Genomic DNA, 207,472 nt, shown 5'->3' with positions numbered 1-207,472 from the left:
ACATAGCCGGCGCCTGGGTGGCTCAGTCTCTTAAACGTGCAGCTTTGGCTCAGGTCATGAAATTGGGGTTCCTGAGTTCGAGAGTCCCGTGTCAGGCTCTGTGCTGACGGCTCAGAGCCTGGAGCCTGCTTCAGATTTTGTCTCTCTCTCTCTCTCTGCCCCTCCCATGCTCATGCCCTGTCTCTCTCTGTCTCTCAATAATAAATAAACGTTAAAAAATTTTAAAAAGCTCACATAGGGGGCGCCTGGGTGGCTCAGTCGGTTGAGCGTCCGACTTCGGCTCAGGTCATGATCTTACAGTCTGAGTTCAAGCCCCGTGTCGGGCTCTGTGCTGACAGCTCAGAGCCTGGAGCTTGCTTCAGATTCTGTGTCTCCCTCTCTCTCTGCCCCTTCCCTGCTCATGCTTTGTCTCTCTCTGTCTCAAAAATAAATAAAAACTTTAAAAAAAAGCTCACATAGGAGGTTGGAATTTGAACCTAGGAATATGTGACTTCAGATTCCGTACTCTAAACCAATATACTACTTTGAGTCTGAAAGTTTGAGCTGAACCTCATGTGGGGATTAAGTGGCAGTTTCATTTTGGGTCACAAGGAAATAATCTATAAACTGTAGTAACGAATGTGAAACAAGAGAACAGCTGAGTTCAATGGATTTGAAGAAAATACCCAGAATAAATCCTATAAGGATTTAATGCTGCAGGAAGTTGTGAAATGCAAAGATGGGATGGGTTTCCTAACATTAAAGATCCAGCAACATCTCTCTTCCACTGAAAGGCTTGGCACTGCTCCCATGGCTAAGCTCTGGGCTCTTAATGTGAGTGAGAAAAGCACTACAGGGAAGGTGCAGCCTGTATATGCAGCCACCTGCCCTCTCTTCATGCTGCAAAGCTTGGATGGGGATAGAGATTATGAGTCATAGTGGCCTAGGAGGAACAATGGTGCTGTCCTCTTCCCTTGGGATTTTGGAGAAGATGGTTCCTTCCTTCATGCATTCGTTCTTAGCCAGGCGCTGTGGTAGGTGCTGGGGATAAACAGATAAAAGAGCCACAGTTCCTGCCTCTGAAGAGCTGACAGCCTACTAGGCATGGCTAAGACATATATATATATATATATATATATATATATATATATATATGGTATATATACTGGTATATATTGAGTGCTCAATATGGGGGGTCATTGTAGTGGATAATATGGACTGAATGTGCTGTAGGTCTGGAGAAGAGGGTGACCAACTCTGTCTGCCCAGAGGTGAGGAGGAAGATGGGGGGCAGGGAAGGCTTTACTCAAGAAGGTGCCTCCAAACACCAACTCTTCTTTCCCTCTTTTTTTTTTTTTTTTTTTTTTTGAGCAGTAGGCAAAAGTTTATTAGAGTATAAGATTAGAAAGGAAGAATAGTAGGAAAGTTCTCTTTACAGAGAGGGGAACATTTGAGAGGGAATGCCCCTCTTGTTTCCTGAGAAAACCCCCAAATGGTGTCTTCCATTGTCCTAGCACCCCACGGGGTCAAATTAATGAAGTTCCAATAAGGGAGCTTCCAATAAGGGAGGATCTCAATAAGGTCAGGTGGGCAACTCTCCATGATACTAGATTCTTGCTGCCTTGTCTTCTCTAGCTTCTTTATTAGATATTTTCTGGGAGAGACACCGATAGATAATGAATGAATGAACTTTTATTATGACCACCATGTGCCAGGCTCTTTTGCATGTTATCTAATTTAACCTTGCTCAATAATCCTCTGGAGAAGGCTACTTTTCTTCATATTCTATGAGTGGTGGGGGTGAAGATCAGGGACAATAAGCTAATCAAGATTGAGCAGGTGGCAGATGGAGCTGAGATTCAGTCCCCATAAGTGTAGCCCCAAGTTGATAGGTTTTCCACATCCTGCAGCTGTCTTTTTCACATGGATCCTCAACCAGGAGTTGTGGTTCAGAAAGGGACTGTGGAGATTCATTCAGGGCTTTTAGCTCCATAGATGGAAAAATGCCCTGGCATAAGGACTTTTTTTAACTCTAAATTTCAACCTTTTCTGCCACTTGGTCAGGGTTGGGGAGAGGAGAGAAGCAGAGGGTGTTTTCCGTTCCAGAGATACCCAAGTACCACATCTGTGCCAACACCTCCATTACTGGTACATAATGGGAATGCCACAAAGCGAGAGCAGTGTTCTGGTGCCTCTCTTACCAGGAATGTGGGGAACTCCCATGGGCTAGGGCTCCATGCACCGGGGGTCCTTGTAAATGGTCATTAGCATTGAGCTCTCTCTTGTTTCACCCACAGGCCAGCAACTATCAACCATGGGACAAACTGAACATCCAGGCAGGCACAGCCCCTCTACTGAGTTCAAAGCTCTTTGCAGCTCACGTTCTCCATCTTGTGGACATTTATCCCTGGCAGAGTCTCAGAAGTTGGTAACTGTGTGTTGGAGAACTACTAAGCTCATAGTCCAGGGAGGTGAGCTTCTTTTGCCCAATATGCAGGGAAGCTCAGGCAAAATGAGAAAGTCAGCAAACTACTTGTATTCTTCTTAGCCACCCCTTATGCTTTATCTCCTCTCTGTGGAGCTTAAACCCTTTTCCACATAAGAAAGAAATGATTTTTTCCATAGTCAGCAGCAGCAGGTGTGTGTGTGTGTGTGTGTGTGTGTGTGTGTGTGCACCTATGTGTGTGCACCTGTGTGTGTGCGTGGGTGTGCATGTGCATCTCTGTGTAGGAGGTATCATATTTTTGAGGATCTGTCTGCTGGAATCACACCCCACTTGGCCATGATCCTATTCTGGCAGGCCCTCTTACACAGCCTGCCACCTGCTTGCAGGGATCAGTGTATTCAGTTTCAGGTATTTTCCAGAAGAGGCAGAAGGTACTCTGGGCACAGACCTGAGCATCAAAACTTGGAAAAGAGAATTGAATCCTTCCTTCCAAGATCTGATGATGCAAGGATACTAAGCCATTTATGCATCTGTTAGCCAATTTTTTCTTTATTTTCTTTTTCTTTCTTTCTTTCTTTCTTTCTTTCTTTCTTTCTTTCTTTCTTTCTTATTTGAGAGGGAGAGGGAGAGAGAGAGAGATTCTTAAGTAGGCTCCATGCTCAGCACAGAGCTGACACAGGGCTCTATCCCACAACCCTGGGATCATGACCTTGGTCATGGATGCTCAACTGACTGAACTACCCAGGTACCCTGCCAATGTTTTCTTTAAATTGGACCTTAGGGTGCACAGAATTGGAATAATCAAAATAATTGAACTCTGACACGCTCATCACACTCATCCTTAAATGGTCCTTCCTTCCCTTCCCTCCCTCCCTCCTTCCCTTCCTTCTAATGTAATAAGAACCTAAAGCAAAAGCTAGGGCCATCACAATAACCTACATTTAACCATATTTCCACCCCTCACCCCACCCATCCCTCCTTCTGAGGTTGTGATCATCCTGATTCCTATGTCCATCACTCCTATCTTTTTATGTAGTTTTGTTGCATCTAAAAATACATTGCATTTCTAAAAATACATCTTGTATTTTAGGGTTTTTTTGACTTAAAATTATATTGCTATAATTGTTTTTGCATGTTGCTGTAGGTTGTTGTTTTGAGTGCTGTGTATGTTTGGTTGAGTAAATGGATCACAAATTTTTCATTTGTTCTCTCACTGCAGGGGGCACCTGGTTTTTATCTGCTGTGAACAGCACTGTTGTGAGCTTTCTCTTACATGTCTTTGGTGCATGCATGAATGTTTGTCTTTATTTCTCTGTCTTCAAAGCATTTATTCAAACTCCCTGCATGTGCTGTCCTGGTCTTGGTGGAGAGTGTGGCATACCTCATGTCAAACCATACTGGGGAATGGGGTGCCTGGCTGGCTCAGTCGGTAGGGCATATGAATCTTCACCTTGGGGTGGTGGGTTTGAGCCCCACATTGGGAATACAGATTACTTAAAATTATAAACTAGTTAAAACAACAAATTGGTTCTTAAAAAAAACATGTTAGGGGATAAGGCTGCAAGGCATTCTGATGGAAAGAGACGTGACATGTTGAAACAAACCAGGGATTTTGGTTCAAATCGACCTGATTTAAGGTCCACCTGGGCCACTTACCAGGTCTATGAATTGGGCAATTTCTTGACATCTTTGAGTCTCAGTGTTGTCATTTTTAAAAAAAGTTTCTTTGTTTTGAGAGAGAAAGAGTGTGCATGCACATGCATGCACAAATGAGGATGGGGCAGAGAGAGAGAGGGAGAGAGAATCTCAAGCAGGTTCCTTGCTGTCAGCATGGGGTCTGATGTGGGGCTTGATCTCATGAACTGTGAACCAAAAGCAAGAGACAGGCACACAACTGGCTGAGCCACCCAGGCGTCCCTCAGTTTTGTCATTTTTTAAAACTATTTTTTAATGTTTTTATTTATTTTTGAGAGAGAGAGAGAGACAGAGAGAGCAAATGAGGAGGGGCAGAGAGAAAGGGGGATAGAGGGTCCAAAGCGGGCTCTGTGCTGATAGCAGAGAGCCCAGTGTGGGGCCTGAACTCACAAACCACGAGATCATGACCTGAGCTGAAGTTGGACGCTTAACCGACTGAGCCACCAGGAACTCCTCAGTTTTGTCATTTTTAAAATGGGAAGGAATTATACCTCCTGACAGGGTTGTGAGGAATAAATGGGCAAAAGGATGTTTGGCATATAGTTGGTGCTCAATCCATGGGAGCTGCTATTAACCTGAGGTGTAATGTGAGCTCCTTGCACAGGCTGAGTGTCCATTCGGCAGGGATACTGTAGAGGAGACTCAAATACTAGATTCGGAGGGAAGTGGTCTAGGAATATTTCCCAATAGAGACTTCAGATGGGTTCCTTCAAAAATGGGGAGGTTGGGTGTCCTTATCAAAAATAGATTTCCCCTGACTTTCTGAATGAGAATCTCTTGGGGTGACACTTGGGAATTTGCATGACTATAATGTTCTGTGGGTGACTCTGACATGAAGACAAGTTTAGGAACTACTGGATTAGTGGCTTCTAACATCCCTTTTAACTTTTGTGCTTTGAGTAACTGTTCAGAAAGGGCTTCACTTCCCCAAGAGAGGTTAGGAGAACTGTGGAGCAGTAGGAGGATACTGAATGGAATTAAGAAGAGCATCTAGATTTCTTAGGAAAGGAGGGAAGGCATGACCCAGATGGCCACATGAGGTCACTCTAGGGAGCACCTTTTGTATAGAATACAGTGGGAATGACCCCCAGTCCCTCGGAGCTCAGCATAGTGCTCTATAAGATGAGTCCTCCTGAAACAGTGCAACATATTCCTATGTTTCTACTTAGGAAGAATGTGTACTTATATTCTTTTTCTCTAGAGCTAGACTAACTGGCTTTGACTCTTGATCCATCCCTTACTGTTGTGTGACTTTGGGCATGTCACTACAACTTCTCTGTGACTCAGTTACCCCATCTGTAAGATATGGATGATAATATATATACCACACAGGGCTGTTGTAAGGATAAAGTGGGTTAATATATAAGACTTAATAAAAAAGCTTCTGTAGTGTATTGCACTTAGAAAGTGAAAGGTTGGTGTTACTTCCATCATCATCATCATCATCATCATCATCATCATCACTATTCTGCCATACATTTCACTTATAGGATTCTATGAATCTAAAATGAATCTAAAATGCATCTAAAAATGCAACCAGTTCTGGGGTGTCGGGATGGCTCAGTCAGTTGAGTGCTGACTTTGGCTCAGGTCATGATCTCGTGGTTTGTGGGTTCAAGCCCTAGGTCAGGCTCTGTGCTGACAGCTAGGAGCCTGGAGCCTGTTTTGGCTTCTGTGTCTCCCTCTCTCTCTTTGCCCCTCCCCTGCTCATGCTCTCTCTCTCTCTCTCTTCTCTCAAAAATAAAATAAACATTAAGAAAACGTTTAAATGCAACCAGTCCTGTTTAGAAAATAATAAAAGAAGGATTGCTATTATTTTCCTTTCCCTACTATTTTGAGCAAGGAAAGATAGTATTCCTGAGTAAAATATAAATGTGAAAAGGATTGCTAGTTAATCTCCAAATATTTGTTCTTTCCTGGTTTTACAGTAATGGAAGTTTTAGCTAGGCACATGGTTAAGGAGTAAAAAAAACACAAAACATTTCCTAGCCTCCTTGCAAGTCGGTGAGGTGACATAACTAAGTCCTGGCCAAGAGGATGAGTGGAAGCCACATTTCTAACTTCTGAGTCATGCCCTTAAGAAGAAAGGAGCAAGCCCTCTCCTTCCCTTCTTCTCTTCCTTTTCCTGGGAAGTGGAGGTGGTGGAGGAAGGGGAAGCATCCACCTTAGACCTTGAGATGGAAGCCAGGTCCTGAAGATCATGGAGTCATGGGTGAGAAGGGCCCTAAGATCCATGGAGCTGCCATGTCAGTTTTGGACTGTTTACCTTTGGATATTATAAGAAAGATGAATGCACATTTCTGTCTTGTGTATGTTATTGTTACATTGGCTTTTAATACAATACCTGAATTGGTATTCTACATAATGTAGTTGTTATGTATGTAAAAAGTAAACATTCTACCAGGTGGTCAAAAGAGCAAAGGAGTAGGTAAGGAGAGGAGGAAAAATACTTATTTGAGTGATGTAAAGATAGAAATATGGGGATGAAAAAATGGGAACAGGTCTAGGGTGAGGCAAGAGAGGTGGCTAGGGACAGTCACTCTCAGGGTCATTCAAGATTTCTTAAATTTTGTGCCCTGGGTGCCTCTCTTATAGTCTTAACCATGGAAGGAAAAGAGATAGGGAATAGAGGGATCAGAACTGAGAAGAGGGATGATCGTAACATGGAAAGAGAGGAGAGAGTGGGGTGAGCTGGGTGGAGAGGAATTACAGGAGAAAGAAGGTAGAGAGGAAAGGGCAAAAGGAAGGAGTAAGGGTGCTCTTCAACTTGGTTGAAGTTGAACCAATCTTCAACTGGTTCAACATGGAAGTTTTTAATTCAGAGAGAGTATACCTTTACACTTGATATTTTAAAAGTGGGAACAGATAGAAGGTCTTATTTCATCTACCAGCTCTAAAAATTAGGGATAGACAGGGAGGAAAACACTGTTGAAAAAACTAAACAAGGAGGATGTGACAAAGGACGGGGATGTGTGACAGTCAGGTGAATGTCAGCAACCTGACACCTCACAGCCAAATTTGAAGTGAGGTTACAGGGCATTGGTTGTGGCTGAGTGAGAGGCGAACCTATTTTTATGAGATATCTGAGGAGGGAACTTAGGTCACACATTCTTCCCATTTACAGGAGGCAAATGCATGTGTCAGTGCTTTTGTGTTTTGTCCTGTCCTCTATTGCACCACAGTGTGCCAGGTGGTCAATGGCTGTAAGACACATTAAATAAGGTCAGCCTGGAAAAATCCCCAGATTCTAGCACTGCCTATGTTTGATATATATCCAGTCATCACATGACATCATTGCCTGCCTTGAAGTTTTCCTATAGCTCAAGGCATGGAGAAGGGGAGATCCAGGCTTCAGGGATGGGTCATGGGGTTAGAGGGCAGCCCACTGGATATTGCAGTTCTCTGGAATTGCTGTTTGGTCCACAGTTAATGGTTGTGCCCAAAAACATAATTTAAATAAGGCTTTGTTTCCTTCAGAGAGATGCGAGAGAGTCTTGGTAGGAATGAAGGTAGATGGTAGTAGACATAGGAGAAGAGACCATTTTTTCCTTAGGGAAAGGCCCTAAGAAAGGGGCCTTATTCTGATATCTCTTTCCACACTGAGATTCTTCCAGTAGTAAAGCTCTGTGTTTCTCTTATCACTGTGTTCTTGAGCACCTGCTGTGCTCAAGGAGCTACATGGTATGGAGTCATTTGTCTACAAGCCCTACCTGCCTCAGTAGATTGTTGACTCCTTGAGAGCAATACCCATGCTGGCTTCTTCATTGCCTCCATCAAAGCACTCAGATGTGCCTTATTTATCCTTTGGATAAATAATGATTAAATAAGATGCAATGACAAGGCACAGGCAACAAGTAATTTTGGTATGTGTTGAGAATCCATCCTGGACACAGAACTTGGTTTGGGCTGTAAAGAAGGCTTCTTGGGTATTTTTGTTTATCATGGAAGTGTTGGCTTTTGTTTTCCCTCTTATCTCCAGAGACGCTGTCAGCCTCATGAGACGAAATCATCAATCAACATTTACTCTCCAGATACCGTCCTTTGCCAGACACACAGGATGCACTTAATCAACCTCTTCATTTAGTTTATGTTTCAGGTAGAAGCAAGATGAGAAAGATTTCCCCCATCTATCAATTCCTGCTTCTACTTCTGATTTCCATTTGGAAAAACAACTCTCAACTCAAAAATAAGCATATTTAAGGATTATTTTCTTGGAATCTTGGGGATGAAAGGATATTAAGAAATTAGGTGTTCTAAGGAAAATGGTCATGATGGAGAAAAAGAGACAATTTGTATAATAGGATCTCAATTTCAGAAAAATAATATACATCTAGAATAAGTAGGGAAGTACTATTACCAGAATATTAACAGTAAGGTAATTGGATTGTGGTGATTTTTGTTTTCTGCCTTCTGGATCTTGAAAATTTTCTATAGTGAATATATGTTACATTTAAATCAGGAAACAAGACTTAAAAAAATAACTAAAGAAATTCTCTTTCTTAAGCTGGGTAGGGGGCACACAGATGTGCATTTTATTATTATTCTTTATCATTTACTTACAGGTTATACATACACTTTGTATAAAATATTTAACAGTCCAATTTTTTTCAATTGCAGAACCTTTTGTTTAAATAAAATATAATCTGGATGCTCTCTTAATTATTTTTTTTAACGTTTATTTATTTTTGAGACAGAGAGAGACAGAGCATGAACGGGGGAGGGTCACAGAGAGAGGGAGACACAGAATCTGAAAATGCTCTCTTAATTAAAGCAAGGCGTTCCCTGGAGGTTAGCCTAACATGTGATCTATCCTAGAAAATGTTCCATATGTACTAGAGAAGAATGTGTATTCTGCTGCTGTTGTATGGAATGTTCTGTATGCCAGTTAGGTCCATTTGGTTCAAGTCCAACGTTTCCTTGTTGATTTTCTGTCAGGATGATCTATCCACTGTTGGATGTGGAGTACTGAAACCCTCTCCTATTATTGCATTGTTGTCTAGTTCTCCCTTTATATCTCTTAGTATTTGCTTAATATATTTAGGTTCTCTGATGTTGGGTGCATATATATTTATGATTGTTGTATCTCCTTGATGAATGAACACTTTATCATTATAGAATGACCTTCTTTGTCTCTTATTACCATTTTTAGCATAAAGTCTTTTTTTTTTCTGATATAAGTATAGCCACCCCTGCTTTCTTTTGGTTTCCACTTGAATGGAGTATCTTTTTCCATTCCTTCATTTTTGAGCCTAGGTGTGTCCTTAAAAACTGAAGTGAATCTCTTGTAGGCAGAATTTGGTTGGGTCTTATTTTTAGCTATCCAGCCAGTCTGTGCCTTTTGATTGGAGAATTCAATCCATTTAATTTAGAATAATTATTGATATGTAAGGACTTAATAATGCCATCTTGTTTATTGCTTTGTGGCTGTTTTGTAGAATCATTGTACTCTTTTTCCTCTTTTTTGGCCTATCTTTATGAATTGGTGATTTTCCATGGTGGTATGCTCTAATTCCCTTCTATTTATATTTTGTGAACTTACCAGAGTTTTTTGTTTGTTTGTTTGTTTGGTTGGTTGGTTGGTTTTGTTGTTACCATGACACATTCATAAAGCATATTATAGATTGAAAAGTCTATTTTAAGCTGATAGCAACTTAACTTTGACTACATACAAAAGCTTTACCCTTTTACTCCCACCTTCTATGTGTTTGATGTCATCTTTGCCTGTGTTTTTGAATGTATTTGTTAACAAATTATTGTAGTTATAATTTTTAATACCTTTTCTCTTTAACATTTATACCAGAGTAGTTAGCACACCATCATTTTATAAAATTACAGTTTTTTAAATCTAACTGTATGTTTATCTTTACCAGTATGTTGTATATTTTCATATGTTTTCATGTTACTAGTGTCTTTTCATTTCAACTTGAAGAACTCCTTTCATCTTTTCTTGTAAGTCAGATATAGTGGTAATGAACTGCCTCAGCTTTTCTTTGTCTGGAAATGTCTTTGTTTCTCCCTTATTTCTGAAAGACAGCTTTGCCAGATAAAGTATTTCTTCCAACATTTTGAATATATCATTCCACTCTCTCCTGATCTGTAGAGTTTGGGCTGATAAATTTACCAATAGCTTAATGCGGGTGCCATTGTAGGTTGCAATCTTTTTTTCTCGCACTGCCTTTAGGAATTCTCTCTGTCCTTGACTTTGGACAGTTTTATTATAATGTATCTTGGGGAAGGTTATTTTGCATTGAGCTAATGATCTATTAGCTTCATAAAGTTGGGTGTCTAAGTCTCTCCTCAGGTTTGGGGAAGTTCTCAGTGATTATTTCTTTAAATAAGCTTTTGGCCTCCTTCTATCTCTTTTCTCCTTATGCAACTCCAATTATTCTGATGTTTGTACTTCTGATGAGGTCTCATAGATCATGTGGTATTTCTTTGCTCTTTTTCATTCTTATCTCTTTGCTCTTTTCTCAGATTATTTCAAAATCTCTATCTTGTACATCAGTGATTCTATCTTCTGTTTGGTCTATTCTGCTGTGATGCTCTCCTATTGCATTTAAAAATTTTATTCACTGAATTCTTCAGCTCCAGAATTTCTATTTGGCTCTTTTTTTTAAAAATGATTTCTGTCCCTTCTTTATTTTATTTTTTTTACGTTTTATTTATTTATTTTGAGAGAGAGACAGAGAGTGCACATGTGCACGCAAGCAGGGGAAGGACAGAGAGAAAGAGAGAGAGTGAATCCCAAGCAGGCTCCATGCTCAGTGCGGAGCTGATGTGAAGCTTGATCCTATGACTGTGAGATCATGGCCTGAGCCAAAATCAAGAGTTGAACCCTTAACTGACTGAACCACCCAGGCACCCCTGATTTCTATCCCCTCTTTAAATTTCTTATTTTGTCCATGTACTGTTTTCCCAATTTTGTTCAATTGTTTTTCTGTGCTTTCTTATTTGAGACCTTAAAGCAGCTATTTCAAACTCTTTATCAAGTAGATTGCAGAATTTTGTGTCTTTGAGTTTGGTTACTAAAAGATTACTGTTTTCTTTTGATGAGGTCGTGTGTCCTTTATTCTTCATGTTCCTTGGAGATTTGTGTAGCTGTTTTCTCATTTTAGTAGCAATCGCCTCTTCCAATCTTTACTAGTTGGCCTCAGCTAGGAGATATTTTCATTGGTTCTCTTATGTCTGGGACTTTCTCCAACCTTGTATGGATACGCCCACTTCCTGCTTCTTGCTCCCTTTTGTGGCAGAATTCTTAGGTTTGTATGTCTATCTTACAATGCACTGGCTGTTGGAAACCTCTCTTCTTTTCCAGAAGGTGGCGTTATAGCTCAAGTTTGTAGTTCCATTTCCCATAGGGCCAGGCCTGTTTTCTGAGTGCATTCCTTCCTGGTCTACCAGAGGCTGCTCTTGCCACCCACTTGGGAGTTTGCCCAAAGAACTGGCTGCAGGGTGGGTGGGGAGGTATAGGTTTAACACCTGGGTCTTTAGGGTTCCCACAGTCCAGGCTGGGGGGTCCTTGAGTCAGGTTTTCTCATCAGCTCATAGGGGAGTTTCCTGTTTGCAGTCAGCAAGAACCACATCCCTTTAATGCCCTTTGATATTCTTATCTGCCTCTTTCTTGGTTTCTTTCCTGGCCCCTGTCATGGAGAACATGCTTAAATAGTCTGGTTGTTGCAGGAGGGAAATGGGTTTTCCAAGCAGTGACCCACACAGCTGGAGAAGCCAGGCACTCACTCACCCCCACTCCTTTCCCCTCTGGAGAGGTCGCTGCAGGCTAGTTCAGCCCCACACTCTGCTGCCTTGGGGGAGGGGTTGTGCTGGCAAAGTTCCTCTTATCTTCTTTCATGTGTCCAAATTTGTATTTTTTTTTTTCTCCCCTGGAGTGCTGGAATCTCTCCTTGGGAAGTCTGGACTTATACAAAGGCTCTCTCATTCATGGGTATCTGCCCACTAACACCCGTCAGATGTTCCCCAAATGCAAGTGGGGAGGGTGGGGGCTAGCTCATTGGCTACTGCTGGTTCTGCAGTCCTTACCAAGGTCTGTCTGCCTACTACTCATTGCACAAATGGGCAACACTCTTCCTGGGTCTCTTGGTGTATGGTACTAGATTCCATAACTTCCACAGAGACACTATTGTTTGTGGACAGATGCCAATTTTTAGTTGTTAAAAGGGAGAGAGATAAAAAGGAGGAATGCCATATGCCACCATGATGCTCTCATTTTTTTTTAAGTTTATTTATTCATTTTTGAGAGTGGGAGAGAGCATGTACACAGGGAAGGGGCAGAGAGAGAGAGAGAGGGAGAGAGGGAATCCCAAGGAGGTTCTGCATTGTCATTGCAGAGCCTGATGCAGGGCTCAAATTCATGAACCAACCGTGAGATTATGACCTGAGCCAAAATCAAGAGTCGGATACCCAATAGACTGAGCCACCCAGGCGCCCTTCTCTGTCTAATTTCTTTTTATCACTGGATGATATTCCTTTGTATGATGCACCACAGGTTGTTTATCGATTCACTTATTGAAGGACATTTGGATTGCTTCCAATTTATGGCAATTATGAGTAAAACTGCTATAGACATTTGTGTTCAAAGTGCTCTGTTAGGGGTGCCTGGATGGCTCAGTTGGTTAAACATCCAACTTCGGCTCAGGTCATGATCTCACGGTCCGTGAGTTCGAGCCCCGCGTCGGGCTCTGTGCTGACAGCTCGGAGCCTGGAGCCTGCTTCCGATTCTGTGTCTTCCTCTCTCTCTCTCTCTGCCCCTCCCCTGCTCACCCTCTGTCTCTGTCAAAAATAAAATAAAACATCAAAATAAAAAAAAAATTAAAAAAAAAAACAAACCAAAGTGCTCTTTTAACCCTTCAAGGAGACCCTACAACTAGCACTTGTGGTTTGTGACACACTGATTTCTTCTCCATGACCACAGTGCTCTTGGTGGTTTTTCAGGCTACAAGAACAGAAAATTGCCATACTATTGTTTTTTAGCACTTGCTTGCCAAACACTTGCTTCTCAGTTTCTTCCAGAAAAAAAAAAAAGTCAGCTGAATAAAAAATGATTGGGGTTGTGAGTGGAAGCCACAATGATGAGAGATATACATGAAATAAGAGAATGTAGTCCTTTGTCTCTGCAGGGTAGGCCCAGATGGAGTCTAACATGACTGGCCTGTGTAGCGGGAAGAAGTGAGTCTTGTGGCCAGAAACATGAACCTGTTTGTGTTGTGGTCACTTTCCTTTTCTCTCTTCCCAGTGCCTGGGGCAGAAGTGTTGATGGAGAATTGAGTAAAAATGGTATCAGGGATAACAATTGAAATGACAAAGACTTTCAGGTTACTTCTGCAGCCATCTGTGCTTAGTAGAACTGATAAAATCACCTGTGTTATTCCAGAGATTGTTAATTCCAACCACCCTTGCATATAACATTTTATAAAGTTTTATTTTGAAATTTTAGATAACACAGCACTTCATAGTTTGCAAAGAACTGTCTACTCATCAACTCATTTATTTCTCATGACAACAATACATGAGAAAGCTGAGGCTCAGAGTTTATTTACCTGCCCAAGGTCATTTAGCAAGTGAATGGCAGAGCTGAGAGTAGAACACAAGGGTTTTGACTCCCAATCCAGTGCTCTTCCCAACTGCTTGAGTTCAGGGACAGTTGAGGAAAGTGGAAAGACCAGTGGATGCGAATGGGGTGGTGAGGACAGCATTAGGGGGCATGCACAGAGAAAGGTGCTCAGGTGGTGGTGGCAGGTGGTAGACAGGGATAGGCAAGAGTCTCTTGTTTTTAGTCTGAGCTTGGTGGGTTGTCTCAGTTCAGTGGATATCACCATGCTTCATGGCAGAACTTAGCTTTGATGGAAGAGAATTCGATTTTGTTTTGTTTTTCTTTCTTTCTTTTTAATAATTTTATTTCATTTTTAAAAAGATTTTATTTGTTTATTTATTTATTTAATTTTTTAAGTAGGTTTCACAACCAGCATAGAGCCCAGCGCACGGCTTGAACTCAAAACCCTGAGATCAACACCTGAGCTGAGATCTGGGCCACCCAGGCACCCCTTATCTTATTTTTTAAAGTAGGTTCCACAGCCCAGCATGGGGATTGAACTCATGACCATGAGATCAAGAGTAGCGTGCTCTACGGACTGAGACAGCCCAATGTGCCCCTCAATTTTGTTTTTTCATTTCAGCAAACATTTGCTCACCTAAGTCCTCGGTCATGTACTAGAGAAAAGGGGATAAGACTCACTGTCACAAGGAGAAGAGTTGATTAATGGCAGTGATGAGAGTATTTCACCTCATCCACAACCTCCAAGAGACTGATTTAAAAGCCAGGTTTCCAATTTATTTATTTGCGATGGGAAATATTTGTGACATGATAACTGGTGATCTTTACTTACCAAGTGGAAGGTCTGTTCAGGAGACCAAATGATCATTCTGAACATTGCTTGAAGATAGAATTAGTAACCAGGAATGGTAGTCAAAAGTCACCTGTGTCAAGCTGATTCGGTTTGCTTTTGTTTCTTTAATGGTGTGCTATGTTTGTCTCAGTAATAGGCTTGTCACTAACATGTTGTTACTCCCAACCATTTTTTTCTGGATTCGTTTATGGCTATTAGATATGATTGTCCTGTCACATCCAACCTTGTGACCTAGAGACAGTGCCTGGGGCTGACACGGATGTGGATTCTGGAATCTGGTGATCAACATTTGAATCCCAACCCCGTCACTCACTGTGACTCATGCAAACACTTAACCTGCTTCTTCTGTAACTGAGGCTGAGATTATTTCTGGAGAAATTCCCTGCGGCTCTTGGCCACAGCCACATGCCGAGATGAGATTGAAGATCACCCCAGCCTGGACTATGATGGTAACTAGTCAGAAATGCATGTTAATAGATAGACAACAGATAAAATATGGGATCTGGAATGAGGGAAAAGTCCGCAACCGTCAAGAGGAATGATCTTCAACTTCCGGGAGGAAGCTCAGAATTTTGATGTTTAGCTGAAAAAGCCACTGAATATGAGGCTGACAAATTCAAAATTCATGTAAAATAAATATTCAAGAAAGCGTGTTTGTATGAGTGAAAGGGAGGGGATGTAGGGTCACAGGAGAAGACAAAAAGCAAAGTAAAAATAAAATAAAAGCCAAAGCCAGAGCCACAAACTGATATTTGTGATTGATTTCAGTTCTATGTGCCGAGATCCAGTGCAGAAAGTAACGGGAAGTGGGGCAGTGCCATAGGGCAGAGGTAAGGACATAAAGCAGATGTGAGATAGTGTGGAAACCTCAGGACAGGCCTCCTGCAAATAAATGCTGCAAATAAATGCCCATTCCGGCTCTTGCTTCTTTATCTTTCTGATAATTATGCTCGCTTTCACTTAACTACTTCCTGGTGGCATATCAGGTGGTAACTGAACTTCACAGATCATGGTGTTGGGGCAATGAGCTGTGGGCCTCACTGCTTTGGTATAGATTTCTATGGCTGTTAGTTTTACAAAGTAGGAGTTCATAGGACAGAACTTTACAGCAGTGATATAAGACTTTATAGATGAGGACACAGAGCCTGAATTTTTTATTTTGTCATTCTAGTGGCTGTGAAGTAGCATGCCTTGTGGGGGTTTTTTTGGGGGGGACATTTAAAATTTTTATTTAACTTAATATATATTTTTTTAGTGTTTATTTATTTTTGAGAGAGACAGAGCATGAGCGGGGGAGGGGCAAAGAGAGAGGGAGACACAGAATCTGAAACAGGCTCCAGGTTCTGAGCTGTCAGCATAGAGCCTGACGTGGGGCTCAAATTCACGGACTGTGAGATCATGACCTGAGCAGAAGTCGGATGCCCAACTGACTGAGCCATCGAAGCGCCCCACTTAACTTAATATTAATATCTGATCTGCCAATACCCTATTTATGTTCCTACCTTGTCTGTGAAATAAATTCATAAAATCATTGAAGTTAGTGATAGCACTAAGTCTCTAGTAGCTGGGTGGAGAGACAGGAGGAGTGGGTCTGTACGTATGTATGACCAAATCATTTTTCTGAAGATTATAATGTTTCAAACAGAGGTAATCTCTTAAGCACCAAAGTGTCCATTTCCGTGGCATTAAGTATATTCACATTTTTGTATAGCAATCAACAACATTCCTGTTGTGGCTTTAAATCGAATTTCTCTGATGACTAATGAAGCTGCACATGCTTTGCATATGCTCATTAGCTACTCATAGATCTTCCTTGGTGAAGTGTCAGTTCCAATCTGTGGCCTATTTTAAAAAACTGAGTTGCTCACCTTTGTTATCAGTGATTTATACGAGTTCTTTATATATTCTAGATGTTCAATGTCTATAGTCCATGGCAAGACACATGTTTTGCATATATTTTCCCCCTGCCTCTTCATTTTTTAAGTGATGTCACTTAATGAACAGGAAACTTCCATTTGGATGAAATCCAATCTGTAATTTATGGGGGTGCTTTTTGTGTCCTAAGAAAGTAATTGCCTACTTCAAGGCTGCAAAGATATTCTCTTTTATGCTTTTTTCTGAAAGCCTTATGGATCTGGCTTCTATGTTTGGGTCTGTGGTCCTTTTAAAATTAATTAATGAATTCTAATTAATCATGTGTATGGAGTGAGTAGAGGTCAAGGTTCATTTTTTTCCCACGTGGATATTTACTTGTTCCAGCACTTTTTCCTTTTGCATGGAATTGCCCTGGTGTCTTGATGGAAAATCAATTGACTGGGGGCGCCTGGGTGGCTCAGTCAGTTAAGCGTCTGACTTCGGCTCAGGTCATGATCTCACGGTTCATGAGTTGGAGCCCTGTGTCGGGCTTTGTGCTGATAGCTCTGAGCCTGGAGCCTGCTTCAGATTCTGTGTCTCCCTCTCTCTCTATCCCTCCCCTGCTTGTGCTCTCTCTCTCTCTCTCTTAAAAGTAAATAAATGTTAAAAAAATTTTTTTTTAAGTAAAAAGAAAATCAATTGACCGTGTACATGTGAAGTTTGTTTTCGGAGTCTCTATACAGTTCCATGGATCTATTAGTATGACCTTGCCCAGAAATTTAGGATGACAACAGACAATTAAATCTGCAACCTCCTAACCAATATACAGAGAAAGCCCTGAGCTGCTTTCGTGGCTGCATCTCATCATTGTTTATATCCCCCAATTTCCCCGGGGCACTCCCTCTATGCCCTCTCGCTCCCCCGATATGAGCTCACTCAAAAACTACTATAGAATCTAGGAATCGAAACTGCAGGCCAGATTTAGAAGCAATTGTGCAATGTTGGGCAGTTCCTAAGTTACTGCTTGTGTGGTTCTTCATGATTTGTGGATAAGAAGCTTGTTTTTTGTCTTTCTCTTGCTGACTAGTGTGGACCGTGCATGTGAATGTAGGTGGGCATGTGCAGAAGTTCTTTGTATTTGACTGTAAGTATTTGCATGTGTTCCTTCCTCTATGGGGTTCATCAACTAAGAAACTGGGATCTGTGGGTAGAGCATGCATACGTGCCTGGAGATATCCAGAATCTTTGTGACCCTCAGTGTCCCATCCACGATGTTTCTGGGGTTTCTAAAACTGAAGCGAATGCACCGAGGCCTTGTTGACAACATCCTGAATTCAGAGCAGTTACTCAGAGAAAGGTCAGGAGGGGAACGGCTGTTCTTTTATCTTCATGGGCCTCATTTGACCAATAGAGGTTGCAAACAAACTGGCTAAAAGCATGGGGTTTGGGGACAGAGGGATGTGAGTTTGAACTTTGACTCTGCTACTTCTTGGCTTTTTCATCTTAGATAAATCACTTAATCTTGCTAAGATTCAGTTTCCTCATCTGCAAAATGGGGGATCATCATCGTTCTTTTTTCAGAGGGTAATTGTCGGTATGAAATAAGATAACAGATACAATCTTTCAATATTTATGGGTTATTATTATAGCTATTAATAAACATTTACTAAGCACGTTGATCATAAAGCACACAGATGCCTCCTATCCCTATGCCCTGTGATACACTCTAGTGATCAAAACACAAAGTTAGGGAGAAGCTGACTCAAATGCCTCCTCTTTCACTGTGGGTCACTGTGAACTTGGACATGCCATACAACTTCCCTGAGTCTCACTTTCTCTGTCAGTACAATGGGGTTACACCATCTCCCATGTAGGGCTTCTGAGAGGTGTCTCATACAGCAAACTCTGGACAAATGTTGGTTCTTTTTCCTTAGGCATCTTCCCTTCCATTTTAATATGTGTGTGTGTTGGTGTCAGAGAGTGGCATTTCTGGGCCACAGTGAGGGCTGAGAAGATATGTGAGCATTTGTTTTTCAGATGACTCCTCAGTGAAGGGCCATGGCCAGAAAGTGGCCAGAAGAGAGGATAAATGTAATGCCAGCTTCTGGCTGGGAGCCATGTGGGAAACACTGGGGCTGGGGAGCCACCTGGGATTCCTGTTCCTACCTCATTAATACCAAAGGAACTAAAGACAAAGAGAAGAGAGAGCAGGTCTCCATTACAGATGATCGCAGTCAACACACCTTCCCTATTACCATGGAGAAAATGCAGGATTGTTGGCAATGTTGACACTGGCATGCAGGTCAAGGAGTTAGCTGGCTTAGAGCATCCTACTGCAGCCTTGAGGGTGCAGGGTCACTGACCAGCTTCTGTGTCCCTGACCTGGGAGGAAGTCCTAAGTGTAAGACAAGGCTGGCTATGGGACCTAAGGAGCTGAAGCTCATGGTGAGGAGGAAGAAAATATCAGAGAAATCTCATTCTGATATTCATCTCCATTTTTCCTCTCCTACCTTGACCTTTGGCAGTAAAGATCTCCAGTGACATCCTTCTGCTAGATGTGAAGGCCATCTTTCCCATCTGTCCCATTTGATATTATTGACTGCTCCCTTTGGGAAACTTTGCCTTATCAAGTCCCCTGGGCCTCCCATTTCTCTGGACATAATTTCTTGGTTTTCTTCGTGGACTCTTCTTCCTTGGTCAACTCTTTAAATAACCAAGGTCCTCCAACATCCCTGTCTTCTTCTTGGTCTGCAACAGGATTCTCATGGACATCCTGGTGGTTCCTACACACGCTTTTCCAACCCTGGAAAATGGAAGAACATCCATTCAGTTGGTCTTACTAAGCCCCTCTGTCACACGCTCCAGTCAGTATATCTACCTACCACCTCTGTCTTGAACATCCACCAGGATATCTCCTACCACTGTTCCTGAAGCCCCTCCAACTACCCATGCCCCAGATCACACTTCTTACTTCCCTCACAGCCTCCTCCCTCTAGCTTCCTGACTCAGTTCATGGTGTCCTCAGCCCAATCTTTACCAAGGCTAGACACTCTAGATTCTTTTTTGGCTCCTTATCCTATACCTGGTCAAAAGTCTTGTCAATTAGATCTTTATTTAATAATTCAATTTTTTCTCTTTGCTAATTCTCATAGTAACTCTCATGATTGGGATTCTTATTACCAACCTCTCCTCTTTCCAGTCCACCCCACATATCTCTGCAGGAGAGGTCTCTTTCTTTTTTTTTTTTTTTTTTTAATACTTATTTATTTTTGAGATAGAGAGAGACAGAGCATGAACAGGGGAGGGCCAGAGAGAGAGGGAGACACAGAATCCGAAACAGGCTCCAGGCTCTGAGCTGTCAGCAGAGAGCCCGACGTGGGGCTCGAACTCACGGACCGTGAGATCATGACCTGAGCCGAAGTCGGATGCTTAACCGACTGAGCCACCCAGGCGCCCCAGGAGAGGTCTCTTTCTAAACCTCACTCTGGTCAATCACTCCTTTGCTCAAAAACTTACAGGGGTTACTTATCACCTTCAGGGTGCAGTTTGAGGCCTCCCAAGACCCATTTCTCTGCTAACCTCTACAGCTTTATCACTCCCCACTCCCATGACGCCTCATGCTGCAGCCACAATGGACCGACCCACCTTTTGGTTTCTTCTAAGTGGCTGCTCTGGCTCTTTTCTTCTTCTAAGACCTAGTTCAGCATCACCTCTTCTGGGAAGTCTCCCCTAACCTGTCCAGCTATGGCTGGTCATGCCCAGCTATGCCCATGTCTGAGTTTTTATCACTTTTAGCACATTGTGTTATGGCTGATTGCCTCCTGGACTCTAAGTCCTACTGGGGCTGGGGACTGCCCTTTTCATCTTTGTATCCCCCCACCCTTGGTACTGGGCCTGCCCCAGGGTAGATACTTTGTGAAAGTTGGTCGTTTGTTACTGAGTGAGGTCCACTATAAAAATAAGTACTTCTACAGGCATTTCTTTGTTACATCTTCACTACACAAATCAAAGCCCAGCCTCTTGGTAATCTGTTGACAATCAAGTGGGATATAACAACACACATTAATATTGGTCTGCTTTGACAAACTTCACTCCTTTGACCTGAAAGTGAGTTGTTCAATGAATTATGGCACCTAAAGAAAACATTCTCCAGGAAACTGAGTCTACAGGTTTCTGGAGATTAGACTATTGATAAGATTGCCTTTTTTCTTGTAATTTACTAACATATTTGTAAACTGATGGAGAACCATGTCCTGTATGACTGTGATCTCTATCAGTTAGCCATTTGTTTTCTTTCCTTTGCTTTGTCCTTGGGCAGCCAGGAGTGCTTGAGGAACATCACACATATCCCATTACCTCCCCCAACTTCATGGTATATAGCGAGCCATTCTTCACAAAGCCAGTGCAGCTGTTCCTGCCCACAGGTCCTGTCCCCATGCTTTAATAAAATCACCTTTTTGCACCAAAAGAAAGAAAGAAAGAAAGAAGAAGGAAAGAAAGAAAGAAAGAAAGAAAGAAAGAAAGAAAAAACATTCTCGACCAAATGATAAATTGAAAGGAGATCTTCATTGGGAAATTTACTGTAAATGACACAAAACCAGATTTTAGAGGGAAAACCAGCTTCAAAACAAATTTCAAGGGAAGACCAAAAGCTTAAAAGTGATGGTTTTTGAGAAGCTTCTATCTTAGAGCCTGTCTATGCTAACCAAATGATTCATGGGATTATTGGGAGGAGAAAATCATGTAACAGATGCAGAAGTGCATTGAAAAGTCAAAGGTGCCATTCTAATGGAAGTCATTACCCAAAGAGTGGCTTGTAAGCTGTTTCTTCTGGATCCTGGTATAGCCTTAGCTACTTTGTGGACTTCAATTGGCAGAGACAGAGGGTAGAAAAGTGTCTTTGAAATGGATATTTCCCTGTTGTACTTTTAACATCTTTCACACCTGGTAACCTCCTCTGTGGCCCTACATGGGCCAGTTATTAAAGTGGGTGTGGCTTAGGGACCACAGTGGATCCTGAGAAAGACAGGGAAGAACAGATGAGCCACTCCTCACCTGTCCCCTTGTTCCTGCCACAGGTCCCTGCTCATCATATTTTCCTCCCTGCTTCTGCCCCCACTGAAGGTGCCTCTAATCCTGAACCTGCTCTGTGTTGTAATCTGTGTGAAATGGCCTCAGAAAAGCACTGAGGATATGGGGAGCCTGGGTGGCTCAGTCAGTTGAGCATCCGACTCTTGATTTCAGCTCAGTTTATGATCCGGGGTCATGGGATTGAGCCCTGAGTAGGGCTCTGTGCTGAGCGTGGAGCCTGCTTAAGATTCTCTCTCTCCCTCTTCCTCTGCCTCTCCCCCACTCCCTCCTTCTCTCTCTCTCTCTTACACACACATACACACACTCTCTCTCTCTCTCTCAAAAAAAATAAATTTAAAAATAAAAAAAAATAGGCACCACGGGGAGTTGAAGCAAAGACCTCCATTTTCTGTCTACAACCGCCTCTAATGCTAGTTATTTGGAAGAGCCATATTTTTACCCTCAGCACTCAACCCTTTCTGATGGGCTCAAGAGGATATCAGAGCTGATGGCTCATTTATACCTGTGGCCCATGGTGAATCATCAAGATCAAACCAACACCAGATTGTGCTTGACTTAGTGGTGCCATGGCCACTTCCCAAATGGAGATATGGATGACTCTGGTGTAAGACTTTAAGACTCTGCTTAATGAAACCAACATGGACCCTAAACTGGAAACTTCCATTTATCTCCCCAGGGTTCAAGATCTGGGACCATTTCTTAATCCAGGAAGCTGTCTAGGGTAGCAGTCCTGCTCACCCCATCTGCCTTTACTATTGTTTATGTATTTATCCATTGGTCTTTCTTCTTTGTATCTGCCTTCACCTCTTGGGTGTTTATAAATGTTGGTAGAATAAACTCACAAGAACACTATCTTACTTCTGAGTCCCTAGAACTACCTAGTACCTGGAGCATGGCAGGTGCTGTAAGAATGAATACTTGTTCAATGACAGGATAAATGAATCATGCTGTTGCTCTTTCCTGAAGCCTGTAGATATAGGAGGGAGGTGATCAGACATCCATGATTGGCACTGAATCTCACACTTCCTATAGGAGTTGAGGATGTATATAACATGAGTACTGGTTGTGATCCACAGGATCAATCTTAACAGAAAAATTAGCTGCCATGCTTTCGCAATGAAGACTAAAGACTTTACCAAGATCTATGAAAAACACCTCTCCCCTGCCCTTTGCCAGCCTATCGGGTGATGGCAGTGAGACCCCACTTACATTTCATTCCTGGCATTAGACTCCCATGCCTATCAAAGTTTCAGCCTTTCTAGCAGTGCTCTGGGGTTGTCTCAGGGACGGTTAACACAGAATCTGGGCCTTGCTCTGCTCCTGATCACTGAAACTGCTTGAGTGAAACACTGCTGCCATGGCAGCTGGCATGTTCCTGGACACCAATATCAGTGTCTCCAGGTGAACCCAGATTTGCTGGCCCTTGGGGCCCCAGAGTAACCATGCTGTATCCTTCTTCCCATTTTTGGCTCACACTGTCTAGGCTCTGAGGCAATGATGCTTGTCTTTCCATATGTCACAGAGGACTGGTGAGGACAGCTCTAACACCTGCTGCCTATGGCCACTCTCCTCACAGGCTAGACCTAAGCTCAGGTGCAGGGAGAAGGGCTTTGAGAGACCCTTGTCTGTCGACCCCCTCCCCTGCCTCTTCTGCTCTCAGGCTTCTTTCTCCAATGTAGATGGACCCCTGGAGTCTGCCTGCTTCTTGGTTCATCAGACATGGCTGGGCACCTGTTACATTTGTGTGAAGTGGTCTGGTGACTAATGTCAGGATAACCTGTTTCCGTAGGTCAACTAGTGTCTCAAACTAATTCCATGGGCATGCTTGGGGGTCATTATACCACTTCACTTTTTTTTTGGAAGGCAATTATCAGCTGGATGCTTAGCCCTGACTCTGGTTGCCAGGTAGATGTATATTAACTCATTCACTCATCTATTCAAGCGGCACCCATTTACTGAATGCCTGTTGTGAGCCAGCCACTATACTAAATGCAGAGACTAGTAAGATAAATCACACATGGTGCCTATTCTGGAGGGGTTCTTGGTCTTATTGGAGAGGGGACATAACCTCACTCTCCAGTTTCTGGTGGAGTTCAGCTAATTGCCAGTGGGAGGTAGAAGGGCAGAAAGAAAGGTGTTTCCCTGCTGGGTTGGGAATGTCTGTGTCCTTCCGCCAAAGGCCCTCAGCCCCTGCCAAGTGCTTTTCTCCCTCAACTTTCTGGGAGGTCTCTCCAGTGGCTCTGTTGGGTTATGGTTTTTATCCCCTCTCTTCCGTCATTTGTTTGTTTATTTATTTATTAAAAAAAATTTTTTTAATGTTTATTTATTTTTGAGAGAGAGTGAGACAGAGTGTGAGCAGGGAAGGGGCAGAGAGAGAGGGAGACACAGAAGCTGAAGCAGGCTCCAGGCTCTGAGCTGTCAGCACAGAGCCCGATGTGGGGCTCGAACCCACGAACCAGGAAATCATGACCTGAGCTGAAGTCAGAGGCTTAACCAACTGAGCCACCCAGGTGCCCATCTACTCCCTCCTTTAGACTTAGGGGTGGTAAGGGCTCCCTGCTGCTGCTAGCCCTGGGTTTTATTTTCTCTAACTTTTGTTGATTTCCTTTAACTCATTCCCTACCAAATCAAATTATCTTCAATTATACCATCTTGTAGGTGTACCAGGATCCTGGCCGATGCGGATTTCTAATTCATCTTTGTATCTGTAGGGGCTGGTACCTAGCAGATGCTCATTAAATGATTGTCAAATTGATAATAATATGATGTGATAAGGGCCATGTCAGTAGTTTTTATAAGACTTGCTCTGTGAACATCCAGCTTCCAGTCCTGACTCCAGAAAAATCTGCTTGGTTAGCATATTTGAAGACACAATGATAAATTAAAAAAATGTGACTTGTCTGTTTTGGGAAGTTGTGGGAGTTTTTGTAGAAGTGGGTGCCCTGTGATGCTAATTGTTAAAAGAATCAAAACCACAGCATTTCTGTCACTATTAGCAGCTTGTCTTCCTCCAGCTTCTTCTCCTTCTGAACAATTGTATTTTCCCAAATTTTGATGTGACGGGAAAACAAACTGAAGTGTAGGGGGAAAAAAAAGAGACATAAGGAAGCAGTAAGAAAAATGAAGGCTATTTCAGTCCAGCTGCTGTAGATGCCCCCTAAATTTTGGCTGCTGAGGCAGGGAGAACAGTGAGACTCTGCAATGCTCCCGCTCACAGCTCTGCTCCTCGGTGTCCCAGGTCCCAGGTGGGATGATGGTTCCAGTATGAGGATCAGGCCTGGTGGGCGGGAGAAGGGGAGTTGGAGGGAGTGGGGACTCACTAGGGAAAGAACAATGAAATCAGAGGGATGCCCAGTATTCAGAGTCCAACTCCAGATAGTTGGTGGTCCTGCTGATGGCAATCTGGAGACCCAAGCAAAGCCACCAATCAGGCTTTGTCCTCCAGAGGGCACAGAGACAACCCAGGGTGTGTGTGAGTAGTCTTGGAGGCAAGATGGAATCTCATTCAGTAGGGTGCTCCAAACACAAAGTAGGGCTGGTGCACAGTGGAGACTTCACATGTGGCAGTTGACTGCACAAATGGATCCCAGTTGTTCTGAACATGCATAAGCCCAGAAGCAAAGGAAGGCAGTGTCTGCAGGTTAACATGAGAAGGACAGAGGCAGCCAGAGTAGATGGCAGAATGCTGGTGGCAGTGAGGACCACAGGAGCTCACCAGCAGAGCTGCCTGATGGAGTCTTTGAAGGGGGCAGGGTCCCGATGCTTCCCAACCCTGGGCTTCCAGAGAGGGGGAAAGAAAGTTCTCTGCTACAGAAAAAGTTGTGGTTATCTATTCCTATATAACAAGCAATCTTAATGCTTAATGGCTTAAATCAATAACCATTTTATTAAACCTCACAGTTTCATGGGTCAGGACTTTGGGCAGGACTTGGCTAGGTGATTCTTCTTTTGCACCTGGCATTAATGGAGGCCACTTGATGGTACTCAGCAAGTGGATGAACTGAAATGGAAGGAGCAAGATGACTTAATTCATATGTCTGTGCTTGGTGGAAGTAGCTAGAAGGTTGGTTTAAGCTGAGACTGTTGACCAGAATACCCACATTTGGTCTTTTCAGCATGGTGGTCTTGGGCAACTTGGATTTCTCTCATGGTAGATGACCTCCCTAGTGAGAGCATTCCAGGAGACCAGGTGGACACTGCAAGGATTCTTACGATTCCTCCTTGAGATTTCCAGAACATCACTTTTGCTGCAGTCTATTGGTCAATCAAACCACCTTGAATAAAGACCAGCTTCTTCCTCTTGATTTTGGTGAGAACTGCTCTCTTGTTATTCTGTGTGTGTAGTTACACCTCATGCTGTGAAGCCTCTGAAAGTGGGTGCCTTTTAGAGTCTACTAGCTTGGGGCTGAAGCCTGACTCTGACACTTTTGGACCCCATGATCCAGGGTAAAACACTTAACCTCCCATAATCTGCAGGGATGATAATCTTCCATACTCTACAGGGCTGTGGAAGAGTTATAGCAGTGTCAGAAACACAGTAAGCATTCCAAAATGTTAGCTGCTGTTGTAATAGGCATTAGTGTTCAGTAGTCAGCTAACCCACTGGAAACATTCTTGAATAAATAGCTTTGCCCTTTGGGGGGAAAAATTCTTTTTTATTAAGTTTATTTATTTTGAGGGAGAGAGAAAGCATGAGCAGGGGAGGGGCAGAGAGAGATGGAGACAGAGAGAATCCCAAGATGCACTGATAGTGCAGAGCCTGATGCAGGGCTTGATCTCATGACCATGAGATCACAACCTGAGCCAAATTAGATGCTTAACCCATTGAGCCACCCAGAGACCCCTGGGGAAAAAGAATTCCTAATCTCTTGGAGGTACTCTCCATTTTCTCACCTGTAAAGTGGGTGCCCCAGGGTGCAAACATTCAATGCTGGTAAGTGTCCAGGGCCCTGGGGCTGGCCTTGCTCATGCCCAGTGGTTGAGGGGAAGGCAGAAGTGACAGAGGGCTTTTGCCTTCATGTGGTTGTGGAGCCTCTGGAGGAAGTACTGCATCCTGATTCCAGCAAGGGAGAGAGGGTTCTGACTTCCCCCCTTTTTCTTTCTTTCTTTCTTTCTTTCTTTCTTTCTTTCTTTCTTTCTTTTTTTTTTAATTATTTTTTTCTGGTGCAGAGATACATGAAACTCAAGTACAACTCCCACCCATGATGAGGTCCAGTTTTGACTTCGGTCTTGTGCTACAGGGCTTCTCTCTTATTGAGTTGTGGAGAAAGGCATATCCGAGAGAGCAGGCAAGAACTTCCCACGCCCAAGGTGTAACCCAGCCAACATGAGTCGCTCCGTGGGGAGTCAGAAGCTGCACCAGGTTGAGTTGTTGCCCAAAGAAAATGTTTATTTGCAGCAAATAAGGAGATCACTGCGAATAAGAGAGGGTGAATAGGTTCCTTATGTTCAGGGTTAGGATTACTAGATAGGAAAGACTTGTCATCTAGTAGAGAGCATGCACCTTAAGGAAACACGCCTTTACATACGTATATTTATGTAAATGAGGCTGAGGTTCCTCCCTGGGTGGAGATTTTAGTATTATAATGAGATAAAGGTAATGGGAGGTCATTCAGGAGGTCACTCTGAGCACGGTCCATCATGAGTGGGGGGGTGGTATTAGCTCAAAAGGTCTGGGTGTTCTGGGCCTGTGGGAGGCAGGTCTTGTGAGGGCAGTCATTGTCGCCATCACCTGAGGGGTGGTTTTGGGTTTCCTTTGCCTGAGTTAAGAGGAAAGCCAGAAAGAAGAGCTTAAGGAAAAAGATAAGACAAAGGTTAGTGAGTACAAGCAGGTGGGAAGTAAAGGTCAGGTCTTGGGGTCTAGCTGGTGACAAAGGGTCTCCAAGGCTGGCTCCTTCTCCCTTGAGAAGACTTGTGTTTCTCTTACCGGAAACAGGTGACCTCGGCCTTCCCTGCTTGTGAGCAGTGGCTACATTTCGAGTCTCTTCAACTCATCAGAAGGAAACAACTCCACTTGGCACTGCTGACAGCTGATTTTCCAAGTGTCCCGTCACTCAACCTCCTGACTTGACAGAAGTGCCACATTTGCTGTGGCATAGCTCACTTCTCCTTCGGTGGCATGTGATGATTTTGTTTCCCTGTGCTTGTTTCCTGAGGACCAGGCAGCAGGGGTCTCGTGTGCCAGGCCACGTGGGCTGACGGTTTGATCTAGAGTACCGTCTGCTCCCTCTGTCTTGTGTGTGACCGTGTGTCTCAGTGAGTTCAGGCAGCATAACAGAACCAGACTGGATGGCTTAGGAACGAACAGGTCTTCCTCACGGTTCTGAAAGCTGGAAGTCCAAGATCAGGGAGCCAGCATGGCTGGGTTCTGGTGAGGGCCCTCTGTCTGGTCTGGTTGACCAACCTCTCTTTGTATCCTTAGATGGCAGGAAAGGAGCTAGTGAGCTCTCCGGCCTCTTCTGAGGGCACTATCCCATCCATGAGAGCTCTACCTTCCACCCTAATTACCTCCCAAAGGCCTTTGCATCACACCGGGATAGGGTTTCAACATATAAATTTGAGGAGGGCGACACTGGTATCAGTCTTACTGCAGGCTGCCATAACTAAGCACCACCGACGGGGCCGCTTAAATAATAGAATTTTTCTTTCTCACATTCTGGAAGCTGGAAGTCTGAGATCAAGATGTCCACAGGGTTGGTTTCTTCTGAGGTTTCAGTTCTTGGCTTGTAGACACACCTTTACCCTGTGTCTTACTATTTTTTTAAAGAAAGTTCCATACCCAGCATGGAGCCCAACACAGGGCTTGAACTCACAGCCCTGAGATCAAGACCTGAGCTGAGATCAAGAGTCCGATGCTTAACCAAATGAGCCACTGAGGCACCCCTACCCTATGTCTTCACACAGTCTTCCTTCTGTGTATGGGTGTCCTAATCTCTTCTTACACAGACACCAATCACATTGGATTAGGGCCTACCCTAATGGTAAATGACCTCATTTTACCCCAATCACTCTTTAAAGACTATCTCCAAACACATATGTGGGGTTAGGACTTCCACATATGAATCTGGGTGGGGACACAACCCAGCCGGTAACAACGCATCCATGTGTGTGCCCGTTGTGTTTGTTCCTAGTAACAGCTTCCCTTTCTAGAATTCCTTCCCCATTTCCTATCTTGTCTAGAGAGACCCTCGGGTGTGGTGAGGGTGATCAGACATCCCCTTTTTATGTCTGATGTGCTGTGATAGCAACTAGTTTCCCCTTTCATCTTCAGTGACATGACTTTTGGACAACAAACAAATTCAGAGACCTGGCCCCTCTCCTGACTCCACAGTCATGCAGCCATGGGACCTGGGGCAACAAAAGTACTTGCTTTTCTAGTGTGGCCTTTCTATAAACCCGCAAATCAGCTTAGATGATCATGTAGATACCTTTCGCCTCTAACTGTGATTCACATTGTGTTATAGCAAGAAAGAAATATCTTTGATATTTATTGAATGGATTTCTTTGAATAAAGATGAAGTTTTATGTAAAAAAATGGGGCATCAGTTTAGATGTCAAATTATTAGAAAAATTTATGTATAAAAGCTATTTTTTTTGATCCTCTAAGAATGAAGACCTTCCCAAGAAAGCCTGGGAAAGTGGGTGCTGAGTAAGTTCACACACCTGAAGTCAGCCCAGATGACATTTTTCCTTGTGAGAGCTAAGCTTGCAAGGCAAAAGAGGGCAGAGAGGACTTTTTCCATTGTTATGGAACCAGGCTGGAACGCTGGCGGAAGAGCCAACTGGCACTCAGAGATCTTGGTAGATCGGAGATTTATGTAACACCGGTGGGCTCAGAGGAGACCGTTTCTCCAAAGATCTGAGCCCTGAGCACAAGCATGGGAGACAAAAAATAGTCTATTACTTCCGCATTCAGCATTAGTAGTAATTTGGCACAAGGCAAGCAGGGCAGGAAGAAGAATCCGGAAGAGGGGTCTCTAAGCTAGAAACTAGAGTTTGTGTTAGTCTTGTAGGCCATCTTATGGTGCATAACTTTATTTATTTTCCCAACACCATGAATTCATTGTTGAAATTGGGCATTGATCCCCATTTTCAATCTCTAATTTCAAAGTATTGCTTGTGTTGTAAACAAACAGTCCCCAAAAAGAGTTGCTTGTGGGAAGCTCTCCCCACCACTCCCAACTTAATACCTAACCTAACTGCAGTTTCAGCCTCTCCCAGGAGTGGAATTTTAAGCCAATCAATCTGGAATTTCCTAATGAGCATTAGTGAAGGAATTTGCATGATAAGACCTCCTGCTTCCTCCCCCTCTCCCAACTAAGGAAAGGTGACCTTGCCTAAAATAATCCTTATTTTCTTTTGCTGATAACTTCCTTGCCCCACTATCCTTCTTATAAAAACCTTCTATTTTGCACAGCTTCCAGGAGCATCTCTTTACTTGCTAGATGGGGTGCTTGCTACCTGATTTCTAGAGGCCACCTTGAGGCAACAAGGCTTTGGCACTGGAAACCTGAGCCAAGGCAAAAGGCCCACAGTGAGGGAGCCTGAGGCAAACAGGCTCATTAAGCGACCCACCTGGAAATAGCCATAGTCCCTTACAGACCAGTTACAACCACACACAGTTTATAAGATTACTAAAAAGCAGAAAAGTCCTTACATTCCATGACTGAGCACTCCACCCCATAACTCTGGCCCTTACCACTGCTTCCTGGCAGATGGTCTCTCTTTTACTATCCTACCCGCTGCCCCCTTGCAAATGTATTCAATAAACTTCTCTTTTGTTCTGCCTTGGGGGGATTCTTTCCCCACCTGTACCGCCAGCCCTGACCTGATCAGGGTGCTCCACATGATTTATGATAGTAATGATGTGGGGCCTGGAGCTAATGGCCAAGAAAGAATTCCTGAGATTTTTTTTTTGGTGCCAAAAGGTGCCTTTATTTATTTTATTTTTTTAAAAAATCTTTTAATTTATTTTTTGAGAGAGAGAGAGAGAGACAGCGTGTGAGCAGGGGAGGGGCAGAGAGAGAGGGAGACACAGAATCCAAAGTAGGCTCCAGGCTCTGAGCTGTCAGCACAGAGCCCAATGCAGGGCTCAAATTCATGAACCATGAGATCATGACCTGAGTGGAAGTTGGATGATCTATGACTGAGCCACCCGGGTCCCCCTTTTATTATAGCGTGGGCTCAGGACCTGTGGGCAGAAAGAACTGCATTTCAGTTAGTGGGGGTTAGGGATAGCAGAGGTCTCTAAGGAATTTGTGCATGTGAGAAGCAAGGTCTCCAGGACCTTGAAGGGCTAGCTGCTAAGACAAGATTATTTACTACCGTCTAGTAAAACATCAGTCACGAGACCCTTCAGATGTATGTTTGACAGATGATTGCTAACATATGTCTTGGGGGGGTGTTTTCGGCTCTCAGAGGGAAGTAACACCAATGAGAGCAAAGCTGTAGTGGTAAAACATTAAAGGAAGTCCTTGAGGGAGCTTCAGAAGAGTTAGAGTCTGTATGCCTCAGGGAATCTGCCTGGAGGCGACAATCCACAGCCCTGTCCAGTCTTTGGTCTTTTTTCTCCCACCAATAATAATAATAAATAATAAAGCCTATTAAATCTTCAAATTTAGTCAGTTGAACTTTTGTTTTTTTAACACTTGGTTAATGCAAAATAATCTAATCCCATTGGCAGAACATTCTTTTGTGTCCCCCAAACCTTTTCCAGGCTGCTCTCTTTCCTCCTGATCAGTTCGTGCTCATTAAACACCACTAAGCGGCAGATGTGGGGCCAGGTACCAGAGACACGGGAGTGAACGAGGCAGAATCCCGCAGAGTGCTGCATGCAGTGCAGGCTGCAGATGATGCCACCTGCACTCACAAGTTCATCGCCGAATGTGTGCGGGGGCACTGTGGCAATACATAGACGTTGATCTGACCCAGCTCTGAAAGGCACTCCCAGGAGGCTATCTGAGCCCTGTTGGGTAAAGCTGCAAGTTCTGGCTCTCCACTGGGCCTGCACTGCTTAGATCCCTGTCTGGGAGGGGCTCTGTGCCTCGCTGCTCCTGGACACCCCGCCCTGTGCTGCGCTGGGTGGGCGGGGCTGCCATTTTCTCTGTGGTTTGGTCAGACGTAGGAAAGTTGCCCTCTAAGCTTCTGTTTTGCTAGATTGTCCATTTCCTGGTTCTTTGGCAAGAGAGATGGTTTTTGTTGAGGCTCTTTCACCCTTTTTTCCCTGTGCCTGTTAATATATCCTGATTGCTGTCTTCTCCAGTCTGGGGTATTTCCAAGTTTGGGGTATATGAAGCCAAAAGAAAACCCAGAGAACTTACCAATTCATTTGTTGTTCCTTGACTCTCAAGGTCCCTTGCCAGTCTACTTTTTCTTCACCTTTCAGAACCTTCCTATTTTTGTTTTATGTGTCAGATCCAGGGGTTAGATGTCCTTTGGGGGAGGGATAGGGAAAAAATGGACTATCTTCCTGGAAGCAGAAATGCATGTTTCTAAGGACTAGGCATAGACATGGCTTACTTTGTTTCTGATGACATTCCCCTGCAGAGCCTCTGTCTCATGGTCCTTCTGGATGTGGGTGAAAGTGAGTTTCACCACTTCCAGGCCTGCCCATAAGACATCTACACAATACCCACCCCCACAATGCATGATAAAAACAGGACCAGTATTGAAGGTGTTGGCATTGTATGCTGGAAAGAGTCTAGATCCTTCCACTTGGAGAGTTCCCTGACTTTCTTTACTGTGCAAAGTAGGCAAGAAATAAGCCTGTATTGCATTGAGCTACTGAGATTTTAGGACTGTTACAGCAGCTAATATTTATGTAGACCAGTGCACCATGTCCCTTCTCTTTTCTTCACTTTCTCCCCTAATGAGACTGGACCTCAAGGTTCATCTATGCAATGTTTATCATGTTACTTCCCCACCTTGTCTTTCTGCCTCACAAATCCCAAACTGTTCACTCTCTATCACTGCACCTGTACATTTCCCTGTCTTATTCTGGGGTGACTGAGTGCTACCGGGGGCAATTCAGTGATGGTGCCAGTTAGCACCACCCTCTCAGTCTCAATTAACTGGGCTCTCAGCAGCCCTTAGCAATCCTTAGACATGCTCCTGGTCGGCTCCCTCTCCGTTTTCTCTAGCCACTATCCCAACACTTTCCTCTCATTCTCTATTTCCCATTTCAGCTCCTTGCTTCTCCTTAGAGTGGAAAAAAACCTTCAGAGAGGTATAAGCTTCCTCAGCCTTCTGTCCTCTCATTTAATAAGCTTCTCTAATGCTTCCTCTCTTTTCTTTCTTTTTTAAAAATTTATTTATTTATTTATTTATTTATTTATTTATAAATTTACATCCAAGTTAGTTAGCATATAGTGCAACAATGATTTTAGGAGTAGATTCCTTAGTGCCCCTTCTCCATTTAGCCCATCCCCCCTTCTATAACCCTTCCAGTAACCCTCTGTTTGTTCTCTATATTTAAGAGTCTCTTATGTTTTGTCCCCCTCCCTGTTTTTATATTATTTTTGCTTCCCTTCCCTTATGTTCATCTGTTTTGTATCTTAAAGTCCTCATATGAGTGAAGTCATATGATATTTGTCTTTCTCTGACTGACTTATTTCGCTTAGCATAATACTCTCTGGTTCAATCCACATAATTGCAAATGGTAAGATTTCATTCTTTTTGATTGCCTAGTAATACTCCATAGTATATATACCATATCTTCTTTATCCATTCATCTGTCGATGGACATTTGGACTCTTTCCATACTTTGGCTATTGTTGATAGTGCTGCTATAAACATTGGGGTGCATGTGCCTCTTTGAAGTAACACACCTGTATCCCTTGGATAAATACCTAATAGTGCAGTTGCTGGGTCATAGGATAGTTCTATTTTTAATTTTTTGAGGAACTTCCATACTGTTTCCCAGAGTGGCTACACCCAGTTTACATTCCCACCAGCAGTGCAAAAGAGATCCTCTTTCCCTGCATCCTTGCCAACGCTATCATTGCCTGAGTGGTTATTGTTAGCCATTCTGGCAGGTGTAAGGTGGTATCTCATTGTGGTTTTGGTTTGTATTTCCCTGATGATGAATGACATTGAGCATTTTTTCATGTGTCGGTTCGCCATCTGGATGTCTTCTTTGGAGAAGTATCTATTCAGGTCTTTTGCCTGTTTCTTCACTGGATTATTTGGGTTTTTTATTTGATTTTTTTTTTTTTTTTTGGCGTTGAGTTTGATAAGTTCTATATAGATTTTGGAAACTAACCATTTATCAGATATGTCATTTGCAAATATTTTCTCCCATTCTGTTGGTTGCCTTTTAGTTTTGCTGATTGTTTCCTTTGCTGTGCAGAAAATTTTTATTTTGATGAGGTCCCAATGGTTCATTTTTGCTTTTGTTTCCCTTGCCTCTGGAGACATGTTGAGTAAGAAGTTGCTGTGGCTGGGGTCAAAGAGGTTTTTTCCTGATTTCCCCTCTAGGATTTTGATGGCTTCCTGTCTTATGTTATGTCTTTCATCCATTTTGAGTTTATTTTTGTGGATGGTGTAAGAAAGTGGTCCAGGTTCATTTTTCTGCATGTTGCCGTCCAGTTTTCCCAGCACCATTTGCTGAAGAGACTGTCTTTATTCCATTGGATATTCTTTCCTGCTTTGTCAAAGATCAGTTGTCCATACATTTGTGGGTCCATTTCTGGGTTCTCTATTCTGTTCCATTGGTCTGTCTGCTTTTGTGCCAGTACCATACTGTCTTGATGATTACAGCTTTGTAATACATCTTGAAGTCCAGGATTGTGATGCCTCCAGCTTTGGTTTTCTTTTTCAAGATTGCTTTGGCTATTTGGGGTCTTTTCTGGTTCTATATAAATTTTAGGATTGTTTATTCTAGTTCTGTGAAGAATGCTGGTATTATTTTGATAGGGATTGCTTCCTTTCTTTTCTATAACCCAATTTCCCCTTCTTTCCTCTAGTCCAGAGAGACATTACCTTCTATATCTCGAAGTATGTAAGTTTCCTAGGGCTGTTGTAATGAAGTATCTTCAACTGAGTGGCTTAAACAGTAGAAATCTATTGGCTCACAGTACTGGAGGACAAAAGTCCAAGATCCAGGTGTCATCAGAGTTGGCTCTTTCTGAGGGTTTCTGGTGGTTTGTTGGCAATCTTTGGCATTCCTGATCTCTGCTTTGTTTTCATGTGGTGTTCTCCCTGGATTCATCTTGGGGTTCAGATTTCCCCTCAGCTCTTTTCTCCAACACTTGCTTCTCCATCTGTGTCTGTAGCCTAATGAATTGTACCAGCCTCTGCCAAAGACAGAAAAATATTATCAATTGCATTTGTGAAGTGCCCAGCCATCAAATACTGGGTATTCTGCCACATCTCTTCCAGCTGTGCTCTCTATGCTACACCAGGGATAGTCATGATCTGCTTAGGAAGTTGCAAGGAATCCCAACGGTTTTCCTCCTTCCACTCTTATGGTTTTCTACTCCTTCCTCCATGCCCTCCTTTCCAGACGCAGCTCTTGCTTTTTTTGATGTACAGTTCTTTTGTGTGTGTGTTTGTTGTGATAAAATATACACATAATATCTATCGTCTTTACCATTTTAAGTGTACAGTTCAGTGGCATTAAATATATTCACATGGGGTGCCTGGGTGGCTCAGTCGGTTGAGTGTCCGACTTCAGCTCAAGTCATGATCTCACGGTTCGTGGCTTTGAGCCCCAAGTCGGGTGCTGTGCTGACAGCTCAGAGCCTGGAGCCTGCTTCAGATTTTGTGTCTCCCTCTCTCTCTGCCCCTCCCCTGCTCTCTCTCTCTCAAAAATAAACATTAAAAAAAAATATTCACATGGTTGTGCAGCCCTCACCACAGTCCACCTCCAGAATTCTTTCATCTTGTGAAACTGGAACTCTGTCTCTATTAAATTTATCTCCCCGTTCTCCTCCCCCTGTCCCAGCCCCTGGCACCCACCATTCTGCTTTCTGTCTCTATGATTATGACTATTCTAAGTACCACATGTAAGTGGAATCATACAGTATTTGCCTTTTCGTGACTGGCTTATTTCATGCAGTGTAATGTCTTTGGGGTTCATCCATGTGTAACATAGTATAGCATTTCTTTCCTTTCCAAGGCTGGATAATTCCATTGTATATATATGCCACGTTTTGTTTATCCATTCATCTGTCAATGGACACTTGGGTTCCTTCCACATTTTGTCTGTTGTGACTAATGCTACTGTGGACATGCTACTCTTTGAAACTCTGCTTTCAGTTCTTTTGGGTATATGCCCAGAACTGGAATCACTGAATCATATGGTAATTCAATTTTTGATTTTTTGAGGAATCACCAAACTGTTTTCCACAGTGATTGTATCATTTGACATCTCCACCAACAGTGCACCAGGGTTCCACTTTTTCCACATCCTCATCAATGCTTGTTTTCTGTTTTTTTAGATAGTAGCCATCCTAATGGGTGTGAGGTGGTGTCTTGTGGCTTCGATTTGCATTTCCCTAATGATTGTGATGTTGAGCACCTTTTTATGTGCTACTGGTCAATTAAATATCTTTGGAGAAATGTCTATTCAAGTCCTCTGTTTTTCTGCTTTTGTTTTTGTTTTGAATTAGGTTGTTTGCTTTTTGTTGTTGAGTTGTAGGCGTTTTCTCTATATTCTAGATATTAATCCCTTTGAGACATATGATTTGCAAATATTTTGGTTTTGTGTGTGTGTGTGTGTGTGTGTGTGTCTCTCTCTCTCTCTCTCTCTCTCTCTTTTTTTTTTTTTTTTTGCTGCAGCTTTGCTGGAACACGGGGCCCTTCCTAAGTGTGCTAGTTGGGTAATCCTAGCTGAGCGTAGGTGTGGGTGGGGGCTATGATGAAAATGCCACTGCCACAGCACCCCACCCTCCGTTGATGCTCAGGGTGTCCCTGGAGTGGACAGAGCTGACAGTGGAAGTTGGTGACTCAAGGGTGAGGTACAGCAATGGGGCCAACAGCCCTGGGGCCTTGTTTAGAAGGCAGAATGTAGACTTGAGAAGGATGAAGACAGAACCACCTGCTGAAGCCTGAGAGAGAGGAAGAGCAGAGTGGAGGGAGGGAAGGGAGAAGAAGTGAGGAAGAAAGGAGGTAAGGCAGCCTGCTTGCTGCCTCTTCCGTCTTTGTGAGTAATGATAATTTTGCATTCTAAGGGAGGTTCCCTGTCACTCTCACTTGCTCTAACTGAGCTGAGAGTTTTCCTGAACTCCAGGGAGTCGGTGAGGTAGCAGCACTTACTTTGGACAACACTAAGATCTACCTTGAGTTGACTGGCAGGGGAGGGAGGAGCTTGTAGGAATGAGTGATTCAGTTCAGCCAGGGGTAAGGGGTAAGTCAAGAGTCCAGCTGAATGAAGTGGTCGTTCCTTCAACAAACTCAGTATGTGCTTTGCATCACTGAGGTAACACAAGGTGAGAGAAAGAGCACCTGATCAGAGTTGTAGGGTTCTGGGTTCTGGGTTGGCTTTACATCTGATCACACAGGCTGGCCTTGTTCAAATCCCTTAACTTTTGGGCTTTGGTTTCTTCAACCCTAACTTGAAAGGATTGGCCTACATCAGTCAGTAGGCTATGATGAATTACTAGGTTAAAACATCAGGGGCACCTGGGTGGCCCAGCAGGTTAAGCATCCAACTCTTGATTTCGGCTCAGGTCACGATTTCACAGTGCATAGAATTGAACACCTCCTCCACACTCTCTTTCTCAAAATAAATAAACCTTTAAAAATTGGAATAGAATAGAAAACATCTTAGTGCACAGTATTATTTTTTGAGACTTTTGTTTCAGACATAAATATGGGTGGTAATTCTGGGCTGAAATGTAACACTTATTTCTTATTGTGGGTTTTAGGTGAAAACTTTTTTAAAATATTTATTTATTTTGAGAGAAAGAGAGAGTGCGCACGTGCAAATGGGGGAGGGCCAGAGAGAGGGAGAGAAAGAATCCAAAGCAGGCTCAACACTGTCAGTGCAGAGGGGACTGCAGTACAGACGAGACTCAATCTCATGAATCATGAGATCACAATCTGAGCCAGTATTGAGTCTGATGCTCAACTGACTGAGCCACCCAGGTGCCCTCAGGCGAAAACTTTTAAGAGCACCGGAGAGGTAGATGAAGTTCCTTTCCAGCAACCACATTTTTGTATTTCTAGCTTAGTTATCAAATACCCCAAGTACATAATATTTTTAAACAACTTTTCTCCTCATCTGTGCACACACACACACACACACACACACACACAGATTTTTCCAGGGATCTTCCTTATTTTTCATTTTGAGAAATTAAAAAGAGATGTGATCGCAAGGGTAGGAGTGGAAGGCGGAACAAACAAAGAGAAGCAAGTACTTGGCACTGAGTTTCTGGAGGACTGTGGGGTCCAGTGCACCTTTCCTCCTGTAGATACGGTGGAGTAGCGATCCACTGAGGCCAGAAGATGTGTCTTTCCAGTGCCTTCCTGCTCCTCTGCCTTCCGGGTGAGTGCGCCTTGAGGCAGGGGCATGTCCCGTGGAGCTGGAGATGACGAGGAGGAAGAGAATCTACAGAGACAGATCCATATAGGAGGTGTGGAAGGCTGGGAAAATCTTCCTGGAAGATTCAAAGTTTTGTTCTACTTATTTGATTCTCCCACCTATCCTCCCTTGAGAATGGAGAAGGGAAATATTATCCTCTGGGTAATCACCCACTTGACTTTTCCTGACTTGGGGCATGACCCCTATTTGCCAGTGGTTCTTCTTTGTGTAGAATCATGTGTTGCCCTTGTCAGGGAGAGAAAGGGGTTGACTTAAGGCTAGTCAGCACATGGCTTCAGACTCTCCCAGCTCTTATTGACTTTCCTCTGTGTCTCTGCTCCCACTTAACTCCTGGGGTAGAGGGGAAGCATCCTGTACCCCTCATACCCCCACAACCTGGGGAACACCAGATTACCCACTGTGGGGTCCTCACTCAGAAGCAGAGTGTTCCAGCTTTAGTCCTGTAACTTGAGAGAAACTCCCTCTCTCTCCCTTCTGTCCTCTGTGTTCAGATTCCAAATCCCACTCTTTGTAATGCTGTGTTAACATGAGGATTATTGAAGCCCGGACATGACATGGGATAGTCAGAGATGAGTCCTGCCAGAGGTGGCTTCAAGGATTAAACCCATTAACCCATTAACACATGTAAAGAGCATGGAACAGTGCCTGCTCCTTCCTAAACTCTGAATCAATACTTGCTATTATAATGAGGACAGTGCTGGATCCTTGCTCAACTTTCTCTCACTCCCCCTCTTAAAGGAGGAGAGCCAGGTTGGGCCTATAACAGAGTGAAAAATCACCCAAGAGAAATGATTCAGACTAATATCACCTCCAGAGACTCAAGAAGGTCAAAATGGCTTGGTGGGGGCTGGGGGAGGGGAGAGGTGAGTGTGGAAGGAGGATTTGAGAGATGAGTATGTGTGTTATGTGGAGGGAAGTTGATTTGCCATAGAGGAAAGATTTTTTCTGGTCTGCTAGAAAAGCAGGAGAAAATTCATCTTGCTCACAGATCTGAGGGGAACACAGCTGCCCATGTAGGCATGTGTTTGTGCAACTAGGCATGTTTCCTGTAGAGGGGTGAGCATGGGAGGATGTGGGGGGCACCCAGGGATGGGGAATGGTGTCTCTGTTCATTGAAGGTCACTGCAAGTTGGTGAACAGGGGCCAGGAGCTACAGGATGCACTGGATAAGGTGTGGGGGTTTGTGTTTTTCAGGCTATTTCACTCTGAGCATTCCCAGGATCTTAAAAGGCACAATGGGAGGAACATTGGTGATGGAGTGCCGGTACAATGTGGGAGAGGAGGGTCACAGGAAGTTCTGGTGCCGAGGGCCCAACTGGACAGACTGTGTCCGAGTCATTGAAACAGAACAGATGGCAGGGCAAGAGGTGAGGCGTGGCCGAGTAACCCTTCGAGACAACCCCAGAGAGCACCTTTTCCATGTGATCACGGAGGACCTGGAGGAAGGAGATGCAGACACTTACTGGTGCGGGGTGGACAGGGCCACAAGTGTCCCCCAGTCCCCGGTGGCTGTGACTATTTTTCCAGGTAATCCCTTCCCACACCCTTTGCCTGCATAGGTTGAGGTCATGGGTGCCCAGTCTCTCTTGCTGAGGAGCGAAAGGAGGCTCCAGCCAAGGCCCATGTCTGGCTACCCAGGGGGACAGGAATGCACCTGCGTGTAGGCACAGGCATCTGTAAAAGCCTGTGTCCGTGCCTACATGTAAGTGTGACTGGTGAAATAAGTCGGGTTGCATCTTGAGCCCTGGAGTCAGAAAGCTGTGTTCAAGTCTCAGCTGTGCCACTTGTGGGCTGTGTGACTTGGGCAAGTTACTTAACTGGTTTGTGCCTCAGTTTCCCCATTAGTAAAACTGGAGAACAATAGTGTTGCTGTACAGTGATTGAGAGCATTGAATGAGTTGGTAGGGGTGAAGCGCTGATCACAGTGGCTGGTAGTTAGTTAGGACTTACAAGATGGTAGCCATTGGTACTATCATCCAGGCCAAACCAAAGTTGCAACACTCACATCTCCAGGTTCTGGCAGGGAAAAGTGGCTTTATTTATGGGCTTTAGGGGGTCCCCTTGTTTCTCTCCCTCAGTTATTGAAACATTATTGTCTTCCTATTATGGACCTAGTCTGGTGATGTCGGGGGGAGACGGGGAAAGCAGACAGATTCAGTCTTCACAGCCCGGTGGGCTTGCAGGGAGTTGTAGATGTTGACCTTGGAGTGGAGATGAGGAAGGACAGGAACAGAGAACAGGGGAGCTTGGGAACAGTGGTGGGGCAGGGGAAGCCCATCCTTTACGGACATGCAGCCACTCACTATACAGATGGTGACAGGTACAATGTAAGTGTGTGGGGGGGGCTAGTGAGATAGGGATTAAATGGTGTTTGAGTGGGGAGGGGCTACCTTGGGTACAAGGCCCCCAGGAGGGCTCCCTCCCAAGGAGGTAGCACGTGAGCTGGGTCATGGCCCCCCTGCCCTATGGCTCTGCTGGGGACCCCAGCCCTGGTGTCCTGCTTCTTCTTAGCCCAGCATGAACACAACTATGTAGTTACAGCTCCCTCACTCGGGTCCCCACTCAGAAGGGGGCACATGAAAATCTACACCAGCATTTTTTCCATGCTTTTATTTTATGCCATATACCTGCTCTGTGTGTGGGGGTGAGGGAAAGAGGGAGGGTCTGGGTCCTGCCCTCTGGAGTTTTCAGAGTCCCCACAGTGATGAGAATGTGCTGGAGCTTCACCGGAAGGCCTCTTGTGGGGTTTCTTGGAGGGCTGGCTGAGGTCCCTGAAAGACCCCTCCTTCCAGCATCCCCTGCCTGTGCCTGGGATGTCTTGGTGTCAGATGGGGCTGGGTACCCCCCCCCCCGAGAAGTAATATGGGGTTCTCCTGCCTGGTCTTGGCACCTCCCCCAGGACACTTCTCCTCTCTGTGTAACCACAGCGTCCCTTGAAGATGGGGAGACGTGCAGTGTTATGATGACTGAAGACTTTGAGCCATTGGGAGGTTGGGGCAGAGAGTGACTTGTGACTTGCTCTGTAGGCTCAGCGACAGTATCAATGATGACCACTGAGGCATTGGCCAGCATGGGAACCCCAGCTCTGACCAGTCACATGGCCAGCCCTGGCCTTCCTGCCTGGTAAGAAAAGCCATGTCCCTGCAGGAGGGTCCCACTATCCTGGCTTTATAGTTTCCTGGTGGGGATGCAAGCTTGGGGTTCCCCTGGCTTTGGTGTGACACCTTAGTACTTGCTGCAGGTCCCAAGGAGGGCCAGGGCCCCTGTACCTGGCCTCTGCTTTGGTTCTCTGCTCTGTCTCCTTCCCCGTCTCTAAGTGTGAGGGTGTTAGTAGCCAGTGTTTGGGTTCCCATTGAAGCTCTACTTTTTATTAACAGGGTGATGACACTGGGCAAGTCGCTTAACCTCTGCATGTCTCAGTTGCCCCATCTGTAAAATGAGGATGATTTGGGGCACCTGGGTGGCTTAGTCGGTTAAGTGTCTGACTTTTGACTTCGGCTCAGGTCATGATCTCACAATTCATGAGATCGAGCCCCTTGTCAGGCTCTGCGCTGACAGTGTGGAACTTGCTTGGGATTCTCTCTCTCCTTCTCTCTCCGCCCCTTCCCTGCTCTCTCTCTCTCTCTCTTAAAATAACCAAATAAACATGAAAAAAACAAAATGAGGGCGATTCTAGTGACTATGGTTGTTCTTGTTATTTGTGGTTGTTTTATGCCAAAAACTAGTAAAAAAATATAATCATTTATGATGTTCATGGATTCTGTGAGTCAAACATTTGGACAGGATACAACACGGAAATTTGTCTCTGCCCCAGGATGTCTGGAACCTCAGCTGGAATCCCATATGTGGCCTCTGCATGTGGTCTGGGCTTCCTTACAATATGGTGGCTGGGTCCATGAGCAAGTGTTCCAAGACAGCCAGGTGGGCCCTGTCTCCTTCTCCTGACCTATTCTCAGAAATCATACATTGCTTCTATGTTCTGTAGTCAAAGCAATCACCAGTCCATCCAGCTTCAAAGGGATGAGAAATAGATTCCACCTCTTGATAGAGAAGAGTCAGGCTTCTGGAAGAGCATGTGGGACTAGAAATATTGCTGTGACCATTTTTGGAAAATACAACCTGCCACAGACATGATAACAGAACAGCCTTACAGAGTCCCTGTGAAGAATACATTAAGGGAATAGGGTGAAGCATGGAGCCAGGGCTCCCCACATAGTAAGCCATTCTCCCTTTTCTCTCTTCTGTCTCTCTGTCCTGGGGAACATCTTATCAGAACCAGCGTGGCAGGGGGGGCGCTGATGATGGTCCATGACTTGTGTGCTGGGTTCAGAGTCCAAAGGTGGGGTGCAAAGTGGCCTCTCACTAATGCACTGTAGTCACTTTCTTCTGACCCTATTTCCTCCACCAGGCCCTTCCTGTTCTTTGCCAGCTTCCTATTCCTGGTCTTGCTGAAAGTCAGCCTCTTCCTGAGCTTCAGTTATGCTGCCATTTGGTTGGCCTGGCTTCAGCGTCACCTCTGAGGACGATGGTCTGCCCAGCCCAGTGTAACTGCAGCTCACTCCCCAGTGACTCCCTGTCTGGTGACACAGTTCCTGGCCTCTCTGCTCCAAACTCAGCCTGGACCCATCCCTGGGATGTGAAGCCAGAAATGAATCAGCCCCAGCAGAGACTTTTGTGCCTGGGCATTGAGTCATCTTTGCCGGATACTTTCCTGGGCTGGTCTGACAGCAGACACCAGGACTCCATGTGAGGACATGGGCTGTGGACTGAGATGGATGTGTGTTCAAACTTCAGTGTTTACAACATGACCCAGTAGAGGTTTTCGATGGCTCTCATCCTCTGTTTCTTGGATTTGTATATAACTGATATAATACATGGAGGACATTGGCCGTGTAGGAGCTTCCACATGGAGCTGCCATGGCAATTGCTGGTTTGGGTCCAGGGCACAGGGAGGAGGGTAAGCAGTTAAGGGACCTGGGAGGAGCAAGCCAGGCCTCCTGCGACTTCTGCTTGACTCTGGGCACAATGTGGGCAGGTGGTTAGCCCCCAGAGGTCTCACCCACATCTGTCTGTGCCAAATATGCATTCAGCAAAGGGGAGAAGGGGATGAAGAATGTGGGTCTTGCTTTAAATGGCAGCTGAAAGCACCATCCCTATGTGCAGCAGGTTCTAGGAAGAAGATTTTCTTGTGACAAGCTGCAAACAGAGCTGCTTTGGGGCAGTGAGTGTCCAGGCACGAGGGGGCCTGACCCGGCTCTAGCCTGAACCCCTCCCCACTCCTTCTCTCTCTTTGTCCCTCTGTCCTCCATCCTCAGTGGCCTCTGTCCTGAGGAGGAGTTCCTTTCTCTTTCCTTAAGGTTCAGCCCTTATGCCCAGGGTACAGAAATCACATCTTATCTGCTATTCTTTTTGATACTCCTCTCCCCTGGATTTGTGTGATTTACAGAAGAATCCCACATGCCTTCTATGCCTTCATCCAAGGTGTTGCTAAAAATACTGAACAGGTGGGGCGCCTGGGTGGCTCAGTCGGTTGAGCGTCCGACTTCGGTTCAGGTCATGATCTCGCGGTCCGTGAGTTCAAGCCCCGTGTCGGGCTCTGTGCTGACAGCTCAGAGCCTGGAGCCTGTTTCAGATTCTGTGTCTCCCTCTCTCTCTGACCCTCCCCCGTTCATGCTCTGTCTCTCTCTGTTTCAAAAATAAAATAAACGTTAAAAAAAATTAAAAAAAAGTACTGAACAGGTGACCTCCCAGGTGAAACCTTTGGTCATCTGACTGCAGGTGTCTTGACTTCTTTCCTGCAGGATGAGGAATGTGGCAGGCACCCTGACACTGTCCTTCTAGATAGGTGTGACAACAGGCTATCAGTTGGTTACTGCCTCACTTCTAGTTGAATAAATATATCCTCACACTTTTTCATGAGTTAATTAGCAAGACAATAGGCCCTTTAACTCCTAGCACCCTAAGTAAGCAGCTTTCTCTGTACCGAGGGTCTTACAAAGAGGCCTAGTGAGAGCTAAGGGGAAATGAGTGTGGGATGAACCCACTTGCTTCTAATGAATAGGATATGGCAAATTAACAGGATGGCACTCTGCTATTTGGTTACCAAAAGACTCGGGGGTGCCTGGATGGCTCAGTCAGCTAGGCATCTGACTCGTGATTTCTGCTCAGGTCATGATCTCGCTATTGTGAGGTTGAACCCTGCATCAGGCTCTGTGCTGGGTGTGGAGCCTGCTTGTGATTCTCTCTCTCCCTCTCCCTCTGCACCTCCCCTACTCACTCTCACGCACACACTCTCTCTCTCTAAAAAAAAAAGTCTCTGGTTTCTGTCTCACTGGCTTTCACTTACTTGCTATGATGGAAGCCAGATGCCATGTTGCGAGCATGTTGGGAGGACCATATGGCAAGGAACTGAGGGGGCTTCTCACCAATATCCATAAAAGCCTTGAGTTCCATGGTCTGTGAGCAACTGAATCCTGCCAGCAACTACATGAATGAACTTAGCAACTGACCCATCCTCAGTTGAGCCTTCAGATGAGAATGCGGTCCCATTCAACACTGCAGCCTTCTGCAAACCCTGTAAACAAAGTCATGCACAATTTCTGTGTAATAGTATATATTATTGTTTTAAGCTAAGTTTTGGGGTAATTTGTTATGCAGCAGTAGGTAACTTTGATCCCATGAGTTGCCTAAGAGTAGGACCAGGAATGAAGGTTTATCTTTCTGCCTTCTCAGGCTCTAGCACAGTGTTGACACACAGAACATGCACAGAAATGTTGGTTGCAGTGATGGGAAGTCACTGGTGAATCCAGGATTACCCCATCAGGGCAGGAGGCAGAGACAGGTCAATGCACATGCTCCATTTGAGGAGTGTGCAAAGAAAGGTTTAATGCAGTGTGTCTCTTTCATTCAGCTCTTACTTATCTCTAGGAATGCCCAGGGCCATGTCAGTGACACTTGGCCAGGTTAGAGTTAGGGTTAGGGTTAAGTTTAGGTTTAATGACTTAACTCCTGGAATGCTCACATTGTCACCAATGAGTGAAATTATTCTGTAAACCCGAGACAGTGGGTCAGGATGGAGCGGGTGGTCAACATTGTTCCATGTCATCATGAAGATGCTGGTGCCTGGATTGTAGGTACTTTATCAACTCTCTTTAAGAACTCTTGCCTCCAAACTGAAGTGGGCTTCCCTGGGTGGATACATCTCCCACATACCTTTAGTTGGCAGCCAGAGAGAAGTGCCCATTCCCATGGCCCTTGCAGAGAAGCCTCCAACCCCACCTCTAGTGTTTGCTCATGGATAAGATTCCTGATACTCCTTTACTGTATCTTTTGCTTTAAGAAGCCTTTGCCATGACCATAACTTGTTAAGTTGTTTGAGTCCTTCCAGTGAATCACCAAACTAGTGGGAGATCATGGGACCCCTTGTGCAGAATGAAAAGGTGTTTCGGGGGTAAAAGAGGAGCTTGTTATTATGAAAGGAAGGGAACGGGCTCTCTTCATCCCTCCCTTAACTCCATTATTTGGCAGAACAGTGGCACCCCCAAAGATGTCCCCATTGTAACCCCCAAAAGAACTTGTGAGTATTTTACTTTTTATGGCAAAAAAAATACTTTACAGATGTGATTAAGTTAAAGATCCTGAGATGGAGAGATTATCCTGGATTATCCAGTGGGCCCATATTATTGTAAGGGTTCCTATGAAACAGAAGCTGGAGGGTCAGAGTCACAGAAAGAGATATGATAATGGGAGCCAAGGGTGGAGTGATGTGGGGCCATGAGCCACATGCAGGTGGAAGAAGTCAAGGAAGTGGATTCTGCCCTGGAGCTTCCAGAAGGAATGAAGCTCTGCTGACATTGTGACTTTGATCCTGCAAAACTAATTTCAGACTTCCAACCTCTAGAACTTTAAGACTGGTATACATCCCCCCTCCTCTTTGTGACACCAAAAAGGGCATCTAGGTTAAGATTTGAACTGTGGAGGAATGTAAACCTTGGTTATAGCTGGACCAGAAACCATCCCCCAAGAGGACCTGTGTGTGACCACAGTGGACAGGCATTTCCCACAGGGCAGGGCTAGAGTTGTGGAAAAGCTATAGGGTTGAAAGCAGAGGACAGCCTGAGATGGAGGGGTAACTGGCCTCCCAGGGATGGGTGCGCTCTGCCGTGTCTGGGTGGGGCCTCAGCAGGTGAGGGAACGTGGGGCCTCAGCAGGTGAGGGAACATGGTGCCATCAAACTCCCCTTGTGGCTGTGGTTTTGGGTCACTCTCTATTTCAGCAGGTCCTTCCCCTTTCCTGATAACTTTACAGCTTAAAATGAAGAAGTAGCAGAGGAAGGAAGCAGATAACAAAATATGGACAGGAAGTGACAGTATCCAGGGCTGGAACTCTTAGGCCAGAAGTCAGACGAGAAGGATCTGGGTGTTCTGGGGCTAGGGAGACAGGACCACCGGTCTATTTGTAGCTCGGCCCCCTCTCTGCCTTCAGGTGACTGGGGCTGGGACTTGTCACTTACTGAATCTTCCCTGGGAGGAGGAGGTGGAGAAAACGATGAAGGAAGTTCAGGCACACACAGGTCCCATGAGATCACACCACCTAAGCAGATGGGCAGGAAGATATCGAGACCATGGCTACCACTGCACGGCACAGGCTGGGGTGGGGCATTTTGTCAGCCCACAGGTGTGTGTGTGTGCACTTGTGATAGCAGTTGCTAACATGACACCAGGGTCTGTGCCTAGCACTTGACATCATTGATCTCATTTATTCCTAACAACAGTCCTTAGGAGGTGGATACCACCATCCTTATGAAGAAACTGGGGGCTACAGAGGTGCCAGGGAGGGAGAGGTGTACTCTCCTCAGCAGTGGGAGGCCAGTGGTTAAGGGGGACAACAGCCAAGCTTCCCATGATAAACAAAGTAAGGACAAGCCAGAGGCCTGGTGTTTGGGTGTGCAGGGCCTCACAGGAGTAGACCCCAATTCTCAAGAGGCCCAATGGAGTGGCACAACCTATCTTGGGGCCGGGGAGGGTGACTGGGGCAGCAGTAATGTGAGTGGTCAGGTGAATGAGCCACTGTAAGGCAGAATTAGCAACGACTTGGGTGTGCAGCCACCAGGCATCCAGGATCCACTGGGACATGTGCAGGCAGCAAGTGACTGTTGATCACGCACCAGAAGGTCCCGTAGGCAGCCCCAGTTGTTGCCCTTGAGGATCCAAACAAAGGATCCTGAATTGGTCTTGAGCTGCACTGGAGAGTCTAGACAGAGGGATTTCAGTAAGATTTGAGGAATTACTATTTTTTTTTTTTTTTTTTTTTTTACCGGACTGAACAAATCCATGCCAAACTGCTGGCCAGAATCTTCTGCATGTTGCTGTCTAGTTCTCCCTGCACCATTTGTTAAAAAGACTGTCTTTTTTCCATGGGATATTCTTTCCTGCTTGGTCAAAGATTAGTTGGCCATACATTTGTGGGGCCAATTCTGGAGTCTCTATTCTATTCCATTGGTCTATGTGTCTGTTTTTGCGCCAATACCATGCTGTCTTGATGATTACAGCTTTGTAGTAGAGGCTAAAGTCTGGGATTTGCTGGCCAGAATCAAAGGGGGAAGTCCCATCACCCAGTTTGTGAAAACTTTGCTCTGCTTAGTGAAACAGTTTCTGGTGGTAGACCCTGGCTGCAAGGATGAGACTCAATAGCCCAGTGCAGTCATTTTGCACAGCAACCTGTCAGGTTAAGTGTATGTTTACCCCAGAACCTGGAAAATTTGGTGAAAATTTGACAGCAAGGAAGCCAATGAATCAGACTTCAAAAGTTTCCTCATTTTCTTTCAAAACCACCAGCAACGTCTGCATTGTCTACACTCTGGTGTCTGGATTCGAGACTGGTTTGAGGACACCATGCCTCTCCACTTTGGAGACACTATTTCTATGGTAATAACTTATTACTGTACAATTGCTGAAAGTGGAGGAGAGGTCCAGACACCTGTCTTTGGGAGGCAGCTCTCTTGTGTGGCTCCAGCTCCCTGCCCCGGTCCTTTCACTTCCTTCGAATCCTTTGAGGAATTTGTAGACTGTTTTCCACCACTTTCCATTCCCATGAACAGGTATATGGGTGTTCTGACTTCTCGACATCCTTGTCAAGACTCACTCTCAGACTTTTTGATGCTAGCCACTCTAGTGGGTATAAAGCAGTGTCTCGCCGTGGTTTTGATTTGCATTCCTTGATGGCTAGCATTTCCCTAATGATGTTGTCTGTGCTCCTCTTTGGACTGCCCCAGCTTTCTACCTCCTCCCTAGTGGTGGAGCAGATAGTAATAAGGGGAGTCTTGTCTTCTGGAAACTAAGCCTCTTCCCCTATGGCAGCTGGGGACATTCCCCAAATGCATGTGTTTCAGTTTTTGGTGGAGATGGGCAGGCCCCAGCCCTAAGGGCCTCCTGCCGTCCCCTGGCAGAGTGGCTCTGGGCAGTGGGTAGACACTGGATGGTAGTTCCCATGTCATAGAAGCCATGCTGTGGATTGTGCAGCCTGTGGCCCCCAACTGCAAAGCATTGGTAAGACATTGGGGTGATGGAGGTGGGGAAGAGGCTGTGCTTCCTTTTGGGAAAGTGATCTCCCTACTTCTTGGTCACTAAGCTCTTGGTCAGTTTGCTGCTTCCTCTACTGGCTTTCCCCCCAAATCCCAAAGGATAACAAACCAGATTGGAGTTTGTGAACTTGATTTGATGAAGTCTGGTATCAGGACCTCCCTCTGCCTCTGTCTTCTTATCTACAAAGTAGGAATAATGGTAACTGCCTTACAGCTTTGCTGTGAACTTCAGAAATAATTTTGGGGAACCCGCTAGCACTGTGCTTGGGGAAGAGAAGCAGTTATTGTTATAATCGGGACCCCTGCCTAGCCCCTCCTGGGTGTTGCAGTTCTGCAGTTTCCTGTCTCCCTGAGATGCTCTAGGTCTGCCCAGCCCACACTTTTCTCAGAAACTTCAGATCTTATCCCTGCACTGCCAATTTCTCACTCAGCTCCTGACTGGAATATTTGATTTTCCACTTACAGGCAGAATCCTGCCAGGAAGAAAGGCCCAAACCTTTTGATGGTTGAACAGAACTCACGGATCTGGCCACCATTCCCTTCCCTTTCTCCACAGGAAGTGAGAAATATCTGTGATGCTTTGGGCTTTGAGACCCAGAAGCTTACGTTTATTAATTTAAAAAAAATTACGTGTGTCTTCTTCCAAATATTAAACTCTAGCATTTTCAATAAATGTAATAACCATATTAATAATGATGATTTAGACATAGATTCTAAAGTTTAACAGATTTTCTACTGTTATTTCCTTTATACCCACATCTTTTTCAAATTTCAATTCTTTGGATTGACTTCTCGGTTGGGTGGAGTACTTTGAGACTTTTTTTTTTTTTTAACATAGTATAAATGGATAATGCACATTTGGAGTCCTTGCATTTTTGAAATATCTTTCTGTTTTTGTCTACAAGGTAGAGCATTCTTGGACATTGATTTTCTGTCTTGAAATTCCATAGACATTACTCCACTGCATATATATTTAATTGTACACACACACACACACACACACACACACACACACATGCATTTAATTGTAAGATACACATGGAAAAGACTACATAAAACATATATGTACCATTTACATAATAATCATAAAGCAATTTTTATATAGCTGCCAATGAGGTCAAGAAATAGAACATTGCCAGTACCCCAGATATCTGCTTTCTGTTCATACCCTCTCCCTCCTCCACTAGATATATGCATTACTCTGATAGTTGTGACATTCATTTCCTCGATTTTAAACATCAACCATATTGTAGTACATTTTACATATAAGAAAATGCACCCATTTTATATGTACAGTTCAATGAGTTTTGACCATCTCCTTCCCTGTGACCAACACCACAATCAAGATATAGGACATTATCAATTACCGCAGAAAGTTCCCTTGTGCCCCTTTATAGACCATCCCTACCCCTGCTACAGGCAACTATTGATCTGATTTCTATCACCTCTATATGAATTTTATATAGTTTAGTCTTACCTACTTTGGGACTTCATATAGATGGGATAATATTGTAAATATGTTCATGACTTGCTTCTTTCACTTAATATTATGCTTGAGATTCATCATGTTGCAGCTGTAGTGTGCCCATTTTTGTTGCTGAATAAGATTCCACTGTGTGATTATACCACATGTATTTATCCATTCTATTGTCGATGAACATTTGGTTGTTGTCAGATTTTGCAGTTATGATCAGGACTACATTCTACATTCAATTCATACATAAGAAAATAAGGACAGTGTATTAGTCACTTGTCTGTTCGCTCTTAGATCTACTCATTGTCATCTATCTATCTATGTATCATCTATCTATCTATCTATCTATCTATCTATTATATATCTATCTATTTTCTATGTATCATCTATATCTATCTATCTATCATCTATCTTCTATCTATCTATCTATCTATCTATCTATCTATCTATCTATCTCTATCCATCCATCATCTATCTCTCTAGCTCTATCTTATCTATCTATCTATCTCTCAATCTATCTAGCTATTATCTATCTACATACCTATTCACAATAGTATATAGTCTCTTATTGTTAGGTAAGTAGGGTCTTTTCAATTTTTCACTAATATGTGTTCTCATTTCCAATTTTTTTCTTAGCCTAGATTATGCAAAGCAGAAATATGGGGCACAGAGAAAGGCCACTTTTATAATTCTTTACACCTATTGCTAAATTACATTGTAGAACCAGAGCAGTGTGTCACCCACAAGGAATATATGAGTTCCTATAACACCACACCTTTGTCTGCCTTTACTACTACCTTAAAAACATCTTGACTAACAGGTCCCTGGGTGGCTCAGGCAGGTAAGCATTTGACTCTTGATTTTGGCTCAGGTCATGATCTCACAGTTTGTGGGATCAAGCCCCAAGTTGGGCTCTGCGCTGACAGTGCAGAGCATGCTTGGGAATTCTCTCTCTCCCTCCCTTTCTCTCTGCTGCTTCTGTGCATGTGCTCGCTCCCTCTCACAAAAATAAATAAATAAACATGAAAAAAAGCCATCTTGACTAATTTGGGAAAATTTATAATTTAGTTGTTTTCATATATCCATGAATTTGCTTGCCAGTGAGGATAAACACTTATTTTTTCTGAATATTAGTCCTTTGCCTTTCTTTCTTCTTTTGAGACTTGCGGGTCCATGGTCTTTGCCAATTTTTCTTTTAAGGTTTTAGTATTTCTCATTTTGATTTGTACAAGCTCTTAATGTTTTTGGCATTTTTTCCCCTATTTTATTATTTAACCACAGAAATGCTTTAAATTTTATGTAATTAAATCTAGCTTTGTGCTTGTATTTCAAGTTCTGTGAGCAGCATGATGACACCCTGGAGACTGCCTATCACAGGACATGACCCTGCAGTCTGCCCGTTCACACTCCTGGATGCCACATTGGCCAGCTCCTCCCCTTTGCTCCTAGCCCTTTCCAGCCACTGCCTCTTTTCTCTCTGCTTTTCTTCCCAGAGCTTCTTGTGAAACACTGTCTACACTGGCTGGCTCCGTTTCCTCTTCCCTCCTTTTCCCCCCAGTCTCTCCCAATCTGTCTTGACAAGGACCACATCCCTCCTTCTAATCCTGTCCAGAGGCATCTTGTCTTTCTGCATCTTATTTTACTTCTCTGTAGTGTTTGGTTCAGCCAATGGCTCCTTCCTTCTGGAAATGTGTTCCTTTCCCTGCTTTCAGACTCTCCTGGTTTTCCTCTTGCTTCACTTTCCTCCTCCTTACTTTTTTTGCAACCTTTCTTCCTCAGTCCACACATGTTGCTGAACTTGGGAACCTAGGTCCTGGTGCTCTCAGGTAACCCTGTGAACTTCTAAATGTGTGTCTCTCACCTGGACCACAGGTTGTACACTCAACTCCTCACTAAGCATCTCCACTTGGACGTCTAACAGGCATTGAGAAACCCTTAGTGAAAGGAAAAGCATTTCAGGTAGAGGGAACAGCACATGCAAAGGCCCTGAAATGAGAAAGCATTTGATGTATTCAAAGAAAAGGAAGGGAACCAGTGAGTCTGTAGGCTGATAGGTAGGTGGGAGGGGGTTGTATAAAGCAGTGGTGGGATAGAGGACCAGCGAGAGAGGAGGGGTAGACTTTGGTCATGTTGAGTGTGAGTTGCCAGAGCAGCCAGTCCCAAGGGCACAACAGGGTCATGGGGAATTGGGGCTGGAGACACTGGGCAAGGAATCTGAGGTGCTGGTGGAGGAGCGAGTGGGAGCTGCTGCTTCCCCTTGAGGTGACATGGGGCTGTACCAAGCGGAGAAGCAGGGAGGGCCTAGAAGAGAGAGCCAGCTTCTCAGGCCACACCAAACGAGGCCGATGAGGACCAAGCAGAAGCATCCGGGTCTCTAACTGGGCCAGGTTGGACTCAGCCTGAACCAAGACTGGCCTAAAGTCACTCTGTAGGTTGTTTGGACCCTGAAAAAATTATCATACATCTAAAGTAGCTGCCATTGCCTCAGGATTCTGCTTCCAATTACTAGCAGGAATGATCTCTGGTGAGGGGCCTGTCCTCCAGACAAGAGGGTGGCAAACTCTTCTCATCAGGGCCAGATAGGGGGCATCATGGGTTTTGTGGGCCAGCTACTCAATTCTGCCCTTGTAGCAGAAAAGCTGCCTCAGACAATATAGAAAGGAGCAAGTGTGGTTGTGTTCCCATAAGACTTGTTTATACACTCTGAAATGGTAGTGTTGTGCAATTTTCATGTGTCATGAAATATTTTTCTTCTGATTTTTCCAACTGTTTAAAAATGTAAAAGCGTTTGAGGAGTGCTTGGGTAGCTCAGTTGGTGAAGCATCTGACTTCTGCTCAGGTCATGATCTCGCGGTTCATGGGTTCGAGCCCCACGTCGGGCTCTGTGCTGACAGCTTGGAGCCTGGAACCTGCTTCAGATTCTGTGTCTTCCCCTCTCTCTGCCCCTCCCATGCTCATGCTCTCTCTCTCTCTCCCAATAATAAATAAACACTAAAAAAATTTTTTTTAAATGTAAAAGTGTCCTTAGCTCATGGACTATAGAAAACCAGAGGGTGGCCAGGAGGCATGGTTTTGCATCCATGTCTCCCAAAGCCCTGCAAGTCTCATCATTTGTCAACCTGATTTTATATTAATTACTTTAGCCAAGCCTCCCATGCTATGGGAAACAGTGACTTTGGCTGTCACACCTCAGTGTAGTACTGTTTGGGTGCCAATTCTTATGGAAGACTCTGTAACTCCTGTGGCTCCAGGGGGCCAAGATACCTTGGTGCTCTCCTGAGGCTATCAATGAAGTACGCCCTCACTCCATTCTGGGGCTGTGGTGACCCTTCATGGATCCCAGTTTTGGGCAGGGAGCTCTGCTCCAGTTACCCATCTGGTATGGGCCTAAGGCATAAGCTCCTGTCCCCTTGTGGTTGTTGAAATGCCAGCCCCTTTCCTCCTAAAGCCCGTATCCATTCTGATAGTTCCCATCAGCCATCTGGTATCAGATCCTGTTCATAGTCTTGGCTTTCAGTTCCCTTTACATTTCTGGCACTTGGGGATTTCCTTTGCTTTGGTTTATTTGTTTGTTTATTTATTTATTTGAGAGAGAGAGAGAGAGAGAGCGCACGTGCGCACACGCACGAGTGGGGGAGGGGCAGAGGGAGAGGGAGACACAGAATCCCAAGCAGGCTCCGGGCTCCGAGCTGTCAGCACAGAGCCTGATGCGGGGTTTGAACTCAAGAACCATGAGATCATGACCTAAGCTGAAGTTTGACGCTTAACTGACTGAGCCACCCAGGATCTCCTCCTTTGCTTGATTTTGAATTCACTTAAGTATCAGAACCTTTGGAGTTGCATTTTATTTATTTTACTTTTATTAATTTTTCTTTTTAAAAAATTTTAGAGAGGGGAGACGGAGGGAGGGAAAGAGAAAGGGAGGGAGGGAGGGAGGGAGGGAGGGAGACAGAGAGAGAGAGAGAGAGAGAGAAGAAAATCTAAAGTAGGTTAGGGGAGTCTGGGTGGTTCAGTCGGTTGGGCGGCCGACTTCGGCTCAGGTCATGATCTCGCCGTCTGTGAGTTCGAGCCCTGCATCGGGCTCTGTGCTGACAGCTCGGAGCCTGGAGCCTGTTTCAGATTCTGTGTCTCCCTCTCTCTGACCCTCCCCCGTTCATGCTCTGTCTCTCTCTGTCTCAAAAATAAATAAACATTAAAAAAAATTAAAAAAAAAATAAAGTAGGCTCCATGCCTAGCACAGAGCCTGATGTAGAGCTCCATCCTACTACCCTGGGATCATGACCTGAGCCAAAATGAAGAGTTGGATGCTCAACTGACTGAGCTATCCAGGTGCCCCTTGGGTTGCGTTTTAGATAGGATTTCCATGTTTGGAACTAGAAGACAGTCTGTGTATTGGCTCAGTCTACCATATTGCCTGGAATTTGTCCTTTCTTATTGGATAATGAAATGTGACCACATTAGGCATATTTTATAAATTTTAAACCATTATTGCTTGCCTTTGCTCATTCCAATTTCCTTTATTTTATAAAAAAAAATTTCAAGGATCAGATTGGGGGGAAAAAAGAAAGCAGAAGAAAACAATGTAAAAGCAGGACCTAGGTGACTGAAGATCTGTTTGATGCTCTTGATGGGAGAATGGAAACCTCCAACTGTTGTCTGTGCTGAAGAACAGGGTACACAGAGTTGTGCCTACCATTAGTTCCACTCATTCTGGGTCCCCCAGTTGAGTGACTAGTCACATACATGCAAGCAGGAGCCATGTGGCTTTTTCCCTCTGGGGCTCAACATATATACCATATTTCATTAGATATGGTGAAAGAAGGAAAATAAGAAATTGTGCCCTTACAGCAAGTTTGAAGTGACAGATAATCTGATAGAGAGTTTCAAAAGATAGTGAAGGTTATAGGCTATGGGTATCAACCACTGGGAAAGAGAAGAAAATGATGGGGGTTATTTATCACTGGAATTACATGTTTAGATACCTGTGTCTTAGAGAAGAATATGCCTCTGGTGTGTAAGTTGAATTGGAGGGAATGTACAGCTGGTTGATAGACCAGATGAGAAGCTAGTCCTGTTCCAGGACTATTCTAAAGATATTTAACATTTTTACTGAGTAGTTACTACTATGTTCCAGGCACTGTGCCAAATGCTTTATGTTTGTTCACTCATTTATTTCCTATGATGCAAGAATGGTTACCAACTACTGTACCTTATACATGAAGAAACTAGGGAAGAGAGTGATTTAGCAACATGCCCAAGGGCACATGGGTAGTACATAATGGAGGTGGGATTTGAATCTGCATAACTCCAGAATCTAGACCCTTAACCAAAACCCTTATACTAAATTAGGTTGATAATGTACAAGAAGGTTGAGCATCCCCACAGGAAATCAGAAAGTTGGGTCTGGAGCCAAGACAGAGACTAGGTTAGAGGAAAGGGTATGAGGTCAACTGCCTGGAGGTTATGGTTGAGAGAGTTATGGGGAGTCCTCACCCCTGATCTTTAAGTGGGCATGTTTTATGACCCCAAAGTAGGCAGCCAGAGAGCAGGAGCAGCTGGTTATGTCAAGCAAGCAAACCCAGACGGGAAGAAGAATGGGAGGCAGGTTCAAAGGCTCACCTCTGTTGGAGGTTTCATATATTGGGATTGGCTTTCATGGAGGCTTGGGGTATGATCCAAACATTATATTGCCATTAGATGAAGCACAAATCAGCAGATTTCCCATGTTGTTCTTAGTCCATTCTCTGAAGTATCTCTTGTCATTCTTCTGTTTCTAAGTAGGGCTTCAAATTAGGAAGTGTCTAGGAGAAGAACAAGGAAGTAAATGAGAGAGAAACACAAAGGAAACTTGAACAAGTAGAAGGTGGATGCCCTAGGCTCTGTCACAAACACCTGGATTCCAGCTGGGACTTGGATTTGCTGGGGACACTAGCCAGAGAGACGGGACCATGTGGCTGTCCCCAGCTCTGCTCCTTCTCTGCCTCTCAGGTGAGTGAGGCTGGGGCTTTGGGTACCTGGTATTTCAGGGGGTGGAACAGTGGGCAGAAGGTCTATCCTGGGTTCAAGCCAGAGGTGAAGTCTCAGCAGACACAAGAAGGACACATCCATTCATCCATCTGTGTATCCTTCTATCTACTCAGACATTCACCTACAGATCCTACATACACTTATTGAGCACCAGATGTGTGCCAGGAGCATTCTGGTTGCTGTGTTTAAGAGCAACTTCTGCAGTCAGGAACTCATAGTTGAATGAGGGAGACAAACCACTATGATACAGTGTTGAACTTGTTGTAGAAAGAGATTCATTTATATGGTGTGGAGGTGCACAACAAGGGCCCCAAACACTGCTCTTGACCAGGTGCAATTCTTCACTGATGCTCCACTGGACATTGGTCTTGAAAGATGAATAAATTGGCTGAGTGGAAAGTGGGAATAGCTTATGAAAAAGTGTAGAGATATTAAAGAGCATGGAGATTTCAAAAATTAGCAACAGTTGTATTTTGTCAGAGCTTAGTTTAAAGGGGTTGGAAAGGTTTTTAGTAGGAATTAATGAAGGATCTAAAATGGCATCCTCCGCACCCATCTCAGACCCTTTCTGGAACAAGATGTAGTTCAGGCAGGTAAATAAAATTGTCCATTGAAGGTTGGAGTTTCAGAATAGAAACTGTTAAAAATAGGCATTCAACATGGACGAGAGCCCATTCTCTACAGGAAGTAAGTTTAGGGTAAAAATCGGACGGTATTCTTCATGTTTGTAGAATAAATTTTATGACATGGAACCTGCCCAACATAATCATGGACTGTTCCAGAATAGTGAGTGGAAAAGGCAGAGGTTTAAAGGAAGAATACCAGCTGGGTGCAACTGGCCAAAACATAATTTTCTTTTCAGTAACACGGTAGAGTAGACAGGATGATCTTCAAGGCCCCCCAGAGCCCTCATAACCGAGATCTTAGACTCAGAAAGACTTTTAAAAGAGATGCATCTCATTACACGTGGGAGGTGCTCAAAATGCCTTGAATGAGGGTGACGATGATAATAGATGTTTTCTGAGTTACCGTAATTAATGAAATGGGCATCCAAAGCAGTAGTGGCTGAAGCCAGCTTGCATCGGCTCATAAGAACTGATTATGGGCTTATCTTCCCAACCCCGTGTCCAGTGACAGCATGTTGTTGGCCTGAAATCAGTCGTGGTGAGAGCATTTACACCACAGAAATTGGCAAACAGTATAAACCATGGCTACTCCTCGACTCCCCTCACCCCGCCTTGCTCCTTACCCAGAGTCAGTTTACCGGCCTATCACGGTCTGCTTGCTTAAATCTGATATAATTGTCTAAGTGCCCTAGCCTGGGTGCAATTAAACTGGACTGGAAACCTCTTCCCACTCCTTCATGTGGACTGGCTGACCTCTCCAGATGCACGTGGGTTGACCCTAGGATTCCTCCTGGGTCCAGGTTGAAACTTTGGAGTCACTTATGAATTTTGGTTCTTTTTTTTCCATCCCAGCTCCTGACTCAGCTCCTTCCTGCTTGTCCCTACTTTCTCCCACCCACCACACACTGGGGTTATAAACACCGTTTGGAAATGTGTGACCACTTTACATTTTTATAGAGGGCACCCCAAAGAGTTGTATGGCTAGCCTGAGAGAGGAAGGGGAGAAAGTTGTAAAGAAAGATGGTGAGGCTCCGGGTACTGTGATGGGGGGGTCAATGGGAAGGAGTCAGCTCATGCCCCAAACCTCTGTCGAGAAGCCTAATAGGGTCTCCTTGGGACTGAGCCCTTCTCAGCAATGCGTCACTCCTCCCTCAAGTGTAGTCTGGATGAGAGCCAGGGGTTTACTTTTCCTCTCTTGAGAACATGTGGAGAGCAGAGTAAACAAGAAGTTGTACTCTTGCAGAACAAGTTTGAATTGCAGAAAACCTAGAATGCAGAGCCTCTCTCCAAAGGGAGATATTTTTGTGTGTGACTGAATTTCACGTCTGGCAAAGGCTGCCAGTCTAAGGATAGGGCAAGACAGTCAGCTCACTCTGCTGAGAACTAGATTTGTTCCAATTCTCCCTGTCCCCAAGGGCTGGCATCCCTATGTGGTTACTCAGTGTTTCTGGGCTTATAGAGCACAGGTCTTTACTTATCTTTCTGGCTGTAGTCTCCAAACCCTCTGGCTTAGGTCCTAAGTTCAGATGTCCCTCCAGGTCCCCATACCTGAGCCTGGAACCACTTATACCTCCTTGGCAAGTTTCCCCTTGGGCTTCAGGCATACAGCTACTGAGGGGACCCATTGAGATAGAGTCCTGGGACATGGCTTGTGTTTTCCAGGCTCTTTGTCCCTGACGGGCCCCAGCTCTGTGACAGGCACCTTGGGTGGCTCTCTGAGTGTGCAGTGTCAGTATGAGGAAGAGTACCAGAGTTATAAAAAATACTGGTGCCGAGGGCAGAATGAGGGCACATGTGACAATATTGTGGAGACCCAGGGAGAAGCGAAAGAAAAGAATGGCCGCGTGTCTATCAGAGACCATGCTGATCGCCTTACCTTCATCGTGACCATGGAGAACCTCACTGCAGACGATGCTGGATCCTACTGGTGTAGAGTTCAGAAAACATGGTACCTGGGCTTCTGGTCATCTGGCACTTCAGTCCAGGTTAAGGTGTCTGTTTCCCCAGGTAAGAGATCTTCTCACTCCATCAGCGGAGCTTATGGGACATGACTGAACATGGGGATGAGGATGAGTGCCATACTGAAGAGTGTCTTTAGGCCTTGTCTAGTCCTTAGTCCCAGTGGTGTTGGGAAGAGCCTATGATGAGGGCAGAGAGAGAGGTGACTGACCCTTTAGCCTTGGCATGGGTGGGGGTGAGTAGCCCAAGGTGCCCTCACTCTCTCACTCCATTGCCTGGGAGGCCCCTCCCTGCTGGACCAAGGCTATTTCCACCATGCTGTTTGGAAACCTGCACTAAAGGAAATAAACTCGCTGCATATACATCTTCAGCTTGCTCACAGAACATTCCCTCTACTATACTGTCCTGAAATTAACCTCACTCCTCTCATTTCAAAAAATAAGCTTCTTGAGTGGAAGCTGCTCCTTCTCCTACCTCGATGTGCTATAGGGCTGTGAAGCTGTGTCCAAATTCTCCCACCCCTTCATTACAGCTTCCAATTACTGTCCTATCTGCCTCCTTTAACATTTTTGTCACATGGCCACACCCCTCTACCTCTCCTTTGCATGGCCTTCCATTAGCTTCTAGTTTACTCCCTAATCCCTGCCATTGTCTTGGGAGTTTTTAATGAATAACTAGTCCAACATCCTTTTCTTGGGTTCCGTGACCTTCTTGACTGCAGTGGCCCACATTTCCACTTTCCAGAATTCCACTCCATGGCAACGTTGCACAGCTTGCTGTCACCCCAAACTGGTCCATGTTCAGAACCCTACACTCAGACATTGTACTTTTGGACAGCTTTCTGTGTATCAGCTTTCCCACACCCTCACCCCCACTGGCCCTATCTATTCTCAACCTCACATATGCCTCCAATCCTTTGATGCCTCTCTCCATTCTCTCCCCATTTATTACCCATCCTGCTCCTGCCCTGATCTCACTTCCTTCCTCAACCCTCATGGAAGACTACATTTTCTTCTCTCACCAGTACCCTCCACTCTTGTACACCATTTCCCTACCTACTTCTCGAAAACTTCATCCCTGGATCCATCTTAAAATTAGGGTGAGCAACCATTGGGGGTTGCCCAGGACTGGCAAGTTCCTTGGGAGGCAGAACTTTCAGTGCTACAACTGGAAAAGTCCCAGGCAAGCTAGGGCAAATTGATCCCCTACCTAAAATCTATTTGCTCCAGTACTGCTGAAGAATAGTCACAGAAGGCACCTATGGGTGTCAATACAAATTCATGGTTTCTAATATGACCCTCCTGTTCTTCTACCTTACTAAGGGAGTACGGGATACCAGACGTGAACTCTCTCAATTTCTTTTCTTCTGCGCTTACACACTTCTGTGCTGCTTAACTCATTCTTCCCTCTTTCCCTTCTAGGTGGAAGGAAGTTTCCTTCTGTTCAATAACGGTCATCCTGAAGCTGGCTTCTCACCCTGTAGCTCCTTGCCTCTCCATTCCCTTGAGCCAAATTCTCTCTTTGCGCATCTGTATCCTTCTTCCATCGATTATCCACACTCTTTACCTCAACCTGGAAACAGGCTCGAGTCCTAAAACTATCTTGTAATCCCTGCGGCCTCCGCTAGGCGTCACCATCCCTCATGTCTTTCCTTTGTCTGCCTGGAAAGTAGCTGAGGTCCATGTCCTCCTTTGTGCTCCTGCTGCACCTGATGGAGTCTGCTCCTGTACTCACTTTCTATTGACCTGACTCCATCTATTTAGACTCATCCCTGTCCCTCCTCCCTATGGGGCTCCTCGTCAGCTGCGGAAGCCCCTGAGAGACCCCTGCTGTCACCCCAGGCAGAGTCAGACTTGGGATGGAAAGAAAGACCTGGCACTTACTAGAGGTGGCTTTTACGACCAGTTCTGAAAAAGTCTCACTTGGTCCCTTAGGGGCTCACTCCATCCAGGAGGTGGTCTGGGTCTAGCTTCAGAGTCCCTTTTGTGAGTGGGTGATGGTGTGCAACATTGGGTCCAAATGGGCACTTCATGCATGGCTAGGGAGAGGGCAGCACCTGATGTGTGACTTGTCTCTAGCACCAAGTAAAACCGCAGGGGAGACCACATGTCAAGCTGCATCTGACATCTTTCCGGGGCTGAGTACCAAGCAGAACTTCAGTGCTGAGGAAGTGTTGATCCACTGCTCGGGGTAAGGGATCACAACCTACAAATCACAGAAGGGGTTCAGAAGCCTTATGGGACCTTTGGGTGGGGGCTGACAACACACCATGCTCTTTTTACCTCACTGCTGCTGGGTTTTCTTCCAGTTCTGGTCCTGATTTTTACATTCTCCATGGCTGCATGGGGATTCCTCACGGAAAATACCACTTGTTCTGTGAACCCTCTCCCACATGGGGCAGCTGCAGGGAACCAGGAGGCTGGTTCAGGTGGATGTGCAGCCTCTCCCACCCCACCCCACCCCCTCTACTTCTCCACCTGGTTCTGGACTCCAGGTTCTGGTTCTGTCCTCCCAACCCGGGCTTGCCTCCAGAGGTCTTGGCTGTATCATAGATCCTATACCAGGAGCCACTTGTGGGGTCCAGGGCAGGGAGATGGACTGGCTCAAGGCTGTTTTTCTCCTCCCAAAGATACCCAGAAAAGGCCATGATGTTTCTGTCAGGTCCTGCAGGACAGAGGACAAGGATCAGGACTTTAAAGTGAGGGTGGGGGTGGCTTTCATGATCAAGGAAGGGGAGGGGGCCCAGAGAAGTGCTGCCCTGACACATGTCCTTTCCAGGTTTGATCCTAAGTGATTTGGGCTCAGGTTGCAGGGACAGGTGGGGAGAGAAGGGTCCTGGCCCCACTCCCTTGAGGAGGCAGCTCACTTTCTGTCCCTATTTCCCCGGACAGGTCCTCATCCAGCAGTGTCCACTTGCTGCTCCTGGTCTTCCTGAAGCTGCCCCTGTTCTTGACATTGGTGGGTGCTGTCCTCTGGGTGAACAGGCCTCTGAAGGGCCCTGGAGGAAGTCAGCCTGACAAAGAGAAGCCATCACATAGTGCACCGTCCCCAGGAAAGCCCTGTCCAGGAATACAGCACTTCAGACCAGATAGAAGAGACCTTCAGACTCTGGACTCCAGGGCAGGGGGGCAGCAGTGCCTGGATTCTGGAGGCACCTAAGTCTTCTGGAGATATTGTTCCTGTGTCTCAAGGGAGAATCCTGGGTCTTGGATGACACTTGCTGCAAGTGCTCAGGTGCAGGAAGGATGAGTCTCCTGGGCCAGTGTTTGGGGTCCTCCTCTCTCTATCCCAGATTCCTTGGCCCCTTGCTCTTATGCCTACCTCTCAAGGGCAAGAATTCTCTAGAGGTTACTGGAAAGTCCAGCCCTTTACTCTTTTCATTGCCACAAAAGCTCCTCAGCTCAGTGTCTCCCAGGGTAATAACCATCTCCTCCCTGTAGCCAGGAGGCTCCCTGAGGACTTACCCCACATAGTCTCAGTCTTTGGGCTCAACAGGGCTTCAACCTCACTTGTGTCCCTGTGATCAGGGAATGTACGCTGTGCTCAAACATCTCTGCCTGGGCTGGCCATGACTGAAGAGCTTTCGGTTAAAGCCCTGGAGCTGGTTGGAGCTGCAGTGGGTGCCCCCAATATCACTCCCAGAATTTTCCACCCTTGTGGGCCTCCTGCACACAGGGCTGGTGGACAGTCCACTGTAGCAGAAGTGTGGCTGAAGCCACCTGTCAACAGTTGGTGCTTTCCATAAGAGAAGCAGACAGTTTTCTAAAGACAAGGACACAGAGGTGAGGAGTACCTCCCCACATCAGGTTGACATGATGCCACAGCCACCACGGGGCACACCAGCCCAGGAAAGGGCTCTGTTGGGTTTGAATGCTTGTCAACGGCTCCCTCCCTGAAGTTTGCAGCGAGGCGCACAGTCTATTATAAGCACGTGTTACCATCTTCACTCAACTCCTTGTGTGTGGAGCAGCCCTCTCGTCTCCAGCAAGCCCAAGCCTTCCCTGGGCTAGTGATGCCAGTTTCCAGAAAACACTTCAAGCTCCAGAGCACTGAGTTTGCAGGCAGGGCCGCCACACTCAGAACCTGAACTCTGGCGTGGCTCCCACAAGGGCAGGGCCATTGGAGGAGAGCTGGGACTGGCCCAGGACTCCGCTGAAGGAGAAATTCAGCCAGGGAGGCACATCCAGACCTTATTAATAAAACACAGGGCGGTGTAGGAAGCACAATGATGGGCAAGAAAGAAGCTTATGATGTACTTTATTCTGTTCCAAAATTATTTCAAGCATTCTTGTTTCTTCACTTTCCAGATAAATTTTCAAGTAAACTTGTGTATGATCGGAATCGTATTAAACTTATAGATCGATACTGGGAACATTGACATCTTTACTATGTTGAGTCTTCCAGTCCATAAACATGGTATCTCTTGCAATTTAGTTAAATATTCCTTGGCTTCTATCACCAGTGTTTTGTAAATTTAAGTATCTGGATGCTGCATGTGTTCTGTTAGATTTATACCTGGGTATTTTGTCTTCTTTTTGAGCACTCGTGAACAACACTGTACTTTTCCTTTCATTTTCTACATGCTCATTGCTAGTTTACAAGTAAGATTGTGTGTGTAGGTGTGTATATGTGTGTATGCATATGTGTTTATGTATGTATGTATATGTGTTGGTATATATGTGTGTATGTGTGAGTGTGTGTGTGCATGCATGTGTGTGTATGTGTGTGTATGTATGTATGTGTATATATGTATGTATGTGTGTGTGTGTATCGATCTTTATTCATGTGACTTGTTAAATTAATTTACCAGTTCTAGCAGTTTGGTAAAAATTTTTTGATAGATTCTTTGGGATTTTCTACACAATTATGTTGCCTGCACAAAGGCACAGTTTTATTTTTTCCTTCCTAATCTGTGTGCTTTAGTGGTGTCCCAGAACCCTAGGAGCCCCTGGAAGGTCTTAAACACTCTGATGACCCTGTGGAGCATGTAGCATCGTGGACCCACTGTTTTCCGGGCATTTCTGCTTTTAAAAGAGAAGCCAGGAGTGAAGTGGCTCATGTGTACATATAGGCAACAACCGCCACTTAAATAAATATTGTGATCCAAGCAAAACCTATTCATAAGTTCATGCAATTCTCGGATGCAGTCTGTGACCAGTGAGTAAAGCAGAGAAAGTTCAGAGCATCGTTGTGTCTGCCTAGTACTTACACTGGGGCCACATGGTGCCCCCAGCAGACTTGGGACCTGACCTGTCCAGTGCACAGATGGACTCGCAGGATTGCTGTGTGGACCTCCTTGGGGCAGGTCCAAGTCTGCTCCCTGGCCTTATGACTGGGGGGCCGGGGCCTCAGCCCTTCTGGGCCCCTCATTCTTTAATCTGATGTGAAGGCACTATATTAAGATTCTTCCAGGTGGCAGCTCTAAACCGGGACTGTAAATTTCTTGACACTCCTGTTATTGAGAGTTGGGGGTGTGTCCCCTCCCCTTGAGTCTGGGTGGGCCAGGGCTGTGAGGTCAGTAGCTTAGAGCAGATTCCCAACTTTTCCCCGTAATTATCCTCCTAAGGATACCTTCCTAATGAGGTTGTTTAGTAATTTTCTTTTATTAGAACCCGCCCCCCCGCCATAGGTATGAAATTTTAATACCAAAGATATACTATACGCCTATGTTCTATATCTCGATCAGTCGATCCACCTATCAACTGATCATCTATGTTTTGTACATAAAAATAATTTTCGGTATAAAAACAGCATTTTTTTCACCCCCCAAAAAACAGTGTTCATCGCCATCGGACATCAGAATGCATGGATAGAGTATGGTGACAGTGACCCTGTGTGACTTCTGAGGCAAGGCCCAAAGGAACCCTGTAGCTCCATCCTCCATTTCTTGAAATGTTTGTTTTGGACACTCTCCTTCTCAGAACCCAGGTCCACATGGAGAGGCCTCCTGTAGGATCTCAGGTCAACTATCAAGATTGAGATCAACCTGGCACATGCTCTAGACACGCAGAAAAGAAGCTTCCAGATGACAGTAGCACCCAGCCATTTAGGTTCCCCCCCCTCCACTGCCATTATGTCTTTCCAGCTGAAGCCCCAGAGTTTTTGGAGCAGAGACAGGCCATCCCTGCTGCACTCTGTCTGAATTCCTGACCACAGAATCTGTGACATGACAGGCAGATTGCTGTTTTGTGCCCTACAGAAGATCTAAGCAGAGAGAACTGGACGTTCCAGTCCCAGGCAGGACAGTTCAGAGGAACATGCTGCCTCTGCCGGATGCACAGTGGGCTGGGGGGAGGCCCCTGGGAGACATAGCCCTAGGAGACACAGCCCTGTGGTGGGAACCTGGGGCCAACTCCCCACGTGGTAACATGCATGGGCTCCTGGGCCTGGAGGTATTGCCCTTTTCAGAGGTGTGAATCAGAATCATGTGGGCTGGAGCTGTCAGCACTGGTGGGAGGTGTTCCCCACAAGAAGTCACCTGCTGCTGTAGAACACCCCCCTGCCTACCCAACCCTCTCTGCAGTGCCCTGACCACATTCTAAGGAAGCTTCTAGTTGAAAATGGACCAGCACCTTTCCTCACTGACAGACTCAAGGAGAGGAACACAGCACCAGCAAAATGCAGCTGGAAACATGTCAAGACATGTCTCCAGCAGCAAGGGAAATAAAAGCAAAAATGAACTTTTGGAACCTCATCAAGATAAAAACTTCTGCACAGCAAAGGAAACAACCAACAAAACTAAAAGTCAAACAGTGGAATGGGAGAAGATATTTGCAAATAACATATCAGATAAAGGGTCAGTATCAAAAATCTATAAGGAACTTATCAAACTCAACACATGAAAAACAAATAATCCAGTGAGGAAATGGGCAGAAGACATGAACAAACACTTTTCTAAAGAAGATATCCACAATGTGGATGGAACTGGAGAGTGTTATGCTAAGTGAAATAAGCCATACTGAGAAAGACAGATACCATATGTTTTCACTCTTATGTGGATCCTGAGAAACTTAACAGAAACCTATGGGAGAGGGGAAGGAAAAAAAAAAAAGGAGGTTAGAGTGGGAGAGAGCCAAAGCATAAGAGACTGTTAAAAACTGAGAACAAACTGAGGGTTGATGGGGGCTGGGAGGGAGGGGAGGGGGGGTGATGGGTATTGAGGAGGGCACCTTTTGGGATAAGCACTGGGTGTTATATGGAAACCAATTTGACAATAAATTTCATATATTGGAAAAAAAAAAGAAGATATCCAGCTGGCCAACAGACACATGAAAAGATGCTCAACATCACTCATCGTCAGTGATGATGTTTTGATACAAATCAAAACCACAATGAGATACAACCTCGCACTGGTCAGAGTGGCTAAAATTAACAATTCAGGAAACAGCAGATGTTGGCGAGGATGTGGAGAAATGGAAACTTTTTGCACTGTTGGTGGGAATGCAAACTGGTGCAGCCACTCTGGAAAGCAGTGTGGACGTTCCTCAAAAAATTACAAATAGAATTACTTTATGACCCAGCAATAGCACTACTAGGAATTTATCCAAAGGATACAGGAGTACTGATTCATAGGGGCATATGTACCACAATTATTATAGCAGCACTATCAACAATAGTCAAATTATGGAAAGAGCCAAAATATCCTTTAACTGATGGATAGATAAAGAAGATGTAGTATGTATATACAATGGAATATGACTTGGCAATGAAAAAGAATGAAATATTTCCATTTGCAACAATGTGGATGGAACTGGAGGGTATTATGCTGAGTGAAATAAGTCAGTCAGAAAAAGACAGATATCATGTTTTCACTCATATGTGGAATTTGAGAAACTTAACAGAAGACCATAGGGGATTGAAGGAAAAATCAATTACAAACAGAGAGGGAGGCAAACCCTAGGAGACTCTTAAATACAGAGAACAAACTGAGGATTGACGGGGGTGAGGGTTAGAGGTTGGGGCAAATGGGAGATGGGCATTGAGGAAGGCACTTGTTGGGATGAACACTGAGTGTTGTATGTAAGTGATGAATCATGGGAATCTACTCCTGAAGCCAAGACTACACTGTGTACACTGTATGTTAGCTAACTTGACAATACATTATTTTTAAAAAAAATGCAGCTGGAGAACTTGCTTCATGAGCGCCAGGGCCCCAGGACACAGAGGAGGAGTCCAGATGGCCAGTTTGGCTCAGTCTAAGAGAAATTACAGACAACATGACCTCTCTAAGGAAGGAGCTCAGAAAAGAGATATAAGTCCCGAAAATGGTTCAAAATAAAATATAGAGACAAAAAAGAACAGAACCCAGGAAAAATGTAAGTAAAAGAGAAAAAAAAAAAACACCCCTGAAAAACAAAACGGTTGAGAGGAAAATGTATAACTTTGAAATTTAAAAAGAAAAGGGCTGTTTTTGTGTTGTTAGTTTTTGATGAGTAAGTGGGAGGAAGTTAAACACAAAGAGCCCAGCATCCTGGGTTTGCATTGTTCAGCTGGGGTGAGATGGGGGGTGGAGGTTAGGGGTGTGGGAGCATGGAAAGGCCAAAGATCAGGCCAAACCCAGGAGTGGGTGATGGTGGGTGTGAGCTGCCTGGGGGATGGGCAGGGTCACAGACAAGAAGGGAACAGATCTGTCCATCTCGATGGAAAAGTCCAAACAGTCCATGGAGCCCCTGCACATAAGGACCAGTGAGGCCAAGGGACAAATGGGAGAACAGAAATGAACTGTTCTGGTGACGACTGGGTGAATCCCCTGTGCTTGGAGGCCACCGATGTAGATAAGGGGACAGGAATATTTGCATTGTTTCAAAGCCCCTCCCCGCAAAACATTGATTACTTACAGAGGGAAAAAGAGTGACTTCAATGAGTTTCAACAAATTTATACTCACAACGACCCAGTTCTAAGACACATTCGGATTCTAGCATTGGATTTAGAGTTGCTTCCCGCCCTCTAGAAGGGAAGGGTTGTCCTCTCACATATAAAATATTGAAAGAATGTCCAAACAAAATAATTTCCAGGGAGCACAAGAAAGCCAAAGATTTTAATAGGGAATATACAGGGCAAACAGATCAGATGCGGGTTGGGCGATGGTCCAACCCTGTTTTCCATCTTTTACATTCAAGAAATTCTTTCTTGGAGGCACTGATGCAGCAGAAGGTAGAATCGGCGGACCTCTGTGCAGCTGGCCCATTGGGGGTCTTTGTCCTTGTGGACACACTCTGGAACTTGTTGATTTAATCCAGGTTTTATGCTTACTGGTTGGTCTGGAATTGGAAAACCCATCATTGGCCAGAGTCCTGAACGATGTAATAGTTATTTATCCTTGGCAGAGCCACTTGAGTGTGGCAAGGAAAGAAGGTACCAGGAGGATCCACACAGGAGGATTCTCTGCTGCTACATTGAAGGCCAAGATCCCCGACCTGTGCAGAGCAGGGAAGGAGTCAGACTTTAATTCCTGACAGCAGGACGCGGGGAGTCCTCACCTAACAGGGACCCCCATCTGTCTCGGAAATGTAATCATTGCCCTTTCCCTGACCAGAGCTCAGAGGGTGCGGGGGTGTCCATGGTGGGGGAGAGGGCTGTGTTTCTCCTGCTCAGACTGACGTATCTTCCCCTGGAGTCCCCCGGACTCCCCACATCACAGTCACAGCAGGACCCAAGCAGGGGCAACTTCACAAAGGACAAAAGCACAAAGTGAAGGTTGTGTAGCAGGGCCCTGAGCAGGGATCGTGCTGACAGGAGTGGGGTCCCTCTTCAGGGGCCGCTCCAGGCCCTTCCTGTCCACCCTCACTCCCACTCCCAGACCTGGAGGACAGGCCAGCCCCGGTCCCTGCCCAAAAGCCCCTCTGAGGGCACGGCCATGCTGCCCAAGGCGAAGCATTCAGGGGCTTCCCAGCAGCCTTAGCCTGGGCTCCAGCACCTCTGCACCCTGATTTCATCCTGCTTGTCGGCTGCCTCCCCCAAATCCCCTCCACCTCAGCAGCAGGCCAGCCAGGACCAGAGGTTTCCCTTTGCCTATTTGATTCTACTTCTGTCCCACCTTGTGTAAATTCTGCCCTCTCTCAAGCTCATCTCATATAACATTTCATATTACCATTCAGCCTGGCTGAATACCTTCTGGCTTCTCTTGGGAGGGGTCTCTCCCAACTCTCAACCCCATCTGGTAGCACATAGGAGGTGCACTATCTCATACACCCTGAACAGTGGACACATGGTCTAGTGGACCATTGGGCCCTTGCTCACATACGTCCCCCTGGGAGTCCACATCAGTATCCAAGAGTCTGATGCCCTCACCCTCTGCCTCATCCCCTCCCCCACAAGCAGTGTCAGGGCCCCCATGCAGGCTGGCTTTGTTCTCTCCTTCTGCCTGCCTTGAGCAAGTTTTGTCATGTGCATTTCACAGGGGGTTTTCTTGAGAGAGAAGACATGCTCCCTTGCACTTCCTGAAATTATCCTTGAACTCACTGTGTTCTGTTCCCAAGTTCCAATCCCTGTGGGGCTGCGGTCCCATCTCTCCACCTACAGGCTTCCACCCGTGCCCTTCAGTCTCCTAAAAGTCCCTCATCCTCCCCTCCTGACTCCACAGAACAACTGGTCTCCAAATAGTCATGAGCAGGACAAAAGCCAGTTGTGAAGCATGAGTCAAGTGCCTGGCCTCATTCGTACACATTGTCCAGCAGGACAAAGCTACAAGGAATTGGTCCTTGAGAAGGGAAGGAAGAAGGAGTGGACTGGAAGGTAGGCCATGGAAGGGGCATCTGGGAGAAAATGCACCTTCACCCTGAACTCCGATGGGGTGAAACTGGGTCAGGGGTGTGCCCTTTGAGGAAAGAGTTAATTCATTGTTCTTTGGATGCTTTTGAGGGGGTAGGCTTCAGGTTGATGGCCCAACCTCTCTACCGTGTTGGGAATGTGAGAAAGTAGGAATGCCAGCTTCCCACTCTTTCTCAGCATTTCCCAAGCACTTGGGAGGGGAGGGCTGGATCCATGGAACAAGTACCAGCCCTTGACAGTGGGCAGAATGACTCCCCCTCAAAGATGTCTTAATCCCCAGACCTCTGAATGTGCTAGATTCCTTGGCGCAAGAGAATTAATGATGCAGATGGATTTAAGATTGCCAACCAGCTGACCCTGAGATGGGGAGGTGATCCTGGGATATCTGGGTGGACCCTATGGAATCGCCAGTGTCTTTATAAATGAAAGCACACAGGAGAGCCAGTGTCAGAGTAATGAGGGTGAGAAAGACTCAACCACCCCTGCTGGTTGATGGAAGAGACCACGAGCCAGGGGTGCAGCGGCCTCCAGAAGCTGGAAAAGACAAGGAAGGCCTTCTCCCTCAGAGCCTCCAGGAGGAGCCAGCCCTGCCAGCACCTTGAGTTTTAGCCCAGTGAGCCTCATCCCAGACCTTGTCTCCAGAACTTTAAGATCATAATATCGTTTTGCCTTCAGCCACCAGGGTGGTGGTGATTTGCTCCAGCAGCCACAGGGAGCTAATCCAGAGCCCTTCCCTTCTGGCAACTTGAGGCTGAAAGCGCCTGAGCCTGTTTTGGCTGCTTGGGGGTTGGGAGGCAGGTCAGAAGGAGACCAGAAGCTTCTCTCCTACAGCCCAGCTGAACAACTTAGCTTAGGTTCCTTGTGGGGAGGGGGAGCACTTTAAGGACTCAGAGGTACAAAGAGGGGGCCCAGTGCAGACCTTGCTGTTTCTCCCCAGCAGAGGAGACATCAGAAGGGCCAATGGGGGCCCCTGTCAGAGTGCCCCAAGGGAGAGCTGTCCCAGGGCAGCAGTGGGAAAGTCTGTGGGTTCAGCTGTGCTCACCTGCTGTGGGGGTTGATCAGAACAATAGGCTGGCTGCTGTTGATGCCCTGGGTAAAAGGAGGAGAGGAAGCTCGACTGGCTGGTATTCTTGCTACAGGCTTGGGAGAGTCTGTTGGATCAGGGGCTAAACACACAGAGCAAAGCATGGTTGTGAGTGTCACAGGTGGCTCCCATGGTCTCCACACCCCACCCCCAGGGATGCAGAACCTTTCTGTGTTAGTGCCACTGCTCAGCCATGTTGGCTTTCTCTTGCATCTTTTTGGTTTCTTATCCCAAATATGAATACATATTTCCAGAGGAACACCAGTTTGCCACCGCGTGAGGGATTTTCAGCAGCAGGCATAGTCCTAGGTGAGTTTCGAGACTCCCCTTCATCCATTGGGGAAGACAGAGAAATAGTCCTGACTCCTTTGGGTTGGGACTCAGGGTCCCAGAGCACAGGAAGGGTAGTACCTACCTGGGTCAACATCCACGTATACTTTGTACCCCAGGTCATTGCCAGCTTTCTCAATCCCACACCAGTAGGTGTCTGCATCGTCATACCAGAGATCCTCCAATGTCACGGTGAATATGCGCCAGCTGTGATTGTCCTGGATGGATGCTCGGCCCTTCTTCACCAGTTGCTCTGACCCGGTGCTTTTAACAAGGATTTTGCAGGAATCCCACTCGTACCCACGACACCACCATTTCTTGTAGGATTCCCACCCCTGCCCATACGTACAGTGCACGGTCAGTGTGCCCATTGCCGTGCCTCTCACCGTTCTATGCACGCAGGTGGAGAAGTGGCCTAGAAAACAGAAACCCAACATGCATCTTATCCTTCCTTGAGCCCAGAGCTGACCCGGGCGCCACTGGGGCTTCTGGCCCTGCCCTGAACACCAGCCAGGAGCCTCTGCCCTCTGTCTAATTGCCACATCCCGTCTGTCCCTTCATCCCCTGCAGGATTTCTTTTCTGTCACCCCTCTTGTGAATCCCCCTTGAGGCTCCTAACTCTCCTAACCAATACAGGGCTCTCTGCACGCTCACCATCCTACTGACCACCGTCCCCTGCCCGACCTCAAGCAGCACCTCTCCCAGCAGCACAGAGCACACACTGCAGCCACAGGTGTATTTCTGAATCCCAGAGCTGGTGAGACAGTGTGGCCCCCTCCCCATCTATGCCCCGATACTGTAAACTCTGCACACCTACAAACCCTCAGCCTCTGAATCGACACATGGCACAGAAGTAAACACACACGCACACACACGCACATACCAAACACACTCACTCGCACAGGTGATTGCTTGTTGTTGTTTTTTTTTTTTTACCTATACACCTTGTTCTTCTGTGTCTCTATAATGTAATGCAAGCTGTCCCTCTGCCTCGAATGTGCTTTCTTCTCTGTTTGAAGGGAGCAAACCCTTATATTCATCCCTTAAGGCTCATCTCCAAGAGTGTCTTTTCTATGGTTTGTCTGGTTCTGCAGACAATCTGGTTGCTCCTGGTACAACCAGAGCCCTTTGTCCCTGTCACAGGTATTGTGCTAATGACACTAGATGATGATCTGTCTTTAGATCATCCAGAGAAGAGACCCAGGCAGGCTGGTGTGTGGGGATAAGCAACTCTCCAGAGAGCCTGTCACCCTGGTTTTGCTGCCTGCCTTCCTCCCTGTTGTCTGAGGTCTTCAGAAGAGAGGATTCCGGCTCAAGCTTCAAGTCAAGACCAGATGTGTAAGTTTTTAAATGATCCAGTTGCCTGAACTTCACCTTGACTGAGTGGGTCTCAACTGGGGCTTGAGCATCTGTGCTTCTTCAAAGTTCCTCAGGAACTCATGCATTTAGGTATGTGTGCATATGTGTGTGTGTGTATCTATCATGTGTCTATCCATCCATCCATCCATCCATCCATCTGTCATCTGTCTATCCTTCTCTCTGCCAGGGTTGGGAAACTGTGCCTAGAAAACAAACACTGTACGCGTTATTTATTTTATTTCCTTTCCCTAACATTTAACTTTGTACCTTTCAAGTAACAAAACTTAAAAAGTTTTATAAATACGTAAGTGTCTGGATATGAAAAGCCCTGCCATCTCTCTCAGGACAGACCCTATCTGTGTCCCATCCTGATCCTGCAGGTACTTAGTAAGCCCCTGCCTTACTCACCTTGGACGATGAGAAGGATCACAACTGGGAGCAGCCGCATGTCCTGCCTGCCTGGCTTGTCTCCCTGGTGCTCAGCAAATGCCAGCTGCCTTCCAGAGACTTGAACTGAGCACAGATGCAACCTACCTTCTCTTCTTCTAAGTTATTCTTTTTTGTTTTCTCTCGTCTACTTCCCCTCAATTTTTTCTTCAGTTACTTCCTTATTTCATTAATTCGGTGCAAAGCAGCGGCGACTGTTCGGAGCTTATGGCTGACGTGATGAGGTGGCCCCACTCCTTGCTCTGGCCCCTCAACTCAGCATCCCCTAGAGTCTGACTCTGATGATCTGCTCTCTGGGAAGGGTCCCTGCCTGTCCCCCCCGCCCCCCACTCTAGCACCACCTCCAGTCTGTGCGCACCTACTTCCTGCCCCCCCCCCCATCTTCCAGCCCAGTTCTCCACTTTAATGGCTGTTGGAGCCTTGTACAGCTGTCCACCTTGTTAGCAGCTCAGATGTGCTCCAAATGCCATTTCTTGTCATCTTCATCCCTAAAGTCAATCTGTCCCAACACCTGGTCCCTGGGCCCAAGGCTCCCTCTCCACCTGCCTCCACCACTCTAGTCTTCCATAGACAAAGGCCATGGGGTCTTCTCCCTGCCACCTGCCACCCTCAGAAGGCCTTGCAGGGGTGGGGGGCTTGGAGGTGGAGCAGTCCAGGGCTTTGCCAGAGGAGTAGGAGAGGGCGTGGCAGGCCAGCCCCAGGAGGGAAGGGGAGCAAGAATCCCTGTCCCCCTCAAGGTCCTTCTGGCTGGACTAAGACTCAAACTGACATGAGACACATTAACAAGAGAAAATCAAATCTAATAGCATATGTGCAGGGAGTCCACACAGACGTGGCAGTCAGGCAAAAGAGATACAAATGTCATCCCGAATTAAGCAGAAGGGGGTAGGGGACTGAGATTGCAAAGGGAAGGAACCAGTAAATGTTTGGTGCACAAATGTCAGTCCTGCCAGAGAGATGGGTTACTCAGATCAAATTTAAATGTAAGCTTCTCTGCAGTTGCACACATTAACAGTTCAGCTGCTACGTGTTTCTTCCAACGGAACTGGTCTATTCATCCGGATGATAGGTCAGTTTAGGCAAACTCATTCCAGAAGGCAGTGATGCAGGTGGATTCACAATGTTAGGCCTGTGGTCCAAGTAATCAGGTAAGAAACAAGAGGCTTTTCTATGGAAACAAGAGGAACCCAATGGTTCATGACTGGATCAAACGTTAAGCTAGTTTCCGAGTTGTGAGGGCAGCCAGTGGAGCAGACTTCTAGATGTTGGACTCGAAGCATCTCAGATAGAGTGAGGGCAGGCTGTGCAGTCAGACAGGTCCCCTGGATTTGTCGTTCAAATGTCTCTGGTGATCTCTGCTTGGCCTGCTGAGCAATAGGCACAAAGATTGTGTAGGTTGAGTTCTTGTGGATTTCTCTAGATTTAGGTAAGTGGTTTACATTTAGCAGAACTTCAGGAGAAGGGCAGTTTTAGTTCTCAAAGGATTCCAAGTCAGAAAGGTGAGAGAAACCTCAGAATGTTGATTTGGAACGTTGTAGCTGGTGGTGGAAGACACTAGAAGAAATCAGGACCTAATCCATTGTATAATGAATAGTAATAAAATCTAAAATGTACGAAGATGTGTTATTGAAACATATTTTCTCACTATAATCACTTCTTTGACCAAAGATAATGAAATTAACACTAATTTGTTTGCAAAATAAGTCATTTCCCATAAAACTTGGCCTGACTATTTCCTTAAGTACAACAAGAATTGCAGTTGACTCTTTCAACCTGCTTCGCTAGAAGTTTTCATAAAAAGTCTCCAGATGAATTTTAACAGCCTCTTGAGGCCAGGAGCCAAGCCAATTACTTGCCATCAGACTTTGCCTGTAATACGTATAGAATTGGGTGAATTCCTCTCTTCTCAAGGCCCCCCAAACATCCCGAGGTTCCTGCACCTGTGAGGAAGTGAACTTCTTTACTCACCTGGTAAGGCTGCTGGGAACTCTGGAAGCAAGCTATCAGTCTGGTATTTCCAAGGGGCTTTATTGTGTCCATGAAATCACCCTGAGTTCTTTAAGGCTGTCGGGTCACATCTGAGCACTTCATTCCCAAATATGACCTTCCAGTCCCAGCGTGGTAATATACGCAGTGTTTCCCATTGTGTCCTGTCATAAAGAGAACAGATTCTTATTGAAAAATAAATTCAGTAGATTCAAATAGATTGCTAGAAAATATATGAATACTGATTGAGAGTTTCTGAACTCTGGAGGGTTCAGGTAAGGAGAAAAGATAAATACTTGAATTTGTTCACAAAGGTGTATTTTATCAAATCGCTGTAAGTCAGTTAGCTTAAGAGACAAAGTTTCCTTAAATCTGCAAAAACACAACATTTAAAAAAAAAGCACTAATGTTTCATACAAAAAGCCATAAAGAGTATAATGATCTTTTGCAAGTCGTTATTAATTTTGGTTCTGTTTGAATCTGGTTTTTCCACTAGTTCTGGAAACCTTTACTTCATTCAGATTTCAGGTCTAGAAGTTATTAGAAACCTGTACTCGCAGTTTTTCCCTGAATCTCCTTGAAAGTGAAGCACATGCCTCATGTAACGAGGCATCTGAGTGCAAGTATCACTGTCTAAAAAAGACGTAAAAATGGCCATGCTTAGAGATCTGCGGAGTTCCTGCCAATGCAGCCGGCATGGAAATCTGGATCTTTCTGTGACACACAGCACTTCCAGATAATATCATATGAAGATATAAGATTTGTAGGAGTTTCATATAATTTTATGACACAATTTTAATAACATATATACCTAAACATAATCTAAGAGGTTTTCATATCACTTATCTGGCAATGAATGCTTCCCATGTAAGTAAATGTACCAAGTAGCCTCATTAGTTCAATTGCTCACAAAATCTCTGAGATGTTCAAGTGTCAAAAATTTGAAAAGGTTTGAATATTTGAATAGGATCGTAAATCATTAAGAAACAATGTTTAAATATCCTTTTCACCAACGTGACAATAAAAGATATTCAAGGCAAATATAGAAGGCTACATAGCTATGAGGCCAAAATGTAACTCCTTGGATATTCAGACCCACTCAGTTTTCTTAGGTATCCAAGATTGATAAACACAGGAAATTATTTTGGCAGCCAGAATCATGGGTTTTTAGGCAGATAAGAAGATCAAGTTTTGCTTACAATTTCTTATGGAGAGCAGACCATTAGTTCAAGCCAACTCTGTACTTTTTATAGAGAAAACAAAACCTTTACAAAAGTGCACTTTTGATGTTAAAACTCATTTACTTCTTTAAATTTATCATAATCTTAGCCAGTATTGGCCACACATAGAATTTTTTTCCCAAAGATTCTTTCTTTATAAACTTCCCAGAACTTTCTTTTTAATACTCAGATTTTGTTTTAAATGTTTCGTCTTGAAATAAATGGTTTCACTTTAGGACAAGAAAATTTCTGTTCCCTCAACAAATATGTCTTTTTATTCTTCATACCTTCTCTTCACAAAAACATATGTTTTATTGTCTTCATATACAGAGTTGTTTCCCTTATTAATAGTCTTAATTGCATTTATTAGAATATGTAATGCTTAGAAACCTTAATTTCCAGTAAAAACTAACTAGTAAGCAGTTCTGAACTCTGTTACACCAAAACTCTTTAGATTTGCACATTAATGAATATATTTTGGAATTTTTAAAAACATGTGCTTTTTCATAATACAATCTTTCTGTAAAGCATGAAATCTGTTTATTAAAGACCAAAATATATCTTTAGACAAAAGCAGATAAATCTCTGCTCATTAGTTTATCGTAGTTAGGTCAGTTTAATTTACTTGTTTTAAATCAGACTGACCTTAAAACTTCATGAGGCATTAGGTAAAAATTAATAATTATTCTAAGGTTTCTTTTTCTCCTGGTCAAGTGCAACAGAGATACCGTGACCTTATTTGGTTTTTAGTAAATGCAAGCAGGATAAAAGTTTTCTATTTAAAGCTGGTAACTCTTCAGCCATACCCCTTATAAGTAAACCAGCAACCTGAAATTCGCTTTACTACCGAATATGTTCCCAGATCGTGTGAACCTGAAACACGTTTGGGTGAGTTTTTACCTTTCCGAGTTTTAGAATGCCCAGTCCTTATGAGTACTTGCCTTCAAACTAACTCAATAGAGCTCTTTTGCAAATTAGTTTTAGCAGTACTGCCCAGAGATAGGGAAAATATCTCACATCACATGTACAACATGGACACACACACGCACACACTACACAGACAAGACACAAACAAAATCTTAATTTTGTTTCTACTAATCCTTGTGGAGAAGACATGACAGGCCCAATTTTTAAATACTTCCCTCTAATTTTTTGTTTTGTTTTAGTGAAAAACTTTTCCCTAAAGTTCACATGTCAAAAAATGGCCCTTAGATCTTAGTGAAAATGGGGGTAGAGAATTTATATCACAAAAGCACAGAGCAAGGGTCTCACTTTTCTCCAGGGAGGATCCTTGGATCTTCTCTGCCTGTCATCAGAGGGGCTGGAGTCTGGGCACATGAGTCCTGCCAGCAGTTTGTATTTTAAAAGGGCCACTTTCTGTCTTTATTTTTTCTTGTTCTTCATTCTCAGGAGATTGTGGGTTGTGTTTACATTTCAAAGACATGGTAAGATTTATAATTTCAAGGGATAGAAAGAATATAAAAATAGTTTTTTCCTAGGATTTTGGGGTAATTGCTATTTAAATTTTACCTCTTTTTTCTTTTTAAAGAACAGAACATTTTTCTTCCAATATTGTAATCTTTCCTAATATTCACCAAAATTATGAGAGGAATAAGCAAGGTTTGGAGATCCGTAGAATTAGGTGGACTTTCACTCATTTTTGGAGTTGTAGTTCTGGTTTTGTAGAGATTTGGGTTTTTTTTAAATGTTTATTTATTATTTATTTATTTTTTAGGAAAGACACAGAGAGACACAGAGAGAGAGAGAGAGAGAGAGAGAGAGAGAGACAGAGAGAGACAGAGAGCATGAGCAGGGGAGGGGTAGACAGAGAGGGAGACACAAAATCTGAAGCAGGCTCCAGGCTCCGAGCTGTCATCACAGAGCCCGATGCAAGGCTCGAACCCATGAACTGCAAGATCATGACCTGAGCCGAAGTTGGAGGCTTAACCGACTGAACCACCCAGACGCCCCTGGTTTTGTAGAGTTCTGTAAAATAAGGACCGTTATTCCTAATTCCTCAAGACCTGGATTATGGCCTGAATATCAAGTGACTGCCCCTTCTTTTCAACTAATTTTGTTTCTTTATAACAAGGAGAATTTTAACTAAAATGGAAACCAATAGTTATATGCCTTTGTAATGTTCGTCTAAAGCATCTTAACAAAAACCTTTTTTCTAAATACAAAATATAAGTTGGGCTTTCTATAAGCCCCTAAACATTGGCCTTCAACTGACCATTTGTAGGAGAGCTTAGGAGAAATTTTGGTCTTTTGTTTCCTCTGTAAAGAGAAGGTTGCATGTGTAGTCAAATAATCTTTGTAAATCCTCTCTAAATTTGGTAGGAGCTTCTGAAAGTAGAGGTAAGAGCCTTTTTAATTTAAAAGCTCTGCTGCTGTCCAGGGGACATGACTTTTTTGTGGTGGTGAGGGGTCTAGGATACACCTGCAAACACATTCTATAAGAATCCCTCAGTCTGGCAGAGCCTGGTTACAGAGTCCTGGAAATCGGGAGCAAATTGAGCCTTATTGCCAGTGTCAAGTGCTTTTGTTAAATTCACTTTATGGGTTTTAGCATTTATAGGAGCAACCTGGATACTTTGAGCCTAGAAATCAGGCCAGAATGATCTCTGTCAATCCTGTAGCAAAAGAGAAGTTAAGATAGGCACATGGGGGCACCTGGGTGACTCAGTCAGTTAAGAGTCTGACTCTTGATTTTGGTTCAGGTCATGATCTCACGGTTCATGGGTTCGAGCTCCACATCGGGCTCTGCGCTGACAATGCAGAGCCTGTTTGGGATTCTTTCTCTTCCTCTCTCTCTGCCCGTCCCTTGCTCACATGCTCTTTCTCTCTCAAAATAAATAAATAAGCTTAAAAAAAAAAAGACAGGCCCATGAAATCAGAATTTAAGAAGACAAAACAAAACCAAGGAACAAAGAAAAAAAGAAACAAACCAGAAAACAGACTCTTAACTACAGAGAACAAATGGATGTTTCCCAGAGGGGAGGGAGTGGGTTTGGTGAAATAGTGAAAAAGACTATTTAGAGTCCACTTATTGTGATGAGCATTCAGTAATGTATAGAACTAAAAAAAACCCCAACTATAATGGCAGTGAAAAAAAATCAATGAAATTCAAACAAAGGGGAATTTACACTGGACATGGACACTTATTTTTGTCTAAAGTTGAACTTCTTCAGTCTTGCCAAGGGAGTCATGAAGGCTAACCATGATACTAATAAGATAATTGAGAGCTCTATATGAAATATATATTTAAAAATGTACCCAGTTTAAAGGATACATCCTCTGGCCATTGGTGGTTATCACCTCCTAATAGCAACTCAAAGCAACAGCCTTTTTGTGGCTTGACTCAAGTCAGAAGAGGTGACCAGAGAGGGCAGAGGTGATGCAGCCTCCCATGACCCCAAAATTTACTCCTAACATTGGACTAAGAAAGCAAAGGCCTTCAGTGCACAGGCGATAAAGATGGTTTAGTGTAACTGATGTCTCCAATCTCCCACGAAAATATGATACATATCCAGGGTCAGACCCACTAATGAGTAACATCACATAGGGTTCTTCTGGAATGGGACTTTCCAGCACTGACAAACAATGAGGGTTGAGATACAGAGGTGTCCGTCTTTGAGAGGTCTGGAACCTCTCAAAACAAACACCCCTGAGAGCTGGCACAATCAGAGAGAAAGAAATTTGGATTCCCAGTTTATTTGATGGCTACCATTTGACCCCAGTAAGTGCACGCTCTGGAAGGTGGAGACCACAGAGGAAATTCTCACTGGTCATACAGCCAAACACTTTAGACATAAAACAACATGAAAAATCGAACAGCTTTATTGAAGCCTTGGTTCTGTGGGAGCCACAATAACACCTAGGAGGGATGTGTCATGGGGTTGGGGACTGTGTGTTGTTTACAGTGTACCTGCTCGCATGGAGGTTTCTTGAGGCTGGTGGGTGACCTAGTGTCAGTCTACCCCATTCCATGACCAGCTCATCCTATCATGGGAATCCTCTTCAGGTGACAAGAGCTCAAACAGCTTTTAAGTGCTCGACTTGTGTCCACCAATTTTGAAGCTCTGGCTTCCAAGATGTCCCTTAGCAACAGATGACAAACATCAGAAATCATATAGACAGAGGAAAACAAAGAGCATTTCTGGGATGAAATGGATCAGTAATGAAAGGACACTCAGCCAAATTGAACTGGTTGAACCACAAAGCCACTAAGCCCAAGGAACTAGGTCCACGAATATTGTCTCCTGCTCATCAAAATTGAGAGAGATAGGGACTCTCATCATGCTATTTCCTTGGCCTCAGCAAATAGCCATTCCAAGAGCCTGGCATGGTAAGAAATCTTACCTTCTGCTGGCTATATGTCATATGTCCTGGGGGCATCTCAGCTGTGGCAGAGTCTCAGTGAGCAGTATCCAGCTAGTCCTGCTGACTACACCAACTGTTGGGGAGCAAGAATGTCCCATCCCCTTCTCAGGGAGAAAGAGTTCCTGGGTCCTTCAAGGTCCTTCTAGCTGGGCTAAGAATCAAATTCATATGAGATAGATTAACAGGAGAAATTAAAATTTAATAGTATGTATGTGGAGAACTCACACTGAAATGGCAGTCAGGCATAAAGGGTATAAATGTCAATTTGAATTAAGGAAAAGGGGGTAGTGGTCTGGGAACTCAAAGGGGAAAAAAAGCAACTCACAGGAAGATGAAAACCAGTAAATGTGTGTAAACAAATGCTTGCCCTGCCATGCAATTGGGTTACTCAGATAACATTTATCCCTCGTAATAACCCTTATCTGTAAAGACCCTCCAGTTGAGATTCTTGTACGTAATAAGGAAGGGGTAAAAGTTTCTCTGGAGCCCACAGGGTCTCAACCGCCTTTAATTCAGAATAATCTTCCTGTCAAATGGCCCATCTTGGAGCGTCCTGCCCACAGCCCCTATACCTCTGTGTTGGCGTGTGAAAGCTGAGACTTCTCCTGGATTGGGGCTCCAATGAACCCTTGGGCTTCTGCCCACAGCCCAGAAACTATGAAGGGATGATAGAAGGAATATTGGCCTCTCAAACTTTTCCCCCCTCCCTTTCTTTCTCAGGTTTGATTGAGGTGTAATTGGGATAAAATAAACCAATATGCTTAAAGTGCACAGTTTCACACATTTTTCTTGTTGGTTTTACTACTTCTTAAATCTTACATATGGTACAACTTTGTGGTGGTGTTCAGTTCTACGTGTTTAACACACGGATAATTTCACGGAACCACCACCACAAACATGCAAAGCAATGCTATCACCTCGCGGGAAAGGTCTTTCACTCTGACTCCTGTTTCTTTCTTTGCAGGCAGTCCAGCTGGTGAGGTTAGAACTTCAAGTGCTGATGTGGTTTTTGTGGACTGTGGTTCCCACATGCACTGGTCCAGCTTTCTGGAGCCTTGCAGGTGCTCCTCTGATGTGCCCCCATGGGCGCCATCCAATGGCCAGTCCATGACTGGTGAAGGTCGTCACCAAATTCTCAAAGTTGGGGTATTCTCTCCAGGGTCTGAACAGGAGCGCACACTGGGGCGCGATCCTGAGAGACCAAGGGTCTCTTTCTTCATCTGCTTTCTCTTCTCCATCCCCCCACCCCCGGCCCCCACCATTCCCTCCCAGCTTTCAGAACCTCCACCTTCTTCTTTCCTGGTCCTTTGGCTAGGAAGTTTGGCGAGCTGAGGCTTCTCTCTCCCCAGTCTGCTGTGTACTTCCTATGATTGGGTTTGCATCCAGGCCAAGCAGCAGAAGAACCAACAGAGAGAAGATGCACTGGTATCCCCCCCTCCCGGCTCTTGGAGTCCAAGGTCTTTTGGGCAGCAAGGAACTTCCTCCTTCAGAGTTCTAGCAGTCGACCCCCCACTGGCTGCAGGTGGAATTGCAGCTTCTGTCCTGAGGCTTGCTGGGGACCTGGTGGAGGGAAAAACACAAACACTGAGGAAACTCTGGGAATATAAGCCCCATCTTCCATTAATGCTTCGTTTTACTCCTTCTCCGGAGCTCTTAAGATCCCTGCTGAGCCTGAACTTTCAGGATGTGGGATATAGGGTTCATCCTCAGACAGGAGAATATAGAAGGATATAGAAGGAAACATAATCAGGAAACTTACAGCTGGATTGGTCCAAACTTGGTCTGGTTTCCTTCTCCAATTATTTGCTAAAGTTCATTTTACAGGAAGCTCAGATAGTCACTCCACGTATTCTGTTTGGGTTCCTAGTTGTAGTCATAAGGAGAAGTCTGTGGAGTGTGTTGACTTCATCTTACCCAAAATGGACCCTGCAGCATAGATTTGCAAGGGCAAGCACTTGGAAAGCAATCAACAGCTAACAATACAGGAAGAGTTAATTATGCTACAGGCACACAATGGAACATAAAGGCAGCTATTGAAAGGATTAAGTAAACACATGTATAACGATTTCAAAAAGGTTCACGGTAAAATTTAAAACCTTTTTATTACAGTATAATATACACACAGAGGGTGCACACATCCGAAGTGCACAGCTCAATGTATTTGCACAAATAAAACACACTCGTGCAACCAGCACCTAAATCAAGAAATAAAGATTTCCATTCTCCAAAGGGCTCTTCCACTTCACAAAACATTTGGGGAAACTAAGGCAGCTAGAGACAATGCTGGAGGCCACCTTCAAACATCTTTACTCTGGAATTTGGAAGATGCTTCTGCCTGCATGTGGGAAAGCATAGCCTGTAGGTCAAGGAAGGGATGGAAGGGTAATGAATTAGGCACAATACAACACACCTAATTCACATGGTGTTTTGCACACACATACTCAGAGCCCCAGTCAGCTATGTTTTGGGTCAATCTCAACTACAATCAGATAACCAACAACGATCAGACATTTGAGGCAGGCATGTTACATGAAAGAGAAGGATCAAAGCAGACCAGACCAAACCAAACATGACCACAGTGAGGAGAGTTTCGAAAACCTTAGCAAGCAGAAACAAAAAAGTAGCTTTTGACATAAAAATATAATTCCCAAAGTAAATATTTCATCCAATGGTTGGAAGAGAAGATAAAGCACTAAAGAAAACAAAACCTTTCCAAGAAGTAGGACAAAAATGTGGGAAACATAAAAGAAAAAAGGAGACAAAAGAATTGATTCAGAGAGGAGAGGGAAAGGGAGCAGGGAACAGTCAGAGAAGGGGACACCTGAAGGAAGAGGGGATGCCTTTGTGAAAGTCACTTAGGAATCATTAGCATAAGCAGTTTTGGGGCTGGGAAGAGGCCAACAGCCCACAGTCAGGGGAAATCTGCCAAGGGTGACAGAAGAAGCGTCTAGGGCACGATAAGGGTGGTGGGAACAGGTGATTTCTCCTACCTTATAATCTCCCCATGGCACTTCTGCCTCAGAGGAACTCAGGACTTCAGGGGTACCCCAAGAGGAAGGGGCAGCAGGTCAGGGTCTGGGCTGGACAGGACCCAGGGCAGGAGAGGTGGTCTGGGATGCACCGAGGTGGGCTGCCCAGAAGGAGGTTCAGGATGGAGCTGTATGTCCAGCGAGGCTGGGTGTGAGCCCTGAGGATTGATTCTTCCCCACGTGCAAACCCAACGTGTGCCCATCCCTCCCTTGGACCCGACCCTGAGGTTCTGGTGTCCCTTCCCTGCTGCACTGGGTCACCTGGTTTGCTGGCAGCTGGCTCCCCAGGTCCTCACGCACAATTGCAATAGCACCCTGGACAGTGGGATGCTTTGCTTCTGCAAATCACGGAAGACATGATGACGTCAGCCATATGCTCCCAAAGAAGGCACTGATTTTCTTCTAATTAATGGAATTAGGAAGTAACTGAAGAAAAAAATAAGGGAAGTAGATGAGAGAAACTAAAAAAAAAAAAAAAAAAGATTTAGAGAAAGAGCAGGCACTTTGCTTCTGAGCTCAGTTCAGTCCCCGGCAGGCAGCTAGCATTAGCTGAGCACCAGGGAGACATCCAAGGCAGGAGGACATGTGGCTGCTCCTGGTTCTGTTCCTTCCCATCGTCCAAGGTGAGTGGCATGGGCCCTTCAGGACTGAGCACCTGCAGGATTGGGGCAGAACACAGACAGGATCTGTCCCACAGGGAAATCGTAGGACCTTTCATTCATCCAGACACTTAACTCTCTAAAAACCTTTTTGGAAAAAACAAACAAACAAAAAGAGCTTTTTTAGGGCACATGGGTGGCTCAGCTGGTTAAGCACCAGACTCTTGATTTCAGCTCATGTCATGATCTCTTGGTTTGTGAGTTTGAGCTCTGCATCAGACTCTGCACTTAACGTGCTCAGCCTGCTTGGGGTTCTCCTTCTCCTGCTCTCTCTGCCCCACCCCTGCTTGCACACTAGCTGTCACACTCTCTCTCTCAAAATAAATCAATAAACTTTTAAAAATTACAAGAAAAAAACTTAAAAATATTTTTTTGTTACCTGACAGGTACTAAGTTAGGTGTTGCAGAAAGAAAATAAAAATAAATAACATAAATGGTGTCTGTTTTCTAGGGCACTATTTGTCCTCCCTGGCAGATAGGTTGATAGACAGATGACAGATGGATGGATGGATGGATGGATGGATGGATGGATGGCTAGATAGATGATAGTTAAATGCATGAATTCCTGAAGAATTTTTAAGGAGCTCAACCTCCAGCTGAGACCCACTCAGTCAAGGTGGGGTTCAGACATCTGAATCACTTAAAAACCTGCACAACTGGTGTTGACTTGTCCCTCGAGCAGGGAACGTCTCTTCCGAATTGCTCAGAGTACAGGTAGAAAGACAGGCAGTGAAACCTGGGTGTGACAGGCTCTCTGGAGAGTTGTTCACCCCCACAGAATAGCCTGAGTCTCTGCTCTGCATGAACCAAAGACCAGACAGTTGTCCAGAGTGGTTAGGGTAACAACTGAGACATCAGAGAGGGAAGGCCAGAGATTATAAGGTGTGTATTTTGGGGATGGATTTCATATCTTGAAGACAGCTAGTGCTTGATGCTCCCAGAGGATAGGAGCTACTACAGGACCATTTGGCTGACCCAGCTCTGCTCCCTGTCATTGAACAGAACCACAGGGTTTGGGACTGGATGCAGATAGTGTTTCTTCCAGGAAGGAGGTTATCAGAGGAAATAAAATGACTTAATTTATTCATCCATTGACTTCGTCATCATATGTATGGAAGAGAAAAACTCTGATAGGGAGATTTCCAGGCAGACAATTTTGGGAAAACTTGCATATTATTATGTTCTTAATGTGGAAGTTCATGCGGGGATAAAAGGGTTACAAATGTGTATTAGTCATAATTGCAACATACCACAGACTGAGTGACTTAAGCTATAGAAATTTATTTTCTCGCATTCTGAAGGCTGGGGGGTCAAAGATCAAGGTGCAGGCTGATTCAGTTTGTGATGAAAGCTCTCTTTCTGGTTTTCAGCAGTCACCTTCTCACGGTCATCTCCTCTTTGTTCACAAGCAAGGGGGGAGGGAGAGAGGGAGAGACAGAGACAGAGACAGAGACAGAGAATAAGGAAGAGAGAGAAACTCTCTGATGTCTTTACTTGTAAGAGCACTAATCCCATCCTGAGGTCTCCATCACGATCTCCTCTAACCCTAATGTCTTGCCAAAGGCCCCATCTTCAAACACCATCACATGGAAGGTTAAGACTCCAACATATGAATTCTGGGGCAATGCAAACATTCAGTCCTCCACAACATAGAGACAGAATTGATCAAGCGGCAAACAGGGATAGCTCATCTGTTGTCATTTTGACATCACCACCACCCATTTTAAAATTTAAAAAAAATTGATGTTTATTCATTTGTGAGAGAGAGAGAGAGACAGAGTGTGAGTGGGGGAGAGACAGAGAAAGAGGGAGGCACAGACTCTGAAGCAGTCTCCAGACTCTGAGCTATCAGCTCAGAGCCTGATGTGGGGCTCGAACTCACAAACCCTGAGATCGTGACCTGAGCCGAAGTCAGACACGTAACCAATTGAGCCACGGAGGTGCCCTACCACCATCCCTCTAACTCGTCTTCTGCTTCACAGAGCAAAATCTGGGAATCACATTTCCCTTAATCACCTTCCTTCTATGGGTTGGAGTTTGTCAATGGAAGTACTTGTCAGAGATTTGGAAGGTGGGAGAGCAGCCTTACACTCTGGAGGCAGCTGAAGGGCCCATGGGTGGGTTAGAGATTTGGAGTGACTTCTTGTCAGGTTCTTGGGAACCCTTACTCTGTTGGTGAAGACTGAGATGATTGGTGGGAGTTTCTCAGAGAATTTTTAGGATCTCAGCAGCTTCTTGTGGACTCTTGAGCAAACTCATTCTGGAGCTTTTGGCTGTGAACACAGGTTTAGCTTCCTTTCACTTGAATCAGTGGAAAGACTAGGACATAACTGCTCACAGCAACATTATTCACTTGGCCAAAATGTAGAAAAATCCTGTATGTCATCAACTGATGAATGAGAAACTGTATGTGACTTATCCCTAACAAAGAGTGAGTGCCCATATACACTACCACGTGGATGAACCTGAACAATTATTATGTTAAGTGACTGAAGCCAGAAAAAATGGCCATTGATTGTATGATTCAGTTCATATGAAATATCCAGAAGGGAGAAGTCATTAGCGGTTACCAAAGGCTTCAGGCAAAAGGGAAATGAGGAGAGATTGGATGTAGGGTTTCTTTCTAAGGTGACGAAAATATTCTGGAATTAGAGGTGATGGTTGCACAGCTTTGTGAATACCCTAAAAACCACTGAAGTACAGACTTTAAAATTTATGACATGTGAATTATACCTCAATTTTTAAATTGGACAAAAATAAATCCTTAGTCTTAAACAGTATTTCTTCATTTTAGAAAGGAAGAAAATGATCACTGTCTTAACTTAGCTAATTGGAAAAAGAGCACAGTGGCAATTTTGAGGAAATAAGAGGAATAAAATTATACATATGAAAACTTAATAATAGGAAATAAAAACAGTAACATCTACAAACTAATCTCAAAACTGCTTTAGTGATGCAAAAAATAAGGAGGGGAAGAAAAACAGGAAGGACATCTTGTGGCATGTGTAATCAACAAAATCAAAGAACGTGTGTAGTCAGAACATGTAATTATAACTGATATGAACGCTTTAATTATTAAAGGTACATTCTAGGGGCGCCTGGGTGGCTTGGTCGGTTAAGCGTCCGACTTTGGCTCAGGTCATGATCTCACGGTCTGTGAGTTTGAGCCCTGCGTCGGGCTCTGTGCTGACCACTCAGAGCCTGGAGCCTGTTTCAGATTCTGTGTCTCCCTCTCTCTCTGCCCCTCCTCTGTTCATGCTCTGTCTCTCTCTGTCTCAAAAATAAATAAACGTTTAAAAAAAATTAAAAAAAAAAAGGTACATTCTAATTGCAGGACTTTATGCTAATACATATTCCGTGAAATAGGTAACTTCCTGGAAAAAAACTAACCAAAACAATAGAACAGATTCAAGAACCGTGGAAGAATTTGAATCTTCAACATTCATGGGAAAACAATTTCCAAGTTCGAAGAATTTGTCCCAATAATGAATTTGTCACGTAGTTTTGTAGATAATTTCTTAACACTTAAAGACACAGAAATTCCTTTGTTCTATTTATGTGCTGATGGCCAGTGTTTTAACATAGGGATGTCCCCACAAAATCCAGATTCCTGGTTACTCTCGAAAAATGAAAAGATCTGAAACCACAGAGCCAACATCTTGCATGAGAGCAGTGGGCCAAAGTGTACTGGGGTCTTGCCTTTCCTTGGGTCATTTGCTCTCCAGATGACATTGGCCACGGGGAGGGGGAGGAGTGGGTTATAGGATGTTGCCATTGCTCAGTATGGGTGTTTTTGATTCTTTGAGATCTGTAGTTGCGCTCTTAGGTGATTTCTGGGGTGGATTTGACCCACTGGAGTTTTGAAGGACAAAGGTCTGTCTTGTGGAACGTCTATTCCTTCTTTGACTGTTATTCAACTCATCAGGTACTTGGGTTTATTGGAATCATTTGTGATACAGGAGGCTGTGGCTCTTCCTCAGGCAATGGGGTGTGGTGGTGACAGGCACGTGGACTTGTGTTTTTCAGGCTCGTATCCCCTCATGGCAGTGTCAAATGCAGTGAGTGGCCCCGTGCGGGGCTCGCTGACCGTGCAGTGTCGCTATGAACCCGGGTGGGAGACCTACAAGAAGTGGTGGTGTCGAGGAGCTAATTGGGAGAACTGCCGTATCCTTGTGAAAACCAATGGATCAGGGGAGAAAGCAAAGGGTAACCAAGTGTCCATCCAGGACAATCAGAAAATGCACACGTTCACCGTGACCATGGAGGAGCTCAGGTGGAACGATGCAGACACCTATTGGTGTGGGATTGAGAGATATGGAACTGACCTTGGGGTCAAAGTCAAAGTGACCATTGACCCAGGTAAGAGTATGTGTAAGTGTGGCTGTGTGTCTTTAGAGCCTGCTCTGTCCTGGGCCCTGAGGTTCCTCTCCAGTGACTTCAGTGTCACTCAGAGTGAACTGTCACACAACGTGGTTGAGTCCTGAGTTCTCCTAGAACCCGAATGACCCCTTAGATGCTCTCACGGATCCCAACACCCTCCTCCAGGACTGGATCAAGCCTTTTTGGGCATGTGTTTCTCTGTACAGCTCAGTGTCTGAGTCTATTGCCCACAGAGATCAAGGTGATGGTCCCAGTTTCAGCCCATAGGCCAAAGGGACCTCCTTCCATGGGACCCAGAGACCCCAATTCCTGCCAATGCTTTCCTGGGCTTCTGGTGCCCTGTGTTCCTGCTCTTTCTAGAGTTTGGGGCTGGGACTTCATAGTGGCTATTCCCCCGCTCTGTTCTGTAGCCAATGTCAGAGGGAAAGGGCTCCCAGCATAGTTGTGGTGGTGTAGTTGATTTCTGAGGTCCAGAATGGCCTCCATAGTCAAAGCGCTGTTTAAATCTATCAAATACGTTTTGTCCATATCTATGAGATGATCATATGATTTGTCTCCTTTAGTCTGTTAATGTGGCATATTATACTTACTAATATTCTCATGTTCACACAATTTTGCATTCTTGGGATAAACCCCACTTGGTGATGCTTATTTTGCTTTTATATCCCTGAATTAGGTTTTCTGATTTTTGCTTGCAGACTTTTGCATTTTTTCATGACTGGTTTTGCCTATAATATTTCTTATTGCACTGCATTTGTCAGGTTCTGGCATCAAGATTATGTTAATCTAATTAAATGGATATGGGATTGCATCCTCTTTCCTATGTTCTGGAATTTTCTGTGTAAGATAGACATTATTTCTTTAAATGTTTAGCAGATACGTCCATTGAAGCTCTAAGTGTCTGGAGTTTCCTTTTGGAGAGGTGTTTTATTACTTTTTTTAAGTAAGCTCTACACCAAATGTGGGACTTGAATTCCCGATGCTGAGATCAAGGGTAGCACATTCTACACACTGAGCCAGCCAGGAACCCATGGGGAGGTTTTTAATGATGGATATGACTCATTCAAATAATTGTAAGATGATTCAGGTTTTCTATTTCTCTTTGTGCCTGTTTTAGTATAATACATTTTCTGTAGAGTATTTTTTAATTAACTTGTTTTATTTTTTATTTTTTTTAAATTTACATCCAAATTAGTTAGTATATAGTGCAACAACGATTTCAGGAGTAGATTCCTTAGTGCCCCTTATCCATTTAGCCCATCCCCATCCCACAACCCCTCCCATAACCCTGTTTGTTCTCCCTATTTATGAGTCTCTTCTGTTTTGTCCCCCTCCCTGTTTTTATATTATTTTTGTTTCCCTTCCCTTATGTTCATCTGTTTTGTCTCTTAAAGTCCTCATATGAGTGAAGTCATATTATTTTTGTCTTTCTCTGACTGACTAATTTCACTTAGCATAATACTGTCCAGTTCCATTCCACCAGAGGTTTCAAATTTATTGGCATAAACTTGGTTAGATGTCCCTTTATTATCCTGTTCCCTTAGTATCTTACCTTATTATAATATGCACAGAATATTATGTGATATACCTTTTTTCATTTCTGGTATCAGTTATTCAGACCTCTCCTATCATCACTAATATCTTGCTAGGGTGGTTTTTTTTTTTAAATAACTGTTGCCTTTTTTGTCTTCTCTATTTTATATTTTCTTTCTACTTCATTAATTTTTTTTCTTCATATCTTTCCTTCCTTCTCCTTTCCTCTGCAAGTGACCATGCAGTGTCACTACAGCCCAGAGTGGGAGACCTACGTGAGGTCCTGGTGTCCAGATGCTGATCTGAGTAGCTGCACCATCGTTGTTCAAACCGCTGGATCAGAGCTGAAGAAGAACCGTGTGTCCATCAATCAGAAAATGCACACATTCTCCATGACCATATGGGGAGAGTAAAACAATTTTTGAGAAAAATGACCTGTTGTGTTTCTAAGTTGCTCCCAGGCGTTTTACAGAATGGCATCCCTGTTCACACGCGAAATCTGGAAATTCAGAGAAGGACCCAAGCTTAGAATTCTTCCATAAGTTCCTTCTTTGCTTTTTCTGGGGCACCTTTTAAATTAACCTCTTGGATTTGATTCTGTGAAAAATCAGTGACCTCTTCCCCGACCCCCTTGTAAGTCACAGGGGCTCTCAGTCTCTTGCTTGTTCGTGGTCCAGGATGGGGGACTGCCCTTCCCCAGGCTCTCCCCTGGATCTGTAAACAATAAATGTTGTGACTCTGCTTCCATCATGTGGGTGTATTGAAACTGCGCCTTTCATTAAAATGTTCCTGTCCCTGGGTGGTTCATGTCCCTAAAGTGGGAGTGTGGCTATGGAGGGAGCTACCTACCTGCCCACCCACGTGGGTGGTTGTGCCTCCTCATGCAGCAGGTCGTGATCTGCATCTTCTTAATTCAATGAACCAGCTCTGGCTTCTAAATACACACGGAGGAACTCAGGCAAGTCAATGCAGACACAGCCTGGTGTGGGATTAGGAGAGTTGGAGATGACCGTGGGTCCAAGTGACCATTGACCCAGGGAAGTACTCTTCCCTCATGGACCACTGGCATCTCCTCAACAAGAGGGAGCTAGTGGAAAAGTGGGCAGATAGGCCAACTTTTATAATTATTTGTGGATTTTTAGAAAGAGAAATTTTAAAAATACACAAAATGTAAAGTAGAAAAGTATGTTCTGTCTTCTACCCTACTCCCCTACCCAAAGGTAGGACTATAACCAGTGTGTGTGTGTGTGTGTGTGTGCGCGCGTGTGTGTGACTGTGTGTGTGTGCATGTGTGTATGTTTGCTTAGGAGAAATTCTATGTGTTGAAGCATATGTGTGTGTATATTCTTTTCCTCCCTCAAAGAAAAATAGCTATATTATTCTACAGCCTGCCTATTTTCAGTTAATGTATTTTAAAAATCATTCCATAGCAATATCTACAGACTTTTGTTTTTCGTGGTTTCATAGTATTTCATGGTATCTGTATATCATAATTTGTTTAATTTTTTTGTTCATGATGGACATTTCAGTTGTTTTGATTTTTTTGCAACTACCTGCAATTGTGTAACAATTCTCCTTGCATATGGGGCTTGATACACATTTATGGATATACATGTAGGCACATTCCTGTAAAAAAAAAAATAGCTCTGTTACTGGTCTGTGCAGTTTTCAATTTGGTGCATATTACCAAAAAAGGTTATAACATTTCTATCCTCGCTGAATGTGTTAATAAATACCCACCCCACCTTGGATGTGGTCAATTCTTTATCTTTATACTCTGAGTGGCAGACTTGGCATATTGATGCACATGACCTGGGCCCCCAGGCAGTGGAGAATGCTGTAGCGGATGGGAGTGGATGAGAGGGGAGAAGGAGTGACAAAAGGCTGCCAGGCAGAGAGCTACCAGGTTGGTGATGGTGGGTGAGCTGAGAACCAACAGGACACCTGCCCTCATCGAGAGAGAGAGGTTCCAGGCTGCCACCTGCTCCAGCTTGCAGACCTTCCCAACAGCGTCCCTCCTTACACTAGACTTTGGCAAATATCAACTTTTATTTGTAGAGGGAGTAGCACCTTCAAAAGCTTATGGGTGAAAAGAAAAGAACTCAACAAATCAAAGGAAAAAAAAAGAGCATACTTCACAAAAGGCAATGCCCAAGGAAACATAAGCAAGGCAGCTCATATAAATAGTCCTACTCATTCTCCAGGAAATGATAGACAACAGGAGGATTCTAGAAGTGTAAAGAGAATGAGGCACAAGATAGGGTGATGGAAAACAAGCAGGCTGACCTCAGAAAAGAGAAGGAGCAGAAGAGAAAGAGCCAACGTTGCCCAGAAGAAAGAATAGGGAAAGAACCACAAAACCCAATGATAAGTGTGCCTAAAAACGCACAGACGTGGTGCCCTGTGGAAATTTCATGGAGCGAAGTTTAAGAGAACCAGTACAAAACGTGTGGAGAGGCAGACATTGGTATAGAAGACAGAGAGGTGATGCCACAAATGTACGTCGGCTATTCCTTTGGGGGAGAAAAGAGAAGGCAAAGGAAACATAATTGAATCGAATTAAAAACTATCCAGGAACAAAAGGATCTTTCAGACTGTTACTGAAAGCCCACCTGGTGACCCAGGAAAGGAACTGATACAGATGATCCACACCTAGAACGGTATGAAATTACCAAACCATGTGGATAAAACAGAATCATATGGGCTGGTATCAGAAACGATGATCAAATCAGAAGGTCATGCCAGAAGGATCACGTTGTCTGTGACAGAAATAGGCTAGCCTCATAACAACACTGCATCCCAGAAGACAGGGAGGAGAATCTATATGTTCTGAGCAAATGGCAGAATAGTCTGGGAATATTCTGGCAACAATCTCATGCATGAAATATAGCACCCTGAGTCCTTTAAAAGCAGAAAATCTACATCATGATGAAGTATCGCCAACAAAGAGATAAGTTAAATAGTGAAAAAGAGAAGCTATGGTTAGCAATGAATATATTTTAAAATATACAAAAAACCGTAAGCAATGGTGGGGACTATTACAGGACAGAGTGGTAAATATCATAGATTCCAAGAATACTATGCTGACAGTATCAGCACTGGGTAGAGGAGGGTGGCAAGGGGTGAGATGCAAATGTCTTCATCTTTTAAGGCATAAAATCCATAGATAGTTTAAGTGTGTCATTAAAAATAAAATGGTAGGGGTGACTGGCTGGCTCAGCTCATTAAGCGTCTGACTCGATTTTGGCTCATGTCATGATCTCATGGTTCGTGAGCTCAAGTCCCACTATCAGCTCAGACCCTACTTGGGATTCTCTCTCTCCCTCTCTCTCTTCCCCTCCCCTGATCACTCTGTCACAAAAATAGAGAAACTTATAAAGGATATAAGATGGTAATGTGGAGGCTTAGAGTTCAAGCAAAGTGCAGAGGGTGTCCAAGTGAGGGGCAGCTTGGCATGAGTGTCAGGGCCTCAGCAGGGTGAGGAAGCCCTCCCCACTGAGGGTCAGCTCATTCTGGGGTGACAGAACCCAAGAGTGTGAGAAGGGCATCCACATGGAAGGAATTTGTGTGTAGGATATCAAAGCCCTCGTAGGGTGGGGCTGGAGGTAGGGTGGTGTAGGGCTGCGCGTGGGTGTTGAGGCAAAGCCTGTCTCTTCCAGGTGAGATTGGTTACAAGTGGCATTATTGACCCATAAGTAAATATAGGAAAACTTCCAGAAGTCAAGTTTCTCACAGTGCGAGAGGAGAGTCACAAATAGAGAAAACCAGAAAACTAGAATGAGCCCTGTGCTTCTGACTGGGAAGTGGGAGCATTGCAGGGAACTGATAGTTTCAGTCTGTCCCTGAAAGCCCATAGATGTGAACACAATAGGGAGTATGTTTCCATCAGTTACCTGTATATGTAGGTGTATCTGCAGAGGACCTAGGAAAAGGGACATCCTAATAACTAGAGAGCACCCAGCTCCTGGGCCTTTGGCTTCTCGAAAATCATTCTCCACTAAAAGGAAGTAGAGTTCTTTGAGAAGTGGCTGATTCCAGGGCTGGGACACAGAACTGACAAGTTGAGCCTTGGACATCTTGTGTCGCAAAAGAGGAAGAGGTCAAGGGCCAGAGAGACACATCAAAAGGAGAGGAAGCTGCTCGAAGGGGCTCCCACTGGCCAAATCTGGGACTATTTGAACATCAAAACACATAATGGTGGTAATGGAGTGTAAACCCTCGGAGCAAAATAAAAGCCATTTTAGCGTATATTGGTATAAGCATATAAAGGACTAAATTGAAATTTGATGCGGAACTGGTGATTTACATTGTTTCAAAGAACTTTTTTGCAATACTTACTAATTATAAGTAACAGGGCAACTTTGTAATGAAGAAGTCCTCCGGCCACAACCTTCAGCAAGTGACCAAGTGGACCCCATTGGTAATGGAACAAATTGAAATCATGTGTGCCACCTGGCAAGATGCACATCCTGAAGGCGAGGCAGGAAGCTGGTGCCAGAGCCCCTACCCCACAAGTGACAAAAATACAGCAGGGCAGCGACCCCAGAGTCTTCTGTTCACTTGTGGGTTCAGGTCTTCCCTCATGGTTGGCACATACTCAAGGCTTGGTTCTGCTTTCGATCGTGATGGGGTCTAGAATTTTGAAACCCCTTTTTGGCTGGAGCCCTAACGTCCATGGGACACAGAAGAAAGTCCATGATGGTTGCAGGTGGCTCACAAACTTGAGATGAAATATGTTTTCCAGGGAATCGGGGCCCCATGGGAAGGCATTTTCTACTATGTTAGAGGCCTCAGGAAAAAGAAGGGCCAGGGCTGTGTGGCCAAGGGGGCCACTTGGCTTCTCAGGCTGTCCTCATGCCCACCAGAGACAACAGTGGTGCTGGCAAGCCATATCAGTCCTTTGGGGACCCTGAGTTTGTGGAAGGGGACTCCATGTCACAGATCCCAAGACTCAGCTGCCTCCCTCTTGTTCCTGCCAGGACCCCTCCGGCCCCAGCTCTCTGTGTTATCTGAGACCCAATTCAACAAAGAGACACGTGTAGACAAGTAAATACACCCCCACAGACTCTCTAGTCACCTGGATGCATAGCCGGACTTGCTGTTTTTCCCTGAGGGCTTCTGGGTAGAAAACTTCGGGTTCTGAGACCTCAGCCCCAGAGCCTGAGTGACAGGGTATCTCTTGAGGAGACAGACACCACCACCTGGACCACAGGATCAGGATTGAGCCCACCTAGACCTTCCATCGCCCAGTCCATCTCAGTCCCGCACCAGTGAGCTGTGCATCTTGTGTACGGAGGTTCCCTCATGGTGACCGTGAAAATGAGGGTCTCCAGATGGTCTATGAGGGACACAGGGCCTCTCCTCCACTCTGTCACCAATGTGGTGGCTTCCACAAGTCTCTTATAAGCAAGAAGGTACTGTTTGTGGCACCAGAAATTAGTGTTCATCTTTCATTTCTCCTAAGATGGAAATGACATGCTCAGAGTCCCCCCACCATGGTGTCTATACCTTCTTTTGACCCCTCAGAAGCAGGGAGCCTAGAAAACCCAGACTGATATCCTTCTCCTTACACATGCAAGGGACAGGGTCTTAGTTCCCTGGGAGTCACCTCCCACTCTGATGATAAAGCAGGTATTACTGAGCAATTCCATGAGTATCCAATGCTCCCTGCCATTGATCATTGTCTCTATAAGTAACATGAAACTTTCATTGACTGCCACTGTGTCTGAGGCAGGCACAGTCACATCTCCTCTGAGCATCTCCTGAGTCTAGACAAACTGGGCTCTAGGCAGTATAGGGGACATTAATCACTTCACTTTACACGTGAGGAAACTCAAGCCAGACAGAAGACACTTGCCCAGTGCCACAGAGCCAATGACACCTGTGCCAAAACTGGAAACAAAGCCTTTGATCACAAGCCTGGCGTAATTTCTACCCTCAACCCCCAGGATGTACAAGGTTACTTCTGTTTTGGTGTGCGCACTCTATGTTGGTTCCTATTCCAAATGAGACCACCATACAAAGATTCAGCATAACAAATAGGGCACAGACACCATGCTAGTCTAAGCTTTTCACCTTAGCACTCTCTGATCTATGGAATGTAGGAAAGGACCCCCCAAAATCTCCTCCACCATTATTCTAGACACTTGGAAAGACTTCTTAACTAATGAGTCCTTGGTATTTTCCCTGATTAGGGCTTCAACATATGAATTTGGGGGCAACATGGGCTTATAGTTCTAATAAAATGGTTCGAAATAAAATATGGATGCAAAAAAAGAATAGACAGCCCAGGAAGAATGTAAGTGGAGGAGAACCCCCCCAAACCCCCAAATCTTTATTGAGAGGAAACATGTATTCTCTTGAAAATTAAAAAAGAAAATTGCTTATTTGTTATTTTTTGATGAGTGAGTAAGAAGATGTTGAACATGAAGAACCCAGTATTCTGGGCTTGCAGTTGCTCACCTGAGGGAGGGGGTGGGTAGGAAGGAGGGATGGTGGAAAGGCCAAAGGCCAGGCCAAACCCAGGAATGGATGATTGTTGGTGTGAGCTGCCTGGAACATGGACAGTATCACAGCTGTTACGGGGAGATCTGAGCCTCTTAGACTGTCCCATCTAGATGTAAAAGTCCAAATGGTCCCTGGAGCCCCTGCACCTAAGGGCCAGTGGGGTCAAGGTACAAATTGAGGAGCAGAAATGAATTGTTTCTTGTGACCACTGGGTAAGTCCACCGTGTTTGGAGGCTACTGATGTAGATACAGGGATAGGTGGATATTTGCATTGTTTCAAAGCCCCTCCCCACAAAACACTTATACTTCACAGAGGAAAAAAGAGTACCTTCAATGAGCTTTGTCAAATTTATAGTGATATATCTGTATACCTGTATTAAGATCTTGTTTGAGATGAAAGTAACCCAGGTATTCCAGGCTTAACAAAGGTGATTAGACTGTGCACTTAGCATGAGAAGATTATAATATTTGAGGTATATATATACCATGATACATTTTTTTAAATACAGAAAATAATTGCAGACGTAGATCCCTATACTTTCCTTTAACTCTCTTGACCATCAGTGAAATTTTGCATTTACATAGAGGGAACCCTTGTCAGGACCTCTCTGAGGGGATTAAAAGGCTTATCCAGGCCTCTCCCTTCTACTCTCCCACCTCCCTGTTGCTGGAAACAATCTAAATCTACAATTGGACTTAGAGTCACTTCACAACCTCTAGAATGGATGGCTCATACTCTTACATATAAAACATTGAAACAGTGTCCCCTCCAAAAAAAAAATCTCCAAAGAGTGCAGGAAAGATTTTAATAGGAAATGTATTTTATAGGATGCAAATGTATTTACTAGGAAATAGATTTTAATAGGAAATGTATGGTGCAAACAGATAGGATGTGGGTCAGGTGATGGTCCAACCCTGCTCAGACAATTCTTTCCCAGGAGGCACTGATGCAGCAGAAGGTGGAATCCGTGGACCTCTGTACAGCTGGCCCATCAGGGATCTTTGTCCACGTGGACACATTCTGAAACTTTTTGGTTTAGTTGAGGTTTTCTACTTACTGGTTGGTATGGAACTTGAAAACCCATCATTGGCCAGAGTCTTGAACGATGTAATAGTCATTTATCCTTGGCAGAGCCACTCCAGGGTTGCAAGGAGAGGAGGTACCAGGAAGATCCACACAGGAAGATTCTCTGCTGCTCCACTGATGGCCAGGGTCCCTGACCTGTGCAGAGCAGTGAGGGAGCCAGAGTTTAATACTAAGATCAGGATGAGGGGAGTCCTCACCTAACAGGGACCCTCTTCTCCCTTGGAACTGCAGTCACTGCCCATTCCCTGATCAGAGGTCAGAGGATGCGGGAGAGTTGGTGACACAGGGGCTGTGGTTTTCCTGCTCAGGCTGACTTATTCTCCTGCTGGAGCCCCCCTGACTCCCCACAGCACAGTAACAGCAGGTCCCCAAGCAGGGGCACCTTTTGTTGCTGCATCCCTCCACAGCCTCTCCACGTCACCAGCAGGCCACCCAAGATCAAGGATTTCCCCTTGCTTGACTCTTTTGGTTCTACGTCTGTCCCACCTTATGTAAATTCTGCCCATCTTCCTTCCTTCCTTCCTTCCTTCCTTCCTTCCTTCCTTCCTCTCTTCCTTCCTCTTTCTTTCTTTCTTTCTTTCTTTCTTTCTTTCTTTCTTTCTTTCATTTATTTTTATATTTGAGAGAGAGAGAGAGAGAGAGAGAGAGAGAGAGAGAGAGAGAGCCTGAGCAGGGGAGGGGCAGAGAGAGATGGAGACAAAATCTGAAGTGCAGATCCAAAATTCTGTCCACCTTTAAAGCTAGGATATAATATTACCTAATACAATAGAGGAAAATTTCCACTCCCCTTTCAATCTGGATGCTTACCTTTCAGCTTCTCCTGGGAGGAGTCTCTTCTAGCTGTGACCCCCACCTGGTAGCACACAGAAGGTGCACTATCTCATGCACCCTGGACAGTGGCACGTGGTCTATTGGACAGTTGGGCCCCTGCTCATATATGTCCCCCTGGCAGTCCCCATCAGTATCCAAGAGTCTGATGTCCTCACCTTCTGCCTCATCCCCTCCCCCACAAGCAGTGCCAGGACCCCCCTGGAGGCCATTCTGTTCTTTCCTTTTACCTGCCTCGAGGAGGATTTGTCATGTCCATTTCACAAAGGACTTTTCTTGAGGGAGAGGACATGCTGCCTTGCATTTCCCAAAATTATCCTTGAACCCACTGTGCTCTTTTCCCATGTTCCACTCCCCGTGGGGTTGCTGCCCTTCTGCCCTCCCACAGGCTTCCTTTTCTGCCCTTCAGTCCCCTAAAAGTTCTGCATCCTCCCTTCCCACTCAACAGAACAACTAGTCTCCAAATAGTCATGAGTAGGACAGAAGCTGGTTGTGATGCATAAGCCAAGTGCCTGGCCTCATTTGCACACGAGTGAACACACTATCCAGCGGGCCAGGCTCCAAGGAATAGGGACCTTCAGAAGGGAAGAAAGACAGACTGGAGCTCGAGGGGAGGTGGTGGAGGGCACTTGTGGCAGGAAATGCACCATCACCATGGCCTGGGATGGAGTGAAGCAGGGCAGGGTGTGTGCCCTTTGATGAAGGAGTTAATTGTTCTTTGGATGCCTGTTGAGGGGATTGGGCTTTAGGTTGATGGCCCAACCTCTCTACCGTGTTGGGAATGTGAGATAGCAGGAATGCCAGCTTCCCACTCCTTCCCAGCATTTCCCAAGCATTTGGGAGGAGAGAGCTGGATCCATGGAACAAGTACCTGCCCTTGACAGTGGGCAGAATGACTCCCCCTCAAAGATGTCCTAATCTCCAGACCTTTGAATATATTAGATTCCTTGGCGCAAGAGAATTAATGATGCAGATGGATTTAAGATTGCCAACCAGCTGACCCTGAGATGGGGAGGTGATCCTGGGATATCTGGGTGGACCCTATGGAATCGCCAGTGTCTTTATAAATGAAAGCACACAGGAGAGCCAGTGTCAGAGTAATGAGGGTGAGAAAGACTCAACCACCCCTGCTGGTTGATGGAAGAGACCACGAGCCAGGGGTGCAGCGGCCTCCAGAAGCTGGAAAAGACAAGGAAGCCCTTCTCCCTCAGAGCCTCCAGGAGGAGCCAGCCCTGCCAGCACCTTGAGTTTTAGCCCAGTGAGCCTCATCCCAGACCTTGTCTCCAGAACTTTAAGATCATAACATCGTTTTGCCTTCAGCCACCAGGGTGGTGGTGATTTGCTCCAGCAGCCACAGGGAGCTAATCCAGAACCCTTCCCTTCTGGCAACTTGAGGCTGAAAGTACCTGTGCCTGTTTTGGCTGCTTGGGGGTTGGGAGGCAGGTCAGAAGGAGACCAGAAGCTTCTCTCCTACAGCCCAGCTGAACAACTTAGCTTAGGCTTCTTGTGGGGAGGGGGAGCACTTTAAGGACTCAGAGGTACAAAGAGGGGGCCCAGTGCAGACCTTGCTGTTTCTCCCCAGCAGAGGAGACATCAGAAGGGCCAATGGGGGCCCCTGTCAGAGTGCCCCAAGGGAGAGCTGTCCCAGGGCAGCAGTGGGAAAGTCTGTGGGTTCAGCTGTGCTCACCTGCTGTGGGGGTTGATCAGAACAATAGGCTGGCTGCTGTTGATGCCCTGGGTAAAAGGAGGAGAGGAAGCTCGACCGGCTGGTGTTCTTGCTACAGGCTTGGGAGAGTCTGTTGGATCAGGGGCTAAACACACAGAGCAAAGCATGGTTGTGAGTGTCACAGGTGGCTCCCATGGTCTCCACACCCCACCCCCAGGGATGCAGAACCTTTCTGTGTTAGTGCCACTGCTCAGCCATGTTGGCTTTCTCTTGCATCTTTTTGCTTTCTTATTCAAAACATACGATTTCTTATTTGCGGATAAATACCAGTTTACTACCTTGTGAGGGATTTAGGGTTACTGGTTATGTAGGAATTCACATTCAGTTTCATCTTGGTGTCCTATTAGACACAGCTCAGTATGTCAGAACCATGTTCCCAATCCCTGGAGCCTTAAATCAGCCAGGCAGGCTCCTTTCTGAGTCTCAGCCTGGCTTGAAGCAGGCTCTGTGCCACCTGCCCTGAAGCAATGTGACCCATGAGCTGGCAAGTCCAGGGTTCCCTGTATTCTGGGGCTGCCAAGTGCCCGCAGCTTCTGCTTCCCCTTGGGTCCCTTTCTGCCTACCTGGGGCTTGCTTTCTTACTTCTCCAGGTCTGCCAAGGGAAGGTCGTCTGGGTTAAGGGTCCAGACTCCAATTCTCTTGCACCAACTCCTCCTCTACTCTTGCACACATCTACCACATTTGATGTCCTTTTCAGTTAATTTCTAGAACATTCTAAGACCAGCATCCTTCCCACTGCACACGTTTGCACACATGTGCATATTCTAAGTTTGAAGAGATTTTTCTCTGCTCTAGAAATGGAGTGTTGAGTAGCAGGTGCATTACCTACCTAGTGTCTGTGTGTCTGTGTGTTGGAGACAAGACGCAGAGGTCCAGACATGGAGCTGTTGGGTGGGGGCTATAGCCTGACTCTCTTTCCAGGCTCTTCTCTTAGGAGGACTTAGTGCTTCTGGGGCAGCTTCAGGGGAGACCAGGGTCCCCTCCAAGGATAGAGGCAGCCGGAAGAGAAGGTGCCTGCACCACAGTGGAGTCTGTCTTTCCTTCTCCTAAAAATGGGTTCATAGTCCCTCACCTGCTCCTTTGTGCTAATGTTGCCAAGGGTGGGGGGGAGGAAGAAGAAGGAGGAGGCAGGGAGAGGGTGTCTTGTCCTATAGCTGAGACCATCAGGATCATGGCCTTATGGCACCCCACTCTTCCATGCAGGCCTGACATTACCCCACACAGGCTGGGATGTGCTGAGGGTGAACATGACCGGGAAAAAAGGAGCTGCCTCCCCTGGACAAGCCTGTCCTGACCGAGTGTGTCCTTCTCTAACCCTCTGGGGAGACCAGATGGACTCATGTGGCATTGTGGGGGCTCACTCTTTCTTCCAGTCCTTTCCAGAATCTTAGTGCCCCCCATCCATGCTCTCACATGCACATACCCGCTCACACAAGCACATGCACACGTGTGGTCTCAGGCAAGATTCCAGACTCCTCTCCATCCATCGGGGGAAGACAGAGAAACAGTCCTGACTCCTCTGGGGGTGGGTCCCAGGGGCCCAGAACACAGGAGAGTGGTGCCTACCTGGGTCGACAATCACGGAAAATTTGAACCCTATGTCAGTGCCGGTCTGCTCAATCCCACACCAGTAGGTGTCTGCGTCGTCATACCAGAGATCCTCCAAGGTCACAGTGAACATGTGTCGGCTGTGATTGTCCTGGATGGACACTCGGCCCTTCTTCACCAGTTGCTCTGACCCGGTGGTTTTAATAAGGATTTTGCAGGAACTCCAGTTCTTCCCGCGACACAACCATTTCTTGTAGAATTCCCATCCTGGGCTATACTCACAGGACATGGTCAATGTACCAATTGCTGTGCCTCTCACCATACTCTCCTGGCAGGTGGAGAAGTGGCCTAGAAAACAGAAACCCAGCATCCTTGAGCCCAGGGCTGACCCAGGTGCCACTCGGGCTTCTGACCCTGCACTGAGACCAACCAGGAGCCTCTGTCCTCTGTCTAATCGCCACATTCCACCTGTCCCTTCATCCCCCGCAGGATTTCTTTTGCTGTCACCCATCTTGTGAACCCTCCTTGGGTCTCCTAACTGCCCAATACAGGGGCCTCTGCTCACTTCATCCTACTGACCACCCTCCCCTGCCTGCCCTCAAGCAGCACCTTTTCCCGGCAGCACAGAGGGCACACTGCAGCCACAGGTGTATTTCTGAATCCCAGACTGGTGAGACAGCATGGTCCGTCCTCATCCCAGCCCCTGACAATCTAACCCCCACACACCTACAAACCCTCAGCCTCCAAACTTACATGAACTAAACACACACACACACACACACACACACACACACACACACACACCAAACACACTCACTCACTCAGACACATGATTGCTTGTATTTTTACCTACACATCGTGCTCTTCTGTGTTTCCATACCTTTGTACAAGTTGTTCCCTCTACCAGGAATGTGCTTTATTCTCCGTTTGAGGGAAAAAAACCCTTAATTCATCCCTCAAGTTTCAGCTCCAACAGTGTCTCTTCTCTGGTTTCCCTGGTTCTGCAACAACTTGGTCACTCTGGTGCCTCCAGGGCACTTTGCCCCCATCTCGGGTATTGTGTCTAGGACATTGGATTGCATCTGGTCTTTGGATCATCCAGAGCAGAGACCCAGGCAGGCTAATGTGTGGGGACGAGCAACTCTCCACAGAGCCTGTCACCCTGGTTTTGCTGCCTGCCTTCCTCCCTGTTGTCTGAGCTCTTCAGAAGAGAGGTTCCCGGCTCAAGTTACAAGTTAAGACCAGTTGTTCAGGCTTTTAAATCATCCAGATGTCTGAACCCCACCTTGGCTGAATGGGTCTTAGCTGGAGGCTGAGTATCTGTGCTCTTTAAAACTTCCTCAGGAATTCATGCATTTATGTATGAGTGTATATATGTGTGTGTGTATGCCTCTCCGTACCCTCTACCTATTTATCCATGCATCTACCATCCATCCATCCATCATCTGTCTATCCTTCTCTCTGCCAGGGTTGATAAACTGTCCTAGACACAGACACTGTTTGTATTATTTATTCTATTTCCTTGTCCAACACCTAACTTAGTACTTATCAGGTAACAGTACTTAAAACAAATGTTTTTAAATAAATAAATAAATAAATAAGCATCTGGCTGAATGAAGTCCCCGCCATTTTCCCCAAAACAGACCCGTCCATGTCCTGCCCCAGCCCTGCAGGTGTGCCGTCCTGAAACCCCCACCTTACTCACCTTGAACGACGAGAAGGAACAGAACCGGGAGCAGCCACATGTCCTGCCTGCTTGGCTTGTCTCCCTGGTGCTCAGCAAATACCAGCTTCCCTCCAGGGACTGAACTGAGAATAGAGGCAACCTACCTTCTCTTTCTTCTAAATTATTCTTTTATAGTTTCTCTCATCTACTTCCCCTCAATTTTTTCTTCAGTTACTTCTTAATTTCATTAATTTGGTGCAAAGCAGCGGCAATGGTTCGGAGCTTATGGTTGACGTGATAAGGTGGCCCCACTCCTTGCTCTGGCCCCTCAACTCAGCATCCCCTAGAGTCTGACTCTGATGATCTGCTTTCCGGGGAGGGTCCCTGCTTGTTCCCCCCACCCCCCACTCTAGCACCACTTCCAGTCTGAGCGCACCTACTTCCTGCCCCCCCCCCATCTTCCAGCCCAGTTCTCCACTTTAATGGCTGTTGGAGCCTTGTACAGCTGTCCACCTTGTTAGCAGCTCAGATGTGCTCCAAATGCCATTTCTTGTCATCTTCATCCCTAAAGTCAATCTGTCTCAACACCTGGTCCCTGGGCCCAAGGCTCCCTCTCCACCTGCCTCCACCACTCTAGTCTTCTGTAGACAAAGGCCATGGGGTCTTCTCCCTGCCACCTGCCACCTGCCACCCTCAAAAGGCCTTGCAGGGGTGGGGGGCTTGGAGGTGGAGCAGTCCAGGGCTTTGCCAGAGGAGTAGGAGAGGGCGTGGCGGGCCAGCCCCAGGAGGGAAGGGGAGCAAGAATCCCTGTCCCCCTCAAGGTCCTTCTGGCTGGACTAAGACTCAAACTGACATGAGACACATTAACAAGAGAAAATCAAATCTAATAGCATACGTGCAAGGAGTCCACACAGACGTGGCAGTCAGGCAAAAGAGATACAAATGTCATCCTGAATTAAGCAGAAGGGGGTAGGGGACTGAGATTGCAAAGGGAAGGAACCAGTAAATGTTTGGTGCACAAATGTCAGTCCTGCCAGAGAGATGGGTTACTCAGATCAAATTTAAATGTAAGCTTCTCTGCAGTTGCACACATTAACAGTTCAGCTGCTACGTGTTTCTTCCAACGGAACTGGTCTATTCATCCGGATGATAGGTCAGTTTAGGCAAACTCATTCCAGAAGGCAGTGATGCGGGTGGATTCACAACGTTAGGCCTGTGGTCCAAGTAATCAGGTAAGAAACAAGAGGCTTTTCTATGGAAACAAGAGGAACCCAATGGTTCATGACTGGATCAAATGTTAAGCTAGTTTCTGAGTTGTGAGGGCAGCCAGTGGAGCAGACTTCTAGATGTTGGACTCGAAGCATCTCAGATAGAGTGAGGGCAGACTGTGCAGTCAGACAGGTCCCCTGGGTTTGTAGTTCAAATGTCTCTGGTGATCTCTGCTTGGCCTGCTGAGCGATAGGCACAAAGATTGTGTAGGTTATGAGTTCTTGTGGATTTCTCTAGGGTTAGGTAAGTGGTTTACATTTAGCAGAACTTCAGGAGAAGGGCAGTTTTAGTTCTCAAAGGATTCCAAGTCAGAAAGGTGGGAGAAACCTCAGAATGTCAATTTGGAATGTTGTAGTTGGTGGTGGAAGACACTAGAAGAAATCAGGACCTAATCCATTTTATAATAGTATATAAATAGTAATAAATCTAAATAGTAATAATAAATAGTAATAAAATCTAAAATGTACGAAGATGTGTTATTGAAACATATTTTCTCTCTATAATCACTTCTTTGACCAAAGATAATGAAATTAACACTAATTTGTTTGCAAAATAAGTCATTTCCCATAAAACTTGGCCTGACTTTTCCATAAGTACAACAAGAATTGCATTTGGCTCTTTCAACCTGCTTTGCTAGAAGTTTTCATAAAAAGTCTCCAGATGAATTTTAACAGCCTCTTGAGGCCAGGAGCCAAGCCAATTACTTGCCATCAGACTTTGCCTGTAATACGTATAGATTTGGGTGAATTCCTCTCTTCTCAAGGTCCCCCAAACATCCCGGGGTTCCTGCACCTGTGAGGAAGTGACCTTCTTTACTCACCTGGTAAGGCTGCTTGGAACTCTGGAAGCAAGCTATCAGTCTGGTATTTCCAAGGGGCTTTATTGGCTCCATGAAATCAACCTAAGTTCCTTCAAGCTGTCGGGTCACACCTGAGCCTCTGCATGTCTCCCCCAAATATGACCTTCCAGTCCCAGCGTGGTAATAAAAGCAGTGTTTCCCATTGTGTCCTGTCATAGGTAGAACAGATACTTATTGAACTGAAGCAAATAAACAGTTTCCAGAAAAAAAGAAAATACTCCCTGAGAGTTTCTGATTCTCGAGGGTTCAGGTAAGGAGAAAAGATAAATACTCGAATTTGTTCACAAAGGTATATTTTATCAAATCATTGTAAGTCAGCTTAAGAGACAAAGTTTCCTTAAATCTTCAAAAACACAACATTTAAAAAAAAGCACTAATGTTTCATACAAAAAGCCATAAAGAGTATAATGATCTTTTGCAAGTCGTTATTAATTTTGGTTCTGCTTGAATCCAGTTTTTCCACTTGTTCTGGAAATTTTTACTTCGTTCAGATTTAGGGTCTTGAGGTATTAGAAACCTGTACTCACAGTTTTCCCCTGAATCTCCTTGAAAATGGTCACATTTGCTCGTGTAATAAGGCATCTAATACACATACAACTGTCTGTAAATAAGGAAAGACTTAAAAATGTGCATTCTTCGAGATCTGCTTGGAGCTCCTGCCACTGCAGCCTACATGGAAATCTGGATCTGTGACACACAACACTTCCAGATAATATCATACCAGGACCTCAGATTTGTAGGAGTTTCATATAACTTTTAGAACATGTATCTTAATAACATATCTATATAAACATAATCTAAGAGGGTTTCATATCACTTATTTGGCAATGCTTCCCATGTAAGTAAGTGTACCAAGTAGCCTCATTAGTTCAATTGCTCACAAAATCTCTGAGATGTTCAAATGTCAAGAAATTTGAAAAGGTTTGAATGTTTGAATAGGATAACAAATTATTAAGAAACAGTATTTAATTATCCTTTCAACTAACGTGGCAATAGAAGATATCCAAGGCAAATATAGAAGGTTACATAGCTGTGAGAGCAAAATGTAACTCCTTGGATATTCAGACTCACTCGGTTTTCTTAGGTATCCAAGATATGATAAATATAGGAAATTATTTTGGTTGCCAGAATCATGGGTTTCAGGCAGATAATTTAAAAAGATAAAGTTTTGCTTACAATTTCTTATGGAGAGCAGACCATTAGTTCAAGCCAACTTTGTACTTTTTATAAAGATGAAACAAAAACTTGCACCAGTGCACTTTTGATGTTAAAACTCATTTATTTCTTTGAATTTATCATAATCTTAGCCAGATTGGCCACACATAACATCTCTTTCCAAATATTCTTTCTTCATAAACTGTCGGAACTTTCTTTTTTACCTTCAATTTTTGTCTTAAATGTTTCCTCTTGAAATAAATGGTTTCACTTTAGGACAGAATTAATTTCTGTTCCCTCAACAAATATGTCTTTTTATTCTTCATATTTTCTTTTACCAAAAACAAATGTGTTATTTTCTTCATATATGGAGTTTCCCTTGTTATTTCCAGTAGTCTTAATTGCAATTTATTAGAATTCTTAATGCTAGAAACCCTAATTTTCAGTAAAAACTAAGAAGTAAGCAACTTTGAACTCTGTTACACCAGAATTCTTTATATTTGCAAATTAATAAATATATTTTGGAATTTTTAGAAATATGTGCTTTTTTCATAACACCATCATAATACAAGCATGAAATCTGTTTATTAACAGGCCCAAGTATATCTTTAGTGTCTCTATAATAAGACAAAACCAGATAAATCTCTGCTTATTATTTTATCGTAGTTACATCAATTTAATTTACTTGTTTTTAACTTGTTTTAATTATACTCAGACTACCCCTAAAACTTCATGAGGCATTAGGTAAAATTAACAATTATTCTAAGGTTTATTTTTCTCCTGGTCAAGTGCAACAGTTGATACCATGACCTTATGTGGTTTTTAGTAAACGCAAGCAGAATAAAGGTTTTCTATTTAAAGCTGGTAACTCTTCAGCCATACCCCTTATAAGTAAACCAGCAACCTGAAATTTGCTTTACTACTGAATATGTTCCCAGATCGTGTGAACCTGAAACACGTTTGGGTGAGTTTTTACCTTTCCGAGTTTTAGAATGTCCAGTCCTTACGAGTACTTGCCTTCAAACTAACTCAATAGAACTCTTTTGCAAATTAGTTTTAGCAGTACTGCCCAGAGATAGGGAAAATATCTCACATGTACAACATGGACACAAACACACACACACACACACACACACACACACACACACACACTACACAGACAAGACACAAACAAAATCTTAATTTTGTTTGTACTACCATTTGTGGAGAGGACATGACAGGCCCAATTTTTAAATACTTCCCTCTATTGTTTTGTTTATTTATTTGTTTTAACAAAAAGCTTTCCCCTAGAGTTTACATGTTGTAAAAAGGCCCTTAGGTCTTAGTGAAGATGGGGGGTAGAGAATTTATATCACAAAAGCACAGAGGAAGGGTCTCACTTTTCTCCAGGGGGGAATCCTTGGATCTTCTCTGCCTGTCCTCAGAGGGCGGGAGTTTGGGCACATGAGTTCTGCCAATGGTTTGTATTTTAAAAAGCCCTCTTTCCGTCTTTATTTTTTCTTGTTCTTCATTCTCAGGAGATCGTGGGCTGTGTTTACATTTCAAAGACGTGGTAAGATTTAGTTTTAAGGGACACGGAAGAATATAAACAATTTTTTTCTAAGGTTTTCAGGGTAATTGCTATTTAAAATTCACCTTTTTTAAAAGAACAGAAATATTTTCTTCCAATGTCCTGAACTTTTCTAATATTACACAAACATTTTGAGAGGAACAGGCAAGGTTTGGAGATCAATAGAGCTAAGTGGGCTTCTACTGGTCTCTGGAGTTGTGGTTCTGGTTTTGTAGAGGTTTGCAAAATAAGAACCGTTGTTCCTAATTCCTGAAGACCTGGATTATAGCCTGAATATCAACTATTGCCCCATCTTTTAAACAAAAATTGCTTCTTTACATAAGGGAGACTTTTAACTAAAATGGAAACCAATAGTTTAATGCCTTTGTAAAGTCTATATAAAGCATTTTAACAAAAACCCTTTTTTCTAGATACAAAATGTAAGTTTGGCTTCTATAAGCCCCTAAATATTGGCCTTCAACTGGTCATTTGTAGGAGGGCTTAGAAGAAATTTTGGTCTTTTGTTTCCTCTGTGAAGGGAAGGTTGCATATGTAGTCAAATAATCTTTGTAAATCTCTAAATTTGGCAAGAGCTTCTGAAACTAGAGGTAAGGTCTTTATAATTTAAAAACTCTGCTGCTGTCCAGGGGACATGAATTTTTTGTGGTGGTGAGAGGTCTAGGATACACCTGCAAACACATTGTGTAAGAATTCCTTAGTCTGGCAGAACCTGGTTACAGAGTCCTGGAAGGTGGGAGCAAAACGAGCCTTATTGCCAGTGTCAGGTGCTTTTGCTAAATTCACATTCTTGCTTTTAGCATTTATAGGAGCATCCTGGATACATTGGACCTAGGATCAAGCCAGAGTGATCTCTGTAAATCTTGTAGGCAAAGGGAGGTTAAACTAGGCATATATGGCCAGAGTTTAAGAAGACAAAACAAAATAAACGAACAACTACTGCAAAAAAGGGAGACAAACCAGAAAATAGGCTCACACCTGTAGAGAACAAAGGGATGGTTCCCCGGACGGAGGTTGGTGGGGATTCGTTGAAACAGGGGAAGAAGTTTAAGAGTCCATTTATGTGATGAACACTGAGTAACGTATACAACTACAAAACAACTATATAATGTCAGTGAAAAACTCAAAGAAACGTAAAGAAAGGAAGAAACAAAGGGGGATTTACACTGGATGTGGAAACTTATTTTTGTCTTAAATTTGACCTTCTTCCATTTTGCAAAGGGAGTCCTTAAGCCTAGCCTTTATGCTAATAAGATAATTGAGAGCTCTTTATGAAATATATCTATTTAGGGGCGCCTGGGTGGCTCAGTCGGTTAAGCGTCCGACTTCAGCTCAGGTCACGATCTCGCGGTCCGTGGGTTCGAGCCCCGCGTCGGGCTCTGGGCTGATGGCTCGGAGCCTGGAGCCTGCTTCCGATTCTGTGTCTCCCTCTCTCTCTGCCCCTCCCCCGTTCATGCTCTGTCTCTCTCTGTCCCAAAAATAAATAAACGTTAAAAAAAAAAAATTAAAAAAAAAAAAAAGAAATATATCTATTTAAAAATATTTAAAGGATCCATCTTCTGGCCGTTGATGGGTATCATATCACTAGCAACTCAAACCAGTAAGACTTTTTGTGACTTAACTCAGGTCACAAGAGGTGACCAGAGAGGGCAGAGGAGATGCAGCTTCCATGATCCAAAAGTTTACTCCTGACATTGGACTAAGAAAGCAAGTGCACAGGTGGTAAGGTGGTATTGTGGAAATGATGTCTCTAAGTCTCCCACAGAAATGTGAGACACCTCCGGTCACAGACCCACTAATGAGTGACATCATATCAGTACTTCTGGAATCATACTTTCCAACACTGACAAGCAATGAGGGTTGAGATACAAAGGTTTCCAATGTCTGGAAACTCTCAGGACAAATACCCTGGAGAGCTGGCACAACATGACAGAGTGAAAGAGACTTGGATTCCCAGTCTATTTCACCACCAAGGTGTACCCCAGTAAGTCCACCCTCCAGATGGTGGAGACCAAAAGGAAAAACTCTCACTGGCCATAAAGCCAAACCCTTAGGACATAGAACAAAGCAAAAGGGAAAATCTAAGAGCTTTATCTAAGCCTTGGGCCTCCTGGAGCCACAATAACACCTAAGAGGGATGTGTCATGGGGCTGGGGACTGTGTGTTGTTTACAGTGTACCTGCTCGCATGGAGGTTTCTTGAGGCTGGTGGGTGACCTAGTGTCAGTCTACCCCATTCCATGACCAGCTCATCCTATCATGGGAATCCTCTTCAGGTGACAAGAGCTCAAACAGCTTTTAAGTGCTCGACTTGTGTCCACCAATTTTGAAGCTCTGGCTTCCAAGATGTCCCTTAGCAACAGATGACAAACATCAGAAATCATATAGACAGAGGAAAACAAAGAGCATTTCTGGGATGAAATGGATCAGTAATGAAAGGACACTCAGCCAAATTGAACTGGTTGAACCACAAAGCCACTAAGCCCAAGGAACTAGGTCCACGAATATTGTCTCCTGCTCATCAAAATGGTGAAATAGAGATAGGGACTCTCATCATACTCGTTTCCTTGGCCTCAGCAAATAGCCATTCCAGGAAGCTGACATGGAGAGAAATTTTATCTTCTTCTGGCTATCTCTCAGATATCCTAGACATGTCTGTCTCTGTGGCAGAGTCTCAGTGAGTGGTGTCCAGCTAGTCCTGCTGACTACACCAACTGTTGGGGAGCAAGAATGTCCCATCCCCTTCTGAGGGAGAAAGAGTTCCTGGGTCCTTCAAGGTCCTTCTAGCTGGACTAAGAATCAAATTCATATGAGATAGATTAACAGAAGAAATTAAAATTTAATAGTATGTATGTGGAGAACTCACACTGACATGGCAGTCAGGCATAAAGAGTATAAATGTCAATTTGAATTAAGGAAAAGGGGGTAGTGGTCTGGGAACTCAAAGGGGAAAAAAAGCAACTCACAGGGAGATGAAAACCAGTAAATGTGTGTAAACAAACGTTTGCCCTGCCATGCAGTTGAGTTACTCAGATAACATTTATCCCTCATAATAACCCTTATCTGCAAAAACCCTCCAATTGAGATTCTTGTATATAATTAAGGGAGGGTCAAAGGTTTCTCTGGAGCCCACAGGGTCTTGACTGCCTTTAGCTCAAGATAATCTTCTTGCCAAAGTGGCCCATCTTGGGACAGCCTGACCACAGCCCTTTTGCCTCTGTTTGTGTTGGTGTGTGATAGCCACGCCTTCTCCTGGGGTGGGGAGTGGGGTCCCAATAAACCCTGGGGTGGGGTCCCAATAAACCCTGGGGCTTCTGCCTACAACTGAGAACTATGAAGGGATAGTGGTCAGGAATATTGGCCTCCCCTCAAACTTTTCCCTCCCTCCCTTTTTTCTCAAGTTTGATTGAGGTGTAATTGGGATAAATAAACCACATATACACAAAGTGCACTGTTTCAAACTTTTTTCTTGTTGTTTTTACTACTTCTCAAAGCTTACATAAAGTACAACTATGTGATGGTGTTTGGTTCTATGTGTTTAACGCATGCATCATTTCACGGAACTAACCACCACGAACTGCAAAACAATGGTAATCACCTCGCTGGAAAGGTCTTTAACTCTGACTTTGGTTTCATTCTTGGCAGGCAGTCCAGCTGGTGAGGCTAGGGCCTCAAGTGGTGATGTGGCTTCTGTGGACTGCGGTTCCGCGTCCTGTGGTGGAGTTCTCTGGAGCCTGGCAGGTGCTCCTCAGATGTGCCACTTGGGCGCCCTCCAGTGGAGGTCTTTACCAAGTTCTCAACGTGGAGTATTTCTCCAGCGTCTGATCAGGAGCGCACACAGCTGGGGCGCGAGCCTGGTAGGCCTAGGATCCCTTTTTTCAGCTGCTTCCTCTTCTCCATCCCCCAATTCCCCGCCCAGCTTTCAGAGCCTCCACCCCTTCCCATCCTGGTCCTTTGGTTGGGAAGCTTGGAGAGCGGACGCTTTTTTCTCCCCAATCTGCTTTGTATTTCCTGTCATTGGGTTTGCTTTTAGGTGCAAGCAGAAGGAGAACAAAGAGGGAGAAGATGAACTGGTATTTCTAACCCCAGGTCTTGGGACCCTAGCTCTTCTGGGCTGGGAGGACTCTTCTCCTTCAGAGTTCCAACTGTTGGCCCCCAGCGGCTTCAGATGGAGTTGCAGCTTCTGTGCTGTGGCTTGCTGGGGACCTGGTGGGAGGGAAAGAAAACACAAACACCAAGAACACTCTGGGCATCTGACCCCATCTCCCATTAGGGCTTCCCTTTCCCCCTCTTCTGGAGCACTTAAGATCCCTGCTGAGAGTGCACTTTCAGGATGTGGGCTACAGGGTTCACACTCAGGCGGGAGGCTATAGAAGGAACCATAACCAGAAAACACACAGCTGGATTGGTCCAGTTTCCTTCCCCAATCTCTTACTAGGGTTCAGTTTGCAAAATACTCAGATAGCAGCTCCATGTATTCTGCCTGAGTTCTCAGCTGTAGTCGGGGCGGCGTGGGGAGGTCTTTGGAGTGTGTTGACTTCATCTTACCTGAACTAGAAGCCTGCAGCATAGGTTTGCAAGAGTAAAAAGCTAGAAACAGGGTCAACTGTCATCCATATAGGAATAGTTAATTATGCTACCGTCACACAATGAAACATTAAGGCTGCTATTTAAGGGGTTGATAAGCACATATGTGATGGCTTGGAAAGATTTCCATGGTAAAATTTAAAACCTTTTTATTGGAGTATAAAATACACATAGGAAGTGCACACATCAGAAGTGCACAGTTCAATACATCTGCAGAAATAAACACTCCATGGAACCAGTTCCCAAATCAAGAGAGAAACATTTCCAGCTCCCAGGAGGCTCTTTAACTTAATAAAATATATGTGGAAACCAAGGGAACTAAAGAGGATGCTGGAGGCCACCTTTAAGCCTCTTCACTGTAGTATTTAGAATACTCCTCGGCGGCTTGTGGGAAAGCATAGCCTGTAGGTCAAGACAAGATGGAAGGGTAAATAATTAGACACAATACGACACACCTATTTCACATGGTGTTTTGCACCCACATGCTCAGAGCCCCAGTAGGCTATGTTTTGGCTCAACCTCAGTTACAATCAGATAACCAACAATGATCAGACATTTGAGTCAAACATGTGATATGAAAGAGAAGGACCAAACAAGACCAGCCAAACCAAAACATGACCACAAATGAGGAGAATTTTCTAAAACATCTGCAAAGAGAGAACAGACTGGGAGCTTTTGAAATAATAATATAATTCCTTGGGCCTATGCATGGCTCAGTTAGTTAAGCATCTATCTCTCTCCCAAAATAAGTAATGATTTCAAAATAATGTGATTCCCAAACTAAATATTTCATCTGAAGATTAGAAGAGCAAATAAAAGCACAAAACACAAGAAACCCACCCTCAAAAAGTACAACCAAACTCACAAACATGGTAAACATAGATGGAAAAAGGAGACAAAAGAATTGATTCAGAGAGGAGAGGGAAAGGGAACAGGGGACCGTCAGGAGGGGACACCTGAAGGAAAAGTGGACACCTGTGTGAAAGTCACTTAGGAATCATTAACATAAGCAGTTTAGAGCTGGGAAGTGGCCAACAGCCCACACCCAGGGGAAATCTGCCAAGGGTTGACAGAGGAAGCATCTAGGGTACAATGAGACTGACGGGAAAAGGCGACTTCTCCTTCCTTATAATCTCCCCATGGCACCTCTGCCTCAGAAGGACTCAAGATCTCATCGAGAAGCCTGAGATGGAGGGGCAGTGGTTCAGGATCTGGGCTGCACCAGGGCCCAGGGTAGGAGACGTGGTCTGGTATGCACTGACATGGGCTGCCTGGAAGGGGGTCCGGGATGGGGCTGTATGTGCAGTGAGGCTGGGTGTGAGCCCTGAGCACTGATTCTTCCTCAGGTACAAACCCAATGTGCGCCCATCCCTCCCTTGGACCCGACTCTGAGGTTCTGTGTCCCTGTCCTGCTGCATTGGGTCACCTGGTTTGCTGGCAGCTGGCTCCCCACACACAATTGCAAGTAGCACCCTGGCCAGTGGGATGCTTTGCTTCCCCAAATCATTGAAGACACATGATAACATCAGCCATAGGCTCCCAAAGGACGGCACTACTTTTCTTCTAATGAATGAAATTAGGAAGTCAGTGAAGAAAAAAAAAAATAAGGGAAGTAGGTGAGAGAAACTAAAAAAAAAATGACTTAGAGAAAAGCAAGCACTTTGCCTCTGAGTTCAGTTCAAGTCCCCAGAGGGCAACTGGCATTAGCTGAGCATCAGAGAGACAACCCAGGCAGGCAGGACATGTGGCTGTTCCTGATTCTGTTCCTTCCCATCGTCCAAGGTGAGTAGCGTGGGGCCTTCAGGACTGAGCACCTTAAGGATCGGGGCAGAACGATGACAGCATCTGTCCCACATGGAAATCACAGAGCCTTTCATTGATCCAGACACTCATTCATTAAAAAACTATTTTAAAAGCTTTGTTACCAGACAGGTACTAAGTTAGGTGTTGGGGAAGGAAAATAAAAATAAATAACACAAACTATGCCTGTTTTCTAGGGCACTGTTTGTTGTCCCCGGCAGATAAATCAATAGACAGATGACAGATACATGAATGGATGGATGGATGGATGGATGGATGGATGGACGATGGATAGATGGTAGTTAAATGCATGAATTCCTGAGGAATATTTAAGGAGTCCAACCTCCAGCTGAGACCCACTCAGTCAAGGTGGGGTTCAGACATCTGGATCATTTGAAAGTATGCACAATTGGTCTTGATTTGTCCCTCAAGCAGGGAACCTCTCTTCTGAAGAGCTAGAGTATAGGTAGGAAGACGCCAGCAAAACCTGGGTGTTACAGGATCTCTGGAGAGTTGCTCATCCCCACGTATCAGTCAGCCTGAGTCTCTGCTCTGGATGATCCAAAGACCTGTCTTCCAGCGCAACAACTGAGACACTTTGAGTGGTGTCACTGGGGGAGGAAGACCAGGGATTAGAAGGAGTTTATTTGTGGACTGGATGTTACATCCTTGGAGGTAGCTAGTGCTTGATGCTCAGAAGGGATAGGAACTACCATCGGACCATTTGGCTGCCCCAGCTCTGCTCCCTGTCATTGGAAAGAACCACAGGGTTTGGGGCTGGATGCAAATAGTGTTTCTTCTGGGAAGGAGGTTATCAGGGGCAATAAAATAACCTCATTTATTCATCCATTGATTTCATCATCATATGTGTGGAAGAGAAAAACTCTGATAAGGAGATCTCCAGGCAGACAATTTTGGGAAAACTTGCATATTATTATGTTCTTAATGTGGAAGTTCATGTGGGGATAAAAGGGTTACAAATATGTATTAGTCATAATAGCAACATACCACAGACTGAGTGGCTTAAACTATAGAAATTTATTTTCTCACATTCTGAAGGCTGGGGAGTCAAAGACCAAGGTGTGGGCTGATTCAGTTTGTGATAAAAGCTCTCCTTCTGGTTTTCAGGCACCACATTCTCATGGTGACCTCCTTTTTGTGCATAAGCAAGGAGAGAAAGAGAGAGAGACAGAGACAGAGAGAAAGAAAGGCATCATCTTTAAACAACATCACAGGGGAGGTTAGGACTTCAACATATGAATTCTGGGGCAACACAAACATTAGTCTTTGACAACATAGAGACAGAATTGATCAAGGGGCAAGCAAGCCTAGCTCATCTGTTGTCAGATTGACATCACTACCAACCCATCTAAGCCTTCTTCCACTTCACTAAGCAAAATCCTGGAATCATGTTTCCCCCAATCGCCTTCCTTCTGTGGGTTGGAGTTTGTCAATGGAAGTACTTGCCAGAGATTTGGGAGGTGGGAAAGCAGCCTTACACTCTGGAGGCAGCTGAAGGGCCCATGGGTGGGTGGGAGATTCAGAGTGACTTCTTGTCAAGCGCTTGGGAACCCTCACTCTGTTGGTGGAGACTGAGATCATTGGTGGGAGTTTCTCAGAGACTTCTCAGAATCGTAGCAGCTTCTTATGGGCTCTTGAACAAACCCATTCTGGAGCTTCTGACTGTGAGCACAGTATCAGCTTCTCTTCTCATGAGTCAGTGCAAAGACTAAGACATAACTGCTCACAGCAATATTATTCACTTGGCCAAAAGGTGAAAACAACCCATATATCGTCAACTGATGAATGAGAAACTAAATGTGGCCAATCCCTACCAAGGACTGAAGTGCCCACATACCCTACTTGGTGGATAAACCTGAACAATTATTATGTTAAATGAATGAAGCTAGAAAAAAGGGCCATTAATTGTAAGATTCTGTTCATATGAAATATCCAGAAGGGAGAAAGTTATAGACAGAATGTAGATTAGTGATTTCAAAAGCTTCAGGCAAGAGGGAAGTGAGGAGAGATTGGGTGTAGGATTTCTTTCTGAGGTGACAAAAATGTTCTGGAATTAGAGGTGATGTTGCACAACTTCATGAATATCTGAAAACCACTTTAAAATTTATGATATGTGAATTATACTTCAATTTTTAAATTGGAAAAAAATAAATCCTTAGCCTTAAACAATATTTTCTCATTTTAGAAAAAAACAAAATTATCACTGTCTTTAACTTAGCAAACTGGAAAAAGAGCACAATGGTAATGTTGAGGAAATAAGAGGAACAAATTATATATATGAGAAATTAACAACTTAGGAAATAAAAACAGTAATATTTACAAACTAATCTCAAACTGGGTTAATGTGCAAAAGACAAAGAGGAGGGAAGGAGAAACGGAAAGGAAGATATCTTGCAGCATGTGTAATCAACAAAAATCAAGCAGTGCCATGTAGTCAGAATGTGTAATTATAATAGATACGAACGTTTGAATTATTTTTTAAAGTTGCTTTATTTTGACAGAGAGAGACAGACAGACAGAAAGGGGGGGGGGGGCAGAGAGTGGGAGAGAATCTCAAGCAGACTCTGCTCTGTCAGCACAGAGCCCAGAATAGGGATCAATATCAGGAACAGTTTTATCATGACCTGAGCAAAAACCAAAGCCTGACTGAGACACCCAGGTGCCCCAAGATATGAACATTTTGGTTATGAAAGGACTTTGTTTCTTTTTTTTTTTTAAGTATTTATTCATTTTGAGAGAGAGAGCATGATCAGGGGCAGGGGACAGGGAAGGAGAATGAGAATCCCAAGCAGGCTCTCCTCTGTTAGTGCAGAGCCTGATGCAGGACTCAGTCCCATGACTGTGAGATCATAACCTGGGCTGAAATCAAGACTCAGACACTCAACCAACTGAGCCACCCAGGTGCCCCATGAAAAGTACCTTGTAATTACAGGACTTGATGCTAATACATACTCCATGAAATAGGTAACTTTCTTGGAAAAACAAACCAAAAGAATAGAACCAACTCAAGAACCATGAAAGAACTTGAATATTCAATATTCTTGGGAAAACAATTTCCAGGAATCAAAGAATTTGCCCCAATAGTGAATTTGTCACATAGTTTTGAAGATAATTTCTTAATACTTAAAGACACAGAAATTCCTTTGCTCTATTTATGTGCTGACCACCAGTGTTTTCTTAAATTTTATTTTTTATTTTTTAAAATTTACATCCAAATTAGTTAGCATATAGTGCAATGATGTTTCAGGAGTAGATTCCTGAGTGCCCCTTACCCATTTAGCCCATCCCCCCTCTCACAACCCCTCAGTAATCCACAGTTTGTTCTCCCTATTTATGAGTCTCTTCTGTTTTGTTTCCCTCCCTGTTTTTATATTATTTTTGTTTCCCTTCATACACACACACACACACACACACACACACACACACACACACACAATGGAGTATTACTTGGCAATCAAAAAGAATGAAATCTTGCCATTTGCAACTATGTGGATGGAACTAGAGGGTATTATGCTAAGTGAAATTAGAGGAAGACTAAAATCAGGTGACTTCACTTATAGGAGGACTTTAAGTGACCACCAGTGTTTTAACATAGAGAGGTCCACACAAAATCCAGATTCCTGGTTACTCTTGAAAAATGAAAAGATTTGAAACCACAGAGCCAACATCTTGCATGAGAGCAGTGGGCCAAAGTGTACTGGGGTCTTGCCTTTCCTTGGGTCATTTGCTCTCCAGATGACATTGGCCACGGGGAGGGGGAGGAGTGGGTTATAGGATGTTGCCATTGCTCAGTATGGGTGTTTTTGATTCTTTGAGATCTGTAGTTGCGCTCTTAGGTGATTTCTGGGGTGGATTTGACCCACTGGAGTTTTGAAGGACAAAGGTCTGTCTTGTGGAACGTCTATTCCTTCTTTGACTGTTATTCAACTCATCAGGTACTTGGGTTTATTGGAATCATTTGTGATACAGGAGGCTGTGGCTCTTCCTCAGGCAATGGGGTGTGGTGGTGACAGGCACGTGGACTTGTGTTTTTCAGGCTCATATCCCCTCATGGCAGTGTCAAATGCAGTGAGTGGCCCCGTGCGGGGCTCGCTGACCGTGCAGTGTCGCTATGAACCCGGGTGGGAGACCTACAAGAAGTGGTGGTGTCGAGGAGCTAATTGGGAGAAATGCCGTATCCTTGTGAAAACCAATGGATCAGGGGAGAAGGCAAAGGGTAACCAAGTGTCCATCCAGGACAATCAGAAAATGCACACGTTCACCGTGACCATGGAGGAGCTCAGGTGGAACGATGCAGACACCTATTGGTGTGGGATTGAGAAATCTGGAACTGACCTTGGGGTCAAAGTCAAAGTGACCATTGACCCAGGTAAGAGTATGTGTAAGTGTGGCTGTGTGTCTTTAGAGCCTGCTCTGTCCTGGGCCCTGAGGCTCCTCTCCAGTGACTTCAGTGTCACTCAGAGTGAACTGTCACACAGGGTGGTTGAGTCCTGAGTTCTCCTAGAACCTGACTGATCCCTTGGGGCTTCTCTTAGATGCTCTCATGGCTCCCAGTACCTCCTCCAGGACTGGATCAAGCCTTTTTGGGCATGTGTTTCTCTGCACAATGCAGTGTCTGAATCTATTGCCCACAGAGATCAAGGTGATGGTCCCAGTTTCAGCCCATAGGCCAAAGGGACCTCCTTCCATGGGACCCAGAGACTCCAATTCCTGCCAATGCTTTCCTGGACCTCTGGTGCCCTGTGTTCCTGCTCTTTCTGGAGTTTGGGGCTGGGACTTCATGGTGGCTATTCCCACCCTCTGCTCCATATCCAGTGTCAGAGGGAAAGGGCTCCCAGCATAGTTGTGGTGGTGTAGTTGATTTCTGAGGTCCAGAATGGCCTCCATAGTCAAAGCGCTGTTTAAATCTATCAAATACTTTTTGTCTGTATCTATGAGATGATCATATGATTTTTCTCCTTTAGTCTGTTAATGTGGCATATTATACTTATTAATATTCTCATGTTCAAACAATTTTGCATTCTTGGGATAAACCCAACTTGGTGATGATGTATTATCTTGCTTATATATCCCTGGATTCAGCTTGCTGATTTTTGGTTGCAGACTTTTGCATTTATGTTCATGAGTGGATTTGCCTATAATATTTCTTATTGCACTGTCCTTGTAAGGTTTTGAAATCAAGATTATGCTAGATTCATAAATGGATTTGGGATTACCTCCTCTTTTCCTATGTCCTGGAATTTTTTGTGTAAGATAGACATTATTTCTTCCTTAAATGTTCAGTGGAAATCTCCATTCAAGCTCTATGTGTCTGGAGTTTCCCTTTGGAGAGGTGTTTTACTTATTTGTATGTAAGCTCTACACCCAGCAGGAGGCTTGAATTCCTGATGCTGAGATCAAGAGTAGCATTTTCTAAGGACTGAGTAAGCCAGGTGCCTGTTGGAGAGTTTTTTAATAATGAATATGATTCATTTAAATAGTTGTAAGATGATTCAGGTTTTCTATTTCTCTTTGTTCCTATTTTAGCACATTACATAATTTTTGCTAGAGATTTTTTATTTCGCCCTGAGTTTCAAATTTATTGGCTTAAACGTGGTTAGATATCCTTTTATTATCCTGTACCCTAATTATCTTACCTTCTTATTTATGCACAGGATATTGTGTGAATACCCTTTTTCATCCCTGGTATCAATTATTCAGATCTCTCCTTTTATCATGAATATCTTTCTAGGTTTTGTTTTTGTAAAAAAAAGCAATTGTTGGCTTTTTGGTCTTCTCTGTTTTATATTTCCTTCCTACTTCAAATTAATGTTTTTCTTTTCTTCATATATTTTCTTCCTTCTCCTTTCCTCTGCAAGTGACCATGCAATGTCACTATGGCCCAGAGTGGGAGACCTATGTGAGGTCCTGGTGTCAAGATGCTGATTTGAGTAGCTGCAACATCGTTGTTCAAACCACTGGATCAGAGTTGAAGAAGAACCATGTGTCCATCAATCAGAAAAAGTGCACATTCTCCATGCTCATATGGGGGAAGTAAAACAACTTTTGAAAAAAATGAGCTGGTGTTTTTCTGAGTTGCTCCCAGGCGTTTTACAAAATGACATCCCTGTTCACTCCTGAAATCTGGAAATTTAGATAAGGACCCAAGCTTAGAATTCTTCCATAAGTTCCTTCTTTGCTTTTTCTGGGGCACCTTTTAAATTAACCTCTTGGATTTGATTCTGTGAAAAATCAGTGACCTCTTCCCCGACCCCCTTGTAAGTCACAGGGGCTCTCAGTCTCCTGCTTGTTCGTGGTCCAGGATGGGGGACTGCCCTTCCCCAGGCTCTCCCCTGGATCTGTAAACAATAAATGTTGTGACTCTGCTTCCATCATGTGGGTGTATTGAAACTGCGCCTTTCATTAAAATGTCCCTGTCCCTGGGTGGTTCATGTCCCTAAAGTGGGAGTGTGGCTATGGAGGGAGCTACCTACCTGCCCACCCACGTGGGTGGTTGTGCCTCCTCATGCAGCAGGTCGTGATCTGTATCTTCTTAATTCAGTGAACCAGCTCTGGCTTCTAAATACACATGGAGGAACTCAGGCAAGTCAATGCAGACACAGCCTGGTGTGGGATTAGGAGAGTTGGAGATGACCATGGGTCCAGGTGACCATTGACCCAGGGAAGTACTCTTCCCTCATGCACCATTGGCATCTCCTCAGCAAGAGGGAGCTAGTGAAAAATTGGGCAGATATGCCCATTTTTATATTTAATGTGGATTTTTAGAAAGAGAAATTTTAAAAATACACAAAATGTGAAGTAGAAAAGTATGTTCTGTCTTCTATAGTACAACCCTACCCAAAGGTAAGGACTGTAACCAGCGTGTGTGTCTGTGTGTGTGTGTCTCTGAGTGTGTAAGAGATAAAGAGCATGTGTGTGTGTCCACTGAAAAAACTCTATGCATCCGAAGTATATATATGTGTGTATATCTTTCCTCTCGTCACCAAAAAATAGCATATATTGTTCTCTCACTTAATGTATTTTAAAAATCATTCTATAACAATATCTATAGATTTTTGTTTTTAATGGCTTCATAGTATTCCATGATATTTATGTATCATGACTTGTTTTTGCTTGTGTTGGACATTTCCGTTGTTTTGGGTTTTTGTTTTTGTTTTTGTTTTTGTTTTTGTTTTTGGTTTTTTTTTTTTTTTTGCAACTACATGCAACTCTGTAATGAATCGCCTTGCATGTATGACTTGATACACATTTATGGATATACTTGTAAAGTACATTCCAATTTAAAAAAATAGCTGTGTTACTGGTCAGTACATTTTCCAATTTGGTGCATATTACCAAAAAGATTATAAATTTCTACCCTTCTTTCAATGTGTTAATAAACGACCACCCCACATCCCCACCATTGGATGTGGTCAATTCTTTATCTTTATGCTCTGAATGGCAGACTTGGCATATTGATGCATATGACCTGGGCCCCCAGGCAGTGGAGAATGCTGTAGCAGATGGGAGTGGATGAGAGGGGAGAAGGAGTGGCAAAAGGCTGCCAAGCAGAGAGCTACCAGGTTGGTGGTGGTGGGTGAGCTGAGAACCAATAGGACACGTGCCCTCTTCGAAAGAGAGAGGTTCCAGGCTGCCACCTGCTCCAGCTCGCAGACCCTCCCAGCCGCCTCCCTCCTTACACTAGACTTTGGCAAATATCAACTTTTATTTGTAGAGGGAGTAGCACCTTCAAAAGCTTATGGGTGAAAAGAAAAGAAAAGAAGTTCAAATCAAATAAGAAGCATACTTCACAAGAGGAAATGCCTAAGAGCTGGGCATGGGTGTTGATGCACCTTCCAAGGGAGATTGGTTACACGTAGTGGTATTGACCCATAAATAAATATACGGAAGCTTCCAGAAGTCAAGTTTCTCACAGTGCGAGAGGAGTCACAAATAGAGAAAACCAGAAAACTAGAATGAGCCCTGTGCTTCTGACTGGGAAGTGGGAGCATTGCAGGGAACTGATAGTTTCAGGCTGTCCCTGAAAGCCCATAGATGTGAACACAACAGGGAGTATGTTTCCATCAGTTACCTGTATATGTAGGTGTATCTGCAGAGGACCTAGGAAAAGGGACATCCTAATAACTAGAGAGCACCCAGCTCCTGGGCCTTTGGCTTCTCGAAAATCATTCTCCACTAAAAGGAAGTAGAGTTCTTTGAGAAGTGGCTGATTCCAGGGCTGGGACACAGAACTGACAAGTTGAGCCTTGGACATCTTGTGTCGCAAAAGAGGAAGAGGTCAAGGGCCAGAGAGACACATCAAAAGGACAGGAAGCCGCTCGAAGGGGCTCCCACTGGCCAAATCTGGGACAATTTGAACATCAAAACACATAATGGTAGTAATGGAGTGTAAACCCTCGGAGCAAAATAAAAGCCATTTTAGCGTATATTGGTATAAGCATATAAAGGACTAAATTGAAATTTGATGAGGAACTGGTGATTTACATTGTTTCAAAACTTTCACTGACAACCATTGCATGTGAGGCAGACACACAAGTCCTCTGAGTATCTCCCTGATTCTAGACAAATGGGGCTCAAGAAACCATATGGATCATTAAACACTTCACTTTACCCATGAGGAAACTGAGGCCAGACAGAAGACACAGAACCAGTGGCACCTGAGCCAGAACTGGAAACAAAGCCTTTGATCCCAAGTCTGGTGTAGTTTCTATACCTCCCAGGATGTGCAAGGTTGCTTCTGTCTAGTAAACAGTTATGTTTTGGGGTACCCACTTTACATATGGTTCCTATTCCATATGAGACTACCTTATAAAGAATGGGCACAGACACCATGCTAGTCTAAACATTTCATCTTAGCATTCTCTGATCTGTAGGAATCCAGGTAAGTAAGTAGCCTCTAAAATCTCCTCTGCCATTACTCTAGACACTTGGAAAGACTTCTCAACTGGTGGGCCCTTGATATCTTCCCTGATTAGGACTTCGACATATAATTTGGGGGCAACATGGTATTATAGTTCCAATAAAAATGGTTCATTATTAAATATGGATACATACAAAAAAAGAGTAGACAGAGCCCAGGAAGAATGTAAGTAGAAAAGAGAAAACCCAAAAACCCCTGCACCCCTATTGAGAGGAAACATGTATACCTTCGAAAATTATCAAAGAAAAAAGCTTGTGTTGTTTTTGATGAGTGAGGTAGACGAAGTTACACACAAAGAGCTGCACATTCTGGGCTTGCCATTACTCAGCTTGGGGGAGGGGTAAGTGACAGGGGCGGGTGGGGAGGTGGAAAGGCCAAGGGTCAGGCCAAACCCAGGAGTGGGTGATGGTGAGTCTGAGGTGCCTGGAGGATGGACAGCATCACAGCTGTGATGGGGACAGATCTGAGCCTCTTAGACTGTCCCCTCTATATGGAAAAGTCCAAATGGCTCCTGGATCCCATGCACCTAAAGACCAGTGGGGCCAAGGGACAAATGAAGAGACAGAAATGAACTGTTTCTTGTGATCATTGGGCGAGTCCCCTGGGCCCAGAGGCCACTGATGTAGATAAAGGGACAGGTGAGTATTTACATGGTTACAAAGCCCTTCCCCACAAAACACTTATTACTTACAGAGGGAAAAAGAGAAACTTCAACGAGTTTTGTCAAATTTATAGTCATACATCCATACCCCTATTAAGATCTCGTTTGAGATGACAGTAACCCAGGTATTCCATGCTTTAAAAAAGCTGATTAGACTGTGTACTTAGCATGTGAAGACTTTGTAAAGTTTGAGGTGTACATATACCACAATACACTTTTTAAAATTACAGAAAATAATTTCCTGACATAGATCCCTATACTTTTCTTTACCTCTCTTGGCCATCAGTGAAATTTTGCATCTGCATACAAGGAACCACGTTGGGACCTCTTTGAGGGGATAAAAGGGCTTATTCAGCCCTCTCACTTTTTAATCTCCCACCTCCCTGTTGCTGGAAACAATCTAAATCTACATTGGATTTAGAGTAATCTAAATTCACACTGCCTAGAATGAAAGGGTCATCCTCTCACATATAAAACATTGAAATCATTTCCCAACAACAAAAAAAAAAACTCAAAAGAGCGCAGCAAGCCATAGATTTTAATAGGAAATATATAGTGCAAACAGATGAGATGTGGGTTGGGTGATGGTCCAACCCTGCCTTCAATCTTTTACGCTCAGGCAATTCTTTCTCTGGGAGGTACGGATGCAGCAGAAGGTGGAATTGGCAGACCTCTGTGCAGCTGGCCCATCAGGGGTATTTGTCCACGTGGACACAATCTCAAGCTTTTTGGTTTAATTGAGGTTTTATGCTTACTTGTTGGTCTGGAATTGGAAAACCCATCATTGGCCAGAGTCCTGAACGATGTAATAGTTATTTATCCTTGGCAGAGCCACTCAAGGGTGGCAAGAAGAGGAGGTACCAGGAGGATCCACACAGGAGGATTCTCTGCTGCTACATTGAAGGCCAGGGTCGCTGATCTGTGCAGGGCAGTGAGGGAAATAGAGTTTATTCCTAAGGACAAGAGGAGTTCTCACCTAACAGGAACCCTCATCTCTCTTGGAACTGCAATCACTGTCCGTTCCCTGATCAGATCCCAGAGGGTGTAGGGATGTCCATGGGGCGAAAGCTGTGGTTCTCCTGCACAGGGTGACTTATCTCCCCCTGAGTCCCCCTGACTCCTGCTCAACCACATCATAGTAACAGCAGGTCTCCAAGCAGGGGAAACTTCACCAAATTCAAGAGCACAAAGTGAAGGAGCACCTTGGTGGCTCAGTTGGTTAAGTATCCGACTTCGGCTCAGGTCATGATCTCACAGTCTGTGGGTTTGAGCCCTGTATCAGGGTCCGTGCTGACAGCTCAGAGGCTGGAGTTTGCTTTGGGTTCTGTGTCTCCCTCTCTTTTTGCCCCTCCCCACTCATGCTCTGCCTCTCTCTCTCTCTCAAAAATAAACATTAAAAAATTAAAAAAAAAAAAAAAAAGAGCACAAAATGAAGATTGTGTAGCAGGGCCCTGAGCAGAGAATATGGTGACAGGAGTGAACCTCTCTTCTTCAGGGGCTGCCCTAGGCCTTACCTCTCCACTTTCACCTATACCCCACCCATATAACCTAACTGTTAACCTTCTGGCTTCTCCTGGGAGGGATCTCTCCCCACTCTGACCCCCACGTGGTAGAGCACAGCAGGTGCACTATCACATGCACCCTGTACGTGGACACGTGGTCTATGCACCATTGGGCCCTTGCTCACATATGTCCCCCTGGTAGTCCCCCATCAGTATCCAGAATCTGTCCCCCTCAACCTCTGCCTCATCCCCTCCCCTACAAGCAGTGCCAGGACCCCCTGCAGGCTGGCCTTGTTCTCTCCTTCTACCTGCCTTGAGCAAGATTTGTCATGTTCATTTCACAGGGGGTTCTCTTGGGAGAGAAGACACGATGCTTTGTACTTCCTAAATTATCCTTGAACCCACTGTGCTCTTTTCCCAAGCCCCACTTCCTGTGGAGCTGCCGCCCCATCTCTCCACCTGCAGGCTTCCTCCTGTGCCCCTCAGTCCCCTAAAAGTTTCACATCCTCCTCTCCTGACTCCACAGAAAAACTGGTCTTTAAATAGTCACGAGCAGGACAGAGGCCGATCGTGAAGCATGAACCAAGTGCCTGGCTGCACACATAAATGAACACACAGTCCAGCAGGGCAGCTCCAAGGAGTAGGATCCTTGAGAACAGAAGGAAGAGAGACTGTACCAGAAGGGAGGCGGTGAAGGGGGCTTCTGGGAGGAAACGCACCTTCACCCTGAACTCGGATGGGGTGAAACTGGGGCAGGGTGTTTGCCCTTTGAAGAAAGAGTTAATTGATTGTTCTTTGGATGCCTGTGGAGGGGGTGGGTTTCAGACTGATGGCCCAGCCTGTCGATTGACATGTTGGGAATGTGAGAAAGCAGAAATGTCAGCTTCCCATTCCTTCCCAGCATTTCCCTAGCAGTTGGGGAGGGGAGGGCTGGATCCATGGAACAGGTACCTGCTTGACTGTCTGTGGGCAGAATAATGCCCCCCCCCCAAAAAATGTCCTAATCCTCAGACCTGTGAATGTGTTATGTTACATGGCATGGGGGAATTAATGATACAGATGGATTTAAGTTTGCCAGCAGCTGACCTTGAGATGGGGAGGTGATCCTGGGATATCTGGGTGGATCCTATAGAATCACCAGTGTCTTTATAAATGAAAGCACACGGGAGAGCCAGTGTCAGAGTAATGAGGGTGAGAAAGAATTGACCACCCCTGCTGGCTGTGCAGATGGAGGGACCATGAGCCAGGCGTGCAGCATCCTCCAGAAGCTGGAAAAGACAAGGAAGCACTTCTCCCTTAGAGCCTCCAGGAAGAGCCAGCCCTGCCAGCACCTTGAGTTTAGCCCAGTGAGCCTCATCCCAGACCCTGTCTCCAGAACTTTAAGATCATAACATCGTTTTGCCTTCAGCCACCAGGGTGGTGGTGATTTGCTCCAGCAGCCACAGGGAGCTAATCCAGAGCCCTTCCCTTCTGGCGACTTGAGGCTGAAAGCACCTGCACCTGTTTTGGCTGCTTGGGGGTTGGGAGGCAGGTCAGAAGGAGACCAGAAGCTTCTCTCCTGCAGCCCAGCTGAACAACTTAGCTTAAGTTTCTCGTGGGGAAGGGGAGATCTTTAAGGACTCAGAGGAACAAAGAGGGGACCCAGCACAGACCTCGCTGTTTCTCCCCAGCAGAGGAAACATCAGAGGGGCCAATGGGGGTCCCTGTGAGAGTGTCCTGAGGAGAGCTGTCCCAAGGCAACAGTGGGAAAGGTCTGTGGGTCCAGCTCTGCTCACCTGGTTAGCGGGCTATTCAAATCCATGGGCTGGCTGCTGTTGATGCCCTGGGGAAATGGACGAGAGGAAATCCAACTGGGCAGCGTTGTTCTCGCTACAGGCTTGGGAGAGTCTGTTGGATCAGGGGCTAAACACACAGAGAAGAGCATGGTTGTGAGTGTCACAGGTAGCTCCCATGGTCTCCACACCCCACCCCCAGGGGTGCAGAACCTTTCTGTCTTAGTGCCACTGCTCAGCCACGTTGGTTTTCTCTTGCATCTTTTTGGCATTATTCCAAACAAACGATTACTGATTTGCAGAGAATCACCAGTTTACCACCATGTGAGATATTGGGGTTGCTGGTTATGTGGGCAATTCCCATTCAGTTTCATCTCAGTGTCCTGCTGGGTACAGCTGAGCATGTCAGAACCATGTTCCCAATCCCTGGAGCCTTAAATCAGCCAGGCAGGCTCCTTTCTGAGTCTCAGCCTGGCCTGAAGCAGGCTCTGTGCCAGCTGCCCTGAAGCGATGTGACCCATGAGCTGGCAGGCCCAGGGTCCCCTGTCTCCTGGGACTGCCGAGTGCCCGCAGCCCCTGCTTCCCCCTGCGGTCCTTCCTGCCTCCCCAGGGCTTGCTTTCTTACTTCTCCAGGCCTGCCCAGGGAAGGTCATCTGGGTCAAGGGTCCAGACTCCAATTCTCTGGCACCAACTCCTCCTCCACTCATGCACACATCTCCCTACTTTTGTCTTTTTCAGTTAATTTCTGGAACATTCTACACAAGCATACCTCCACACTCCATACTTTCGCATACCATATGTGCATATGCTAAGTTTTAAGAGACTTTTGTCTCTTTAGAAATGGAGTGTTGAGTACCAGATGCATTACCTACCTAGTGTCTGTATGTTTGTGTGTTGGAGACAAGATTCAGGGGTCCAGAGGTGGAGCAGTAGGGCGGGGGCTATAGCCTGACTCTCCTTCCAGGCCTGTCTCTAGGGAGGCCATAGTGCTTCTGGGGCAGCTGCAGGGGAGCCCAGGGTCCCCTCCAAGGATAGAAGCAGCCAGAAGAGAGGGTGCCCGCACCATGGTGGAACCTACCTTCCCTTCTCCCAGAACTGGGTGCACAGTCCCGTGCTTACTCCTTTGTGCTGACGTTGCCAGAAGGGGGAGGGGGGAAAAGAGGGCACAGGGAGAAGATCTCCTGTCCTGTAGTTAAGACCTTCAGGATCATGTCTTTCTGGCTCCCCACTCCTCTCTGTATGCCTGATGATGTCCCATGCAGGATGGGATGTGACCAGGAAAAGAGGAGCTGTCTTCCCTGGACAAGCTCATCCTGGCCAAGTCTGTCCTTCTCTGCCCCCTCTGGGGAGAGCAGATGGAGACATGTGGAGTTGTGGGGGCTCACCTTTTCTTCCAGTCTTTCTCAGACTCTTGGCGCCCCCCATACACCCTTGCATATGCACACACACGCTCACATAAGCACACACACACACACACACACACACACACGTATAGCCTCAGGAGAGTTTTGAGACTCCTCTCCATCTACCTGGAAAGTCAGAGAAACAGTCCTGACTCCTCTGGGGGTGGGCCCCAGGGCTCCAGAGCACAGGAGGGGTAGTACTTACTTGGGTCAACAACCACAGAAAATTTGTACCCCAGGTCATTGCCGGTTCGCTCAATCCCACACCAGTAGGTGTCTGCGTCTTCCCGACGGAGATCCTCCAAGGTCACGGTGAATATGCGTCGGCTACGATTTTCCTGGATGGACGCTCTGCCCTTCTTCACCAGTTTCTCTGACCCAGTGGTCTTAACAAGGATTTTGCAGGAATTCCAATTCTTCCCGCGACACAACCACTTCCTGTAGGATTCCCATCCTGGGCTATACTCACAGGATGTGGTCAGAGTGCCCCCCTCTCTGCCTCTCACCATTCTCTCCAAGCAGGTGAAGTGGCCTGGAAAACAGAAACCAACATGCACCTCGTCCTCCCTTGGCCCAGAGTTGACCCAGGGGCTGCTGCAGCTTCTGGCCCTGCCCTGAATACCAGCCAGGAACCTTTGCCCTCTGTCTAATCACCACATCCCTCCTGTCCATTCATCTCCCGCAGAATTTCTTTTGCTGTCACCCCTCTTGGGCATCCTCCTTGGGTCTCCTAACTGCCCAATATAGCGGCTTCCACTCACTTGCCATCCTACTGACCACCGTCCCCTGCCCTCCCTCAAGCAGCACCTCTTCCAGGTAGCTCAGAGCACACACTGCAGCCACGGGTGTATTTATGAATCCCAGAGCTGGTGAGACAGCGTGGCCCCCTCCCCATCCATGCCCCTGACACTCTAGCCCCCACACACCTATAAACCCTCAGCCTCCAAAATGACATGAACTAAACACACACACACACACACACACACACATATACACACACACACACACACACACACACACACACACACCAAACACACTCACTCGCACAGGTGATTGCTTGTTTTTTACCTACATACCTTGTACTTCCATGTTTCTATAACATCAGTGGATGAGTAAATGGGGTCATTTTATTTCTCATGATAACCTCCTGCCTAGAAGAGTCACTCTCTGCATCCTACTCCAAGCCCTGTGGTTCTGGAGGATGAGAAGGAACAGAGCTGGGACAGCCAAATGGTCCTGCACTAGCTACTGTCTTCTCTGAGCATCAAGCATCAGCTGCATCCAAGGATTTGACATCCAGCCCACAAATAGTCACCTTCTCATCTCTGATCTTCCCTCCCCGGTGACACACTCAGAGTGTCTTGCCTGTTGAGCTAATGACACTGGCCAACAGTCTTGTCTTTGGATCATCCAGAGCCGGGACTCAGGCAGGCTGATGTGTGGGGTTGAGGAACTCTCCAGAGAGCCTGTCACACCCTGGTTTTGCTGCCTGTCTTCCGAGCTGTAGTCTGAGTTCTTCAGGAGAGAGGTTCCCAGCTCGAGCTACAAGTTAAAGACCAGTTGTTTAGGCTTTTAAATGATCCTGATGTCTGAATCCCACCTTTACTAAGTGGGTCTCAGCTGGAACCTGATCATCTGTGCTCCTTAAAAGTTCCTCAGCAATTATTTATGTATATGTGCATATATGAGTGCATGTATGTATCTGTCATCTATCCATCCATGCGTCCATCCATCCGTGCTTCCTTCCTTCCTTCCTTCCATCCATCCATCCTTCCATCTAACATCTATCAATCTATCTGCCAGGGTTGACAAACAGTGCCCTAGAAACAGACACCATTTATGTTATTTATTTTTCTTTTCATTCCCCAACACCTAACTTAGTACCTCTCAGGTAACAAAACTTAAAACAAATTTTTCAGGGGCACCTGGGTGGCTCAGTCGGTTAAGCATCCGACTTCGACTCAGGTCATGATCTCGCAGTTCGTGGGTTAGAGCCCCATGTGGGGCTTTGTGCTGACAGCTCAGAGCCTGGAGCCTGCTTTGGATTCTGTGTCTCCCTCTCTCTCTTTTCCTCCCCTGCTCATGCCCTGTCTCTCTCTGTCTCTTTCTCAAAAATAAATAAATGTTAAAAAAAGAAGTTAGATTTCAAAAAAATTTTTTTCTCATCTTTTCAATGAAAAAGTATCTTGATGAATGAAAGGCCCTGCCATTTTCTCCAGGAAAGCCCCTGTCTAAGTCTCCCCCAGGTCCTCCAGGTACTTGGTCCTGAAGCCCCTGCCCCACTCACCTTGGACGACGAGAAGGAACAGAACCGGGAGCAGCCACATGTCCTGCTTGCCTGGCTTGTCTCCCTGGTGCTCAGCAAATGCCAGCTGCCTTCCAGAAACTTGAACTGAGCACAGATGCAACCTACCTTCTCTTCTTCTAAATTATTCTTTTATAGTTTCTCTCATCTACTTCCCTTCAATTTTTTCTTCAGTTACTTCCTTATTTCGTTAAGTAGTTACAGAGCAGTGCCGTCGGTTGGGAGCGTATAGCTGACCCGATGAGGTGTCCCCTCCCTTGCTCTAGCCCCTCAACTCGGCATCCCCTGGAGTCTGACTCTGAAGACCTTCTTTCCAGGGAGGGTCCCTGCCCCTGCCACTCTGTAGCACCACATCCATTCTGTGCACACCTACTTCCTGCCCTCCCCCCCATCTCCCAGCCTAGTTCTCCACTTCAGTGGTATTGGCCCCTTTGTACAGCTGTCCACCCTGTTAGCAGCTCAGATGTGCTCCAAATGCCATTTCTTGTCATCTTTACCCCTAAAGTCAATCTGTCCCAACACATGGTCCCTGAGCCCAGGGATCCCTCTCCACCTGCCTCCACCACTCTAGTCTTCCGTAGACAAAGACCATGGGGTCTTCTCCCTGCCACCTGCACCCTCAGAAGGCCTTGCAGGGGTGGGGGGCTTGGAAGTGGAGCAGCCCAGGGCTTTGCCAAAGGAGTGGGAGAGGGCGTGGCGGGCCAGCCCCAGGAGGGAAGGGGAGCAAGAATCCCTGTCCCCCTCAAGGTCCTTCTGGCTGGACTAAGACTCAAACTGACATGAGACACATTAACAAGAGAAAATCAAATCTAATAGCATATGTGCAAGGAGTCCACACAGACGTGGCAGTCAGGCAAAAGAGATACAAATGTCATCCCGAATTAAGCAGAAGGGGGTAGGGGACTGAGATTGCAAAGGGAAGGAACCAGTAAATGTTTGGTGCACAAATGTCAGTCCTGCCAGAGAGATGGGTTACTCAGATCAAATTTAAATGTAAGCTTCTCTGCAGTTGCACACATTAACAGTTCAGCTGCTACGTGTTTCTTCCAACGGAACTGGTCTATTCATCCGGATGATAGGTCAGTTTAGGCAAACTCATTCCAGAAGGCAGTGATGCAGGTGGATTCACAATGTTAGGCCTGTGGTCCAAGTAATCAGGTAAGAAACAAGAGGCTTTTCTATGGAAACAAGAGGAACCCAATGGTTCATGACTGGATCAAACGTTAAGCTAGTTTCCGAGTTGTGAGGGCAGCCAGTGGAGCAGACTTCTAGATGTTGGACTAGAAGCATCTCAGATAGAGTGAGGGCAGGCTGTGCAGTCAGACAGGTCCCCTGGGTTTGTAGTTCAAATGTCTCTGGTGATCTCTGCTTGGCCTGCTGAGCGATAGGCACAAAGATTGTGTAGGTTGAGTTCTTGTGGATTTCTCTAGATTTAGGTAAGTGGTTTACATTTAGCAGAACCTCAGGAGAAGGGCAATTTTAGTTCTCAAAGGATTCCAAGTCAGAAACGTGGGAGAAACCTCAGAATGTCGGTTTGGAATGTTGTAGCCTGGTGGTGGAAGACACTAGAAGAAATCAGGACCTAATCCAGTATATAATGAGTAATAATAAAATCTAAAATGTACGAAGATGTGTTATTGAAACATATTTTCTCTCTATAATCACTTCTTTGACCAAAGATAATGAAATTAACACTAACTTGTTTGCAAAATAAGTCATTTCCCATAAAACTTGGCCTGACTATTTCCATAAGTACAACAAAAATTGCATTTGACTCCTTAAAACCTGCTTTGCTAGGGGTGCCTGGGTGGCTCAGTCAGTTAAGTGTCCGACTTTGGCTCAGGTCATGACGTCATGGTTCACGAGCTCAAGCCCCACGTTGTCAAGCTCTGCGCTGACAGTGGGGAGCCTGCTTGGATTCTGTCTCCCTCTTTCTCTGCTCCTAAGCTGCTTGTTCTCTCTCTTTCTCTCTCAAAAGAAGTAAAAATAAACTTAAAAAATATTTTTAAAAATATTCAAGGCAAATACAGAAGGTTACATAGTTGTGAGCAAAATTTAACACCTTGAATATTAAGACTCAGTTTTCTTATGTAATCGAAAACTGATAAACATAGGGATTATTTTGGTAAGCACAATCATGGATTTTCAGGCAGATAATTTAAAATATGAAGAAAAAGTTTTGCTTGCAATTTCTTAGGGAGAGGGTCTAATAGCTGAAGAAAACTCTGTACTTCTAAAAAGAGGAAACAAAAACTTTTCACCTGTGTGCTTTTTGTGTTAAAACTCATTTACTTCTTTAAATTTATCATAATCTTAGCCAGTATTGGCTGCATATAAAAGTTCTTTCCAAAGATTCTGTCTTCGTTAACCTTCTAGAACTTTCTCTTTTTTTGCATTCAGATTTTGCCCTAAATGTTTCCTCTTGAAATAGCTGGTCTCTCTGTAGACAAAATTATTTTCTTTTCCCTCAACAAATGTGTCTTTTCATTCTTCATACTTTTTCTTACCAAAAACACATATCTTACTTCCTTCATATACAGAGTTGTTTCCTTTATTATGTCCAGTAGTCTTAATTACATTTATTAGAATTCTTTTTTTTTTAAGATTTTTATTTTTACTGTAAGAGAGACAGAGACAGCACAAGTGGGGGGGGCAGAGAGAGAGAGAGAGAGAGAGAGAGACTGATGCGGGGCTCAAAGTCACAAAACTGGGAGATCACGACCTGAGTTAAAATCAAGAGTCGAATGCTTAACAGACTGAGCCACCCAGGCATCCCACATTTATTAGAATTCTTTATTCTTTATTAGAATTTATTAGAATTCTTAATTTCTATTGAAAACTAAGTAGTAAGCAACTGTAACTTGGTTACACAAGAATCCTTTAGATTGGCAAATTTATGAATATATTTTATAATTTTTAGAAACAAGTGATTTTTTTCATTTTTTCATAAAACATGAAATCTATTTACTAACAGGCTGAAATACATCTTTAATTTTGCTATAATAAGACAAAAGTGGATAAACTGATGTTCTTTATTTTACCATATTTACGGCTATATAATTTAACTTGTTTTTAACAATTATGCTCAGACTGCACCTAAGCTTCATGAGGCATATGGCAAAAACACCGATTATTCTAAGGTTTCTTTTTCTCCTGATCAAGTTTGCAATAGCCATACCACAACCTCACTTGACTTTTAGTAAATACAAGCAGAATAGAAGTTTTATATTTAAAACTGAGAGATCTACAGACATATCTATTTTAAGTAAATCAACCTTAAATTAGCTTTACTACCAAATATGTTCCCAGATCGTGTGAATTTGAAACACGTTTGGGCGAGTTTTTACCTTTCTGAGTTTTAGAATGCCCAATCCTTACGAGTGCTTGCCTTCAAACTACCTAAATAGAGTTCTTTTGCAAATTAATTTTAACAGTACCGCCCAGAGGTAGAGAAAATATCTCACATTTACAACATACATGGACACACACACACACACACACACTACACAGACAAGATGCAAACAAAATCTTAATTTTGTTTCTACTAATCCTTGTGGAGAAGACATGACAGGCCCAATTTTTAAATACTTCCCTCTATTTTTTTGTTTTGTTTTAGTGAAAAACTTTTCCCTAAAGTTCACATGTCAAAAAATGGCCCTTAGATCTTAGTGAAAATGGGGGTAGAGAATTTATATCACAAAAGCACAGAGCAAGGGTCTCACTTTTCTCCAGGGAGGATCCTTGGAGCCTCTCTGCCTATCATCAGAGGGGCTGGAGTCTGGGCACATGAGTCCTGCCAGCAGTTTGTATTTTAAAAGGGCCACTTTCCCTCTTTATTTTTTCTTGTTCTTCATTCTCAGGAGATTGTGGGCTGTGTTTACATTTCAAAGACATGGTAAGATTTATACTTTCATGGGAGATAGGAAGAATATAAAAATTTGGGGGACACCTGGGTGGCTCAGTCAGCTGAGTGTCCAACTTCAGCTCAGGTCATGATCTCCTGGTTTGTGAGTTCGAGCCCCGCATGGGGCTCTCTGCCGTCAGACTATCAGTGCAGAGCCTGCTTCCGATCCTCTGTCCCCATCTCTCTGCCCGTCCTCTGCATGCACTTTCCCAAAAATAAATATTTTAAAAAGAATATAAAATTTTTTCTAGAATTTCAGGGTAATTGCTGTTTAAAATTTACCTTAAAAAAAAAATAACAGAGGGGGGCCTGGGTGGCTCAGTCGGTTAGGCGTCCAACTTCGGCTCAGGTCATGATCTCGCAGTCCGTGAGTTCGAGCTCCGTGTCGGGCTCTGTGCTGACCGCTCAGAGCCTGGAGCCTGTTTCAGATTCTGTGTCTCCCTCTCTCTCTGACCCTCCCCCATTCATGCTCTCTCTTTGTCTCAAAAATAAATAAACGTTAAAAAATCAAAAAAAAAAAATAACAGAACATTTTCCCTCCAACATCTTGATATTTTATAATATTCACAAACATTCTGAAAGGAACAGGCAAGGTTTGGAGATCGATAGAGCTAAGTGGGCTTTTATTTGTCCCTGGAGTTGTAGTTCTGGTTTTGTAGAGATTTGCAAAATAAGAACCATTGTTCCTAATTCCTCAAGACCTGGATTACAGCCTGAATACCAAGCAACTGCCCCTTCTTTTTAACTAAATTTGCTTCTCTATATGAGGGAGAATTTTAGCTAAAATGGAAACCAATAGTTGTATGCCTTTGTTAAGTCCGTCAAAAGCATTTTAACAAAAGCCTTTTATTCTAGATACAAAATGTAAGTGGGGCTTCTGTAAGCCCCTCAATATTGGCCTTCAACTGACCATTTGTAGGAGGGCTTAGGAGAAATTTGGTCATTTGTTTCCTCTGTGAAGGGAAGGTTATAAATATAGTCAAATAACTTTGTAAATTCTAAGTTATGTGGGAGCTTCTGAGAGTAGAGGTAAGGGGCTTTATAATTTAAAAGCTCTGCTGCTGTCCAGGGGATATGAATTTTTTGTGGCATGTCTAGGATACACCTGCAAACATATTGTATAAGAATTCCTTAGTCTGAGGGCACCTGGGTGGCTCAGTTGGTTAAGCGTCCGACTTCGGCTCAGGTCATGATCTCACAGTTTGTGGGTTCGAGCCCCGCGTCAGGCTCTGTGGTGAGCTCGGAGCCTGGGGTCTGCTTCTGATTCTGTGTCTCCCTCTCTCTCTCTCTGACCCTCCCCTGCTCACGCTGTCTCTCTCTGCCTCTCAAAAATAAGTAAATGTAAAAAAAAGAAAAGAATTCCTTAGTCTGACAGAGTCTTGTTACAGAGCCCTGGAAGGTGGGAGCAAAGCGAGTCTTATTACCAGTCTCGGATGCTTTTGTTAAATTCACGTTCTGGCTTTTAGCATTTATAGGAGCATCCTGGATACGTTGGACCTAGAGATCAGGCCAGAGTAATCTCTATAAATCCAGTAGGGAAAGGGAGGTTACGACAGGCACATGAAGCCAGAGTTTAAGAAAATGAAATGAAACCAATGAACAACAAAAACAACAACAACAACAAAAAGAGACAAACCAGAAAATCACAAAGACTCTTAACTACAAAGAACAATTGGATGGTTCCCAGAGGGGAGGTGGATGCGGGACAGGGCAAAATACATGAAGGGGATTTAGAGTCCACTTATGAGCACTGAATAATGTACAGAATTAAAAAAAAATAACTGTAGTGACAGTGAACAATTCAATGAACTTAAAACAAACAAAGGAAGAAACAAAGGGAATTTACACTGTATGTGGACATTTATTTTGTCTTAAAGTAGAACTTCTTCCGTCTTGTCAAGGGAGTCCTTAAAGCTAGCCATGATAAATAGGACAATTGAAAGTTCTTTATAAATTATATATTTTTTTCAGAATAGAGCGCATCCTAAAGGAACCTCCATCATCCGGCCATTAATGGGCAGTATCTATTACTAGCAACTCAAACCAGTAAGACTTTTCGCAACTTAACTCAGGTCACAAGAGGTGACCAAAGAGGGCAGAGGTGATGCAGTCTCCGTGATCCAAAAGTTTACTCCTGACATTGAACTAAGAAAGCCAGGGCCTTCAGTGCACAAGAGGTAAGATGGGGTAGTGGAAATGGTGTCTCCAGTCTCCCACAAAAACGTGAGATGCCTCCGGTCACAGACCCACTAATGAGTGACATCACATCAGTGCTTCTGGAATGGGGCTTTCCAGCATTGACAAGCAATGTGGGTTGGGACATAAAGGTTCTCATGGGCTGAAACCTCTCATGACATTGACCCCTGAGGACTGGCACAGCCTGATACAGAGAAAGAGATTCAGACACCCAGCCTATTTGACTGGTCACCAGGTGTACCCCAGTAAGTGCTCCCTCTGGATGGTGGAGACCAAAGAGAGGGGTGCCTGGGTATCTCAGTTGGCTAAGCGTCTGACTCTCAGTTTCGGCTCAGGTCACGATCTTGTGGTTTTATGAATTCAAGCCCTGCATCGGGCTCTGCACTATCAGTGTGGAGCCTGCTTGGGATTCTCTCTCTCTCTCTCTCTCTCTCTCTCTCTCTCTCTCTTTCTCTCTCCTTCTCTCCTGCTCATGCTATCTGTCAAAACTAAGTAAATGAACTTAAAAAAAAATGTTTAATGTTTTATTTATTTTTGATAGAGAGAGAGACAAAGTATGAGTGGGGGAGGGGCAGAGAGAGAGAGAGAGAGAGAGAGAGAGAGAGAGAGAATCCTAAGTAGGCTCCAGGCTCTGAGCTGTCAGAACAGAGCCCAACGCGGGGCTTGAACTTGTGAAGTGCGAGATCATGACCTGAGCTGAAGTCGGATGCTCAACCGACTGAGCCACTCAGGCAACCCTCCCCCCAAAAAAAATGTTTTTTAAAGACCAAAGAGAAAATTCTCACTGGCCATAAAGCCAAACTCTTAGGACATAGAACAAAGCAAAAGGGAAAATCTAAGAGCTTTATCTAAGCCTTGGGCCTCCTGGAGCCACAATAACACCTAGGAGGGATGTGTCATGGGGCTGGGGACTGTGTGTTGTTTACAGTGTACCTGCTCGCATGGAGGTTTCTTGAGGCTGGTGGGTGACCTAGTGTCAGTCTACCCCATTCCATGACCAGCTCATCCTATCATGGGAATCCTCTTCAGGTGACAAGAGCTCAAACAGCTTTTAAGTGCTCGACTTGTGTCCACCAATTTTGAAGCTCTGGCTTCCAAGATGTCCCTTAGCAACAGATGACAAACATCAGAAATCATATAGACAGAGGAAAACAAAGAGCATTTCTGGGATGAAATGGATCAGTAATGAAAGGACACTCAGCCAAATTGAACTGGTTGAACCACAAAGCCACTAAGCCCAAGGAACTAGGTCCACAAATATTTTCTCCTGTTCATCTGAATGGAGAGAGAAAAAAGACTTTTCACTCTCGTTTTCTCAGCCTCTATAGATGGCGATTCCAGGAGGCTGACATGATGAGAAATCTTACCTTCTGCCAGCTATCTGTCAGATGTCCCAGGGACGTCTCAGCTGTGTCAGAGTCCGGGGTGAGCGGTGTCCAGCTAGTCCTGCCGACTATGCCAGCTGTCCAGGAGCAAAGATACCCCATCCCGTTCTTGAGGAGGAAGTGTTCCTGGCCCCTTCAAGTTTCCTCTGGTTGGACCAATATTCGAATTGACATGAAACAGATTAACAGGAGAAAATCCAGCTGAATAGTATATGTGTGGGGAACCCACACAGACAGGGCAATCAGGCATAATGGGGTGTAAGTGTCATCCTGAATTAAGGAGAAGGGGCAGGAGTCTGGGACTTCAAAGGGAAAGAAAGGATTTCATGGGAAAATGAAAACCAGTAAGTGTTTGCTACACAAATGCTTGCCCTGTTATGTAGTTGGGTTACTCAGATAAGATTTATTCCTGGTAATAACTCTTATTCTGCAAAGACTCTCAATTGAGGTTCTTCTATATAGTAAAGGGAGGGGCAGAGTTTTTCTGCAGACAGCAGGGTCTTGACTGCCATTACCTACGAACAATCTTCATGGTCAAAGTGGCCCATCTTGGGGCGGCCTGCCTTCAGCCTGTGTAGCTCTGTTTGTGTTCACGTGTGAGGGCTGGGCTGAGCCTTCTCCTGGGATTGGGGCCCCAGTGAGCCCTGAATTTACGTGGGGGTGGTGAGCGAGAACATTGGCCTCTCCTCAAACGTTTCCCTCCCTCCCTTCCTTTCTCAAGGTCGACTGAGGTGTAATTAAGATAAAATAAACCACATACACTTAAAGTGAAGACTTTCAAACGTTTTTCTTGCTGTTTTTGCTACTTCTCAAATCTTACATACAGTACAACTTTGTGGTGCTGTTCGGTTCTATGTGTTTAACACACGGATCATTTCACAGAACCACCACCACAGACATGCAAAGCAATGCTATCACCTCGCGGGACAGGTCTTTCACTCTGACTTCCGTTTCTTTAATGGCAGGCAGTCCAGCTGGTGAGATTAGGACTTCAAGTGCTGATGTGGCTTCTGTGGACTGTGGTTCCTGCGTGCGCTGGTTCAGCTTTCTGGAGCCTTGCAGGTGCTTTCTGGAGCCTTGCAGGCGCTCCCAGATGCCCCATGTGCGCCATCTAGTGGCCAGTCTGTGACTGGCGATGGCCTTCACCAAGTCTCAAACTCCAGTATTCTCCCCAGGGTCTGATCAGGAGCCCACACTGGGGCGCGATCCTGGGAGATCAAACGTCCCTTTCTTCAGCTGCTTTCGCTTCTCCATCCTCCCCCATTCCCTCCCAGCTTTCAGAACCGCCACCTCCTCCTTTCCTGGTCCTTTGGCTAGGAACCTTAGAGAGCTGAAGATTTTCTCTCCCCAGTCTGCTGTGTACTTCCTGTGATTGGGTTTGCATCCAGGGCCAAGCAGCAGAAGAACAAAGAGAGAAGATGCACTGGTATTCCTCTCTCTCTCCCCACTCTTGGGGCCCAAGCTCTTCTGGGCAGCAAAGACCTTCCCCCTTCAGAATTCCAGCAGTCGACCCCTAGCGGCTGCAGGTGGAATTGCAGCTTCTGTCCTGAGGCTTGCTCCCTGGGGACATCGTGGGAGGGAAAGAAAACACGAACACCAAGAAAACTCTGGCAATTTGACCCCCTCTTCCCTTAGGGTTTCATTTTTCTGCTCATCCTGGGCTCTTAGGGCCCCTGCTGAGCATGCACTTTCAGGATGTGGGCTGCAAGGTTCCCGCTCAGGCAGGAGGATATAGTGGGAAATATAATCAGAAAACTCACTGCTGGATTGGTCCTGTACTTGGTCTGGTTTCCTTCCCCAATTCCTGTTACGGTTCATTCTGCGGAATACTCAGATAGTGGCTCTACATATTCTGTCTGGGCTTTTACTGTAGTCTAGGGAGAGGTCTGTGGAGTGTGTTGACGTCATCTTACCTGAGCTGGAAGCCTGCAGCATAGATGTTCAAGAACAAAAAGCTGGAAATGGGCTCAGCCACCATCCCTACATGACTAGGTAATTATGTTACAATCACAATGGAACATTAAAGCAACTATTTAAGGATTACATAAGTACAGATGTAATGGCTTGGAAAGATTTCCGCAGCAAAATTTAAAAGCTTTTTATTGGAGTATAAAATCCACACAGAGAGTGCACACAACAGAAGTGCAAAGATCAATACACTTGCACAAATAAAACACACCCATGCAACCGGTACCCCAATCCAGAAACAAACAGTCCCATCCCCCAGGATGCTCTTTAACTGCATAAAATATTTGGGGAAACTAAGGCAGCTAGAGATCTTCATTCTGGATTTAGAAGATCCCTCAGCCTCTCATGTGAAAGCATAGCCTGTATATCAAGAAGGGTTGGAAGGCTCAAAGACCTTGGCACAATACCACACACCTGTTTCACATGCTGTTTTGCACCTACATACTAAGAACCCCAATCAACTACGTTTTGGCTCAATCTCACTTACAATCAGATAACAAACAATAATGATCAGACACTTGAGGCAGGTGTGTAATATGAAAGGGAAGGACCAAACTGGACCAGACCAAACCAAAACATGACCACAAATGAGAGTTTTGAACACATCCACAAGCAGGGAATAAAATTTCTAAACTAAATATTTCATGCAAAGATTGGAAGAGAAAGTAAACACACGAAAGCAAACCAAACACTCCCAAGAAGTAGAATCAAACTCACAAACACAGAAAACGTAAAAGAAAAACAGGAGACAAAAGAATTGATTCAGAGAGGAGAGGGAAAGGGAGCAGGGGACAGTCAGAGGAGGGGACACCTGTGGGAACATCACGTAGGAATCATTAGCATAAGCAGCTTGGGGCTGGGATGTGGCCCACAGCCCACACCCAGGGGAAATACACCCAAGAGTGATGGAAGAAACATCTAGGACACAATAGGGCTGAAAGGAAAGTATAATCTCCCCATAGTACCTCTGCCTCAGAAGGACTCAGGACCTCAGGGGGACCCTGAGGGAGAGTGGCAGCGGGTCAGGATCTGGGCTGGACCAGGACCAAGGGAGGGGGAGGGTGGTCTGGGGTGCACTGAGGTGGGCTGCCTGGAAGGAGGTTCAGGATGGAGCTGTATGGCCAGCGAGGCTGGGTGTGAGCCCTGAGCACTGATTCTTCCCCACGTGCAAACCCAACGTGTGCCCATCCTCCCCTTGGACCCAACTCTGAGGCTCTGGTGTCCCTTCCCTCCTGCACTGGGTCACCTGGTTTGCTGGCAGCTGGCTCCCCAAGTCCTCACACACAATTGCAATAGCACCCTGGACAGTGGGATGCTTTGCTTCCACAAATCACGGAAGACACATGATGACGTCAGCCATATGCTCCCAAAGAAGGCACTGATTTTCTTCTAATTAATAAAATTAGGAAGTCAGTGAAGAAAAAATAAATTAACGGAAGTAGATGAGAGAAACTAAAAAAGAATGATTTAGAACAATAGAAGGCAGTTTGACTCTGAGCTCAGCTCAAGTCCCCAGAGGGCGGCTGCAATCAGCTGAGGATCAGGAGACAAGCCAGGTGGGCAGGACATGTGGCTGCTCCCGGTTCTGTTCCTCCCTGCCCTCCAAAATGAGTGCATGGGCAGGGGCTTCTGGACAGAGTACCTGTAGGACCTGGGTGAGACTCAGACTGGGTCTGTCCCAAGGGAAATGTCAGGGTCTTTCATTCATCAGGACACTGTTTCAGTCAAAAAAGAATTTTTTTTAAAGTTATGTTACCTGGCAGGTACTAAGTTAGGTGTCAGGGAAAGAAAACAAAAATTGCACAAACAGTGTCTGTTTTCAGGCATTGTTTGTCACCCCAGCAGATAGATCGGTAAATAGATGGTAGATGGACAAGTGGGTGGACGGACAGATGGATGGATGGATGGTTGGATGGATGAATAGATAGCTGATGAATAAACGCAAACATGCACACATGTATACACACACACATAAATGCATGAATTCCTGAGGGATTTTTAAGGAGCTTAAACCCCAGCTGAGACTCACTCAGTTCAGCTGGGGTTCAGATATCAGCATCATTTTCAAGCCGGCACAACTGGTCTTGATTTGAAGCTTGAGCCAGAATCCTCTCTTCTGAAGAGCTCAGACAACAGGGAGGAAGGCAGGCAGCAAAACCAGGGTGTGACAGGCTCTCTGCCCTGAGTTGCTCGCCGCCCCCTCCCCCGCCCCACCCTCATCAGGCTGCCTGAGTCTCTGCTCTGGATGAGCCACAGACCAGACCTCCATCCAGTGTTGGAAGCTCAGTAACGGAGTCAGGGACAAAGTGCTCTGGTGGCTCGGGGGTGACCGAGTTGGCTGCAGAACCGGCGAATCCCCCAGAAAACACAATGTTGGAGCTGAGCCTTGAGGAATGGATATCAGGGTTTGATTCCACCAAGGAGAGAAGAAAGCACATTCTGGTAGAGGGAAGAGCTTGTACAAAGGTATGAAGACACAGAAGAACAAGGTGTATAGGTAAAAAAAAAAAAAAAAAAGAAAGAAAGAAAATAACAACAACAACAAAAACAAGCAATCACCTGTGCGAGTGAGTGTATTTGTTGTGTGTGTGTGTGTTTAGTTCTGTGCCATGTGTTAATTCAGAGGCTGAGGGTTTGTAGGTGTGTGGGGGTTAGAATGTCAGGAGCTGGGATGGGGAGGGGACCATGCTGTCTCACCAGCTCTGGGATTCAGAAATACACCGGTGGCTGCTGTGTGTGCTCTGTGCTGCTGGGAAGAGGTGCTGCTTGAGGGCAGGCAGGGGACAGTGGTCAGTAGGATGGAGTGAGCAGAGGGCCCCTCTATTGGGCAGTTAGGAGACCCAAGGAGAACTTCATGAGAGAGGTGACAACAAAAGATTCTGGGGGGGTTGAAGGGACAGGCGGGATGTGGAGATTAGACAAAGGGCAGGGGCTCCTGGCTGGTCTTCAGGGAAGGGCCAGAAGCCCCAGCAGCACGGGGGTCAGCTCTGGGCTCAAGGAAGGATGAGCTGCATGTTGGGTTTCTGTTTTCTAGGCCACTTCTCCACCTGCCTGGAGAGAATGGTGAGAGGCACACTGCGGGGCACACTGACTGCACACTATACATATGATCGGGGATGGGAATCCTACAGGAAGTGGTGGTGTCGCGGGAATGACAGGAGTTCCTGCAAAATCCCCTTGTTAAACCCACTGGGTCGGAGCAACTGGTGAAGAAGGGCTGAGCGTCCGTCCAGGATAATCACAGCCAACACACATTCACCATGACCTTGGAGAATCTCCAGTGGGACGACTCAGACATCTACTAGTGTGGGATTGAGCGATTTGGCACTGACCTGGGGTTGGAATTTTCTGTGATTGTTGACACAGATAGGCACTACCCCTTCTGTGTTCTGGGCCCCTGGGACCCACCCCCAGAGGAGACAGCACTGTTTCTCTACCTTCCCTGATGGATGGAGAGGAGTCTGGAAACTTGCCTGAGACTACACATATACATGTGCTTGTTTGAGCGTGTGTGTGCACATATGAGTGTTTTACAGAATGGCACATGCAAGCGTGGATGGGGGGCACCAAGATTCTAGAAAGGACTAGAAGAAAGAGTGAGCGCCCACAGCTTCACATGTCTCCATCTGCTCTCCCCAGAGGGAGCAGAGAAGGATAGACTCGGCCAAGACAGGCTTGTTCAGGGAAGGCAACTCCTCTTTTCCCAGTCACCTCCACCGTCAGCACATCCCAGCCTGAGTGGGGTCTGTTGGGCGTGGAGAGAGAGTGGGGTGCTAGAAAGCCAAGATTCTCCATCTCTTAGATGCTCTCATGGCTCCCGGCTTCTCCTCCAGGATGGGATCAAGCTTGTCTGGGCACGTGTTTCTCTGCACAGCTCATTGTCTGAGTCTATTGCCCACAGAGATCAAGGTGATGGTCCCAGTTTCAGCACATAGGCCAAAGGGACCTCCTTCCATGGGACCAGAGACCCCAATTCCTTCCACTGTTTTCCTGGACCTCTGGTGCCTTGTGTCCTGCTCTTTCTGGAGTTTGGGGCCAGGACTTCATAGCGGCTGTTCCCACCCTCTGTTCCATATCGAGTATCAGAGGGAAGGAGCCCAGCACAGTCGGGGTGCTGTGAGGATTCCTGAGGTCCAGAATGGCCTCCATGGTCAAAGTGCTGCTTAAATCTATCAAATACTTTTGTCCATATCTACGAGATGATCATATGATTTTCTCCTTTAGTCTGTCAATGTGGCATATTATACTTACTGATTTCCTCACGTTTAAACAATTTTGCATTCTTGGGATAAACCCAACTTGGTCATGATGTGTTCCTGGCTTATATACCCCTGGATTCAGCTTGCTGACTTTTTTCATTGCAGACTTTGGTATTTGTGTTCATGAGTGATTTTTGCCTATACTTCTTTTTTGCACTGTCCTTGTCAGGTTTTGCCATGAAGAGTATGCTAGTCTCATAAATGGATTTGGTATTTCATCCTCTTTTTCTATGTTCTGGAATTTAAAAAAAATATTTATTTTTGAGAGAGTGCAAGCGGGAAAAGGGCAGAGAGAAGGGGACGAAGAATCTGAAGTGGGCTCTGCGTTGACTGACAGGCTGACAGAAGTGAGGCCGACGTGGGGCTCAAACTCACAGACCGCGAGATCATGACCTGAGCTGAAGTCGGACGCTCAACCAACTGAGCCACCCAGGTACCCATATGGTCTGGAATTTTTCACGTAAGATAGGCATTCGTTCTTCCTTAAATGTTTAAGGGATATCTCCATTGAAGCTGTATGGGTCTGGAGGCTTCTTTAGGAAAGGTATGTTTTTGTTGTGGTGGTTGGTTTTAAGTAAGCTCTACACCCAACATAGGGCTTGAATTTACATACCAGAGATCAAGGGTCAAATGCTGTACCCACTGAGCTGGAGGGTGCTCCCTGTGAGTGGTCTTTAATAACAATGGATTTGATTCATTTAAATAGTTGTAAGATGATTCAGATTTTCTATTGGTTTTTGTACCTATTTTAGTATATCACATTATTTTTGCTAGAAATTTGTTTATTCCATCTAAATTTTCAAACTTATTGGCATAAACTTGTTTAGATTTCCTTTATTATCTTATCCCTTATTATCTTACCTTGTTTTTAATATGCACAGGATATTGTGTGAAGTACCTGTTTTCATTCCTGGTGTCAATCATTCAGACCTCTCCTTTTATCACTAATATCTTGCTAAGGGTTTTGTTTCTTTAAGAAAACAACGGTTGGCTTTTTGGTCTCTATTTTATATTTTGTTTCTATTTCATTAATATTTTTCTTTTCTTCATTATTTCCTTCCTTCTCCTTTCCTCTGCAAGTGACCATGCAGTGTCACTATGGCCCAGGGTGGGAGACCTACGTGAGGTCCTGGTGTCCAGATGCTGATTTGAGTGGCTGCACCATTGTTGTTCAGACTGCTGGATCAGAGCTGAAGAAGCACCTTGTGTCCATCAATCAGAGAAAGGGCACATTCTCCATGGCCATAAGGGGGGGAGTAAAACAACTTTTGAGAAAAATGAGCTGTTGTTTTTCTGAGTTGTTCCCAGGCATCTTACAGAATGGCAACCCTGTTCACACCCAAAATCTGGAAATTTAGATCAGGACCCAAGCTTAGAATTCCTTCATAAGTTCCTGTTTTACCTTTCCTGGGGAATCCTTTAAATTAACCACTTGGAGTTGATTCTGTGGAAAATCAGTGACCTCTTCCTCAATCCCCTTGTAAGTCACAGGGGCCATCACCCCACTGTCAGTCCCCTGCTCTCTGTGGTCGGGATGTGGGACTGCCTTTCCCCAGGCTCACTGAATGCCTCTCCCTTGTATCTGTAAGCAATACATTGTATCTCCCTTGTATCTGTAAGCAATACATTTTGTGACTCTGCTTCCATTGTGTGGGTGTATTGAAACTGGGCATTTCATTAAAATGTCCTGGGTGATTCGTGTCCCCAAAGTGGGAGTGTGGCTATTGAGGGAGCTACCTACCTGCCCACCCATGTGGGTGGCTGTGACTCCTCATCCAGCTTGTCGTGATCTGCATATTCTTTTGTTTTTTTTTTAAGAGAAAGAGGCAAGAAAGACAGAGAGAGAAGAAGAAGAAGAAGAAGAAGAAGAAGAAGAAGAAGAAGAAAGAAGAAGAAGGAGGAGGAGGAGGAGGAAGAGGAGGAGGGGAGGGGAAGAAGAAGGAGGAGAAAGAGAAGAAGAAGAAGAAGAAGAAGAAGAAGAAGAAGAAGAAGAAGAAAGAGGGGGAGAAGGAGGAGGAAGAGGAGGAGGAGGAGAAGGAGAAGAAGGAGAAGGAGAAGAAGAAAAAGAAGAAGAAGGAGGAGGAGAAAGAGGAGGAGGAGGAGGAAGAGGGCAGAGGGACAAAGAGAGAGAATCTTAAGGAGGTTCCACGCCCAGCATGGAGTCTGACTCAGGGCTCAATCCCACAACCCTGGGATCATGACTATGGGTCAAAGTTAACATGGCCATTGACCCAGAGGAGAACTCTTCCTTTGTGCACCATGTGGCATCTCCTTAGCAGGAGGGAGCTAGTGAAACACTGGGCAGATACGCCAACTTTTATATTTATTTGTGAATATTTAGGAAGAGATGTTTTTAAAGTACAAAAGTGAAGAATAAAAAAAAAATGTGTTCTGACTTCTACCCTAGTCCCCTACCCAAAGGTATAAAGACTATAGCCAGTGTATGTGTGTGGGTTGGAGAAATCCTATGCATCTAAAACATATTTATCAGCATATATTCTTTCCCTCCCTCATAGAAAAATCGCACGTCTTGTTCTACACCTTGTCTTCTTCACTGGGTGTATTTTAAAAATCATTCCATACTAGTATGTGTAGATTTTTGTTTGTAATGGCTTCACAGTATTCCATGATATCTACATATCATGACTTGTTTAATTTTTTTTCTCTCATGATGGACATTTCAGTTGTTTGAGTTTTTGCAACTACATGCAATTGTACAATGAAACTCCTTGCATATGTGGATTGATACACATTTATGGATATACCTGCAGAGTACATTCCTATGAAAATATAGCTCTGCCACAGGTCTGTGCATTTTTCCAAATTTGATGGATACAACCAAAGAAATTGTAAATATTTCTACCCTTGTCTGAATTTGTTAATAAATGGCCAGCCCCCATCCCCAACATTGGGTGTTGTCAATTTTTTATCTTTACACTCTGATTGGCAGATTTGGCATATTGATTACACATGACCTGGGCCCCCAGGCAGTGGAGAATGATGTGGGGGGTGGGGGGTGAATGAGACAAGGGAGAAGGAGTAGTTCTAGGCAGCCAAGCACACAGCCACCAGATGGGTGATGCTGGGTGAGCTGAGAACCAACAGGACACCTGCCTTCAGCATGAGTGGAAGGTTCCAGGCCACCATCTGCTCTAGCTTGCAGACCCTCCCAGCCACCTCCCTCCCCACACTAGACTTAGGCAAACACCAACTTTAATTCAAAAGGGGAATAACACTTTCAAAAGCTGATAGGTGAAAAACAATAAAACAAACATTTTTTTGCACAAAGCAAATAAAAAGCAGACTTCATGAGAGGAAATGTCCAAAGAAGCATAGGAAAATCAGTACCTATAAGTAGCTGTATTTAGTCTAAAGGAAATGATAGACAACAGGATGAATCTAGAACATAAAGAGAGTGGAGTGCAAGATAGAGTGATGGAAAGTGAGACAGCAGATCTCAGGAAAGATAAGGAGCAGAAGAGAAAGAGACAATGGGGTGCTTGGGTGGTTCAATTGGTTAAGCATCCAACTCTTGATTTCACCTCAGGTCACAATCTTGCGGTTTGTGGGATCGAGTCCCACATCAGGCTCTGTGCCAAGCAGGCTTGGGATTCTCTCTCTCTCTCTCTCTCTCTCTCTCAATCAGAGTAAATAAACATTAAAAAAATGAAAAGGAGCAGAAAAGAAAGACAATATTGCCCAAAAGAAAGAATGAAACAACCACAAAACCCAATGATAAACATGCCTGAAAATGCACAGACGTGGTACCTTGTAGACATTTCCTGAAGTGACAGTTACGTGAACATAGTATAACATGTGGAGAGGCAGACATTGGTACAGGAGACAGAGAGGTCATGCCACAAATGTACCCCAGCTATTCCCTTGGAGGAGAAATGAGAAGCCAAAAGTAAACATAATTGAATTGAATTAAAAACTATGTGGAAACAAAGAGATCTTTCAGGCTGTCATTGAAAGCCCACCCGGGGACCCAGGAAAGGAACTGATACAGATGATCCACAACCAGAATGGTATGAAGTTACCGAACCTTGTGGATAAACAGAATCATCTGGGGCGACTGGGTGGCTCAGTTGGTTGAGCGTTCGACTTCGGCTCAGGTCATGATCTCACAGTTTGTGGGTTCAAGCCCCACGTCCGGCTCTGTGCTGACAGCTCAGAGCCCAGAGCCTGCTTCCGATTCTGTGTCTCCCTCTCTCTCTGCCCCCTCCCCCACTCACACTGTCTCTCTCTCCTTCAAAAATAAACATTAAAAAAATAAAAAATAATAAAATAAAATAAACAGAATCATCTGGGCTGGTATCAGAAACGATGATCACATCAGAAGGTCGTACCAGAAGGATCACATGGTGTGTGACAGAAATACTCTTGTTTCATAACAACACTGCATCCCAACACACAGTGAAGGAGAATCTATATGTTCTGAGCAAATGACAGAATATTCCGGAATGCTCTGACAACTGTCTTTTGAATGCAAGACCTTATGAAATATAGCACCCATGAGCCCTTTCAAAATAGAAAATATACATCATGATCAAAGTCTGCCAACAAAGGGTGAAGTTAAATAGTGAAAAAAGAGAAGCTGTGGTCAGCAATGAATGTTTTACCCTAAGCATAAAACCCCTAAGCAATGGTGGGAACGATTACAGAAGAGAGTATAAGTGTCCTAGATGCAAAGAACACCATTCTGAGAAAATCAGCACTGGGAAGAGGATGGTGGGCCATGGGTGAGATGCAGAAGTCTTCGTCTTTTAGGGCACAGAGTCCAGAGATAGTTTTAATGTGTTGTTCCAAATCAGATGGTATTGTGGGGGCTGGGAGTCCGGGCAAGTGCGGAGGGCATCCAAGTGAGAGGCATCTCGGCGTGGGTGTCAGGTTCCAAGCTGGCTGAGGAAGCCCTCCCCACTGAGGGTCAGCCCAGGCTGGGGTGGCAGAACCCAAAAGGGGTGAGAAGAGCATCTCCATGGGTGGTGGCTGGGTGTAGGATTTCAAATCCCACATGGGGCGAAGCTGGGGCAGAGTGGTGGGGGTGGGGGCGGACATGGGTGTGGAGGCGGGGTCAGACACCATGCTAGGCTCAGCTTTTCATCTCAGCACTCTCTGATCTGTGGCATGCAGGTAAGGACCCCCCAAAATCTCCTCCACTGTTATTCTAGACACTTGGAAAGACTTCTCAATGGGTGGGTCCTTGGCATTACCCCTGATTAGGGCTTCAACATATGAATTTGGGGGAGGACACAGACATGCAGTCCATGGCAGGTGACTAACAGACACCTTCAATTCCAAACCAGAATCTGTTCTTCCTGCAAGCCCAGCTTTGCCCATTTTGGTTCACTGCGTTCCCAAACCCCCAGGTGCTCAGCCTTGAACTTAGGAGTGGCCCCTGATTCCTCTCTTGCTCATATCTAATCTGTTAAGATATCCTGCTGCTCTGGGGCGCCTGGATGGCTCAGTTGGTTGGGCATCTCACTTTGGCTCAGGTCATGATCTCATGTTGCCTGAGTTTGAGCCCCGCGTTGGTCTGTGTGCTGACAGCTGGGAGCCTGGAGCCTGCTTCGGGTCTGTGTCTCCTTCTCTCTCTGCCCCTCCCCTGCTCTCACCCTGTCCCTCTCTCTCTCTCTCTCTCAAAACATAAATAAACATCAAAAAAGTTTTAAGCTATCCTGCTGCTCTTTCTTCAAAATATCAATGTCCAGAATCTAACCATGCCTCCACCTGCCCACTGTTCTGCCCACTGTTCTTAACTGAGTGCCTGTCACCATCGATGCACTGAACATTTGCAGACTAACTGGCCTTCCAGTTCTCTGACCTCCATATGCTCCTCAGCAGCTTCACATGCCTCCACGCGATTTCTCAAACATGCCGGCCACAAGACATTTGCTATTCCTAGATAGGAGGATGGGGTGGGAAAATCTAGATGGAAGTCAGCTGGGACCACCCTACTGTGTGATAGGAGGGTGTGTCGGCTGCTGCGGGTGCAGTCACAGTAAGGGCATGATCTTCACAGGAACAGAAAGCAGAACGGTGCATTCAAATGTTTCTGAGGATGAACTTTAGCAAGTAATCGACTGGCCACATGATGCTCTGAGCCTCTCGCTTCCCCCATTTTCTGACCAGCCCTGAGAACAGAACCAAGAGGCTGAAGAAGGAAGCAGAGAAGTGCCAAGAATTGCAGAAGAGGGGGGACAGGGTGAGCGGCCCCTGGGTGAGGGGTTCCAGCTGCAGCAGGAGAGACACCAGAGGGACGGGGCCATATGGCTGCCATCGGCTCTGCTGCTGCTCTCTGTCCCAGGTGAGTGGGACTGGGCAGGTCTGGGTGACAATGGTGTGGGGCACGGCTGGTGATGGGGAAGGGAAGAGATGAGGACACAAACAAAGAGAGGAGGGGGTGAGCTCGGAAAAACCTCACCCAGCTGAAGAAGAGGAGGAGTTGATGGTAAGATGCTTCCCACAGGTGAGCACGTACCGAGCCCTAAAGAAATCGGCTACTTTAATCCTGATGACCACATTCTGAAAATCAGGAATATTGTTTTACGTCCAGTAAAGGGGAGGGGAGCAGAGAAATAATACTAATTGGGCTAATCACTGCATTACATGGTTTTCCACACAATCTAACCCAATTCTTACCGCAATCCTATGAAACGAGACACGCAAAGATGCATATATTTTACTCCAGACCAGTTCATAAAAGTCAGCCAAGATTCAAAGAGAAATATTTCTATATCCAAGTCATTGCTCTACTTATAAGACTTATTTCCAAGCTCATCAATTTTTTCATAATACAATGATCACTTATGACATAAGCCTCCTTGTATATAACCGTCTATGTATCCCAGGTGCTAACACATACCCCCACCCCCACACCCGGAGAAGGCTCTGTTGGGTTTGAATGCTTGTCAACGGCTCCCTCCCTGAAGTTTGCAGCGAGGCGCGCAGTCTGTTATAAGCACGTGTCACCATCTTCACTCAACTCCTTGTGTGTGGAGCAGCCCTCTCGTCTCCACCAAGCCCAAGCCTTCCCTGGGCTAGTGATGCCAGTTTCCAGAAAACACTCCAAACTCCGGAGCACTGAGTTTGCAGGCAGGGCCACCACACTCAGAACCTGAACGCTGGCATGGCTGCCACAAGGGCAGGGCCATTTGTGACACCTCAAGGAGAGCTGGGACTGGCTCAGGACTTGGCTGAAGGAGAAATTCAACCAAGGAGGCACATCCAGACCTTATTAATAAAACACAGATGGGGTGGTATAGGAAACACAATGACGGGCAAGAAAGAAGCTTATGATGCACTCTATTCTATTTCAAAATTATTTCAAGCATTCTCGTTTCTTTGCCTTTCCAGATAAATTTTCAGGTAAGTTTATGTGTATCTACCAAAACAATCTTCCTGGTATTTTGATCGGAATCGTATTAAACTTATAGATCAATACTGGGAACATTGACATCTTTACTATGTTGAGTCTTCCAGTCCATAAACATGGTACCTCTTGCAATTTAGTTAAATATTCCTTGGCTTCTATCACCAGTGTTTTGTAAATTTAAGTATCTGGATGTTGCATGTGTTCTGTTAGATTTATACCTGGGTATTTTGTCTTCTTTTTGAGCACTCATGAACAACACGGTGCTTTTCGTTTCATTTTCTACATGCTCATTGCTAGTTTACAAGTAAGATAGTGTGTGTGTAGGTGTGTATATGTGTGTGTTTATGTGTATGTGTTTATGTATGTATGTATATGTGTTAGTGTATGTGTGTATGTGTGAGTGTATGTATGTGTGTATGTGTGTGCATGCATGTGTGTCTCTGCGTGTGTCAGTGTCCATGTGTATGCATGTGTCTCCGTGTGCATGTGTGTAAGTGTGTGTGTGTATGTGTGTGTGTGTGTGTATGTATGCGTGTATATGTGTGTATGTGCGTGTGTATCGATCTTTATTCCTGTAACTTGTTAAATTAATTTACCAGTTCTAGCAGTTTGGTAAATTTTTTTTGATAGATTCCTTAGGATTTTCTACACAATCATGTTGCCTGTACAAAGGCACAGTTTTATTTTTTCCTTCCTAATCTGTGTGCTTTAGTGGTGTCCCGGAACCCTTGGAGCCCCTGGAAGGTCTTAAACACTCTGATGACCCTGTGGAGCATGTAGCATCGTGGACCCACTGTGTTCCGGCATTTCTGCTTTTAAAAAAGAAGTCAGAAGTGAAATGGCTCATGTTTACATGTAGGCAACAACCTCCACTTAAATAAATATTGTGATCCAAGCAAAACCTATTCGTAAGTTCATGCAAGTCTCGGATGCGGTCTGTGACCAGTGAGTAAAGCAGAGAAAGTGCAGAGCATTGTTGTGTCTGCCTAGTACTTACACTGGGGCCACATGGTGCCCCCAGCAGGCTTGGGAACTGACCTGTCCAGTGCACAGATGGACTCGCAGGATTGCTGTGTGGACCTCCTTGGGGCAGGTCCAAGTCTGCTCCCTGGCATTATGACTGGGGGTCCGGGGCCTCAGCCCTTCTGGGCTCCTCATTCTTTAATGTGATGTGAAGGCACTATGTTAAGAGTCTTCCAAAAGCAATTGGGACTCCTGGGGGGCTCAGTTGGTTAAGCATCCGACTTTGGCTTGGGTCATGATCTCATGGTTTGTGAGTTCGAGCCCCGTGTCAGGCTCTGTGCTGACAGCTTAGAGCCTGGAGCCTGCTTCAGATTCTGTGTCTCCCTCTCTCTCTCTGCTCCTCCCCTCCCCTGCTCATGGTGTCTCTCTGTCCCTCAAAAATAATAAATAAACATTAAAAAAAAAAAGATTCTTCCAGGTGGCAGCTCTAAACAGGGACTGTAAATTTCTTGACACTCCTGTTATTAGAGTTGGGGGTGTGTCTCCTCCCCTTGAGTCTGGGTGGGCTGGGGCTGTGAGGTCAGTAGCCTAGAGCAGATTCCCAACTTTTCCCTATAAGTATCTTCCTAAGGAGCCTGTTTAGACATACTTTTACTAGAATCCCCACCATGGGTATGAAATTTTAATACCAAAGATATATGCCTATATATGCCTATGTTCTATATATCGATCAATCGATCCATCTGTCAATTGATCATCTATGTTTTGTATATTAAAGAGTAGCATTTTTTCCCTTCCAAGAACCAATACTTGTCTTGTCACAATGCATGGATAGAGTATGGTAACCCTGTGTGACTTCTGAGGCCAGGCCCAAAGGAACCCTGTAACTCTGTCCTCCGTCTCTTGAAACACTTGCTCTGGAGACTCTCCTTCTCAGAACACAGCTCCACACAGAGAGGCCTCCTGTAGGATCTCAGGTCAGCTATCAAGATTGAGATCAACCTGGCACATGCTCTAGACACGCAGAAAAGAAGCTTCCAGATGACAGCAGCACCCAGCCATTTAGATCCCTCCCCCACCACCGCCATTATGTCTTCCCAGCTAAAGCCCAGACTTTTTAGAGCAGAGACAGGCCATCCCTGCTGCACTCCGTCCGAATTCTTGACCACAGAATCTATGACATGACAGAAATATCGCTGTTTTGTGCCCCACGGAAGATCTAAGCAGAGAGAACTTGATGTCCCAGCCCCAGGCAGGATGGTTCAAGGAACATGCTGCCTCTGCCGGATGCACAGAGGGCTGGGGGGAGGCCCCTGGGAGACTCAGCCCTGCGGCGAAAACCTGGGGCCGGACTCCTCATGCGGTAACGTGCACGGGCTGCTGGGCCTGGAGGTCTTGCCCTTTTCAGAGGCGCGAACCAGAACCATGTGGGCTGGAGCTGTCAGCACTGGTGGGAGGTGTTCCCCACAAGAAGCCACCCGCCTCTGCAGAACACCCTGCTGCCCACCCACACCCTCTCTGCAGTGCCCCGACCACATTCAAAGGAAGCTTCTACTCGAAAATGAACCAGCACCTTTCCTAACTGATGGACTCAAGGAGAGGAACACAGTGCCAGCAAAATGCAGCTGTAGAACTTGCTTAGTGAGCGTCAGGGCCCCAGGACACAGAGGAAGAGTCCAGCTGGCCAGTTCAGCTCAGTCTCGGAGAAATTATGGACAACATGACCTCTCTAAAGAAGGAGCTCAGAAAAGAGATAGAGGTCCCCAAAATCGTTCAAAATAAAATATCTGAGCACTAGGTATTGTATGGAAACCAATTTGACAATAAATTTCGTATTAAAAAAATAAAAAGTTAATAAAAAACCGACCTTGCATTTGTGGGACTAAAAATAAAATAAAATAAAATAAAATAAAACAAAATAAAATAAAATAAAATAAAGACACAAAAAAAGAGCAGACAGAGCCCAGGAAGAATGTAAGTGGAAGAGAAAAAAAAAACAAACAAACCCAAAACCCAAATCATTATTGAGAGGAAACATGTATAACTTTGAAAATTAAAAAAGAAAAAGGCTTGTGTTATTAGTTTTTGATGACTGAGTAGAGGAAGTTAAAAAGGAAGGGCTGGGCATCCTGGGCTGTGTTGCTCAGCTGGGCGTGGGGGTGAGAGTGTTCATGGGGACGGGACATAAAGGCCAAAGGTCAGGCCAAATCCAGGAGTGGGTGATGGTGGGTCTGAGCTGTCTGGGGGATGGACAGTGTCATGGGTGAGGAGGGGGCAGATCTGTTCCATCTTGATGGAAGAGTCCAAACGGTCCCTGGAACCCCTGCACCTAAGGACCAGTGAGGCCAAGAGACAACTGGAGGGACAGAAATGAGCTGTTCTGGTGATGACTGCATGAGTCCCCTGTGCTTAGAGGCCACCGATGTAGATGCAGGGACAGGTGGATATTTACATGGTTACAAAGCCCTGCTGCAAAACACTTACTATTTACAAAGGGGGAAAGAGTAACTTCAACCACTATGGACAAATTTGCACACACAACTGCCCGTTTCCCGGACACATTCGGATTCTAGCGTTGGATTTAGAGTCATTTCCCTCCCTCTAGAATGGAAGGGTTGTCCTCTCACATATAAAACATTGAAATGGTGTCCCCCCAAATAATCTCAAAAGAGCAAAGAAAGCCACAGATTTCATAGGAAATGTAAAAGGCAAACAGGTCAGATGTGGGTCAGGCGATGGTCCAACCCTGCTTTCCATCTTTTACATTCAAGGAATTCTTTCTTGGAGGCGCCGATGCAGCAGAAGGTGGAATTGGCGGAACTCTGTGCAGCTGGCCCATCAGGGGGTCTTTGTCCCTGTGGACACACTCTGGAACTTTTTGGTTTAACCCAGGTTTTATGCTTACTGGAATTGGAAACCCATCGTTGGCCAGAGTCCTGAATGATGAAAGGGTCATTTATCCTTGGCGGAGCAACTCGAGGGTGGCAAGGAAAGGAGGTACCAGGAGGATCCACACAGGAGAGATTACAGGTGCGGCTGAGGACTGATGGTGGAATGAGAGTACACCCTTTCTTTTCTCTGCTTCCACAGTGGAGGCAATGGTCCCCGACCTGTGCAGAGCAGAGAGGGAGCCAGAGTTTATTCCTGACGGCAGGATGCAGGGAGTCCTCACCTAACAGGGACCCCCATCTGTCTCGGAAATGTAATCATTGCCCTTTCCCTGACCAGAGCTCAGAGGGTGTGGGGGTGTCCATGGTGGGGGGGGGGGCTGTGTTTTTCCTGCTCAGACTGACGTATCTTCCCCTGGAGTCCCCCGGACTCCCCACATCACAGTCACAGCAGGACCCAAGCAGGGGCAACTTCACAAAGGTCAAAAGCACAAAGTGAAGGTTGTGTAGCAGGGCCCTGAGCAGGGATCGTGCTGACAGGAGTGGGGTCCCTCTTCAGGGGCCGCTCCAGGCCCTTCCTGTCCACTCTCACTCCCGCCCCCAGACCTGGAGGACAGGCCAGCCCCGGTCCCTGCCCAAAAGCCCCTCTGAGGGCACGGCCATGCTGCCCAAGGCAAAGCATTCAGGGGCCTCCCAGCAGCCTTAGCCTGGGCTCCAGCACCTCTGCACCCTGATTTCATCCTGCTTGTCTGCCGCCTCCCCCAAATCCCCTCTGCCTCACCAGCAGGCCAGCCAGGACCAAAGATTTGCCTTTGCCTATTTGAATCTACGTCTGTCCCACCTTGTATAAATTCTGCCTGTACTTCCAGCTCAGACCTCATATCACCTCTTTGAAGCAGAGGAAGATACCTCTTCCTGGTAATCTGGCAATTTACGTTCTAACTTCCCCTGGGAGGGGTCTCTCCTGGCTCTGAACCCCATCTGGTAGCACATAGCAGGTGCACTATTGGATACACCCTGGACAGTGGACACGTGGTCTAGTGGACCATTGGGCCCTTGCTCATATATGTCCCCCTAGGAGTCCCCATCAGTATCCAGAATCTGTCCCCCTCAACCTCTGCCTCATCCCCTCCCCTACAAGCAGTGCCAGGACCCCCCTGCAGTCTGGCCTTTTTCTCTCCTTCTACCTGGCTTGAGCAAGATTTGTCATGTTCATTTCACAGGGGGTTCTCTTGAGAGAGAAGACACGATGCTTTGTACTTCCTAGATTATCCTTGAACCCACTACGTTCTTTTCCCACTCTCCACTTCCTGTGGAGCTGCCACCCCATCTCTCCACCTGCAGGCTTCCTCCTGTGCCCCTCAGTCCCCTAAAAGTTCCACATCCTCCCCTCCTTACTCCACAGAACAACTGGTCTTTAAATAGTCACGAGCAGGACAGAGGCCGATCGTGAAGCATGAACCAAGTGCCTGGCTGCACACATAACCGAACACACAGTCCAGCAGGGCAGCTCCAAGGAATAGGATCCTTGAGAAGGGAAGGAAGAGAGACTGTACCAGAAGGGAGGCGGTGAAGGGGGCTTCTGGGAGGAAACGCACCTTCACCCTGAACTCGGATGGGGTGAAACTGGGGCAGGGTGTTTGCCCTTTGAAGAAAGAGTTAATTGATTGTTCTTTGGATGCCTGTGGAGGGGGTGGGTTTCAGACTGATGGCCCAGCCTGTCGATTGACCATGTTGGGAATGTGAGAAAGCAGAAATGTCAGCTTCCCATTCCTTCCCAGCATTTCCCTAGCAGTTGGGGAGGGGAGGGCTGGATCCATGGAACAGGTACCTGCTTGACTGTCTGTGGGCAGAATAATGCCTCCCCCAAAGATGTCCTAATCCCCAGACCTGTGAATGTGTTATGTTACATGGCATGGGGGAATTAATGATACAGATGGATTTAAGTTTGCCAGCAGCTGACCTTGAGATGGGGAGGTGATCCTGAGATATCTGGGTGGATCCTATAGAACCACCAGTGTCTTTATAAATGAAAGCACACGGGAGAGCCAGTGTCAGAGTAATGAGGGTGAGAAAGACTTGACCACCCCTGCTGGCTGTGCAGATGGAGGGACCATGAGCCAGGCGTGCAGCATCCTCCAGAAGCTGGAAAAGACAAGGAAGCACTTCTCCCTTAGAGCCTCCAGGAGGAGCCAGCCCTGCCAGCACCTTGAGTTTAGCCCAGTGAGCCTCATCCCAGACCTTGTCTCCAGAACTTTAAGATCATAACATCGTTTTGCCTTCAGCCACCAGGGTGGTGGTGATTTGCTCCAGCAGCCACAGGGAGCTAATCCAGAGCCCTTCCCTTCTGGCGACTTGAGGCTGAAAGCACCTGCACCTGTTTTGGCTGCTTGGGGGTCGGGAGCCAGGTCAGAAGGAGACCAGAAGCTTCTCTCCTGCAGCCCAGCTGAACAACTTTGCCTAGGTTTCTTGTGGGGAGGGGGAGCTCTTTAAGGACTCAGAGGTACAAAGAGGGGGCCCAGCGCAGACCTCGCTGTTTCTCCCCAGTAGAGGAAACATCAGGGGGGCCAATGGGGGTCCCTGTGAGAGTGTCCCAAGGAGAGCTGTCCCAAGGCAACAGTGGGAAAGGTCTGTGGGTCCAGCTCTGCTCACCTGGTTAGCGGGCTATTCAAATCCATGGGCTGGCTGCTGTTGATGCCCTGGGGAAATGGACGAGAGGAAGTCCAACTGGGCAGCGTTGTTCTCGCTACAGGCTTGGGAGAGTCTGTTGGATTAGGGGCTAAACACACAGAGCAGAGCATGGTTGTGAGTGTCACAGGTAGCTCCCATGGTCTCCACACCCCACCCCCAGGGGTGCAGAACCTTTCTGTCTTAGTGCCACTGCTCAGCCACGTTGATTTTCTCTTGCATCTTTTTGGCATTATTCCAAACAAACGATTACTGATTTGCAGAGAATCACCAGTTTACCACCATGTGAGATATTGGGGTTGCTGGTTATGTGGGCAATTCCCATTCAGTTTCATCTCAGTGTCCTGCTGGGTACAGCTGAGCATGTCAGAACCATGTTCCCAATCCCTGGAGCCTTAAATCAGCCAGGCAGGCTCCTTTCTGAGTCTCAGCCTGGCCTGAAGCAGGCTCTGTGCCAGCTGCCCTGAAGCGATGTGACCCATGAGCTGGCAGGCCCAGGGTCCCCTGTCTCCTGGGACTGCCGAGTGCCCGCAGCCCCTGCTTCCCCCTGCGGTCCTTCCTGCCTCCCCAGGGCTTGCTTTCTTACTTCTCCAGGCCTGCCCAGGGAAGGTCATCTGGGTCAAGGGTCCAGACTCCAATTCTCTGGCACCAACTCTTCTTCCACCCTTGCACATATCCACCACCTTTGTGGTGTTAATTTCTTTTCAGTTAATTTCTAGAACATTCTAAGACCAGCATCCGTCCCCACTGCACATATTTGCACACCATATTTGCATATTCTAAGTTTGAAGAGATTTTTCTCTGCTTTAGAAATGGAGCAATCAGTAGCAAATGTAAACCTCCTTAGTGTCTGTGTGTCTGTGTGTTGGAGACAAGACTTAGGGGTCCAGAGGCAGAGCTGTGGGACGGGGGCTACAGCCTGACTCTCCTTCCAGGCTTGTCTCCAGGGAGGGCCTAGTGCTTCTGGGGCAGCTGCAGGGGAGCCCAGGGTCTCTCCAAGGATAGACGCAGAAGAGAAGGTGTCTGCACCATAGTGGAACCTGCTTTTCATTCTCCTAAATATGGGCTCACGGTTCCTCACCTGCTCCCTTGTGCTGATGTTGCCAGAGGAGAGAGGGGAGCAGGGAGGGGGCATGGAGTAGGTCACTTGTTCTGTAGCTGAGACCATCAGGATCATGGCTTTCTAGCACCCCACCCCTCCCTGTATGCCTGACATCACCCCATGCAGTCTGGGATGTGCTGACGTGAACGTGACCGGGAAAAGAGGAGCTGCCTTCCCTGGACAAGCCTGTCCTGGCTGAGTCTGCCCTTCTCTGCTCCCTCTGGGGAGACCAGACATGCGGAGTTGTGGGGGCTCGCACTTTCTTCCAGTGTTTCCCAGAATCTTGGTGCCCCCCACCCACACAAACACATGCACACGTGTAGTCTCAGGCAAGTTTCGAGACTCCTCTCCCTCCATTGGGGAAGGCAGAGAAATAGTCCTGACTCCTCTGGGGGTGGGTCCCAGGACCCCAGAGCACAGGATGGGTGGTTCTTACCTGGATTGACAATCACGGAAAATTCGATCCCCACGTCAGTGCCAAATTGCTCGATCCCACACCAGTAAGTGTCTGCGTCGTGCTGCTGGAGATCCTCCAAGGTCATGGTGAATGTGCGTCGGCTGTGATTGTCCTGGATGGACACTTGGCCCTTCTTCACCAGTTGCTCTGACCCAGTGGTTTTCACAAGGATTTTGCAGGAATCCCAGTCATTCCCGCGACACAACCACTTCTTGTAGGATTCCCATCCCGGACCGTATGCACAGCGCACAGTCAGTGTGCCCCCCAATGTGCCTCTCACCTTTTTTCCCTCACGGGTGCAGAAGTGGCCTAGAAAACAGAAACCCAACATGCATCTTATCCTTCCGTGAGACCAGGGCTGACCCGGGTGCCGCTTGGGCTTCTGGCCCTGCCCTGAAGACCAGCCAGGAGTCTCTGCCCTCTGTCTAATTGCCACATCCCGTCTGTCCCTTCATCCCCTGCAGGATTTCTTTTCTGTCACCCCTCTTGTGAATCCCCCTTGAGGCTCCTAACTCTCCTAACCAATACAGGGCTCTCTGCACACTCACCATCTTACTGACCACCGTCCCCTGCCCGACCTTAAGCAGCACCTCTCCCAGCAGCACAGAGCACACACTGCAGCCACAGGTGTATTTCTGAATCCCAGAGCTGGTGAGACAGTGTGGCCCCCTCCCCATCTATGCCTCTGATACTCTACCTGCGCCCCCCAACAAAACCTCAGCCTCTGAATCACACAGAACTGGCATGGAACTAAATACACACACACACACACACACACACACACTCTCTCTCTCTCTCTCTCTCTCTCTCTCTCTCTCACACACACACACACACACAGGTGATTGCTTGTTTTGTTGTTGTTGTTGTTGTTGTTTTCTTTTTTTTTTTTACGTATACACCTTGTTCTTCTGTGTCTTCATACCTTTGTACAAGCTCCTCCTTCTACCAGGAATGTGCTTTCTTCTTTGCTTGAAGGAATCAAACTCTTATATTCATCCTTCCAGGCTCAGCTCAAACAGTTTCTCCCTTTCTGTAGCCAACTTGGTCGCTGCTGGCGCCACCAGACCACTTAGTCCCTGTCTCAGGTATCATGCTAAGGACACTAGATGATGATCTGTCTTTAGATCATCCAGAGCAGAGACCCAGGCAGGCTGGAGTGTGGGGATGAGCAACTCTCCAGAGAGCCTGTCACCCTGGTTTTGCTGCTTGCCTTCCTCTCTGTTGTCTGAGGTCTTCGGAAAAAAGGATCCTGGCTCAAGCTATAGTTCAAGACCAAATGTACAGGCTTAAATGATCCAGATGCCCGATCTCCACCTTAACTGAGTGGCTTTCTGCTGGAGCCCGAGCATCTGGCTTCTTCAGAGTTCCTCAGGAATTCATGCATTTATGTGTGTGTGCATATATGTGTGTGTGTGTGCAACTATCTATCATCTATCCATCTGTCCATCCATCCATCCATCCATCCACCCATCCATCATCTGTCTTAGGATCTATCTACCACAAGTTGACAAACTGTGCCCTAGAAAACGGACACCATTTGTGCTATTTATTTTTATTTCCTTCCCCAACACCTAACTTAGTACCTGTCAGGTAACAAAACATTAAAAAAAAAATTTAAATGAATAAGTGTCTGGATGAATGAAAGGCTCTGCCACTTCCTCCCATGCAGACCCTGTCTGTGTTCCCCTCCTTTACCCTGCAGGTGCTCGATCCTAGAGCCCCACCTCACTCACCCTGGATGACAAGAAGGAACAGAACCGGGAGCAGCCACATGTCCTGCTTGGTTGTCTCCCTGGTGCTCAGCAGATGCCAGCTGTCCTCTGGGGACTGGAACAGAGCTCAGAGTCAAACTGCCTTCTATTTCTCTAAAATATTCGTTTTTGTTTCTCTCATCTACTTTTCTTAATTTTTCTTCAGTTACTTCCTAATTTCATTCATCAATTGCAAAGTAGTGCTGTCCGTTGGGAGCTTATGGCTGAAGTGATGTGGTGTCCCCTCTCCTTGCTCTGGCTGCTTAACTCGGCACCCCTGGAGGGTGACCCTGAAGACCTTCTCTCTGGGGAGAGCTCTGCCCCTCCCCTCCCTAGCACCACCTCCTGTCTGTGCACACCTACTTCCTGTACCCCATCTCCCAGCCCCGCTCCCCACCTCCATTGGTTATTGCCCCCTTTGTACAGCTGTCCACCCTGTTAGCAGCTCAGATGTGCTCCAAATGCCATTTCTTGTCATCTGCACTCCTAAAGTCAATCTGTCCCAACATGTGGTCCGTGGGCCTGGGGCTTCCTCTCCACCTGCCCCCACCACACTAGTCTTCCATAGACAAAGAGGATGGGGTCTTCTCCCTGCCACCTGCCACCCTCAGATTGCCTTGCAGGGGTCGGGGGCTTGGCAGGGGTTGGGGGACTCTGGTGCAGCCCAGGGCTTTGCCAGAGGAGTAGGAGAGGGTGTGGCTGGCCAGCCCAGGGTGGGGGTGGGGGGGATGCAGAACAAGAATTCCTGTCCCTGGGGCGCCTGGGTGACTCAGTTGGTTGGGCGCCCGACTTTGGCTCACGTCATGATCTCACAGTTTGTGGGTTCGAGCCCCGCGTCAGGCTCTCTGCTGACAGCTCAGAGCCTGAAACCTGCTTCGGATTCTGTGTCTCCGTCTCTCTCTGCCCCTCTCCCACTCACCTCTGTCTCTCTCTCTCTCTCTCTCTCTCTCTCAAAAATAAACATAAAAAATGAAAATAAAAAAAAGAAGAATTCCTGTCCCCTTCAAGGTCCTTCTGGTTGGACTAAGAATCAAATTGACATGAGACAGATTAACAAGAGAAAATCGCATCTAATAGCATACGTGCAGGGAGTCCACACAGACATGGCAGTTAGGCAAAAAGAGGTAAAAATGTCATGCTGAATGAAGGAGAAGGGGGCAGGAGTCTGAGATTTCTAAGGGAAGAAACACAATTCACAGGAAGATGAAACCAGTAAGTAAGTGTTTGGTGCACAGATGTTGGCCCTGCCATGCAGCTGCGTTACTCAGATAACACTTGTCCTTCGTAATAACCCTTATTCTGCAAAGATCCTCTAATTGAGATTCTTTATGTCGTTAGGGGCAAAAGTTTCTCTGGAGCCCACAGGGTCTTGACTGCCTTTACCTCCGAATAATCTTCACATCAAGGTGGCCTACCTGGGGGCCTGCCTTAAGTTCCTATACTTCTGTTTGTGTCCATGTGTGAGGCTGAGCCTTCTTCTGGGATTGGGACCCCAGTGAGCCCTGAATTTATGCGGGGGTGGTGAGCGGGAACATTGGCCTCTCCTCAAACTTTTCCCTCCCTCCCTTCCTTTCTCAAGGTCGACTGAGGTGTAATTGGGATAAAATAAACCACATACGCTTAGAGTGAAAAGATTCAAACGTTTTTCTTGTTCTTTTTGCTACTTCTCGAATCTTACATACGGTGCAACTTTGTGGTGCTGTTCGGATCTATGTGTTTAACACACGGATCATTTCACAGAACCACCACCACAGACGTGCAAAGCAATGCTATCACCTCGCGGGACAGGTCTTTCACTCTGACTTCCGTTTTTTTTTTTTTTTTTTTTAATTTTTTTTTTTCAACGTTTTTTATTTATTTTTGGGACAGAGAGAGACAGAGCATGAACGGGGGAGGGGCAGAGAGAGAGGGAGACACAGAATCGGAAACAGGTTCCAGGCTCCGAGCCATCGGCCCAGAGCCCGACGCGGGGCTCGAACTCACGGACCGCGAGATCGTGACCTGGCTGAAGTCGGACGCTTAACCGACTGCGCCACCCAGGCGCCCCATGACTTCCGTTTCTTTAATGGCAGGCAGTCCAGCTGGTGAGATTAGGACTTCAAGTGCTGATGTGGCTTCTGTGGACTGTGGTTCCTGCGTGCGCTGGTTCAGCCTTCTGGAGCCTTGCAGGCGCTCCCAGATGCCCCATGTGCGCCATCTAGTGGCCAGTCTGTGACTGGCGATGGCCTTCACCAAGTCTCAAACTCCAGTATTCTCCCCAGGGTCTGATCAGGAGCCCACTGGGGCGCGATGCCGGGAGATCAAACGTCCCTTTCTTCAGCTGCTTTCTCTTCTCTATCCTCCCCCATTCCCTCCCAGCTTTCAGAACCGCCACCTCCTCCTTTCCTGGTCCTTTGGCTAGGAAGCTTGGAGAGCTGAAGCTTTACTCTCCCCAGTCTGCTGTGTACTTCCTGTGATTGGGTTTGCATCCAGGGCCAAGCAGCAGAAGAACAAAGAGAGAGAAGATGCACTGGTATTCCTCTCTCTCTCCCCCCTCTTGGGGCCCAAGCTCTTCTGGGCAGCAAAGACCTTCCCCCTTCAGAGTTCCAGCTGTCGGCCCCCAGCGGCTGCAGGTGGAATTGCAGCTTCTGTCCTGAGGTTTGCTTGCTGGGGACTTGGTAGGAGCGAAAGAAAACACGAACACCAAGAAAACATGGGACTCCTCCCGCCCCCTTCCATTAGTGCTTCGTTTTTCTGTTCCTCTGGAGCTCTTAAGGTCCTGCTGAGAGTGCACTTTCGGGATGTGGGCTGCAGGGTTCCCGCTCAGGTAGGAGGATATAAAAGGAAATATAATCAGAAAATAATCAGAAAAACTCACAGCTGGATTGGTCTTATACTTGGTCTGATTTCCTTCCTCAATCTCTTAACTAGGGCTCATTTTTCGGAATACTCAGTCGCTGCACATATTCTGCCTGGGTTCTTAGCTGTAGTCAGGGCACGAGGTCTATGGAGTGTTGTTGACTTCATTTTACCTGAGCTGGAAGGTTACTGCATAGATTTTCAAGAGTAAAATGCTGGAAACAGGTTCAAAGGCCGATAATACAGGAGTAGTTCACTGTGCTACAGCCACACAATGGAACATTAAGACAACTATTTCAAGAATAAGTAAGCAGCGGTGTGATGGCTTGGAAAGATTTCCATGATAAAACATAAAACTTTTTTATTGGAGTATAAAATACACACAGAAAGTGCACACATCAAAAGTGCAAAGATCAACACATTTGCACAAAGAAAACACACCCATGCAACCAGCACTCCGACCCAGACACAAACAGTCCCATCCCCCAGAAGGCTCTTTAACTTCATGAAATATTTGGGGAAACCAAGGCAGTTAGAGAGGATGCTGGGAGCCACCTTCAAAACTGTTTACTCTGGAATTTAGAAGATGCCTCTACCCGCTCATGTGAAGACATAGCCTGTATATCAAGAAGGGATAGAAGTTTGAAAGAAATTGGCACCATACGACACACCTATTTCACATGGAGTTTTGTCCCCACATACTCAGAACCTCAACCAGCTATGCTTTGGCTCATTATCAATTACAGTCAGATAACAAACAATGATCAGACATTGAGGCAGGAGTGTAATATGAAAGAGAAGGACCAGAGCAGACCAGACCAAACCAAAGCATGACCACAGAGTGAGGAGAGTTTTTGAAAACATCACCAAGCAGAGAATATAAAAAAAGGAGCTTTTGAAATAAAAGTATAATTCTTAAACTGAATATTTCATCAAAGATTACAAGAGAGAATAAAAGCACAAAATTACATTAAAAAAAAAACCTCCCAAAAGGTAGACCCAAACTCACAAAGTTGGAAAACATAAAAGAAAAACAGGAGATGAACTGATTCAGAGAGGAGAGGGAAAGGGAGCAGGGGACAGTCAGAGGAGGGGACACCTGAAGGAAGAGGAGACACTTGTGTGAAAGTCACATAGGAATCATTAGTAAGAAGTTTGGGGCTGGAAAGTGACCAACAGCCCACAGTCAGGGGAAATCTGCCAAGGGTGACCAAGGAAGCATCTAGGGCACAATGAGGCTGATGGGAATGGGCGACTTCTCCTTCCTTATAATCTTCCCATGGCACCTTTGCCTCAGAGGGACTCGGGACCTCCAGGGGACTCTGAGAGGGAGGGGCAGCAGGTCAGGATCTGGGCTGGACCAGGACCAAGGGAGGGAGAGGGTGGTCTGGGGTGCACTGAGGTGGGCTGCCTGGAAGGAGGTTCAGGATGGGGCTGTATGGCCAGCGAGGCTGGGTGTGAGCCCTGAGCACTGATTCTTCCCCACGTGCAAACCCCAACGTGTGCCCATCTCCTCCTTGGACCCGACTCTGAGGTTCTGGTGTCCCTTCCCAGGGACACCTGGGTCACCTGGTTTGCTGGCAGCTGGCTGGCAGCTGCACTGGGTCACCTGGTTTGCTGGTGGCTGGCTCCCCAGGTCCTCACACACAATTGCAATAGCACCCTGGACAGTGGGATGCTTTCCTTCCGCAAATCACGGAAGACACATGATGACGTCAGCCACATGCTCCCAAAGAAGGCACTGATCTAATTAATAAAATTAGGAAGTAATGGAAGGAAAATTTTAAGGGAAGTAGATGAGAGAAACTAAAAAAGGAAAAAATTTAAAATAGAGGCACTTTGCCTCTGAGTTCAGTTCAAGTCCCCAGAGGGCAGCTGACATTTGCTGAGCACCAGGGAGACAAGCCAGGCAGGCAGGACATGTGCCAGCTCTGCTCCTTTTTGTCATCCAAGGTGAGTGGCATGGGGGCTTCAGGACCAAACCCCTGCAGGGCCAGGGCAGGACACAGACAAGGTCTGTCCTGGGGAAACGGCAGAGACTTTCACTCATCCATAGACGGATGATAGATAGATGCATACATGCACATATATATATGCACACACACATAAATGCATGAAATTCTGAGGAACTCTGAAGAAGCACAGGTGCCCAACCTCCAGCAAAGAGCCACTCAGTCAAGGTGGGGTTCAGGCATCTGCATCATTTAAAAGCACAACTGGTCTTCATTTGTCGCTCAAGCCAGGAAGCACTCTTCTGAAGAGCTCAGACAACAGGGAGGAAGGCAGGCAGCAAAACCAGGGTGAAAGGCTCTCTGGAGAGTTGCTCATTCCCACACATCAGCCTGCCTGGATCTCTGCTCTGGATGATCCAAAGACCAGGCCGCATCCAAGGTTATTAGCTCAACTACCAAGACAGGGACAAAGTGCTCTGGTGGCACCGGGAGGGACTGAGTTGGCTGCAGAACTGGAGAAACCATAGAAGAGACTCCATTTGAGCCAAGGCTTGAAGGAGAAGATAAGGGTTGATTTCTTCAAGCAGAGAAGAAGGCACATTGTAGGCAGAGGGAAGAGCTTGTACAAAGGTATGAAGAAACAAACTAGCGAGGTGTGTAGGTAAAAAAATCAATCAATCACCTGTGGGACAGAGTGAGCGTTTGTCATGTGTGTGAGTGTGTGTGTTTAGTTCCATGTCATGTGTCGATTCGGGGGCTGAGGGTTTATAGGTGTGTGGGGGTTAGAGTGTCGGGGGCATGGATGGGGAGGGGGCCACACTGTCTCACCAGCTCTGGGATTCAGAAATACACCTGTGGCTGCAGTGTGTGCTCTGAGCTACCTGGAAGAGGTGCTGCTTGAGGGCAAGGAGGGGTCGGTGGTCAGTAAGATAGCAAGTGAGCAGAGGCCCCTGTGTTGGGCAGTTAGGAGCCTCAGGGGGGATTCACAGGGGGATTGACAGCAAAACAAATCCTGCAGGGGATGAAGGGACAAGCAGGATGTGGCAATTAGACAGAGAGCGGAGGCTCCTGGCTGGTCCTCAGGGCAGGACCAGAAGCTCCAGCAGTGCCCAGATCAGCTCTGGGCCAATGAAATACAAGGTGCATGTTGGTTTTCTGTTTTCTAGGCCACTTCTGCACCTGCCAGGAGGAAGCGGAGAGAGGCACATATGGGGGCACACTGACCACATCCTGTGTGTATTGCCCAGGATGGGAAACTCACAAAAAATGGTTGTGTCGTGGGAATGACTGGGATTCCTGCAAAATCCTTGTTAAAACCACCGGGTCAGAACAACTGGTGAAGAGGGGCAGAGTGTCGATCCAGGACAATCACAGCCGACACACATTCACCATGACCTTGGAGAACCTCCAGTGGGACGATGAAGACACCTACTGGTGTGGGATTGAGCGGACTGGCACTGATATAGGGTACAAATTTTCAGTGATTGTCGAACCAGGTAGGCACTACCCCTCCTGTGCTCTGGCCCCCTGGGACTCACCCCAAGAAGAGTCAAAACTGTTTCTCTGCTGATGATCGGATGGAGAGGAGTCTCGAAACTCACCTGAGACCACACGTGTGCATGGGCCTGTGTGAGCATGTGTGTGCATGTGTGAGCATGGATGGGGAACACCAGGAGTCTGGAAGGGATTGGAAGAAAGAATGAGCTCCCAAAACTCCGCATGTCTCCACCTGGTCTCCCCAGAGGGAGCAGAGAAGGACAGACTCAGCCAGGACAGGCTTGTTCAGGGAAGGCAACTCCTCTTTTCCTGGTCACCTCCACTGTCAGCACATCCCAGCCTGAGTGGGGTCTGTCGGGTGTGCAGGGAGAGTGGGGTGCTAGAAAGCCAAGATTCTCCATCTCTTAGATGCTCTCATGGCTCCCGGCTTCTCCTCCAGGATGGGATCAAGCTTGTCTGGGCACGTGTTTCTCTGCACAGCTCATTGTCTGAGTCTGTTGCCCACACAGATCAAGGTGATGGTCCCAGTTTCAGCACATAGGCCAAAGGGACCTCCTTCCATGGGACCAGAGACCCCAATTCCTTCCACTGTTTTCCTGGACCTCTGGTGCCTTGTGTCCTGCTCTTTCTGGAGTTTGGGGCCAGGACTTCATAGCGGCTGTTCCCACCCTCTGTTCCATATCAAGTATCAGAGGGAAGGAGCCCAGCACAGTCGGGGTGCTGTGAGGATTCCTGAGGTCCAGAATGGCCTCCATGGTCAAAGTGCTGCTTAAATCTATGAAATACTTTTGCCTGTGTCTATGAGATGATCATATGCCTTTTCTCCTTTAGTTTGTCAATGCGGCATATTATACTTACTGGTTTCCTCATGTTCAAACAATTTTGTATTCTGGGGTCATAGCTAACTTGACAATGATGTACTATCTTGCATATATATCCCTAGGTTCAGCTTTTTGATTTTTTGTTGCAGACTTTGGTATTTATGTTCATGAGTGATTTTTGCCTATATTTCTTTTTTTTTTTTGCACTGCCCTTGTCACATTTTGCTATTAAGAGCATGCTAGTCTCAGGACGCCTGTGTGGCTCAGTCAGTTAAGCATCCGACTTCGGCTCAGGTCATGTTCTCATGGTTGGTGAGTTCGAGCCCTGCATTGGGTTCTGTGGTGACAGCTCAGAGCCTGGAGCTTGCTTCAGATCCTGGGTCTCTCTCTCTCTCTCTCTCTCTAGCCCTCCCCTGTTTGTGTTCTCCCTCTATCTCAAAAATCAATCAATAAGTAAAAACTTAAAAAAAGTAATGGATTTGGTTCATTTGAATAGTAAGACGATTCAGGTTTTCTATTTCTATTTGTGCCTATTTTAGTATATCGCATTACTTTTGCTAGAAATTTGTTTATTTTGCTAGAAACAAGTTTATTGGCATAAACTTGTTTAGATATCTTTTTATTATCACATCCCATTTTTATCTTTCTTTTTAAAATGTGCAGGGTATTGTGTGATATACCTTTTTAGGCCTGGCATCAATTATTCAGAACTCTCCTTTTATCACCAACGTCTTGCGAGGGTTTTGGGCTTTTTTTTTTTTACAAAACAATGTTGGCTTTTTTGGTCTTCTTTATTTTTTTAATGTTTATTTATTTTTGAGAGAGATAGAGAGACAGAGCACGAGCAGGGGAGGGGCAGTGAGAGAGGGAAACACAGAATTCCAAGCAGGCTCCAGGCTCTGAGCTGTCAGCACAGAGCCCAACATGTGGCTTGAACTCACAAACTGTGAGATCATGACCTGAACTGAAGTCGGAGTCTTAACCAACTGAGAGACCCACATGCCCCAGGTCTTCTCTATTTTATATTTCCTTTCTACTTCATTAATTTTTTTCTTTTTTTCATTATTTCCTTCCTTTTCCTTTCCTCTACAAGTGACCATGCAATGTCACTATGGCCCAACATGGGAGACCTATGTGAGGTCCTGGTGTCCAGATGCTGATTTGAGTAGCTGCACCATCGTTGTTCAAACCGCTGGATCAGAGCTGAAGAAGAACCTTGTGTCCATCAATCAGAAAATGCACACATTCTCCATGACCATATGGGGGGAGTAAAACAATTTTTGATAAAAATGACCTGTTGTGTTTCTGAGTTGCTCCCAGGCGTTTTACAGAATGGCATCCCTGTTTACACGCGAAATCTGAAAATTCAGAGAAGGACCCAAGCTTAGAATTCTTCCATAAGTTCCTTCTTTGCTTTTTCTGGGGCACCTTTTAAATTAACCACTTGGATTTGATTCTGTGAAAAATCAGTGACCTCTTCCCCGACCCCCTTGTAAGTCACAGGGGCTCTCAGTCTCTTGCTCTCAGTCTCTTGCTTGTTCGTGGTCCAGGATGGGGGACTGCCCTTCCTCAGGCTCTCCCCTGGATCTGTAAACAATAAATGACTCTGCTTCCATCGTGTGGGTGTATTGAAACTGTGCCTTTCATTAAAACGTCCCTGTCCCTGGGTGGTTCATGTCCCTAAAGTGGGAGTGTGGCTATGGAGGGAGCTACCTACCTGCCCACCCACGTGGGTGGTTGTGCCTCCTCATGCAGCAGGTCGTGATCTGCATCTTCTTAATTCAATGAACCAGCTCTGGCTTCTAAATACACACGGAGGAATTCAGGCAAGTCAATGCAGACACAGCCTGATGTGGGATTAGGAGAGTTGGAGATGACCGTGGGTCCAAGTGACCATTGACCCAGGGAAGTACTCTTCCCTCATGGACCACTGGCATCTCCTCAGCAAGAGGGAGCTAGTGAAAAATTGGGCAGATATGCCAATTTTTATATTGTGGATTTTTAGAAAGAGAAATTTTATTTTATTTTATTTTTTTAGTATGAAATTTATTGTCAAATTGGTTTCCATACAACACCCAGTGCTCATCCCAACAGGTGCCCTCCTCAATGCCCATCACCCACTTTCCCCTCCCTCCCACTCCCCATCAACCCTCAGTGCATTCTCAGTTTTTAAGTCTCTTACGGTTTGCTTCCCTCCTTCTCTTTTTTTTTCCCTTTCCCCTTCCCCATGGTCTTTTGTTAAGTTTCTCAGGATCCGTATAAGAGAAATTATAAAAGTATACAAAATGTAGATTAAACAGTGTGTTCTGACTTCTACCCTACTTCCCTACCGAAGGCAAGGACTGTAACGTGTGTGTGTGTGTGTGTGAGCGTGTGAGCATGTGTGTGTGTGTGTGTGTGTGTGTGTGTGTGTGTGTCCATGTCCTTTGAAGAAATCCTATGCATCTAAAGCATGTATTTGTGCATATATTCTTTCCCTCCTTCAAAGAAAAATCACACACATTGTTCTACATCTTGCTTATTTTCACTGAATGTATTTTGAAAATCATTCCATATCAGTATCTATAGATTTTTGTTTGCAATGGCTTCATAGTATTCCATGACAGCTACATACCATGATTTATTTAATTGCTTCAGGGGCACCTGGGTGGCTCAGTTGATTAAGCGTCCGACTGTGGTTTAGGTCATGATATCATGGTTTATGAGTTTGAGCCCCGCGTTGGGCTCTGTGCTGATGGCTCAGAGCCTGCTTTGGCTTCTGTGTCTCCGTGTCTCTCTCTGCCCCTCCCCACTCATGCTCTGTCTCTCTCTGTCTCTCAAAAAATAAAAATTAAATAAATTAAATAAAAAACTTGTTTCACTCATGACAGGCATTTCAGTTGTTTTGGGTACTTTGCAACTACATGCAATTGTGTAGCAAATCTCCTTGCATATGTGGCTTGATGCACATTTATGAATATACCTACAGGGCCATTCCTATAAAAAAAATAGCTGTGTTAGTGGTTTGTACATTTTCCCAATTTTGATGGATATTACCAAAGAGGCTGGGAACGTTTCTACCCTTGTCTGAATGTGACAATAAACGGCCATCCCCCACCCCCAACATTGGGTGTTGTCAATTTTTTATCTTTACGCTCTGATTGGCAGACTTGGCATATTGATTGCACATGACCTGGGCCCCCAGGCAGTGGAGAATGATGTAGGGGGTGGGGGTGAATGAGACAGGGGAGAAGGAGTGGTTCTAGGCAGCCAAGCAGACAGCCACTGGGTAGGTGATGCTGGGTGAGCTGAGAACCAACAGGACACCTGCCCTCAGCACAAGGGGAAGGTTCCAGGCCATCACCTGCTCCAGCTAGAAGACTCTCCCAGCCGCTTCCCTCCCCACACTAGACTTTGGCAAATACCAACTTTTATTCAAAGGGGGAAAAGCACCTTCAAAAGCTTATAAGTGAGGGGTGCCTGAGTGGCTCAGTCGGTTAAGTGGCCAACTCCGGCTCAAGTCATAATCTCGTGGTTCGTGACCTCAAGTCCCACATCAGGCTCTGTGCTGACAGCTTGGAGCCTGGAGCCTGCTTCAGATTCTGTGTCTCCCTCTCTCTCTGCCCCTCCCCGTTTGCACTCTGTACCTCTCTCTCTCTCTCAAAAATAAACATTAAAAAGTGTTTTAATTTAAAAAAAGCTTATAAGTGAAAAAAAGAATATAAAGACAAAGCAAACTAAAGAACAGACTTCATGAAAGGATATGTCCAAAGAAACATAGAAAAATCAGCACATAAATAGTTCTACTCAGTCTCAAGGAAGTGATAGACAACAGGAGGATTCTAGAAATGTAAAGAGAGTGAAGTACAAGATAGGGTGATGGAGAGCCAGCAGGCTGACCTCAGGAAAGAGAAGGAGCAGAAGAGAAGGAGCCAATGTTGCTGGAAAGAAAGAATCAAGGAAAGAACCACAAAACCCAAAGACAATCGTACCTGAAAACGCACAGACGTGGTGCCTTGTGGATATTTCCTGAAGCGACATTTACGTGAACACAGTATAACGTGTGTAGAGGCAGACATAGGTACAGGAGACCGAGAGGTGATGCCACAAATGTACGTTGGCTATTCACTTGGAGGAGAAAAGAGAAGCCCAAAGTAAACATAATTGAATTGAATTAAAAGCTATGTGGAAACAAAGAGATCTTTCAGGCTGTCATTGAAAGCCCACCCGGGGACCCAGGAAAGGAACTGATACAGATGATCCACAACCAGAATGGTATGAAGTTACCGAACCTTGTGGATAAAACAGAATCATCTGGGCTGGTATCAGAAACGATGATCACATCAGAAGGTCGTACCAGAAGGATCACATGGTGTGTGACAGAAATACTCTTGCTTCATAACAACACTGCATCCCAACACACAGTGAAGGAGAATCTATATGTTCTGAGCAAATGACAGAATATTCCAGAATGCTCTGACAACTGTCTCGTGAATGCAAGACCTTATGAAATATAGCACCCATGAGCCCTTTCAAAATAGAAAATATACATCATGATCAAAGTCTGCCAACAAAGGGTGAAGTTAAATAGTGAAAAAAGAGAAGCTGTGGTCAGCAATGAGTGTTTTACCCTAAGCATAAAACCCCTAAGCAATGGTGGGAACGATTACAGAAGAGAGTATAAGTGTCCTAGATGCAAAGAACACCATTCTGAGAAAATCAGCACTGGGAAGAGGACGGTGGGCCATGGGTGAGATGCAGAAGTCTTCGTCTTTTAGGGCACAGAGTCCAGAGATAGTTTTAATGTGTTGTTCCAAATCAGATGGTATTGTGGGGGCTGGGAGTCCAGGCAAGTGCAGAGGGCATCCAAGTGAGAGGCATCTCAGCGTGGGTGTCAGGGTCCAAGCCGGCTGAGGAAGCCCTCCCCACCGAGGGTCAGCCCAGGCTGGGGTGGCAGAACCCAAAAGGGGTGAGAAGAGCATCTCCATGGGTGGTGGCTGGGTGTAGGACATCAAATCCCACATGGGGCGAAGCTGGGGCAGAGTGGTGGGGGTGGGGGTGGACATGGGTGTGGAGGCGGGGTCAGACACCATGCTAGGCTCAGCTTTTCATCTCAGCACTCTCTGATCTGTGGCATGCAGGTAAGGACCCCCCAAAATCTCCTCCACTGTTATTCTAGACACTTGGAAAGACTTCTCAATGAGTGGGTCCTTGGCATTACCCCTGATTAGGGCTTCGACATATGAATTTGGGGGAGGACACAGACACGCAGTCCATGGCAGGTGACTAACAGACACCTTCAATTCCAAACCAGAATCTGTTCTTCCTGCAAGCCCAGCTTTGCCCATTTTGGTTCACTGCGTTCCCAAACCCCCAGGTGCTCAGCCTTGAACCTAGGAGTGGCCCCTGATTCCTCTCTTGCTCATATCTAATCTGTTAAGATATCCTGCTGCTCTGGGGCGCCTGGATGGCTCAGTTGGTTGGGCGTCAACTTCAGCTCAGGTCACAATCTCATGTTGCCTGGGTTCGAGCCCTGCATCGGGCTCTATGCTGACAGCTGGGAGCCCGGAGCCTGCTTCAGGTCTGTGTCTCCTTCTCTCTCTGCTCCTCCCCTGCTCTCACCCTGTCCCTCTCTCTCTCTCTCTCTCAAAACATAAATAAACATCAAAAAAGTTTTAAGCTATCCTGCTGCTCTTTCTTCAAAATATCAATGTCCAGAATCTAACCATGCCTCCACCTGCCCACTGTTCTGCCCACTGTTCTTAACTGAGTGCCTGTCACCATCGATGCACTGAACATTTGCAGACTAACTGGCCTTCCAGTTCTCTGACCTCCATATGCTCCTCAGTAGCTTCACATGCCTCCATGTGATTCCTCAAACATGACAGGCCTGTTCCTGACTCTTGTGTCCTGACCCCAGCCCTGAGTGACCCTTGTCTTTCCAGCTGCCGCCTCCTCCAGCCACAGGGGAATGGCTCTTCAGGGGCTTTGAGGGGACCTGCACCCCAGCTGTCACCCCAGACCTGCCTCTGTGGGGAGCTGGGACCCAGTCTTTCTCCTTCTTCAGATTGCTGGCCCATGAGCAGTCCTCACACGTGATGGGCACCATGGTGGGAGAATCTCTAAGTGTGCCCTGTAGGCATGACGAGGAATCCAACACATTTTAACCAATACTGATGCCAAGAACCGTGTCATCGGCCAAGGAAGATTGTGAAGACTTTGGGGCCAGAGGCGGTGGCAGCCAGAGACCAAGTGTCCATCTACGACCATCTTTGGGACCCGACCTTCACAGTTACCATGAGGACGATGCAGGCATTGAATGTGTGAGGTTAAATCGGGGTTTCTACTATCAGAGTGACTGTCAATTCTCCCTGGCAAGTCCCTCCTTGGTGCTGTCACCGAGGCTTTCTGGAGGGTCCGCTGGGCTTCTGGGTGAAAGCCAGTTCCTGTGCACTGCCGTGTCCTTTGCATATGGCCAAGTGTCCTGTCCGTAGCTGAAGAAAGAGACACACAGGGTGGCTGAGTGCACCCTGCAGCCTCTTCCTGCTTTGACCTGAGACCAGCAGGGAGCCATGAAGCCTGTGTGCCAGGGATGAACTGCCAGCTCATAGAAGCCTCTGGTAGTAGGTTTGCTATTCCTGCCTCCTCTCCCTGGACGGGATTATGCGACTCCATCCCGTTGACATCAGGCATGGCCATGTGACGTGCTGTGGTCCATGAAGGAGGAGCCTAAGAGGCATGTACCTCTCTGAGTGGCTCCTCTAGGAGCCACTCTATTTTTTCCCTCTTCCTGTCACAGACAAGGGCTGCTCCTTCAGGCTGGGTCCCCAAGCAAATGGGGCCCACTGCGGACATGTAAGATGAGTGAGAGAATGGCTTTCATGGCTCCAGCATTCTGAGATTTGGGAGTTTTGTTACAGCAGCATCACCTAGAAAAAGCTGACTGATATAGTCCTGTGCACAGCAGGTAGCTTGTCCAGGATGAGGATACCAAGTGTGCCTTTCTGGGAAAGTCTGTAGCTCTGAGCTGTCCCCTTCACAGACTCAGGCACTGCCTCCCAAGGGAGAAGTGGTAAGCAGTGCCCCCTGAGTCTGCCTCGCCCCACCGGGGCTCTTGCAAGGAGACTAAAGAGCAGGTGACTCTTCCCTTAGTTCCCAGAGCCGTGAGCGGCTCCGAGGCTCTGCCCTTAAAGGGCTGCTGGTGTCAAGAGGGCAGTGGAGGAAGACTGGCCTCTCATAGGCAGATGACAGTCACAGAAAGGACAGGCCTGTCCCTAAGCACCCTGTCTGAATGGCCCAGACCAATTGCAGACAGACCCACTTCCGGAGGCCAAAAGAGAGATGCACACATTTGCACACACATGCCTCCCTGCTGCCAGCTGCATCCAGGCTGTGTGAGCTGGGAAGGAGGGGGTGAGTTTGAATCCTGGGCTGAGAGCAATCATGTGGCTCGCCTAAGGTTGCACAGCGAATAAATGGCAACGTGGAACTTTCCAGGGCATTTCACAAATCCCACCTGAGGAGGAATAATTTTCTTTAAGGGCATGTTGGAAAGAAAATGAAAACTTGCAGACAAAATGTCACAAGGACTAGTGAGGAAAGGAATGGTCTTTTTATGGTGTGTCCACGAAAACAAAGGCAGGGTGACTTTTGGTTGACCCCCCCATCGAGGTGACGAGGGACAGGAGGCATGCAATGACAACAACCATGTTCTCCTCTCCGGGAGAAGAGTCTTGCCCTCCTGGCAAAGGAAAGGACACAGGAGGTCGCGTACCCACCCCACCTCCACCCCCAAGGGTCTGAGCAGGAGCCGCGGAGCCCAAGTAAATGGAAGTTCACAAATTGAAAATTCTTCTGCTTCTGGCAAACTCCTCCCTCCCTAGCTCCGTCTGTTCTGTGTCATCGTTGAACATGTCAGGAGGGGGGAGGTGCACGCCCGCACACACACACACACACACACACACACACACACACGCATCCGTGCACGCACACGCACAAAACCTCAGAATACATGAGATCTCCCTCTGCAGCAAGAAACGAACCAGCAGGCTGTTTCTTTATTTACTGAAACAGCCAATTAAGAGATGCTTGACAATAGGATCCCAGAATTTTAGACTTTTCCATTTATGTGAGTCTGGGTTCGTGGATAAGACATTCCAAATCGGCATCTGCCTTGCTAAGTCCTCCCTGGCTGTTTCCTGTCATGGGGCATAATGCTGGCCAGGCGCACCCGAGTTGCCGTTTGAGATATTGAAAATTTTTCTGTCCGTGGGAAGCTTGGCGGCTCATTTAACCAGGTTAAAGGGGAGGCTTGAGGATGGCTCGGTGCCAGAGCGAAGGGGGCTGGTCGGGAGCATGTGACCAAGGCAGGAGCCCATTCAAGGCCTCTGGGGTCTGGTGAGGCCAGACCAAGAGCTGGGGACTGACAAGAGGAGAGCCCACACCAAAGGTGGCCCCAGCCTCACACTCCGCTCCACCAAGAGCAGGAGATGAGGCCAGCTTCATGGGGGGCCCCTCTGTGGTCACACCGTGCCCCGCTGAGAAGGGCTTGATTTAATGCTCTGTTGTCCTGCCGGCTCGAAATGGTTGGTGATTCTAGGACAAAGGTGTTTTCATTTTGCACTGGGCCTTGCAAACGGCTGGTCTTGTCCAGAGGAGGCTTTTTCATGCCTGTACCCGCCAGCCACGCCAGCCACAGGACATTTGCTATTTGTAGAGGGAAGGGCTTGCTTGGAAAATCTAGAAGGAAGTCAGCTGGGCCCTTGCCTGCTGCGGCAGGCGGGTGTGTTGGCTGTGGTGGAGTCATGGTAAGGGTGTTATCCTCACAGGAAGCAAAAACCAGAACCGTGCATTCAAATGTTTCTGAGGAAAACTTTAGCAAGTAATCGACTGGTCATGTGATGCCCTGAGCCCCTCGCTTCCCCCATTTTCTGACCAGTCCTGAGAACAGAACCAAGAGGCTGAAGAAGGAAGCAGAGAAGTGCCAAGAATTGCAGAAGAGGGGGGACAGGGTGAGCGGCCCCTGCATGAGGGGTTCCAGCCGCAGCAAGAGAGACACCCAGAGGGACGGGGCCATGTGGCTGCCATCGGCTTTGCTGCTGCTCTCTGTCCCAGGTGAGCGGGGCTGGGCAGGTCTGGGTGACAACGGTGTGGGGCAAGGTTGGTGATGGGGAAGGGAAGAGATGAGGACACAAGCAAAGAAAGGAGGGGGTGAGCTCCGAAAAACCTCACGCAAACGAAGAGGAAGAGGAGTTGATGGTAAGTTGATGCTTCCCACAGGTGAGCACATACAGAGCCCTAAAGAAATTGGCTACTTTAATCCTGATGACCACCATTTTGAAAATCAGGAAGGCTGTTTTTTAAAAAAATGTTTATTTATTTATTTTTGAGAGAGAGAGAGAGAGAGAGAGAGAGAGAGAACAGACATGGAGGAAAGGCAGAGAGAGAAGGAGACAGAATCCCAAACAGGCTTCGTGCTGCCAGCGCAGGACCCAACATGGGGCTCGAACCCACAAACCGTGAGATCATGACCTGAGCCGAAATCAAGAGCTGGACACTTCACCAACTGAGCCACCCAGGCACCCCCTGTCTTTTTTTTTTTTTAAGTAGGCTCCACGCTGGGCGTGAGGTTTGAATTTACAACTCTGAGATTAAGACCTGAGCTGAGATCAAGAGTTGGACACTCAACAGACTGAACCACCCAGACACCCCAGGAATACTGTCTTATGCACCAGGCCAGGGCGAGGGGAGCAGAGAACTAATACTAATTGGGCTAATCGATGTGTTCACCCGGTTTTCCCCATAATCTAATCCAATTTTTATTGCAATCCTATGAAAACAAGAGACCATGATGCAGAGACAGGCAAATAATTTACCCTAGACCAACTCATGCAAGGCAACCAAGGTTCAAAGAGAATACGTTTATTGCCAAGATCACTGCTCTTCTTATAACACTTATATTCAAGGTCATCACTTTTTAAAAATAATACAATGGTCACTTACTACATAAGCCTCCTTGTGAATAGCTGTTCATGTATCCCAGGTGCTGACGCACCCCCCATGGGGGGCTCTGTGCCTCCAACAGGTCTGGGCTGGCCCCAGGGGCCCTGCACTGTGAGCTGCTAGATGGTGACACTGCTGGGGACTTGTCCATCCTTGTCTGAGAGTTCCCATAAACGATGTTTCTCTCTCTCTTTTTTGTTTTTGAACACTGGAAGGACAATATTTTATTATAAAAGGGGAAAGAATCAAGACAACTCACCAGTTTGCTCTGATCCTGTGAAAACACCAATGTAGCAATTAGAAATCAGAGTAATCCGATGTCAGCGCTAACCGTCAGAGCCCAAGGAGGAAAAATCTTTATTTCATTAATCCCATTTCCCCACCTCTAGCTGTATTAATCAAGGTGCACCAAAACCCTTAAAAATATCACTCCCGTGAGATTGAGCCCTGAGTCAGGCTCTGTGCTGATAGCATGGAGCCTGCTTGGTATTCTCTCTCTCTCTCTCTCTCTCTCTCTCTCTCCCTTCCCCTCCCCCACTCGTGCTCTTTCCCTGCCTCTCAAAATAAATAAACAACAAAAAAAAAACCTTAATATAAATATCACTCCCAAAATAGGACACTAAAACTCAGAACATAAAGATACTCTGCATGATAAAGCTGAACAGAAAAACACACTTTAGACTTTTAAAACTTGACCAACTTTTAAATAATATTGCTTTACAGAGATTATTTAATGTAAAAAATTTCGGGGCACCTGGGTGGTTCAGTCAGTTAAGTGACGGACTCTTGATTTCGGCTCAGGTCATGATCTCACAGTTCATGGGTTCAAGCCCCCATGTTGGGCTCCATGTTGAAAGCTCAAAACCTGCTAGGGATTTTCTCTCTCTCCCTCTCTCCCTCTCTCTCTCTTTCTGCCCTTCCCCTGCTTGGTCTCTCTCTCAATAAATAAACTTTAAAATAATAATAATGATAATAATAATAAATTTTAAAACTAATGCACATTCTAAACATCCAGTTTTGGTAATCAAGATAAAGTAATTTTATTACAAATTTCAGGATCTAAAAGTAATTTGTTACATTTACTAAGATAAATCTGAAATGGCCTGTATCAAGCATGTGTGTCCTGCATAGTGACCCTGTGATCCTCAGGCATGAAAGGACACAGTCCCACCCCTCCCCCTTTATTGATGTGATCAGCCAGATGAAAAAAAATTATGCTGAGTCTCAACTAGTACATACTGATTAGGATCATTTTGGTTTATCACTCTGGCATTTAGATTATGAAGAGTTCAGGGAAAAAAGCCTCATTCTTGAATTCTGATAAGCCAAACTAAAGTCTCAAGGGTGGCCTCCAGAAATTCAAGGTTCTCTTTTCCTACTTATTTCAATAATACTTAGGAGATTTTCTGTATTTATTTATTTTTGTTTAAAAAAATTTTTTTAATGGGGGCGCCTGGGTGGCTCAGTCAGTTAAGTGTCCGACTTCAGCTCAGGTCATGATCTCACAGTCTGTGAATTCAAGCCCCACGTCGGGCTCTGTGCTGACAGCTCAGAGCCTGGAACCTACTTCTGCTTCAGATTCTGTGTCTCCCTCTCTCTCTGCCCCTCCCCTGCTCATGCTCTGTCTCTCTCTGTCTCAAAAATAAATAAAAACATTAAAAAATTTTTAAATAAAATTTTTTTAATGTTTTTATTTATTTTTGAGACAGAGAGAGAGAGGGGGGAGAGGCAGAGAGAGAGAGGGAGACACAGAATCCGAAGCAGGCTCCAGGCTCCAAGCTGTTAGCACAGAGACTGACAGGGGGCTTGAACTCACAGGGGGCTTGAACTCACATGCCATGAGATCATGACCTGAGCCGAAGTCAGATGCCCAATGGACTGAGCCACCTAGGGACCCTGACACTTTCTGTATTTAATAAGAGTTATAATTCAATTGGTCTGTAAGCCCAAGTCCAAAAGTCCTTGCCTCATGGCAAGAGGCCGCACAGGAGCTGGTTGACCAGTAAGACTAAGACCAGACAAAAGGAAAACACACTCGCCAGGGTTGTAGACAATGACCTTCCAGCAACAGAGACAAGCCCAGCGGGATGGCCATACACAAGAGGGCCTGTGGAGACCTCAAGCTACGCCATCCTCCTGCTCCTAAAGGAGATAAATCTCTCTCTGTCTACCCGGTTACTTGCCATTACACTTAACAGGCAGGTCTCTTTTACTTTATATTTTTTTTTTTTTAAGATTACCAAAGGCTTCGACTTACAATTGGAGCTGTAGGAAGCCTCTGGGGTTTGATGGGTACAGAGCAAGCACTGTCCTGTAGGATCTTAGAGAGAACCCGGGCCGGGGAGGAGCAGTGCAGCATCCCAGAGGTAGCTGAGACAGGGGGGAGAGAGCCCTCACGCTTCAGCAAGGAGAAGGTGGAGAAGAAAAAAACACAAGGAGGGTTGTGGGGGTGGGGGCGGGGGAGGGGATGCCAGGCTGCCTCAGGGTCAAGGTCAGGGTCTAGGTGTAACAGAGCATCTCTAACAATGTTTTCTTACCCAGACCTGAGAAAGCAGCTCCAGATCTCGAAGGCTAGGGCTGAAGCAACTGAAAGAGTAGGTAAGGTGGAAAGCCAGTCCTAAAGCGTCCCCGACCCCATCAGAAACGCAGAGAACAGCGCCCCCACAGCCTGAGCCTGGGACAGCAGCAACTGCACACGGTTCAGTGTTGGGGCTCCCAGTTTCCCCGGCCAGAAGCCTGCGTGGGGAGGGCCTCAGACTGGGGCATTTTGCCCCGTTGAGCAAGGTTCCTCAGCCTCTCCACTGTTGGCATTGGGGCTGGACCATTCTGTGTTGAGGGGCTGCCTTGTGCGCTTCAGGATGTTTAGCGGCATCCCTGGCTTCTGCCCACTGGATGCCAGGAACAACTCCCCACCCCTCCAGTTGTGAACAACCAAAAATGTCTACAAACATTCCCAAATGTCTCCTGGGGGAGCAGTATCACCCCTTGCTGAGAACCACTGCTTTGCAGATTATTGGTGGGAGAGGCAGACAGCCTTGTGTTGTAGAATATAGGTCAGTGAGCCACTTGAGCTTGCTTGCTGGGAAATCCAGTGAGAAAATGCAAGGTATTTAAAATGAGGAAGCAAAAATTAGTTGGGTATTTTGCCCAAATAATTTCTCACTGTCCTTTTGCCCTGGGTTAACCTCCTTCCTTGTTAAGAACAGATGAGACAATGGGGTGCTTGGGTGGCTCAGTCGGTTAAGTGTCGATTTCAGCTCAGGTCATGAACTCATGGTTTGTGGGTTCGAGCCCTGTGTCGGGCTCTGTGCTGACAGCTCAGAGTCTGGAGCCTGCTTCGGATTCTGTGTCTGCCCCTCTCCTGCTTGTGCTCTCTCTCTCAAAAATAAAATAAACATAAAAACATTTTTTTAATAATAAAAAAAGAACAGATCAGACAATAGCTGTTCCTTGGCGTAATGAGGACTCCTCAGGTGCCTGGGACCGGCATGGCTCTCCAGGCAGGAAGCACAGGGTTTGGGGGCTGGGTCCTAATCACTTCATACTGGAGCTTCCTGGGTGACTGGGGGAGGGAGGACAATGTCAAAACCTTGGGTTTGGCAGAAGAGCTAGAGATGAGGCCCAGGGCATGGCAAGGCTGGTGGGTGACTGCCGAGGGGTGGGGAAGGGAGCAGTGTGGAGCAGGGAGTCCCTAAAGATGTCAGGTGATGGCAAGTGTTGCCACAGGTTTCTGTCCCAGGAAGGACATCGAGTGTGAATGTCCTTGAATCAGAGCCCAAATGAACCCCTTCCTGATGGTCTCTTTCTACCCCTGGCTGACTCCCATCTCCAGCATGACCCAGACATATGAACAGGAGGTCCCATCTATACAAGCAGGGATTATAAGCTTGGGGCTTACAGGTGATCATTTGGGAAGGGGACATAGCCAGAAGCTGAAGGCTTCCTTCTAGCTCTCAATACTGTGCTTCATCTAGACTTCCTTTGTTCCCATTCTTGCTTCCTGTTTTCTATTCCATCTGTCCATCCATCCATCCATCCATCCATCTGTTTATTCAGAATATACTCAGTGGCTTCATTCAGTTCTTGGTAATTGATGGACACAGCCATTTCCTCTAGGTACTGACAGGTCTGGGGACCCAGAACCTATCTGAAGTCACCCAAAATCTTCCTCTCCCTCCACTTCTAAGTTGGCTGAGCCCACACAGGCTCTCTGTGTCTCAGAATCTCACACCAGGGAGCTTCAGAGGTCTCCCCCTTGTGTCCACCTACAACCCATACCTCTCGGTTCCTGACCCTTCCCTCCTTGAGCCTTAGGGTGACCTCTGGGTTTCCAGGGGACCTGACCCTCAAGGCCCCTCCAGTCGAGGCTCTTCAGGTGAAGAAAGTACCAATGGTCTTTTTCAGGCTTCTCATCTCTGAGTGGCCCCAGCACTGTGACAGGCACCGAGGGGGGATCCCTGAGTGTGCAGTGCCAGTATGAGGAGAAATACAAGGCATTTACCAAATACTGGTGCCGACAACCATGCTTGCTACTTTGGAACCAGATGGTGGAGACCAGAGGGTCTGAGGGAGAGGTGCGGAGTGGCCGTGTGTCCATCGTGGACCATTCTGCAGACCTCACCTTCACAGTGACCTTGGAGAACCTCACTACAGATGATGCAGGGAAATACAGATGTGGGATCGCGACAATACTGCGGGAAGAAGGACTCAATGGCTTCCTGCCTGACCTCTTTTTCCAGGTTCAAGTGTTTGTTTCCCCCAGGTAAGACCCTACTTTCCTCCGGTGCCCCTGAAGAAGGGATCTGAGCTAATTAATGCCTGCAGAGCACCTGAGGAAATCTCAGCTCGGGAGAAAAGAGCCAGCCCCAGTGTTTGTGCCTTAGAGACTCAGTGGGCGTGCTGTGTGGGTGTGAGTGTGTGGGAAATATGGGTGGGTGGGAGTGTGTGTGTGTGAAAGAACACGTGTGTGCATGCATGTGTGAGAGAGTATGTGTGCGAGTGAGGGTGTGAGGGACAGTGTGAGTGTGACATCCAAAGCCCTTGCTGTTGCCCCAGGTCCTGACAATATTTGTGGGCCTTGAGGACTGAGGCTGGTGTCGCTGCAGAGGGTCCTGTGACATGTGCTTCTATCAGGCCCTCCTGTCCTCACAAGACTGCGTGTCTCCACCTTCAACCTCCCTTGAATCGACCTCTCCGGTGTTCTGCCAAGGGGGACCAGGCAGGATGGCTGCACTGGCTGGAGAGGGGGCACCTGAGGTCTCACTTTTGTGCCAACTTTCAAACACTCCTGTTTCCAGTGAGATGAGGGACACTGAAATGCTTCATGGGGAAGGCGATGGCTCTCTGGTCCTGGTTTATGACCTGTCCATCTGCAGAGGAGATTGGTATGGCGTGGGGTGGGGATACGCCACACTCTGGCCAGGTCTGGGTCTGGCAAAGGGGAGACAGTGGTCCCGGAACTTCCAGCCCAGTCCCTTCCCTGAGTTCCCCCTGCTTTGTGAACTCAGAACCCTGCAGGTGACAGGTGCCTAGCTAGGGAGAATCATGCACTGGGCACTGGGCCTCTGTTTTTCACCATCAGCCTTCACGATAGCCTCCAGCAGCAAGAGCTCTGTGACATTGGGACCTCCAACGTCCCTGGTAGTGAGCACAGATCCATCCAACCCCAAGGTAACATGCGTGTGTCCCAGTGTCCTTTACCACTGCCTGGCTCCTTCCCTAGGGAGGGGCTTCCTAGATGCAAGTTTCCTCAACTATTCACTCATTCAACAAGCATTTAATTTGCTTGTTATGTGCCAGGAACTGATCTAAATGCTAGGAATATAACAGAGAACAAACAGGCAAGCCTGTGCTCTCAAGAAAGTCCCATTCAAATGGGTGGATTTAGACAATGGGTAGATGGATAGAAAGACAGACAATTAGATGATACGGATAGTTGATGGGTGGATAGATGATGGATGGATGGATAGATGACAGATGGATGGATAGATAGATAGATAGATGGAAGAAAGATGTCCATTAATAATAATTCCTATGGAGGAGAATTAAGCAGGTGTCAAGGATAGGGTGATGGGGCATGTGGGAAGATTATGGGACATGATGAAAGGAATCAAGATTCATTGAAAACAAATAACCAAGAGACTGTTTCAGTCTGAGTTTCTTCAAAATCAGATCTTGAAACAAGGACTTACGTGCAATTCATTTATGGAGAGGTGATCCCAGGAAGTATAGTGAGGGAGCTGGGAAATGGAAAAAGCCAGCAAAGTGTAACTTTGACAAAGGAGCTATCACACTAGCAACTGGGCTCTGTCCCACTAGGTGCCCTGGGAGATACCACATAGGACATAGGACATTCCTCAGAACTCTCCCACTGAGTGGTGAAGAAGCTGAGGTAGTGATCCACATACATCTATTCTCATGGTGGAGGAAGATGGCGGGCTTTGCTATTTTCTTAGAGTAATGAAGGAAGGCCTCTCAAATGAAGAGACATTTGAGCAGAGACCTGAAGGAAGCAGGAAAGCCAACAAGCAAGAATCTGGAGAAAGAATATTGCAGGCAGAGAGAGGGTCACTCTTGGGACCATGGATTCTGTGGCATTTCTGGCCTATTCTGCTCAGCAAGCACACATTCCTATAGCTAGAAAGAGCCCTCAGGCAAAGAGATGGACGAGTTGGAGGTGGGAAACCACTGGCGGGTCCAAGACTACCCACAGCTGGCCGGAGCTCAAGCAGGCAAAGAGCACATGAACCATGGTGCCAACAGGGTTTGCAAGAGCCCAGTGCATCAGTGGAGAGGGGCAGGCATCAGCCAACCCCTCAGGCTGCGAGCCAGGCAAGGGGTTGGGAAGGTAGAGAGCTTAAACAAAGGCCCAGTGTGGGGGAGGGGACACAAACATTTGTGAGGAGCTGAGGTGGTATTAAGTATTGGGACCCAGGGTGTGAGAGGATTGCCAATGAGCTGAATTTGGGGAGGTCACTCCTGGGGCTTGATGTTGTTGAACAGTTTCGGCAGAAGAGCTGCTCCCATGATGGACAGTATTGAAGGTGAGTCAAGATGAATTTGAGCGAGGAATTCACTCAAAGGGGGCATTTCATCCTTGAAGTAGGGGCCAGCAAGAGCTGAGTTCCTGTGAGTGTTGAGGACTGTGGGTTCAGAAAGCTGTTTCCGGGGGTCTCCCTTCCTCTCCATTCTTCACCACTGCATCCTCTTGCGTCTGCTGCGTCCTGACGCTCAAGGTCAACTCTTGAGCTGAAGGACAGGAGTCTGTGGAGCCTCAGCACGGGGCTGTCCGGCCCTGATACCAACCAGCTTGGACATTGATACTGACTTTTGAGGCAATGGGACCTGAGCACAATAGCAGGTGGGGAAGAGGCAGAGCCTGGGCCTCTTGTGGAGGAGGAAACTCCTGCCAGTCACCGTGTTCCTCCTACAGGTCCCTGCCTGACCGCGTCCACTTCCTGCTCCTCATATTCCTGGAGGTGCCCCTGCTTCTGATTATGCTCAGTGCTGTCCTCTGGGTGAACAGGCCTCAGTGGGCAACTTGTGGGAAACACAGTCAGCCTGATGACGACGGCCTACAGCCCTCCTTGCCCATCGATATCCTGTCCAGAGACATCACTGTTCAGACTAGAGAAGGAAGAACTTCTGCCCCCAAACTTTATTTCTCTTCTCACTTTATTGCCAAAAACTTGTAAGCAAAGCAAAACGAAACAAAACAAAACAAAAAAACAACCTTGAAAACATGTAATGAAATATATCACACATACAAAAATGTGTGTATAATGTAGATGTGCCTGGTGATTGGCTGGGCAGCACGCGGGAAACATTCCACAGGACCCCTAACTTGCCAGCAGAAATTGGTGCCAGGCACAGACTAGTTGGTCAAGGGATCCCAAAGTGAGGGCCCGCTTTTGGGTGACCTCGCCCTGCTGAGAACCCTCAAGGCAGCCTCTCAACTCAACATTCCTTCCTTTCTTCACTCGCTCACCAAGTATTCACCAAGAGCCTATATAGTGAAGACTTATTTCTAGATTATGGGGATAGAGCAATCAACAAAACACGAGCTTTGTGTTCTAACAGTTGGTTTCAGAAAATAAAGACATAAATAATACTGGTTTGTAATAAGTGTCATGGAGAAGAAAGGGTAAGAGTTCAGAGGATGGAGTGACAGGGGACAGGGACAGCCTCTTGGGTAAGAGCCTCAGGCAGGTGAGGGAGGGAAAGTGGAAGGGCTGAGCAAAAGCAAAGCTCAGGGCAGGTGAGCACCCTGACTGAGGCCAGTGGGGCAGGAAGCTAGGAAGTCAGGTAGATGTGGACAGGCCAGGCGAGCTTTGGGTGGGGGAGTGGTGGGCTGCATCTTCTGAGAGATGGGGAGCCACTGAAGGATTTCAGCAGAGGAGGCTCCAGGATCAGATGTGAAGATGCCAAGGCATTCACTTGAGGATTGGTTCCTAAATGATCTCTGACCTCTGAGAAATCACCCAAAACAACCCCAATCTGAGCTGGGTTCCTGGGAGTGTTGATGGCAGGAGAAGGAGTGGGGCTTAGGGTAAAGAAGCTCTTTCTGAAAGCCAGGTCCTGCCCTGGGGAAACCCTCTATCTCCTCTCAGTATCACCCACCTAACCCCCAAAGTCAGCTGTTGAGCTGAGAAGATAGGGGTGAGTATATCCAAATATCCAAGTCTAGCCCAAATTTGGGTTATTAGGTCCACGGGATCTTTGATCAGAGAGACTTGGGGGGGCAGAAAGGAGAGACCTGGGGCCTCGTCTTGAGGAGGCAGCTCACCGTCTGTCACCATGTTCCCCGCAGGCCCCTGTTTAGCAGCGTCCACTTTCTGGAGTTCCTGGTCTTTCTGCAAGTGCCCCCACTCCTGACCGTGCTCAGTGCTGTCCTCAGGGTATCCTCCCCCTTTGTGGGGACCCCAACTAAGAGATGCTTCAGTCCTTCGTGCCTTTTGATATGCTGCCCAGACATACAGCCCTTCAGATTAGAGAAGAAGATAAGATATATTACATCTTATTTATCCATTTTTCTGTTGATGGCTTTGGGTTGTTGCCCATTTGGGGCTTTTCCACAGCCAGTGCCGCTGTGAACATTTTTATACAGGTCACCTAATATATATGTGAAATAAGTTCACTAAGGTAGATGCTTAGGGATGGAATTGCTGGGTTTTAGGGTTTGTGCATGCTCAACCACACTAGATAATGCCAAATGATTTTTCCAACCCCGTTAACTGCCCCAGTTAATGCTCCCATCAGCAATAGCTGAGAACCCCCATTGCTCTGCCTCTGTGTGACTACTTGGTTGGTCAGACCTCTTAGTTTTGGGGTTTTGCCATTTTGAAATAGTTTTCATTTCACAATTTACAGGATGGCCAGACTGTGCAGCCAAGGTCAAAAGGCAGGTAAGCGTGACCCAGGAAAGAGGTCAGTGCAGGATTCGAGGTCACTGAGAACAGACAACATACACACCAGGCTCAAGGGGAGCAGGGTTTACTTACAGCACAAGGAGAGAGAGAGGGAGCCAGGCTGTGGATCTGTTCCTACGGCTGGTGCGTCCACTCTACAGCCAGCATGGGCAGTGTGGTCGCATGCACCCCAGTTGTCTTGCACAAGAATCCAGACTCCTTCCCAATGAGGTCTGAAATATAGGAAACTGGGGTGCGCCTGAGGGTCACTGACTCTAGCACTCAAGCAGAACAAAGTAGCATTCAGTGAACCTGAAAGGGATTCCCGCAAAAGTCAATAAACCCAGCACAGTCCGTGTGGGATCCTATCTCCCGGTGAGGATGTGTTCCAGGCACATTCTTTGTGGGCAAGAAGAAGTCAGGGAGGAGGCTGCCATGCCCAACCTTCTTGTGGTTTTAATTTAAGTTTCTCTGGCTGCCATCATGTTGAGAACCTTTTCACTTTCTATTGCATTTCCCCTTCTGTTCAAGTTTTGCCTACCGTTCTTGCGTTAGCTCTCTTTTCCTTACTGGATTATAGGACTTGTTGGAATCATACTCTTGTTTGGTGAAATTTTATCAATTATACATTTTTCATATGTGCTCACATAATTTGTGGCTTGTCTTTTCATTCTGGAGTCTTTTCATAAATATAGTTCTGAATTTTAGTGTATTTGAATTCATCAAAATTATTATGGTTTGTGCTTTTGGTACCATAATTTAGAAACATTTCTTATCCCAAAGTTATAAAAATAACCTCCTATATTTTTTCTTAACAGTCTAAAATTTTTGCAGTTCACATTTTAAGTCCTTGATCCAACTGGGATCGGGTTTTTTTTTCTTCTGTGATTTGAAGTTGGAAGCATTTTCCTTTTTCTCCATATGGATAACCACATATTCCAACATATTTATCAGTTTTCCTTCTTCCCCCATTTACCTGAGTTATATCAGGTGTCCAGGTAAAAACAGGTCTGGTTATGGGTGCTCTATTCTGTTTAATTGGGCTACTTACTTATCTGTGTTCATTACCATATTGTCCTAATCACTATAGCCATATAAAGGCCCTCCACATTTTTCCTTTGTTTAAAAACTAGAAATAAGATAAAAAGATAAGAAGAAAGATTAAATAGGGTCAAGAGACTCATAATATAATATCAAAAATGTTCAGGATCTAACAGAAATCATTCACCTTGCCAAGAACCAGCCGTCTATAGATTCAAGGCAATCCCTATCAAGATTCTAATGGCATTTTTTACAGTAGTAGGGAAAAAAACCTCCTAAAACTTATGTGGAGCCACAATAGACCCTGAGTAGCCAAAGCAATCCTGAGAAAGAAGAACAAAGCAGGAGGCATCACACTTCCTGATTTCAAGCTATATTATAAAGCTATAGTCATCAAAACAGTATGGTACCGACATATAGACAGACTAATAGACCAATGGAACAGAACAGAGAGCCCAGAAATAAACCCAAACATATATGGTCAACTAATGTTTGACAAGGGAACCAAGAATATGCAATGGAGAAAAAGCAGTCTCTTTAGCAAATGGTGCTGGGATAATTAGATATTCACATGTAAAAGAATAAAACTGGATTCTTTTTTTTACAGCCGTCACAAAAGTTAACTCAAAATGGATTAAAGATTTAACTGTAAGGTCTGGAACCATGCAGCTCCTAGAAGAAAGCATGGGAATAAAGCTCCTTCACATGGGTTTTGGTAATGATGTTTTGGATATGACACCTAAAGCACAAGCAACAAAATAAAAAGGAAGCAAGTGGGACTATGTCGAACTAAAGAGTTTCTGCACAGCTGATGGGAAACTATCAACAAAGTGAGAAACAACCTATGGAATGGGAAAAATATATTTGTAAACCATATACCTGATAAAGGGTTAATATCCAAAATACATAAAGAATTCATACAGCTCAAGAGCAAAAAAACAACCCAATTAAAAAATGGGTAAAAGGCCCGAAGAGACATTTCTCCAAAGAAGCTATATGAAAGGTCAACAGACATGAAAAGATCTTCAACATCACTAGTCATTACGGAAATGCAAATTAAAATCACAATGAGATATCACCTCATGCCTATTAGAGTGGCCAAAATAACAAAGACAGGATATAACCAATGTTGCCAATGGATACAGAGAAAAAGGAAACCTTCTGGTTGATGGACATATAAATTGGTGTAGCCACTACAAAAAACAACACAGATTATCCTCAAAAAATTAAAAATAGAAATACAACATGATACAGCAATTCCACTTTTGGGAATATATCCAAAGGAAATGAAAATACAAACTCAAAAAGATATCTGCATCTCCATGTTTATGGCAGCATTGTTTACAATAGCCAAGACATGGAAATAATCTAAGTGTCCAGGGGCGCCTGGGTGGCTCAGTCGGTTGAGCGTCTGACTTCAGCTCAGGTCATGATCTCACAGTTCACGGGGTTCAAGCCCCGCGTCGGGCTCTGTGCTGACAGCTCAGAGCCTGGAGCCTGCTTCAGACTCTATGTCTCCCTCTCTCTTTCTGCCCCTCCCCCACTCATGCTCTGTCTGTCTCTCTCCCTCTCTCTCAAAAATAAACATTAAAAAAATTTTTTTTAAATCTAAGTGTCCAATGGATAAAAAAGTTATGGTATAGATTTACAGTGGAATATTGTTCTGGAATAAAAAAATTAGGAAATACTACCATTTGTAAAAATAAAGATGGACCCTGAAGGCATTATGCCAAGTGAAATAAGTCAGGAAAGCCAAATACTGTGTGATCTCATATGTGGAATTTAAAACAAAAACAAAAACAAAAAATAACCAAATTCATAGTTACCAGAGGCAAAAGTGGTGTGGGGGGAACTGGAGGAAGGTGGTCAAAAGGTACAAATTTCCAGTTATAAGGTAAATAAGTACTAGGGATATGCTATACAACATGATGCCTACAACTAACACTGCTCTATGATATATAGAAAAGTTGTTAAGAGAGTAAATCCTAAGAGTTCTCATCAAAAGGAGAAAATATTTTTTCTTTTTTCCTTTCTTTTTCTTGTATCTATATGAGAAGATATATATCAGCAGGGAAAAACTATACTGGGCTGAATGAAAACTTGAAAAAATATATATCAAAATGGGGCACCTGGTTGGCTCAGTCGGTTAAGCGTCCAACTCTGTTTTAAAATTTTTTTACATGTTTATTTATTTTTGAAGGAGAGAGAGAGACAGGGCATGAGTGGGGGAGGGGCAGAGAGAGAGGGAGACATAGAATCTGAAGCAGGCTCCAGGCTTTGAGCTGTCAGCACAGAGTCCGACGCAGGGCTCAAACTCATGGACTGCAAGATCATGACCTGAGTTAAAGTCAGATGCCCAACCGACTGAGCAACCCAGGCGCCCCAAACGTCCAACTCTTGATTTTGGCTCATGTTATGATCTCACAGTTCATGAGGTCAAGCCCCATGTTGGGCTCTGTGCTGACAGCTAGAGCAGTGCTATGAGGGAAATTTATAGCCTCTAATTCCTATACTAAAAAAAAGGGAAAAGTCTTAAATCAATCATGTAAACTCTTACCTCAAGAGTTTAGCCACTCTACAAATCAAAACCACACTCAGATATCACCTCACGCCAGTCAGAGTGGCCAAAATGAACAAATCAGGAGACTATAGATGCTGGAGAGGATGTGGAGAAACGGGAACCCTCTTGCACTGTTGGTGGGAATGCAAATTGGTGCAGCCGCTCTGGAAAGCAGTGTGGAGGTTCCTCAGAAAATTAAAAATAGACCTACCCTATGACCCAACAATAGCACTGCTAGGAATTTATCCAAGGGATACAGGAGTACTGATGCATAGGGGCACTTGTACCCCAATGTTTATAGCAGCACTCTCAACAATAGCCAAATTATGGAAAAAGCCTAAATGTCCATCAACTGATGAATGGATAAAGAAATTGTGGTTTATATACACAATGGAATACTACGTGGCAAGGAGAAAGAATGAAATATGGCCTTTTGTAGCAACGTGGATGGAACTGGAGAGTGTGATGCTAAGTGAAATAAGCCATACAGAGAAAGACAGATACCATACGTGTTCACTCTTATGTGGATCCTGAGAAACTTAACAGAAACCCATGGGGGAGGGGAAGGAAAAAAAAAAAGAGGTTAGAGTGGGAGAGAGCCAAAGCATAAGAGACTGTTAAAAACTGAGAACAAATTGAGGGTTGATGGGGGGTGGGAGGGAGGGGAGGGTGGGTGATGGGTATTGAGGAGGGCACCTTTTGGGATGAGCACTGGGTGTTGTATGGAAACCAATTTGACAATAAATTTCATATATTAAAAAAAATAATTAAAAAAAAAAAAGAGTTTAGCCACTCTGGAAAACAGTATGGAGGTTCCTCAAAAAACTAAAAATAGAACTACCCTATGACCCAGCAATTGCACTACTAAGCATTTATCCAAGGGATACAGTGTGCTATTTCAAAGGGACACATGCACCCCCATGTTTATAGCAGCACTATCAACAATAGCCAAAGTATGGGAAGAGTCCAAATGTCCATCAATGGATGAATGGATAAAGAAGATGTGGTATATATATATACAATGGAGTGTTGCCTGGCAATCAAAAAGAATGAAATCTTGCCACTTGCAACTACGTGGATGGAACTGCAGGTGTTATGCTAAGTGAAATTAGTCAGCCAGAGAAAGACAAATATCATATGACTTCACTCATATGAGGACTTTAAGACACAGAACAGATGAACATAAGGGAAGGGAAACAAAAATAATATAATAACAGGGGTGCGGACAAAACATGAGACTCATAAATATGGAGAACAAACTGAGGGTTAAGGGAGGGGTTGTGGGAAGGGGGATGGGCTAAATGGGTAAGGGGCACTAAGGAATCCACTCCTGAAATCATTGATGCACTATATGCTAACTAATTTGGATGTAAATTATAAAAAATAAAATAAAATAAAATAAAATAAAATAAAATAAAATAAAATAAAAAAGAAACCAGAAACAAAGAGCAAAATAAACCTAAAGCAAGCAGGAGGAAAATAATAAAGATAAGAGCAGGCATCAGTGAAATTGAGAACAGAAAAACAGGGGCCCCTGGGTGGCTCAAGTGGTTAAGCATTTGACTCTTGGTTTCTGCTCAGGTCATGATCTCACGGTTTGTGAGTTGGAGCCCGGCGTCGGGCTCTGTGCTGACAGCTCGGAGCCTGGAACTTGCTTTGGATTCTGTGTCTCCATCTCTCTCTGCCCCTCCCCTGCTAGAGAGTGCACAAATGTGCTCTCTCTCTCTCTCAAAAAAATAAAATAAAACATTAAATTTTTTTTTTTAGAAACAATGAACTTCTAGCAAGACTGACAAAGAACAAAGAATGTACAAATGATATCAGGGGTGTCACTAACACCCTGAAGCCATTAAAGGATAATAAAGAAATGCTACAAACAACTTTATATCCATAAATGTAACAAACTTAGAGGAAATGGACCAGTTTCTTAAGAGCCACAAATTACCAAAACTGACCCAAAATGAAATAAACAACCTCAGTGAGTCCAATTACCATTAAAGAGATGAAATATGTAATTTAAAAACAAAAAAGAAATATCCAGGCCCATATTCACTAGAGAATTCTAGTAAGCATTTAAAGATGAATTAACACCATTTTTGCACAATCTCTCCCAGAAGAGAGGATAGGAGTGAGAACTTCCCAATTCATTTTAAAAGCTAGTATTATCCAGATACCAAACTTAACAAAAACAGTACAAAGAAAACTAAAGACCAGTATGTCTCATGAGCATGGACACTAAAATCCTCCACAAAATATTAGCAAATGGAATCCAGCAATGCATAAAAAGAATTATACACCATGATGGAGTGAGATTTATTTGAGGTGTGCAAGGCTGGCTCAATATTTAGAAATCACTCATTGTAATTCACCATATCAAACTAAAGAAGAAAAATCATAAGATCATATCAATTGACACTGAAAAAGCATATGACAAACTCCAATACCCACCCATGATAAAAAAAAAAAAAACTCATAAAAATAAGAATAGAGGGAATTTCCTCAACCTGATGAATATCATCTAAAAGAAAGGCTAACATACTTAGTGATGACAAACTAAATGCTCCCCATCTAAGATCATGAGCAAGACAGAGATGTCCTCTCTCACCATTGTTACTCATCCTAACATCATTGTTACTCATCCAGAAATTCTGGCCTTTGCAATAGGCTAGAAAAAGAAATAAAGGCATAGAGAATGGAAAAGAAGAAATAAAGCTGTCCCTATTTGCCGATGACATAGCTGTCTATGTAGAAAATCTCAAGTGATCTACAAAATCTCGTAGAACCAATAGGTGAGTTCATCAGGTCATGGGATCCAAGATGAACACACAAAAATCAACCACATTTCTATATACCAACAATGAACATATATGAACCAGAATTTAAAATGCAATTCCATTTACAATAACTCCAAAGGAAATGAAATGCTTAGGTATAAACTTAACAAAATATGTAGTGGATCCTTACACCAAAAATTACAAAATGCTGATGACAGAAATCAAAGAAAATTTAAACAGTTGCTAATCCCTCCCAAATCTGAGTTCTAACCTATTTTGCTGAAAACCAAATTTTTTTTCCCAAGGGGATGGAGACTTTCCCTGAGGCCCAGCTCTCTGTCTGAAGGGATCTGGAAGGATCATAACATGGCCTGATACCCAGATACAGAAGGCATTTCTATTTCCCAACCTCATGGATGAGAACGAAGAAAACAGCCAGAGCACACTTGTTGCAGTTTTTCAAGCCACCACAAGATGGTGATAGTGGCCATTTGCAGAGCTTCTCTGGAGACCCTGTTCAAGGACTTAAAAATAGTTCTACTCTGGGGTGCCTGGGTGGCTCAGTCGGTTGAGCATCCTCCTTCGGCTCAGGTTATGATCTCGCAGTCTGTGAGTTCGAGCCCCGTGTCAGGCTCTGGGCTGACAGCTCAGAGCCTGGAGCCTGCTTTGGATTCTCTCTTTCTCTCTCTCTCTCACTCTCTCCCTTCCCCGCTCATGCTCTGTGGTTCTCTCTCTCTCTCTCTCTCTCTCTCTGTCAAAAATAAATAAACACTAAAAAGCTAATAATAATGATAATTCTACTCTAACAGGATTGCTTCTCAGTGGGTGAGTCCCTCCTGGGTGATTCAAATACCCTGATCCTGGCCACCCCTGGGTGTTAGAAACAAACCCATTGTATCCTCATGGCCTTTCCTTTTCAGGCTGAGTCTTACATCATCAGCTATGCGTGTGGGGTCACTTTGTCTCCTTTGGGACCAACCAGAGGTGGACCCAGACATTCACAGGTCCAAAGCTCAAGATCCAACCAGGGGTCTGGAGCCCAAAGGGCAGTTCAGACTAGAATAAGTCGGGGCCCTAATACCCTGTGCCTGGAGGACGGAATAGAACCAGGCAGAAAGACAAGACACTTCTGACTCTACCCAGGGCTTCAGCTTTATTGAGAAGCAGCGTCTGCAGGGCTCTTCTGGATTTCTTACCCTTGGAAGAGATAGAAGGACCCAGTGCCCCCTACTGAACATGGCCAGCTGGCTTAGAACTTGGTGTGGTGACAGCTGGCAATGCTTCCTCTCACCTCCCATGAACAAGGGAAGCAGCTTTTTCAAAGATATAATTGGTGCCAGCAAGGTCTGAGGAAAGGCATCTGAGGAGGTGAGAAACCAGGAGACAGAGGTGCTGGGACCAAGAGAGATGGGCAGACATGGGCTGGAGGCTGGGGTGGGAGGGTCTACCTTGCAGCGTGGGGAGAGATGTCTGTACTTTGACTCTGGCCTGGCATCCCAGGAACATTCTCAAAAATGGTCTTTAACATTATCTCTATGTTGAATTGTTTACACAATCGCAGGGCTGCATTGAATTGTCTATCCTATGTACTTATACATGTGTTTTATTTCTACTAACGCACACATACATTAACACTGTAATTCAGGAATCATTTTTATAGCCCAATTAATTATACCTTATGACCATTTGTGTATCAAAAAGTTGATTCATGAACTTCACACATTTAAAATATGCCATAATTTTTTTTTGGTCCCCCGAGTACTCACACTCTCCCTTCAGTCCCAGAGTGGTCAGCACCTCTGTGAGCCCCAGTGCCCACAGCCCAGGGGCCCCTGCTGGCATCCTGAAGACAAGCTTGTGCCATCGGAGCCACCGCACTTGGGGCACCCGGTCCAGGCAGATAGTGGGACTCGGCATCCTACAGGCTGGCATTGGGAGCCAAGCCAAGCTGCCACCTCTTCCAACTCTAAAATACACTGTAATTTTGGGGGCGCCTTGGTGGCTCGGTTGGTTAAGCATCTGACTTCAGCCCAAGTCATGATCTCATGGTATGTGGGTTCAGGCCCCACATCAGGCTCTGTGCTGACCGCTCAGAGCCTGGAACCTTCTTCTGATTCTGTGTCTCCCTCTCTCTGCCCTCCCCTGCTCACACTCTGTCTCTCTCTCTCTCTCTCAAAAATAAATAAACATTAAAAATTTTTTAATTAAAAAAAATATATATATACCGTAATTTTTGTAACCCTATTTTGGAATCTCTCTTTTCTTAAGATGCTGAGAGCTTCACAAAATAAAAGTGGCCCAGGCTTCTCTGGACCTCAGGGGGACCATGAAGCCAAAGAGGAATAAAAAAAGATACTTCTGATTCTAGTCCAAGGAAAAGGCATAACATTTTCCTTTAACTTGATCTTTGCTTCATTATTTTTTGCTTGCAAAAGAGAGACCCAATTCACTGTGTGGATGGTTCCCATGCTATTTCATGCTCAGCCTGCTGACCTCCTAGGCTTTTACTCTGCATTTCTCTATAGCAGCCTTTAAAACACCAATGTTCCATCAACTCTGGAAGATGTAGTGGGAGGTGACAGGAGGTGGTGAGTTTTTGGATCCTCCCGTGTTGAGTCCTCACATGGATCTTCCCTCATGTGCAGGCTTGAGGGTTGGAGAAGTAAATCGCCACTGGGTCAAAAACCCTTGTGTTAGTCAGGGAAACAGAGAAACAGAACAAATAGGAAAATTATGAAGAGTTCATTATAAGGAATTGGCCCCCATGGTTATGGTAGATGAGGAGTACCCAAGAAAGCAATGGTATAATTCATTCCAAGTTCAAAGGTCTAAGAGCCAGGAATGCAGAGGGCAGGAAAAGATGGATGCCCTAGCTGAAGCCATCAGGCAGCAAGGGGCAAATTCCTCCTTCCTCTGCTGGTCATTGAAGTCTACTCAGATCCTCAACAGATTGGGTGAGGCCCACCCACCCAGGGGAGAGCAACTTACCTCACTGAGTCTGCAGATTCAAATGCTAATTTCATCCAGAAACATCCTCACAGACACATCCAGACATAATGCTCCATCTGAACAGCCAGTTAAGTTGACACATAAAATTAACCGTCACAGCACATACTCAAACCTAAAGTCAAGTTTCTGCTGTTTTTGCACTGCCCACTCGGTGGACCTTCCAACTTTTCAGGGCAATCAGGAGCTGGCAGAAGCTGAAGTGTTTTCAGAAAAAGAAGAAGCACTTGGGAAGTGAGAGAGGAAGAGAGATGGTTGTGGGTGGAGAAGTTTCAGGAAACAGTGAGTCCCTGTCAATTTTCTCAATTTGGGTTACAATGGCCACTGGCTGCCTGACAAATCCTCTCATTCTGCTTCCTGGGTCTGAAGATTGTGCTTCTCCCCCTTGCTGTCTCTTGGCCACCCTCTCCCCACCAGAGTTATGGTACGAGGGAAAGACGCTTGAGCAGTGGAGCCAGAGGAATCTGGGTTCGGATCCTGACATCAACCCTTATAACATGCTTCTGGTCAGTTTATTGATTTTCTGAGCTGTTGGCAAGGTAGCTAGAAGGGGGAGAGATTATGCAAACTCTTTGTTATATGAAGAAAGATCAAAATGACAACTGCCCCCCCCCCACCAAAAAAAAATCAAGCAAAGTTTCAGAGCTATAATTTCAAGGTTTGGTTTTTTGTGGGGGTTTTTTTTGTTTTTTTTAATTTTTAATTTTTTTTAAGAGAGAGAGAGCAGAGAAGGGGCAGAGAGAGAGAGGGAGACAGGGAACCCGAAGCAGGCTTTGCACTATCAGCACAAAGCCCAACACAGAGCTCAAACCCATGAACCGTGGGACTATGACCTGAGCCATTCGGATGCTCAACCGACTGAGCCACCCAGGCAGAAGCAATTGTATAGGACTTTCAAGGATCAATCATAAATGTGTTGGGCCTTGCTCCTTCTGGGATCACTCACTCTGGGAGAAGCTAGTTTCCATATCATGAAAACACTCATGCAGTTCTCTTGCACAAGGAGCTGAGGTCTCCTGCCAACAGCTATGTGAGTGTGCCATCTTGGAAGCAGATCCTCTAGGCCAGTCCAGCCTTCAGATGAGTATAGCCTTGGCCAACATCTTGACCACAACTTCATGAAAGAGATGCCCTGGACCCAAACCACCCAGATAAGCCACTCTCAGATTTGCGACTCTCAGGAAGTATGAGGTAATAATTGTTTGATATTTTTATCTGCTAAGTTTTGGGGGAATTTGTTATGCAGCAATAGATATCTAATCTAGTTGGACTTGCCTGGGGTCAGTGTCTGCAGCCAATTCAGTTCTCGTTTATTTACTCAATCACTCATTCACTCATATAGCAAATATTTATCATAAGCCAACCATTTGTCACATACTGCAGTTGGGCACCGGGTTATTCCATGGTGAATACAACAGATCCCAAATGTTGCTATGATATATCCTAGTGGGGTGGGGGAGTGGAAAGAAACCACCAAAATAAAACATAATAACAAGGTTTGGTGAATTATGGAGGAAATAAACAGAGACCAGTGATTTAGACAACAGGGTGACCCTAGGAAGGGTGATCAGGGAAGGCTTCCTGAAGGGGTGACATCCAAGGTGAAATCTAAAGGGTAAGAAGGAACAAGCAATGAGAAGAGGTGGGCAAAGGATCCAAGGAAAGGAACAAGCAAGTGATAAGGCCCTGGGGCAGGACGGGCACTGTGGCTGGAGCACAGGGCACACTGGGGCAGGGGGGCAAGATGGAATTGCAGAACCCAGCAGTGGCTGAGTCCTCTTGGGCTATGTAGACCAACCAAGAAGAGTAGATTTGATCTGAAGGGCATGGGACAAAGAGTACTAGCTACTATTGACTTTTGTTGAAGTACTCTCTTGCTGATGAGTGGGAAAGAGGAAGGTCAAGGCACTGGGGTGACAAGGAAGAACAGGGATGTCACCATCGCACTGGGAAGAGAGAGTACAGTTGTAATGTCAGGGGGAAGAGAGGAAATAGGAAGATGGAAAGTGCTAGAATAAGCATTAAGTGGAGTGACAGAGAGAGGAATCCCTGGTGTCGTGGTCTGGTTGCAATAACACTGGAAATATTGTTGTCTTTGATCAGGATAAGATAGTGCAGGAGAGGATCAGATCTGGGGAGAGAGTGTTTAGGGGGAAGTTGATAGACTTTGTTGTGTAGACCTGGTTGTGCATGACAATGCTGAGAAGCTGGCACAACCCAGGCAAGATGTTGGGCCCTGAACCTTGACCTGCTTCACTACCATTTCCAAGGTAAACTCATCCCAAATCCATCACGTCATGTGAATGAGCCACTCTGAGTTAAGATAGACTTGCCTCCTCACCTCCAGGCAAGGACCTTCCCCCATCCTGCACCTTGAAGAGACGCCCAGTCACCACTGTGAACCCAAAAGAGACAGCAGCAACTTGTGTTTGGTGGACCACCACCTTGTTACACAACCACCCCTCTGTGCCACTGGCTGGAGAGGACAGGCCCAGCCTCAGCTTCACGTGTCCCCACTTTCTCATCAGTACCTCCAATCCCTGCATCCTCTTGTCCATTCTCAGTACTCTCCCCTGCAAGTCACAGCAGAGTGGACTTTCCAAAGAAGAAAGTAAAAAGTGAGGTCCTCATGTTGGTGACAGCTGCTCCATGTCTATGTCTGGAGAACAGAGAAACACAGCCTGAGGGATTTGTACCCTGGTTGGGAACCCAGAGTCAAAATGAGACCTTTTTTTAAATTTTTTATTTATTTTTGAGAGATAGTGTGTGAGCAGAGGAGGAACAGAGAGAGAGGGAGACACAGAATCTGAAGCAGGCTCCAGGCTCTGAGCTGTCAGCACAGAGCCCGAAGCAGGGCTTGAACTCTTGAACTGCAAGATTCAAGATTATGACCTGAGCCAAAGTCAGATGCTCAACCGACTGAGCCACTCAGGCACCCCAAAATGAGACCTTTGAAGGAATGTGAGGTCACAGTGCCAACCTGTGTGGCTAGAGGAGAGCAGGGGTCCCATGGGGGACTGTGGAAGTGCTTGGAGCTGCAGGTTGGGGGGGTCCTAACACCACTGCGGTCACCACTGATGGGTGCTCTGGCCTTTACCCCAGAGATGATGCCTCCTGAGCACAAAGAAGTGACGTGTCACAAGGGTGTGGGTGGCCCACTGAGGAGGAAATGCTCTCATGTGGCTCCGTAGTGTGGGGGTGAATGTGGATAGTGAGAGGAGCAGCTGTGGGCTGTGGAGAGGGATGGCAATCCCACGCCGGCCCTGGACCCGGATCGGGACCTGTCCACAGATTGAGAAGCACACAGGGCACCAGGTCCTGGGCTCTGCACCAGCCCATGCTCTTCTGTCCCCAAGCTTCCTCCACCCTGACCAGTTCGAGTGACCATGGAAGAAGACTGTGGGGACCAAAGACAGACTGAACAAGGAACCAAAGAGGCCTAGGAAAGCAGAAGTGGGACGTGGAGACCAGACCTTCTGTGAGGAGGCTTGAAAGTGTTCCCCCTCAGGAGCCTGACATTGCTGTGGGTGACGTCTGTGCCATAGAAATGACCCTGGGGAATGGGAGGGCATGGCTGCCTACAGCTCTACTCCTTCTACAGGTCCCAGGTGAGTGGGGCTGAGCCTGGGCAGGGAAGTCGGCCCTTGGTGGGAGGGAGGGCAGGGGGAGGTGGGGAGAGAGGGACCCAAGGGGAAGGAAGGAGGATGTGGGAGGGAGGAGGGAGAACAGAGAAAATTCCAGGAGCGGCCAGCTACTGCCTCAGCAGTGACCAGTAGGATTCAATGCATGAAGCAGGTGAATCTTGTCCACTGTCCTGGAATGAGCAGCACCGATGAGAGGGAATCTGTGTCCACCATTAACGTCATTGTCATAGTCAGAAGTGATGTCTTGGAGCATCATGTGCACACGCGGGCACACACACACACACACACACACACACACACACACCATGAACAGCCTCTCCTTGTCCACTCTGTGACATCCTCTCCCTTGGGTCTCAGGAAAGGACTGTCTCCTGCCAAGGCCTCCTCCAGATCCTGAGGGCCCTTGAGGGACCCAAGAGGCACCTTGACCCCAAAGCCCACTGACCCAGGCCCATCTGATGAGGGGCCCACACTTGGCTGTGTTTTCCAGGCTGTTCCTCTATAAGTGGCCCCACCTCCGTGACGGGCACTGTGGGGGGATCCCTGAGCGTGCAATGTTCATATGAAGAGCAATTAAGAGAAGTTTCCAAATACTGGTGCAAAAGGCCATGTTTTTGGAAAACTGTGGAGACCAAAGGGTCAAACAGAGAAGTGAGGAATGGCCGCGTGTCCATCAGGGACCATCCTGCAAGCCTCACCTTCACAGTGACCTTGGAGAACCTCACAGAGGATGATGCAGGAATACATCGGTGTGGGATCGATACATCATGGTTAGGAGGATACTTGCAAGACCCCGCCGTCCACATTGTGGTGTCTGTGACCCCAGGTGAGCTGTACACACCCCTCCCCCAGCACCAGTACTAGGGCCCCTGAGACTGGGGCCAGTCACCCCGAACCTTCAGGAAAGTGGTGACACGTAGGCTAGAAGAACAGGGAGAGGATGGGGCTGGTGACGCGGGACACCGGGGAGGTGTATGTATGTGCTCTTGTGGGCGTGTCCACATGTGTGTGTCTAGATGTATGTGCATTCATTTGTGCATGTGTTGTGTTGTCTGCACACTCACACAAGCACACCCCTGGCTGTCGTAGGTGCCTCTGTATGCCACACCCTGACACACTGTCAAGCCTAAAGCTCTCCCGGGAAGGGGGATGGGAGAGGTCCCGAGTCTGAGGTCAGCTGCCTTCCTGCCCTGACAAGAGTCCTGTCTACTCTAAAGGGACCCTAGTCTCCTCCTGGAATCTCTCTATCCTCCCAATGGGAAACAGGACCCCTCAGATATTTCTTCTTCACCCTTATAGGCTGCCCATGACCCTGGGGCCCTAGAGAACATCACTATGTCATGGATGGTTCCTGGGGCCCCAGCCTCACAGCTGTGATTTTCAAGGTCTGCAGCAACCTCGAGACGGCCCAAGAATGAGCTCCAGACCCTGATCTGGAGCTTCTGTGACCATTTGGGAACCACCCCGCCCTCCAACTTGACCCTCCCCCTCTTCTTCTGGCACCTCGTCCCCACAGGAGGGAACCCAGAGAAACCCCTGAAATGGCTCCCCTCAGACAAAGGAGAAGGAGGAGAAAATGCGTTCTCAGGTCTTATGGTCCCAAATATACCGAATAAGTCTTCTTTAATAGAATCCTGTTTTTGTTACCTAAGAACCAAATGAAGGTCATCCCTCTAAGTCTGTGGATTTTTATCTCGTGTTCTTATTCTGCTGTTGTCCCTGGTTCCTCTGTGGGAACTCTGAGGTCCTTCTTGTGGGTCTTAGTTTGTCTCTCATACATGAGGCATTTCCCTCCCATGCCCTCTGTTGGTTTCTACTCAACAGTGAGGAGCTGAGTGTCCACAGGCGTCCCTGGGGACCTGAGGCAAAGACCTTCTTCTCATTGGCTTTAAGACAGGCCACTTTCTATGGGGTCCACTGGGTGTGTGTCTGTCTCCCTAGATCGTTCTTTCTGGTCATTCCCTCCTCCAGAGAGGACTGTGCAAGGGCCGCCCAGGTTCGTAGGCCTGGCTGACAGTTCTGGGGGCCGAGTGCATTGAGGGCCAGGGTTTCCGTCACTCATTGCAGACTCTGCTGAATGTGCTCTTTTGTGATCCTCACCCCAGACATCTCTCCTACAATCTCTACAGAGTAAACCTCACCCCATCCTCTGCCGGGGTGCACGTGGTGTGGCTGTGGCTGAGCCTGAAGCCATGTGTTCTGTCCATGCACTGGAATCTCTGAGTGACCAGGACTCTGTGAGTCAGAACCACACAGTTGACCGAGTGGGAGACCCAGGGGGAGGGCGGCAGGCCTGATGTGTGCTTCCCTCTCAGGCTCCACTGAAGCCCCCAGCATCATGAGGTCCACCAGCCCCCCAGGCCTTCACAAGACCCTGCCAGCACCCACCGGGAGCACTGTGATCCAACAAGAGACCCCCAGTCCCAGCCGACATCCCGGGTAAGAGGCTTTCATGGGGAGACTTATGACACCTGACTGATTTCTAGACCACACGGGGAGCTGAGGAATGAGGGTGCGTCTCTCTCAGCCCAGCACCCTCATTATTTACCAAGTCCACACCTAACTGTGAGGGTCCCACCTAGTGCCAGGCACTCTTCTGTGGATACAGCCCTGAGCCACTGAGACACATCCTGCTCTGACAAAAGTGGGGGGTGGGATTCACACAAGGACTAAGTCAACATGCTCATCATGATAAGTGCGTATTCATGATGAGTGCTTGGAAAAAATCCGTCAGAGGGGTCGGGGAGGGCACGTGCGGGAGGGGGACAGGCAAGCTATTTAATACACAACCATGAGGGAGAGGACATTTCACTGGGGACCTGCAGGATTTAGGGAGTCGCCACTCAGGTGTCTGCAGAAATGGTGCTCCAGGGAGAGGTAAGAGCAAGCATCAAGAGTTTTACAAAAGACACCTTCAGGGCTTGGCCCAGGCCAGGTGCTCTGGGGGCCGGTGGCCCTGCCCTGTGCCCCCTCCTTCCCCCGCCCCCCAAGCCCTGGCCAGAGTGGCATCCTGTCGAACACCAGGCCTCTGAGGGAGGTGAGAGCTGAGCCATGTCATCTGTCCCTTCTATCATCAGCCACGAACCAGGTGCCACACAGGTGCCAGATGCTCATTGCGAATAAAGCTAACATTTCCGAGCCCTCGTGGGAGATACTGTTTACGGGAGAGCAGACACCAGACAAATAACCCTGATACTGATTTCTAGTCCACAGACAGGGTAACCCCCAATACAGAAGGCTGAGGTAGAACCCTCTTCCTGGCCCAGGTCCCACGCCACTCCCTGGGGTCTCCCTCACATCACTCCAGGGGCCGGGCCCTTTTTCGTGTCCACCGTCCTGTCTCAAGGCCACCTGTTAGCCTGAGGGGTACGGGAGCAGTCTCTAGTGTGGGGCTGCCATGCCATGGACCCACCTGGGACTCATCTCCGCATGGGTTGTTGGGGCCTCAGGACATGGGCACAGGGACAGAAGGAAAGCGGAGGGTACCAGGGCCTCTCCCTGAGGATGTGGCTCACTGTCTGTCACTGTGTCCCCCACAGGTCCCTGCTCAGCAGCGTCAACTTCTTGCTCCTGGTCTTCCTGGAGGTGCCCCTGCTTCTAAGCATGCTCAGTGTGGTCCTCTGGGTGACCAGACCTCAGAGGGGCTCTGGGGGACGGGCGGAGTCAGCCTAATTATGAAGACCAGTAACACCTATTGCCCATTGATGATCCGTCTGGGAACACAGCGCCCCTCATGGATGGGAACGGCCTTCTGACCAATACATCCAGCTGTTGTCCACATTTCTATCAGAATACTCTCTATGGGAATGCAAGCTGGTGCAGCCACTCTGGAAAACAGTATGGAGGTTCCTCAAAAAACTAAAAATAGAACTACCCTACGACCCAGCAATTGCACTATTAGGCATTTATCCACAGGATACAGGTGTGCTGTTTCGAAGGGCACATGCACCCCCATGTTTATAGCAGCACTATCAACAATAGCCAAAGTATGGAAAGAGCCCAAATGTCCATCAATGGATGAATGGATAAAGATGTGGTATATATATGCAATGGAGTATTACTCGACAATCAGAAAAAATGAAATCTTGCCTTTGCAACTATGTGGATGGGACTAGAGGGTATTATGCTAAGCAAAATTAGTCAGAGAAAGACAAAAATCATATGACTTCACTCCTATGAGGACTTTAAGAAACAAAACAGATGGACATAAGGGAAAGGAAACAAAAATAATATAAAAACAGGGAGGGGGACAAAACAGAAGAGACTCATAAATATGGAGAACAAACTGAAGGTTATGGATTGTGGGAGGGGGAGGGGCTAAATGGGCAAAGGGCACTAAGGAATCTACTCCTGAAATCATTGTTGCACTATATGCCAACTAATTTGGATGTAAATTTAAAAAATTAAATTAAATTAAATTTTAAAAAAAGAATACTCTGTAAACTTTTTTGGTAACTTTTTTTCTTGCAATGTATCATAGACACAAAAGAATGTATCCAATAAATGCATACTCTTTTTAAAATAATTTTTAATGTTTATTTATTTTTTAGAGAGACAGAATGTGAGGGAGGGAGGGAGGGTCAGAGAGAGAGGGAGACACAGAATCTGAAGCAGGCTCCAGACTTTGAGCTATGAGCACAAAGCCTGATGCAGGCCTTGGACCCACAAACCGTGAGATCATGACGTGTGTCGAAACCAGGAGTCAGGCGCTTAACCAACTGAGCCACCCAGATGCCTCTCCAACATATTAAAAAAAAAAACAAAAAAAAAAAAACAAGCCAAATCACATTATAGAAGTTGTTATTTTTATTGTTGTTATTGAGTTGCATGAACTCTTTATATATTTGGTATATTAACCCCTTATCTGATATATGACTTGCAAATATTTTCTCCCATTCTTTTGGCTATCTTTTCATTTTATTGATTGTTTCTTTTGCTGTGCACAAGACTCTAATATGAGGGGCGCCTGGGTGGCTCAGTTGGTTAAGCATCCAACTCATCACGAACATGCACACTTATCTTGATGAGTGTGTCGACCTAGTCCTTATGTGAATCCCCCCACTTTTGTCAGAGCAGGATTGTGTTTCAGTGGCTCAGAGCTGTATCCACAGAAGAGTGCCTGGCACTTGGTGGGACCTTCACAGTTAGGTGTGGACTTGGTAAATAACGAGGGCGCAGGACCAAGAGAGACACACCCCATTCCTTAGCGCCACCACCCCCCCACCCCCGCCCTTGTGGTCTAGAAATCAGCCAGGTGTCATAAGTCTCTTGGTTTCAGCTCAGGTCCTGATATCACAGTTGATGAGTTCAAACCCCGAGTCAGGCTCTGTGCTAACAGTGTGGATCCTGCTTGGGATTCTGTTTCTCTCTCTCTCTCTGCTCCTCCCCCACTCACACATGCTCTCTCTCAAAATAAATAAACAAACATTTAAAAAACAAGCAAGTTTTTAATATGCAGCCCAGTCCTACTTATTATTAATTTTTGCTTTTGTTACTTGTGTTTTTGATGTCATTTTGATGTCATTTCCAAAACTCTGTGCCAAGACCAACGTCAAGATGCTTTTTTCCCTGTTTCCGCCTAAGAGTTTTACAGTTTCAGGTGTTACATTTAAGTCTGAATCAACATTTGGAGTCAGCATTTGTGAGGGGTCCAAGTCCGTTGTTCTGCACGTGGTTCTCCAGTTTTCCCATCACCATTTCTTCAGCAGACTCTTCTTCCCCCCTTGGCCACTCTTGGCTCCCTTGTCAAAGGTTAGTTGACTTTACATGTGGGGAGTTATTTGTGGGCTTTCAATTCCGATCTAGAGGTTTTTATGCCAGTACCATACTGTTTTGATTACTGTAGATCGGTAATATGCTGTGTGTCACTACAGGACTGAGCCTTCTTCTTCTCTCAGCCTTTCCGAATGTGCCCCAGACCCCAGGACTTCCAGGAAGACCTTCTCTCTCCAC

General features: G+C 45.8%; 8 protein-coding genes and 1 long non-coding RNA gene across 17 annotated transcripts; 6 read left to right on the top strand and 3 right to left on the bottom strand.

Moving 5' to 3' along the window:
* The first annotated feature begins 1,150 nt into the window (after positions 1 to 1,150).
* LOC132687364 (CMRF35-like molecule 6) lies at positions 1,151 to 42,835 on the top strand. Of its 2 annotated transcripts, XM_060645482.3 has the most exons (5): positions 1,151 to 2,450; positions 17,483 to 17,539; positions 39,227 to 39,559; positions 41,059 to 41,155; positions 42,441 to 42,835. In XM_060645482.3, the coding sequence occupies exons 1-5, from the start codon at positions 2,237 to 2,239 to the stop codon at positions 42,550 to 42,552; spliced, it is 813 nt and encodes a 270-aa protein (XP_060501465.1). In that variant the 5' UTR covers positions 1,151 to 2,236; the 3' UTR covers positions 42,553 to 42,835. The 2 variants fall into 2 exon arrangements, with proteins under 2 accessions (XP_060501465.1, XP_060501469.1); XM_060645486.3 differs by lacking the exons at positions 1,151 to 2,450; positions 17,483 to 17,539 and adding an exon at positions 37,863 to 37,975.
* On the bottom strand, positions 33,051 to 55,797 carry LOC132687366 (uncharacterized). 3 transcript variants are annotated; one of them, XR_014136031.1, is made up of 5 exons: positions 55,708 to 55,797; positions 50,092 to 50,317; positions 44,379 to 44,606; positions 37,848 to 38,012; positions 33,051 to 34,778 (listed from the first exon to the last, which is right to left on the bottom strand). It is a non-coding gene; the product is annotated as an uncharacterized LOC132687366 (long non-coding RNA). The 3 variants fall into 3 exon arrangements; XR_014136030.1 differs by lacking the exon at positions 37,848 to 38,012; XR_014136029.1 differs by lacking the exon at positions 33,051 to 34,778 and having other exon boundaries at positions 36,197 to 38,012.
* Positions 54,305 to 62,502, top strand: CD300E (CD300e molecule). Its single transcript, XM_060645487.3, has 5 exons — positions 54,305 to 55,756; positions 55,870 to 56,076; positions 58,404 to 58,748; positions 60,779 to 60,890; positions 61,592 to 62,502. Exons 2-5 carry the CDS (start codon positions 56,037 to 56,039, stop codon positions 61,857 to 61,859), a joined length of 765 nt encoding a protein of 254 aa, XP_060501470.2. The 5' UTR covers positions 54,305 to 55,756; positions 55,870 to 56,036; the 3' UTR covers positions 61,860 to 62,502.
* Positions 62,503 to 68,007: 5,505 nt separating this feature from the next.
* Positions 68,008 to 73,013, bottom strand: LOC132674538 (CMRF35-like molecule 1). 2 transcript variants are annotated; one of them, XM_078438193.2, is made up of 4 exons: positions 72,653 to 73,013; positions 70,971 to 71,300; positions 70,514 to 70,637; positions 68,008 to 68,117 (listed from the first exon to the last, which is right to left on the bottom strand). In XM_078438193.2, exons 1-4 carry the CDS (start codon positions 72,690 to 72,692, stop codon positions 68,015 to 68,017), a joined length of 597 nt encoding a protein of 198 aa, XP_078294319.2. In that variant the 5' UTR covers positions 72,693 to 73,013; the 3' UTR covers positions 68,008 to 68,014. The 2 variants fall into 2 exon arrangements, with proteins under 2 accessions (XP_078294319.2, XP_078294322.2); XM_078438196.2 differs by lacking the exon at positions 72,653 to 73,013 and adding an exon at positions 71,540 to 71,778.
* A 10,802-nt stretch (positions 73,014 to 83,815) lies between these two features.
* On the top strand, positions 83,816 to 90,623 carry LOC132677354 (CMRF35-like molecule 5). The gene is made up of 3 exons (XM_078438177.2): positions 83,816 to 83,932; positions 87,995 to 88,327; positions 90,116 to 90,623. Exons 1-3 carry the CDS (start codon positions 83,893 to 83,895, stop codon positions 90,292 to 90,294), a joined length of 552 nt encoding a protein of 183 aa, XP_078294303.1. The 5' UTR covers positions 83,816 to 83,892; the 3' UTR covers positions 90,295 to 90,623.
* Positions 90,624 to 97,293: 6,670 nt separating this feature from the next.
* On the bottom strand, positions 97,294 to 162,343 carry LOC144614413 (CMRF35-like molecule 5). Of its 4 annotated transcripts, none has more exons than XM_081791107.1 (4): positions 161,982 to 162,343; positions 160,228 to 160,557; positions 127,359 to 127,485; positions 97,294 to 97,610 (listed from the first exon to the last, which is right to left on the bottom strand). In XM_081791107.1, the coding sequence occupies exons 1-4, from the start codon at positions 162,019 to 162,021 to the stop codon at positions 97,508 to 97,510; spliced, it is 600 nt and encodes a 199-aa protein (XP_081647233.1). In that variant the 5' UTR covers positions 162,022 to 162,343; the 3' UTR covers positions 97,294 to 97,507. The 4 variants fall into 4 exon arrangements, with proteins under 4 accessions (XP_081647233.1, XP_081647232.1, XP_078294313.2 ...); XM_081791106.1 differs by lacking the exon at positions 97,294 to 97,610 and adding an exon at positions 124,607 to 125,000 and having other exon boundaries at positions 161,982 to 162,341; XM_078438187.2 differs by lacking the exons at positions 97,294 to 97,610; positions 127,359 to 127,485 and adding exons at positions 155,608 to 156,223; positions 158,654 to 158,765 and having other exon boundaries at positions 161,982 to 162,329.
* Positions 114,332 to 120,866, top strand: LOC132677902 (CMRF35-like molecule 5). Its single transcript, XM_078438197.2, has 3 exons — positions 114,332 to 114,461; positions 118,537 to 118,869; positions 120,359 to 120,866. Exons 1-3 carry the CDS (start codon positions 114,422 to 114,424, stop codon positions 120,535 to 120,537), a joined length of 552 nt encoding a protein of 183 aa, XP_078294323.2. The 5' UTR covers positions 114,332 to 114,421; the 3' UTR covers positions 120,538 to 120,866.
* Positions 162,344 to 177,921: 15,578 nt separating the features above from the next.
* Positions 177,922 to 186,620, top strand: LOC132687367 (protein CD300H-like). 2 transcript variants are annotated; one of them, XM_060645489.3, is made up of 4 exons: positions 177,922 to 178,200; positions 183,493 to 183,850; positions 184,670 to 184,758; positions 186,521 to 186,620. In XM_060645489.3, the coding sequence occupies exons 1-4, from the start codon at positions 178,113 to 178,115 to the stop codon at positions 186,580 to 186,582; spliced, it is 597 nt and encodes a 198-aa protein (XP_060501472.3). In that variant the 5' UTR covers positions 177,922 to 178,112; the 3' UTR covers positions 186,583 to 186,620. The 2 variants fall into 2 exon arrangements, with proteins under 2 accessions (XP_060501472.3, XP_078294325.2); XM_078438199.2 differs by lacking the exons at positions 184,670 to 184,758; positions 186,521 to 186,620 and adding an exon at positions 184,144 to 184,581 and having other exon boundaries at positions 177,938 to 178,200.
* A 14,424-nt stretch (positions 186,621 to 201,044) lies between these two features.
* Positions 201,045 to 205,975, top strand: LOC132687368 (CMRF35-like molecule 6). The gene is made up of 4 exons (XM_060645491.3): positions 201,045 to 201,484; positions 202,011 to 202,346; positions 203,836 to 203,959; positions 205,060 to 205,975. Exons 1-4 carry the CDS (start codon positions 201,424 to 201,426, stop codon positions 205,190 to 205,192), a joined length of 654 nt encoding a protein of 217 aa, XP_060501474.1. The 5' UTR covers positions 201,045 to 201,423; the 3' UTR covers positions 205,193 to 205,975.
* Positions 205,976 to 207,472: the final 1,497 nt, after the last annotated feature.

This window comes from Panthera onca, chromosome E1 (assembly GCF_046562875.1).
Source record: "Panthera onca isolate mPanOnc1 chromosome E1, mPanOnc1 haplotype 2, whole genome shotgun sequence".
Classification (NCBI taxonomy): domain Eukaryota; kingdom Metazoa; phylum Chordata; class Mammalia; order Carnivora; family Felidae; genus Panthera; species Panthera onca.
Note: the sequence above shows the minus strand (reverse complement) of the source record. Positions and strands in the feature narration are given on the sequence as shown.

Bases quoted from the DNA above. Each gene is read 5' to 3' on its own strand.
- LOC132677902 (XM_078438197.2), top strand. From the start codon at position 114,422: ATGTGGCTGTTCCTGATTCTGTTCCTTCCCATCGTCCAAG. The intron at 114,462-118,536 runs GTGAGTAGCGTG...TGTGTTTTTCAG, and splicing joins GTTCCTTCCCATCGTCCAAG to GCTCATATCCCCTCATGGCA. The intron at 118,870-120,358 runs GTAAGAGTATGT...TTCCTCTGCAAG, and splicing joins CAAAGTGACCATTGACCCAG to TGACCATGCAATGTCACTAT.
- LOC132674538 (XM_078438193.2), bottom strand. From the start codon at position 72,692: ATGCGGCTGCTCCCAGTTGTGATCCTTCTCATCGTCCAAG. The intron at 71,301-72,652 runs GTGAGTAAGGCA...TCTGTTTTCTAG, and splicing joins GATCCTTCTCATCGTCCAAG to GCCACTTCTCCACCTGCGTG. The intron at 70,638-70,970 runs GTAGGTACTACC...CTGTGTGTTTAG, and splicing joins ATACGTGGATGTTGACCCAG to CCCCTGATCCAACAGACTCT.
- LOC144614413 (XM_078438186.2), bottom strand. From the start codon at position 162,021: ATGTGGCTGCTCCCGGTTCTGTTCCTTCTTGTCATCCAGG. The intron at 160,558-161,981 runs GTGAGTGAGGTG...TCTGTTTTCTAG, and splicing joins GTTCCTTCTTGTCATCCAGG to GCCACTTCTGCACCCGTGAG. The intron at 158,781-160,227 runs GTAAGAACCACC...CTGTGTGTTTAG, and splicing joins TTCCGTGATTGTCAATCCAG to CCCCTAATCCAACAGACTCT.
- LOC132687364 (XM_060645482.3), top strand. From the start codon at position 2,237: ATGGTCATTAGCATTGAGCTCTCTCTTGTTTCACCCACAGGCCAGCAA. The intron at 2,451-17,482 runs GTGAGCTTCTTT...CTTGCTGACTAG, and splicing joins TAAGCTCATAGTCCAGGGAG to TGTGGACCGTGCATGTGAAT. The intron at 17,540-39,226 runs GTAAGTATTTGC...TGTGTTTTTCAG, and splicing joins GAAGTTCTTTGTATTTGACT to GCTATTTCACTCTGAGCATT.
- LOC132687367 (XM_060645489.3), top strand. From the start codon at position 178,113: ATGAGGGGTTCCAGCCGCAGCAAGAGAGACACCCAGAGGGACGGGGCC. The intron at 178,201-183,492 runs GTGAGCGGGGCT...GGTCTTTTTCAG, and splicing joins GCTGCTGCTCTCTGTCCCAG to GCTTCTCATCTCTGAGTGGC. The intron at 183,851-184,669 runs GTAAGACCCTAC...TTTCACCATCAG, and splicing joins CAAGTGTTTGTTTCCCCCAG to CCTTCACGATAGCCTCCAGC.
- LOC132687368 (XM_060645491.3), top strand. From the start codon at position 201,424: ATGACCCTGGGGAATGGGAGGGCATGGCTGCCTACAGCTCTACTCCTT. The intron at 202,347-203,835 runs GTGAGCTGTACA...CTTCCCTCTCAG, and splicing joins TGTGGTGTCTGTGACCCCAG to GCTCCACTGAAGCCCCCAGC. The intron at 203,960-205,059 runs GTAAGAGGCTTT...TGTCCCCCACAG, and splicing joins AGTCCCAGCCGACATCCCGG to GTCCCTGCTCAGCAGCGTCA.
- LOC132677354 (XM_078438177.2), top strand. From the start codon at position 83,893: ATGTGGCTGCTCCTGGTTCTGTTCCTTCCCATCGTCCAAG. The intron at 83,933-87,994 runs GTGAGTGGCATG...TGTGTTTTTCAG, and splicing joins GTTCCTTCCCATCGTCCAAG to GCTCGTATCCCCTCATGGCA. The intron at 88,328-90,115 runs GTAAGAGTATGT...TTCCTCTGCAAG, and splicing joins CAAAGTGACCATTGACCCAG to TGACCATGCAGTGTCACTAC.
- CD300E (XM_060645487.3), top strand. From the start codon at position 56,037: ATGTGGCTGTCCCCAGCTCTGCTCCTTCTCTGCCTCTCAG. The intron at 56,077-58,403 runs GTGAGTGAGGCT...TGTGTTTTCCAG, and splicing joins GCTCCTTCTCTGCCTCTCAG to GCTCTTTGTCCCTGACGGGC. The intron at 60,891-61,591 runs GTAAGGGATCAC...TTCCCCGGACAG, and splicing joins GTGTTGATCCACTGCTCGGG to GTCCTCATCCAGCAGTGTCC.